At 37.9% G+C, this 276064-nt stretch overlaps 8 protein-coding genes, 2 long non-coding RNA genes and 1 other non-coding gene across 20 annotated transcripts; 6 read left to right on the top strand and 5 right to left on the bottom strand.

The window, feature by feature from the left end:
- The first annotated feature begins 59328 nt into the window (after positions 1–59328).
- Positions 59329–117839, top strand: NPAS2 (neuronal PAS domain protein 2). The gene is made up of 19 exons (XM_087726244.1): positions 59329–60130; positions 87201–87254; positions 87622–87770; positions 91445–91536; positions 92229–92318; positions 95093–95213; positions 95975–96088; positions 98891–99009; positions 100227–100309; positions 101713–101819; positions 103369–103516; positions 104662–104743; positions 106029–106167; positions 107870–107964; positions 109073–109207; positions 110176–110363; positions 111426–111515; positions 113177–113354; positions 116341–117839. The coding sequence occupies exons 1-19, from the start codon at positions 59820–59822 to the stop codon at positions 116509–116511; spliced, it is 2466 nt and encodes an 821-aa protein (XP_087582370.1). The 5' UTR covers positions 59329–59819; the 3' UTR covers positions 116512–117839.
- A 6054-nt stretch (positions 117840–123893) lies between these two features.
- Positions 123894–130025, top strand: RPL31 (ribosomal protein L31). Its single transcript, XM_014073348.2, has 5 exons — positions 123894–123976; positions 125349–125455; positions 126677–126802; positions 129161–129273; positions 129912–130025. Exons 2-5 carry the CDS (start codon positions 125349–125351, stop codon positions 129941–129943), a joined length of 378 nt encoding a protein of 125 aa, XP_013928823.1. The 5' UTR covers positions 123894–123976; the 3' UTR covers positions 129944–130025.
- Positions 130026–130866: 841 nt separating this feature from the next.
- On the bottom strand, positions 130867–169628 carry TBC1D8 (TBC1 domain family member 8). Of its 2 annotated transcripts, none has more exons than XM_014073345.2 (20): positions 169241–169628; positions 161219–161374; positions 155909–156027; positions 154967–155195; positions 151241–151481; positions 146624–146831; positions 146000–146194; positions 144177–144344; positions 141320–141470; positions 138131–138345; positions 137622–137739; positions 136357–136642; positions 135830–135959; positions 135644–135742; positions 135280–135348; positions 134314–134557; positions 133621–133686; positions 132766–132855; positions 132260–132360; positions 130867–131746 (listed from the first exon to the last, which is right to left on the bottom strand). In XM_014073345.2, exons 1-20 carry the CDS (start codon positions 169365–169367, stop codon positions 131303–131305), a joined length of 3456 nt encoding a protein of 1151 aa, XP_013928820.2. In that variant the 5' UTR covers positions 169368–169628; the 3' UTR covers positions 130867–131302. The 2 variants fall into 2 exon arrangements, with proteins under 2 accessions (XP_013928820.2, XP_013928821.2); XM_014073346.2 differs by having other exon boundaries at positions 161264–161374; positions 169241–169493.
- A 5515-nt stretch (positions 169629–175143) lies between these two features.
- On the bottom strand, positions 175144–181412 carry LOC148043297 (uncharacterized). The gene is made up of 3 exons (XR_015698173.1): positions 181003–181412; positions 178984–179196; positions 175144–175531 (listed from the first exon to the last, which is right to left on the bottom strand). It is a non-coding gene; the product is annotated as an uncharacterized LOC148043297 (long non-coding RNA).
- A 100-nt stretch (positions 181413–181512) lies between these two features.
- Positions 181513–195359, top strand: CNOT11 (CCR4-NOT transcription complex subunit 11). Of its 3 annotated transcripts, XR_015698172.1 has the most exons (8): positions 181520–182197; positions 183842–184006; positions 188038–188190; positions 188896–189098; positions 190470–190672; positions 192414–192510; positions 193203–193480; positions 195041–195264. XR_015698172.1 is itself a non-coding variant. In XM_014067438.2 (7 exons), the coding sequence occupies exons 1-7, from the start codon at positions 181642–181644 to the stop codon at positions 195236–195238; spliced, it is 1575 nt and encodes a 524-aa protein (XP_013922913.2). In that variant the 5' UTR covers positions 181528–181641; the 3' UTR covers positions 195239–195359. The 3 variants fall into 3 exon arrangements, 2 of the variants coding, with proteins under 2 accessions (XP_087582334.1, XP_013922913.2); XM_014067438.2 differs by lacking the exon at positions 193203–193480 and having other exon boundaries at positions 181528–182197; positions 195041–195359; XM_087726208.1 differs by lacking the exons at positions 192414–192510; positions 193203–193480 and having other exon boundaries at positions 181513–182197.
- Positions 195360–197849: 2490 nt separating this feature from the next.
- On the bottom strand, positions 197850–197956 carry LOC148043296 (small nucleolar RNA SNORD89). Its single transcript, XR_015698260.1, has one exon. It is a non-coding gene; the product is annotated as a small nucleolar RNA SNORD89 (small nucleolar RNA).
- A 1326-nt stretch (positions 197957–199282) lies between these two features.
- RNF149 (ring finger protein 149) lies at positions 199283–211537 on the bottom strand. 7 transcript variants are annotated; one of them, XM_087726211.1, is made up of 8 exons: positions 210999–211136; positions 209864–209968; positions 208764–209053; positions 207405–207473; positions 203766–203848; positions 201796–201892; positions 201033–201210; positions 199283–199888 (listed from the first exon to the last, which is right to left on the bottom strand). In XM_087726211.1, the coding sequence occupies exons 2-8, from the start codon at positions 209922–209924 to the stop codon at positions 199830–199832; spliced, it is 837 nt and encodes a 278-aa protein (XP_087582337.1). In that variant the 5' UTR covers positions 209925–209968; positions 210999–211136; the 3' UTR covers positions 199283–199829. The 7 variants fall into 7 exon arrangements, with proteins under 7 accessions (XP_087582337.1, XP_087582339.1, XP_087582338.1 ...); XM_087726213.1 differs by having other exon boundaries at positions 211037–211109; XM_087726212.1 differs by having other exon boundaries at positions 209864–209990; positions 211037–211054.
- LOC148043295 (uncharacterized) lies at positions 204386–209170 on the top strand. The gene is made up of 2 exons (XR_015698174.1): positions 204386–204600; positions 208989–209170. It is a non-coding gene; the product is annotated as an uncharacterized LOC148043295 (long non-coding RNA).
- A 5387-nt stretch (positions 211538–216924) lies between the features above and the next one.
- On the bottom strand, positions 216925–229710 carry CREG2 (cellular repressor of E1A stimulated genes 2). The gene is made up of 4 exons (XM_014068290.2): positions 229190–229710; positions 225238–225407; positions 218955–219068; positions 216925–217832 (listed from the first exon to the last, which is right to left on the bottom strand). The coding sequence occupies exons 1-4, from the start codon at positions 229628–229630 to the stop codon at positions 217685–217687; spliced, it is 873 nt and encodes a 290-aa protein (XP_013923765.2). The 5' UTR covers positions 229631–229710; the 3' UTR covers positions 216925–217684.
- Positions 229711–240250: 10540 nt separating this feature from the next.
- LOC106549727 (acetylserotonin O-methyltransferase) lies at positions 240251–249305 on the top strand. The gene is made up of 9 exons (XM_087726229.1): positions 240251–240329; positions 241297–241465; positions 242886–243060; positions 243436–243565; positions 244433–244501; positions 244829–244947; positions 246291–246431; positions 246601–246723; positions 249061–249305. The coding sequence occupies exons 2-9, from the start codon at positions 241358–241360 to the stop codon at positions 249267–249269; spliced, it is 1074 nt and encodes a 357-aa protein (XP_087582355.1). The 5' UTR covers positions 240251–240329; positions 241297–241357; the 3' UTR covers positions 249270–249305.
- Positions 249306–254548: 5243 nt separating this feature from the next.
- On the top strand, positions 254549–275628 carry LOC148043294 (acetylserotonin O-methyltransferase-like). Its single transcript, XM_087726766.1, has 8 exons — positions 254549–254620; positions 259226–259400; positions 259956–260079; positions 261080–261148; positions 264411–264487; positions 270655–270795; positions 270965–271087; positions 275420–275628. Exons 1-8 carry the CDS (start codon positions 254549–254551, stop codon positions 275626–275628), a joined length of 990 nt encoding a protein of 329 aa, XP_087582892.1.
- The last annotated feature ends 436 nt before the right edge of the window (positions 275629–276064 follow it).

Genomic DNA, 276064 nt, shown 5'->3' with positions numbered 1-276064 from the left:
TATTCTCCAACTAGATTGTAGAAATATGAGACCGAAAATATGCATGGAATTCTCCCTTCTAAAATTAATAGTAGTCATGGAAACACTTTAGATGTTGACAACAACATTATTTCAGTCTTATAATGTTGTGGCAGCAAGTATGTTATTGGGAATCCCTGTGTAAAGCTGTTTAGGGATCAGGTTTTAACTTAAATTCTCAGTCTATATCCCAGATTCATTGGTTAACAAATATTTTCACGACCCATTGTAGAGTCAGAAGAAAAGTTGTAGATTTGGAACTGTTTTTATATAGATTCTGAGTCAAGGCCTGAAGGTTGTGGGAGTCTGGATAGGAAGAATAGAGCCAAATTCAACATTAGTAATGCCAAGTGGATATAGTCATGATCACCTGATCTGGATATTTTCCATCTTTGATTGTAAATGAGATCCAGACAATCAAGTGCATAAATTGGGGAAAACCACCGCCACCATGGATGTTCTAGTCCTAACTGAATAGCAGATGGTGGCCATGTATTGGAAGACCTTGTGTTCAGATTTTCATAAATCTGTTCTGTGCACATTCCTGGCTTACCCATTGTCACCCAAAACTTGATAACCTCTCATCTGGGTTATTGCCTTGCGCTTTGAAGAACACTTGAAAGCTATAGTTGGTCCAGATTGCAGGAGTGTAGGTGTCCATGTGACACTACTACTTCACAAGTTGTACTGGTAACCAATTTATTTCCAGGTGAATTCAAACTATTGGATATTACAATATAATGTCCTTCAAGGTACAGGGCTTCTCTATTTTCTGGACCTATTTCTGATTATCTCTGCCCATCTGTAGGATATAACAACTGCACACTCTAGGTCCCTTTCTCCTAAGGTATGTCATCTAGTGATATTTGATACCCTGAACTATCTATCTGAATCATGTCTAGACCCGGCTGAGGAATTCTGGGAGTTGAAGTCTATCCATCTTACCAAGGTTGAGAAATACTCTAGAGAGTGACTGCTGTATGTAGATTCACTAAACAACAAAACCCTTTTGAGTGTTCAGTTTAAATAATAAGGAAGATCTAGTGGAGATGTGGAAAGTAAAGGCCAAAGTGGTTCTAATGGCGGGAGGAGCACTCATAAACTGGGGGAGTGGCCCCAACAGACCCCAGGAACAGAGCTCTTTCCAGAAGAGTGCAGTGCTAGGAACAGCTAAGATCTTACAAGAACCCTCAAACTCCCAGGCCTTGGTAGAGGATTTGCCATTAAGAGAGACACCACCCTGTGTGTGTGTGTGCTGTGTGTGTGTGTGTGTATTGCTCTGTACATGGTAAAATGACAGTTAAAATATTTCACCTGTCTTATGAAAAAGGCCCTTGAATTATCTCTGGCATTAGTGAAGAAATATTGAAGAAATTAGGTATGTCCTGAAGATGGCACTGTTTACCATGGAAAGTCCATTGTCCTCTACAAACAATCCTGGGGATATTTATTAGATGATAGACTTTCTCCAGTTGCCAAGTTGGCATACAGTAGTGACAGGCAATTTGCTATTACTAGTGTATTCTGTGTCTGTTGCTTATGCTCCAAGTAATCGCCCATTACTTTCTCTCCAATGTAATGGATAACAAAGCTTAACAGATTTTGTATACAGTACCTCAAGTTCAACCAGAGGTGGGCTTCTGCCAATTCGCCCCAGATCAGGCGAACTGGTGGTGGTGGCGGAAGTTTTCACCCACCCACCTGGACGCTTCTCCGCATGTGTAGAAATGTTGCACAAGCGCACACAAGCAAAACGGAAGTAAAATACATTTTGAGAGTAAATAAGACAAGGAACACAATGTATATTGTCCTACCTTGAATGAAATGCAAGACAGAAGATACATGGATGATACAGACAGAGATAGATAGATAGATAGATAGATGATAGATAGTTGATAGATAGATAGATAGACAGACAGACAGACAGACATGAGATAGATATAGATACACACACACACACACATATAGATATACAGAGGTGAGTTTCCATTTTTTTTACCACTGGTTCACATGCGCACATGTGCAGAAGCGTCCTGGCAGGCTTTGCCACTACCGCTTTTCCTGATACACACAAAGAGAAGGGGGGGGAGCAGGCAGGCAGAATAAATCTAGATCTGAGGTAAACTGAGACCTCATGGGGCCTTCTGCAGAAATTTTTCAGCTGTAGATATATTTGTAGAAATTACTACCTGCTTTATTCAGATTTTAATTCCTTTGTGGCGGGGGGGGGGAAAGGGGGCATCATGAATGGAAAAGTGGAGCTGTTAGAAGGAAAATGAGTACATGACCTTAGTGTCTGATCCTACTCATGGCTTGCAAGAAATCAAGTTCTGGGTCAGAGATGACTAAAATGTACAAAGAATTTCAGTGGCCTTTTGACAGGATAGCATAAACTGAAGAGTAATAATTCTAACCATTATGAAAAGAAATGGTATAAATGTTGAGTAATTGATAAAAGCCATGCTTGGCAGAATGAGGGAGAAAAGTGCATAAATACAGAAAGCAACATATGGAAATCCATAGGGCTATTTTTCAGAATAACACTGCAACAGTCTAGGTAACCTGAAGGATTTGCAATCAGATTAATTATCTGGCGGTCAATTAAGTATTTGTACAGGTAGTCCTCGACTTATGATCAGAATTGAGTCCAAAATTTATGTTGTTAAATGAAACATTTGTTAAGTGCCACAGTTGTCTTGCCACAGTTGTTAAGTGAATCACTGCAGTTAATAAGTTTGTAATCTGGTTATTAAGTGAATCTGGCTTCCCCATTGACTTTGCTTGTCAGAATGTTGCAAAAGACGGTCACATGACCATGGGACTCAGCAAAGTCATAAGTATGAACCAGTTGCCAAGCATCTGAATTTTGATCACAGGAACGTGTATATAAATTACAACATGTGTCTTGCAACTTCATGACCCAAATTCTGACAATTTTGGGCTTGTATTGCAATGTCACACGCAAATGCATAAAAAGTAATGCTTGTATCATAATTTCACACAATGCATCTTTTAACAAAGTCTCAGCTGGTTGCAGGTGCCTCCTCAAAGCATACATATTCCCAGACAACATCTTTCTATTGCAAAGTCCCAATGAAGTTGCCTTCATCTCAATTTCTGTCCACGAAGAAGATAGCCTTATGGGTAAATTGGAGTAAAAGTAGTATTTCTCCCTTTATTCTAGCATAATCCTGAGGCAAACTCAAGATATACAAAATCTGTTTGTATTTTCACACATTATCTTGGGAGAAAGACAGTTTTGTGGGGACCAGAAATTAAAAGCAGGAGAGGAATCATATATTGTCCATTCAGGTGAGGAAATGTCCAAAAAATTCTTATCCTCTATTTCTCTTTACATTAATATATAATATACCATTGTTAGACAAAAGTGTAGTTTCAGTTTTGACATGAACAAGCCCCTAGAGATAAAGCAGTGTTGTGTTATTAATCCTTATGTCTTCTTGTTGTTTTCATAGGAGCTTTGTTTCAATATACGTACACCAGAGGTGGGTTCCTGCCAGTTAGCACCAGTTCGGTAGAACCAGTTTGTCAAATCTACTGAATCAGTTAGAAGAGGTTCCACCAGTGGACCCGGAAAGCAGACCACACCTACAAAAGTGGTTCCAAAATTTTTTGAAACCCACTACTGAGACAAACACACACACACACACACACACACAGACTCACACAGAAAGAGAAAGAGAAAGAAAAAAAGAAAAAAAGTGAGAGAGATGAAAGAAAAAAGGAAAAAGGGACAGAGAGACAAAAGGAAGGAGAGAGAGAGAGAGAAAAAAAACACAAACACATGGCCTGCAAGCCACTCCCACCAGGTCATATGGCCGGCAAGCCACTCCCACAAAGGAGGCCACACCCACAAAGGAGGTTCGAATTTTTTTTGAAACCCACTACTGATGTACACCATTTGAAAAATAAGGGAAATATGAAGGAACTTAGCCCAAGCAGTAAAGAGCAGACAGTTCCAGCTGCTCTAGTGCTAATTATACTGTCATTTCTCTGTTCATCTGGACTACTGGAAGAATTGCAAAAAGAGGAGAGCTCAGCAGACAATCAAAACAGCCCATAGTCATCTTGAACACATTATATATTAAAATCAGAAGAGTTGGAAGACAGGTGGCTCATAATTAAGATTAGGGTATTAATGTTATTTTAGGGACCACACCAGAGGTGGTATTCAGCAGGTTCTGACTAGTTCTGGAGAACCGGTAGTGGAAATTTTGAGAAGTTCAGAGAACTGGTAAATACCATCTCTGATTGGCCCATCTATTCTCTGCCTCCCAAGCCCCATCTGATGGGGAGGAAATGGGGATTTTGCAGTAACCTTCCCCTGCCATGCCCACCAAGCCATGCCCACAGAACCGGTAGTAAAAAAATTTGAATCCCACCACTGGACCACACCTCCCCTCAGATTCTCCAGAGAGGATATGTTATGGCTCCATTGATTAAGGACTGTCATTTGATGGAGCCCCCAAAAAAGAACAATTTCTAACACAATGCCCACCCTTTGGAATATCACCTCTATCTTAAATATTAGATTGCTCCTGCTTGCCTTTTGAAATGCTCTAAAGACATGGCTCTGTCAATGGGCCTGGGGATCTGGTTATGATTTGGAGCCTAATACATGGCTAAACCGATTGACCCGTTACTTGTTGCCACCATCATAAATACATGCTGGTTGCTATGTGCCCAAACTTTGATCATGTGACCATGGAGATGCCGCAATGGTTGTAAGTGCAGGGATCAATCGTCACTTTTTAATGCCATTGCAACTTTGACTGGTTGCTAAATGAATGGTTGTATGTCGGGGACTATGTGTGTTGGTTGTGTTTTTTGAGTGTTGTTAACTAAATCTGCTTCTCAGAGTCACAAATCTGAGATGGATGTGTCTAGAATGAATCAAATAATTACCATAATTAATTAATGATGGAAAACAAGAACCATTTCTGTCCAAAGCTATCACGATTACATCACTGTCTTTTCTATGGCAACCTTGGCCGTTGAAATTAAAAAAAACTTTGAAATCCAGCCCTGGTTGTTTAATGATGGCAATTTATGGTTTATGGAGAAATACACCCATCTGACACATAAGCTTTGCTATTATTATATGATTAAAATGTATAACTTCCTAGCAATAAATAAGATCTACTGAATGTCCTTAATAGGATTTGAAGCCAGCAGGTGGCTAAGGTAAAGCAAAGTACAGATTGTTACTTCAACAGCAAATCAGTTCCTAATAATAAAAAGCATTCCCAAGATATAACATCTGCAATATGAAAGTGATGTGACAACCACACATGCATGCTGAGTCCTTTATTACTTAGTATTACTGAAGCCCTCTTTATATTGCATGGTAAGTGTATTGTCAGTCCTTCAAAGCGTTCTGCACTTCCTTTTGCAAAGAACTTACTTATGCTCTTTGAACTTCAAGGTAGAAAAAGAATTCAAAGGCAATGGTACTGTCTCTCTGGAGTTCCTGGCCTACTTTGTAGAGATCTATTCTTTTCTTCAACAGAAACAGTGCCAGAAATACATATTCTGTCTTTTGATAATAATTTATTCTTTTAATATTGTGCAAGTTGTTCAAGAGACAGAATCTAACAGACATTCACAGAGCTGTAGGGTGAACTGAACAAATGAAGCTTCCTTAGAAGATAGATTGTCAGGGAAATACTTTAAGAGCTGACCAGCTGCCATGATGTTGTAATGCTGTTATGATGATACAATGGTAGTAATGAGTCAGCAGGGTTATTTGACTGTTACCACTTTAAGAGAGGGTATTATAAAAGAGGCCCTGTTAGGGCATTTCTCTCTCTTCGTGTGTGCTTCTGTGCTATAGTTGATGATTGATTGCCTGACTTTGCCTAGTACATGTACATATATATTCCTTGTAGATAAACCACTATTTGAAAGACAAACCTATGTTTACTGTATTTTGCTCCTGGGTTGTCCCAAAATAGTCACACTGTGTGCACTCTGAAAGGTTATGGTCCCAGTCCAAAGAGAAGGCCACAGTGACTAGAGAAACCAGAGAGAAGAGAAACCTTGCACCAGAGGCAGAGAGGCTGTGTGTTGTGGTTAGTTAGTGATTAGTGCTTGTAACAGAAACAAGCAACATTACATCAGCATAATGGGAGGAGGTTTCGTAGTATCTTAGATGAATGAGACAAACTACCTCTCCTGGAGTGTAAATATGGAGAGGTACCTGCAAAGGGAGGAGTTGTGGATGATGCTTAGTCATTCATCAGCAGTCCTAGATGATGGGGACCGGAGAAGAAATGAAAAGGCACTAGCCAGAATAATTCTGGTTTTAGAAGACAGTAAGCTGATACAAATGAGGTGTCTCCAGTCTGCAAAGGAGTACTAGGAGGCTTTGCCCACTGTATATTTTAGAGAGACTGCAGACAGTGAAGTGTTGCTGACAAGGCAACTGTATAAAGCACAACAGAAGCCAGGGGAGAGCATGTTCACACATCTGCAGGCTATGAAGAAGACTGTCAGGGTTCCAAAAATCACCCCCTAATGAAATAAAACTCTGAGGCTTGTGTTTCCTCAAAGTTCCACTTTATTAGAGATGTCATGTTGGCACATGTGGGAAAACCCGAATCTGAAAGCTTCCAGTTTTCCCCACCCAGTTGAAAGTTCAAGATCCTGCCCCAACACCCACACATTCATCACATGGTCCAATCTTCCACTGCCACAAAGACAGATTCCTCCTGTCCAGATCTGGACAGGTGCAGAGACAAAGATGACATTGACTCTCTAAGAAGAATGTTATTATGGGTACATATCATCCAACTCCATATAATCTCTCCCATTTTCCCACAGTAGAAAGTGTGGCAGGCCTAAAGTCCAAAAAGAAAAGATGGCTGGCAGGCATGACAAAGACATTCCTAGAATTAAAGGAAAGAGGAATGACGTTTACTGAAGCACACAAGGTACATGTGGAGCTCAGTTCATTGGACACTTCATGGGATGTTCTAGTGACTAGTCTAGAGTCTATACAAGAGGGGGACTTAACCATGAGGTATTTGATTATTGGAGGAAGAATAGAAACAGCTGGAGAAGGAATAGGAATGGGAGGAGATCATGCTCAGCACAGGACAACAACTGCCACATCCCAGGATGCCAGCAGAGCAGCTGAGACTGTTTACACAGGGAAGTGGTTTCACACATGTGGTTCTACAAAGCATTTCCAGAGACACTGCCTAAGAGGAGAAACAGAGGAGCAGCAAGACAAGGGCATAGGGCTACTAAACCCATGAGGTGTGGTCCTTCATCATCATCTTTTCCCCTGGCAGCAACAGGGTCTGAAAACACTAGAAACACTTGGTTGTTGGACAGTGGGACAAGTCAGCATATTGCTAATAACCCACAAACGTTTTCTGGCTTGAGACCAGCTAGGCAAACATTTGTTAGTTTGGCTAATGTTGTTGTTAAAGGGAAAAGTAAAGTCTATGTACCTGAGATTAGGGAAATATTAGACAATGTATTATACGTACCTGAATTAGATCGCAATCTGTTAAGTATTTCCAGGTTAGATCGCCAAGGGTATGAAAAACTGTTTGCTAGAGGACAATACATCATCAGGAAAATTGGAAGAAAATGTGCACGAGGGGTTAAGAAGGATAGTCTGTACATTCTATGTGACCTGCACTGGGTTCTTGTTTCCTTCTAAGTCCAATTAAAGCTCTTCATGGCATAGAACCAGACTACCAGAGGAACCATCTTGTCCCAATTATATTGACCTGTCTCTCCCAGGCAGGGAGGGAGGGTATGTTGCAGTCCTGTTGGTTAAACTATTTTTACTAGCAAAATCTAGAAAGAAAACCTCTGCCACTGTCCCTGTCTAGGTAACCCTAACCCTGACCCCAGAAATGAGGTGGGCCCCACTCTACCCTAAGGTGCTTGGTTGTCTGAGGCCTTTCTCTCTCCACCATTTAATTCAGCTTTTTAATTCTGGTTTAATTCTGTTCTTCATTCTTTTTTTGTCTTTAATTATGTCTCTTTTATATGGTTTTTGTAAACTGCCCAGAGCCATTTGGATAGTGAGATAGGCAATGTCTAAATTTGATAAGTAAATCAATAAAATAATAATAACATAAAATAATAATAATAATAATAATAATAATAATAATAATAATAATATTCATCTCCCAGCATCTACACTAATATTTTCATTCTTTGCTTTAAGATACTGTAAATATCATGAACTTCCTGAATTTGTTTCTGTCTTTGTTATACATGGATAAGTTAATTTCAAGATAAATAATTCTTATGGAGGTGTCTGTTGCTAGTTTAAATTTGCTTGCCTTTGCCACAGATACTTGATTTGTGAAACTTACTAAATACATAAAGCACAAAATCTGAGAGATTGGATTTTATGGTGTGGAAATTATAGTAACTGATTCTAATATTTAGGAATAAAAGTATTCTGAGTAATTTTTGTGGTATATTAAATGGTAAATGGAATGAAGAAGATTGCAACTGTGAAGTGCTTAATTATTTAGTTTTTCTAAGTATTTTTTTACTTTAAAACAACAAAATAATGTTTTATTTTGAGTCAGTCTTTAATTTATGGAAATACAAAGATTTCCATAAATACATAAATATGTTTAAATTAACTGTCTTAAATGGGTTGCTTTCAACTGACTGATCAACAGCCTGGGAGGATGCTAGTTGCAATTGGAAATTACTCACATTAATTTTCGTCACTCTATCAGTGTGACTTTTTTTATGTCTCTAAATTCGGTTCTTTCAAAATGTGTACAGATCTACTAGGCATTATATCTATTGAGCTTTCTTTGAATATTGTACATGTCAGGTTTTAAGCAATGAAAAATGTAGGTAATTCTGAAACATTTTTGAATTTATTTCTCCATCATTTCATTTATTAGGTTTATATCCTGTCTTTTCCACAGGTTTTCCAGGCATTTTATGGAGTTCTATGTTATGCAATTCTCTGTCTCATAATTTCTATATAAACAATTTATTTCATGGGGTCTCTCCCCAACTTCCTTTTTTGCCATTCTGATCTCCCTTAAGTAAAATGAGTGAAAATTTTTGAAAAAAGGTTTTTGCTGTTTCGAAAAATGCTAAAACTATAATGTAAGCAGTAAAATAGGAACACATATAAACACAGAAGAGAATTTCCAAACTAACCATTCCCACAGTGTGTTGATGACCCAACTCTTTGGTGAAACTCAACACACAAAATTGGCTTTTTAAGTCTGCCTTTTGTCCATTCCTGCTTTATATGTTAGCCTGAAACTTTGATCCAATCAAACCTTCACAAGACTGCACAGATTTCAGTAAAATAGCTTTAATCATCAATAGTGACCCTTGGGAATTATAGGGAAAAAAATTGTAGCCTCATTTATAGTGGTTAGTTTGACTGAATCTCTTTGAATATTCTAAGACCTGAGCTGAGTTGTCGTTTATAAGAGAAGTCTTGTGACTCATCTGCCATTTTTTCTCTTCATTTCTCAGCCTCCCCACAAACTTCCACTAGCATCTAAAGGATCACATCTGCCACATTATAGAGAGCCAAGAACAAATTATTCATTTTTATAGAAACATTTTTATAGAATGCACAGAGAGAACCTCTTGGTTTGCATTCAAAATAAATTAGTTTTCTAATCTGCCATTTTCACAGCTTTCTTTTGCTTTGCCATATCTGTAACCTCTCTGTAACCTATGTGTTCTGTTTCATGCTGAATATCTAAAACAGACCAAAAATTTCAGTGGAAATTAATGAAGAAGACTCAGAACAAATGAAATAAGATTACATATATATTTTAGTATAAAAATAATTATTAATAGGCAGATATATATGTCTGTGTGTGTGTGTGTGTGTGTGTGTTTATATATATGTATATATATCACTAATAGTAGCACCATCAACACATGTTCCCTAAATAGTTTAGTAAACAAGAACAATGGGAGTTAGTAATTACAAACCATCCAAACTGTAGCCTGGCAAATTATAAGAATAAAGATATCTGGTGGGATTAATTTGAAATTCATTTTTAATGCATTATAAATTCCTGCCTGTGTTTTCCATTATATACTTAAAAGCAGGTAGAATCCAGGTTAATAATATCTAAAATAGTAAATGTGGATTAGATTAGATTACTGTTGGATGGATTCACAGTTGTCTGAATTGGGTACAAAGAGTGCTTATTAATGGCTCTATTTCAGCTTGGTCGGAAATGTGAAAGGGATGGAAGGAGGGTATGTCCCATGTCCTTGGTCCTGTGCTGTACATTTGTATCAATGACCTGGATAAGGGAGATAAAGAATCTTTAAATGAACAAAATTGTGAAGATTAACTAATACTTTAGATGAAAGGAAGAGATTCAAAATGATCTAGGAGAATTAAGCAAGGGCTCAGGAACAGGATGGAAAAACATAACTTGGCAATAGTACATGCGAAAAGGATTGGGGTGTTCTTGTTGACTGCATTTTTATAGACAACAATATGAAATCAATAAAAGTGCTATTGGGGGTGTATTAGAGGTAAAGGTTCCCCTTGCACATATGTGCTAGTCGTCTCCGACTCTAGGGGGCAGGGCTCATCTCCATTTCGGCCAAAGTGCCAATGCTGTCCAAAGACATCTCTGTGGTCATGTGGCCGGCATGATTAAACACCGAAGGCACATGGAACGCTGTTACCTTCCCACCAAAGGTGGTTCCTATTTTTCTACTTGCATTTTTACATGCTTTCGAACTGCTAGTTTGGCAGAAGCTGGGACAAGTAATGGGAGCTCACCCTGTTACACGGTGCTAGGGATTCGAACTGCTGAACTGCTGACCTTTCTGATCAACAAGTTCAGCGTCTTAGCCACTGAGCCACCGCGTCCCTTGGGGGTGTGTTAGCTGTTGATAAAAACAGTGACAGACAGAAGTATGTTCAAAGAAGGGTTATCACAATGGTGAAAGATCTAGAAACCAAGGTCTTTGAAGAATGGTTAAAGAATCAGGGCTTGTTTAGTACATCTTCAGATATCTCAAGTGTTTCACAAAGAAAAAGATGTTGATTTATTCTGCTATCCAATGAACAATACAGAATGAATGGACTTAAATTACAAAGAACCAGATTCAGACTAGAGAGTGGGAAGAACTTCCTGGCTTTGTGAATTATCAGTTGGTGGGTTCATCAAACAAAGGCTCAAGAGTCATCTGTCAGCATTGCTATTGTGGATCCTATACTGATTAGGGTCAGACCGGATCCCTCAAATGTGTATGAAACAAAATAATAGTAACAGTATCTCAGAAAATGACAGGCTTAAGGAATACATTATCTGGTGGGATTCATTTGAAATTTATATCTTAAAAATACTATCCCAACTCCTAGTTTGTATGCGACTATCATATGCAGGGGAAAGTAAATGAAGTATTTTTCCTATGAGTCAGTTTTAAACAGAACTTCATATATACTTGCACCAATGATACTATTGTTGTCTGTGTATGCCATTTCTTTAAACTTTTGATGTTCTGTATCATTGGCTTGTGCTTTTTACTGTACTTGGTGAACTGATTTCTAGAGACAGTGTAACTTGGAGGGAAAGGATTAAATTGTCAGTCAGCTCACTGACTACGCATGAATAATATATTCTCTGGCTATGATAACACTTTGAAAACATTTGTTTTTTAGGCGGATTGTGGTCTTTTCTTTTATTCCTTCAATCCACTTTCTACATAATTATTTCAACAACAGGTTATTGAAGAGAAGGCAAAGATTGCTTTCCCTCACTGATTGATTCAATAAGGCTTCTTTCCTCTCATTTTCACTATGTATTAGCCATAAAGCAAAACTGCATTCTATTTCTTGTTCTAAAGAAGAGAAATTCCAAATAACTCTGTAGAACACTTTCACAATTAAACAAGAATGTACCTAAATTAACAATCCACTACGCTGGGCTTGATTAAAAAGCAGAACAAAACAATTAAACTAAATTGTTATTCTTCTAATGGCTTTTATCTCAAAATGTCAAACACAATTCATGGATGAAAAGAAAAATCCTTTTTCAGGGATACCAACTTGTAGCAGTCAGAAACAGAAAAGTAGGTCAGTAGGTCACAAATGTAAAACTGCACTGAAATAGATTTTCTGAACTGCTCTATTGTGAAAGAGCTAATGGAAGGAATGTGAACAGATACATTTAAAATATTTTAAGACACAGAACATTCCCTGGAATTTCATTCCAAATTCAAATAATAAAAAGTGAAAATGCTGGAAATGTAGTTCTGTAAGAAAACTACGTTTCAAATATCACAGAACCTTAATGAACTATCAATTTCTTTCTTTCTTTCTTTCTTTCTTTCTTTCTTTCTTTCTTTCTTTCTTTCTCTCTCTCTCTCTCTCTCTCTCTCTCTCTCTCTCTCACACACACACACACACACACACACACACACAAACACACACCCCTAGACAAACTGGTTACTTTTTAATTATTAATTTCTTAATTGTACATAAAGAATTGATTATACATGTCATCTTAATATATGCATTATTTAATGGGTTCTTAATTATTGTAAAATGTTCTACATACAAGAACTGATTACCCAGATTAATTATTAGGCTGATTCAACCATAGTAACAATGTCTAATTATCTATTATAGAATGGAACACCTTTAACCTATCACCCCAAATCTCTAGCTGGAGCTGATAAAAGTTAAAATCAGAGTATTTGAAACAGCACAAATTTGTGTTCCTGGCCTAAAACAACAAATAGTCTGGAGGAAAAGAAGAAAATTTTGATCAAGAATTATGTCTCCATATTCTCAGATTGATTTGTATTTGGTTATAATTACCAATTATATTTGGTTTTAATGTTCTACAGTGAGGAAGGCATTCATTAAATGGTGACATTGAGGGGTATCGAGGAACATCAGATGGAGGAAATCAGTGTTGCAACTTCATAACACAAGTCTTTCCACTCTTTTACATGGGTTCAAAGGAATGCAGCTTTCATCCATCCAAAAAGGGTGCAGCTTTAAGACAAAAGTAATAGGATCCACTGACACTTCTGTTACTTCATAATAACACTTCTGATACACACAAGGATCATGCCAAAGGAGAAAACCTAATAAGGTAATTTCTTGTCCAATGCAAGCAACCAGATATTCACGTGTAGGATTCAAGACAACTACTTTATTACATTCCGCTAATTATACAGAAATCTCCCCAAGCTGCCAGCCTTCAATTGGGACAAGATAAATGAGACTCTGTGGAGTTTAAGGGAGGGTCGGTTCTGGATCTCTTGCATTTGCACAAGATTTGAGGCTATTTCTGGAAGTCTCTTTGCCTGGTTGGGTGTTTCCCAATATTTCTGGTCCTGGTTTGTTTCTATTGATATTATGGATTATAAATTTCATGAGATAACTAAAATTTATAAGAACTATCACTCACAATATCTTGAATGATTCTGGTCACATATTCATACCATAATCAATAGTTAAGACTAGCTTTTCTAGGTTCATTGATAATTGTAGGCTTCATTGATAATTGTTCATTGATAATTATAGGCATTCTCAGGGCACATCTACATCCTACAGTTTTCATTCCCTGGCAGCTTGAAACTGACCTGTGACCTTCTTCACTTTTGCCAACTCCAACCCTTTGCCCCTGGTCCATGTTCCTGCATTAAAGGAAAATTAAAACAATTTGCTGATGCCCATCTTATACTTTTAATATGCATTATATCAAATTCTTGGGTCATCTGTGTGTTGTGGTAGTGGTGGGAATAACTTGCTATGAAACAATACTTTCTTACTGCAGATCCTGCTCCTCCTTTCCATTTTAAAGCCTTTTACAAGCTATGATGTGCAATGACAGCAGAGTTGGCATTTTTACAGCTAGATCTTTTCTTCAGCATCTCCAACCTTGGTTGCATGTTGCTATGGCAGCTGAAAAGAGCAAAGAGCAGTATTGTTTAGAAGATCCATAGATATGCCCCAGAAACAGATGAAAAAAAATCCAAAGACTCTTGTACAACATAGGGAAGCAATAATATAGAAGTAGAATGAGATAGAGATGGAAAATATATGTATATGTATGTATGTATGTATGTATGTATGTATGTATCTCTCTCTCTCTCTCTCTCTCTCTCTCTCTATCTATCTATCTATCTATATATATGTGTGTGTGTGTGTGTGTGTGTGTGTGTGTTTATTTGTGCTGATAAATAAATAAAGGGAGACTAGTATAGATCTATTTCAAGCTATTTAACTCTCATCAGCTAGCCATACCCTTACTGGGATTTGAACCTGGGCATTTTTACATACTAGGCAGACTTCTTAGCCATTAGGCCACAGGCTCTTATCCGTTATCAGCGAAGCCAGGGTGAAAGGTATCTATTAGATTTTTACAACCCCTGGTAAGCCCCAATTATGGGAGGAAGCTAACAGCTTCCATCATCTGTCAATCGGCTCGTCACAAGAGTCCATCACGACAGAAACCCAATGTTTTTTACTGTTGCCTTTGTTATATTTGTGTTTTTTTATTTGTGCTGATAAATAAATAAAGGGAGACTAGTATAGATCTATTTCAAGCTATTTAGCTCTCATCAGCTAGCCATACCCTTGCTGGGAATCAAACCTGTGCTCTATTGCCTCTTAGGCAGATGTGTTAACCATTGAGCTACAGCTACAGCAAGGGTATGGCTAGCTGATGAGAGCTAAATAGCTTGAAATAGATCTATATTAGTCTCCCTTTATTTATTTATCAGCACAAATATAACAAATGTAACAAAAAGGCAACAGTAAAAAATATTGGGTTTCTGTCTGGATGGTCTCTTGTGGCGAGCCAAAGAACAGAGAATGGAAGTGTGACCTTCCTCCCATATTTGGGCATACCAGGGGTTGTGACTATATATATATATATATATATATATATATATATATATATATATATATATATATATATATATATATATATATATATATATATATATATATATATACATACATACGTGTGTGTGTGTGTGTGTGTGTGTGTGTGTGTGTGTGTGTGTGTGTGTGTGTGAGCTTCGCTGATAACGGATAAGAGCCTGTGGCCTAATGGCTAACATCTCTGCCTAGTATGTAATATAGCCCAGGTTCAAATCCCAGTAAGGGTATGGCTAGCTGATGAGAGCTAAATAGTTTGAAATAGATCTATACTTTATTTATTTATCAGCACAAATACTATATATATATATATATATATATATATATATATATATATATATATATATATGTGTGTGTGTGTGTGTGTGTGTGTGTGTGTGTGTGTGTGTGTGTGTGTGGAAAACGTGTATGTGTGTGTATGTGTGTGTATGTACACTTTTGTATATATATACAATATATATATTTAGTGTCACAACCCCTGCTAAGCCCCAATTATGGGAGGAAGCTAACTGCTTCCATCATCTGTCAATTGGCTCGTCACAAGAGTCCATCACGACAGAAACCCAATATTTTTACTGTTGCCTTTGTTATATTTGTGTTCAGCACAATTTATATATTTATTTTTATATATATAACACATATATATGTTTTGTTGTATTTGTGATTTTTGTAACAAAAAGGCAACAGTAAAAATACTGGGTTTCTGCCTGGATGGTCTCTTGTGACGAGACGAAGAACAGAGAATGGAAGTAGTGATCTTCCTCCCATATTTGGGCATACCGGGGGTTGTAAATATATATTTACAAAACATATATATATGTTATATATATAAAAATAAATATATAAATTGTGCTGAACACAAATATAACAAAGGCAACAGTAAAAATATTGGCTAGCTGATGAGAGCTAAATAGCTTGAAATAGATCTATACTAGTCTCCCTTTATTTATTTATCAGCATAAATATAACATATATATGTAGGTCTCTAGTTATTCGGGTTTTCTCCCGCGTAAAATTGGAGATGTCTTGGCGACGTTTCGACGAAGTCTCATTCGTCATCTTCAGGCTGGGTGCTTCCAGGAGCAATGTGACATCTCGGCTGTTTCTTCCTTTTAACTGCCAGTGGGGGTTTGAACTGATTGGGTGGGAGCTTGGCTGTGTCCTGATTGGGTGGAGGTGTGTCCTGATTGGGTGGAGGTGTGTTGGTGTGTTGTGATTGGTTGGGGGTTTGTGTTTCATGTAAGGATAGGAGGGGTTTAAAGAGGCTAATAGTGCATTTGCAGTCTGGCTTCTGGTCCTTGGTCGTGCCTCCTCATCAGTGTGGGTTTTTGTCTGCTTTCTTTGTGGATGTTTGGTGGTGATATTCTGTGTGGCTCTTGTGAGTGTGGGCCTGGTGTCATTCACTCGTCGAAACGTCGCCAAGACATCTCCAATTTTACGCGGGAAAAAACCCGAATAACTAGAGACCTACATACCTGCGAAAACATCAGAAAACACACACACACACACACACACACACACACACAAACACACATATATATTTCGGGTTGTACAAAACTCACTCCACTTCATAGAAACAATAAAGAAACAAAACCAACAACCCAGCGACCTACTTGTGGGCTTCGATGTCATATCCCTCTTCACCCAAGTGCCTATAAAAGAAGCCTTGACAGCTATCCAGAACAAACACAACCCCCCTAAACACATCCTGCACCTGACCAACCACTGTCTAACCAACACATACTTCATCCATAATGGACAAAGATACAAACAGATAGAAGGAACACCCATGGGATCACCCCTCTCACCCATCATCACAAACGTATACATGGAACATTTTGAAATGAACACCTTAGATAAATCTGAACACAAACCCAAACTCTGGCTTAGATATGTTGATGACATTTTCGTGATTTGGCCACATGGGAAAGAAAAACTGGACAACTTCCTCACACATCTCAACAGCCTGTACCCCAAAATACAATTCGCTATGGAAATAGAAGCAAACAGCCAACTTCCCTTTTTGGATGTCCTAATCTACAAAAAACCCAATGGCTCCCTAGGACACACCATCTACCGGAAAAAACACACACGAATCACTACTTAAACACACAATCCCATCACCACCCTGCACAGATCAACTCTGTAGCCAAGGCCCTCATCTCCAGAACCAACCACCTATGCAACAAAGACCACCTGAAAACTGAATTACAAACTCTCACAAATGTATTAATCTCCAACGGATTCCAAAGAAAAACAATTGCCAACCAAATCCAAAGGGAGACTCTCCCCAAAAACCGAGACACAACAGGACAACGGCATCGCCCTGCTCCCTTACATCAAAGGCATCACAGATAAAATCAGCAAAATTATCCACAAACACAATATCAAGACAGTCTTCAACACTGGCCAAAAAATAGCCAACATCTTAAGAAACCCCAAAGACAAAATCCAGCTAGAAAACCAAGGAGTCTACGAAATACCATGCAAAATCTGCCCTGCAACATACATAGGACAAACGAACAGGAGAATAAATGCATGCATTGCAGAACACAAGAATGCAGTAAGAAAAAAAGAAAAAAACTCCCTCCCTTTTCCAGCAGCTTAAAGCTACAGGACATGAAATTAATTTTGAAGGAACCAGGTTAATCTCCAAAACTGAACATCTGGAAAACCCACCACCCAAGCCATTACAACACAAAACAACAATGGACACACAGCCAGCACCAATCAGCACCAATCTACCAAACATGATACAGCCACACATCCAATCAATCCACTTACTGAAACAATGCCAGCACTCCACCCCCCTCCATCAAGATTTATAGAAAGGCAGGAGCTCCGATCACACTTTATACCAAAAACACCAGCCTGAGGATGGTGAGTGAGACCTCGCTGAAACGTTGCCAAGACAATCTCAATCTTACACGGGAAAAGACCCAAATACAACAAGAGCAGCATACCTACACCTGTGAAAATCTACGAATACACACACACACACACACACACACACACACACACACACACATATATATATATATATAAGATTTTTTTTATACAACCCCCGGTATGCCCAAATATGGGAGGAAGATCACTACTTCCATTCTCTGTCCTTCGGCTCGTCACAAGAGACCATCCAGGCAGAAACCCAATATTTTTTACTGTTGCCTTTTTGTTACATTTTGTTGTATTTGTGCTGATAAATAAATAGAGGGAGACTAGTATAGATCTGTTTCAAGCTATTTAGCTCTCATCAGCTAGCCATACCCTTACTGGGATTTGAACCTGGGCTATATTACATACTAGGCAGAGATCTTAGCCATTAGGCCACAGGCTCTTATCCGTTATCAGCAAAGCCATATATAGATAGATAGATAGATAGATAGATAGATAGATAGATAGATAGATAGATAGATAGATAGATAGATAGATAGATGATAGATAGATAGATATAGAGAGAGACAGAGACAGAGACATACATACACATACATACACACATACACACACACATACACAAATATACATATATACATACACATACATATACACACACACATATACATACACATACACAAACACACATACACATACACATACACATATACATATACATATACATATACATATACATATACATATACATATACATATACATATACATATACATATACATATACATATACCGTATTTTCACCCATATAACCCGCGGGTTATATGCGGTTTTTACATGCACAGCGCCCCCCTGCGGGTTATATGCGTGGGCGGGGTATACGGAAAATATTTTACACGATCGGAGGCTTGCTTCTTTCTCCGTTTCTTCCCCCACCCCGATCTCAGCTGTTTCCTTTTCCTCCGTTCCTTTCCTCTTCCCCAGCGTGCGCAGGCTTCTTTCTCCGTTTCTTCCCCCACCCCGATCTCAGCTGTTTCCTTCTCCTCCGTTCCTTTCCTCTTCCCCAGCGTGCGCAGGCTTCTTTCTCCGTTTCTTCCCCCACCCCGATCTCAGCTGTTTCCTTCTCCTCCGTTCCTTTCCTCTTCCCCAGCGTGCGCAGGCTTCTTTCTCCGTTTCTTCCCCCACCCCGATCTCAGCTGTTTCCTTCTCCTCCGTTCCTTTCCTCTTCCCCAGCGTGCGCAGGCTTCTTTCTCCGTTTCTTCCCCCACCCCGATCTCAGCTGTTTCCTTCTCCTCCGTTCCTTTCCTCTTCCCCAGCGTGCGCAGGCTTCTTTCTCCGTTTCTTCTCCCACCCCGATCTCAGCTGTTTCCTTCTCCTTCGTTCCTTTCCTCTTCCCCAGCTTGCGCAGGCTTCTTTCTCCGTTTCTTCCCCCCCCATCTCAGCTGTTTCCCTTCTCTTTTACTCGTCGCGGGTTATATGCGTGGGCGGGTTATATGCGTGGGCGGGTTATATGCGTGGGCGGGGTATACGGGAAATATTTTACACGATCCGGAAAACCCGCGGGTTATATGCGTGTGCGGGTTATTTGCGTGGGCGGGTTATATGGGTGAAAATATGGTACATATACATATACATATACATATACAATATATATAGTTTCAGTGCTGAAAATGGAAAGTAGCCTTTTCTGCTATTGTAAGAACACCATAGCCAAGTCAGCAGTGGTGGGTTCTGGATCCTGTTGCAACCGGTATGATTGCAACAGGCCCGACATCCTCCACAAAAATGTGTGTGGCGCACGCATGCATCTTACCATCCAGCAACACCTCCGCAAGCCTCTGCAACGCTTCAGCTGCTAGGCGGAATGTCGCTTATGGTGCTGTACACTCCGTGCACATGCACAGAAGTGTTGAAGTGTTTAAAGACAGGCAAGGAGTGCAGGCAGGCAGGTGGGCCCTCTGGAGCACCATAATGGAACAGTACCCAGTGCTCCAGGCAGGCTCCGGTACGCCCGTACCGGGGTGTACAACCTGCAACCCACCACTGCAAGTCAGGAATATATTGGTTCAACTACCAAACATAGATGACAATGTGAGAGTACACAGCCCATACTGAAGTAAGATGGTAATATACATGAAGGTTGTGTAAACATTTGTGGCTATGCTGGAGGCCAAAGAAGTGACTATTGCACTAGCCCAAACCTTATACAAATTACCTGAAACCAGGGGGGGGGGAATGCTACCAGCTCAGACTGGTGTGCCTGAACAGATAGTAAAAAAAAGCTACCGGTTCAGGTGAACTGGTATTTCTGATGATCAGCTGTGACACAGAATTTCCTGCTTTCTAGATAATCTAAACCACGTGGTACAGAGGATTCCTTCCCCCCTTGCTGTTCTACTTACCTTTCAGGTGCAGTTGGTAGCAGGCTCTGCCCACCTGCCTGGACATCATCACGTCCGTTTTTGTGCCTGTGCAGAGGTGGCGTGCGCGAGGGGAGTGAGTGCATGCGTGCACATGCTCACATTTACGAATCAGTAGCGAACCGGTTTCACCCCTCCCTGAAACCATCCTTTAGTATAGTCTGGCTCCAGCTATACAGAGCACTCCCTCTTCTTTCTGTTTCAGAATGTTTGGTTTGGTGTACTACATGAGCAAAATGGAATCCATGCAGTGTATATTGAAGACTCACAGAATCATCTTTTCAAACAGAACCTTAAACAAATGTCTTTAAACTAAGAAATCTGAAAAGATTTAACTCCCCCCTCCTTCATGTGGAGCATTGATTTGTAAGTCAATGGTGGCAGCATTCATCCACTGTGTAATCCCATAAAAACTTGAAAATAGCTTTATACAATCCTTGTGTGCCTCTCCCTAAGAGGGAGCATTTCATCCTTGACCTATTTCTGCTTGCTGCACAATAGACTTAATGAGTAATGATGACTTTAGAAAGGGCAGCATAAAAAGAAAAAAGACTTTGAAGGCTTTAAGATGGAAATCTAGAAAAACATCAAGACATGTCTGCCAAATTAAAAAAAAAAACTATGATATTTGAAATAAGAACAGATTGTTGCTTAAAACCTAACAGTTAAAGTTCTGCTGCAAATTGCATTTAAGTTATCATTTTGATTAGAATCCAATTCTCTTATGTTCAACAACTCCTCTTCCATTCTTGCTTCTGAGGCTTCAGCTTTTTCAAGGCTAAGATGATTTATGTCTTTATTTCATTTATTTAGTTTGTCACTCATGTACAAGATAACAGGAATAAGAATAAACATGAATAAGAACACAGGAAATGGGTACAAATAAATAGGGACATTTGGACAAGGACGTTAGGCACGCTGGTGCACTTATGCATTTTGATGCCTTCTCATTTCTCCTGTATAGAACAGTTGTTTCTTAAGGGAGGAGACCTTATGGTCAGAGCAGAACACATATCACGATACAAGAACTGTGTGTATTTGTGCGTAAGATACAAGTAATAGTTTTCATTTCTATTTGCATGGACTGGGGTGGTCTTTATGCCCTTTATTCTTGCAGTTGTGAAATTTGCAGGGCTGAATGTAGTAGATTGGTTCTTTAATAAGAGGTAGTCCTCATTTTACAACAGTACATTTAGTGACCATTAAAACTTGCAACAGTACTGAAAAAAGTGACTTATGACCAGGGTTGCAGGCGGTATGCCCCGATACAGGCATACCGGAGCTTGCCCGGAGCACTGGATACCATTCCGGTACGGTGCTCCAGAGGGCCCACTCACCCTCCCGAGCTCCTTACCTGTCTTTTAAGGCTTCCGCACACGTACATGGCACGTACAGCGCCTGCGCGATGCTCCGTGGAGCAGCTGGAGTGTCATGGAGGCTCGAGGAGACGCTAAGACGCATGCAAGTTTCCATGCGTTGGAATGGGATCTGGAACCCACCACTGCTTATGACCGTTTTTCACACTTATGACCAGTGCAGCATCAAGATGGTCACGTGATCAAAATTCAGACCCTTGGCAACAGATTCATATTTATGATGGTTGCAGTGTCCTGGGGTCATGTGATCTTTTGAAACCTTTTGCGACCTTCTGAGAAGCAAAATCAACGGGGAAACCCGATTTGCTTAACAACCATGTTACTAACTTACAAGTACTGCAAGAAATATCATAAAATGGAGGAAAAAAATCACTTAACTGTCTCACTTAGCAAAAGAAACTTTAGGTTCAGTTGGGGTCATAAATCAAGGACTATCTGTATTCTGCATTAAATCCAACCACTGCACTGAAAAGCAAGTGGATGAGCACTAATATCAAGATCTTGACCCAATGATCTGAATTCAAGATAGGGTTGATTCCGATTCCACAAACTAGCCTCCCTTCTGGCATAGTACCATATTATCTCTCTGAAAATCCTTCCTAAACTCTCTTTCTCACGGAACAGTTTCAGCAGAATATTCAGTTTATCCAGAGCAGCAAAATTGTTGTTGTTGTTGTTGTTTGCTCTGCTCTGCTCAGGACATGCAAAAACAGCCAGGAGTAGCTTCTGAAATAGCTGCATAAAGTTGTTAGTGCTTGCAGATGTTTTACTATTTGACTAAGTGACCTCATCTTTTTGACTATACAGCAGTTTTCCCTGCCAGTTTTGATGGAGGTATAGCAATAGCACTTAGACTTATATACCACTTTACAGTGGTTAAAGAGGTTTACAGTGGTCTAAGTGGTTTACAGAGTCAGCATGATGCCCCCAACAATCTGGGTCCTCATTTTACCGATCTCAGAAGGATAGAAGACTGAGTCAACCTTGAGCCTGATGAGATTTATTATTTTATTATTATTATTATTTTATTATACAATTGTATCACAGCGGCCAGTTGTTTCGCCGGATTTGGCATTGGTTACTAGTCGGGCCCCACCCAGGGGCCTAGGACATCGTAACGTATTTTCGTAATATGCGTGCAGATCCAAGCAGTGCGGCTTTTTGCATTTGACTGATGGTGATTTTGTCAATTTTTAACTGTTTTAAATGTAATTCCAGTGCTTTTGGAATAGCACCCAGTGTGCCAATTACCACTGGAATTACCACTGCTGGTTTGTGCCATAGTCGTTGAATTTCGATTTTTAAGTCCTGGTATTTTGCAATTTTTTCATGTTCCTTCTCGGCAACCCTGCTATCACCTGGTATTGCGATGTCTATGATTGTGACCTTATTTTTCTCAACCAGTGTGATGTCTGGTGTATTATGCGCCAGTATTTTGTCTGTTTGTATGTGAAAATCCCACAAGATCTTGTCCATCTGATTTTCGGTGACTTTTTCAGGCTGATGTTCCCACCAGTTTGTTGCTGTTTTAATATTATAATTTTTGCACAAATTCCAATGGATCATTTGTGCTACTGAATTGTGCCGCAATTTATAATCAGTCTGTGTGATTTTTTTACAGCAGCTGAGTATGTGATCAACAGTTTCATCAGCTTCTTTGCAAAGTCTGCATTTGGCATCATTAGAGGATTTTTCGATTTTGGCCTTAATGGCATTTGTGCAGATAGCTTGTTCTTGCGCAGCCAGGATTAGTGACTCTGTTTCTTTCTTTAATGTACCTGTTTTTAACCATAACCAAGTTTGTTCACTGTCCACTTTATCTTTTATTTTTTCCAGAAATTGACCATGCAGTGCTTTGTTCTGCCAACTCTCCATTCTTGATTTTATCACATCTTTTCTGTATTCTTGTTTTGTCTGTTGGGCCTTCAGTAGATTTTTGTTCTTTACTTCGATTAATAGATGTTCTTGACTTTCTTTTAAATAATCAGCCAGTGCATGTTTTTCTTCTTCAACTGTTTGCTTCACTTGTAATAATCCTCTGCCACCTGCTTTTCGGGGCAGATATAGTCTATCAGTATCACCACGTGGATGTAAATTGTAGTGCATTGTCATTAGTTTCCTGGTTTTTCGGTCCAAAAGGTCCAAATCAGCTTGTGTCCAGTTAACTATGCCAGCTGTGTATCTTATAACTGGTATTGCCCAGGTATTTATGGCCTTGATTGTATTTCCACCATTCAATTTAGATTTCAAAATTTTCCTAACTCTGTTGGTGTACTCTCGCCTGACAACAGTTTTTACTTCTCCATGCTTGATGTTATCCAACTGCAGAATGCCTAAGTATTTGTAGGCTTCATTTTCATTGCATTTAATTAGTTGGCCATTGGGCATTTCAATTCCCTCACATGCAGTGATTTTGCTTCTTTTTATGGATACAGTGGCACATTTTTCCATGCCAAACTGCATTGAAATATTGGTGCTGAATACTTGGACTGTGTTTGTCAATGTTTGGATTTCTATTTCTGACTTTCCATAGAGTTTCAAATCATCCATATATAGTAAATGCGAAATTTTTTCAGCTTCTTTGGCTGTTTGGTAGCCTAATTTCATTTTTTTTAAGATTACTGATAGTGGGATCATTGCGATGATGAAGAAAAGAGGTGAAAGTGAATCACCCTGGAAAATTCCTCGCTTGATATTAACCATTCCGTAGATCTCATTCCCTACTGCCAACTCAGTTCTCCATTGTTTCATCGCCTTTTCAGTAAAGGATGTAATATTTTTGCTAATGCCAGTTGTTTCTAAGCATTTTATGATCCAACTATGTGGCAGTGAGTCAAATACCTTTTTGTAATCAATCCAGACCATATTCAAGTTCGTTTTTCTGTTCTTACAATTTTCTAATATCATTTTATCAATTAGAAGCTGATCTTTTGTGCCCCTGCTCCTTTTTTTGTTGCCTTTTTGCTCTACTGGCAAGATGTTGTTTGTTTCCAAATAATCCATCATGTTATCTGCAATAATGCCTGTGAGTAATTTGAAGGTTGTTGGCAAGCATGTTATTGGTCTGTAGTTTTCAGGTGTTGTTCCTTTAGTTGCATCTTTCTGAATCAAGTATGTTTTTCCAGTTGTCAACCATTGATCAATTTGGCCCTTTTGTAAAATTTCATTCAGTTGCCTGGCCAATATTGCATGTAAACTGGTCAGATATTTGAGCCAGAAACCATGTAATTGGTCCTTTCCAGGTGATGTCCAATTCTTTACCTTTTTAACTCGATTTTTGACCATCTCAGTTGTTATTTCTAATACTTGCATTTGTTTGTTGCCAATGCTTTTCTCAAAGTCATGTATCCACTTTGCTTCCTTATTGTAGTCCTTTGCATTTTCCCATAATTCTTTCCAGAATTCAACTGTGGCCTGCTTTTCTGGTTTTTCACTTTTGGTGCCACCATTCACATTAAGACTTTGATAAAAACACCGTTGCTGATTTTGTTTATATTGGATGATTCGTGCCTCATATCTTTCAATTTTTCTAGCTGTTGCTGTTATCCACTGTTTTACAATCTCTACAGCTTCATTGATGTTTCTTGTATCCAATCTATATCTTCTGATTAGCCGATCTATGGTTTTGTTGTTTTAAGACGTTGCTCATGCATGTTCTTTAAGTTACTAGCATCTGCCCTTAATTTTTTGACTTTTTGTTCTAATCGGATTTTCCATTTTGGCTTTGATGCTTTTTCTGTTGTGTGACTAGGTACTCTGATTTTAATGCCTAGTTCATTAGTGACTATTACAGCTGCGCTGTACATTAACTGGTTCATTTCCAGGATGGATCCCGATTCAATTGTTGAAAACACTGCATTAACCATTTTCATGATAGGGGCCAAAATTTTCTTAGGCACAGTTTTTAGTGATGGTAAACGTTGCCTTTCCTCATTAAGCAGAAAATGCTCCATGATCTTATCCTTCAATTCTTTTTGTTTTTGAGTTAGTTCATCAGTTAGTTCAGTAATAACTGGTTCTAGTGGTGGTGGTGTTATTTCCTCCCCGAGAGCTTCTTCTGGGAGTTCTACTATAATGTCTTTAGTTGTGTCTTGAATATCAGTTATTTCTGCTTGTGATATTGTTTTTTTGGTTTTGCAATTTGCCTGAATTTCCTCAAGTTCAACTTCACTAAACACTTTATTCTGTATAATAAATCGCCTTTGATCTGCTAGTCGTTGTTCACTAACATTTGAATCTGGATATTGTTGTTTCCATAATTCATACATTCGCTTTAAATAACCTCTTTTTTCTGGCTCTGAGTTGTAGTAACAGGCCATTATGGCACGGTTTTCATCTGCACTATATTTTTGTCGTTTTGTTGGCTGGTCCACTTTTAGCCCACTTGTCGACGGATGTCCAGGGACCCCAACATCCGCCGCGGCCCTTGTTAACCCGCGCAACGACCGACGTGGTATAAAATTTTTATTCGTTTCTTTCACCATATTGTATGAGTTGGCGGGGTTTTTTTATGGGGCCAGTTGCCAACCTGACCCCAACCCTCCTCCTTTTTCATCCGGGCTTGGGACCGGCAACGGCGGAGTTGTTGTTGTTGTTGTTGTTGTTGTTATTATTATTTATAAAATTTATACGCCGCCCAATCCCGAAGGACTTATCTACTTCAACTGCTATGGGGAAAAAGCAATGGGAGCCATCTTAATCTTTTGTTCTTCCTTAATATCCCAAGATTGCAGTTAGTTATACAAATCTTATTTCAAGATTCTGGTCCACCTTAAATTTAGTTAATCCAGCTACTTTGAAACCGGAAAAGAAGCTGATGCCATCTTAATCTTTTACAGAAGAAAGAAAAAGACAAAAAAAGACGAGCAAGGAGAAGAGAAAAAAAACTTCGTATTTCCCAGGTCTTGAGTCTGATATTTTTTCTTTCTTTTAATAACTGCTCAAAATAAATCACTTGTAAGAACCTTGTAATCAGTCAAAAGTTTTTCTTTGCCTCCTGTTTTTCCAAATTCTGATTTATGGGAGTTTGTTAATTAAAACTTCCTGCACAGTCATTATCCATTATCAGTAAAAAGACACGTTCTTCCTTAATATCCAGTTCCAAGATTGCAGTTAGTTATACAAATCTTATTTCAAACTTCTGGTCCACCTTAAGTTTAATTAGTCCAACTACTTTGAAACTTGAAGAGAAGCTGACGCCATCTTAAACTTTTACAGAAGAAAAAAAAGGAAGAAACATGAAAAAAAAAAACTTTGTATTTCCCAGGTCTGAGTCTGATATTTTTTCTTTTCTCTAATACCTGCTCAAAATAAATCATTTGTAAGAAGCTTGTAATCAGTCAAAAGTTTGCCTTTGGTTCTTGCTTTTCCAAATTCTGATTTATGGGAATTGGTTAATTAAAACTTCCCACACAGTCAAAGTTAAGTTATCCATTATCAGTAAAAAGATGTCTTTTTTATTATATTAACTGGAAGGAATTCAAACAAAGTAAAAGTAAACTTTTCGGGATATTGGTTTCTATTTCAGATAAACCAAATTTAAAGTTTATGATTGAGGGGGTTTGTCACGTCTCTGCTTTCTATTCTTCTGTCTGAAACAAAGAGCTTCTGGGGTGGGGGTGGGGGTGTTGCAACCCTCCACCTTCCTTTCTTCCTTATCTTTTGGAAAAAGAAAGTCCCGATCTGACCATCAATATTATTTATGTTCTTAAGATTTATTTGCCTTTTCCAGGTTTAATTTATAGTTGTGGGTTAGATAAATTTTCTTACCCAGTCTTTTATCTCTCCCACTTCCCTCCTGTTCCATTCACTTTGACAAAAAGTCAGCGTCTTGTCAGTCATGCTGAAGGCTGCCGCCCTGACTCCGATTCATAGGCAAATCTCTGACCTGTAAGGAACTGTTGCTTCCCTTCTTCACCCCAACCTTCAGTGTGGGTTCTGATCCAAAAAAGGATCCCTGGAGTTGGTTTGTCAAATAGGGTTCATGTGAAGCTCTTCAGAGCTCACATCCCCCATGTCTGTCCAGCTGGAGAACTTCCTGTCGAATCACAAATTGGGGGCGTGTAAGGATATATAATTATATAAAGATAATGATGTGAATAGCTGGGAATTGTAACCAGGTCTACACCTCTACCAAAATTAGGCTGGTTTTTTTTAAAAAAAAAACAACGACTATATATGTATACTTTTTTGTTGTATTTTTTTTAAGAAAGGAAGAGAATATATGTTAAAATTAAATATGTATATTGAAAAGGAACTATAAATACCACCAACAAAAAATGGAGCTTGCTCAGAAGCTGAAATACACCAAGTAAATGAGATGAAGAGTGGGAAGAAAAGGAGAGAGGTAAGGGAAGAAGAGAGGAATAGGAGAGACCGCAAGGAGGGGGGAAGAGGAGGAGGGAAAGGAGGAGTGGAAAGGGGGGAGAGGAGAAGGAGAGAGGAAGTGGAAGTAAAGTAGGGAAGAATGACAGAGGGAAGAAAGGAGGTAGGGAGGGGGAGAAGAGAGGGGAAAGAAAGTGATGAATAAGGACAAATATGGTGTATGGAGAGCAGAAGAGCTAAATAATTGTGTTTTGGGAGTTGATGGTAAGATGAATTGATGTAAACATTTAATAACACAAAAGATGCTGGCTATGTAATAATATACATAGGATTATATGTTATGAAAATGAAAAAAAAATTACAGAAAAAAAAAGATGTTGAATGTTTTGGTTGCCTTGATGGGTGCCCTCCTAACAGTAAGAGATAAAAGGAGAATGGCTGTTGATCTGGTGGATCACTTAGCTTCTGATATTGTTGACTTGGTATTATTCTCAATGGGTTGGAGATGATTTTACTCACACTCACAAGGAATAACATTGGGTGCTATTCTTTGGTATTTATAATTTGATGTGCATCTTTTATTACTATATTACTATATTAATTACTTAATTACTATATTAAGCTTTCCTTTCTTCCTTCCTTTTGTCTCTCTCTCTCCTTCCTTCCTTCTTTCTTTCTATCTTTCTTTTTTTCTTTCATCTCTCTCTCCCACTTTCTTTTTATTTCTTTTTTCTTCCTTCCTTTTTTTCTTTTTCTCTCTTTCTCTTTCTCTTTCTGTCTGTCTCTCTCTCTGCGTGTCTCTCTCTCTCTCTCTCTCTCTCTCTCTCTCTCTCTCTCTCTCGCTCGCTCTTTGTCTCTCTTTCCTCCCTCCCTCCCTGTGTGTGTGTGTATGTGTGTCTGTCTGTCTCTCACTCCTCTCTCTCTCTGTGCCTCTCTCTCTCTCTGTGTGTGTCTCTCTCTCTGTCTCTGTCTGTCTGTCTGTCTCTCTCCCTCTCACTCACAGACACACCACATACTGTGGTCACCTTGTTGAGTGTTCCAATCACAGTTGAAACACTCAACAATTGGCCTGTATTTATGTTTTTTGGCAGCATTCTGCAGTCATAGGACCAAAATATATGGTTAAAAGTACCTGGCAGTGGCATTTTTCCCTGGCGGGCTCCGCACAACATCCTAAGACTGATGCCACCACATCTTCCGTCTTTGGGGACAAGTCCTCTTCAGAAGGATGAGGCCCCCACTGGCCCCCTCGTGCTCCTTGTCTTCCAGCCATGACCCCACACCGTGGAAAAGATAGGCATGTGCACCGCACAATTACAGGCCCAGACAGTGAAGCCTCTGCACAAGCATGGGTGAGTGAGAACAAGTTACTAAGGCCAGGCTAAGGGACGGAATCCTTGCCATGGGATAGTAAAGCTCCATCCACCAAAGACCAAAGACAGCAGGACCAAAGCCCCTCTCCCAACTGGCCCTTCCTCCCTCTAAGGATGAGGAACTTGGCTGCCCTGTTGCCTTTGGCTTCCATCTGAGAGTCTCCACTCTCCGGGGCTGTAATTGTGCAGGCTGTACGCATGCATCTATGTTTTCCACAGAGGAGTCATGGATGGGCTCCGGAGTCGCTCCACGCCTTGGAAACCATAGGTGCGTGCACACAGCCTGCGCAATTACAGCCCTGGAGAGCAGACTCTCAGAGGGAAGCCAGAGGCAGTGGGGCAGCCGGGACAAGGGAGCGCAACCCATGCGCCGTGTACAAACAGCAAAAGAAGAAACAGGAGAGGAGTTCAGCTGTTTGAAAAGGGTGGTTTAGTGGCCCGTCTTCTTTGCTCGTTCAAGCTGGGGGAGAAAGAAAGGACGCATGTGATAGCTGAGGGCATGGGCTCTCTGGAGGGGGAGGGATGGTTCTTTCCAAAGACCTGCTTCTTTCTTTCCCTCCTGCAGATGGCAAAATGGTCATTTTCACAGTGGTGGCTGAAGCACAATCCTGGGCAGTCAGTTCTGGCTCTCCCTTCCCCAAGTGATGGGCAGCATTCCCCCACCTCCATGGCCGTCTGCAGCCTCAGAGCCTCGGCTGGGCCGACAAAGAAAGTGGGTGGGCGGTGCAAGTGAGTGAGCAAGTGAGTGGTGACCGGGGGAGTGGGGGAGCAAGCAGGGGGGGGGGCAGGCTGGCAGAGGCAGCATTCTGGGATGGGGCCTCCGGAAGAAGGGGCATGGGAAGGTACACTAAATTTCACCAACCAGTTCGCCCGTACTGGTGTAAACTGGCTGAAACCCACCCCTGTTACAAACATAGATCCTTTTAGAGCAAAAGGAGTCTTGTCCATTTTCTCGTAATCTTTCTCTGTGGAGGATTGACTATGTGCCTTCTTTGGGAAGAAGTAGTTTATATCTTTTTTCTTTTTTATTTTGATATCTGTCAGTCTGTCAGATCAGTGTGAGAAATAATTCTCATAGCAGCCAAACCAGAACCACAGAACTTTCAGAACACAGTGTTTTTCTTTGACATTTGAGACATTTTTTTTCCATTTCATGCAACACTGCCCTTTAAATTTGTCTCTATTCAGCTTAGCAGTTGGTATTCAGTATTAGTCCCTTTAATCTATTCTGTGAATTAGCTCACAAGAATATCCTGTAATACATATGCAAACTCTTTGGAGTATTTGTTGTTCTTAGATATGTTTGCTTTTATATTGTTCTACTTTATATATATTTATATGTCTTTTAATTTATTTGTTTACATGCCTGTTATTTGCCCATTCAACTGCAGGAATTATTGGTGTTTCAAAGATATATATCTCATACATACTTAAGAGCTTTTGCTCCATCTGAACATTATATAGAATGGAAATCATCTTGCAAGTTATAAAAACAATATAATGAAAAAATAGGTTTAAAAGCTATGTATTTATGAGCTGTTCTCTTTGTCTATCTCTTCACCCAACATGCCCACCCACACACAGATGCAGTAGGGATAACAGAAACTTAAAAACAAGATTAATCTTCTTTTCAGGATCAAGCAGAGAAAACCCACATGATAGTTTCTTTGTGTGACAAATGCATTGTAGCTCAGAAAATGCACCAAATGTGAGCAAATAAATTGCTTTCCATCTAAAGTTTCCTTTCATTAACTATAGCTCAATCGAAAATCCCATTTGTTTTTAAAAAAAAAAATAAGAAAAAAAAGACTCCGGTTGACATTAATTTGTGATGAGCTGCAAAGAACTGAAGTCTTTCAAAGTACTGGAGCCAATGACTTCTATTAGCAAGAAAGAATAAGTTGGCAAATACTGTGCTATCTTACTGTTGAAATTCTGATGCCAATTAAAGTAAGTAATTGTGGGCAAAAAACATACCAATTGTTTCACACTCTCAGGCAGCTCCATATGTTCATAAGTACAGATATCTCATAATGGAACACATCCCTATTAACTGTAATTCGTGGACAGAGAGACAATTAGTTCAATACCATGGACACTATGCTGAGCCTCTTGAACAGCTGATTTCCATAATCTGTGCGCTCAGCATGATTTGCATAACATTTGTTAGGTTGCTGCAGATTGCGATAATAGTAGCACTCAATAGATACTACTGGCTTTTTACTGGTTTAATGGGGACGTTTTATACGAAAAACATTTTTGACAGATTATAGTAGAAATGCAATCACTGCATATCATAAAATGTTCCATGTGTATAGTGGAACTCTTAGCATTAATATTGTTACACAACCTAACAAATGAGTTTCATGAAGTCTTAATCTATTTAAACTACGGACATAGACTTTCAAGTTGCATTATTGTCTTAGAATATGAAAAAGGGCTACATTTTAAACAAAGTTACCAGGAGACAGTAAAATTGACACCTCAATAAGGATGTCCCTTATATTTTGGTGCAAATAGCAATCAGATATCATCAGTTTTTAATTCAACACACTAAAAGAGCATAAGAAACCCTTTGGGCACCTTTTTCTGAATGTAGACAACCTTGTATATGACAAGTAGGTTAATTGAAATGAAAGAAAATGTGACCCTCAGTTAGACTAGGGGTTTGGGGTATAATGTTATTATTATTAGAGTGCTCTGAAACATTACAGAGGAAAGCCTAGTGATGAGCTAAACTTAGTTCTTCTCAACCACAGAAACATAACATGATGTAAATTGGACATGACTAAAATGTGCTGCAAGAAATCATTCCTTGAAAATACTTGTAGCTCTTGTAAATATTTTTGAAGTCCTGTATTAAATCAACATTGAGGTTCCCAATGAAGAAAATGGAAAAGACTACAGACTCTGTCCTTTGCTGGGAGCTATCAAATCACACACAATGCATCAACTTGCCAGAACTGTTACCAAATTCCACAGACATGCTTTATATTACAGGCTGATTTCACAGCCATTTTATGGTGTAGAAACAAGGACAGCTATGCAATACCACAAAATCATCAAAACTTCTTTTTAAGATCCATCCAGAGCAAATGAGGAATGCCATCAAATATTTATTTATTTATTTAGCATATGGCACTTCATCAAAGATGTCACGCTTAATGAAAAACAGTTCTTGTTTGTCAGATGTGACCTTGACAGCCATTTACAAACTCAGCTTAATACATATAACTAATTTAGGCATAGTTTGATGGGAAATTGTGGGTTATCTTTTTTCCAAAATAAATTATGTGTCTAACAAAACAATTTTTATTGAGGTTCTCAGCTCAAAAAAATTCCAAGAGTGCTTTGAGGATCTGCTTTCTGTACATATAAAGGAGTTTAAAAATATTTACAAGAGCTATAAGTATTTTCAATACACACACCCAGAGAGTATATATACATATCACTTATCACTTGCAGAAGAAGAATATAATACACTATGAATGTCAAAAGAAATGGGAAACTCAAGGAAGAGATGGAGGTAGATTGACTGGTGCTATGAGAGCCAAGGTGGTGCAGTGGTTAAATGCAGCACTGCAGGCTACTGCTAGATCAGCAGTTCAGCGGTTCAAATCTCACCGGCTCAGGGTTGACTCAGCCTTCCATCCTTCCGAGGTGGGTAAAATGAGGACCCAGATTGTTGGGGGCAATATGCTGACTCTCTGTAAACCGCTTAGAGAGGGCTGAAAGCCCTATGAAGCGGTATATAAGTCTACTGCTATTGCTATATTGCTATGAAGATGAGTAAGAAAAAATAGGCTTATGTCAACGAGGAAGAGAAAGCACTGCAATAATCCATGGTGGTTTTGTGGAAAAATTGGGAATGAGGGGGATACTAGGCAGTTGGTGGGAAAGAGGAAGATCTGTGAATATTGGTGTAAATATAGATAAGAGAGCAATGGGAAGATGAGGGGCTGAGCAGACTGTTGGGAAAGATAGAAGGTACAACTATTGGTGGGTATGAACTGGGAAGATAGGGGACTGGAGACATGGGGGTAAACTCAGTTTCCCAGGAAATGCAAGGTTAAACTACCATTAAGTATTAGATGTCTCAAACCTCCTTCAAATAGCAGGTGAAAATTCAAAACAATAGAAATTGACTCATTGGCAGTGCTGTCCATGGCGTTCATACATATTCAAATATGTTGCATCTTTGAAATGTTGTTGGAAACATTTGCAGTGTAGCATACTAGTTCCTATAAATCAGCTTGCTGTAGCCTTGGAAAACGTCCATTGTGTTTGACTCTATGCCTGTAATCCCTATTTAACATGACCTTCATTTGTTGAAATCCAGCAATACACATCTGGAGGACACTGGATAGGAAAATGTCATCCTACTTGATAATTATTTCCTATTTCATTTTTTGATCTCAAAGTCTACCCTGCATTTAAAGCTGCATGAAGTGAAATGTGTTCTGTGGAACTTCAATCTTGTATTTTCAACCTGTTGTTATTCAGTTCAATTTAGTAAGTGGATTAGTTTTTACCCTTTGCTATGTTGCTTGATCTTCTTTCTTAAATGTCAGTCACCACTTGTTTTCACTATACATAAAGTGCACAGACAAGGCATGAAGAATGTCCTGATTTCTCTGGAGAAACTAGTATTCTAGCATGGTTAGCTGTTCTGACCCCTCTCATCCCACATCAACACACACTCCGAGCTGAAGATAAGTTACAGCATTTAATTAACAGACAGACAGATCCTTGGCAGCAAACCGGCACAGATAAGCCTTGGCAGCAATCCAACACAGATAAGCAGTAGCAGCAATCCAGCCTACCAAGCTCACAATAATGTTCTCTGACATTAGTTCCTGTGTTGACTTCTGCAAAAGGGCATGTGCACAAGCAGTCTTTTTATAGTCTGGAGAGGAGCCTAATTACCACCAGCTGAGTGCAATTACCTCCTGTACTTGCGCAACTGTTCTTGACGCCTATTAGCTCTTCGGTGCCGGGCATCCAGGAACAACTCACTGCTGACGTCAGGAACATACTCCATTGTCTCCTCCCCACTGGTCCAAGGTTCAGGCGCCTCCTGGTGGCCAACCAGCCTCTCTGTGTCCTGCTCAGAGTCAGAACCCTGTCCAGGGTCCTCCACATCCTCCAGAGCCGACTCATAGGGCCCCTCGTTGTTGGAGTCTGGTGGCAGCTCCACCGGCTTCTGCTGGGCCACAACAGTTAGCTGTATGTCATTTTAAGCCAAGAAAAAAGAAGTGAAAACACTGGAGTATTCTTAAAGAATGGTGGATCAATCACAAATGTTGCCATCAAAAGTGTCTTTTGTTAAATGAAAAACATCTATATTTGTCTTACCACACATTTTTCTTGTTTGATTAAACAATATTTTCTTCTTTAATTTTACAATCAAAACAATAGCAATTTGCCCTTGGTCATTCTGTTTTTCTGTTTAGGTAAAAAAATATTTTTGAAGTTATATATAATACATATATATTATAATATAATATCCCAACAGCTTTCTAGGTTAATAATTATTATTTCATTGAATTGTAAAACTACAGATGATAGAAACAGTCCTGTGTCCTCAAAAATTAAGTCCTGCCTTTTTCCCTCATTAGAATAAAATAAATGTGTCTTGCTTTAACTTCAAAAACTCAGTTGTTCCCAAGGGACTAGCTGAGATTATGCAGCTTAAACCCTCCAAATGAAATTAACTGGAAACACCATGTACTTATTTTTTTCCATGATAGCCCAATATTAAACTTGTATTGGAGTGAACTTCTTTTGCTGGATGTTCTGCTGAAAAATTTCCATGGTTTTCTATTATACACTTGTGTTTACCCAATTATTCTGAAGTAAAAGAAGATTGGTTTCTTTTGGAGAACTGGCACTGAAGGTTTGTAGTATTTTATACTATATGAATATATTTACAGATGCATCAGAAGAGATGTTTAGAGGGAGAGATGAAATACTTCAATAGACAAAGTCTAGTCCAGTTTTCCAAAGAATCTTCCAAATATTTCAAGCTACATCTCTATTTTTTTCCAGTCAGGATGTCCAGTGCTTTTAACTCATTTAGCCCAAACTTTTTCCTTTCTACCTCTTACTTTCTATTTCAAAACAGTGGTCTTTTGTTTTCCTCTTAAATTTAAGTATAGGTGGAAGTAAGTATGAGCATCTTATCCAGTCATCTCCTACAGCCTTTCCTTAGTTAGTTCAGCAGAATTCAGCCACTGCTGTGTCAATAAAAAGAATTGTCAGCATAATGATACACTGTATTACGTGGTTGTTTAATCTTTTGATTTGCCTGGGCTGCATTGAGTGAAGAGGAATTATCTAGGGATCCATATAAAATATACAACATAGTTAATGTATGTGAATCCCATAATGTTAAAAGTTTACAACCTTGTGGGGCCACATTATTAGCTGACCAGGGATCAGGTCGCAAGCTGGACATGCTTACTACATTAGTTCTCTTTTGCACTCTTCTGTATTTTGCAGCAGGTGAATTTTCTGTAATTGGAAGACTGCAGGAAAAGAATGTGTAAATCATGGTCTGGGAAATAGATAGGACCAGAGTCTTGAGGACTAGGACTATTGTTTGAGGTTGCCAGGCTATCCTAGCAACTCATAAATTTGTTCAGAGCTTCATAACTAATGAAAACAAGTTGATTGATTCTTCAGCTTCAGAGATTCAAATGATTTTGTTAATTCTGGTATCTTTTCAGATCAGGTTTTTGCTGCAGCAATATCCTATATCATTCATGGATTTTTATAGGAATTCTTAAGTCTATTTGTAGTTTATCTGATTTTTCTCAAATCTTATTCTTGAGGAAAAAAATCATTAAGGAGGAAAAAAATAGAATATCTGAGCATCATATTCTGACAGATAATAACTAGTAATTCTGAGCAGATAATATCAGATCAATTAATTTTAAGGAAATCCACAATGTTAAGATCACTGATATAATTAATCAATACAATCAATAATGATATGGTGATATAGGTATTAAACTAACTGTTTTTTCTTTGGCATTAGGCTACTTTTTACAGTTTTACATATGCAAGTCCTGAATCACATGAGGAAGAAATAGGCCTGTGATAGAAAAAATATGCTACTTTATATTGCGCTATACTGCCTTGGTAACAATGCCAGTAACTACAGCTACCCTTATGGGAAAACACTGTTGAAATTTACCCACATTATAATTTAAAATAATTTTTTATAAAAGTATGTACCATTAGTATATGACTCCAGGAAAATATTCTAGACCGTTATTGTACTTCAAATTTATGCTGGAAGCTTGGACAAATTAAGAGCTATTTAACCATGCCTGGAGGACTTGTAAAAAACCCAGAATATTTTTTTTTTGTCGAAACACATGCAGTACAAAGAATTTTAAAGACTCAACTGAAACTCAATATTTTCAGTTGAATATTAGAAACTGAATCTTTTTTGCTGGGACAAATGAACAGACAATTATAAAAGAGCCCTGGAAGATTTTTAAAAAAAATATGATCAGTACTGTGGGACTACTACATGCACAAAAATGACAAGATTTTGAAATATCCACAAGGTGAAGATAATTGAATGAGCAGAGATGGCAAAATTAGTTTCCTCAGAGAAAGATCAATGACTGTATTTATTAGCGACTGGAAAAAACTATGGACTTTTTGCTGGAAAAAAATGAACTGGTGGATTTGATGATTAGAACAAGTAGATTATGGGAAGAAGGAAATTATAACTGAATATTAGAGTTAGAGAAGGTAAATTATAAACATAATTGCTGTTAAGACTGAAAGCCGCTTCTTTATTACTTTTTCTTTTTTCTTTTCTATTTCTTTTACTTAGTATCTTTTTCACTTTCTTATTACTTTATTCTTTTTCTCTTCAATTCAAAAGCAATTCAGTTGATTTTATTTTGTTCAAAACTTCCTCAATAAAATTAATAACAGTAATAAAGTAACAAAGTCTTTATTTCAACCTGAAAAAAGATGCTGGTGATTTAATAAGCATCAAAAGAGCTTGCCACTTGCACAAAGTTTGAAGCATTTCTAAATCAGTTGAAAAATCTACAACTGTTTTAGAAACTCTTTAGAGGGGGGGGGGTTGCATTTGGATAATGGCTTGTTGATACTTTATTTAATATTCCTTTTGTCCAGAATATGTTTATTGTCTTCTTTTGCTTCAGGATTAATAAAGTTTTGGAGGGGAATGCCTTTGAGTTGATGTTGACTGCCTGAACAAATCTCTGCAGTTTTCTTGGTAAAATTTCACAAGTGTTGCCATTGCCTGCTTTTTCCTAGGACTGAGAATGACTGGCTCAAAGTCACCTAGGTGGCTTTGTGCCTAAGGCAGGACTAGAACTCATGGTCCTCTGCCTTGTGCCTTAACCACTACATCAAAGGGTTTCCTCCCTAATAAGATTACTATAATATGTGATCTTCTGTCATAAACATGGGTGACTGCAGCAGTTTGAGTCCTACTAAGTCCTGTTCTGAAGTATTATTTATAGTACAGTGGTAAGAACATTTACTCAAAACAAAATCTCACAGTGGGTCTCAATGGGACTTAATTTTGGATGAGTGTGTAGAGTATTGCAGCCTGCCAATCACAAGGGGGTAATCAGCAGCGGTCGTCTCCTCTTTCTGAAGCCTACAGAATCCCAAAAGTCCCATTTACTTTTCTCAGTTGGCCAGTTTTTAGTCTGCAGTTGGTGTTAGGAATTAACATGTTCTTTTCTTGCTGGTAATCACATTGGGGAAAACAATCTGGGACAGAACAGATAGGAAAAAGTGGAGCAATTCTTTAGTCTCTTGCCAGCAACCATGTTCCAATTCAGTGTTTCTCTGAATTAGTCAGAACACTAAAAATAAACCATCAGGATCAAAAGGACATGTAATGTGAAAGAAATAAAAAAAATATAGAGGGCTGACAGGAGAAAAAAAAATTCTAGAAGGAATGTACAGTAATCGAAACTACTTCAATTTAGATATACGATATCTGAGTTGCAACAATCCAGTGACCACTAGATGAGAGCAAAGAGGCATTTTCTAAATCTGTCTGCTGCCACCAACTGGTTGTCCAGGTTGTTTTTTCTCCCAATAAAGATGTGGCTTGCCTATTCTAGCAACAAGAGACCAGTGGAAGTAGTATGGTTTGAGGATAAACAATTCCCAGTCCATGGAGAGACAGTGCAAAGGAATTTCTGTGTGAAAAATGCAAGACTGGAAGCAAATCTTAGGGAATTTGTACTACGGTTGCTGTGAAGACACAGATCCTCTCTGTCAACAATCTTGTGGGAATATAAACTTCCATTTCTGAACATAACCAGAGAGGCTGCATTGAAAAGAAGCAATTTAGTAGCAATTTCCACAGAGAATTAGAAAGAGAAGTAGGATATCTCTCTCTTATGTGCGTATCTGTAACTAAGGAAGCATACATAACACCGGTTGAAATTCCATACGTATGTTTACTTGTGGTTCATGTGTGTTGTCATTCCATAACAACTAAGTTATTTGAAAAATGTTGTACATTCTCAAATTGTTCATTTGAACTTTCCTGCCCACACTCGCATATCAACTGTGATCCCTAATGTAAAAAGAGGGTATTTTGAGAATTGAGTGGCTGAAAAATGTTTAGTTTTCAAATATATAAAGCCCCCCCCCCACTCCTGGGACATTAGAAATAGGAATCAGATCCCATTATCTATGTGGAGGCAGTAATAGAATATATTCTATAGGAAGGCACAAATGGAAAGGAACTGCTTCATTTGAATGTGCATTTATTTCAATTTGGCTGCCATCAACTTGAATAAATTGTGATAATAAATAATAAGGAATAAAATCACACAAAAACAGCAAAGTGCAGCACATTAAACAAAAACAAGAACAAAAATAAATGCAAAACATGTAGTTATTATGTAGTATTATTGTGTAGTTATTTTGCAACATCACTAGATAATTTGGTGATAAAAAGTAGCCCTTATACATGTGAGTTGCATTCACTACCATACCTGAGATGCTCCCTATCCATGTTTAAAGTGTAAGAACACCGCAAGCTGAATTGACTTTGAGTGGTAACAAAAGGAAGAGTCAGTCTGTAGCCCAAATTGTTTGTATTCATTGACCATATTTCAGAGATAGCATAGGTGACATGCTGACCTAATAATAGGAAGGGATAAATTATAAGAAGGTCACCCAGATGGTTTTATCAAAAACATTCCAAAGTCATGATGTAATTTACATTGTTTCTGCTTCTGTCTTGTTTTTGCAATGGAGTTGGCCAAGAGTATATAACCGTGTTGGCAAACCTACGGCATGTGTGCCACAACAGGGGCATACTATTCATCCTACTTGAGGGGGGCTTTCCATGCCATCAGATTGGGAACCATGGTGGATGGAGGGACATCATTTACAAGGCAGTGACTGCTACAAAGAAGATACACTTCCTGATTCCTGAAAGATAACTGTGCTTAATTAAGAGGAATCAAGTGTACAGTACTCACTCTGCTGGATTGTAATAGCTCTCTGGGTGTTTTACAATAAAATTTAATCCTCCCTTTATTTTTCCATTTAGAATTCCTTCCATTTAGAGTTTCTACTACTACTAGGCTAGCTCTTACTAGTCATATACTTATGGCTGGTTCACAAACACCATGTTATTCTTGATTATTGTACAAGTAATACACTGACTGTGAGAATACTTTAGAGAGGTATAAGTGAGCTGTCTGATGTTATTGCTGCAATTGATAACCCAATTCCAATGCAAAAATAATTGAGATTGATTTAGAATCAGGTAATTGACATAATTACTGGGATCTGCCCTCAGTGCCCTTGGCACCCTGGAAGGATATGGGAGTCAACAGAGATTGCTGAGAAAACTAGAAGAACAATGGTAGTCATGATCTCTCTATCCAACTCCTGACAGAGGTCATGCAAGAGAATAAGCAGCATGTTTCATACTGGGGCTTATCAAGAGTCTAGATAATCATTATCTTCCAAGGTCAATTGTAGCCCCATCACTTTCTTAACAACTTTTTCCAAAAAGAGGAGATTGAGACCAAACAAGGCTTATCCATTACATTGGGTTCCAGGCCTGGATTCATTTCTGGAATGGAATAGGAAGGCCCATAGATCTTTCAAAGCTGCTAAAATCTTTCCCTTCCAGTTCCCTCCTTGGACACTTTCCATAGCCAAGTGCAATAGAGGTTTAATCCATATCTACAGTTACAGAGAATGATGTCCACTTTCTTGAAATCAACAGGGTCTAAAACCAGATGCCACTTTTATCAACAAAGAAAATTCCAATCACCCAAACATGGCCATCCAACATAAAATGAATGTAAGCAATTTCATCCATGAAATAGCTGATCAGATAATAACAATTTTCATTAATCCATTAGATACAGTGTAGGGCTTGTGATGTTTATAAATTAAACTACCACTGGATTTTATAAATTTAGTTTCTTTTTCAGGACAAATATTTTTAATTTTCCAGTTATCCTAGTTGCCTAAGTGAGTAGTTAATCAGATTATCTATTAAAACATATATTACATATTTAAGAAACACTTCTTCTTCTTTACTTCCTCCTTTACCACTTCAGATATCAAGGGAGATACAAAGTTCTGGTTCTTGTACTTCTGATAGCCTCAATCATTGTTATTTGATGCTGTTGTAGTGTGTCTTTGATGTTATGAATCATGGTGGTGCAGTGGTTAGAGTGCAGTATTGCAGGTTACTTCTGCTGACTGCCAGGTGCCTGCAAGTTTAATTTGGCAGTTCAAATCCCACCACGCTCAAGGTTGACTCAGCCTTCCATCCTTTCAAGGTGGGTAAAATGAGGACCCAGATTATTGGGGGCAATATGTTGATTCTGTAAACCGTTTAAAGAGGGCTGTCAAGCACTGTAAAGCAGTATATAAGTCTAAATGCTATTGCTATTGCTATATTGTCTCTCCATCTTCTTCTGGGTCTACCTTGTGATCTTCTCCTCTTTGTCATACCATACATGTCATGTATGGTATAGAATCCCCAATAAATAGAGCAAAGCCAATATTTTGTTTTGAAGAGCATTCAATGTGAGTTTCATAACTGCACTTATTTTAACATATGTAACTTTATTTAATCACAAAATGAAACTTTTCAGAACAAAAACAATTCTTTATATATTTATTTCTATTTGTTAAATGTATGTGACCCATCTCATCCAGTGTCAATAATAGAGTCAATATTGAAGAGTTTGAATTTCATGATTTGGAATGCATTTTTATTATGAATTAAATTCAAACAAACATTAAATTTTGGATGTCTGTATGGCTATTGCAGAACTGCTAAGGAGTATGATGAAGCTGAGCCTCTGCAGGTATGGTGGAAGCACCAGACACTCAAGGTATGCCATCCCTTATTACAGGTAGTTCTTAACGTTTGGCTTTAATTGAGCCCAGAATTATGGTTATAATCTGTGGCAATTGTTAAGCAGGTGACTATGTGATTGTTAAGCAGGTAACTACACTCAATTTTATGATTTTTTTTGCAGTGGATCCATTATACCTAATGGGTATTATTTTGCCAGAAACTGAAAAGAAATGCTGGAAACCAGCAAAAACTGCCAAAAATTGCAGTCACATGACTGTAAGACACTGCAAATGGTGGTAAATATGGGGAGGGTCCATCACACAGGAATAATAGCTGTAGTTTCATGGAAAGAAAGGGCTTTCCCACCCTGAACCTAATACACACACACACACACACACACACACACACACAAACACACACATACACACACTAAAACTACCTTCAAATAAGCAAAAAAACATTTAAGCCATAGAATTTTTAGGTATAAGGTTTGAAGATAAATTCTTCTCTCCCTGACAGTCATAATGAGTTCAATCAATAGTGCGGAAAATTTAGAGTGCAGCTAACAATGAGACTTAATTGTTGAAAGAAAGTGTGGGATCAAGAGCTAATTTCTCAGGAGAATCCATTTTCACACTATCAATGTTTGTAATACTTAAGGGAAGGAAGGTTGGCTGAATCAATGAGCTGTCTTACAATTCTTAGCAGAGAAATATACATATTTCCACTCTTTTTATGTTGCCTTCATTGATTAAAAATCAGCTTTTGATTCTCTCCCCAGAGAAAGATTCTCGTGGAAGTTGTTTGATTCACTCATCCATCCATATTTTGGATATTACTCTAGGTTTGGATGCAGCACAAAACTGCAGTTCTATGGGTCAGAAGTGGTAGTAGCAGTTATTTCTCTGCAGATATCAGTTACATATTTACAGAGGTAAATATAGTCTACAAAGAAAAGGGCCATATGATCAAACAGGCCATATGTGTCTTGTTAAATTTATTCTACTTTAGTTAAGTAGTGTCCATTGAATTCACATAGACCTGTTACTCATCCTTTCTGAAGTGACATACCTACCCATGTTTCCTTGAAAATAAGACCCAGTCTTATATTACTTTTTTCTCAAAAAAATGTGTTAGAGCTTACTTTCAAGTTAGGTCTAATTTTGGGAAAATATGTTACTTAAATATGTCCATATGGGTGACGATCTTAACTGGGTCCTATTTTGGGAGTTGGGTCTTATTTTGGGGGAAACACGGTACTGCTCTAGAACTCCTTAAAGCCAAATCCATTTCCTAGCTATTGTGGTTCTTAAATATGTGCATACTGTATAATAATAAATATTATATTATTTAGTCCAGACTATTCTTTAGCACTACATTTAAAAACTGGAATGATCCTGTTGGAATTCAAAGTCCTCAAATGTCAGCTCTATTTCTGGCTCAAACTTCACTTTTCTAGCAATTTCTGGACTACCTTCTTGATCCCTTTCTTGAAAGTCAAAATTGTGAATGATTAATGCCATTTATGTCTTACTTGCCACCGAACAGAATAGATTTGTGTGTGTGTGTGTGTGTGTGTGTACTCATACTCATTTAGTAGTTTAACATTTACTATGTTAGTATTTTATTTATAAACTGGCTTTATAATCTAATCAATTTTAAGTATTTAGATTTTTAATATTCTACTATTTTTGTTCATAGAGTCTAGTAGAGTAAGTCATTTTTTACTGTGACAGGCATTTTAGAAAATGTAAATACATTTCAACTTAAGCCTTGTAACCTTTTACAAAAATTGTATAAAATTCCTGCCAATGATCATAAAAATAATACTGCTAATGATTGCAGTATTGATTCCAAGTAATGATATTGTTGCAATCAGACATTCTATGCTTTGATCAAGAAAAATATAACATCTAAAAATAGTCTTCAAAGCAGCAGAAATACAGGCTCACCCACTATCTGCAGTAATTATGGCATGAGTCCAACTTCCGTGGTTGCATGATATTATCTTCTAATTCATGGTCCAAGAATGAAACAGCTTAAAGTTATCGCTAAGTACTACTGATAATTAAGTTGTATACCCTCACCTGAACCTACACAGGCTTTAAGAAGAATTGTATTTGCAATGCTTTGCCACTCTTTCTCTTGGAGGTGAGATCAGATATTACCTGTTGTGAAATGTGACCAGAATTGTGTTTTGAGATTGTTGGGAGGTGCTGACAAGCCCTCCCTTTTAGTCACTAGCCAGCCTATCAACAACATTCCTCCACCAATGCTTGCCCTATTAGCACCTTCAGGGTTTCTTTTAGTTTTGCCTCTTCTTATTTTTGGAACTATCTCAGGTCAAACTGCCAGCAAAGTTCAGAATAGAAGAGACCTGCACTATTTTATCCATGGAAAGTAGATAGCTATAGAATAGAATTCTTTATTGGCCAAGTGTGATTGGACACACAAGGAATTTGTCTTTGGTGCATATGCTTTCAATGTACTTAAGGAGAATAAAATACCTTTTATTAATCAAGAATAAAAGATACACTTAGTGATAGTCAAGGTTACTAGTAAGCTATCAAATCATACTAGGAAACAAATAAAAACAATATAAATTGTAAAGATTTATATTGTAACAAAATGGTTACAGTTATAAGTGGGAAGAGATAGATGCTAGGAAGGAAGAGAAGAATAATAGTAATACAGTCTTAGTAAATTATTTGACAGTGTAGTGGGAATTAGTTGTTTAGCAGAGTGATGGCATTCGGGGAAAAACTATCCTTGTGTCCAGTTGTTCTGGTGTGCGATGTCCTATAGCATCGTTTTGAGGATAGAAGCTGAAACAATTTATGTCCAGGATGTGAGGGGTCTGTACTTATTTTCACAACTTTCTTTTTGACTCGTGCAGTATACAGATCCTCAATGGAAGGCAGGTTGGTAGCAATTGTTTTTTCTGCAGTTCTAATTATCCGTTGAACCAGACAGTTATGGAGGTGCAGATGACAGACTCAATAATATGTTATGTGAAATAACTAGATAGCCATGTTTATATTTAATGAATATTTATTTATTTATTTATTTATTACATCTAGGGTCCAGAAAACAATTATGAATTTTAAGGAAACTTCTATTCCTAATTTCTCTGTATTTTTCAGTTCCAGTCACTTTCCTTCTTGTTCTTTTGAAGTCAGAGACATACTGCCCAGCAACCAGTCAATTTCAATTCTCTTCTTATATTACAGTGGTTCTCCAAAATATCACTTTATATTCTTAAAAATGACTGAGGATCCCAAAGAGGTGTGCTTTATGGGGGTTATATCTATCAATATGTACTGTATAAGAAACTGAAGCTGAGAAAATGTAAAATGTTTATTTATTTGACTTTGCAGGCCAGCTGAAATACCATATTTCGGAACTGCTACTCTAGAAGTCCTATCTAATTAAATAATTGTGGTAGCATCTGTCTCTTTCCTTTCTATGGGGCTACTTCTGTTCCACTGCCCACCTCTATTTCTTAATTCCATGGTATTTTGACCTGGAGATGTCATACTGGAATGCAAGCAGAGAGACAGACAAATCAGCCTAGAGAAGTGCCAGAAAAGTCCTAGTCAGATCCATGACATTTGTATTACAATATTCCATTGGTGGATATTTTCTCTGCTAGCAGATGAATTGATGACATCAACTAATTCCTTAGATCTTAAGAAGACCAGAACATGAAAGGTACAAAAAACAAGCCTAAGGGAAAAAAGTAGGCTAAAGAAGCAACAGGACAAGAAAAGCAAAATATGTTTAAGAACAAAGAAAAGGGGAAAAGGCTGGGCATGAATTTGAAAAGGAAAAAGGGAAATCTGACCCAGAAAATAATCCAGATAACTGCAGAAGGAAGACGCGCTTAGCATTTCAATAAACTTTCAGTCCTGGATATAGTTCTTTAGTGTATGAAGGCAAATTTGATTGGATGACAAAACGTAGTTCTTTGGGGGGCAAGAAAGAAGCCAGGTGTCAATACTCACATAAGCCTGCTCCAGTTCTTCACTACAGATCAGTGGTGGTTTGCAGGTGGTTCGCCTCGGTACGGGGCCTGCCCGGAGCACCGGATACCATTCCAGTATGGTGCTCCGGAGGGCCCATCTGCCCATCTGACCTCCTTACCTGTTTTCTAAGGCTTCCACGCACTGCATGGAGTGTACAGCACCTGTGTGACACTCCGCAGAGCAGCTAGAGCATTGCGGAGGCTCTTGGAGGTGCTAAGACAGCATCCATGTGAACTCTGCTGGGCCCGTTCCAACTGTACCAGTTGGAACAGGATCCGGAACCCACCACTGCTACCGATCCACTACTACAGATGAGAAGGCAGGCAGGTGATAAGTAGTTCTGAGGTCTCTTTCCTCCACAAACCAGAGCCATGATCAGTGCCCTATGGGGAAAATATCTGAAGGGAGACAAAGAAAAGGAGAGGAAGCCATCAAATACACTCTTACCTGTTCAGATCCTTACCTGCTCAGGATGTTTCCATCCTCCCTATAAGGCTCCTCCTCCTAGTTGGATGGATCCTTGTAGAGAAGAAAAGTCAGGGACTCTGAATCATAATTAGTTCCATTAGGGTCATTGCTATCAATTCTAGAAATAGTTGTGACTGCCTTCTTTTGTAAATTAAAGAAATGTTAAAGAAATAAAATGATCACCTGCTTGATTTTTTTTAGCAGACCCTGGAGACCCTAAATACTCTTTTTTCCCTTGCACTGAATGCATAATCACTGGACAGCATGGACAGCAAGTGTGCCAGCATTGGGCAGCATGGAATTCCAAATACTCCACTCCCCCATTCTTGCACTCTTGTGATGGTCTTCATGCTTCCCAGCCCACCCATCCCCCTACATAATAGACATTTGCCGACCACCATTTGTTGCATTTATTCTTCTATTTTCCATTTAATGAGTGTGCATTTATTTCAAGTGTAAACCTAACTAATATCAAGTGCAAAACCAAGGGCTTATAATTGGGTTCCTAGAGATTACTGCTGTGTTGCTTTGAACCATGATCCCATCACAGGAAGGGACAAACGTGCTCTAATTTTGTTTACAGTAATTAACAGCAATGGATAATGGCAATGATATGGTATTCTTGAAAGCTTCCTGCATTTTTGTGGTGATATAAAGGCCTCTGCAATCCATTGTGTGCTCATAACTTACCCGAGGCAGGCAGTAAACCTTTAGGAAGGCAGAGCCTGTCGTATTTTGTTGCTGAGTGCTGTACTGCTGGTTATAAATAAACATGTTCCTAATAATAGTTTATCTGTTTTGTCATGATCTGACTCACTCATGTTGCTCGGGATTCAAATGAAGGAATTGTTGTAAGTAAAGAAAAAAAAAGATTTAGCACCGTAGAATGAAGCAACACCATGGAATATTGCGAACTGCATTTCTCCTCTCTGCCACATTTTAAATACATTTGCTATTTTGTATATAACCTGCTACAGAATCTCACAATGTTAATCTGCATTTGACAGGAAAGAAAATGAATAATGTTCTCTGTCTCATTACAAATTACACTGACATCTAGCCACACTTCAGTATCAAAAACCATCATTAATGTTTTTGTATTGGTCAGGAACAGTGCAGGGAAACAGAATCTCTGAAGAAGTTTTAGAATTGTGTTTTAATATGGTGCATTCAGCAACAATAGCTTCTGGCAAACTTTGTTTTCTTCAGCCAATATCTAAATTCTGCATAGTAAATGAAAGGCACTATGCAAATATCTTTGAATTGTTAACAACATAGAGAAAGCCAGAGAAATTGCAAAATTATAGAACCTACATTCTAAATAGATCATTTTAATTAAGTTGATGAAATTGACATCCATAACATTTGGAGAGCTTCAGAATGTCCCAAGTAGAAACCTCATTCCTACGGTATTCAACATAAGCCTTCCTTTTCCTCTGGCTCTTTACTCTTGCCTATTCTAAATGTGAGTCCTCAACTTCACAGTAACGGTGTCTACATCTGGCCTTCCAGTGCTAGAATACCATGACAGCCAAGGAAACAAATAGATAGATCACAGAACAAATCAACTTGATTTAATAAAACAACCAGAGAACTGAATTATTTCTATCTTCCTTTCCAAGAGCCAATTTGATGTAGTGGCTCATGCACCAAACTAGAATCTATGAGTCTAGTCTCACCATGAAGTGAATGAGACTCAGTGGTGGGTTCCTACCGGTTCGGACCGGTTTGGCTGAACCGATAGTGGTTTGGTGGCCTGGGTCACTGCCTGCCATGCTCTCGAACCAGTCCTCCGGGTGATGCCATAGGCACCGCCATCTTGCAAGTCTAGTGCCTGCCAGAACCCACCTCTGGTGAGACTAGAACTCAAGTGGCTGTTGATCTTTCACTCTCAGCCCTACAAAGGAGGCAATGGCAAATCACTTCCCCAAAACCTTGCAAAGAAAACTGCAGGGATTAATCCAGGCAGTCACCAGGAGTTAACAATGACTCAAAGACTCAAAAAAGAAAGCAAGAGAAGAAAATGGGAGGGTAGGGTGGGAAGAGAAATGAGGGAAAGAAAGAAAAGAAAAGGAAAGGAAAAGGGGAAAGGAAAACTTCCTTTTGGCTTTTAGGCTCAGATTAAATAAAATATCTCATTCAATAATGTTGTGACGTAAATATGAAACAAGATACTGCAAGAACAGTAATTCCAATTTTGATTATTCTTAGTGTACTAAATTGATGGGAAATTGCTGGTGGGCTGTCTGCCTCTTTTACTCATTGACCTTTTGTATATGCATATCCCTTCATTATGGATCAAAGCAATACAGATGGAAGTAATTATCAACACTATCAAGAGGCCTGGTGCTAAATCCAGTTCGGAACATTGCATGAAAAAGGATGCCAAAATGAATTGTGTTCTTTTCTGTGTTTTTGGGAATTTCATGAACAGATGGAAAGACAAGAGGAAATCATTGAGGACTATGTTGACTGCTTATTAATGTTAATCTAATGGTCTAGTGATACAGAAATGCATGCATAAGCACACACACCAGCACCACCACTCAACATTATTATCTTTTTTTTCAGGAGATTTGAAAGTAATACTCATTATGTGAAGGCTCTGAATAATTATAACAGATAGAAAATGCAGTATTTTGTCAAAAGTCTTCTTCTAATGTATCTGAGGATCAACTTAGATGTTACAATATATGTATGTATTCAAAATGTGTATGTTTAAACATTTCAGGAGTCTAAGCCTCTCTACCTCCTAGTGAAATATACCCCATTGTTTGGATTGAGAGTATGAAAGATTTACCTTTTATTTCCCAACTGCTACTGACATTTAAAGTGGGACGCTAAGACACTGAGCTTGTTGATCAGAAAGGTCGGCAATTCAGTGATTCGAATCCCTAGCGCCGCGTAATGGAGTAAGCTCCTGTTACTTGTCCCACCTTTTTGCCAACCTAGCAGTTTGAAAGCATGTAAAACTGTAAGAAGAAAAAATAGGAACCACCTTTGGTGAGAAGGTAACAAGAGTTCTGTTCACCTTCGGTGTTTAGTCATGCCGGCCACATGATCATGGAGATGTCTTCAGACAGCGCTGGCTCTTAGGCTTTGAAACAGAGATGAGCACTGCCCCCTAGAGTTGGGAACAACTAGCACATATGTGCAAGGGGAACCTTTACCTTACTGATATTTAAGAATTCTCATGTCAAATCAAATATATCCTTAATGTCATATCACACTTAGTTTCCATATTGACTCTCAGTTCCTAAGACAGCATGCTTCTTTGAGGTTGAACAGAGTTTGTAGTCTTAACCTATTGAGTGGGCATCAAAGTTGCAACAAATCCTCTTTGTGTTCATTCAGAGTGTAAGAAGTAATACATATATTCTGAAGCCATGTCTGACTTTACTTTCTTATCCAGGATCTATTTTATAGTTAGATGAGAGGCAGATGCTTAGCTTTTAAATTTGAAACACACTTGGCCTTTCCACTACTAGGCTGTTTTTAGGCTCAATTCCAATGAAGTTTATGTGTAGCAAAACAATTCCACTTTATACCTATAGTGATTAGTGACCTACAGGGAAGAGAGGTATGATGTGACAGGATATGTATCATGATATCATTTTCTCATAATCTCATTGTATCTTGGACTGGGTCTAGGAAGGTGATATGCTATATTTTAAATGAGCTTATAATTTGAAGCAGAACATGTGTTGATTTTTTTTTTAAAAAAAGAAAGGATTGGAAAATTTACCAGAAAGCAATTACAAAGTATGGAATGGTGCTCTTATCAACATAATGTTACTTGTAGGCTTGTTACAACTCATTTGAAGCTCTCAGCATCTCCCCACAGTCTTGACTCAGTACAATTAGTAGTATCCTATGTAGCAAACAGCATATGGCGTGCAAATATAATTAGCATATCACAAATGATGCAGTTGGCAGCACTGTGTGCGGCTCCTTCCAACATTGCACTCTGCCACGTTTTCCACTCTAACGGATGGGAGAAAATTGTAAGAGCATTAGATCAGTGTTTCTCAACCTTGGCGACTTTAAGTCCTGTGGACTTCAACTCCCAGAATCCCCCAGCCAGCTGTGCTGGCTGGGGAATTCTGGGAGTTGAAGTCCACAGGACTTAAAGTCGCCAAGGTTGAGAAACACTGCAATAGATAAAGAATATAACATGACTTTGTTTTCTCACTGCAGAAGCTGTGTCATTATATGCACACCCCTCAATTAAGATACTCTTTTTCTATTATTCCATGGAATGATTATATCACACACTTCTATTCTTCAATTTGATGTAATCCATTTTACCACTGTACACACACAATATTGTGAAAGCTGTAATATTTTAAAGAATGCTCAGTTTTGCCTCTGTGTAAAAATATTTGTCAGAAAACATAGCACTCTTTCTAAAATTTCATATTTAGTTGACAAATTTCAGGGAGCAATTCAAGTATCTTGTACTAATGGAGTTAGAGGAAAATTATACAAATGAATCATTTTTTTGAAGCTTTGAAGCTACATATGTACATCTATCTTTTGGAAAACAGAAGCTGTGAATTCCTAGTACAGAGAGAAATGTAAGAATGCAATTTCTCATATTCTAGAATAAATCCAAAGAGAGAGTCAGATCATGTCTTCTGTCTCTTTTGCAGTTTCAGGATGCTATTTCCTAATGGAATGATAGAATGCAGGGACAACAAATCAAAACTGTTTCACAGACAAAGCAATTCGTATCAGGTAAACCAGGATCAATTCACTTACATCTGGGCCTATCTTGTTCCCAAAATTGCAGTGTTATTTCATGCACTGTACTCAGAGTTATTTTAAGTGGGAGGATTATGACAGGATTAAGAAGAGTTAAATTTCTCTTATGAAGCAGAGCTTCTCTGAAAGTGCTATTTGCATAATAATTTGAATTGCCATTTGCAACACCACAATTAATCTTACTTTTAGTTCTTTCCCCCTTCTAAACTTTTGAATTGGGTTTTTCTTTCTCTAAACAGCTTCAGAGAATTTGCTAGATTCAGAATGTTCAGTGGAATTTAATTCATGGTTCAATTTTAACTTGATACAGGAATCAATTCAGGATATAAATATGAGCTGACTCTAGCTACTTAGCTATATTCTCTGACTATACAGAACATGCTGAAAACATGAAATTATTCATAATTTGAGAAATTACTGATTTCTGCAACCCTAAGTTACTAATATAAATTTTTTCTTGTCCTCATCTCTCTCCCCTATCATTGTTGATTAAATAAATGTTTCATAGCATTTACCTAAAGGAATACCTTAACAGCTAATTATACAGACACGTACAAGTTTGGATTCAAGGAAAAAGCAATTTGATCACAATTTGCAAGGCTAGAAAAGATAACCATAGAAACATGTTTACCTCTTGATCTGCTGCATATACAGACATGTTAATTGGGTGATTCAAATATGGTGATACATATTAACTATGCCAGATATATAATTTATATTGTTCCTCTTCATCTGAGATATATGTTATAGGTAACCTGCAGAAGGAAAGATGGACATGCAATGATTCTGCACTAGCGTGAATATTAAATTCAGTAATTTTGATGACTCAATAAACATCATAATTTATTGTCAATAATGATTAACGCAAAATCATACCTATTATTTACTGTTCCCTATTTTCTGATAAATATACAAAGGACATGTTGAAGAACATATGAAATATAATCATGAATACTATTACTCTTAAGAAAGGAAGGCTCATGAAGGCAAAAGTGCCCAGGGGCCACAAAATTCAAAATGTGGCCCTACCCAAGCAGGTGCTATAAAATGGAGAGCTCCAGGTTTATTTTTCCAATCATTCATTATTGTGCTGCGCTTGATTCGTGACATCCTTAATATAATTAATTTGGGATATATCTCTGGCTCATGATATTAATGTAATGGGATGTAGGAATGACCTTGAGAGGGGGGAAGAGATGAGGCTTAGGGAGTGAGAGACAAGAAAGAGTTGCTTAAGGAAGAAATTTTGAAGGACCCGCCGTAATTGATCAAGCTGTAAAAAGAAGTTGGTGGTTTATACTTTGAGACTTGCAAACCTACCTTACAATAAAGTAGAATTACTTCATCTGATTGTGTTTCCTGTCTAGTTTATCTCGGAGGGTTGACAGTTAATGAGGAAAGCAACTACCGGTAATATGATATATAAAAGGTACTGAGCAGTTGGGAAAAGAATTATAAATATCTTGATTGCAATTGTTGTTAGTCCCAGCATCTTTAGATGTAAAATAATAAGCATTTTATTCTTCTATGGCCACTTAAGTTAGCATTGGGGTTTTTTTTGGATAGAAAATAGAGAAGTAGGTTTTGTTCAACTTGGAAATTAAACTACTTCTAGAATCTGAAAAAAGACAGCACAGAGTAGCTAAATTTTAATTGGCATTCCAGGCAATGCAATCCAAAAATGGAGGTGGGGAGTGGGGAGAATAATATTAAATTAATATTAGCAAAAAATAAATAATGTATGTTATTCATATCAATGAATGAGTTGACTAATAAACACCCAGTCAGTGGAATAATCAGTAGCAAGTGTGAACATTTATATAACACTCTTACACATAACCTCCTGTACACAGAAACATGCCTTCTCTCTCATTATAGCAATAGCAGTAGACTTATAGCAATAGCAGTAGACTTATATACCGCTTCATAGGCCTTTCAGGCCTCTCTAAGCGGTTTACAGAGAGTCAGCATATTGCCCCCAACAATCTGGGTCCTCATTTTACCCACCTCGGAAGGATGGAAGGCTGAGTCAACCCTGAGCCGGTGAGATTTGAACCGCTGACCTGCTGATCTAGCAGTAGCCTGCAGTGCTGCATTTAACCACTGCGCCACCTTGCATCAATGTACATTTAATAAGCAAAGTAGTTATCTCTACTCCCTGCCAGAAAATTATCTGTAAATCTTTGGTTTCTCACAATGGAAAAACAGATTATTTCAGCTAGAGTACTAGGAAGGGGTGAAAAGCTAGCCTATTTCTTCCTCATCTTGACTTTTCCACTTGTTAAATTGAAGTGCTGTTCACCCATCCTTAGACTGACAGAAGACCATGCTGGCATGAAATTTGCTTTTATTGCCTTTATTCTATGAAACCAGCTAGGATGATAATGATGAAGGAGGAGGAGAAGCAAAAAGAGGAGGAGGAGGAGGAGAAGAAGAAGAAGAAGAAGGAATTTCCAGGGACAGAAATCTCCAAGAAAGATTTTCCTCCCCCCCCCTCCCCGAAATATTTTTATGAACTAAATCCACAAAATAAACAATAAAATTGCAAAAAAAAAAGAAAGAAAAGGTTGAAACAAAAACAAAAAAACATATATGGCATATAGTCATAAACACACACACATGTATAAAAGTTGTAGAATAAACATTTCAATAAATAGAAGAAATAATTCATTCTGATCATCTATTTTCAATCTATATCAATAGGTTATTGGTTTGTAAATTGCTTATAACTCCAGTTCTGCAGTCTACCTGATAGCTGGGCTGTTCCTAATAAAGATCAATTAATCTTTCAGATGTAAGTATGGTACTGAAAATCAGCTTTCTTGGTCCAGATAGGATTGGATTGCAAGTTGCTTGGGTAAGTGTCCTTCATTCACACACTCTCCCCAGCATGTTTATCCTCACACTGAAGTGTCCATCTGCACATCCCCATACAACCTTCCCAGGCATGGGTTCCGGATTCTTTTACTGCCGGTTCGCTCAGGGATGCACTTTGGGTGCACGCACTTGATGCATGCACATGCATGCATAGTGAAAAAAATGCTTTTGTGCATGTGCAGACAAAAAACAAGAGATCAGTGCCTATGACGCCGCTGATAGAACTGGTTTGGGGTGTGGGCAGCCGAGTTACCTACTTGGCTGAACCAGTCAGAACCGGTAGGAACCCACCTCTGAACCTTCCCAATGCATGCAGCACTCCCCCCCCCCACACCCTCTTCTACTCCTCCTGATTTCTCGCACACTCCCATGATGCTTTCTAATTTGTACCACACCCCTGGACATCCACCCTGATCCACAATGCACCTCTTGAGCACTCCATTTACTTTTTCTGATTCGTGCTGTACCACTTGTGATTCATTATGCACTCCCCAGCATCAATCTGGGTTGGTCTCTTTCACTCAGTCCTAGGAAGAAGCAATCCATGGCAAACCACATTCGAAATCTTTCCAAGTAAATTTCAGGGATTTGTCCAGGAAATTTAGAAGTCAAGATTAATAAACAAATACCCACAAAAAAGCCCCCCTAAGACTGTTGGAAAACTTTGGTGGAGAATATTAGTGTTAAAAGCATTTGGAGACAGCAATTTGTCTAACCCAGCATTAGTCTGACATTGTCAAAATATAGTTTGGAAGTTTTTGAAGGGCATTTACTTCTCTTTTGAAGTCTTTTGACTTTTAATAGTTTATTGTTTGAACATATACATAATGAATGAGAATATTGTAATCCTATATAATAATGGAGAATCCCCAATATTATAGATTGCTTGCTTGCTTAGTAGTTAAGCACAGATTTAATAGGAAATTGGAATCAATGCATATATCTGATTGCTTCATTCAGTTTTGATTTTACATTTAAAATGGTACACCAATGAAGTTTGAAGGCTGACATTTACAGAGTTTTAAGAAATCATATTTTACCCTGCATTAGACATATAAATTAATAAACCTTCAGTTCTTGCTTTATCTCATACTTTATTTCTTTGCACATATTTAGTTCTCTAAAGGATTATTTAATCACTACTGTCAATCTCCAGCAAGGGGAGGGAAAGAGTTTCAGCTGAAGAAATAAAATACATTCTTTTTTAATATGTTTAAATACTAGATTTAATCTGATTATGATTATAACTTGATTCTCAAAGCAAGGGACAAAGAATGCAAAAAACAACAAAAGGCCTATATTTTTGTGCTACAGAAAGAAATAATTAAACATGATATTCCAAATTCTTTGTAACATGAACAAAATCCACTTCATTCATTTGAACTGCAAGTTAATTATATAGATTTGCAGCACACACTGTATGTTGGCTATCTTTCAAAAGGAATATTAGTAACAAATCTGAGAAATACAGATATTGACCTATTTTTATTCTTCTTCAAAATAACTGTGAGAAACCATTTACTCAAACTGACAATGTGACATTGCATAGCCAAATAAAGTTACTATTTATGCTTTGAGGAAAGGCAACAGGGAACCCTGCAGTTTTGCATTCTGCTGGGATACACATCAACACCTCCAATCACTTCTACCCATTGAGTTCAGATGAGGAGGGTTCTTAAAGTAAATAACTCCCCTTGCTAAACTTATAAATAATTTAACCACTAATTGTATATGCATCTAACTAGAGTTAAATCCTACTGAATTCACTGTTCCCAAGAATATATAGCTAATTATAATTTGAGTCGGGAGAAACACACACACACACACACACACACACACACACAATCCTAAATTTATGTAGCAAAATGTTTTATAATTCAAGAAATATATAAAACTATATAGAAATTCCCATTGGGCATTTTGTAATAGTTGAGGTTTAGTTTTTGCACCTCCATTTTCAGATACTCGTAAATTCTGAACTATAGGAATCATCTTAGCTGCTTGAGTAGGCTACAAACATCTTTGTGCAACCAAGAATCACATAAAGCCCTCTTATGAAGTATTTGTGGATGTGTTTTCCCTCTGTCTCCACCCTTTTTAATGGAGAATAACCATACTGGAAATATGTATGATTCAAAATCCTAAATAATAAGCAATAAAGAAGGAAAAACCCCAAAATAGCATCTTGATCATTCACAAACAAGCTGAAAAGCAAAAAGAAGATATAGAGTATAGGAAACAAAATAGAAACTAATAACAAAGGAGGAGTTTAAAGGATAACTAAAACCTATAGGCTAAAATTCAGAGATAAGTCTGATTTGACGCTTTCAAAATACATATAGTAAAAAAAAATTGGATTGCAGCGAATCACTATTAATTTATTGTGCAGAGAAGTAGTAATAGAAAGTAAGGAGAAAGAAAAACTACTTAATATATTCTTTATGAGAGAGCGAGCTATTTTTAATATTTCTGAGGAAAGGATATTAATCTCAACGATGATAAATGAAAAAAAAATCTTAAATCAAAATGTCAAGTCTGTAGGGACAGGTGAATCAGTTGCTAGGCTTTGGAGTAGTGGTGGGATTTTTTTTTGAAAGACTAGTGATATAATGAAAAACTGGACAACAACAAAATCCCAATTCAAAAAGAAGAAGAAAGAAGATGGAAGAGAATAAAGAACAGTTAGTTTGATGTTTGTACTCTGCAAGGTTCTAAAACAGATTGTCAAGTAGCAGGTTTGTTTGTGTTTAGAAAAGGATGTTGTTATAAGGAGGGAAAAAAGATTTGTCAAAAACAAGGTACAAATACACACACGTAAATAAAAATATTAATTTCTACAGTATAGGCTATGTGTGGTGGTGGTGGTGGTGGTGGTGGTGGTGATGGTGGTGTGTGTGTGTGTGTGTGTGTGTGTGTGTGTGAGAAAAACAGTTTATTTCAATGTGTGATTGGATTTGATAAATTACACATATATTTTAGCAGTGTTTGGCAGCCATCACAGTGTATGAAGGAGAAAGAAGAGGCAGGTATTTAACCCCAGCAGCTAATGTCTCCCTCTCCCACCTCTCACTGCAGTTGACTTGGAAGAGGAACTGCTGGTGATGACAAGCACAGAATTCAGTAGAGATGAGGAATTCAAACATTTCTTCTTTGCATAATCCTGCTCTGATTCTGTCAGTCCTGTGTTTTTCAAAATGCGACTGCTATAATAAATGCATTCATTCATCCTTACTTTTCCTTGAGGAAACCTGAGTTGATGTGTTGCAGAATGGCAGTGGAGGTGGTGTGGCTATGGAGATAGTAAGTACTCATTGTTTACTTGCTACCTATTATATATGAGTAATGCAGGACTATGGCATCATAACCATAGCACCAGCAGTTGTGATACCTGCTTTTCTTGCAATGGGTACTCAACTATAGCTGTCAAATAACTTAATCGGATTGGAGATTACTTCTAGTATCATACTAAATATTCTTAGTATACAAGTAGTCCTCAACTTACAACCACAATTGAGGTGAAAATTTATGTTGTTAAGTGAAAAAATTGTTAAGTGAATTTGTCCCAGTTGTTAAATTTGTAACATGGTTGTTAAAGGAATCTGGGTTCTCCATTGACTTTGCTTGTCAGAAGGTCACAAAATGATTCCCGAACACTGCAGCCGTCATCTATGTGAGTCAGTTGTCAAGCATATGAATGTAAATCACATGACCATTGATATGCTGCAATGGTCATAAGTGTGAAATATGGTAATAAGTCACTATTTTCAGCGCCGTTGTAACTTCAACAGTCACTAAATGAACTTTTGTAAGTCGAAGACTCTCTTTAGATGATTGCATTTTTAAACAACTCTTGCAGTTGACTTCAACATACACTTTTTTAGACTATTCACTGCAGCTGTATCCCTTGGTCTGTAATGTTGAGGCTGATCATATTTCCTGGGGCTTAATGTAAATTTCAACTAATCTTACTTCTAGGCAAACCATGATACCTGTGGGAAATTATATCTTGTAAAAACCTAAGGATTGTGTAAGCTCCATTTTTAACACTAGAATTTAGTGACCTCACCTTTTATAAAGAACATTAGAATGCATGATACTAGAATGAACTCTAAAAGCAATTAGTCCGAATGTTACAGAGTTATTTTATTTTTAATTGCTTCTCTTCAGATTATGCATATCTTGTAGCTGCTCCCTTTTCTTTTGCTGTCTTTATTTCTCACTATCTTTTTTACTTGCTGGATATGAATATGAAAGAAGTGTGGGGATATTGTATTTCAATAATAATAAAACATTTTAATCAAGTTTTTAGTGTTAAAAGTGTCACATAATTTGAATCCAGAAATTGTTGGGATTTGTTTAAAAACTACAAAACTAATTCATTAAAAAAAAAAAACATAGCACTTTTAATCTCACAGATGAGCTTAACCTATTATAATTATATTTTGTGAGTGTACTAGTTGTCTAACAGCAGAGAAATTTAATTCATCTTGAAACTTTTTACCAAAATTAGGAAACTTATCCCTGGAAGTTTAATAGAAAGTCCAGAATCTGAAGTTTTTAAAAAAATGAAACCTGAATTTTGAATTAAAAAAATAAATAAATTCAAAACCCGATTCATTTTCGTAGGGTCATAATCTGGAAGGACAGATAAATTGGTTTGTTCATCTGAAAAAGTTTGCAATATTTCAAAGGAGGCTCCTTACAGACATCTTAAACTTCTCAAAGCCAGCAGTTCTTTCTGATACAAAAGGTCTTTTTTTTCCCCAAGAGGCAACTGGACTTTCTGGTTTTTCTTTGAAGATGTTTTCGCTTCTCATCCAAGCAGTTTCTTCAGCTTCTTCAGACGTGAGAAGTCTAAGTCTTCAAAGAAAAACCAGACAGTCTAGTTGCCTCTTGGAAAAGAAAAGAAAAAGCACCTTTTGGGACAACCATGACCTGGATGACTGAGAATCTCCATAGATTTTCTGATACAAAGCTCGCGCGTTAAATTCCAGTATGTCCTCCTGATCAGAGCATCAGAAGCCTTTTATGCAAATCACAGGTACCTGTTTGACTTCCTCTCTGTACTCAGCGTTGAAAAGAAAACATTCCCCCCCCGCCTTATTTACATTATCCAGGATTTTGTCTTCGCTCGAGCCTTCATCCTCGAACCCAAAGACACTTTCTTTTTAGATCCTCCCTTTTCTCCTCCTCCCGGGGGAGGTCACGGATGTTTGGGAAAATATGTAGGTCAGTGGAGCATTTCCTGCACTTGTGCAAAAACAAGAGAAGCGGGAAGGCACCGTCGGGTGGGAGCCCTCCTTCAGCCGCCAACCCTCGGCAACTTTCTCTCTTGCCGCGCAAGGAAGCGAAGCCTACTTTATTTATTTATTTGGTTGGTTGGTTCCCGGACCGTGGGAGGCGATCCGACGGCGCTTTTTATGCCCGCGGTGACCCATTTCGTCGCTTGCGTCTCGCCCGCGGCTCTCGCTCGTCTCCGGCTAGAGATTCCGGCTGATATTTTCCCAAACAGCGGCCGCGGCCGCGAGCACCGGCGAACCTCCCGCTCCAGCTCTCCCGCCCTACTACATTAAGATCCCCGCGCTTCCCATTCCCGCTGGAAGCACGCAGGCCACGCGAGCGAGCAGGCGCGCGAGGCTCCCCCGATGATCTGAGGGGAGCCGGGAGGCGCCCAACTGCGCCCAGCCATCCTTACTCCCTCCCGACTAAGGGTGGGAGCGCCTGAGACGCCGCTGGGAGAATGTCCCCTTCGGGTCGCCGGGACAGCAAGTTTCAAGGCAAAACGCAGCTGCTAGAATCGGTGCGCCTACAACTTGATGCTCTCCGAGAAGCCTGCGTTACCGGGAGCAGCAGAAACAGCAGCGGACGCCACCGCCAACCCTCGGTGCCCAGCGTCCTCCTCGGGAGCCTCGCGGCCGTTTGCGCGTCTTTCCCGATCTCCTCTTTCCGTCCCTCACGGGACTGCGCTGCCGGCGCTGGGAGGAAGCCGGAGCCCGGCATGCTGCGTCCCCTCACACCATGAGAAACAGCGGCCGCAGAAAGAGCCGCGGCGACAGCTCCAGCAACAAGTCCGGGTTCAAAAAAGGGCCGGTGCCTCATTTCCCCGACGTCTCGGCGTGCGCCAGAGAGCGTTTACCCGGCCTTTGGCAAGAGGGAACGGGCCGCAGAAGCTCAGGGGACAGTGGCCGTCTCAAACTCGAGAGAGGCGGGGAGGACAGCCCGCGCACCCTGGTCGCCACCGCGGATAGCAGCAGCAGCAGCGGTAGCAGCGGTGTTTGGCGCCTCCTGGGCACACGCGCCCACCTTTCCTCCCGGCACGGGGACCTCAGGTAAGCCGCGCAGGCGGCGCTTGGCACAGTGACACAGATAAACAGTCACCCCGGCGGCTCCCGGGACCTTTGCTCCACTTTTTCCCGAACATAAGCGGGGGGGGGGTGTCTGTCAGGGGACAATTGCTGGGTGCACCGCCATCCCGGATGGCCACGACCCTCCTTCCCATCGCATCTCCCCTTCAGAGTGGACCAAGAATTGTTCTAGTTTGGAGACTGCCTTTGACTGTTAGCTCAGAAATAATGAGATGTAGATAGCTAGATCCTGGAGGATGCATAAGGAACCACAGTATTGTTGACTCATTTGACGGGGTGGTGTAAGGTCACCTGCCTCGAGCAGAGGGTTGGACTAGAAGAGCTCCGAGGACTTTTCTAGCCCTATGATTCTACTTCTATTTATATGTGCAAAACTCGAACCAAGAAGTGTAGAGATTGAAAATTAACTGAATTGCTCATTTGAGTTAATTGATAGCTTTTCTTTGCATGCTATTCTTTAATGCAAAGCTAATGCCAGTTTTGGATTATATATTACAATTCTAAACGTAACTCTTTAAAAAGATGATATTCGGGTGATAAAAAAGCTACCTGTAGCTTTAGGCTGTGAGACTTAATGTGCTTAATATGCTGCTAGGTTTTCATAAAGATTTCTCTGTATTATTATTTTTTTGCAAATCCAGTATTAGCCAATAGTTATCTAATGTTTCAGATGCATTATATCCAGCACAGCAGCCATGTAATGCAGACCAGTATTGTTACTGTTATTATTGTGGAGAATTTGGGTCAGAGATAAAGTGGGAATGAAGAGCTTCCTTTTTTTAGCCTTTGTGACCACCAATGTTCTGAACGCAAATTCAATCAAATTAGGAACAATATAATATTTGAAAGCTATGGCTGATTCAGAAGTGCCATTAAGGTCAAGTGAACTTTCCTTCTTTTTCATAGTAACAAATAAGGAACAGGTTTTTTAAAAGGCTGATAAAAGTACATTTTTTAAAAAAAAATTACAGATAAGGTATTCCAAGTATTAATTGTTAAAAAAGAATAAACGTATTACTGACATTATCCATCATGTTTATTAGAATTAAAGTAGTAGCATAGATTTGAAAAATTGATATATATTCATGATTGAATTGTTGAAATTTTACCCTTTAAGCCTGTTTTGGATAACATTTCTGAAAGAAAAAGTCCATACCAGGCTAAATTCAGTATTTCATGAATAAACTTTAGCTTACACAATACAACTGACTTACCTTTGCTCTTCTCTTTTCCTACATAAGTCAAGTCCTTTCAAAGGCTCTCCCAGTGCTTTGGAGCATATTTGGCACACTTTTATATAGGAAGCCTGTTTCAGTTGCAAAAGTGTTTTGCAGAAATTGAAACAACCAACTATTATTAGTATCTATATGCCAGTCGCTGGCACTATGACATTAGATAATAGGTAATGTTTCTGATTCATTGCATCTCTTTCTAAGAGAAACATTTTGTGAACTTACTATCCAAAGATAAATTTAAGCATTTCTTCTTGTGATTAGTTACCATAAATTCTGTGCCAATGTTATGAATAACATGGAGGTGAACTACCAATATTCTCTTATAATCATAAGGTTGAAAGAGAACTTGGAGATGATCTAGTCCAACTTCCTGGCTGGTCAGGAATCTTCATACCATATTGGGCAAATGGCTGGCTGGTCTTTTCTTGAAAATCTCCAGTGATAGAGCACCCACAATTTCAGGAGGCAGCCTGTTCCATTACTTAAGAGTTGTCACAGTTAGGAAACTCTGATATCTTGAACTTGATTCAAGTTTGGATTTTTTCACTACAAAGCTTTCTTCCATTGGTTTTTGTCTTACCTTCAGATGTCAGAAAATCAATCAGTTCTCTTTTCCCTGTGATATCCTTTCATGCATCAGAAGTGTGCTACCATGTCTCTCCTAACATTCCCTTCTTTAAACTAACATATCAAGTTCCTTTACTTGCTGTTCATAGGATTTGACATCAGGCACCTTACTGTCTTTGTTTGACTTCTCTGAACTGTTTCTATTTGCTCAGCATCTTTTTGTATAATGATGGTATCTTTTTTTATTCATTTCAGAAGTTCAGAAGTCTTGAACCCATGAATAGGTTCAAGATCTAATACTGAATCAATAAAGGGCATGTATGGTAACAGATCATTATTTGTTGTTCAGACTGGAAGAAATATGTGGATGGCCAGAACAGGGGTCTCCAACCTTGGCATCTGTAAGACTTGTGAACTTCAACTCCCAGAACTCTGGGACTTGAAGTCTGCAAGTCTTAAAGTTGCCAAGGTTGGAGACCTCTGGGCTAGAGAATTCTGGAAATTAAAGTCCACGCAACTTAAATGTGTCAAATTGAAAAACACTGATTTAAATAGCGTTACCTTCTTTAGGAGGCAATAGCATGTTCTGCTTGCTGTGTTCTGCGGTTTTTAATTTATGTTAAGAGATATTAAAATTACATTTCCCAATGTAGAAACCTCTAGCTTTCTTTAAGTTCGAGTCTCATCAACAACCAGTTGGCCTATATATTTGTTTATGAAAAATTAAGTTTTGCAAATGGCTCAAATAATATGTATTTATATGATATAAATAGTACATTAATGTGATTAAAGGTAAATTACCTTTATAAGAAAGAAAATATTGCATATTACAACTCTATGCAATATATCATACATATTGAAATATTTGCAATATAGTATTTATTTTGGAAGATCTTATTTTTTGTAAAGCCAGTCTGCAAAATGCAATTGCTTAAGCTGAAATCCTTGAACACTTTTCCAAAGTATAACCCATGAAATTTAATGAGTCAATTTACTTTTGACTAGACCTGCATAGATTTGTACTGTAAAACCTCTAACCCTACTACTAGTACAAAGCTTTACTGAACTCACTGGTACTTACTTCTGAAAGGATAGAAATAGATTTTAGAAGAATCATTTTATTTCAGCAGCATGCAGTATAGATTTTGATATTTGGAGTCTTTTCTGTTTGGAGTAGGTGGTGTGATAGCTCAGTGGTTAAAGATGCTAAGGTTGTCAGCTGGAAAGCTGACAGTCCGGGTTTGAGATCTGAGCGCTATGCAAGGGGTAAGATCCCATTCTTGTCCCAGCTCCTGCCCACCTAGCAATTTGTAAGCATGCAAATGTGAGTAGATAAATAGATACCACTTTGGTGGGAAGATAACAGTGTGTTCTGTGCACTTTGGCGTATAATCATGTTAGCCACATGACCATGGAAATGTCTTGCTGACTCCCTTGGCTAAGAAACCAACCCCTAGAGTTGGAAACAACTGGACAGAGGAAACCTTTATCTTTACTTTCATTTGGAGTACAGGACAATAATAATAAAATCAAAGAAAATATTTCCACCAAATATTCAGAGTTTAGAAAATTTTGAAATCAAAGCTAAATGGTAGAAACATCATTAAAGCAATTAATACCTATTATTCCATATGCAGTAGGAATGGATCCAGATGAAACTTAGTAATGAGGATTGGAAGATGAGTAATGTAATGAAAGCGCACAATGCTTTGCAACCAAAAATTTATATTGATCGTATCAATTTGCCTATAGCTTATATGAGAAACAAACTATGGAGGAAGAAAAGAATGGTCTGAATGAGCCAAAAACTCTTATTGAAGAAGTCAATCAAGGAAGGCTCTTGAAAACAGGAAAGGTGAAAGCTGAATATAGAAAAGAGACAACTGAAAACTGATTTGTTAATTGGGAGAACAAGCCAATGTTTAATCAATACTTGAAAAATGTAGAAAGAAAAGCCAATAAAAACCAAACATGGAATTGTTTAAGACAAGAAGTGTTAAAGAAAAAAATTGAAGCTTTTATTAAAGTGGCTCAAGAAAAAACTTTGTTAATAAATTGCATGGATGAAAATTCATTCTATGACGCACAACAGCAAATGCTGCCTTTGTAGTAAAACAGATGAAACAATTGATTATTTGATGAATGACTACAGTAAAATTTCACAAGCTGATTACAAGCATCATCATGACAGAACTGCCAGAATTATTCACTGGAAACATTGCCAGTGGTTTGGATTTGAAGGTAGGAAAAACTACTGGGACCATCAAGTTGAATAGGTTTTGGAAAATGAGCAGGTTAATACCTTGTGGGCCTTTAAGATTCAAACAGAACTGGCATCTTGTTCAAAACATGCCTAATATAATAGTCATTGAAAACAAAGTCTGTTTAATTGTTGCTGCTGGGACTGGGACGGACTCGCAGATTTAAGCTGAATATTTATGAAAATATAAATCCATTGTATAGCAATTGTGGTTGGAGCCCTAAGAGCAATATTTAAAGTATTTTCTTAATATCTGGAAATATTGAATTATCACACTGAACATCCCAATTTTCAAAAAAAGCTACCCTGCTTGGACCTGTTTATATTCTTAAATGCTATCTTAATAATTTTTAGGTCCTTGGTTTGGACTTGAATTATTACATTTCTACCAGTCCTACATTGTGAATTTAACTGAACATAAACCAGGTGTGGTGGTCCGAGTGGTTATCATCAGACTGGCTGCCATAACAAAAAATATTGGATGGCATTTAGAAAATATGCACATTGGCAACATTTCCATATGTTAATTACAAAAGGCCACATTTTGGATCTGCGCATACATGCTGATACGTTATGACATCCTACTTTGTTGGGAATAACTTGATGTGTGTGAAGGCCAAGAACAGTTAAAAAACTGGTAGCTGTGATTTCACAATTTTGTTTATGTAATAGTAAATCACCACCAATCAATTGCAAAAGGCAGCTTTCCTTGCGGTAATACCTTTAATACAATCAAACAACAATATTTGTCTATTGCAGATCCCCAAGAAGGTGTCAATAGGTGGATGAAATTCCAAATCTAGTATAAATATCTCACTGACTGTGCAATGAACCATAATCATAGTAATAATTGCACAGGCTGATTACAAACAATGCCAGGACAATCAGCAACAATGGTGCTTTGGAATATCTGCAAGAAATAGCATTTGCTTGGACTTCCAGTCCAGTTCCAGACTGACCAGTTCAGAAAGCTCTTTCCAGATTTAAACTTTTTCAATTTAAAAACAAGGGACTGAGTTTATATGACTCCTGGATTAGGGGGAGTCCTGGAACAATCCTTCAATATCCTCGATACAGTGTTGGTCTGCAAGGAGACTCTGCTCTAAAGTAGCTGGGTGAGTTAACCGTAAACTGGGAGATGGACTGGAATTATTTTGTTGTTGAAAAAGCAGCCATTTTGGAATTTTGTTTTCAAACAGACAGTAGGTCATGGCTTTCACTACTCAAATACTTTATTCAATTATTATCTTTACTTAGCTAAAAGAGATTATTTTCAGTCATAGCCTGTTACTCCTTTTGAAGATCTGCGTTATTTTGGGACATTGTTATTATTGAATGAAGAGGAGAAGGGTTGCTGGAGTTGAGCTAAAATAAAGAACTGTGGACTATTTTTTTCTTTCTAATGTTGATGGAAAATGTAAAGATTTAAAAAGTTATGGTTTTGTTTTGTTATTTTCATGAATTTGCCACTTCTATTTGAGATTGTTAGTTATAACTTGCAATTTAGGATTGTTTGTTGTGGTTGGCTGAAATCTTCCAATTTTAATGGGTTCTGATTGGCCAAGTGATACCATATCTACAAAAAAGATCTATTCTTTGACCACAAGAAGGAGCAAAAAAAATGATGATGAAGCGACATCAAAGACATCTAAGCTAGAAGGAAATTGCAAAAATTATTTTGGAGAACTATTTAAAAACAACAGTTCACTTTATAAATCAATTATATTCTGAAGATGTAATGAAAGAGGAGCAAGATCAACAAATTACTCAAGTAATTGAAAGAAGATGAGTAATCAAGAGATGCAGCCAAGTGCAGAAAGTTATTAAACCACTAAGGCTACTGCACAATTAGTTGATAATATAAAGAATTTAGCTGTAATTTTGGGATATAAATCTGACACCAACAGTGCCCCACTTTGAAGATGATTTAATTACAAGTTCCCCAATGCATTTGAAAAATACACTTGCCTATAAGCAAGAACTGTTGGAACTAAAAAGGAACAGACAAAATAACAGAAAATGAAGTGCTCTGGGACTTTGTAGTTCATAGAAATACCTGCAACAATTGTCAATAAGAAAGACAAAAAAATCTGAACAGTAGACATGGCAATACCTAGAGACAGCAGAATAGAAGAGAAAGTACTGGGAAAAAATAACAAAATACAGAATAAAAATATAACAACTGTAGCAAAATAAAGATAGTACCAATAGTAATAGGTGCCTTGGGTGCAATCTTCTGCAATACCACTTGAACATCATGAGCATTGATAAAATTACCATCAGTCAATTGCAAGTTGTAGCTTTGCTTGGAACAGCCTACATCCTGCAATGATAACTTTAATAAGACTCAGTAGATGGATAAAAATGCCACATCTAGTCTAAACATCTGTCCAGTGTGAGAGATTTAACAGCAAGGAAGCAAACATTATTTATTTATTTTTTAAAATAACATTTTTTGTGTACTCAAAATGTTTTTGACCCATTAATAACTTAGGACAGATTAATTAATGTCCTTTGCATATTAATCTGCTTTAGCTGATCTCAATGGAAAAATATCTCAATGGAAATAAGGGTTTCTTTCATTGTTACTAAAGACTATACCAATACTGTTGTATATTAGTTTCGTTATCTTAAAACACAGAAAAATAATATGATAAGGTTCAGATAGGGAAATGGCAACTAGGAATCTTTATAGATCTAAAATTCTGGAATTTCAGGGATAAAGAAGAGAATCCCCCCCTCCCCCAGTGTATACAGATGGCGGATGCTCATAATTACTACTCAGGAAAAAATGGGTAGATCATAGAAGACAGGTGAGGTTCATGGGATCATTCTTAATAAATATTTAACAAAAATCAATTGTGTGGACACTAATTGCAGTTTCATAAACTAAGCTTACATACAACATAATGAGAAAGAATATTCATGTATGTCCAGTCCCTATTTGTGTGTTGATTTTCCTATTTAAATGAGAAAGAAAAGCTGTTGTTCAAAACAGGAAATAGAGAGAAGTAATTTCACATGATTGTTTTCAATGATAAGGTACATTATTAAAGATGTTTACTTACTTCAGAGCACCTTCCACAATGGGTGGATTATGACTCCCTTAGTATTCATGCAATTGGCATGATTCCTAAAATCCAACCCTTTGGGACCCACATTGTAATGGTGTGACTATGTATAGCTATGCTATAGCTATATAATGTTTGCCGGGAGAAATATCAACAACCTTTGATATGCAGATGATACCACTCTAATGGCAGAAAATGAAGAGCCTCCTGATGCGGGTGAAGAAGGAGAGTGCAAAAGTTGGCTAGAAACTCAACATTAAGAAAACCAAGATCATGGCATCTGGGCCTCTCGACTCCTGGCAAATAGATGGAGACAAAATGGAGGTAGTGACAGATGTTATTTTCCTGGGCTCCAAGTTCACAGCAGATGGGGACTGCAGCCAAGAAATTAAGACACTTGCTCCTAGGGAGGAAAGCTATGGCAAATCTAGACAGCATACTAAAAAGCAGAGACATTACCCTGCCAAAAAAAGTGTGTATGGTCAAGGCTATGGTTTTCCCAGTTGCAATGTATGGCTGTGAAAGAAGAAAGGCTGAGCGCCAAAGAATTGAGGCCTTTGAACTATGATGCTGGAGAAAACTCCTGCGAGTCCCTTGGACTGCAAGGCAATCAAATCGATCAGTCCTAGAGGAGATCAACCCTGAGTGCTCTTTAGAAGCCAGATCCTGAAGATTAAATTCAAATACTTTGGTCACCTAATGAGAAGGAAGGACTCCCTGGAGAAGAGCCTAATGCTGGGAAAGATTGAGGGCAAAATAAGAAGGGGACGACAAAATGAGGTGGCTGGATGGAGTCACCGAAGCAGTAGGTGTGAGCTTAAATGGACTCCAGGGGTGGTAGAGGACAGGAAGGCCTGGAGGAACATTGTCCATGGGTTTGTGATGGGTTGGACAAGACTTCGCAACTAACAACAACAACAACATAATGTGCAACCAGTACAAAACAAGCGTGGATTAGGTAGCTGTTATGCTAGGAGCGTGGATTATTAATCCATCAAGATCACTGCTACTTGCATTGTTGTGAAGCAACTTCATAGTCAGCATTTCTTTTCCATCCTACTTCAAGATAAACTGCCTTGAAACTATGCCCTTTTGACTGTAAAACATTTTACATTCAAACATGTGCTGTATCAATGAACTATAATTTTTCCACCCATTTATATCTCATGTAGTATAAATTACTCAAAATCACTAATACACATAATGGCTGTTGAATTTTATCTTGGTACTCACTTTGAGATAGAATTGAAAATGCCAGAATGTTGCCTCAGGACTATTCTTTGATGGAAAAAAGGTACATGACTTGGTGTTTCAGGCCTTTGTACTTTTAGTCTTAATTTATCACATTGCCTTATTTCTGTCTCCTAGGTAGTCCTCAATTTACAACTGTAATTGAGTTCAGAACTGCAGTCATAAGTCATGTTGGTCATTAATTGGGTTATCATATGACCAACCCAATTTTATGTCCTTTTTTTGCAGCAGTTGCCAGAAATCAAAAATAAATGCTGGTTTTCTAACAAGTTTTTTAAAAAAAATTGTGGTTACTTGAACACAGGATTTTTCCAATGGTTGTAAATGTGGGCTGAATGCAATCGCATGATTCAGGTGTGTGTGTGTGTGTGTGTGTGTGTGTGTGTCAGAACTTTGAATCTGGTGTTAAAGTACCTTTTGGGGGTCTGTTGTAACTTTGAACAGTTGCTAAGTAACAGGTTGTATGGTATAGGATTTCCCGTATCATACACTGGGAAATTGTGTGTGGATAGTGTTCTATAGTCACTTGGATTGTGTTTATTAAATTTTTTTTTATCTGAATGAATTTTATAAGCTTCTGCATTCAACTTCCAGTGCCCAGTTTCATCATGCGACCTCCAGGCTGAAAAATGTACAGCAAGAAACAAAAAAAAGTGATCTTCAGTGAAAAAAAGTTAGAAAAAGAATGAGACAAATAAGACTTCCTTGTTTGATCTCCAGATTTGCATCAAAAGAATTTAGTTCTAACATTTCTTATCAATCCACAGAAATAGTGAGATGTGAATATTAATTACTCATACTTTTCAGATTTCAAATCAGCTTCTGGTTTTACTTTAAGAGAAATTCTATGAAATAAATTGTTGACTACTACTATCAACATAAGAAGACTTCTTTCCTAATCATATTCTTTACAGTAACATCAGCCGGGGGTTAAATGTAGTGTGAAGATCATTAATTGATTTATTTCTCTAGTCCCACTAATTTTTAATTTTTTATATAAATTTAGTGATCTTATACTTTAATGTGGGTTCATCCATTGGCCAAGAGGCCAATCTTTCTTGATGCCGATGATACAGTCATCCTCTTTGCTCAGTCATAGGGCTGAGAAGAGTCTTAAAAGAACTCACACACTACTATGAAAACTAGATAGTAGCTAATTAATTACAAGAAAACAAAAGCTATAACCCTTACTAGAAAAGTATAAAAGAGCATAATTAGTCAATCAATGACCACAAAATATATAATCTGGACCTTTCACTATTTAGACATAACCTTTCATGCAACTGTGAGATAAGAAGTACATCTAGTTACCTGTTGTGGCCCGGCAGGAGCCGTTGGAGCTGCCACCAGACTCCGACAGCAAGGGGTCTTATGAGTCGGCCCTGGAGGAGGTGGAGGACCCTGGACAGGGTTCCCATTCCGAGCAGGGCGCAGAGAGACTGGTTGGCCACCAGGTGGCGCCTGAGCCTTGGATCAGTGGGGAAGAGACAAGAGTGAGTCATCCACCTGTGAGTTGTTCCAGGATGCACACCGTCGAAGGGCTACTCGGCGTCAAGAACAACTACGTAATTACAGGAGGTAATTATGCTCAGCTGATGCTCATTAAGATCCTCTCCTGATTATAAAAGAGACTGCTTGTGCCACGCCCTTCTGCAGAAGTCAACGTTAAGGACTAAGAAGAAACAAACTTGGCAGGCTGGATTGCTGCCAGAGTTTGTTTGCATTGCTGCCAAGTTTTGGTAGGACTTGCTGCCAGAGTGCTTATCTCTTTGTTTATGTGGCTTGCAGCCAACGAGAGTCTGGACTGATTAAAAAACATTCTAGTTTACGTTGGTTTCGGCGTTCGTTCCTGGACGGAGAAGGGGGGGGTCAGAACAGTTATCTATCTCAAGTGGAGTCATAGAGTTATTCCCTTGTATTTATTTAGGATAGATACTATGAGATCCTTTATTTGAAAAGTCTCCGCCCGTGTAGCTCTCCAGCAATTGACTTAGACTTAGAATATTGTCACTTTAAATGTACCCTAATTGACATATATTAAAATAAAATTTCGTTGCATGCAGCTCTCAAAGGGTCACCACCTCCAATATACACTATACAAACATGACAAATAAATAAATAAATACATATTTATACACCTACATACCACATATATTATATGACACCAAGAAACAACACACTCTAGCTTGTTTAACATAAACACAGTTTAACCAGAGGTAGTATTCAGCAGGTTCTGACCAGTTCTGGAGAACTGGTAGCGGAAATTTTGAATAGATCAGAGAATCAGTAAATATCACCTCTGACTGGCCCCGACCCCATCTATTTTCTGTCTCCCGAGTCCCAGCTGATCGGGAGGAAATGGGGATTTTGCAGTAACCTTCCCCTGCCACGCCCACCAAGCCACGCCCACAGAACGGTAGTAAAAAAAAATTGAATCCCACCACTGAGTCTAACCTACAATCTGTCCTCACATTTACAACCGTCGCAGCATCCCCATAGTCATATGATCAAAATTCAAGTGCTTGGCAACCAGCATGTATTTATGATGGTTGCAGCATTGTGGTTCATGTGTTCAGCATTTGCAACAGTGGTAGGTTGCAGGTGGTACGCCCCAGTATGGGCGTACCGAAGCCTGCCCAGAGCACCGGATACTCTTCTGGTATGGTGCTCCGGAGGGCCCACCCGCCCGAGCTCCTTACCAGTCTTTTAAGTCTTTGGCATTTCTGTGCATGTGCATGGCGCTTACAGCGCCTGCACGATGCTCCGCTGAGCAGCTGGAGCAGCTGGAGCAGCTGGAGCATTGCGGAGGCTCGCAGAGGTGCTAAGATGCATGTGTGTGCTGTGCGCATGTGCACGCGCACTGTGTGCATCCATGTCGACGCCGGCAGTACGGTTGGAACGGGATCTGGAACCCACCACTGATTTGCAACTTTCGCAGCCAGCTTCTAACAAGCAAAGATCAGTGGGAGAAACCAGGTTTACCTAATGTCTGCATGATTCACTTAACTACTGCAGTGATTTACTTTAAAACTATGGCAAAAAAGGACATAAAAGCAGGCATCTTGTCTTGCTTAGCAATGAAAATTCTGGGGCCAATTTTGGCCAGAGCTACCTGTATTGAATTACTTTTCAAAATACACTGGCAAATAACCACTGCGAAGGACCTTTGGCCACACTTTGAGAAATCCTGTATTAGATTAATGTTTTTCATTCAATAGCTAGAATTTGTGTTGCAGCTACAAAAAAATAATCTCAGTATTTGACACATTGGAATCCCTGCCAAATTCATGGCACCACTTAGACTGTTACACGTCCCATTTTGTTCCTTCAGTTACATTTAACTACATTTGGGTTATTACATTTTATGGACCATTTTAAAGTACAGTTTGTAATAAGCAACATTTTACCTTACTCTGGAACAGTTTTAATTATAGGTTACAGCCGTGACATGTTTTGAATATTTCATGGACGTCACACCTTCTGTTTTGATTATTTCCTATGTATTTTATTTGTTTTGTTGTTCATTGTATTATAATTTTCCGCCACTTTGGTTGGGATAAAATAAAATATTAATTACTTAGCAGTTACTATTACAAACTAAATAGTCTGCTGTTTAGAACATTGGAAGCTTTTTAAAGAAGATGAGTTCATTTTTCAAACAGTGCAATACAGTAGCTATAACTTCAGTTGTATTGTTGTCATGGTAATACATTGGCCATGCTTGAAATGGGAAAATATTCTTACTGTGTTATGCTTTCTGGAAGCAAGATATGAAGAAAAATACATAATTACTATTTGACTTCTGTAAAAAAATGTTTTCCTGTTTATCAGTGATGTCAGTCAGTGACACACAGTTTTTTGTTTAGGAAGGGACATTTTTGCCTACAATATTTGTCCACCTGGATGGAATTGATTGCTGCAATTCAGCAATTCAGAAATCTAGATTGTGGAAGGGCGTTGCTTAGTGTATATGTGATTAGGCAGGAGTGTCTAATTTGTAATATTTCTAATTGTAATCTTTCAAATATTGGTGATTTTTCTGGGTTCATAAATATCAAATAATATTTTTCTGTCAAATGATTATTGCTGAATACAAGCAGGATATTGGATGAGAGACAAAATTATACCGACTCCATTATCTTCTTGAGAGACCAGAAAAAAGGCCAGTGTGCGACAATCCTGCAGTGATACACATTGCGTTGATTATTTAGATGAAAAGGATAAAATGGATTGTAACATGGAATCGATTAAGGGATGGCATAATAAATTATATTTTTATATGTCTTCCAAAGTCACAAAGCTGTGAGATGGGCATCTATATAAATGACTTAAATAGAATAAAATAAATAACTTTATTTCTGGTACAAATGGGGTATAAAAGAAAGAAAGGCTAAATTCTATGTTTCTTCTTGGATGGATCTGCCTTCTCCTTTTTGGACAAGATTCTAAGATGTGGAGTGGTGTGCCCAGAAGCCAGTATCTTAAGCAGGTATTATAAATAATTATGTTTGGGAAATGGCTAAAATCAGGATCTATCCTATAAATCAAATAAGAACAACACATGTTAAGTAATGCCAAACTTTATGTTATTAAATGTTGAAGAGACAGACTGACAAGACATTGAGAGAGCAAAGTTTACTCCAAATCCTATTCAAGTATAGGTGGTCCTAGATGAGTCTTGGCAAGTGCCGAAACGGGATTGCGCGCGTGCTTGAAACCAGAAACCAGAATAAACATGTGCCGAGCAACTGCTCTTCCGGTTTCCAGGGCTCATGCGCACATGAAGACCAACTGTTCGGCTCGCCAGAACCCGGAAGAGCAACAGGCAACAGCTCGCATTCTTCGAGAGAGGGCTCTGCATGCCACTTCTGGCACACATGCTATATGTTTGCCATCAAGTTCCTAGGTTAACGACTGCATTTTAAGTGAGCAAACTTACAGTAGTGCTGAACAAATGGTACTTACAACTGGTCTTCAAAGTCCTGTCTGTTGCAGCATTCCCATGGTCACACACCATGATCTGAATACTTCTGGATTTCTAACCATCGCAGTGTCATGAAATCAAGATTTGCAACCTTCCTTGCTGGCTTCCCACAAGCAAGTTAATGAGGGAACCCTTAGGAAGTCACAGTCATGTGAGGTCTTCACATAACAATTTTCATCATTTGCTTAACAACAGTAACCAGGGATTTTCTAAAACTTCCATCACTAAGTGGGCTAGTTATGGGACATCATACATATATTCATTTTGCTTAGTGATGGAAATTCTAGTTCAGCCCAGTCCTGTTCAGTCCAATCAAATCAACAAACTTAAAATCTCTGAAACTGACCTCCTGTGGGATAAAAAAAAATACCCAGAAAATTTTAACCAAAACCGTATAAGCACCTTATGGTTGATATCTAACATATCCAGCATACCTTCCTCCTTCTACATTCCCCATAACAACAACCCTGTAAGGTGGGTTGGGCTGAGAGAGTGTATGGCCCAAAGTCACACAGATGGCTTTCATGGTTATGGTAGGACTTGAACTCACAGTTTCCTACTTTCTAACCTGGTGCCTTAACCATTACACCAAACTGGCTCCCAGATCAACTTGCTGTGTGTGGATTCTATGTTGTTATAAGACTGATAAAGTTGTAACATTATATATTAATTTAGTATTGTAGTTTTTTATTGTTCTTGTGATTATTTGCTTTTTACCATGGGCAAATTGCTTTATTGTCTACTGTTAAAAGGAGCCAAAATTTGCTGCAATCACACATGTGATAAATGTATAGAATTTTTCATAACTTATCAGCAAAATTCCAGTGGCATTTGCAAACATAGTAGTAATTCCTGCAGTGTGCTTTACAGCAAGCTTTTGTGTCATAAAAAGTACACCATGTGTGCTATATTTATTTGTTACATTTAGTTTAATGAATGATCCTGGAAGTGAAAGTATTCATTTTAAGAAAAGAATTATTGTATATTTGTTACATTAAATTTGCATAATTTAGTCCTGGCTTATATAATGTGTAATAGCTCCAAGCATATTTTGTGACCTAAACAAAAAGCGAGCAACTGTGGCTCCATGTTTTCTTGGGAATTGCACCAAGGCACTGGCATAATAGGACTTAATGTCATCTTAGGACTTCCATGATCAGATAATGCCAGTTAGCTTTAGGGAAGCTAATGACTTGTTGCATAGAACAAAACCACTCAGTTTTTAATTAAATAGATTTTTAAAATAATATGTGTACGTCTTTGAAAATGAGAAATACATCTTTATGTCTTGAAGTTTATTGATCAATGGAGTAATTAACAAAATATTCCATTTTCAACAAATTTATACTACATACCAACACATGCACTGATAAAGTATGTGTGGGGGGGTATTTGTGTGATCATCCACACACTTCTAATCTTTCTCTCTCCTAGCTTTGCATATATGCATATACATATTTATATGAATGTGCATGCACATTAACTTGATCTCAGAAGACTTCCTTTAAAACATTTCTTTTAAAAACATTTAAATTACATGACAAACAGTCTCTTAATAATCAGCCTTAGTTACCAAATCTGCTGAATCCAGACAGAATATAATAATAGGTTTACTGAGGTTTACTTTTGATTTATATTTTGAGTAATATTGATAGCCTTTTTATTTGATGATAATATATCTTCCTGAGTATCTGAAAATATTCAGAGTAACATTAACAATAAATAATAAGATAAACATAACTCTCCATATTTTTAGCCATTGCAGCTTCTGCTTAACCAAGATTGTTGTGTTTCCTTTCCTTTTAAAAGATAAACCTGAATTAAAAAAGAAATCTGGTAACACAAGGCTCACTTCAGGAAACACACTGAAGGAAAAAGCTTTCTTCTTTCTGCCACTCACACAGTGGTCTGCACACAAATAAAATGAAATTATGAAATAATATACAAGCTAAACAAAACTTGTAAGAATGGCCTAAAAGGTTCAAGTACTTACTTCCAAAGGCCAACTGAGGAGTTGTGAATCCCACTACAGGTCAAATCCATTAGAAGGCTAAAATTATCTTAACTTAAATTGTGTGTTATGACAGGGTTTTACCATCTGATTATTTTGCCCTTTCCCACTTTATTGTTCAGGAATCTAGGGAGGCATCTACCTGAGCTGCTTCTGAATGTTATCTTGTAGTTCTGGACTTTAAAAAAATGCTTCATCTCCTTTTGTGTAGGCAACAATTTATGCATATCACGGTTAAGGTAATCTTCCATACTTTATACAAAAGCTTTCTTGGAATACTTTTTGTTTCTATACATGTCCACACTTGTTTAATATGGTTTGTTTTCTGTTTCCCAACAATGGTATGTGGCAGATAGGGAAACCAATGTAAAGTATGCAAGGATTGATGAATGAAATTGCAATGTTGACTGATATTGATTAGTTCAGACTTGATGTGATGTTAATCTTTACTGAGGTTTTTTTCTTCTTCTTCCAGAACAACCATAAAGCAAATCAGATTTTAATATAATCATATTTCAAAGAAATATTGGGAAGTATCCCAAGAGACCATCAATATTAATTATAAAGAAAACATGTGTTACAAATATCAGAGCTTACACTACAGTATAGGAATTCCCAGTGTAATGCTGAAGGGAAGTTAATTTTGTCCTTTTTATATAAATTCTTGGTTTCTTTCTAGCAATAAAAATTACTTTGCTTTTTCTGTAAGCAATATCATATGATAAATAGTAAAGGAATAGTAAGATCATCTACCAGAAAAAAACAAGTAATAGGAATTTTGTCTAATCTGAGAAAGCCTGTACTTTACCAAATCACAGATTAGGTAAAGTTTTTAAAGGCATATGTTAAAGTAAATTCAAACTTTGGATGTGCTACAGGCCTTATGCAGAGTTAAAATCTGTAAATGGTTAATTTAACTAACGTTAACTTAATAGCAATAGTACTTAGGCTTATATATTACTGTATAGTGCTTTACAGCACTCTCTTAGCCAGGGGTGTCAAACTCAAGGCCCAGATCTGGCCTGCAGAGTATTATAGATCTGGCTCGCAGGACCTCCCTGGAAACAGTGAAGGACCGGCCCGCAGTGCCTCTGCCAGCAAAAACAGAGCTCGGAAGGGCTTCATGCGGACCTCCTGAGCTCCATTTTCACTGGCAGAGGGTTGCAGGAGGCCGTCACAACTGGAAATGGAGCTATATCACTTATTTGAAGGATTGGAAATAATTAAGTATTTCTGAAAAATAAAGTTGTTATTCTGCAATCTATATACTATTACAGTATATTCTGTGGTCAATATACTGATCAGTTTTTTGTATGTATGTACCTTCATGAAAATAAATATATGATTAGTTTGGAGTTCTACTGTTATATATACCCCATTCTTTTAGTACACTATTTATTTATTGTTATTTATTTGTATCCTGTCTTTATTATTTTTACAAATAACTCAAGGTTGTGAACATGTCCACATATCTTCTTCCTCTTATACATATAAAATAGGAATTTTAAAAAATAGGCTAACTACTTCTGTTTATATTTGACAAAGCTACTTATGCCTGCCTTCTGGAAGTCCTGCTCCTTCAATAGAGATAACTCAGTCATATGTTAACAGTGTACATTCTGTAATCCAAGTAAAACATCTGGTTTGACAGTATAGTGTATGGTTTGGCACAGCCAGTCTCCCTATGACATTTTGCAATATCCTTATTTTAATCCTTGATCGTTTATTTGGCAAAATAAAGTTAGTTAGTTATTATTATCATTGATACCTTTGTTTTGATTCTTGTAGGATAAAGTGACCAGATTTTCAGATTGGTAAAGAGGGACACCTTTGACCCGGGGGGGGGGGGGCTTGATTAAAAAATTTATATGGAGCAACAAAAATTTTCATATAACGCAAAAATAGTATTGTAATATTTTTTTATTTCAACATAACTACAATTTACAAATATAAATTGTAACTGTTGCCAAACATCAAAATTTTGATCACGTGACCATGAGGATGCTGCAATGGTCGCTAAGTGTGAAAATGGTCGCTAAGTGTGAAAAATGGTCATCAGTCACTTTTTTCAATGCCATTGCAACTTTGGTCACTAAATGAACTGTTTGAAAGCTAAGGCTAGCTTGCATTATAATGCCTTATGGTAGCTTACATTTTCAAGAGAGAGAAGCTAAACTCCTAAACACACAAGGAATTTGTCTTTGGTGAATATGCTCTCAGTGTACATAAATAAAAATAAAATAGAATACATTCATCAAGAATCATAAGCTACAACACTTAGTGATGGTCACTAAAGCCTGGAGAATTGTTCCCTCTGTGCTTCTTTAAAACAGTATATGTTAGAATAGAATAACAGAGTTGGAAGGCACCTTGGAGATCTTCTAGTCCAACTCCCTGCTTAGGAAGGAAACCCTACACCATTTCAGACAAATGGTTATCCAACATCTTTTTAAAAACTTCCAGTGTTGGAACATTCACAACTTCTCTCCTTGATTAGTTTCCACCCATTGCTTCTTGTTCTACCCTCACGTACCTTGAAGAATAGTTTGACTCCCTCTTCTTTGTGGCAACCCCTGAGATATTGAAACACTGCTATCATGTCTCTCCTTGTCCTTCTTTTCATTAGTGGTTCAGGCAATCAGGAGTTTCTAGTCCCATTTTGAGCATGAAAACCTGCTTGGATGAAATGAGGCGAGTCATTCTTTTTTTCCCTTCTTTCCTTCCTTCCTTCCTCCTTTCCTTCCTTCCTTTCTTCCTTCCTCCTTTCCTTCCTTCTTTTCCTTCCTTCTTTCCTTCCTTCCCTAACTCTCTTCCCCCCCCACCCTTTCTCTGTTGTGGGGAGTTGGAAGGAGCATTAGATCTGCTCACCGCCTTAAAAGTGGGATTTTTTTAAAATGGCTTTTTTAAAAAAGTGATTTCAGCTGGGATGCCTTTAGTACTCGCCCCATCCGTCCTCCCATCCTCCTTCCAAAAAGTTGATTTAAAAAGCCAGTGATCTGTGCCCGCTTCTCCAGCATTCCTGTTTCAGGGGCAGAGGTGCCCTGTTCCCCCCTCAAGGCTTCGCATTAAAGCCAAAAAGGACCTCCACAGAGATGGCTCTGGGTCTGGGAAGGCAGGGACGGGACGGAATGCTGGAGAGCAGCTTTCGCCTACAGCCTTGGGGGGAGGGGGGTGCTTGCAACCCTGCCCTGCTTGGCGCCCCTCGTTGCTTGAAATGGGGTGCTCCGTTTGGGGGGGGGATGCAGGAGGTCCAAATAAGAGGCGGGCTCAGCCTCCACTGGGATGGAGCAAGCAGAAGGAAAGGCAAGAGCGGGAGGGGGTATGGGACTTCGCTGGCAGTTGCAAAGCAGCCTTCCCCTGATTGCCTTCCCCCACGCCTCCCAACCCTTTCAAAAGCCACCCCCATCACCAGCCTCTCCCAACCGGATCCCCGCTTGCCTCCCCTCGGCTCACTCAGACCAGGTTGACAGCGGCTTGCACGGCATGGCTGCAGGAAGAGCGGCGCCCAAAAGAAGCGGGGAAAAAAAATTCCGACGGCTGAGCTGCTTGGCCCAGGACCAAGCCTCCTCCTTACCATCGCTCTCCCTGCAGAAAAATGGCATGCGTCGGCGCACGCACGTGCAAAAGGGTAGGGAGGTAAACCCACTGCCCTCTAAAGGCCACATCGGGAACGACACTTTAGAGAAATAAAAACTTTTTTTTTAACGGCGTCCTTTTTAAAATTGATTTTCTTTCTTTTGGAAAATCGGGGCTTTTTCAATACGCGACAGGACAAGGGACAAATTATTAAAAATCATGACTATCCTGCCAAAATCGGGACATCTGGTCACCTTATTGTAGGAACCATTTGTCCTTAGGACAAATACTTTTTCCAAAAGGAAAAAGCATACATTAAAGGTATTCTGATTTTGGTATTGTGGATTTATTTAAGAAATAATAAAGATTACAAGGTCATTAAAAGAAAAAAAATACTTTTTTAATTAAATACATTTGTTTAATAAATAATCATTTGATTTTTTCAAAATCCAGCATGATACAAGAAGACTTGAACTTGTGAAATAAGATTTTCCCCATTTGTACTAGCCCTCGATTTCAAACTATCATATTTTTCAGAGTATAAGACGTACCGGAGTATAAGACGCACCAAGATTTTGAAGAGGCAATTTTTTTTTTAAAAAAAAAAACTTTTTGGACTCTGCAGACCTCCCAAAAATTGTCCTTTTTTTTGTGAAAATGGTCCCATTTGGTTTTTTTTAAAAAAGGGCATGAATAGCCTATAGGAGGCTTGTAGAGTGCTCCTGGGAGGTTGCCCCCCCCCAATGAGCAAAATACAGCCCATTTTTCATGAAAACGGGCCCAATTTCTGTCAAAGAAAGGGCACGCACAGCCTTTAGGAGGCTTATAGAGTGCTCCTGGGGCCTGGGGGGCAGAATTGAGCAAAAAACAGCCCATTTTTCACTCATTTCTGCCCTCCCCAGCCCCCAGGAGCACTCTATAAACCTCATAAAGGCTATGCATGGCCGTTTTGGTGAAGGGAGCAGGGTTTCGGGAAGCAAAAATGCTGTATTCAGTGTATAAGACACACCTAGATTTTCAACCTCTTTTTTGAGAGAAAAAGCTGCATCTTATACTCCAAAAAATACGGTATTCATTTAACAATGATTGAAAATAAAGTTGGAAAAATGTTAAAATATGAAGTTTCTGTACCATTTTTATAACATGTGTTTGAAGACTGCTCTATGCTCGATAGTGATGATTATTTTCTTACAATAAAACATAAAATCAGTTTAATGTGGTCACAAAAATTAAGTTAAACATATTAAGAGATATATAGTTAATAAAACTAATATCAAACTGTATACAGATGGGCATAAATCAGCCAGTAAATATTTCCAGTCTTAAATCCAAAATTTAAATCCAATAGTTGCTGTGTTACAGCAATTATGGTAGCATAGCAGAACCCTACTTTTAGATATTTTTGGAGTGCTAGTTGCTAATGAAGAAAACAAGAGTTCATTTGACCTAAATGATTAATTAACAAGGGTGTCATTAGATGCGGATGCCAGATGACACAAAGGGAAGCACAACAACGCTTGAAATATTATGACCAAACACAGGGATATTACCTTGACCCAATACAGGGACTTTAAACTTTCTTTCTAAAACCCTAGATAGCAGAATACTGTCCTAAGCAAAATAGATTGATTGATGTTAAAGAGAATGTAGCAACTTACCATACAGGCCATTTTACAAAGGTGAGGAACTTTACTCCTATATCTTCTATATCCTATATCTTCTAGACCCAAATGAAGAACAGGTTGCTTTAGAGCCGCGGTGATACAGTGGTTAGAGTGCAGTACTGCAGGCTACTTCTGCTGACTGCCAATTGCCTGCAATTTGGCAGTTCAAATCTCACCAGGCTCAAGGTTGGCTCAGCCTTCTATCCTTCTGAGGTCGGTAAAATGAGGACGCAGATTATTGGGGCAATATGCTGACCCTGTAAGCTTAGATAGGGCTGTCAAGCAGGATATAAGTCTAACGGCTATTGCTATCAGTAAAGTAGCTTTCTTAAAACCATTGTGGTAAGAAACCAAAATGATTTAAATGAAATGAAGATATGATTGAGTGGAACAGATAATAACCTCAAAAGATAATGTATGAAATGATGTTCAGATGTGGGAGAAGCAAGGATGGTTTACAAGGATAGAAAGAAAGGTATGGGGAAGCATAATGAATGGTGGGATAAATTAGATTTAGCCTTATTTTCTTTTCTTTTCCTCCAAGTTTCTTTTGCCCACTGTTTCTCACTCTTATTCTTACTTGGCGTAACATTCTTTATCATGAAACATAACAGTGTGATAGATTTCCACTATATGTATACACAATTAATTAGATTAATTAATTGGGGGTTTTGCAGTAACCTTCCCCTGGAGTGGAGTGGGAATGGAGATTTTGCAGTATCCTTCCCCTGCCATGCCCACCAAGCCATGTCACATCCACCAGGCCATGCCCAAAGAACTGGTAGTAAGAAAAATTGAATCCCACCACTGCCTCTGACTCTGTTTCCCCCTCCCTCCAAGGTGTGTCAGCTGTCTTGGTAATAGCCAGAGTGCTGAAGAGACTTCATCTTCTGGTATTAGAGGCTCTTGCAAACAGAGACTACCTTCTGATATATCTCAGATTTTGACATCTTCTCCAACTGCATTTTAACATCTGAGGGCAAAGTGATTCAAAGTGAGCTGCTTTGATAACAGAGTTCAAACAAAATAGGTATTTATCTACAGGGTATAATGGAACAAAATTACAAAAAAAAATGTGTCTCAGGGCATCCAGATGACCAGTCAGTGCTATGATCTGATATGTCCACTACATTGAAGCCATATCCCTTTTTGGTCATAAACGGATTAATGCTTTGATTGCTTAGGTATACTTGCCATTTTTTATACTGTTGACACATCTCTAGACCTGCAGCTGATTCATTTTTGACAAAGTGGGATGAAAATAGTTGGGATAGTATACCATTTATAGTACATATTGTATATAACATGCCAAATTTTAATTCTATGCATTCAGGAGTTTCATTACAATAAGGATTTGAAATATTCCTCTGGTATCTCTTTTAATGTAGAAATAGCAGTATAGCATCATCCTAAGTATTGAGCAAAGAATCCAAATTTTGCTGCTATGTGCAGAAAGTGCTCCTTTCCAATTTAAAAATAAAAATGTTTAAAAACAAATCTTTCCTTTTTTAGACTGTTCAGTCTCTGAATTCTGTGTAGTTTAGTTTAGTTTGGTCTATATGTATAATCTGTCTAAACATTTTATTTTTATCATAATCTCTGTATCTCTTTATAAAACTGTCTATAATTTAAGAAACATGTTTTAAAACACTTTTTCAAATGCTTTTCTAAGGACAGATCTTCTATTGCTGTGTAGGCAAATCTTTTAGTCACCAAGTGCCGAAACGGGAGCGCACACATGCCAGAAATGGGGCGTCTGCTCTTCCGATTTCTAGTTCGTGCGTGCACACTGGCCACGTGATGTCTGGTTTCTGGTGCGCATGCGATGACTAGCTGGCCAGTGCTTATGCAGAAACCAGAACAGCGGCCGCCTGGTGTGCATGTGCGTGTCAGCTGGTCTACATGTGCATGCCAGAAACTGGAAGACCCATTGGCCGGTATGCATGCATGCACCGGAAACCAGAAGAATAACTGCCTGGTGTGTGCTTGCTCTCCGTGCGGTTGTTTTTCCGGTTTCTGGCGCTCTCACATACGTGAAGACCAGCTGGGCGGCACACCGGAAACTTGAAGAGCAACAGGCTCATGTGCCTGGAGAGATGGCTCTCTCCACTTCCGGCACACGTGCCATAGGTTCGCTATCCCAGTTCTATAGAATAAAGCAAGGTCTATTGGTTCTCATTGCAGAGAAAAACACATAGATCAAGCAGTCTTGTTGATTACAATCTGGAGGTGGTTGTTGATTACCTTTTATCATGATGGTTTTTTTAAAAAAAAATTCCCAGTCTAATCTATAGCCCTGGGATTTATGACTATTTCAGATTCAAATCATAATTTGTTTTGACCCTATTTAATCTTTTCAGGGTCAACTAGATGCTACCAACTTATTGCTATGTGGGAAGAATGTATTTCTGAACTATTAGATCATGCCTGGAAATGATAAACTACGGTATATTGCTACAGCTTATGTGGTTCAATATACATGCAAAACATATTTTATTCAAAATGCATCAGAAAAATTAACATTGCATGTCTTGTCAAATATCCTGTCGTGGATTAACCTGCATAATATTTTCTTCATGGCCAGCTTTGATTTTAATATTTCCGTTTGATCTCATATTGTAATATATTTTATCTATCCCTATTGCTGTAGTTTCTGTATTTATTCCATTTCTTTTATTTGTTTCTAATATTTTTTGGGGGGAGCTCTGGATTTCATTTAAAATCATTTAGTTTTAGATTTATTGCTTTTTTAGTAATTGAGTATCTTAAACCTTCTGTATATGTGAAAAGTATATGGATAGATGAAGACTCATGGAAACAATAGATTTTCTAATTTTATCTTTTAGAAAACTAAATGAACATAAAGATCCTGCATGATGTCAATGCCTTAATTTAAAACTTAACTCATGTATGTTATAGTTATCTATCAAATCGAATTTATGTCATGAAGAATCAAGCATCACTTTTAAGTTGAACTTTAAGAAAAAAAATTGAAATAGTAATTTTGAAACTTTACCAGAGAAAATACTGGAATTATTTCAAATGCAATAAAGTAGAATAATTTTTAATTTGTTACCTCCTCTGCTATATCTAAAAATAATAATGAGAAGTTGTAAAGAGGTTGTGCTTATTGACAATATACTGAGATATATTTGTTTCTGGTTGGAAGGATAAACTGAATTCAACATTTTCTAATATGATTTAAAGATGTAGCAAATGTGGATTAAAATTGTGAAAACAAACATTTGTTGGACAATTGTTCTGAAGAGCACTGATGACTTACAAGTAAAATAAGAGAGGCCACCCCTCTGTCTGCTGTCCGTCTATCCATGAGTTATCCTGCCTCTACTGATACTACTGTGGCTTGCCATCAAATTGTGATTTCTGGATTCTGGGTAGACAGAACAGTTTAATTCAAATATTTAGAAAGACATATTTTATTAAGTTACCCAATATCTTGGGGTCAGTGTTTCTAAATCATTATTTCTCTGGCTATGTCTGCCAGGAGAGATGTAGTAGAGATGTAGTATTAGTGAAAAACACTTTCACTGGAAATTCTTTGGTGTGAAATATTTATGTAATTGTTTGTTTGTTTATTTATTTTTCATTTTTCTAAACTGCCCCTCTCCCTTAAATAAGAATAAATTACTGCAGCAAAAAAGGTCATAAAAGGAGGTGAATAACCACATTGCTGATCGACAAGTCTTGTCCCAACCCTGGTCATAACTTGAAGACTACCTGTAATTTATTAAAATTAAAGAGGAATGGATCTAGCATGTTCTTGAATGTCCATGTTCTGCAACACATGTGAAATTAAGTGCTTGTTTTTTTTGTATGTTTGTTTATCAAACATCTCAATCACAGAGGGGCTCTGTATGTATTCCTATAGCTATTTGGAAATGAATATAATGAGCAAAAAATTTGGTGAATGAGCTTTCATCAAGCTTTATACCCTTCCCGTAACCATTTCACAGGCTGCTACTTTTCTTTTTGTGTTAGTGTAAAAGCTAAACCTGTACCACATGTTAATGAAATATATCATCAAAGACAATCTTCATAGAGTCTTCATTGCTGCAATGAACTCAGGAAGTGTTGACTGCAAAACAACCATTACATTGCATCACAGGAACAGTGTTGCCCAACTGACCTACTTTTTCTCTTGTGTTCAGAAGGTTGTTTGAAATTGCTGGATGGGGATAGGCATACTTTGAAGTGTACAGATGGTTATCTTTATTCATATTCGTTTACAATGTTTGCTACTCTCTTTTCACTAAAAGCTTAATTAGAAGATAAGAAAACTATTCCATTTTCCACAAAACTGACTTTACAGCTTTATTTATATTTTAATCCTTTGTATTAGAGAATGTTTTAAAATATAGAGTTTATACATCTGCAACTAACAAATATATATAGTATTATTAAATATACTGTTACAGAAGTAGATGCCTTGTGGAAAGCAGCCAGCTGCATTTTTGACTATACAAAATTGGAAATAGAAAAAAATGATAACGAATGAAATAATATAAAATAGGCAAGTCTTTCCTAAACTAAAGAGATCTAATATTTGAATCAGTCAACAAAGACCCAAATTTGGAAGGTTACTACACTTGATTTTAATCAAAAGGCTGGTTCTTTCTTCAAAGAGTTCCAATGCCATTGGCAAAAGGATTAAAAACAAGCAGGATTTTTATCAGAATATCTGCTTGTTTGTCCAAGTCATACATTGGTATCGACTGTGAAAGCAGTACATTATAAATCACTTTATTTACTACTAACTAATATTCAGAAATAATAATTGCCATTTAGTATTTCAAAATAATTATATTCCAATCACAAATATTTCAAAATATTTCATTTTGTTCAGTTAGGTAATATTTTTTGTCACATGAACAACTCTTGAGGATGTAAGAAGTAATACAGAAACGTTTTTTTCATGTGGATTGCAGTCTACTACATGGCAAGGGTTGGGATAAACAAGTTGTTAAGCCAAGTACTTGGAAACAAATGTGTTACTAAACACACAGTGGCTGAAATGTATTCTAATAGACGATGGAGAAATAAGGTGATATATATAGGCTGGTTTAGATTGAAAGAAATGTCATCATAACTATATTTGGTTTGGATTGTTGAAAATACAGGTAATCCTCAATTTATGACCACAATTGAACCCAAAATTCATGTTGCTAAGTGAGACAGTTGTTAAATGAATTTTGCCCATTTTAAGACCTTTTTGCCACATCTGTTAAGTGAATCACGTATAGGTGTTAAGTTATAACATGGTTGTTAAGTGAATCTGGCTTCCCCATTGACTATACTTGTTAGAAATTCACAAAACATCATCCCAGGATACTGTAACCGTCATAAATATGAGTCAGTTGCCAAGCCTCCAAATTTTGGTCACATGACCATGGGATGCTACAATAGTTCTAAGTATGAAAAACAGTCATGAATCACTTTTTTCAGTCATGATGCAACTTTGGTTACTAAATGAACTAGTGTAAGTCGAGGATATCTGTATATACCTGTAGATATATATTGGATTGTTGGGATAGCAATAGTGAAATCATTTTGTGAATCTCTGATGGCAGGGTCAGTTTGGATGTGAGCAAGAGCCCAGGAAAATTTTGAAGCTGATTTGCTGCATTATGAATGAGTGCTTTGGCTTTTTTTTTTTTAGCAGAACAAATCCCCAATCTATGAATAACTAAATTGTTAATTATTTTGATATTGTAAGATCTTATGTATTTGCTTGTTTGCATCTATCTGAAAACAACAAAGTATCCCAATAAACAAGTATACTTATGTTAATTTTTTTGTGGTGTCTTAATTGTGTAGGAGAGCCAGTTTGGTGTAGAGGTTGAGGGCACTGGGATGGAAAATGGAAGAGCATGAGTTCTATTCTTACCTTAAACTTGAAGCTAACTGTGTAATTTAGGCCCAATAACTCTCTCTGATTTGTAGGCAATGGCAAATCACTTTCAAAAACATTGTAGGGACTTGCATCTTATGAATATGCAAGAGCTGATTCCTTCCCAGGGTCTCATATTGCATGTTTTCACTTCTGTAATGCTTTTTGCACGTATTAGAACTTTGGGGAAAAGTTACATTCTATATGCATCAAGATATTTCTGGGGCATTCTTCCAAAACCATGGATGGATGGATGGATGGATGGATGGATGGATGGATGGATGGATGGATGGAAGGAAGGAAGGAAGGAAGGAAGGAAGGAAATTATTGTTCAGAAATGGCTGCAATGTGACTAAAACAAGACAACAAGAGTACTGATTGATGATTCCTAGAGCTACTGTCTTAAATATAGTGTCACAATAAATTAAGTTATGGCACATTTATTTTGTTTGAAATATAAGCATAATGGAAATTACATATTAAAATTATTTGTAATTCTTTCAACAGAAAACGCTGTTCAGACAATCTGATGGATGAGGATGAGAAAGACAGGGCAAAGAGGTAAGTAGCCAGTTTTTTGGGAAATGTTTTTGTAAGAAGAAAAACAGCAAGAAGCAAAGAAACCTGGTAGTACAAGAAAAACAGTAGAATATCTATAATTGTTTTCTGCTATGCTTTTTTGCATTTTTGCATTGAACATGGGTATGTGAAAAATGCAGGATTCTTTCCTTCATATGTTAGCTTTAGGAATTTGAATTTACAATACTAGGGCATACTTTCAACCAAAGCAGTTTTGTTCTTTTAGCACTCCATTGTCTTTTAGTTTATTTCATTCTAATGTAAAGAATTAATTTTCTTAAGAACAGATCACAGTAATAAATAAACATGAGTGATTCCATGTCTACTAACAATTTAATTCTGTTCATAGGGCTTCACGTAATAAGTCTGAAAAAAAGAGACGTGACCAGTTCAATGTTCTCATTAAGGAACTCAGCTCAATGCTTCCTGGAAACACACGAAAAATGGACAAAACGACAGTTCTTGAAAAAGTCATTGGCTTTCTCCAGAAACATAATGGTAATTCTTGTGTTATCTTTAAAACGAACAATTACTCTATTTCAGTGATGGCAAACCTTTCTTGGCTCGTGTCCCAAAAGCGGGGGAGCACAAGGGTTCATGCGTGGGTGTGCCACACCCATACTATGTGCACAACCACAGCGTGCATGCATGTACCACCAGCACTCCCCCCCCATTTTTGGTGTGCTTTTTATGCCCTCCCCAGGTTCCAGAGGCTTTATAGGAGCCTAAGGAGGGCGAAAGCAGCCTCCCCTGCCCCCCCCCGGAGGCCCTCCAGAGGCTTCAGGAGCTGGAGTGCGAAAACCGGTCATCTCAGCAAACCGGAAGTTTGGGAACAGACTTCCGGTTTGTCTGTAGAGCTGTTTTTTTGTCTTCCGGAGCCTTCAGGGAAGCCTCCTAAAGGCCCCTGAAGGCTCCGGAGGGCTAAAACCGGCCCTACGAGCAACCCAGAAGTGTCTTCCGGTTTGCTTGTAGGGTCATTTTTTTCCCTCTGGAGCCTTCAGGGAAGCCTTCTGAGGGCTCCTGAATGCTTCAGAGGGCTAAAACCGGCCCTACGAGCAAACCGGAAGTCCGTTCCTGAAGTTCCGGTTTGCCCATAGGGCTGGTTTTTCATGCTCCAGAGGCTTCAGGGAAACTTCCGGAGGGCGAAAAATGGCCTCAAACAAAGGCTAAAGTCAGTTGGTCAAAGCGCACATGCGTGCTGGCCAGCTGACAGGGCAAGCCTCGCATGCCCTGACAAATGGCTCCGCATGCCACCTGTGGAATGCGTGCCATAGGTTCCCCATCATGGCTCTAATGAGTTGTCTCAAAATCCATTGCTTTGTAATTAAGAGTTGAATGTAAATCATTTACTGCAACAGGTTGTTATTTAGCTGAAAACAACTGTTTTCCTTTGAAATCAGTTTGAGATCTTTTAGTTTCAAATTGCTCTACTTTGAAACATTTCATTAACATCGGGGTATCTAAAACTTAAGATGGGTTAAATTTTAAATATTTTACAATTATTCTATTATTTAACTTATTTAGGAAACACATTTTAACAAACTCCCATTTAACCAATTTGCCAGAAATAAGAATTTAAGCAGATATGAATCATGGGAAGTTTGAGAGAGTTATAGCCTGCAACTCTCCACTGTTTTAAAAAAAGATTCTGAAAATACCTTTGATACTTGGTAAAGGCCAGACACATTAATGAAAATAACAGTGGCATTGGGAGTGGAAGTTTGATAGTCCCATATAGTAATCTCCCATTTAGTTAAACTAATTATACTTAATTAATGAAAATATCAGGATGTGCAAGGAATCTGATGGGTACAAAACATGCTGTGTGTAGTCATCATCTTGGAAATACATGGCTTTGATATAAAGCCAAAATATGAATTATTAATAATTATACATTTACAGTAATTACATTCCAGGGATCCTTCACAAATGATAGGAGACAATATGTTTTTAAAAACAAATAATATGTAAGTGAAAGTATTGACTTTCCATTGAAAGATATAGTGATAGATAGATGATAGATAGATAGATAGATAGATAGATAGATAGATAGATAGATAGATAGATAGATAGATAGATAGATTAGATAGATATAGTTCTTTGGAAGATAATAGCTTTTCCATGTGTCTTTAAAAATATGTGTATTTACCTGTGCTATATGTTTAATGAGTATAAAGATATGCAGTACACAATTATAACTGGATCAAGGTCAAATAATGAAAATCAAATAATCAAAATGCAACACAAAGTCTTGGAATATTACCCCATGTGTGGCAGGTATTAATAAACATCCAGAATTTAATTTAAGAAATTTAATTTAAGAAAGTTTTTGCCATTATAACAAACTTCAGGTTTGAAAGGTTGATGAAAGAGAATAAAGATTACTCTCTGCAGGAGAGGCAGGGCCTCACCACTGTCATGATGAAAAGAAAAAAAAATTAAAAGGAAAAAGGCAGAGGTAGTTGCTGCCAGAGTCACAGTGGATGACTCTGCTTACTGATTAACTACAGGGGGAGGCGAGAGAACCACATGCCTCCTTCGTTATGATCACTTGTGCTGAGTTAAGCAAGGGTTAAAAGGCTAAACATTCCTTATGCAAAGGAGGCACGTGGTTCTCTCGCCTCCTGCTCTGGCAGCAGCAGGTCTTGCCTTTTTCTTTTTACATTTTCACATTTTCATCATAGTGGACAAGAGGAGAGTTGAAATCCTGTGACACAGCTGGAAAAGGTATGTGGATCCTGGGTCAGAGGGAACGGGGAGGAATTCAAAATTATTGTAATTTGTAAGTAATGTTTTATTGTGAGTAATTTGTGTGTGTGTGTGTGCGTGCGTGTGTTTGTTTCTTCACTTCACTCATACAAACTCTCTCAATTTGAGAGAGAGTTTGAGAAGAGAAGGAAGGGAGAGAAGCAGGGAGGGTAGCCTTGTTTGAGAAGAGAGGGGCAGCCTGCCAGCAGAGGCAGGTCTTTTACCTGCCTCTGCTGGCGGGCTGCTGCTTTCTTTCTTTTGCCTGCTGTGCCCACCTTCCCTTTCTCCTCTCCCTCCACCGGGAGCCCCATCCTGCTCCCCTCTCCCTTTCCTCCTCCTCCTCCTCTCCCCTTTCTTCGCCGGCTGCCACCTCGTCCCCCCTCCTCCTCCCTCCAGCCGGCCTCAGAGAAGGCACCGCTGCACCGTGGGTCGTCCAGGAAGTTGCGGACTGGGTTCTTCTCTAACAGGCTGTCCCGCTGCCCATGCTTGTACTCAGCGATCTTCTTCATCTCCTCGTTCATCTGCTTGATGTTTCACTGCCGCCGCTCCTCCCACTCCTCTGGCTGGGCAGCCTCCGGCTCTCTTCGGCGCCTCTCGGTCTGCCCGGCAGCCTCCGCCGAGCGGCTCTTCTGAGCTCCTGTCATGGCTATGCCCTCCTGCTTGGCCTTGCGCCGGTCCTCCTCGATCTCCTGGTAGTGGCGGATGTGTGCTTGGTTCTTGCACCGCAGTGCTTCGATGCGCTTGTCCAGCTCGGCGTCCTTCTTCTGTGACTGCAGCTCCAGCGAGGCGGACATAAACGCAAGACGCCTCAGTTGGGGACAGTGGCAGGAATACTGCTTCTCGCCGCCGCTTCACTCTGCTGCCTTGCCCCCTGCTACCTCCGTCCCTGCCGCTGTGTCCGACAGAAGCGTCTCGCATCTATGATGGACATAAATGCAAGACGCCTGTCGGACACAGTGGCGGGGACGTTGCTTCTTGCCACTGCTGCACTCTGCCGCCTCGCCTCCTCTGTCCCCGCTGCTGTGTCCGACAGGCATCTCGCATTTATGGTGGACATAAACGCAAGACGCCTGTCGGACACAGCAGCGGGGACGTTGCTTCGCACTGCTGCCGCGCTCTTGCCTCACCAACCGTAATCCTCACCGCACGTCACTGACTCTCTGTGATTTTCTCCTTTAAGGGCAAGTAAAGCAAAAATGAGACTTTGTATGTTAAAAGTTAAAATGAATATTGTGGAAACCAAGGGCTACTTTAAAGAGAAGATACATTCTGCAAATTAATCATTCTGCAATTGAACTCAAAATCCTTATCTTTATAGATTCCTTATAGAAGTCAAGATAAACTTGTTAAATAAATCTTATATAGCAGTTGTGCTGTGGCCTAGTCATTAGTAGATTTATAATAAGACATTTTAATTTGTTTAGAATTTTCAGCACAGACAGAACTTTGTGATATTCATCAAGAATGGAAGCCCTCTTTTCTCAGCAATGAAGAATTCACTCAACTGATGTTGGAGGTGAAAATTTCAATTTTTACAAAACTTTGATATGTTGACTTCAACAGAGTTATCAGTGGTGGCTTTTGAATTGATCAGCATGTCTGGAATATTTCCCGTTTTGGAATATTTCATTGAAAAAATCTGATGGTATTCTATAAGATGGGTATTTCAATCTGTAACTATAATTGTTGATGGATCTCTGTAAAATAAAAATAACTAAAAGGTATTATCTATGCATGCCAAGTAATTATATAAAATGATTGACAACAAGAGGAAAAAAAATAAACTACATGTAGTCCTCGGGTTATAATAACAACTGGGAAGGAAATTTCTGTCACAATGTAGTCATAATGCACAATTTTACATGACCATATTGGCTATTTATAGGATACCTATGTGTTATATAAACCTTTTGGGGTAGGTAGAAATAAATAAATGCTGCAAAGCACTCACATTTTAGCTTTAAGGAATAGGCAGTTTAATGGAGGTTTGGATATAAATTGTGTACAGGCCGCATATAGTATGCATGTATTTTTGATCAATTCATAAAATCTGACCAAAATCTCTTTTTCTTCATAGTCTCTGGAATTCACATATCTGGCTTCTAAGCCATATTCAAAGTCTTCTGTAACTTCTTGTTCTCAATAGCAATACAAGCATTATCATTTTACTACCTCTTTTAGAGAATTACCATACTTTTTTCCCTGTAGGCACTGGATGGGTTTGTAATAGCAGTTACCACTGATGGAAGCATTGTGTATGTTTCTGATAGCATCACACCTCTTCTTGGGCACTTGCCGGTGAGTGGTTCAAATACATTCATTTTGTATCTTACTTACCCTGCACTAACACTCTCAAAGAGACTCTTTAAAAAGCCATAAATACTGTTAAGTGCCATCATGAAATTTATTTTGACCAATTTAAGAAAAATAGTAGATAAAATCTTGGACAGGAAATTTGCCTTTTATGTGTGTTCGGCGTCATGATTCATATAAAAGAGATGGAGTGTGCATTAGGATGCTATAACTCTGATTAAATCTCTTTGCTGTCCTCTTGTGACTATGTAGAATTTTGCAATCCAAACTTGGAAGCCCTTTGAAAAGAGGCAACATTATGGAACTGTTATTAGAAAGAAATGTGACATCTGAGGGTGTGTGCAAGGATTTGGAAAAACTAAACATTCTATACTAGGAGTGAAAAAAAATGTGATAATGTAATTCTGACAATTAAATTACTAAAGGCACAGACTATTCCAAGTAGATGAGAAACTGGAAATATGATTACACAGGAAATCGAGAGATAAGATTTAAAAGAGTATAAAATGAAAAATAAAACAAGAATAAATACAGTAGAGTTGCCCAGACTTGTTAGACTTGTCTCAGGAAAGCTAAAGTCCAAAATGACAGAAAAATCCAGAGGCAACCTAACAAAAACAGACTTCTCTGACTTTGATTCAATGCCGTGAAAAACAAAGGAAGACTTGGTGTGCCAATGTGTTAAATACGATACATCAATTATCTCCCTTTTGGCTGTGCCTTCTCCCATTACTTTTCTACACAGGAAAAGTAAAAGTAAGAAGGAACTTACAGCCCAGAATAAGTAAGGAGATGCTACTTCAAGTTTCCAGGCACAGATGAATTATATCCCAGAGTGATAATGGCGTTTTCTGGAGTTGTTGAGGATTTTTGGAGAACAGGTGAGATGTGAGAAGATGGATACAAGCAAATATTCTTATTGTTCATTCAAGAATAAGAGATGGACTTGGAAGTCTGCTGTCAATATTAACCAGATTCAGAAAAGTTTCGTCATTTCTGAAATTTAGGGAGACAATCACCTTGATCATTTGCAAGAAAAAGTATGTGAACCCCTTGGGATTACGTGGAGTTTTGCATGAATTGGTCATAAAATGTAGTCTGAACTTCATCTAAGTCACAACAATAGAAAAACACAGTCTGCTGAACATAATACTACACAAACATTAGATGTTGCCATGGTTTAATTGGACATAACATGTAAACATTCATAGTGCAGGGAGGAAAAAGTATGTGAACCATTGGACTTAATAACTGGTTGACCCTCCTTTGGCAGCAATAAGCTTAACCAAATGTGTCCTGTAGTTGCAGATCAGACCTGCACAACGATCTGGAGTAATTTTGGACCACTCCTCTTCACAAAACTGTTTCAGTGTAGCAATATTCTTGGGATGTCTGGTGTGAATCGCTCTCTTAAGGTCATGCCACAGCATTTCAATCAGGTTGATGTCAGGACTCTGACTGAGTCACTCCAGAAGGTGTATTCTGTGCTGTTGAAGCCATTTTTTGTTGAATTACTTGTATGCTTTGGGTCATTGTCCTGTTGCATCACCCATCCTCTGCGGAGCTTCAGTTGGTGGACAGATGGTCATACGTTTTCCCGCAAAATGTCTTGATAAATCCTGGAATTCATTGTCTCATTAATGGCAACAATCTGTCCAGGCCTTGAGGCAGCAAAGCAGCCACAAACCATGATGCTCCCTCCGCCATGTTTTACGTGGGTATGCGGTTTTGATGTTGGTGTGCTGTGCCTTTTTTTCTCCACACATAGTGTTGTGTGTTTTTCCCAAACAACTCAATTTTGGTTTCACCTGTCCACAGTATATTTTGCCAGTAGTGCTGTGGAACATCCAGATGCTCTTTTGCAAACTTTAAACATGCTGCAATATTTTTTTTGGACAGCAATGGCTTCCTCCGTGGTGTCCTTCCATGTACTCCATTCTTGTTTAATGTTTTCCTTATTGTAGATGTGTCAACAAAAATGTTAGCATGTGCCAGAGATTTCTGTAGGTCTTTAGCTGATTCTTCTTTACCTCATGAAGCATTCTGCACTGTGCTCTTGCAGTCATTTTTACAGGACAACCTTGCCCAGGGAGAGCAGCAACAGTGCTAAACTTTCTCCATTTGTAGACAGTCTGTCTTACCGTGGACACATGAACATCAGGGCTTTTGGAGATACTTTTGTAACCCTTTCCAGTTTCATGCAATCAACAATTCTTGATCGTAGGTCTTCTGAGAGCTCTTTTCTGCGAGGCATGGGTCACATCAGACACTGCTTCTTGAAACCAGTAAACCCAAAACAGGTGTGTGTTTTTAAAGGGCAGGACAGCAACACATCCAATATCATCACACTGATTGGAGTCAAGGTTGGCTCACTCCTGGCTCCAATTAGCTCTTGGAGAAGTCATTAGGCTAGGGGCTCACATACTTTTTCCTCCATGCACTGTGAATGTTTACATGTTATGTTCAATTAAACCATGACAACATCTAATGTTTGTGTAGTATTATGTTCAGCAGACTGTGTTTTTCTATTGTTGTGACTTAGATGAAGTTCAGACTACATTTTATGACCAATTCATGCAAAACTCCACGTAATCCCAAGGGGTTCACATACTTTTACTTGCAACTGTATATAGGATAAAATAATAGGCATACAAGCAGATTTGATGTAAAAATTAAAATTTTAATATTTTCAAAATGATGGAAAGAATGGGGATGCCTATTTTCTATCTTCGTTTTAATAGAGTTTTGTCATTTTACAGTCTGAAGTCATGGATCAAAATTTGTTAAAATTCCTCCCTGAACAAGAACATTCCGATATTTTTAAAATATTATCCTCTCATATGCTTCTAATGGATACTGTTTCATCGGATTATCTAAAATGTGAGTGATTAAAAAAAGTTTGTAAATAACTTTTTAAGTTGGCTTAAAATATTGTGATCAATGCAAAATGAAATAAGACAATAAAGAAGGCGTTGATTAGCCATTTAACTTTTAATTTTCAAATTAACGATATCTGTAGGCAATATTCACCTGTACAATTTAACACAATTATAACTTAAAATGCAATTGATTTCAGCTATATTAATTGTAGTCTTACAGAAATTAGACATGTTAATAAAATACTTTATGATTACATATTGAATTCCTTTAACATGACTGTTCTTAAAGTCTCAAAATTTATGTTTCTTTAATACAAAATGATTTTTGAGACAAAATATTATAAGAAAAATATTATATGGGAAATAGGTAAAGGTTTCACAATAACAAGTTTAGATTTTAAAATGTATCTTTTTTATTTTTGAAAATGAGACATTGCAAAGAAAAGGGAAATGCCTTTTACATTCCATTGCTTTTCATTATCTTTAAGTCTGTGTGATTTATTTCATAAAATTGTACTGAATAATGGGAAAAGTGCTAATCTCAATTCTTGATTTAAATATGCATGAGAAATATCTATTTATAGTTCTGAACAACCTAGATTCATGCAAAGCTTCATCAAAACTTTGAGATAGGAATCTTGTGCATCACTGAATTCATTGGGGGTTTTCCTTTTGTGTAATTATATAACTCATAAGAAACTGTATAATTAATGAATAATGATTATTTTACTAATGTCTTGTAGTATTTTATTTAAATTTCAGGTAATGAGGATTTAGAATTTTATTGCCATCTTCTGCGAGGAAGTCTGAATCCAAAGGATTTTCCAACATATGAATACATAAAATTTGTAGGGAATTTTCTATCTTACAATCATGGTAAGAACTTTTCAGTTCTATAGGAAGAAATTATGACCACATTTACATGGTGAAATATAATTCTAAAAAGAAACTATTTTAAAAATACTTAAAAGGTATTTAAAAAGATGACTTGCTGACATTCAGTACTTGGATTAAAAATATTTCAGAGGTCAGCATTAACATTACTGGCACAACAAAGAATATTTTCTAAAATGCAATTAGCATTTCATAGTTCAGAGTGAAATTCGTAACATTTTGCTAAGGAAGCTTTATAGGAATTATTTCAAAATGCATATGATTATGACTGGAACTCACCCTGCAGATCGAAACAGTCCATTGGCCATAAGATCTTCTTTAATCAAACAGTAATTTCTACATGCTGTCCATGTCATTCCTCAAGGACATCTTTCTTTCATCTGCTTCAGACATCTAACATTCTTTTAGTCATAATTTAAATGCAGGAAAAATGAACAATTTCTCAGAATAACCCATTAATTAATCTTGTTTGGGGAGCACTTTTGCTGCATTACTATTAGTCTTCTCATTGTTCCTATCACCCATCAACTCCCACTTATGACTGCATGACTGTAACTTTGTTGCTTGTATCCTTACAATTTATATTGATATTGATTGTTTCCTGATTACTTATTTGTACCCTATGACTATCATTAAGTGTCGTACCTTATAATTCTTGACGAATGTATCTTGTCTTTTTATGTACACTGAGGGCATATGCACCAAAGACAAATTCCTTGTGTGTCCAATCACCCTTGGCCAATAAATAATTCTATTCTATTGGGTTCAGTTTTTTTGAATCTGTCACGGATGTATAATTAGCAGCTCAGTAAAAACTCATTTTCCGACATTGGCATTCACAGCAAAGTCTAGCTATCCTATTTATCTTTTATTCAACATTTTTGCTTTCTTCCATTATTTTTCTTCATATGTTCTCTGTCTTCTGATCTAGAATGCACAATTAACCATTTTAAAATTACTGACATCTTTCTATAAGAAATCTGTATCTTCCATTTCCATTTTATGAGAAAAGTAAATTCCTCCATACTACATCTTTTCTCCTTTCTTTACATCAATGATTATTGCGCAGTAAACATATAGTAACTGAAAACCCCCAAATAAAAGGGCCACAGATACAATACTTCTTGCTAAATTGCCTTCATGTCAGGGGTGGGTTCCTGCCAGTTCTAATCTCTTCTATAGAAGAGGTTCCACAAATCTACCAGGCCGTTTAGAACCAGATCCAGCTCCCTCCCCCCCGCCTGTCCGCACCATATTTGCCCAGCCCACTGCCCACTGATTGGCTGGCTCACCAATCGCCCCATTCGCCTCTTAAAGTCTTAACGCTGTCAAGTTTGAACATCCCTGGGGGTTTTTTCTAAAGGGTTAGGGGTGCAAGGGTCTTGTAACTTGACAGCTTTAAGACTTGCATGCTTCAAATGCCAGAGTTTCTGAGCCAACATTTTGGTTGCTAAACAAGAACGTTGTTAAGTGAGTTTCACCACATTTTACAAGTTGGCCATGCCCACCCAGACACATGGCTGGCAAGTCACTCCCACCCAGTCACATGGCCATCAAGCCACTCCCACAAAGCAGGCCACACCTACAGAAGAGGTTCTAAAAAATTTTGAAACCCACCACTGCTTCTTGTAATTATTGTTTATCTTCTATTCATTTATTTATTAAAATGCACCTAAGGTATAGTAGTGGTAGCACCTACCAGATTTCAAATGACCAAGTTGGATAGGTCTTCAATACTAGAACTGGAAATCATTAATATCAGGGCTGTAGGCAAGATTTGGAAGTTAATGAAACATCCCAGAATAAGGCAAACACTTCTACACTGTTCCTGAAAAAACAAGATGAACATGTCAGTATACTGAATATCAGAAGTCAAGTTCAGCTTGACAGCAATTTTATCTTTATGATGTTAGAATTAGAATTAGAACCAACATAGTTGGCACCAACAGGATAATTTCCTAGTTTTTCCTCTGGTTTATTTATTTATTGGCATTTTATCTTTTCACAAAAATGTAATCTTTATCTAATTAAGTTGTATTAGTATTAATTGGTAAAATAGTGGCTTACTAATTTTAAATTGGTAAGAGAAAAGGATTGCTCATTTTAAAAGCTGCCATTGGACATTTCAAAAGATTTTGGATAAGAACCATGATGAAGTTGCTATCCAAGTATGCACTGATGAGAACATAGATCTCCTGTTTATGATTAATTACTCATCATGTTAGAAGCCTATAAATGTTTGTCCTTCCCCTATATTAAAAGGCAAGACAGGCATTTTTGAGTCACTTATCTCCTGAAACATTCCAGTTAGTCCTTAAAATTTAAAATGTGTTGCAAGTTGAAATAAAACTTCATTATTGGTAAATTGGTGAAGGTTGAACTTTGTGGATTACATATGAAATAAATGACACCTCCCAGCCAAGCCCCCAATATAAAACAGGGAATTTAGAAATGACCCAAACAGGGCCATTGCATGGTGTTTTGGAATAGCAAATTAGTCCCTTTCCAATTACAGTACTATTCTGATTCAGCTGACTTATTTTCACATCCGAATCTCACTTTTCCTGTCCACATTAGAAGACACGGGGCATTTACTATCTTACCACATAGCCTAGATTTCTTATATATACATACATGCATGCATGGATGCATGCAGCCAGAAAAGTGCATTCAGATAATGATGTGGGATGTTCCATATTAGTACATTTCATATGTATAAAAGAGTTAGCAAAAGCAAATTTGCCAGAAAGGCATAATCCTTTGCCTTCTAATTTTCTTATCCAGTGCCTCTATCTGACTGTCACAGTGCTGAAGAGGCTGCTCCTAGGGGTTACAGAACACCACAAGGAAAACAAATCTGCTTTGTTGCTACTGTTCGGCTGGCCACCCCTCAGTTTTTAAAGGCAAGTTTGTCTGTCTTAGAATCTTACCAATAACAGTGATATCTAGGATTGTGCATGCCTTGGAAATGATTGAGAAGAAATACTGCAGATCATTTCTAATGAGAGAATTAGTTCAGCACTTCTTCCTTTCATTAAAGCAGCCTGAAAGCTGTGGCAACATTTTGAAAGTTATTTTAATGATACTGCCTAGCAATTCTGGAAGTTGTAGTACCAGCCTCCCTACAGAAAACAAAACTAGGGAAGGCTGATATATATGCTCCTGAATGGAAATAAATACAAATACAGGAAGTGTTAAAAGTAAATCAAGTTATTATCTGCAGATACTATTTCCAATCAAATTATGAACATTGTTTGGATTTTTCTCTTGAAGATTACCTTTTTCTTACATATGTCACTGCAATTAATTAAGTCTTTTGTCCAATATTTTTGCATGTATAGGCAAAACCAGAAATTAGTTTTGACTATGATCAAGTATGCAAAAAAAATTTTTTTTAATGCAATACATTAATGAGGTCAAAGCAAAGGATCTAATTATTAAGGAATAAGACTCCTATTGGAGAATAATCTGTACTTAGTCATAATGTATAGTAAGACATTTTTCATGCATTCAGTCAACTCTTTTAATTTTAGCTGAGTTAAGTTGTATACCATAAAAGAAAAGGGATTGCATCAGCATTTATCTTCTACAGGGTCTGCTAGGTTGTGTGTGGGGATGTAAGTGCTTCAGTTAAGCAGATCTGGCATGCTGTAAACAAAATGCAAACCTAGAATACTTTCCACTTCACAATGGAATTTATTCTTCTTTTGTTGCTCTTGAGTCTTTATTACCAGCAATATCTAACACTGACCTATAACATTTTGTCTTCTTTTCAGAAATCATAAGGCATCATAATAATCTCCCAAAATAAACATATTTTTCATCAATTAAAACTAATAAACAAGAATAACTAGTATTTTATGTATGTATGTATGTATGTATATGTTTGTATGTATGTATGTATGTATGTATGTGTGTATATATATATATACATGTGTGTATGTGTATATATATATACACACACATATATATATATATATATACATATATATACATACATACATACATACATACATACATACATACAGGAATTATTTTCATTCTTTCCTGTGCTTTAAGGAATGAATGGAATGGGAGAAAAGGCACTACTGCCACTTAACAGAATTTAATTCTAATGTAGGAAATGTGCATAGTTGAAGAATCTTTAGAGGAATTCACTTCAAGACACAGTTTGGAATGGAAATTTTTATTTCTGGATCACAGGTTAGTATAAACTGTGCCCCCTCCCCTGATTATTGTTGTTGACATGAATTAAGTTTTATAAAGTAGTGCTTTGGTTGTTCTATAAATAATTGCATAATGGCATACGTTATTAAAATCATCACTAAATCAAACATTTGTTAGTCAACATTAATTTTTGTAATTTTGGAAGTATATGATGTCTGTTGAATGGGCTACTTGTATATGCTGATATAAAGTAGAATGTATATTTTAAGAAAATGAACCAATGTGGTTGCATTGGTCTTTTAGTCAGGCAATATGCAGAATATAGATATATACAGAATTCCTAAAGTTAATACAAAAACTAGAATCAAGAAAAAAAATTTAAAAATATAATTCTGTATTCACAAGGTTATATTTTCTTAAATAATCAAAAAAATCACATTGAATTGAATTTTTCAAGGTAACCTAATTAGGAGAAACATGGGACCAAGTATTTGCTACTTCAACTTATTCATATAAGTAGCCTATCTTTCAAAAGCTGCTCTTTAGAATTGGGCACCCTCCAAAATTGTATTCTTTTATTTATTTTGAACATTTATAAGTTTGCCAACTGGGTAGGCAGAAAATGATGCAAAAGATTTGTCAGAGGAAGGCAGATTGTAAAAAATTAGCTCCCACTTTAATTTTGATTAATTATAACTTTCAGTTTTGACCCAGGTAATACTGCATAGTCTTAATAATGGAACCATTATTAATTTTTATGCATCCTGTTTCTAATGAGTTATGTCTGTCCTTTAGAATATGGTAGTCTCAAAATTGTATATGAGATTGTTACCTACACTCTTAATGTTTGGTTTTTAAATCAACAATCACAACCAAAAAGCCCCTACCACACATTTTCTTGTCTTTCAATTTGTGATATCAAATTATATAGACAGGGCATATGATAGTCTTCCTTTACCCTTAATTAGAAAGGATCGTCCTTTAAAAAACTTTAAGACATGGCTATCAGATTCTATCAGTACTTTCCCCAATCTATTGCAATAGTGTTGCCTAAAACTATTTACATTGTTTTTCCTTATCGTATTTTTCTTTTTAAAATTCAACTTGGAATTTAGTTGTTTTTGTTTGATACCAGTCTTGTAGCTTGTATTGCTCCCAGTCATAAATTAGTTAACTTTTTCCCACTGATTTTGCTTTTAACTTCTCTGCTTTGTTTCCTTATTCTAATACTTAAAAATGATTTGGTAAGGTTTTTGCAAGGTATTTGTATATATTCTTCCTGTATTCTGGTAGTACACAGCAATAACACATCTGTCCCTTTGTGTCAGTTGTGCTGACACGCACATCTGTATGTTGGAATTCTCTCTGTTTGACCACAGAACTCAAATACTGTTCTTCATATTTGCAAAACTCAAACAAAATTATTTATCATAATACAGAGCCCCACCAATTATAGGATATTTGCCTTTTGAAGTGCTGGGAACGTCTGGATATGATTACTATCATATAGATGACCTACAGCTCTTGGCACGATGCCATGAACACTGTGAGTATTGCTTTCCTGTGGGCATAAGAATCCAAGGAGACAGCTGTTGCCCTGTGTTGTATTAAAAATAAAAAAACAGGTGGTGAGCTGATGTCAATGTAAACCTGTATTCTATGAAACTTTGCATAATATTTACAAAATTATGCAGATATTAAATATCTGTAATTTGGAATTTAAGGAGTATTGTTGAAAAAGTAATTACGGTATTTAAGACAAGTGATGGAGATAATGTGAGTTAATTTTGGCTACATTTTATTCTTCATTCGTTTTATTAAATCTCAGAAGTGATAGGCATAAAATACTACAGATATTTAATTATTAATTAGCAAAACCTTAAATGCGGAAAAGCTAATTTGTAAAACTGAACATGGTCCACTCCTTGTAATATTAATCCAAAATCTGCAGGTCAGGCTTAAGCCAATTGGTCTATACTATCTGTGCAAAATTCAGTTAAAACCTTTCAGTTTGACAAGTTAGATTTGTGCTTAATTCTCCTGTGTTAGAAAGAAAACCTAAGGCCCAATTCCTTCTCATTTAATAAATCACAGACATCAGCATGCAAGCAATTTTCCTTTTACTGCTGCTACATTATCAAATTTTGCTTACATTCTCAAAGCAAAAGGAAATATAAAATAATAGTACATAGTAGTATTATTATAAAATAATAATAATAACAAATATGTAATATAAATTATAATATAGCAATAAAATTCAGCTACTCTCAAAGATTATGATTGAATAAATAGTTCACACATTTTGCACACCAATAATGCAATTAAATTATAGTATAAATTGTATAGGATTTTTATTCATTAGGGGAATATGCTAGAGATAGAAATCTGTTGTGGCCCAGCAGGAGCTGTTGGAGCTGCCACCAGACTCTGACAGTGAGGGGCCCTATGAGTCGTCTCTAGAGGATGTGGAGGACCCTGGACAGGGTTCCAACTCCGAGAAGAGCACAGAGAGGCTGGTTGGCCACCAGGAGGTGCCTGAGCCTTGGAGCAGTGGGGAGGAGACAAAGGAGTTGGTCCTGGATGCCCAGCAACGGAGGGCTAATAGGCATAAAGAATAGTTGCGCAGTTACAGGAGATAAGTGAACTCAGCTGGTGGTAATTATGCTCCTCTCAAGACTATAAAAGGAATGGCTTTGCACACGCTCGTTGCAGGAATCAACGGGTTTACTAGAGCTGGAGAACTCTCATGGCTAGCTTGGCAGGCTGGATTGCTGCCAAGGTTAGTCTGTGTGTTAATAAATCCTTGAAGTATCTTTGTCTCGGTGTGCTTTGGTGTAGGACAAGGGGGGGCAGAACAGAAATCTATAAGCACATCCTACTTAAAATGTTCCTATAAGCTTGATAATCCGTATAATCATGTAATCAAAGAAATTTATGTACTTTAAATATTTAGATATTATGCATTATTTCACTTTTAGCAAGCTAATTCGTGTATCAGGGAAATTTGAGAGTGCTGGGGAATTCATAAATCTCCCAGAATAATTTTTAACTGACATATTTGAAATTTTTGCAATTTTCTTTCTATCCACCAATAGTGATGCAATTTGGCAAAGGGAAATCTTGCTGCTATCGATTTCTGACCAAAGGACAGCAATGGATCTGGCTACAAACACATTACTATATCACCTACCATCAATGGAACTCAAAACCGGAATTCATTGTGTGCACTCATACAGTATTGAGGTATGGAAAATCAATTAACATGCTATCAGGAGAGTATGAAGCTCTAGCTTAAGGGCCACTCAATCTACAATAATGGTGTCTGTTTCTCTAAATCATGGGTGTCAAACTTGCCACATCCTATTGCTGTCACGTGACATTTCACAACATTTTCCCCAGTCATGGAGCTTGGGTGGGCGTGGCCTGCACATAACGCATCCAGACTGTGGGCCGCCAGTTTGAACCCCTGTTCTAAATGATATGGAAAACTGCAGTCAATACTTTGAATTTTCTGGAATTATAAATAAACATAATAATTAACTTTAATAAGTTATTTGCTATATTTTATGTTACTTTATTTAATAATTGTAAAATAAATTGTAAATAACTTTAATAAGATATTTGGCTTCTCCATGGTAGTAATAGAAATGAAAAAGTTAAAAGTGGTATAGTGACTGCTTCTTAAATCTATGAAATTTAAAAAGTTCTGAGAGTAGGCAGATAAATAATTATTAGAAATGTAACAAATTGTGTCTTTTCAGTTTTCTGGTAAGATAGATGAGGATAATCTTGTTGATTGTATTTAGTGTGGTGTGACACTGGAAATAACACCTGGGTTGGCTCAAACTAGGGAATAAAAATAGGAATTCTAATGTTTATTATGAACTGAGCAGAGTGACATGTTAGCTGGATTCCAAAGAAAATATCAAAGTTAAATCTGATGGTACACTATTTGGAAAGTAGAGCAGCTTGGTTGTTTATATAATACATTTTGGAGCAGCCTGTTGTAGAAATATGGCCAGTGAAAGCAGGAAGCAACCCATGTCATCAAATTTTATGTATTAGTTATATGTACTTATGAAACTTGTTGTTATGGATCTAAAGAACCAGTAATGGTCTCCAAAGCTATGTTGTTTGCCTGAAACCTAGTCCTATCAAGGTATACGCTATGATTAGAGACAATATTTTCTTTTTATTTTACATATATGAATACACTTATTGTAGATATAAAATGTAATCCATTATACATGTTTGAATTAGATAAACTTCTTGTTTTAATTACATAATACATTCAGGTTTCATGTAATAAATAATTAATTATAAGCATTAGAGCTTGAAAATGATAGAATGGATATAATTCTCCACGGAAAATTATAATGTTCAATCAGTTATGCAGATGTTCGAGTGGAAAGGCAGCAAAATCTGATTTTAGAAGATACACCTACAGATATCATCTCTTCAATATTAAAGGTATAACAGAATGCCTACATTTTTTTTCATCAGCAGTTTTAAAGTATTTGGGCTGGATTAATGTGAATTTATGTACACATACAAAATTTTTCTCCAATGTTTTGGCCCAAATGTTTTTTATTTTAACTCTCAAATTTTAGGTAATTTTTGAATGATATTGTATTATATTGGCTGGTGCGATGAATCAGCAATTAAGATGCTAGGCTTATTGGCTGGAAAGGGTTTGCATGATGGGGTGAGCACCTGTTTTTGCCTAGCTCCTGCCCACCTGGCAGTTAGAAAGCATGCAAATGCACGTAGATAAATAGGTGCCACTTCTGTGGAGAGGAAAAAGTGCTCTACGACAGCATGCTGGCTACATGACTCGGGAAACATATTCTGACAGCACCAGCTCATGATCTCCAAATTGACATGAATGCTGCTGCCTATACTTGACAATGACTAGTGAAGTTAAATCCCCAGGGACAACTTACTTTTCTTGTATTACATTATCTAGAGAAAAATCAGAGCAATGAATGAAGTTACATTTTGACTGCAGATAAAGTGCTACATAATTTAGATCAGTGGTAGTCAACCTGGTCCCTACCACCCACTAGTGGGCATTCCAGCTTTCATGGTGGGCGGTAGGGGTTTGCTGTAACTCTGCTTTTTAAATTTTATAAAGTTACTTCCTACTTTATAAATCACCATTACTGTGGAACTGGTTGACTACCCTTGATTTAGATAATATACAGTTGGGGCTACTGTTGTGGAAGACAGTGGGAAGGAAGTGGAGAAGAAGGTTAGTGGGTGTGAGAAGATCCTAACTTTAACTCTACTCCAGGCTTTGGGCAGGAAATGCTTTAAAGCACAGTGACCCTGCCTGTGGAGGTCTGCCTAGGAATTTACAGTTTTCAAAATTATATTTTTATTTCTGAAAAGTGCAAAAATTGCTTTTCTGAAATTTATGTGTTTCTTTCATTTCGGGTTTGCCAACCAACTTGGGGCTTGACTGCTGTAACTTGCAGTGACCTGTTGTATCTTGATACATACCTGTTGTGTATTCATCTTTTCATCTCGAAGAAGCATGTTGGAATGCTTGAAATGCAAAGGGAGGATTGATTCTGAGGTCACTCTTGCTTGTGTTCATGGGACATATGAAGCTCCATATGCACTTCTGAAAGGCTACAGAAGTGTTGTGTTCAAAAGAATATGTGGCTAATACTAATTCCTTTGTACACTCTTTTAAGGTTTTTCTGTCTACATTTATACTTAGCATGATAAATATTTTTGCTTTATTTTCAAGGACAATGTCCCAGATTTGAATCCTCAACAGCATTTTAAATCACTTCAATTAGACACAACGGTACTGAACAGCCAGATATTTTCTATGTCTTTTCATGGTTTACACAAATCTTTGCCTTCATCCTTGCCTGAAATGGCATGTAAGTTATGGTTTTTCTCAAAATGCTAATTTGGAGTGAAGAACTGAAATGTATTATTTGACCCAGTATAGGATAAATTATAAAGATTATAACATAATTTGTATAAAAGAAATGTGAAAGATTAAACTAATATAATATAATGGGTATCATGATAATTTTTAAAATTATTATTTTATATAACATTGACTACCACTGGCCATCATAATGTCATATCAAATCTACACCTGCTAATAATCACTTGGCCCTTATGATTAGATTGCCTGTTTTTCACCTATATTCAGCTACATTGCTTCCATAAAGCCATCTAGTAAATTGAGCTCAGGTAAGGTTTGAACCAAGTCAACAGTACAGAATGAAATATTTGGATGAACAGTATCCCTCAGAATGTTGCTTCAATAAATGCTAACCTATTTGCATTGTAAAGCTATGATAGTATAGTGGTAGAAAAAACCATGTGAAACATTTGGTTCAAATATTTTAGGTTGAACATTATTACAAAAATTTGGATTAGTTTTTAAAATTTATCTTACCCTGAACGCCCTCCAAAAGAAAGCTTAACGAAAAGACCCGAAACACACAAGAAGATATTTTATTCTAGTGTAACCAAAAATATGACAATAAACAGTCAGTCCCTGCCTGTGATATTATTACAACTGTCTTTCTTTCTAATTTCTGTCTTCTGTAACAATTGGTCAAAATTCAAAAATCCACCCTTGCTTTCACATTTATTTAGAACTTTGCAGACAAATGAACCCAAAGCTGCAAATAAATAAAGCAAAAGAATGAATAAGGTTTCAACCTTAAACTACTTATCCAGCATGCCTTTAAGAAGCACTATTTTAAAATACCTGTGTTTTTTTTAAAAAGACCATGCAAGTTGCCAGACCATTAAAGTAATAGGTATACAGAAACTGCATTTTACAGACAAAGGTTTTAAAAGAGGCCCTGTCTGTTAAATTCAGGTCTTGAAGTAAAATGGATGGCAAATAAATCTAATAAATAATAAAATTATAAATAAATAAATAATGAATACTGGCCATGTAAATAATCCAGAATCACTTGGATAAGTTGCAGTTATAGAAATTGAATTAATTAATTAATTATTATTCATTAATCAATGAATTATAACAATAGCAACAACACCTAGACTTATATACTGTTTCATGGTGCTTTACAGCATTCTCTGAGTGGTTTATACTGTAAATGTCAGCATATTGCCACCAACAATCTGGCTTCTCATTTCACTGACCTCATAAAGATGGAAGCTGAGTCAATTTGAACTGGTCAGGATTGAATTGATGGATGTGGGCAAAGTTAGCTTGCAATACTGCATTCTAACCACTGTGCCACCATGGCACACGTTCAGTTTTGTTGTGAATGTATGTCTTCTCACCCAGCAGTGAACAAGAAGAAACCAAGTACATCCTCATTCTCAGTTCAGCATAAAACCATAAATATATTTTAAAAAGCAAATGGCATGATTTATCCTGTGATAACTTCCGTAATGCATTTTGCTACACAAGATATTTTTTTAAAAAATAGGCATAATAAGGCAGAACCAAGGAGCTAGGGATGACTCAATCAGATTGCTTGAGCAATGTGGTCTATTTGCTGTATAGCTGGCTATGTAACAGATTTAGATGTATGTAAAAACATTAAATATTGTCATTTAATGATGATTTACTATGAACATATCTTACAGCCACAATAACAAAGCCTATCCTGGAGTCTTCCGCATTGCAAATCTCACAGCAGAACTTACCAAAACAGAGGTCTAACCTACCTGCTACAACTGAAGTAAGATGTAACAATAAATGTATATATTTCTATTGACATTTTAAGATATATTTTTAGAGTTTACATATGAAGAAAAATCTGCTCCAAACAAGGAGGAAGCATAAAATGTATGTGAATTTTTTTATTTTTTATTAAATTTGCAAGATTATGTAACAACAGTTTTATTCACACTGTTATTTTGGCAAGAAGTAATTCTCTGAGCATGCCCTGGCCCTTTAAACCAACTCATTTTGCTACACCTAGGAGTTTTATTTTCCATTGGTTTCCCCAGTGCTAAATGGATGGAAACATCTGGACATCAAGATCTCTGTGCTAACATTATGTAATGGAACTCATGAACACAAAGTGAACAATTAGAAAAAGGACTCACTGGAGAAGAGCCTAATGCTGGGAAAGATTGAGGGCAAAAGAAGAAAGGGACAACAGAGACTTAGGTGGCTGGATGGAGTCATTGAAGCAGTAGGCGTGAGCTTAAATGGACTCCAGAGGATGGTAGAGGACAGGAAGGCCTGGAGGAACGTTGTCCATGGGGTTGTGATGGGTTGGACACGACTTCGCAACTAACAACAAGAAATATGTATAAGTGCAGTAACAATGATAAAAGCACTTGCAAGTTGAATGATGCTGGCAACAGAAATCTCCATGTAGACCAGTGTTCCTTAATCTTGAAAGCTCTAAAATAGGTGGACTTCAGCCTGGGGAATTCTGGGAGTTGATATCCACTAATCTCAAGATTGAAACACTGATGTTCATCCAGGAATGCTAAAATGCCCTGCCCTGTCCTGTCCATGTAACAGCTGGGGTATCATTCTCTACCCCAGCTGTAATAAGGCAAGACGATGGAGACAAGTCGGGCTCCAACAACATGCTAATGCAGCGCTGAGTTTGGAGCCTAGCTGTCCGAGCCCAAGGGAGAACATTCTACGCAGCTGAGCTTGATAAACCCAGGCCCCTGCTGGCCCATTCCTTCTCAAGAAGTACTCTAAGTCCCCCAAAAATGACTGGAGGGGGGGGGTGCATGTTTGAGATCCACGGCTTTATGATATTGACCAAACCTAGTAAAAAGAGATTCAGAAATCTTGATTTCTTGCTTAAACTCTCTGCCCAGTTTACTATGTTCCAAACCATCAAGAACCAACTTGAGCAGCGGACTCGTGTACTACAAGCCAACATTCAGTGGCAGCAAGAAGAGCTGCAGAAAATCCAAGAACAGCTCTGCCTGGTACATGATTCTAGTATACAGGTAAGCAGAACACCCCAAAGTATGTATTATTTAAACAAATTATTTTATCCAGCAAATTGCAATTACTGAATTGAAAATATGCAGAATACAAGACTTATCACAAGATTATTTGATGGATGGACATACACTCATTCACTCACTCACACACACACACACTGCTTATATATATTATTTATAATTTCAGGGAAGAAACATTTACTGATAAATTTCTAATAAAGCCTATATATTTCATCATATTTTGAATATTACATTACATTAGTTCCTATAATATTCTTGTTTGATCTTAAAGATTTTGCATGCCATAGTTATGCACAAAGGGTCTTTATCCCAGGGCTATCTAGAGCTTCACTTTACTAGAGATTTGCAATTTCTTAATTATGAATTATTCATCTTATCTGTTTTAGAATAAATAGAAAAGGCTTCATAATAGAGAACAATATATTTGAATTTAAACCAGAACTTGATTTAGAATAAGAGATTTCATGTGTTCTCAAGGGAAAACTCTTTGTTCTAGCCTCAGATGTGCAATAATACAATTTCCTATGCAATTCTAATACTTAATTTGATAATAATAAGAAAACTGCTGATAAATACTAGATTAGGTTTGCTATTTATTTAAGAAAATTTATACCTAATAACAACAACTCTGAGGCATTTATCAAACTTGGTAGCATGACTTTTGCTATGGTCATGAGACCTGACCCTGTCACAGTGGTACATGACTCTGGGATGGGAATTGAAAGTCTGAGGCTCCCACAGTTTTGCAGGTATGTGAAGATTCCATTCCCCTCCTCTCTTTCTCCTTTATTCAGCAATCAAGAGTGAAAAACAGGCAGGTTACCTCAGAATAAGCTCCATCTATGCTACTAGGCTCAGTACGAAGGAGAAATCAAAATATGTCACTTCTCAAAATAAAAAAAGTTTGTGGCAGAGCCACTGCACCTTATTATTACTTTAAACTGTTCTAGGATAAGAAAACTGTGAGAACCTCGGAAGAGATTCAAGATAATTGTCATTCTTCTGGCAATTTAACATCGCCCTTGAGCAATTCTTCTGTGCTCTCACCATCTTTGGCGATAGCACCATCTCCTGCTATTTCACAGGATAGCAGCCTCCAGCACAGCCTTACAGATCTGGGCCATGATCGACAACTAAGGTAAAAAGAAATGCAGTAAGCTTTCTTTTTTTAAGACAGATATCCATCTTTATTTGCAATAATATAGTTACAAATTTTATGAGAGGTTTAGATTATTACTGTAACAGACATATAGACATGCATGCATAACCTACTCTGCTATTTTGTTTCATGTAAGCAATATTATGCAGAGCATAGAAAAGGTACACATTTTTAAAAGTTATGTCACAGGTTAAAATCATAAATATGTAGAAAGTTATATTCTTTCATCAGGAAGGTTTTTTAAAACAAAAGAATAAAAACTAAGAAGAATTAATATTTAGAATGAAAAAAGAAAGAAGGAAGAGCAAAGACAAAAATGCCAAAGATGGGAATTTTAAAAATTACTGAATTATTATATGTAATTGAGTCCAAAATTTTCTGGATTTTATATGTCTACCAAGCATGTAAAATGTCCCTTCTTTTTTATTACATTTCCAACATAAGTTTAAGAAAACATTATACATTCTTTTCTGGTGACATATACCAAAGTTATATCAGGAAATTTAATATATTGAAAAATACACAAAAAAATTCAGAAATACATTTTTGATCTACGTCAGCGATGGCGAACCTTTTTTGGCTCATGTGCCATAAGCGGGGAGAGCACAGGGGGGTTGTGTGTGGGCATGCCGCACCCATAATGCCATTTGGTAACCAGCTTGCATATATGGCTGTTTGCAGTATCCCATAGTTGTGTAAACATGATTTTTGGCATTTTATTTGCTGGTATTGTATTTGGCCAAAAAAAAGTGCATTGCAAAAAATGACTACTGCAAAAAAGGCCATAAACCTGGCACAGACATGTAGTGACCTACTTAATCACCACAATTCTGGCCTCCATTATGGTTGTAAGACGAGGACTCTCTGTAATAGAATGATTCACAGTGCTCTGTTTCACATGACTGCTTAACGTTCAGATATTAACCTTCTGACCGTCTAACATGCAAATCCCCCCCTCCCTCCCTCCCTCCCTCCCTTCCTTCCTCTGTTCAATTTATTTGTTCTGGCATTAAATATGTTCTTTAATTTCTGGTTGTCTAGACTGCTACTTAGTCAACCTGTTCAGCCAATGGTGCCTGGATCCTGTCATGCAAGGATAACAGATGTTGATGCAGCTGGACACAATGAAAAGTATGTCTCCTGAAACTTTTGGTAGGGGAAGTTTCAAAATGTATGAGAGAAACAGCATTCACCATTAAATCATGAATCTTCATATAATTTAATGGTGCTACATAGACTAAACAAACAGTCATTATGGAACAACAGTCCTTATGCAGTTCCTGCTGTACATTAAACATACAAGGGGTTGTTGTTAACCATGGTTCTGTGTATGCGTGTATCTGTAGATAAAAAGACACCAGACCTCAGAATCCAAAGGAAACATTTTAATGGGTCTGCAAAATTTGGAGAATTTTGTTTTTATATGCTTGTGCAAAATGGTGACAGGTTTTACCTTATGCTTAAAATGATTTTTTCTTGTCTTGATGACAGTGGTTTTGTTATCACGGCTTGCTCATTGGACTGTAACTCCCATAAATAATGAGAGCTATTTGTATAGTTCACGTCCCGCTTCCCCCATTAAACTTTCACATCCCAATTCTCCAGGTAGACTATTTTTTTTCCTATTCGAGTCATGTAGCAATCTCTGTTTTGTGTGTAAGCTGATTCCGTGATACTTAGAATATAGAATATAGAAATATATGTGCTGCCATAATAGAACTGTACCACTAGTAATTTTTTCCATGTCTTTTACTCAGTATTGACTTGTGGCAAATACCTGGACAAGTCCCTGCAGTTTTCTTGTCAACATTTCCAGAAGTGGTTTGCCATTACCCTCTTCTTCCTAGGAATGAGAAAGAGTGACTGGCCCATAGGATTTCATGCCCAAAACACACAGACTCCTGGTTTCTACAGTTCTACAGTTACACTTCATAGTCTTTGTCACATGATGAATGGATCTGGGAGGCAGGGCTGAGATGGTTGTCATGAATTCACATTTTAGCGAAATTTTAAAAAGTTGAGGTCCACGTTTAGGCAGAACAATATATCCAGGCAAGATGTAAATTCTAATAGAACAAAATCAAGACCATCAAAGATTAGATTCATAATGATGAAGCTCATAGCTCAGGAGAGCTTCAAGTAAAACTGCTACAGAGTCATCCAGCAAATGCAAATATTGCTTAGCAACAGGCTTATCAAATGTAGTCACCAACAGAGCTGCAGTTCCAGTTAGGAAATGAAACCTTTGTACATCTTTCATACAGCATATGGCTTTCTCACAACTGGAGGCTTATGTAGAAAACATGGGCTTCATAGGATGAATTATCCAGGATATAGTAATATCTATGGTAAACCTCTGGAGAAAATAACTCTCTCCTACTGATACATCCGCAACAAATCTTCTTTAGTCGTTTGAAGATGTTTTTCTTTAATTTTCTTTGTAATGCCCAAATCCTCAATTTCTAATTTAAATACAATTCCATAGTTTCCAACTCTTTTATCTCTGAATGGAAGAAGCAGTGGTCATCTTATTAGTGCCAAAACAAAAATAGCACAACATCAAATCAGTTTCTGACTTTACAACATTGCTGTCATCCCTGCTTAGCTTCTGTCATGCTGGGAGACTCATCAAAAGGATTTTAGATACGCAGACTCTTCATGAAGAGTAGAAATGAATAGAATTGGTTGCTTAATGCTTCATATTTTCATCTGTTGTTCTAATCAATAAAATTTAGATTTTGCTGTACGGAGTTTTTTTTTACTGAAAATCGCAAGACTGTTTCTTTTCATAGGTATTTTCAAAAAATACAATCTTGCCAAGATTTGGAAGCACAAACTTCCAGCAACGGTACACCAGTGGTGCTTATGAGACAATCAGGATTGCACCCTGGATTCTCTGGAGTACTATCATCTCAATCCTCATCTTTGCAATCTATGCATCAACATCTTCCACAGCAATGCTACCTTCAGGTGGGCTGGAACAAATATATGATGTAAATCTGACTTGAATGTCCTTTTAGCTGGAGGGGCAACAGAAACCCTGCTTAAGAAAAAGTAATAAAGTTTCTTCATTGTTCTTTACATAGCAATGAAGAGAATTTATTTCTAGTTGCAAAAAGTGATTTTGGCCATTAGCATTTAGCATTTAGAGTTATATGCCGCTTCACAGTGCTTTTACAGTTTTCTCTAAGTGGTTTATAGAGTCAGCATATTGCCTCCAACAATCTGGGTTCTCATCTTACCAACCTCAAAAGGACAGAAGGCTGAATCAACCTGGTGAGATTATAACTGCTGGCAATCAGCAGTCAGCAGAATTAGCCTGCAATACTCTATTCTAACCACTGTGCCACCACAGCTAGAATTACTTATTAGTTACTGACTTGGTTACTGACAACTGATTAGTTTCTGACATCAATGTCTACCAGTTCCTACTGTACAGGAAGGCCTTGACTTACAACAATTCCTTTAGTGACTGTTCAAAATTACAACAGCACTGAAAAAAGTGATGCATGACTGTTTTTCATACTTATGACCATTGTAGCATTCCCATGGTCACATGATCAACATTCAGATGCTTGGCAACTGACTCATTTATGACGGTTGCTGTGTCCCAGGGGTCATGTGATCCCCTTTTGTGACCTTCTGACAACCTAAGTGAATGGGGAAGCCAGATTCACTTAATTGTGTTACTAACTTAACAACTGCAGTGATTCACTTAACAACTGTGGGAAGAAAGGGTATACAATGGGGCAAAATTCACTTAACAAATGTTTCATTTAGCAATAAAATTTTTGGGCTCAATTGTGACGTAAGTTAAGGACTACCTATATATGCAGGAAAAGCATCCTATCTTAAAAATAATTCCTATAGCAGACTTATTGCAAATACTATTTCTTGAGTTATATTATATATCTATTTTATACCATATTGAACCCCAGGTTTTATTTATATTCATTGTCATTTGATTTGATATTATGCCTGATTGCATTTAGGGCCTTTCTTGACCTACTGTAAATCTTTTTTTTTAGTAAGGTACAAATGGAGTTTTTTTATTGCATCAACACAATCACATTTAAACTAGTCTTTCATATTAATCTTTAAACTATCGCCATCAATAATGTATTCCAATTGCTATATTGTGATGTTTGCATTCTGAAGGATCCTTTTTTTGGTCAACATATTACTATAGGTGCTGATTCTATTGTAATCAAAATATTTATTATCTTCAATTAAAATAAGATACATATAGAAAAATTCATAATCATTGCCTGTACTATGATATTCATAATGACTGCCAACCAAAATCCTCAACACATTGCACTTAACTTTGAATCATATTAAAACTTTGTAAAATTTAAATATTGTTTCACCAAAATGTTAACCAATAGTTCAGATAATTATGCAGTTTATAAATGCAGTTTAAATGATAACGGAACTCAACCCTCCCATAACAACTTTCATCAATCAATTAAGCAAAGTTTTCTTACCAAACAAAAATGAACAGAAATCAAAAACCTAAGTTTTTCAAGAATAATCCATACACTTACTATCTATATTCCCTAATACCATCTTTCCGCTAAAGCTATCTAATTTTGTAGTCTATCATACAAGAAGGATAATTTGAATTGTTTTTTGATAAAACTACTGTACGGTATGTCTACAGAAATGCTATATCATCCAAAGGATATTTGCAAATACCTTTGAGCAAAATTATTAAGAGTGTAATTTGTGAACTTCCTCTTTCACATATGCATGTAGCTTTTTGTTATGTTTATAGGAAATATAGGAGTTGTTTTTCATTCTTATTGATTGATGCAAGGATTAAGAAAAACCCTCTTAGGTAACTTACTCTAATTAAAGTTTTTCTTTGATATTATGTATTTGTTTTCTGAGCTCCTGCTGTTTAAACTCTCTCCTTTATATTTAAAGATTTCAACTGATTTAAAATAGTTTCATTTTGAAGTACATTTACTTACAGTATTCTACTAATAGTTCAAAATTTTAGCATGAGAGCAAAAAGAAGAGCCTTCTCTATTAGACATATTTCAAATGTTTCTAAACATAGGAGGAAACTAATTGTAAATTAGAATTTCAATACTGTATATAGCTATTTTTATGTACATCATACAAGCATCAATATATTTATTTTTCATATTTCTTAATTACCCACCTCCTTCAGTTTGGAACAAACTGTTTTAATGTGACTATTGTGCAGGAAAACGGGCAGTGTACACGAGGTCATTATTTCTAAATCTGACTTTACCACATTGTCTTTGTCAAGTGCACTTCCTTTTGTTTTATACATCATAATAACTTCCCAGTTCCTTTTGTTTTTTCCTTTTGCTACATGGGAACTCCCAGAATGATGACTTGACTTTGTTTTTGATATTATAGCCAGTAAGCTGGTATTTAAAATAAGTCATTTTTTCATGGTGAACTTAATGTAGGAGATGATATGAACCCACTTTAACAGTAATAAAATCTATTAATAGATGCTATCAATCACTGGGCAGAAAACACATTTAGTTTTTATAACAACTTTGAATGTTTAATATGAGAAATATAGGTAGTAAGTCCCAAGATCTAAGTTGGATTGATTTTCCAAATGTGCATGCACTTGAAAATGCAATTAAACTGAAATATTAATGCCAAACAAGATCGTCTTAGAAAGATTTAGAGTTGTTGCAAAATATAATAGAAAACTATGTTTGTTACAAAATAGAATTTAAGAGAGAATCCTTGATGACATTGGTTAATTCGCTGTTTACTGTCCAAGCCATTGATTAAATCAAAGAATTTCAATTTAATTAAGCCTTTGGTCTATAATTATATCAAATCTGGACCATGATTAGTATAGTTGAATAGTTAAAAAATCACACATTTTGCAATAAAAACTGAATTATTTTTGACTTATTGAACCATTTTAAACTGCATTAATTTTGTTTGTTATATATAGGTACCGCCGGCAGACTCTTTGCACAGGGAGCAAGCAGATTCTCTGCCTGCGACTCCCTACTCTCTACAGGAAGGAGGTATTGAGTACCACCACATGCCAATGAAGCACCAACCTGCTGCCAGAAGTACCATGAGCTTATCTGAAAACTTAAATGTGCAACATCGGCAATAGATTCTGCCTTCTCTGTCAATGCACACTTAACTTTATTAGTGGGAGGGAAATGTTTGTGTTATAAAGAATACTAGGACCTTGGTGAAATAGTGCAATAAAATGGAAAGGGAACATTTTGCAGGTATTTGCACTATTTTGTGGTTATACTATGAAATAATAAGACTGCGGTGTTTTGGATTCCATTTACAAAGAGTGTTTCCGTTAGGTGGGAGCATGAATGTAGCACCTGTTTGCAACATCTGAATGGAACTGTGTCTTGTCCTAGGGAAAATGTACCTAATTTAAGGTTTTTCATACCCTAAACACTCATATGTTACTACACATACTCTTAACACTTTGATAGATGGTGTTTAAAATGCTGCACAGCAATAAGGACCACTAATAGTAATATGTACCATTACTTTGACACTGGGGCACTAACTGGTACATTTTTCCTAGATGATTCAGTTGAATAGTTGGGCAGAAAGGGTTCTGACTTCTCTACAAAAATCAAGAAGCGGGGAAAACACTTGGCTTTCATTATTTTTGATCATTTAAAATGAAAACCATTGGTTAAAAAAAATATTCAGATTTTATTTTTTATTATGACTAATCGTTAATTGTTTTGCACAATGAGCATAACTTGGCACTTTGACTTAGGAAAATTCCTGTTTCAGCGGCCAAATAAGCAGTGAGATAAATCATGCTGTCATTTCTTTAGAACAATCAACACATCTGTAGTCTGTACCCTTTGGACTCATAAATTGCAAGTATTAAACTTGTTATCGTCACCCCACCCAATGTTTCTACTGTCAAGAAGTTACAATGACAGCTTCCTATCCATTTAGTATAGTATAAACAGTTACCCTAAGCACAATCATGCAGCTATTTATTCCAACATAAAATCACGCTGTCCAAACTCTTTATATTTTTCTCTCATTATGGAAGAGTTTCTTCGCTAGTCATAGAACAAGCATTGGAAGAATATGCACTGTGTCACAGCCCATTAAGTGGAAAAATGCTGCAACTCTATTACATATCTATTTCATGATTATATTTAAGGTGGAATTTTTCCTTAAAGCGTTGCACTTTGTATGCTTTACATTAATGTTTCTAAGAGATATTTTACGTTATTATAGAATAAGTAGTGTTAAAATGTTGTTGTTAAAAAACCAAAACCACGACCAATTTCTATATAAAATAAAAAATATATGAGAATATGTGGAGATTATTTTGTGTATGGAAGATGAATTGCTCTTAGTTTTTTTGTAACAATTTTTATTAGAGTTTGCAAATACAAAGACTGATACAAATGGAGAAAAATATAAAAATTAAAGAAGAGAGAAAGAGAAATAAAAAGAGATAGAAATAAGAAAATAAAAAGGAACAAAAAAGAAAGATATATAAAAGACTCCTTCTTTCTCCAATAGTATAAATAACTTCAGTAACTTACTGTATTTTTCGGAGTATAAGATGCACCTTTTTTCCTCAAAAAAGAGGCTGAAAATCTGGGTGAGTCTTATACATCGAATACAGCATTTTGTTGCTTTCCGAAGCCCTGTCCACTTCACAAAAATGATTGTGCATACCCTTATAGAGACTTTCAGAGAGCTCCTGGGGGCTAGGGAGGGCAGAAATGAGCAAAAAATGGCCCTTTTTTGCCCCCACAGTCCCCAGCAGCACTGTATAAGCCTCCATATGGCTATACATGCAAGTTTTTTGACAAAAAACGCCCATTTTCGCAAAAAAATGGGCCGTTTTTTGCTTGTTCTTGCCCCTAGGAGCTCTCTGTATGCCCCCCCCCCAACTAGGCTATTCATGCCTTTTTTTAAAAAAACAGGCCCATTTTCGCAAAATATGGGCCGTTTTGAGGAGGTTTGCAGAGTGCAAAAACTTTTTTTTCCCTTTTGGAAAGCTCTTTAACTGATTGATGAGAATTAGATTATCAAGTGCTGTGCCAGCAGAAACAGTCATAGGTGCTGCAGATTGTTAGCGATTTCCTTCTCCAGCACAGGGATAAATACACTGGAAACATCTACCTACCTACCTACTCTCTCTCTCCCTACCTATCTACTGTATTTCTCTCTCCCCCTCTATCCACCTACGTACCTACCTACTCACTCTCTCCCTACCTATCTACTGTATTTCTCTCCCTCTCCCTCTATTTCTCTCCCTCTCTCCCTCTACCTACAAACCTACCTACTCTCCCTCTCTCCCTCTACCTATCTACTGTATTTCTCTATATATATATTTCTCTCTCTCTGTCCCTCTACCCACCTACCTACCCCTTCTCTCTCCCTACCTAAACTCTCCCTCCCTCCCTCCCTACTGTATTTCTATCTCTCTCTATCCCTTCATCTACCTACCTACCTAACTACTCTCTCTCTCCCTACCTACCTACTGTATTTCTCTCTCTTTCTCTCCCTCTATCTACCTATCTACTTTTTTTTAAAATTTGCCTCTTCAAAACCTTGGTGCGTCTTATACTCCAGTGTGTCTTATACTCCGAAAAATATGGTAACTTCAGGTCTTCTTTACGTATCTCATCCCTTAGTAATAATCAAATTATAAAAGCCATTTTTTCAGTTTTAATCAGCAAAAGTCTATTAAAAGCTACCAGAAATAGTAGTATATATTTTAATAAACCTATTTTATATTCCAATTTATCACTTTATCTAAGATGAGGTCATTTTAGAATACTTGTTTTTAAACTTTTTTGTGGGTGAGAATTTAGATATAGCAAGACAGTTTCAGTGTTATAGGTTTAATACATGTGTCAACAGTATGCTTTTGATAAGACATATGCTCTGATCAGAAACATAAGACTGCCAAACCAGCCTATGATTTATTGTAAATTGGCCATTGCCTATGGCTTCCATCCTTTGTATTCCTTTTCTCAGTCTTTTCCCTTGAGACAAGTAGCAGCATTCAAAGTATTGTATTCAGCAAGGTTAATAAGTTAACTATTCAGTGTGCAGTACAACATATACAGTATGTAGGAAATGCAGGGGCTCATTTACCAAGTAGTAACTTACTAAGGCATATAGGAAATATTCCTCTGTAGCTTTCCCCCCATACAATCAGGATAATTATCCTACACGTCTACTGTTTACAGATAACCCAGTTATACATGTTCAATGCTATTTAAATGTCTGATATTTAGAGGCCAATAGGATAATACAAGTTGTTTTAGTTAACAACTTGTTCAGCGACCATTCAAAGTTGCAGTGCCACAGAATGAGTGATAGCCTGAATAGTCTTCAAAGTTCCAGCCTCCCTACGGACTGTGATCTGAGCACTTGGCTTGCACTTATGATAGTTGCAGCATTTGCCAGTCATGTGATGCAACTTTTCTTACTGGCTTCTCACAAGAAAAGTGATTGGAGAAGCCAGCAGAGAAAGTTGGAAGTTGGTCCTGCCAGTTTTTCTCCAGGGATCTCACACTTTGTGCTACAATATCCCCTCTCCAGACCCATGCACTCCAGACTCATGCACTTTTGCAGCACTGCAGCACTTCCTCCTAAGCCTGCATGCACTCATGCGGTGCCAGAGAATTTCTTGATTCACTTTGGAATACTCATCCACCCTCTGACCACTCAGGACTTGCAACTTCCAGCCAGCTTTCCCATTGACTTTGCTTAGAGGAAGCCTGCAGGAATTTGCAAATCATAATTACATGAGGTTCTTGCTTAATGATTCATGATTTTTGGTTAACAATGGCAACAGGGACTGCCAGGATTGCTCTCACTAAGCAATGTGGTCATGTAGCATCATGCTTTATGATTGCAGTGCTTAGCAACAGAAACTCTGATTGCAATTACCATTGTTAAGTGAAGACTACCTGTAGGTTTAATCAAATTATATTAATTTTTCTATTTAATGGTTAAGGTCATGATCAAAACTTTATCTAGTCCCACGATGTTGCTATGGATGCAAAATAGCTTGTTGCTACAAATGGTATACCTTGAAAATAGCCAAGTTTCTCAAAATGTAGCGTTACAGCAAACATTGCCCTTTAAAATTAATTACTGGAGAGTTCCTGTATATACCATGGTGAGCTGACACCTTGCTGGCTCTTGTTGGCTAGCAAGATAGCTTTTCCAAGATGCCGCTGGATCCTAACTGGCATAATTTCTTCAGAACAAAGGAAATATAATTGAGATTATCCATGTGGTTCTGGATATGAGCAGACTGGAAACTGCAGTTTTTAAATGCCTATAGGTAATATGGCTTATAATCAGGATTAAGCTCATACTCAAAGCAGCCTTCATGGATATTAAATTACATCAAGTCTTATAACTTAATCATGTTTTTGATTGGGGGGGGGGGTTGCATATGAAGACTCTTCAGACTGGCAAGGTTTTACTGTATTCATTGTTTGAGTTTCCACCTCCTTAAAAAACTATGGTGTAAATTTGATTTTAAAAGTTTTAGAACTATATTATATTTGGAGCAAAAAAGAACTTGGTAGATAGATTTTGAAAATTGGTAACGGATTAAGGGGCTAGAGGGATTCGGAATTATAATTCTGAATTATTTAGAAGATATTTTCTCAATGGAAAATAGATTACTTTAATTTTTTTTAATGATAAGGAGACCTTGAAGGCTGGACACACTAGAACCAGAGGATAAAGAACAGAAATTAGGGCATTTTTAAAAATAGAATGGATCAAATGATTCAAAATTTGACAGTTTATTCTTATGAAGTTGTAAAACAACTGTGTGTTGCAATGGATGTCTATGAAATTAATTTGAAGAGGATTTAAATGTAATACAAATGGATCAGATAAATGAATCATTCTTTAAAGGAGATGAACAGGCATTAAACCAGGAATCTGATCTGGATTTTTTTTTAGTCTGAATAGACAAAAGAGTTCTGCTATGATTTGGATGGATTTTTTTTTAAGTGACGAAGAATAATTTTACTTATTGATATAAAAGAAATGTGTAAGTTTTGAAGGATTTTTGCTTTGAAACACAGATAAGCAGCACACTGAAACTTTAAAAAGAGTTATAAAGAATAATTCTAAAAATTAGAAAAGATGCATATGATAAACATATTCAAACATGGTTAAAATGGTTGCCCTTATTGGACTTTTGCTGACAAAGATGGATTTATGTACCATTTGGATCTTATTTTCCTTATCTAAGAGATAAGGGGGAGAAGAGAGATTATGTTTTATTCAGAGATAGTGGTAAATTATTAAAATTATTTTTACCTGCTGGGATGAAGTTATTTCTTTTTTCTTTCTCTTTCCCTTTCTGTTCTTTTTTAAAAAATACACCACCTCCTTTTTATATTTTTCTGTTTGTATTTTTCGTAGTTTGTATTGACTTTTACTCTCTTCATGTATAATTCTTAATAAAAATATTTGAAAAAGAATCTTAGGTAAAATAATCTGTAATCAATAAAATTATTTTGAAACTCTGTTTTTTCCCCTGGCTCTTCATGTTCACATGAAACCCACTTTATCATCTGGCTTTTATCTTATTCCTATGTAACAAATCTGAGTAAATTGCTGTAACACAGTGGTTCTCAATCTGTGGTCTGCGGACACTTGGGGGGGGGCATGTCATCATCGCCGCAAAGCCTTGAAGAAATTTTATTATTTAAACCATGATATAAGTTTTGGGGATCTGTGGCCATGGTCCATGGCCACAAAAGGTATTCAAAGGGGGTTGAGAACCCTGCTGTAACACATTCTATATGGGGCTGCCCTTAAAGAGCATCAGGAAGATTCAGCTGGTGCAGAGTATAACTGTGCAGGCAGTTATGTGTGGCTACAGGATAGCATCTCTGTAGCATCTCTGGATGGCATCTCTGCTCCTTCAGCTGCACTTAAGGTGGGGAGGGGAAGCAGGCTTATACATGCTTATCTGGAAACAAGCCACATTAAAACTTTTGAAAATCACTTTTGAGTAGGTTTGCAAAGAAGAAACTGATACTTTATTAAATGTGTATGCCACCCATCTATTACAGCAGCTCTGTAATTACAGAATAATCTTGCCTACTTCAAGGTGCTATACAAGGAAAAGGCATATGGAAGTACAAATCTGTTTACTTCTAAAAAAGCATACAGGGGAGGTATTTGTAATGGATACTGCTCCTTATTTAGGATGTTGGTTTTATTCAGGGGTGAAATCAACTTATGTTCGCTACCGGTTTGCAAATGTGAGCATGCGCGCAGGACCTCTGTACATGCGCAGAGCGTCAAAAACAGGACGTGATGATGTCTGGACGGGTGGGTGGAGCCTCTCTTTGCCACCGCTACCAGTTTTCCCAAACCAGATAGAACCAGCTGAATGGCACCAATGGTTTTATTTTATGTATTCTATCTGCTTTACTTTCCTCCATCAACATTGGAATATGGTTCTTGAAATCTTACTCAGTATTGGAATGTAAAGTTTTTCCATCTCTACTGTAAACACACAATAAAGTAAACACATATAATTAGTCTTTTTGACACACAGTATATGTATTGGGTATAAAAGATTTTTAATATACACTATGCTATATCAGGAATGCTGAAATAATCATACTGCTATTATTCTGAAATACTGGCAGCTACAAAGTGATTCCAAATAGAAAGGATTTTAAACTAACAAGTTGCACATCCATTGTATTCAAATTATTTGTAGATGTTCTTCCTCCTGTGGATGCCCAAGAAATAAAATAAAATGAGATTATATTCGAGTTTAACAAGCTATCATTTGACGTGCAGATGTCAAATGTTACCAGGCAAAAGAATACATGGTGGTCTGCAGAATTAATACAGTATTACATTTTTCTCAGCACTTCATTAGTCATGCTGGCTGGTCTATGGTAATTAAAAGTCTGGAATATCTGGGAATTCCCAGACTGGCTTATCTCTTATTTAAAATTTGATTTCTTCTCAGGCAGGCTTTTTCTTTCTACTCGTAAAAGGCTGCAAAATCCCACACTAAGCCATTTCTTTTATTCCCAAAATGGGAAATCAGAACAAACAGTTGAAGGTTGAGAAGCAACGTGGGAGAGTAGAGAATAAAAATGCGATTTTACATGATATACAATTGGCTTGGCTCCTCTTGGTTCCTCTTTTTCTCACCCAACCTCAACCAAGAATTTTTCAATGGGAGAAGGATATAGTTTACAACTTTTTATTCTGTTTTAAGAATATTTAAAAGTCAATCGAGTCTCTTGCCTTAGCAAAAACCCAGTTGCTGCCGTATCTCCAGGACTAATGTATTCTTTCTTTCCTTTCATTGGCTCTAATGAACATTTATAATTTCCACTTAACCATGGAAAACAAAAAAATAGATAAAACTGCACGTCGCCCGTCCAAACAAACAATCCACCCCTCAACATCCGCCTTCTAACCCGGAAGCTAGCTATTTTTTTCGTTGCTCTTTTTCGTTGCTCTTTTTCGATCTCTATGATACTTCCGGTTTCCTTGATTTCCTCCCATAATTCCTGCGGCTCTTCCTTTCCGAGCTTGTCCTAAGCAGGGTGAGTAGCCGTAATGTGGGTTTTGGTTGTTATCCGACTCCATCCGTAGCGATGGACCTTTTTAGGGCAGGGATTCCGAGCCATCCTGGCTGTTGGAATGATGTCGCTCACGGAGGGCTGCATGTTTTGGCGCTGACGTTGAAAGATTCCCCATAAGTGCCCGAAATGTTTTTCTCTCGCAATGCCGGCCTGCACGCAGGGCCGTTTCGCTTGAATGTGTGAGAATAGAGATAATTGGAAGCAACAGGAATGGCTAATATAAAACAGGCTGGGAAACAGATATTGCTCTATAATATATGTGTATTATTCTAGAGAAGTCCCTAGGAAGATACATAGAAAGTGTCAAAAATCACAGGCTGTAAGCCACATCATCTTTTTGCCCATCTAATGCTTTTGACATGAGCAAAAATATGATTCTCCTCTTTAGTACTGATGAATAAAATTGCATTCAAAAAGTTTTAACTCATCGCCCAAATATGGATCGTGGATCAGTGTATTCTTGTCCGTAGACGTAGACTCACTTGTTGTGAATCACTTCCTTGATGGACTGTTTTTCCAGAGCATCAGCCATTTGTGCTCTCCTTTAGCTGCTGTGTAAAAAGCCCAGGATGTGCTTTGTAGCTAAATTCTAAATTTTAATGCTTCCCCCCTAAATAATACCTCGATATACTGTAGCTGTAGAGAACTGCACCATTGAATGCTATTCTAGAGTTTTGCTGAGGTAGGATTTCTTACACAGTATTTGGGTCCATAGGATATACCAATTATCAGTTGTATCTTAGTTGCAACAGTCATTGATAGAACAATACTCAGTACCCCAAGATTTGAAGGGACTGAATGCAGTGCTATGACAGAGATTCTGTGATGGACATTGTTAAGCTCTCTAAACTTACTTTGCCACTATTTTTAGTCCCATATCTGTCTTTCAAATTGTTATTGGATGAGTTCCTGTCAATTTGTCCCAGCTCCTGCCCACCTAGCATTTCGAAATCGTGCGAATGCAAGTAGATAAATAAGTATGGTACCACTTCCTTGGGCATCCCCTGGGCAATGATGATCTCATCGGCTAATCCTTTTAACCTGGAAGTGCCTTGGCAAAGGTACTTCTGACACGAACGTAGTAGTAGTTAGATATTTCATATTCTAATGAAATAATTGTGTAATTGGTATAAATGTAAGTATATTGGACAAAAAGCAAACTTTGCCTTTAAACTTGTTCAAAAGGAATGTTGCCCAAAACTGCTTTTGAGCTGTCCCAAAATTTGGGATCAGATTTTGTAGATGACATACGATTGCATTGTGTGAAACTTGATGTTATGCTATTCTACAAAAGTCTGTACAATATTCTATTTTTGTTGCATGTTATAAACAGATGGCCCCTGCAAAGAAAGGTGGTGAAAAGAAGAAAGGCCGATCAGCCATCAATGAGGTGGTTACTCGAGAATATACTATAAATATTCACAAAAGGATCCATGGCGTGTGAGTGTTTTCTCCTCTGTTTTAATTTTGATCAGACTGTTTTAATTTTCAACATTTTGTTAATTCCCTTTTAAAATAGCTTTAATATTTTAAATTCAGAAATAGATCAGTGATTGCTAAGGTTGATTCATAAGATGTACTTATTGGATTTATTTGAAGAGAAATAAGAATGTAGAATGGCACAGATATTAGAAGCACTTAGTCCCAGAGGGCCAGTAAAATTTCTGGGGTATTATGGATTGGCTCAATAAAAGCCCTGAAAGGTGGTATTTAGTATTGCCATAATCTCTCCAGTTTATAGAAAAGCCTGAAATGAAAATATTGGCCAGCCAGCTGTAATATTCTTTATCAAATATGACATCACTGTTGTCAAAGTGCTGCTACTAAGCTTGTAGTTTGAGAGCCCTCTAAAGTTTCCTGAATTTGCCCTGTTTAGGGCAAAATATCTGTTTAGAACACTAAAGTTCCTGTATTTTGCTTCTGTAAATTGTTTCTAAAACATACCAAAAGTATCGTCACAATGCAGGTGACTAGATTCTGCGCACTTGCATTAAAGATTTGCGGAAACCTGATGAACAATCCATTATAACCATTGTATACAATTAATGCACTAAATCTTTTGATATTATGTTGTGTTGTAGTACCTGATAACTATAGGCCTTCACAATATGACTAATATTACATTATAACAGTCTGTGCTCTTGTTTACCTGCAACTAATAGATAGGCTGTCCAATTATGATTTCAGCATAGATTTTATTTGTTATTTTTTACTATTTTATTCTAGAACTTTTAATTAGATACTCATTTTTAATTTACTGGTCTTTGTAATAAATATTTGAACATACCAAAAGTATGTAATAGTGAATGTAATAGGTTTTTTTTTTTAAAAAAATAGAGGTTTATAGATTTATATCCATTATATTCAGGCTCTGTAAGCATTTTCAAAAACTGACTGGATGTGTTAGAATGAATGAACACCCTTTACAGCTTTAAAGCAGCTGTGTCTTAGGATGTATAATTGCTTCAAAGTCTGCTTCTGCTTTGTGTGTGTGAAGGCAGCTGTGTGCATTCAGCTGTGCAATATAGCTGTGTGAAAAGATATGTATGAAAGGTTCCTTTGAATGTGCATACCTTTTATATTATTTAAAGCTGATGTCTAAATATAAAAGCAGAACCTCTGACTCGATGGCACAGTCTTTATTTATTTTTGTACTCTTAGGGGCTTCAAGAAACGGGCTCCTCGTGCTCTTAAGGAGATTCGAAAATTTGCCATGAAGGAAATGGGTACTCCCGATGTACGCATTGACACCCGTTTGAACAAGGCTGTCTGGACAAAAGGAATAAGGTATCATCAGATTGTTTTCCTTGATCAAGGTGCTCTCCTGTTCTTTGATCAGTGCAAAGGAATACTCAGTGTTTGCACAAGTAAGATGGGTATGATGAGAGGCTAATGTAATGTTTTAATACATTCAACTACTAAAGTGGCTGGTGAAATTTTTTTAGAACTGGTAAGGAAGCCATGGCCAACCACTTCTGAAAAAACCTTACCAAGAAAAAGGACTTATCCAGAGAGTCTCTGAATATTGCAAATGATTGAAGGGTAAAAAAGAAAATATACTATGTTATTTGTTGGTTTTTTTTTTCATCCTTTCACACAAATACAAGGCTCTTCCTTATATAATATTTTTATTTTTCATTTTTTCTCCATAACCCTGTGGAGTAGGATAGATTGAGAATGACGGGTGCTTCTTAATGTACAGCTAGTACTCAAGTTGCAACATTTCATTTAATGACTGTTCAGTTAAAGCGGCACTGAAAAAAGTGACATGACTTTTTTTCACTTGCAACCATTGCAAGCCTCCCCATGGTCACATGATCAAAATTCAGATGCTTGACAACTGACTCACGTTTATGACAGTTGCAATGTCCTGGAATCGTGTAGTCTGCTTTTGTGACTTTTTGTCAAGCAAAGTCAATGGGGAATCCAGATTCACTTAACAACCATGTTAGTAACTTAACAAATGCAATGATTCACTTAACTGTGGCAAGAAAAGTTGTAAAATGGGGCAGTCACTTAAATGGTTCACTTAGCAACACAATTTTTGGGCTCAATTATGGGTCATAACTCAAGGACTACCTGCTCTAATAATCAGATGCAGTTATAAATCCAAATGATTGAGGTTATTCTCTTGAAGAATATAGGTCACAGGTAGTCCTTGCATTCTGTCTTTTTTAATGACTACTGGAAATTACAATAATCTGAAAAACAAACTCCAGCTTTATGATCAATCCTTCTGTTTACTTGCATCACAAAATTACCACCAGATGGATTTGTAACTGGCTGACAAACTCTACTCAATGAATAGCCCTACATCTATATGGAGGGAAGGAACCAGTGGGGTACCACAAGGTTCCATTTTAGGCCCAGTACTCTTCATATCTTCATAAATGACTTAGATGACAAAGGGGAACTCATCAAATTTGCAGATAACACTAAGCTTGGAGGAATAGCCAACACCCCAGAAGACAAGCTCAGGATCCAAAAAAACTTATCCAACAACATGAAATTTAATGTGGAGAAAAGTAAGATTTTACATTTAGGCAGGAAAGACCAAAGGTGTAAGCACAGGTTAGGTGAAATCTGACTCAAAGAGGGACCTTGGAGGGTCTGATAGGGACCTTGGAGTCCTAGTGGATGATCACTTAAACATGATCCAGTAGTGTGCTGCGGCAACCAAAAACACTAATACAATCCTTGGTTGTATAAATAGGCATAAAATCAAAACCCTGTGAAGTATTAATACTGCTTTATAAAGCCTTATAAATAGTAAGATCACTTTTGGAATACTGCTTCCCATTTTCCTCACCTTACAAAAAAGATGTGATTTTGGAAACAGTGCAAAGTGGATTAAAGGCCAAGAGTAGGGTATGGCCAATCTAGAGAAAGAAGGACTAGGGGTGACACGATAGCAGTGTTTCAGTATTTGACGGGTTGCCACAAACAAGAGGAGTCAATTTATTTTCCAAAGCAGCAGAAGGCAAGACAAGAAACAATGGATGAAAACTAGTCAAGGAGAGAAGCAACCTGGAATTAAGGAGAAACTTCCCAATAGAATAATTAATCAGTGGAACAGTTTGCCTTCAGAGGTTGTAGGTGCTTCATCACTGGAGGTTTCTAAGAAGAGACTGGATAGCCACTTGTTTTCTTATTTGAGCAGGGAGTTGGACTAGAAGACCTCCAAAGTCTCTTCCAGCTCTTTTCTGATTGATTGATCAGTCTTTGGTCATGTGAGTGCCGTTTGTATGCTTCACATCAGGCTTTCTACTAACAGTTATGCGGAAATTACAATTACAGTTCATAATATGTTTATTGTAAGAATTACAATCATGTGATGTCTTGCATAATGACCAAACAGGAATTGGTGTAACCCTACCATTACTAGCTGATTTTCTGCTTAGCAACAGTGCTTAGTGGAGTTGCCAGTCTAAATTGTAATTAAGCCAGGACTGCTTTAATTAACATTACTTTAAATAAACACAGCAGCCTTTTTTTAGAAATAAAGCTAAACTTTTACATTGGAGTTTTTTAGGTAAAAGTATAAAAAAAATACTGCTATTATACATAACTTGCCTACCTTTTAGAGAGCAAAGTACTAGCATAAAATAAAAAAACATGCTTCTAAACGTTGCATATATTTTACAGGAATGTTCCTTATCGTATCCGAGTACGCTTATCCCGAAAGCGCAATGAAGATGAAGATTCACCCAATAAATTGTATACACTGGTTACTTATGTGCCAGTCACCACCTTCAAAGGTAAATTGTATTCTATATTAAAAAAACATCCATATTTCTTTAAATGTGATTGTTTAGAAGTAATTGCATCATTTTCAAGAAAAACAAGTTACATATATAATTGCATGTGTCACCCTGTTTTCCCGAAAATAAGACCTCCCCCGATAATAAGCCCAATTGGACTTTTGAGCGCATGCACTACAATAAGCCCTCTCCTGAAAATAAGCCGTCCCTGAGAATAGTGCAACACAGCGGCAGCCATGAAGTGACAATGTTCACCATAAAATCATTAAAACCTCCATAAAACCTCCCCAAAAATAAGGCCAAGTGTTTATTTTGGAGGGGGGTTCAAAAGAAAATAAGACCCTGACTTATTTTCAGGGAAACACAGTATATTCTATTAGTACAGATAGCCTTCAATTTATGAATTAAATGATTTTGCTTATCAAAAGGTTGCAAAAGGTGATCATGTGACACCACAGCGGTCATAAATATGAATTAGTGGGACTGCTACAAAGGTCCTAAGTGTGAAAAATGGTCATAAGTCACTTTTTCAGTGTCGTAACTTTGTATGATCACTAAATGAACTGTTGTAAATTGAGGACTACTTGTATATTCAGCTCTCTCTATAACATGGTTTGTCTTTTTTTCCTTTGCAGGTCTACAGACTGTTAATGTAGATGAAAACTAAGCTTTTATTACAATAAAAATGCTAAATTGGTATTAAATATGTAGATTGATATTAAATTGGTATTAAACATTTTGCAATCAGATTACTCTGGGTTACCGATCAGCAATTGAATTCCACATTTGCTCAAAAGTGAAACAAGACTTCCAATTGCCTGGTAGGTCACAGTTTTTCTTAATAATTCTAATGATATGAAGAAAAATAAGGGCAACCTTGTCTTCTTGGAATGTCTGATATATGAGAAGTCAAATTTTATAATGACCTCTTGTCAGATAGTGAAAGAAAGATATCTTTTTCACACTTCCCGTTTTTCTTGCAAAACAACTTCCCTTGCAAGTTCTGGAATGAAATAAATGTATTGGACAATAGAACATGTCAAGATTGGAGGAAAATAAATATAATGTTCCCCTTCAGATCAACAATTAAGACTGCAAGAATTTCACAATGAAGATGCTGTTGGCAGAAATCCCCCCCCCCCAAGTTGGGTAGAGAAAAAAAAGTTTGTATGTAAGTTTCTATACAAGTTCCAATGAGGATTTATTGCTTCCTTTTGTTTATACAAATATTTACCTGATCAGGTAGTGCATCAGATTTGCAGCCCATAGAGTGGTAGTACCAAGCAAGCATTTTAGTTGTGTTTTTTTTCTAAAAAGGGGATTCTAGAAGTAAACTGAATTCCTTAAGTCGTCTATTTTACCCCCTTGAAAATGACTGACTCCTGACCAAAAGAGGCTTTTTTCCAGTTTTCCTTTGGAGTACACCTAGCATTCCTGTGCTAGACAGGTATCTAAAGGCCTTTTTGGAAGAAAACAAAATGAGTAAGGTAACCACCATACATCATAACTTGAAACTTTTCCAATCATACTCTCTTCTAAATTGCCTAATGCATTTACATGACATACTTGAAATGGAGTAATCTGAAAAGCAACAGATACAAAAATCTTTTATTGAAAAGTGCACACACAGAAAAAAGAAAGTCATAGTTCATGTACATAGAACATTGAAAGCAAGACATACAAACTTTGATTCAAATATATTAATAGTTTCAATTACCAGCATTGAAACAAGCATTAGTGCAAAAAAGGCAACAATTCATAAAACCTGTAGTTGGCCAAAGTTGCCAACTGGGAGTTGTTTTATTTTTACTTTTTGGTAGAATTGCTTAAATAGCTCGGCATCTTTTCAAAGTGAAGATGGGAGTTTTAAATTACATTCAGAAATAAAACAGATGGTCTCCTTACACGAAGCCACATTTTGAGTTGTGTTTTGGCTTTAAAGCTCCCCAAGAGTATTAAATATTTGTGTTGGTCCAAAAGCCCTAAAATTACATTATGTATTTTGATAGTACATAACCGTTGCTTGCTACTGTACATTTGGCTGCTCAGTTTCACTTTGTGACGGCTGGCTTGCGCCACTTGATTTGGAGTTACACTGGGTCAGCTTTGCAGTCTCTAGTTTTGGTTTCAATTCTAAGGATTTCTCAAAGAAATTGACCAGGGATTGTTCAGTTAATAGGGAAGCCAAGATTTGTTCAAAAGAAACAATCCAGTCTCCTGCTGCAGGTGAGGGCACGTTCTTTGAGATCTTCACAGTGTCTGTAAAAACTTGATCCTGCTCTGAAGTAGATGCCTCCGTCTGGAAATCTTCACTGAAATCATCGGAGCCTGAGCTGCTGCTTCTTTGGCCAACTTCTCCAATCTGAAGTAACAATGTAGTCACCGTAGCAATAGCTTGATACAGCTCATTTTCTTCAGGATCTTCATGGAACATGCTGTACAAGGTCTTACAAAACTGGATAAATTCACGCTACAAAGGGAGATGACATCAACATAATACAATTTTAGTGGCTTACTTTCTAAAATATGTAACATATTAAAGCTTTAATTTAATGGAAGTTCAATCTTCCATTGTTTTCCCATCTGCCTAAGAAAAGACTTCAACTTGACTACTTTAGTGTTCATCATTCGTCGGGACTATGGAGATAGCATTAAAGCAATAGCTTAATATTTTCCTTGGGGTCATAAGAGAGCATTTTAGCTAAGTTGTTATCTCAAGTGTATGAATGTTGAAGATAAGTGTTGAAAGAAAAATCACCCAGATTGGTGCAAATGGATTGTAGCAAAGGGGAAATACTGCAACATTCTTGAAGAGTAAAGTTGGGAATTATAGCAGTGCAGCTCTTCACCTCTTAGCATGGATTAATACTACTGTCTGGCATTTTCTGTTTCACATTACTAGTAGAAATCTAGGTTGAGTTAACTGAATCTTCGTTTGGATCCTCAAAATCAAAAGTAATGCATATTACTATTCATCTTGTACCTGGCTCATTTTAGGTAGTTCTTTTTCACCCTTGGTATCTTTTTCTTTGGCTAAATCCTTCAGCATCTGTTTCAACTGCTTCTGATAATCTATGCCATCACCTAGGTAATAGATATATATGATGAAGTGAACATAAAAAAGTAACATTGAATGACACTGGACAAATGATTTTTTGCTTTCCTTATTCAGAAATGTCAAGTATATTGTCTTTGAAACGAGTCAGTGAAATTGCTTTTGGAATCTACATTCATTACAGCCATTGCTGCAATAACTCCATATCTTATGGCAGAAAACGTTATTAATTTGTTAAAATTTAGATCCTACCTTAAGTTCATGAGCTTAAGTATGCAATAGTCCCATCTTCCCCCATAACAAGAAGTTTTGGCTACAGGTTAGTTCCTGAACATGGGTCTCCCCAGTCCTATCCCCAGCTTAACCAACACATTTTACTATTCATTTTATTATAATTACAGAAAAAAATTAGTATTTGAAATTAGATTACTTACTGTTTGATTTTCCAATTACTAGTGGCCTTGAAGTTGATAACACAGAATTCTTTAGTGGTGACTGACTGTCCCTTTCATTTTCTGTGAGGGCTATAATGGCAAAGTTATGCTATTGTTACATTTAGCAGAATGTATTGAATTCAGATAGATCATAGAACCATCCCTGTAATTTTTAATGGGCCTATTTTTTAAGTATAAGAAATCTAATTCAATTCCCCCTCAACTGTCCAGGTGACATTCAGATACACAGCTCTCTTAGGGAAAGTTGCGTCAAATGTCCCTATTAATCAGACAAGTGAGTTTGAGGGGTTCTTTCCTTTAAAACGCATATACATTAAATGCTGCCCTTGGAGTCTAGTGTGGCTCTTAATGCTCTTAAGCATTAAGATCTTAGGACCTGATTAAAAGGTTTAATGCTCATGAGACTTGAAAGGACTGCAAATCCATTGCTAAAAAGCCTGCCTTTCATCACTTTATGATCAGGAAGATGTTTTATAGGAGAGAGCACAATGGGAATGCCAAGATTGATCATTTAGCAAAATCATTCTCGAGAGCTAAGTGTACAAAAATTCTGAAGGTCAGGCTAAGAGCAAGAATGTGAATTTTGAATCCAGGTGTTCAAGAAAGATTTGATAACAATAGATTAGTACTGTTGTTTGTTAAACCAGAATCAATTTAGCTAATTAATAGGTATTAGAGGAATTTCTGATAACACTATAAGGTACAGAATTGGAAGTTAACAGATTAAAGAGTTCACAATTTTCTTTTTCCAATCTGCTCCAATGACAGTTACATACAGATGAAGTAAGCTAAACCAAAAGGAAAGGAAATTAAATGTAACTTAAAAATTCTTACCGGGAGGAATATGTAATCTGTACAAGAGTTTAATTTTTTCATTCATTTCTCCATTGTACATAATATCTGTAGGAGGAAGAAAGTATACCAGAGACTTGACTTCCTTTCTCTTTAAGCATAGAAAACTTGTAATTTATGTGAAAAATTATAATACGGAAAAGTTCTGTATTTAAACTTCAATTAAAAATCCAATCATTTACAATTCTGTGCTCATGGTATTTGAAAACATCTAAGTTTATTATAGAACCGTGATGGTGAACCTATGGCACGTGTGCCACAGGTGGCGCACGGAGCCATTTGTTAGGGCACACGAGGCGTCCTGTCAGCTCCAGTGCACACGTGCACGCTGGCCAGCTAATTTCGGCCTTCTTTTGAGGCCGTTTTTCGCCCTCTAGGCTTCCTTGAAGCCTCTGGAGTGCGAAAAACCGGCCCAAGGGGAAACCTGAAGTTCTTTCCTGAACTTCCGGTTTGCCCATAGGGCCGTTTTTCGCCCTCCGGAGCCTTCAAGAGGCTTCCCTGAAGGCTCTTGAGGGCGAAAAATAGCTTTACGGCCAAACCAGAAGTCACTTTTTTTATCTACGGCATATGCATCTTTTGTGCAACAACCCAGTGGCATTTGCACTGTTTAGATACAGTACATAACTTTCCTGAAATCTTGCTGCAGTAGAAAATCAGTATAAATTGAATACCCACCTAAGCAGCTAACAAATGCTTTGAATTCAATCAAATGGTCCATGTTTTCATCCAAAAGGCGGAATGTTCTTTCTGCTAGAACCTGAGTATGTTCACCACATATCCAAGGTGAAACAAGTTTTAAGAGGTTAGTAAATTGCTGAGAATCAATTCTATATTGCTCAGCATAGGGTCTACTTGGATCATGACGCTGAATTACAACAGCACTATTCCATTCCCAGTAACAGCTTATTAAATGCTCTTTCTAGAAAAAAAAAAGAACAAATATTAGAATGAAAATTTTATCCAGGAAGATTTTAGTAGTGGGCAACTGCATATTCATTTGCATAATGTCAACATTACATATTGCTCTTAAGTTTAGTGCATACAAACTTAACTGCTCAAGATATCTGGTAGATAGGAAGAAAAATACATGTCTTTATTTTAATTTCAATATTTTTTTATAATATTAAATGTCCTGGAACTCAAGTATTTTTAGTTCTTATCATTGGCAGGTTAACATAATAACAACAAGAACACTTATACTGTTAGAGCTTGGAAAAGCATGATATCTTTGCAATGTGTGTTACAGAAGAATGAAATAAAAGTGTAACTAGGTTAGTATTATTTGGTGGTGGCACTACTCTTTTGCTATTCTATGCTCTTCTTAGCTATTTACTTATTTCAGAAATAGATTCCTTTTCTGTGTCATAATTTGCCAAAAAGAAACATAATTTATTTGTATTGTAACAACATCTGGAAGACACATTTATTCCATTAACTTTAACCACTTGAAAAGATATGATCAAAATCTAATTCAAGAATTCTTAGATTTTTGGAAAAACTAAAATCTAAAGTACCTAGATGCCATTAAAATATTGCAAAACATTACACCTTTATTGATTTTTGAATATAAACTACACAATATATATCTGACTATTCATCTAATCTAATCTAATGCAAAATGTTTCTGAAAAAGGTGCATACCTTAAATAAATCATATAGTTCCTCCAAATCTTCTGGAACAATAGAAACATCTGGAATAACCACTCTGAGCTAAAGAGAAAACGAGTATTTTTATCAGAAGTATTAAGTCATACAAAAAAACCTGTTGAGCTAAATGCTCCCAAATCTGCCTAATCTGAAGTATTTTTGCCTACTTTTCATCATTTGAGCATAAAGACAAAATAACACATTTGCATCCCATTCAGTAACATCCAAAGAGCCATAAGTTGCACACCTGTGCTTCAGTTGCTTTGTATTTCAAGATGCATTTTTTTGTTTCTTTAGAAATCATTTTTAAATGTCTTATACTTCTTTTAAAGTTTAAAACAAGATTTTAAAAATTTACCACATTCTGTTTAGTGGTTTCTTCATGACTCTGGAGTACACGGATCCTGTGTTTGTACCGCATATGCTCAATCTGTTCTACAGAATGGTCTCCAAATTTCTAGAACAAGAAAAGATGTTCTTCATTTGAAATGTTGAATACTTCAAAATTCCAATTAAAATCACTACCTAGTACATTGGACACTACCTCATATGAATCTCGTATTAGATCTGCTATTTCTGTTATAGGACAAGGTTCCATATCATCGCTGAAAAAGGCATGTTGATTCCCAATTGGTGGCAAAGGGCTTTCCTCATTTTTAACATGATCTAGAAATCTAAAATAGAGACATATTTAAATCTACTGTCAAATATGCAATGTGATGCATACCTTTATTCCTCCCTGCATACTCTGACATGCTCATTTTTCTGTCAAAAAAATCATACTGAGCTTAATGCATCTCTTTATACAATAGGACTTAGATTTCCTTAACGATGAAGAAGGCTTATTTTCAAGCTGTGCCAAGAGAGTTTCTAGAAGGAACAGTGTTTGGAGCTGAAAACAGTTCAGCCCAGCAGTGAGTTATTTTACACATCCTATTAAACATTCATGTCTGTTGCTCTGTCTTGCTGAAGAAATCTATTAATGTCAGTAAAGCAACAGATGAATTAAACTGGCAGTTTAAACTATTAGGATATCAACCTTAGATAAAACAGTCAGAACATGAAGAGTACCTGCTAAGAATCATCAAAGCATGCCCGTCATCTTTGCTGCTGCACAGTTCCACAGCATTGGCTTCGAGAACAGCTAAGCCCAATTGGAAAATGGCCTTTATCCCATCATAGAAGAAACAGTCTACAACGTTAACAGCACTTTCAAGGGGCATGATACTAAGGAAAAGTGTTAAGAACCATGACAAAGAAACAGAAGCTAGTGTGGAGAGGTCTTTAAAATGTTCAGCTAATTCAGGAAGTCTCTCTCTGATTAACTCTTCAAATACTGACTGGTCCACTTGAGCACCTGTAAAAATCACAGCAAGCCAGGTTACTCGAGGTGAAAGGAATCTGCTACTTTAACTTTATTTAAAATACAATTCACAATGTAAGACAATAAAAAATAAATCTAGTTTTCCACTACCTATACAAAAATGCTGCTTCTATGAATTTAAGCTTGGAACATCATTTGAGTTCTCAAGCATTTTAGCCTATTACAGCCTTGGGGGGGGGGGATCTAGGATGCCAAATACTGGAAGGGAAGATATTCGGTAGAATTACTTTCACTTCAAACATCACAATATAATTAAATATAATACTTTTTTAAATATGTCCACTATATGGTAACGCTGCTCCAAAGACCCCAGAGTTCATTTCACCCCTACTCTGATTATTTTTCAGAAAGCCTTAAAAACTTGGCTATTGTCTCAGGACTTGGAGTGTGGTGTTTGCAGATACTATGTTTCCTTAAAAATAAGAACAGGTCTTATATTTTTTGGGGCTCCAAAATAAGCATTAGGACTTATTTTGGGGGGAAAACGATATCAGGGTGATCAGCCCGGCTGGGCGCCCTGCCCCCAGCGCACACACAAGAGGCAACAAACATGCGTGGACCGATGGTATCCAGCAGCAGCTGCAGGCAACTTGGTCAGCACGCTCTGGGGCTGTGCAGCTTATTTTTGGGGTAGGGCTTATAATTAGGAATACTAACAAGCTAGGCTTATTTTTGGGGTAGGTCTTATTTTTGGGGAACCAGTATCTTTTCTTAGAGGGAATGGATTTGTCCAAAGCCACAGTTTTCTGGCTCTTTTTCTTGTTTTAACTTGATATAAACCACACAGTAGTTTTGGAATTGTGGGGCCTCTAAATCTCAGAAATAAATAAATCTCCAAAACAATAATAAATAAATAAATAAATAAATAAATAAATAAATAAATAAATAAATAAATAAAGATCACTGATGACAAACAGCAATAACAAAGAGAAAGAAAGAGAAAGCAACTCACCAATTACCCGGTGATTAAAATAATCTGGGAGCATCCTTTCACAAACTGATACAAGGAGCCAAAAAGCTTCCTCTTCTTTAGCATATAGCAGTAAAACTGAGGTCAATATATTCATGGACTATTAGGAAGCAAGGGGAAGGGAAATATAAGTGACTTTGATATTACACATCCTCATTACTATATCATTATGTATTGATTATTAACTATCCTGTATATATCGGTGTTTAGATCAAAGATACTGGTTTCCATAGAAAAAACTTAAATGTGACTAGGGTAAAACTGAAGTTTGGTTGTGTTTGTGGCATGCTGGCAAAACCGTGTTCTAACAGCAAAAAAACCTATACGAAGCAGAGTTAGGATTAGGATAGGTAAACTAGCCCACTTTATTGTATTAAAAAGTATTACTAGGTCTTAACTGAACAAGGAAGAGGGATAATAGAGGTCAACAGACCTACAATTCTCAAGCAAAGAAAAGTCATTTAAAAGTTAATGTCATAAGAAATCTTTACCTGGCAATACCCAATTTTGGGGTTTCTGTGTGCATAAGCTGTTAAGACCCTTCTCAATGCAGCTATGCCTGTTTCAGTTTGGAAGGCTGGATGTTCAGGTAGGGAACGATGCAAGTCACGCTCTATTTCCTCTGTCGCTATGCAATACATACCCATGGACATTTCCACTAAATCTTCATAGTAACCAGGATGTGAATACAGATCAGACATAGCATCTGACCCAGGAATAAATGAAAAATGGATACTTTAGCAATACAAACTCAGTTAGATAAATGTTTATTTGTTCACAAATATGAGGTGATTTCTCTTGTTAACACCTATAAAAACTAAGTTTAACTGTAGCCCACATGCAACATACTGCGGGGTGATAAATAAATCACCCTTAATCAGTATATTGGAAAAATCCTAATTTAAATATTCAAATCTCACAACCTATAAATCAATTATTTGGGCCAAATATAATATCTCTGCAGTTTCTAGTGTATAATGTAATATTTTGGTATTCAATCTTTAAACCAGTGTTAAACCATATAAATTGTACTGTTATAGCAAATATAGAAGTAAACATATTTATTATATTGCATAAAAGAAATACCTGACATTTAAATGTTTACATACTGCTAAGTCAACTAAAAATGTAGCATTTGCTTATGCTGAAATATTATCTCTTTGTACATTAGATCAGGGATGCCTGTGGATCCGGTCCGCGGGGTGCTTAAATCTGGCCCACAGGACTGGCCTGGAAATATCAAAGGACTGCCCTGTGATGCCTCTGCCATCCAAAACAGGTCACGGGGGGGGGGGGGGGCACGTGCAGTTAATGTGTTGTGTGGGGCGTCATTGGGCATCTACGCAGTCTGTTTTTGGCTGGCAGAGTGCTGCAGGAGGCTGTGGAAGCCAAAAACGGGCCTCGCGGGGACCTCATGGGGTCTTCGCACAACTCATTTTTGGCTGGCAGAGTGCTGCAGGAGGATTTGATTGGCCTGGATTACAATTATGTGGTGTTACGTAAATCCCTAATCTGGATAGAAAACAAGCAACATCCTATGTTAATACTACAATTTAATGCCAGATTTTATATACTATAGGTCCATTTAATCTATAATCAACAATCTATAATTGACAGCCATTTCTATTTATCCTTGTGGAAATTTACCTCTGCTATTAGATCTTGCATTATCATGTTATTTATGATATTGTATTTTTATTATTAGTTGAATAATAAAAATACAATAATATAAATAGCTTTTGTGCCTGGAAAAACAATTTACTATTAAACAATAGGGTATAAATTTAGAAACAAAAAGTTTAGTGGAGTATGAAGAATAAGTAATAAATGTAGTAATATCTGATAGAAGAGATAGGAAAATGTTTATAATAAAGAAAGAAAGAAGAGAAGGTGATCTCGAGCCTATGTCAAACACCCATCATGACCACGCCCCAGGGACGTGCAGTCACTAGAGGCAGGGGAGGCGGGGCCTCACCAGTCTCCTAAGGGAAAAGAAAGTATTTTAAATATTTTTTTTAAATAATTAAAGCCAGGGTAGTTGCTACCAGATTCAAAGTCACAGTGGCTTGGTGTCTGCTCTCAGTGTTAACTATGGGAGGAGGCCAGAGAACTCGGGGCCTCTTTTGCCTAAGGAATTGTTTGCCTTTTAAAAGTTAAGGAGGAGTTAATAAGCGAAAACTTTCATATGCAAAAGAGACACTGATTCTCCCGCCTCCTGATCGGGGAGCAGCGAATCATGCCTTATGAGCACGCTTACGTTGAGCACGCTTACGTTGGGCGGACAAGAGGAGAGTTGAGAGAGTTTCCACAGCTGGAAAAGGTGGATTGGACGGAGGGAGGGGGGAGATTTATTTATTTATTGTAATTTATTTTGTAATTTTTTAATTGTGAGGTGTGTGTGTGTTTTTTTTTCTTTCTTCACAGCGGTGGGGTCGGAGGAGGCAGGGGGGGGGCGAGGCAGCGGAGCGCGGAGGCGGCAGGGACGTTCTCGCCGCTGTGTCCCAACAGGCCAGGTGTCTCGCGTTTATGTCCGCCATAAACGTGAGACGCCTGGCCTGTTGGACACAGTGGTGGCGGGGGAGGAATGGGCTGGGTGGGCTGGCTGGCTGGCTGGGGAGGGGGGAGCCCTTTAAAGCCCTGCTGCCGTGCCTTCCCAGCAAGACTTCCTTTCGGCTCGCGGTTTCCCTTGCCTGCCTTAACCAAAGCTTGGCGCCTTGCCTCTGCTTTCGCGCTCTCCCTCTCTCAGCTGTGCAGCAGCTTCGGCGGCAGCTCTCGGCCTACGGCAGCAACATCGCACAAGCTGTGGAAGGAGGAGGAGGAGGGAACCAAGAGAGGCGTTTAACGGGCGTGCGCCCCACAGCCAGGACCGTCATTGCGCCTCAAGCCGCGTTTCTTCCTGCAAAGCCCTTCGGGTATCAGGTGGAGATCTCGGGTTGCCCGAAGGGCTTTGCAGGAAGAAACGCGGCTTGAGGCGCAATGACGGTCCTGGCTGTGGGGCGCACGCCCGTTAAACGCCTCTCTTGGTTCCCTCCTCCTCCTCCTTCTCCTTCCACAGCCTGTGTGATGTTGCTGCCGTAGGCCGAGAGTTGCCGCTGAAGCTGCTGCACAGCTGAGAGAGGGAGAGCGCGAAAGCAGAGGCAGGGCGCCAAGCTTTGGTTAAGGCAGGCAAGGGAAACCGCGAGCCGAAAGGAAGTCTTGCTGGGAAGGCGCGGCAGCAGGGCTTTAAAGGGCTCCCCCCTCCCCAGCCAGCCAGCTCACTCAGCCCATTCCTCCCCCGCCACCACTGTGTCCAACAGGCCAAGTTGCTGGGAGGAGAAAGTTTGGGCTGCAGAGTAGAGTTTGAACTGCCGCGTGACATGCAGTGAGCTTCATGGCCGGTGAGGGTCCTGCTCTATGGCGGACGCAGCGCTGGGGCTTCGGCGGGGCTTTCACGCTTGCCTCACTGGCCATGAAGCTCACCGCACGTCACTGCCACGCCCATACATGGCCAAGGTCAAACAAACCCTGATGTGGCCCTCAATGAAATCAAGTTTGACACCCCTGCATTAGATGGTCAATTCCTTCTTCTTTTTGATCCTATTCTTCAACCAGCACAAAAAAATAGATATAACCTTGTGCTTTCCTTTCTTATATGATGAAATGACATACTTGGGGGAATAGTGAAATTACTGAATTCTCACCTGAGAAAATGAGCCAGAGTTTGCCTCGTAATGATTCTGGGATTCCCATAGCAACCAGTTTCCTAATTTTCTCTGTTCGAAACATACAAACAGTTCGGCCATACTCAGCAAAATGATCATCCCACAGACTTTCTTTTACTTGCTCTCTAGACTAAAAGCAAAGCATATACATTTATATATTGTTGGGAAATAACTTCTCATTCTAAAAAGCAGATTTAATACAGAAGAAAGTATGAAAAAAAGGAAATGGATTAAATGCTCTAATTTGATCAATATATAAGATTATAATGGAATGATATGTAAAATCTGGCTGTCATTTAGAAAGACTGAAAGAAATTCCCTATCATTTTACATGAAACACAGCTGGCAAAAGATGTAGATGTAGATGTAGATAAATTTATTTATAGGCTGCCCTTTTCCCTGAGGGGACTCAGGGCGGCTTACAACGTATAGGGAAGGGAGTACACACAATGACATATAAAAACAGTACGTAATTAAAAATAGAAGCAACATTCATTCATCATTCGGGAGGGGACGGATTATAATCTTTAACCCCAGGCCTGACGGGATAGCCAGATCTTGAGGGCTGTGCGGAAGGTCTGGAGGGTGAAATCAATGAAACTATTGATTCCATTTGATTCCATTTCATTTTTTTCAATACGAGCTTGACTGGAGGAAAACCAATTTTTACAAAGCTAATACATGCAATAAAATATTGCTGTAATTAACAGAAAATTACAATAATTAAAATTATAAAAAAATTGAATCAACTGGCTAATAACTGTAAATGATTGGAAACATTATCAATTACTCTCTTATTTCTAATCTCTAATTTCAATTAATGGAGCCATTATATGAATTTGCTAAACTTTTTGAAAATTCTGGGTTCTAAAGATGAGAGAATGATAAACCACAGTGTAGTTTATAATTAATGATAAATTTTAAAAATTGAGTAAATACTATATGGGTATTTATTCATATGTATATACCGGTATGTGTGTTATGTGTATAATTGAAAGGCACAACGAGTAAACCATGCCTCTGTTCATGACTTTCATTGACTACAAAAAGACATTTGATTTCGCGTTTCTACTAAACGCTACCAAGCTTTTGACACTACTTACATAAACTTACTTCAATCAATATAGGAAAAAGCAATAGTGACAATTTGCCTTAATGAGTTTAAAGTGGAAATCAACGCAGAATAAAGTGTATGACAAAGTGATACAATATCACCTATCCTTTTCTCCTTGAAGCCTTGAAGAAGTATTTTGCAAAGTAGACTGGGCAAAAGATAAAACAAAAATCAATGGCATCTATTTAAATCATTTCAGATTTGCAGATTATGTTGTTCTCTTCTCACAAGACCCAGAAGAGCTACAAAGAGTTACAAAGACACATACAAGAGCAGCACAAAACAGAGGAACCATTTGGCTTAAAAATAAACATGAAACAGCCAGGTAATGTTTAATAAATTCATCAAAGAAAGAAAAAAATTGCATCCGGAGAAGAACTAGATGTAGGAAAGCACTACATATACCTTGGCTAACATATCTCAATAGAAGATGATACAATAAAGGAAATTAAACGGCATGTTAAATGTGACTGGCAGGCATTTGGCAAGCTAAGCTTAATTTTCAAGAACCACCCCTACGTCAGAAAAGAAAAGTTTGCAATCATTGTGTGCTACTTGCTCTAACATATGCCAGTGAAACATGGACACTAACTTCACAATCGATACAAAAGCTACAAGTGGCGCAAAGAGCCATGAAAATATACATGCTTGGCATTACAAGACAAGACAGAAAGACCTGCACACACCACCCCATTTCCATGCAGATAAAGTTTCCAGAGTCTGTCAGGGTGACAAGCATTTAAGTGAATTGCTTTCAACTGCCCTAGGGTCTCTCAAACACTTGGTGTGTTTGAGATTGCAAACTTTGCAATCTGATGGAGATTGCAAACTTTGAATGGAAATGGGGCGCTTGAAAATGGAGCTTCTGTTCAGCAATGGCCTTGAGGAAAGGCCTTTCCTGGCAAAAACAGAGCTCCAGAGCGACGTGCGCTTCCTCCAGGGGCTCTGTTCTCGGCTGCAGAGGCTTTTTGAAAATATGGCAAAAGGCTTTGCAAGTAGAGGGAAAGCTTCAATGTTTCAGGCCTTCCCTCCATTTGAAAGCCTTTTGCTGCAGTTCTCATCCAGGCCTCCATTTGCAGAGAACAAAGGCCTAAAGTACCGTGAGATCATGCAAATCAATAGCTTGAGTTCTTGCACTACTAATCTAGTGTGATCTTGTGGTACTTTAGGCCTCCATTCTCTGTGTACACACCAAAGGTTAAGAAAGTGAAGGGTTAGGGTTAGGGTTAGGGTAAAACTCTCTAAATCTTCGCAAAGTGATTATCCACAGGCCTAGTCCCCATGGAGATCTGGTGCGGGGGCAGGGGGGAATAGGCAGGGCGAATGTTGCAGAGCCTCTGCAAGTCATTCATAAGAGCGAACAACTGCCATGGTGCTGCAACATTCGTAGTTTTGGGATTTGTTTGTAAACACTAGGGGGTGCTTATCACAAAATTTTGAACATTTGCTAAGCAAACGCTCCTAACCCGTGAATTACCTGTACAGCTCATATATTTACTCCAATTTGCAGATGCAGGAGTATGACTGATAGAGGAAAAGGAAACAAATAGGAAAACCCTTTAACTTTTTTTTAGGGGGGGGGGGTAAAAGAATTTTATCATACCAAAAACTATTCAATGTAATAGAATCATGTTTAAAATATATTAGTAAATATGATAACAAGCAGTAGCTATTACTGATAAATATTTTCCAAAGGTAGCTTCCAAAAATCTTCCAACATACCATTCTGAACTCAAGGCCATCCATTCCAGAAGGGTGAAATGCTGAACTCAGAGCTTCTGTATTCGGTAGGTGTCTTCTGTTTCTGTCATTTTCACACTTATCATTACTCTGAGAAGCTGTTCCAAATGCCTCCAATTCATAGTCAGCATGTATTACATGAGAGTTGTGCTGCGTAAATATAAAAAACAATAGACAATTCTGTATCACACCAAACAATCTAGATCAAGTTGAAAGCTCCTAATATAGTCATTAATATATTTTCTTGCAATATGACAGGAATTATACAGTTACTGAATGGTAAAGTTCACATTGATTGGATATAATCTTTGCATAAAATGAACAAACAGTAAACATAGATATTAGTCTACTCCGCTATCTTTTTGGGTGTTATTCTCAAATAATTACTTTCATCAACTGCAGTGTTTTCAATTTTAGTTTTCAATGTTACAATTATACTGTGTTTCCCCGAAAATATGACCTGTCCTGAAACTAACGTCTTTCCACATTTTTCACATGAACAAAAATATAAGCCCATGAAAATAAGCCCCCTGGACAATCCCCCCCCCCCCGGCCAGGCAGAGCACCGCTCACCGACCTAGCGGTATTCTGAAGGTGCCAAGCTGCAGGAGTCGGGGGTAAAGGCACTCATGTTGCTTGGCGCCTTCGGGATACCACTAGTTTGGGGAGTGGCATTCTACCTGGCTGGACGAGGGAGTTGCCGGGCGGCTGCTCCCTTGCGAGCAGGCTCCCGAAGAGCTGGGCACACCTCAGGGGCGAAGCAGCTGGGCACAGCTCCATGCATTGACCTAGGGGGTATACCTAATGTGCCAAGCCGCGGGAGCTAGGGAGCAGGCAGAGCGCCACGTGCCATAGGGATACCCCCTAGGTCCGTGAATGGTGCTCTGCCCGGCTGCTCGTGAGCGTGGTCACCTCATGGCTGCTCCAACCCTGAGGCTGTGCCCAGCTCTTTGGGAGCCAGTTCGCAAGGGAGCAGCTGCCCGGCAACCCCAAAACAATAAGCCCTCCCCCTATAATAAGCCCAAGGCCATATTTCATGGGGCAAAAGAAAATAAGACCCTCTCTTATTTTGGGGAAAACACCATATATATTTTATAGTACAATACCAAATCAATATAATGCAATTGCTGAATCACATTAACATATGATTTGCTTAAGAAACCATAAGAACTAGGTCCATAATCATGTAAGAACAAAACCAAAAAGCTTTTCATGTAACATGCAAATTCTATCAATATGAGCAAACGTAGAGCTCCACTATCAATTATTATTCTGAATATAATCTAAGTATAATACATTAGTTGAAAATAAATAAAAGATAGAATCATCTTGCAAATTCTTCTCTGATCCCACTTTGAATACTACAGTGGAACCTCTGGTCACGATGGTCATCCATTCCAGGACTTCAGTCAGCACCCGATTTGGTCTTGACTGGAAGCAAGACTGACTGCACATGCGCGCACACAAAAAAAAGGCATAGAAGGGGAAATCACTGCAGCAGAGAAAATCACTGAGGCTGTGATTGATTGCCACCCGGGGATATGCTCGTTAACAGAGTGAAACATTTAGCTGATTTTTTTGGTTGGCACCCGATTTTGTGGTCAGAAGCATTCGTGACCCGAGGTTCCATTGTACATCTGGAAAGTCAGCAACTTTAAATTGTAGTATATGATCCTTATTTTAAACAACAATGCTACAACATATTTCTATTACTACTATAACTACAACTACTACTATTGTTTTTTTTTTACTTTATTAAGTTTTTATCAATGAGCCAAATATAGAATAAGTTGAACAAGAACTACCATATCTTTGCTTTTCAAAGCATTCTGGAGCACAAGGTTATTTGCCTTCACTTGTTTCAGTCTTAAGCATAGATTTTCCACCAGAGTATCCCTGTCCTTCAATTCAATGAACTGAAAAGCTGTTTTGCTTTTTACACTAATAATGATGGGATTGGGTAGAAGACTTGTGTCCTCCATTTTCTCGATACTAGCAACCTGTGAACAAAAATTATCCACAAAAGTGAGGAAAAAGTTCTGATATTGATATGCCAACATACTCAAAGTTATTGTTTCATTCTAGAAATGCAAATGCAAAGATTATTTAAGATTGTAATCTGCAGTATGAACTGAATTTATTATACTTTTATAATGAGTAAATAAATCACAACTGATGCTAACATTTTAGCAAAAATGTTTCATCTTCACAATAGTTATTATTTTTTATTTGGAAAACACATTAATGTAAATAATTGTGAAATGACTTATTACACTGATTGGGATAAATAGATATACCTCTAAGAATTTCCTCCTCCCACACCAATACTTTAATTAATGGTCAAAGTATTTCAACTTATGGATCATATTAATCCTTTCAGAGGCATAACAGATTTTAAAACCAAACATATCAATGAATGGAATACTAACCTCGGTAAGCGGAATAAGAATATTACAGCATCCATCTTCTTTGCTAGCAAAACAAATATAACCATCAGAAGCATACAGCTTCCCAGCTGTGTGACAACGGCTGAAGGGTGTCCATAAGGAACAATCCACAATTTCATGCAACCTCTCCTTCTTTGGTAACCTAAAAAAGGCTCTGAAGTATTCATTTTGGGCTCTTGTCTCCAAATCCCTATTAAAAAAATATTGCAAACAATTTAAGTGCCCTTTTTAATACAATATGATCTCCTGAGTAGAAGAAATATATGCAAGAGAGAGAAAATAGATGCTTGTGTGGTTGGTTTCAAAGTTAATCATATTATTTGAAGAAACCCTGCATCATAAGCCTGTTAAAATGATTTATTTATAGGTCAGCCTGCACTGCTGGATGCTGTCTACCAATCTTTGAACATGGCAATATATCAGAAAATATTATGTTGTTTACTATGTTAAACAACTATATTATATGCATTCCTTGTTGCTAACAACTTCCTTACATACCATTTGAAAATAGTTAACAGAAAGACAGGAATAAAACTCTTACAAATGGATACACCTGTCAGGGAAGAAGGTTGGTTTTAGCTCATATAGCCTAAGGTGTCTAATGAGATGGATACAATATGGTTAAATATTCCATTTTTGTTATTTTAGAATGTAACTGATATAGTTTTAGATATGCAATTAACTTTGCCAAGGATTCAGCATGAGCAAGTTAGTGGGTAGTATGCATGCCTTTGTAAGATTTTAGCTGACTTCAGTTGTAACCAAGCCAATCTGAAATATTTTTTCCCAATCCTTAGAAACAACATAGTATCAAAAGACTTCTATGAATAGTTTGTTACTGAAGTTATGCTATTTGTTTCATGATATATAGGGTTTTCAAATACTATTATTGTTTTTATTATACTATTATATTATACTATTATTATTATACTATTTATTTAAAAAAAAACCAAAGAAGTTGTTCCTACTGCTCTACTAAAGAATGTAATGTGTGGGCTAGAAGAATCTAAGGACTATCTTCCGGCAATCTATGGTTTCCAAGATTCACAAGTTTTATTTCATTAAAAAACAAACAAACATCCAAAGGAAAAAAAAACATTAGGTTAATGATACAAATATACTGCTGGGAAAATCTGCCATGAATAAGACTGTAACTGGCTCAACATAATATTTTTTATTGCATCCAACATAGATAAACTAGTAATATACTCTCCAATTTGAAGAGGTCCTTTTGACAAAATGCAAATAGATGTGAGCCATCAAGTTTTTAAAATATATATGCACATATTTTTTTACCGATGCATCTATACCTAATGTATATATAAAAGCAATCTATAGAATATTGGGATTTTAGTAGGTTCCATTTAATAAAGATCACAAACACCAGAACTGTGCTGCAGGTCAGATTCCATCTCCAAAAAGTGCTTTAGAATATTTGGGAATGCAAAATGGTCTAATTTTTTCCCAGGACTATCCAATCCTTAGAATAGGCCAGCTCCTTTAAGGTACTGCAGACAAGTGCTATGTTCATGCTCCAGCATGCAGCATTAAAACAAAATCTGTAATATTGCACTGCCCTAATAAATACTGTTGTACTGTTAAATAAAAGCCACAATGTCTTTTCAGCTTATAGAGATGCGTATGTTTGAGCATTAAAATTTTATATTAAGTATGTTTCGAATAGTAGTAACAGTAACTACCGTACTAATAATTAATTGCAATGCCCAACATAGATGGCTCCTGATTCCATGTCTATACCTCATTCCTTGGCTAATACAACTTTGACTGTTCTAGCCCTTATTTTTCTTGTCTTTTAAGTTTGTGGTCATAAAGGATCACAACATCTAAAGAATTGGGTTGGGGGGAACTATAGCTCTGACAAGAACTTTGGGCTCGGACAAAAACCTACATTGTACAAAAAGTAGAACAGTGAAAGTATGAAATCATCAAGCTCAAGAACAGACTTTTCTTAAACATGGGGCTGAAGGATGTACTTCTTCATGCTGTATTTCCAATGTGTTCCTACCACTTCCATAAACCAGAATCTCCAATGTCCCCATTAATTTTGGAAAGGATAACTAAAGTTCTAAAGTTGTTCAAAATGCTTCTGAAATGCAGTAGAGTTGCAAGACATAAGCCCCCCCACCATCTCATCCTGTAAAATAAAGAAGGTATTTTTTTGAAACATTTCCAGTTTCAGGTTGAAAGCAGATCCAGATAGTCCTTGACTTATGACCGTAATAGAAATTGCCCATTACAACTATAAGTTGTGATGGTCATTAAGTGACTCACCACTTAATCGACTCAATTTTACTATGGATTTTTTTGCAGTGGTCATTAAGCAAATCACCATTGTTCTTAAGTGAGTCCAGTGTTGTTAAGTAAATACCCTGGTTGTTAATTAAATCCATTGTTTCCTATGGGGATGTTTTGCCAAAAATTAGATGTAAATAAGTAAATTTTTACTTAGATATGCTGCAAAGACAGAATAAAAAACTGACTGATAAAATGAAAGCTAATTTTAAAGAAACAGTTAAACACAACAATGAGAAGAATTATTGAATAAATCTGTAATAGTTGCACCATGTTAAAATGAAGGAAAATTGGTATAAAAATTGGTATAAAACATTCTACTAATGGAGAGCAATAATATCTATGATGGATAAACCATATAGTAATAAATATTGGAAAAACCATAACACAGAAGGAAAGTTTTAATCATATGCTGTGCATATAAAAAAAATCCAAAATACTGGAAAGATATTTATAATAGGATGTAGGAAAATTTGAAATTCAAACTAAAATGAGTTTACAATTTCTAATTAGGTATAATCTTAAAAACAATGAGGAATCTTAATTTAATCAGACATGCTTACAGTATCAATAAATTTTGCTCAGCACTGGAAGAAAGATACAATTCTGACAATATCTGATTGGGAATTTACATCTAGAAAATACCACCAGTGGCAAAATTAACACTATACAGTATATATACACAATAGGTCACCAAATTTAAGCATGAATGATTCCTATATGTACATCACACAGGATGTAAAATGCAGTCACTTATCTGATTTTGCAGGCCTAAAATGTCTGCCATGCTATAAATTAACATACGTACAAAAAGGGGGAAGTAAGATTTTTTTCCTTGTCTTTTTTCCTTCTTTTTAAAAACTATTTTAGTACCATATTTTTTACAATATAACACACTCTTGACCATAAGATGCACCTAGCTTTTGGGGAGGAAAACAAGGAAAAAATTGCCTCAGCTACCCATCGGCGCCTCTGTGCATCCCGTTTCTGGTCTTTGCATGCCCCGTTTTTGGCCTGCACACATCCCTTTTTCGGCCTTTTCCAGGCAGCAGGGATTGCTGCTGCTTGCCACCATTTGCTGCCACTGCTCGCCACCACTAGTGGTGATAGGCAGTGCTGGCAATCAGTGGCAGCAATCCCCACAGCCTGAACGGGCCGAAAACAGGATGCACAGAAGCCAAAAATAGGGTGCGTGGAGGCCGAAAATGGCTGATGGGTGAGGGCCAGGGATTCAGCGGGACTTCGGCAACGTTCACTCTATAAGACGCACAAACATTTCCAACCCCTTTTTTTGGGATGAGATGCATCTTATAGTGCAAAAAAAAAAAAAGGTACTTTAATTCCTATTAAATTTGTTATTTGTATCTATTTTTCCTTTTATTAACATATATACAATACACAAACACACACAAAGTAGCTTCACAATGTGAACTTTAACACTAAATATTAATTCAAGATTGAAACCTTTGTTGTATAATACATACTTCAATTAAATTTGCAGTTGTCTTTTTCTTTATGTAATATTTAATTTTAGATAAAACTGTCAAATCATTTTATGCTTGTAATCTTAACTAATATTGAAAGAATATTTTTGTTTATTTTGTTAATATCATAAAAATGTCAATAAACTTTAATTAATATTGTATAAATATCCTTAAATCAAAACAATAAAATATATTAAGATTCAAAACAATAGAAAGAAAAGAAACAAGATTAGTTGTAATTTAGTATTATTTTTGCTGAACAGTGTTTGATAGAATAAAATATAAATCACAGAGAGGAATAGTTTTTCTATGTAGGCATGGCCACTCTCACTTGTTCAATCAATTAAAAAAAATGGAACTGGGTACTATACAAATCTTAATAGTTACATAGGTAGAGTTAGGATATGAGTCTACTCACCATTAAAATTACTTTCTACCTATGCACACAACATGTATAATAATATTCCAAGTGCACTATAAAGGAACAGTCTCTCTTAAAGCAAATTTGTTAATAATACACCAAAAGAATAATTCAATTAGGAAAAAAAGTACTACTGAACTATTTAAAAAACAATATAGTCTGACTCTGAAATTCAAAATTTACATCAACTATTTTAAAATATCTGTACTGCTCTAGAATGAGTTGTGAGTATAAAAATAATAGAAAATATTTAAAGACTATTTTTCTTTCATTTGTTGTTTTCTCATAAAAGATGATCTTTTATTTAGACATGGTTATGCTACAATAGCATTGAGTGGGAGAAATTCTCCAATAAACAATAAAAGCAAGCTTATGTTTTACCTCTTGGTGATTTGAGTAGGCTCCTGCAGACCTGGCTCCAGTTCAAAAACCTCATTATCTAGTAACCTGCGGAGAGTTACATCTGCCAACTGTTCCATTATCCTGAATGCCTCATCAATATTAAGAAACATCGAGAAATCTCGTTCTTTATTTTGAGTGGTGATACGGATAATGTCAGTCATAAATATATTGGAGGTTCTTTCCAGTTTCTGAATATCAACCCAGGATATAGTAAGTTTTACTGAAATTAAAAGTAACAAAAGTATTGGTTCAAAAAAACCATCAAAATCCAAAAAGTCTCACAAAAATACCAATATTCTCTTAATGTTTCGTTAGAAGTGAATCCTACTACAATCATTCTTTGGGATAAAAGAGTATACATAAATCTCCATCCGTTGTAACACAGAAGAAGCATTAATCTATGTAGTGTATTTTAATCACTATGCTTTGTTCTTATAGGCAATGTAAGAAAACTACTCTAAGCACACATTCTGGTTTCTCTGCAAACTGTATGAAACTTTCCTTTTTTCCCCAAAGATTTCTTTGGAAAAAAAAAGTTATTCTAAACAAGGGACATGGCAAAACGAATAGGCAATTTCTGAATGTAAAGTTAAAAATGTTAATGTTGTGGTGTGTATTGTAAACATGCTTGTATATGTGCATACATATATGTAAAATAATATATAGAAAAATATTTATAGATTTCTTTATAGAACAGAAATCTTTATTGGCCAAATGTGATCAGACACACAAGGAGTGTGTCTCCAATGCATAAGCTCACAGTGTATAAACAGCAAGTAATAGAACATAGGTCATAAATCATAGTTACAATCATTGATCATAACTTAGAAACAACAATTAATGAATCATAAGAAACCAATAGGAGAAGATAGTAGAAAAGATGAGAAGATGAGAAATGATGAGAAGTGAGATAAAGCTGCAGGGGAAATCTTTATGTCTAGTTGTTTTGGCATGTAATGCTCTATAGTGGTATCCTGAAGGGAGATGATGAAATAAATTATGTCCAGGATGTGAGAAGTCTGTAGAAATTTTTTCAGCTCTCTTTATGGTTTGTGCAGTATTCAGATCCTCAATGGAAGGCAGGCTGGTTGTTGTTTGTGTTGTTGTTTTTTTGCAGTCCTAACTATCCATTGAAGTCTATACGTGTCCTGTTTGGTTCCTGTGCCAAACCAGACAGTTATTGAGGTACAAATGCCAGACTCAATAATCCCTCTGGAGAACTGTATCAGCAGATTGTTGGGCAATCTGAGCTTTCTGAGATGATGCAGGAGGAACATTCTTTGTTGTGCCTTTTTAATGATGGTTCTAAAGTTAGTTCATCATTTCAACATCTTATTGATAATAGGTATCTTAGATAATGGAACCTAAAAACTTGAAGGTCTCTACTGTTGATATTTTGTTACCTAATATTGTAAGTGGTGGTAGGAGAGTTTCTTCTAAAATCTACTGTCATCTCTATAGTTTTAAGAGTGTTCAGCTCCAGAATGTTCTGGCTGCACCACAGGGCCAGTTGATCTACCTCTTATCTATATGAAGACCAGGGATGGGTTCCTGCCAGTTCTAACCTCTTCTATAGAAGAGGTTCCATAAATCTACAGTGCCGTTTAGAACCGGTTCTAGTTCCCTCCCCCCTGCCCGTCCATACATCATCAAGATGAAGAGCGAGAGGAGGAATTCTGGGAGTTGAAGTCCACAAGTCTTAAAGCTGTCAAGTTTGAACACCCCTGGGGGTTTTTTTCCTAAAGGGTTAGGGGCGCAAGGGTCTTGTAACTTGACAGCTTTAAGACTTGCGTGCTTCAAATACCAGAGTTTCTAAGCCAACATTTTGTTTGCTAAGCAAGAGTGTTGTTAAGTGAGTTTCACCACATTTCACAAGTTGGCCACGCCCACCCAGTCACATGACTGCCAAGCCTCTCCCACTCAGTCACATGGCTGGCAAGCCACTCCCACAAAACCCACCACTGATGCAAACTCATCATTGTGTCGAATGAGACCAATGACTGTTGTATCATCTGCAAACTTCAGTACTTTAACAGACGGCTCCTTCAAGATGCAGTCATTGGTATATATGTAATAATACATAAAGATTAATACAGGTTGCCACTGACGTGGTACACACAGTCCCCAGATTAAGAACATCTGACTTAAAGATAATCCCTAGACATGAACAGGGCTGTCTATAACAAATGCAGACAGTTGACCTGTTACAGTACTTAAAATGTTGGATTGCTGACCAGCAACATGATCTGACTCAATGGTGGATAGCATTCTTATTCCTTGAGCCGATTAACTGCTGAAGCCACAAAATGTTTTCAAGAGAGTCACGAAGTAGAGTGTGCAGTTTTAATATAGTTTTAACTTGTTTTCAGCAATTCATGAAAGGAAGAGATGCAAAAATAATCAAATTGAGAACACATCAAATTTGCAGATGATATCAAGCTGGCAGGAATAGCCAACACTCTGGAAAGCAGGCTTAAGATACAGAAGGCTCTTGATAGATTTGAACATCTAACAAAATGAAATTTAGTGGTGACAAAAATTAAGGTTCTACATTTAGCCAAGAAAAACAAAACATACAGGTATAGTACATGTGCTACCTTGCTCAATAATAGTAACTGTGAAAGGGATCTTGGAGTCCTAGGGACAATCACTTAAATATGAGCCAGCAGTGTGCAGCAGCTGCCTAAAACAAAGCAGTTCTAGGCTGCATTAACAGAGGCATAGAATCAAGATCACTTTATAATGTCTTGATAAAACCACACTTGGAATACTGCATCTGGTTTTGGTTGCCTGTGTACAATGTAAAAAAGATGTGGAGACTCTAGAAACAGTGCAGAAAAAAAACAACAAAGATAATTAGGGGCTGGAGGCCAAAACATATAAAGAATGGTTGCTGGATTTGGGTATGTAGAATTTAATGAAAAGAAGGACTTCGGAGATATGATAGCAGTGTTCCGATATCTCAGGGGTTGCTGCAAAGAAAAGGGAGTCAAACTATTCTCCAAAGCACTTGAAGGCAGAACAAGAAGCAATGGATGGAAACTAATCAAAGAGAGAAGCAAGGAGAAATTTCCTGACAGTTAGAACAATTAATTAGTGGAACAATTTGCCATCAGAAGTTGTTGATGTTCCAACACTGGAAGTTTTTAAGAAGAGATTGGACAAGCATTTGTCTGAAATGGAATAGGGCTTCCTGCTTGAGCAGAGGGTTGGACTAGAAGGCCTCCAATGTCCCTTCCAAATCTGTCATTCTGTTAAAAAAGGAATTGCCTGACAGTTTGAGTTAGATCACTTTGTCTTCAGTACAGTTAGAGATTGAATTCCAGTGGGTTTTCCGTGAAATGCATTTTGCTTGCTGGAATTCTCTCTCCCCATTTTATGTGTTGGTCAAATCCCATTCTCATTTTATGTCTACTGTATGTAAAATTCATAGAATTCAGCTCTCTGTATAAAATACCATTTGCTATTTAAGAGATCCACAAAATCTCATTCTCATTTAACAGTCATTTGCGTCTATGCCTTTCCATTACTCTTTTCTAAAGCAATTTGAAACTCAGAAAGCCCTACCAGTTAGTTACATGCTTTCCACTCCAGTCTGCCATTATCCAAACATGCTTTCCTTTAACTTTTGCCTTACTAAACAAACCTATTCAGCGGTTTGAAAAGTGTGCTGGCTTTAACACATTATCAGATGTTGATACTTACATTCCTTGCCCAAAAAGAAGGAATAGAAACAGAGGTGATTAATGCTTAGATAAAGCCATCCTTGGCGAGGAACTTTCCCTTTCCAGCAGCAACATGAGTAATACGTAATCAATTTTTCTACTTCTGGGAAATTAAATCTGGTCTCAAATTTTACTAGTGCTTCTCTGAACTTCTCAGGGTCCTCTTCCTGTTCTGCTAGCTTGCTGCTGGTCTCTTCCGCTATTAATGCCTAAATCAATGAAAAATGAACGTGTTAGAGATGTGTAGCTTAATAGTTATGTGCAGACAAATGCTTCTAACACTTGTTGCTAGATAAAAAAAAATGTACAAATTAAAAATAAATACTGCAGTTTTTAGTGTACAAGCCATTCTGTGTTTTAAACTCCTGAAGGCTTAGTTAACATTCATTCAAATTTTTTACAATACATCAAAATGCACTACCAAACTATAGCAAAATTAGCTGTTCTATTTACTTACTTTCAAAAGAAGTTCAGTCAACTTACCAGTTAATTATATTTCCATGTTTTGACTGTCTTTGCAAATAATTTATTAAAAAATGAACAAAATTAAAATGAAATAATTCAGTACACAGTGATATGCTATTGCTTATTAACTAGCTCATAGGATTAGCTAATAAATGATACCTGTTCATAAATAAAAAAGACTGGAGTTGGGAAGTCAAATGATGAACCTAAAACAAACATCTAGTTCCATGCAGTTATTCATTGCCAAATATTTCACTGAAGTCACGGTACCAAATTTCTCTTTTATGAGACACAAGTAGAGGAAAACTTTCAAGAAAATAAAGGCATGATCCCAACATGTATTAACTTTTCTTATAAATTTCTGGGCTCCTAAAGATATCCAGAAAAAATACCTGCAACATTTTTAGTTATTTTAACACCAATGCAAATGATGGAAAAATAGTGAATATTTTCTTACCTTTATTTTACCTCTGACAAAGCTGACAATATCTTCTTTATTATCAAACACAGACAAGGTATGGAGCAGATTTTGTTCCAGCCATTCCCAGTGATGGTTTATCTCCTCAACTGTGGCACCTAGCCCAAGACAGTACACTTGTGGGAGAAAGTTTTCCACAAAGACAACCTTTTTTGTATACTTGTTATATTTTTATTATATCAAGTATACTTTCACTTTCTTTTTCCATAAAGAGAAATCCTCTTATTTAATTACAGATTTAATTACAGATGATGATCTTATTGTGATTTTTGCTACAATTACACTTCACCTGCATTATACAGACTCACCAGTCACAAGTTTTTTCTGATGAGTTAAAGCTAAAGCAAATGGAGATTCCACAAGAGTTAAGTTGTTTTGGGTTCAGTTCTGAGAAGAATCAGAATAATATTCTTTATGGATGTCCAAACTAGCATTCTCTCAGCTAACTTAAATACTAGTTTATCTCTGGCTTGTCCACAAGTGTAACAAAATGATGTGAAAATCATTCAGGGTATCTTTATATGCTATTAAATTTTGCATCCTTTTAATACTTTTAATTGTTAAAAAACCACAAACAAAAAAACAACAAATATAAACAGATTAAAAAAATACATCAGAAAATAAACAGTTCTGATCGTTTTCTTTTTTTTTCTGCCTCCAAGGAATCTTTCTATCTGTGTGTGACTTGGATATGTGATTATAAACATTTAAATATGTGAGCTCTTATTTACATTTGCCATTTGAAAGTTCTATATTCTAGTCTGATACATACATAGATAGTCCTCACATACTGTATAGTGTATCACAATGCAAATACTTTAAAAATAGGGAAAATGATTTAAATAATCTAGAATATACTCTTTGTGTGTATGATAAGACAGGGTCTTATTTTCTTTTGACCCCTGAAATAAGCACTTGCCCTTGTTTTCAGGGAGGTCTTATTATATTTGAGGTGCAAGAGGCAGCGAGCATGGTGACCTCATGGCTGCTGCTGTGTTGCAATATTTTTGAGGAGGGCTTATTTTCAGGGGAAGGCTTATTTTAGCGCATGTGCTCAAAAGCTCAATTGGGCTTATTATCCGGGGAGGTCTTATTTTGGGGGAAACAGAGTATGTTCACACTAATTAAACAAACAATACATGAATGATGACTTAGTATGTTTGCTTGAATTTGTCAGTGCAGTACTAGACAATCATACAAATAGAGCCCTCATAACGCCAGTAAACAGTTTGTTTAGATTCTACTTCAGTTATGTATGGTTTTGCTAATATATCTCATTTAAGAAAAACCACTCAGAAAATAAAGAACTATGTAATGGCCTGGAAAGCTCTGTCTCCTCCTTTTACTGAAAATAAATCATGAAAAAGAATGCAGTGCCTTCAATTGGAGGCATCCCTTCATCTCTAATTTCTATCTGGAAGTCAAAAGAAACATTAATCACAGAATGATCCTTCAAACCTATCTCTGGATCAAAGGAGGAGGCCAGTAAGAAAATGTGCAACTAATTTTGGGTAAAAACTGGTAAAATTCTGTAATTCAGAAATTTTATCATAAGCATAGTTTGAGAGTGTTCTGAGTTCGGACAGCACATTATGCCTACACTGATAGTTTAATTTCCTTTGTTGAGCAATAAATTAAATTGTCTATAAATTAAAAATAAAAAGAATATGTGGGAATGCTTACAGGTAAATAAACTAAGATTGTTTGATTTCTTAATCTTGAAATAATGAATCCATTGTCACAAGAGCAAAGACTATTACTTCAGCAAGTGATTTAAAAACTTTGTGGGTAGAAATAAAAAAAATTATATAATTCCTATATTGTTTTATATGGAATTATATAGAAATAAGAAAGAGAATAGATTTCCAAATTTTGTTAGGGTATGATTTGTTAATAATAAGGTAATGAGTACATATGCTTTGCTATAATATGGTAACATGAAGATCTAACAATCACAATGGCTGGGTTCATGGAACATGGCTAATATAACCTTTGAAGCTGATCAGTATATGTTAAGAACATGATTCCTGGAAAGGAAAAAAAAACAAGGAAAAAAACCCCCTATTTAATTACTCTTTCCAGTTCTTCACAATGGAGAGAGGAAACCGAGATCAGCAAAAAAACCTATAAACATACTGCAGTCAAACCTGATGTTGGTATCATTAAAGATACTGCATACTACCTCTTACAAGAGAGAGATAAACATAGCTAAATATGTTTTCCATTTTCAATGGCTAAATTTCCCATATAGAATGCCAACTGACAGGGAAACTGTCCAAGAGTTAACTGACCTCAACAGGAAGACCTTGTGTATCTTGATAAACACAATTAATAATATCTGTTTCAGCACAATGCACAGATTATTAACTTCATCTCTACTAGAACTTGAAAACAAGATAGGCTGCAAAACCTTTTTATAAACAACTGTTGCTCTCTGAAAAGGGAAGAAAGTGGAAGGAACAACTAAACTTTTCTAATAAGTTATTTATGTTACATGAATACTATTACAGGATATTAATTAAAATGGGAACAAGCACAAAATGACTTCTGAGTGTTAAAGAAATGAAAATATTTAATTACAAGTATAAATATTTATCTTACAGCAATTACTTAATAATCTCAAAAAAGGATCATTCTAGATTTAGTTTTAATAAAATGATTCAATTGCTTGAGACATGTAATCTTGTAAATAAACCTGATTTCAAATTTGTTTATACATTTAAACAAAAAGTCCTTGAAGGAAAAAAAATACACTGACTTCTATTCCTATAAAAATCAGACTTCATTTGCAAATCTTCATTCTGTTTTCACTTTATGAGTCAATATTCTAAATATTTTGTTTCATCAAAGCTTATAGTACTCACACAGGTACATTTTACTGCATGATTACAGGTAGTCATTGACTTACAACCATTTGTTTAAGGACTGTACAAAGTTACAGTGGCACTTCCCCTCTCGAACTGTGTGACTGTTGATTGTCTTTTTAAATTCCCTTGTACCTTCTTTGTTGTATTTCCTTCATGTTTACCCCCCCCCCCCTTGGGTTTGTGAGCCGCCCTGAGTCCCTCAGGGAATAGGGCGGCATATAAATAAAATAAACCTTCAAACCTTCACTGAAAAGTTAGTTACAGCCAATCCATAGCTTATGGCTACTGTAGGGTCCCCCCAACATTTGGACTTTTGGGAAGTGGCATGCACCTATGACAACTGCAGAGTCCTGGGATTGCCATCCGCAACCTTCCCAGGGGATTTCCAACAAGCAAAGTCAACGGGGAAAGCCAGATTCACTTAATGACCTGGTGATTCACTTAATGACTATGGCAAAAAGTTGTAAAATTGGGTGCTTATTGACAGTACTGGACTTCCAATTATGGTTATAACTCAAAAAATATCTGCATTAATGAACATTGAACCACCAAATTAATCATATCTCTTTTTCTTTGATATTAATGTGACAGAAAAATCTCATGTCAGAATATACAGCTTATCATATGTGGCAGTTTTTACCTACAAACCAAATTCTAATTGAGTAAAAACACTGTAGCCTTCATTAGTGGGTCCACCAGACAATATGACTAACAGTAAGAAAACTGACACAAATTTATTGCATGAAAGATTTACTGACAGTTGATTGCTATGAATATTGTGTTGGCCACTTTTTAAAATGTGTACTTTCTGAACAAGTATGTTACAAGAACAGTGCAAGATAATCTTAGCATTTTACCCTTCATTTTCTGCAAGGTCAAAGAAACTGTAGGCAAAAATCAATTGCTGTGAGCAAGAGAGAGTCCACCTGTTGTTTTCCTGACTTCTGTTGTCAAGCCTAGATAAATTATTTCCATGCTTTGGCAGCATGCCTTGGAAAGCTAATCTAAATAATTTTTTCTCTCCAGAGTATGTTATTAATCTTTCTTTATATAGCTATAAAATGTTTCAGTTGCATGCTGCGATTAATATTTTATTATTTAAAACATTTATGTAGTAGTCCATCTTGTACCAAATTCTGGCAGCTCACAACAAAAACTGATCCTACAAATATCAATGATCATCCTACTAACAAGACAAAATGATTTATTTTATATATGTCATTCTTCTCTAATTAAAAAAAAGGTTTTCAATTCTGAACCAATCAGTATTAAAGTTTGGAAAAGAAAGGAGGCAGACAATGGAGGAGGATGAAATACAAGGCAGAATTCAATAAGTTGAATGTTTGTACAAGATTATCAAACTTTCTAATTGTTCAGTTTCTAAAAAAGAAACTGAATCACATCAATAAACTGGTAATAAAAATCTCACAGCTTTCTCAATACTAGGGAAAACATTATTAACTGCAAAAAAGAAATATGTAACCACATAAGCAAAGCTGGACTCTGCTAATCAAGGAATATGATGGGGTGTTTTTTTTGGGTGGGGGGGATCAGCACTTGAGTTATACATCTACATTTTCCTCATTTTAATGTTACAAACAAAAGGACTCAATCTTTAACTTTTTAAGTACTGACTTTTTAAATTGTCTACAATTCCTCTAACAAGCAGCAAAAAAGAATGTTGAGATCTTTACAATGTTTTTCTCATATTATTAGAATTAGCTGCTTGTGAATAGAAAAAAATCAAGAAAAAATTTCCTTCCTCACACTTCCAGCAGCAGGGTATCCACCTACTCACATCTTTTAAGGATTGAGGAATTTTATTCACCACCGCCCCCACCACAACAAAGAATGCAGGAGCAACACTATATATACACACAGTCTACTCAGAATTGAAACTGAAAACAGCTGCTCTGAAAATCAAAACAGGATCCAGGTAACAATCCCTATGCAGTTTTGTGGAAATGCATCCAATCACATTTCAATTTTGTGTATTCCCAACAATAGACAAAACTGTTAATATTTTATTCACACCTATGTACAAATAAATGCATACATACATATGTGTTTGCTAAATATTTAAAAGTTGCAATCCCCTCTCTCATTTGTAGATCAGGGAGACCATAGTAGAGTATCTTTTAATTGTTAGAAAAAAAGCAATTAACGCATGTGAATTCCAGTATGAAAAGCCATGCTCATGTCTTTTAGTTTCCACAATGGCATAATTGGAACATTTAATAGTGGGGCATCCATTCTTAATATTATCCAAACCTGGAAACATTACAAAATATGAAAATTGTTAATTATGGCTTACCCAAACAGTAGTGTTACTTATTTCACACAGTAATATTACCTTCAACTTTCTTTGACATGCAAATCACAGCATGCTCAGAGTTCAGTTTTCGTGTGATATATGACTCACCAATGGCAATGGCCCAGTAAAGTTCTGATCCGTTCAATAACTCACCACATGCAATGGCAGAATAAGTAGGTGATCCTGGTACTTGTAGCAAAATCCGAAATGGAGCAACACGTGCATTAGAATCAAGTACAGCATCCAGAGCTCCTACTAGACGACCTAGACAAATATACAACAGGAGGAAAAGGATAGTTGAAAAATAGCAATGTATGTCAATCAACTTGCAGTCATCCACTTTCGAACTGCTGGGTCAGCAGAAGCTAGAGAGTGTAGTAGGAGCTCACCCTGCCCTGCGGCAGCAATGAGGTCTCGAATGCAAGCCTGCCAGTACAGACGACACAGGCCAATTCTAATGGGCTAAGACAGTCTCTCAAGTAGCCTGGACCCATGCCATGAAGGGCTTTAAAGGCGATTACTAACATCTTGAATTGCACCCGGACGCAGACTGACAGCAAATGCAGCTCACAAAGCAGTAATATTACATGGGCCATTCTTGGGGCTCCAAGAACTGCCCGTGCTATTGCACTCTGCACCAGCTTGGGCTTCAAATGTTCTTCAAGGGTAGCCCATGTAGAGTGCATTACAGTAGTTCAGCCATGAGATGACTAGGGCCTGAATGACTGAGTACAGGGACTTGTGATCCAGGAAAGCCACAACTGGTGCACAAGTTGAAGTTGAGCAAAGACTGCCTGGTCTTTGAAGAGGAATCACAAGTCCAGGAGAACTCCCAAATTGCGGGGAAGATATATTATTTATTAATTATATTGCTCATAAGCACCGTTTAATGGAGAAAAAAGTGGGAAAGAGTTTTTGCAACACAGAGCTTTCCCAAAGAGAGAGGCCCAGATTAAGTGTAGTGCTGAGTTGAATATACCTAGTAGGTTAAAAAGTTACAGCTTTAGTTTGGCAGGATTCTGTCCACTAGGTGTGAGCAAATAAGGACTGAACTTGGTTGGACTTTCCTGTGTTGTCTCTGGGCTTGGTTTGACACTAAGGTCTTATCTCTAATAAGGATAGAGGAATGGGCCAAATATCTAAAATAGGCTTCATTATATAACTAAAAAGAAAATGAATGATATAGATGAGATGAAACAATATTGTTGAAAGTATTATTTACTTCAAGAAAATAATACAGCATCTATTACAAGAAATTTAGTGCCAAACAAGAGTTGTCAATTTATTTAATTAAGTAGGGTAAGAGAATCAGTACCTCAATCTGCATGAGCCTAGGACTTGTATATAAAAATGAAATTAAACAACTCTTAACAATGAATCCAATAGAGAATATCACATATGTGTACTTCTTGTTTCATACTGTGTTCAATTCCTCTTTCACAGCTGAATTTCTGGTCTCATAATCCAGTTCCTTGTTTTGCTTTAACCTTTCCATCACACTTATTTAATATATAACAAATCAATACTAAAACAAAAAAATGAGTTCTGCACTGTAAATACTATATTCATCTTTAAATTTATTTATCTATTTTAATATGTCTGTTCTACAATTAATTCCAACAGTGATTTTTTTTAAAAAGAGTAATACAAACTAAATATAGAATATTTCAGTTGTTGACAAGCACCTGGATAGTCCCAGCTGGGTTCAGAAGCCAAGCAATGTGGGTTTTTTTTAGTAATTGGATGTGAAACTTCCGTAATCCACAATGTCAACAGGAGTTGTAACAAAAACATTGTTAAAAATCTTATAACAAAAACCTACATCTTAGTAAATACCAGCCTAATCTAGAAACTGATGAAGAGAACCCATAACAACCAAGAAATATCAAATCATAAAAGAAAAACAGTGGTAGATGAAAAGCAGTGGGCCCATTCTCCCATGCTACTGTGGATATTTAAAAATACATAAACCTAACATATCTCTTCATCCAATTGCATTATTATCAGGAAGCCCAACATACAGCATAGCTACTTACAAAACAGCTTGGACATCTCACAGAGGGGAAAAATATTCTATCAACTCCCCTTCAGAAAATCAAAGATCCAACAATAGAAGAATAGGAGATTATGGTTTCATTTGATGTCATAGTACTATTTATATCCATAGACACGAAACTACTAAAAGAATCCCTGTCAGCAGCACTACACAACACATCTGACCTAATCAAATACACTAAGATCAAAATACTCAGAATCATGGATTTCATCAATTTCTGCCTCACTATCTAGTTTCAGTTTAATATACAAATATACCAACGGATCAGAGGAACACCCATGGAATGACCATTTTTGGGAGTTATAGCAGAGACCATAATACAGCATGTAGAAACTATAGTTGTCCCACTTACACTGCCAAAAATATGGATCTGTTGTGTAGATAACTTTGTCTTTATAAAAAAAAACAGAAACAACAGACTACACATGAAACAATCAACATCTTCAAAGGAATAAAATCCACAAGGGAAGACGAAAACAACACATTCCCTTCCTGGATATCCTCATCACAGCAGAGGAAATGGTAGCAAATCAGAAACACAAATCTATTGAAAAACCATCCACACTAACCAAATGCTCCATTACCAAAGTAACAACTGAAACTCCCACAGGAGAATCTGTGTAATAACAGTATTCAAATGAGCATTAATGCACTGCAATTGCATTAAGAATACCAGAAAAAAAGAAACAGACTGCTTATACAACATCTTGCAACAAAATCCATACCCATACAATTTTATCAAAAAGTATCTGATCATTCAAGTCACAACAGCATAACACAAGCTATTAAAAGGATAATATTGCCATACATTAAAAGCATCTCAGAAACAACTAAAACACTAGTATAACCACAGTATCACTGTAGCACAGAAACCAACTAAAGCCCTGCAAAACATCTTTAACATCTTAAAGATCTTCTACCCAAGAAGAAGAAGGACCTATCTTCAAATACACAATAAAAGGACTGTAACAGCCACTACAAGTAGTCCTTGACATACAGTATGACTGTAATGGAGCCTGGCAATTGGAGTCATATGTCAGAGTGGTCATAAAACCCAATCTGATTTTTGCAATGGTCATTAAGCAAACACCACAGTAGTAAAATAAATGCCATGTTTGTTATGAGAGGATTTTGCTGAAAAATGTAGGTATCTTCCATGTTTATCAAAGCCATCATAAATTGCAGTCATCTGACTGTGGGACATTACAAATGTCTTTAAATGGAACCATGCTACTGAGCAGCTGAAGTGCAGTCATGTGACTGTATTCTCTCAACCATCGGAACTGGGTTATAACTCTTTTTCAGATAGGTTTGAACTTTGAGTGGTTGTAGGACAGACAGGCAAGAGACTAGCAGAGCGCATCCATGAACACCAACTATCTATCAGAAAACATGATGAAAACTCTTAATTTCACAAGGTATGGACAGACTTAGCTATAGTTTCAACTGAGAAGCTGTGAACATCCTAGATCAAAGTAAATCTAAAAAAAAAATGCTAAGGAATTCCTGGAAGCCTGACACTCAGACAAATCAGCCATCAACAGGTACATAGAACTAAACATTTACACACCATTTGAATTAGACAATTAAAATATTTAAAAAAGAAACATAAAGACCAGAACAAGCTCCTTATCAGCAATCAACACCTAGATGAATAGGATTAACCCAAGATTAACATCAGATCAAGCAGTAAACATCAGCCTAATCAAAGACTTACCAAGAAGAAAACAATACACCTACCAATACAGCAAGCTACTGTATATAACATCACTGAAGATGTTACCTAGTCTGTTAATGAAATGTCTGCAAGCAAAGGACCAAATTCAGAGAGCACCAAAGATTTCACAAATCAAGAAGAGTCAACTCAACTTGAAGGCAATTTGATTTTATTTACATGGAAAATATAAAATGTAAATACTCATAAAGAAGATGATTTCATAAAAATTGTTATACAAATTACTATTCTACCAAGGTCAACAGTAGAAGAGGAATTAGGTGCCAGATGGCATAACCAATATCAAATTCCTAGGTGAAGTGAAGTAGATAAGGCCAGTCTGTTGCCTGGGCTGAAGCAACTGTCAATTGACAGTTTGTGCAACTGAAAGGAAATTTCTGTAAGATGTGCAAATCAGGAAATAAGTATTGCTAAATTCCCCTAAATACCCATGCACAGGATTGTAGCTATGTCTTTCCAGTGTAGCTACTAATACTGCTTGTACAAGTAATTTTTCATAGTTTTACACAAATACAGTTTCTAAACTTTGTCCTTACTCTCTGGGGCATTTGGAATGGAGAGCTGCTGCTCTACTCAGAAAAGAAAAAAGGAATTCCTGAAGTAAAATGTTCTTTCACTAATATTAAAATGGCAAATGCTATACACACACACACACACACACACACACACACACACACACACACTGCCTTTAATGTTTTAATAAATATCTCAAGGCAGTAAATATAGCTAACACTCCTTCCTCTTCCTATTTTCCGCACAGCAACAAACCTGTGAGGTGGATTGGGTTGAGAGATAATTAAAGGATCCAATTCACCTAGCTGACTTTTACGCTTAAGGCGAGATTAGAACTCACTTTATATTTGTACAATCTTTCCTATGACTCTTCCTGAAATAGATTATTTTGTAAGACAGGACATATCTTTAGCAGATAATAGTCATGAATCTGAAGGAAAACTTAATTAATAAATAATTTTAGTATGATCAAAAAGTTTTTTTTTTATTAAAAAAAAATCAAAATAATATTTTAAAATCCAAGCTGTTAAGAGCAGAAAATCTGGGAGGTCTCCACCCTTCTGAGTGTGTTAACACAAACAAAACATATGTGCTAGTCGTTCCCGACTCGGGGTGGTGGTGGTGGTGGTGTTCATCTCCGTTTCAAAACCAAAGAGCCAGTGCTGTCTGAAGATATCTATGTGGTCATGTGGCTGGCATGACTAAACACTGAAGGCGCATTGAATACTGTTACCTTCCCACCAAAGGTGGTTCCTATTTCCTACTTGCATTTTTACATGCTTTTGAACTGCTAGGTTGGCAGAAGCTGGGACAAGTAATAGGAGCTCACTCCGTTACTCGGCACTAGATTCAAACCGCTGAACTGCCAACCTTCTGATCAACAAGCTCAGCATCCTAGTAAAGAAAAAATGAGCAACCTGGTGCTCCATAAATTTTAGATTATCATAATAGCTTGCTGTTTATGTTAGTAAGGACAAATAATGAAAAAGCAAAATGTCTATGAAGCATTTACACTTTCAGTAAAGCACAGTAGGATTTGGAACCTTTTAGTCTCTCACTGCCATCATGTGATTGCTAAAACACTGTATTTTTCATGAGATCTCAATGCTAAATTTTCTCACAATTAAAGCAATTTTTTAAAATAGGTAAAGCACGACTGCTTCTTTTGGGTAAAGCAGGAATTCTGTTGCTAAAAGATATACATAACTATGAACTACAAAAACTAAGGAAATGGATCAATATTTTAAGGAAAAGGAGAATTTTAAGAGAAAATAATAGAGTTTATGGATGCAATTTGGGAGGCTGTTAACTTTAACTGCATTATATCCGTAAATTTTAAAGTCTGTAATCTTTTCACATTAGTTTCATAAAAGCAGGACATTCCTTCTTATAGTAATCATAATCAGCTATAAAGAATGTCATAATCTTAATCCCTTGTGACAACCTCAAATACACTTCCATGTTTCATCTCTATAAATCTATTCAACAATGTGTTCAGAATTATCACATAATTTCAACTGGAAAATTAACAAATTTCTTAATGACTGTGTATAATGTTAATAGTTTAAAATAAAACTTTTCAGAGAGATTAATACATGAAATTAATACAGTACATGCATATTGTTAAGACAATTGGCACATTACATAATACCCTTCAAATTATATCTTCTCAAACTAGATTTATCAGGATTTGATTGGGGTGGCAAAAAAGAAATAAATTTCAGTAGTCTTAGTTACTCTTTTTGTCATGTGTTTAATATTTAGCATCATGTTTCATCCGAGCATACAATTTAATAGGTGTTAAATAACCACTGCAAATTATTTTTGTAGACTTCAGACTTGTTAATATTTCTTGGGTAAATGGTTGCATCCACATATAGCATTAAATCAGAATATTTAATCACTTGTGTCTTCATACATCATTCTAAACAATGTGACGCTATAGGTTAAAGACACATTAGCCAGTGAAATCTATAAATTAATTACATCTGATATAAATAATCTGCAGAAAAATATGAGAAACCTGATAATATAACTAAAGAAGTGATGTAGAAAACGGAATCATCAGAAACAGTGAAAGCTGAAAATAAAAAAATTATCACTTCCGTCTCAATGTTAACATTTCCTATTGCTTAATATTAGCACATGGTATTTATAAGTATATTGTTAATATACTCTTTTTGGTACCAGGACAAATAACAAATAAATTGTATTTTTAATAATCAGGACAAAATTGACACTTCTAGCTTAGGAATTTCTGATGTTTTCAGCATAGTTAATTCATAGAGGTACACTGTGTTCAAACATCATTGTTAAGTCATAATGCGATTTGTCTGGCTTTGACATACTATATGGATCAAACATCATTAAAATAAGAGTGCAGTTTAATAACTGAAACTGGTTTATAGACAAAAGAAAATGCAGGTAAGTTAGCGAATAACTTATTTCACAACTAGTTGGCTGGCTGTGAACCAAGTCATTGTGGATTCTTAGTGACCACACAATTATGTGGAAAACTATCATTGTAGTAAAAGAATTGTCAACAATATTAAAAATGATGAAACAGTTTGTTTCTGTAATTAGCATACTGCAGATAGTTTCACCATGACTATTCTGAACCATGACTGTTGCAGCAGTTAAATAATAAATATTATTTAATACATTATTATTAAGATGCATATTTTCAGATATATTTGAACTGCTTTGTTGAAGAATATTTTTGTGATCTCAAGCGAAATCAATTAAGAAAAAGTGCTTATATATATTTGTTTAGAATAAACTTCTGTATCAATAATTATACCTTCAAAACCTATACTAGAAGTTATAGAAATGAATGTAGGATTTACTTAAGTTTAGTATTTAAAAACGGTGTATCTATTGCTCTACTGTATAGGTGGTGGAGAGGTTTACATATGGTAATTCTTGAAAATGTTTACCTGCTTTGTTCCATGCTACAACCCATCTTAAATACATCTATTATTTCCTTCCAAATAGTTTCAAGTTCAATTTCAAGTTCTCTCTTGTGAAATGTGCTCTTCAAATAAATTTCTCCGATTCCCCCCTTTTTCCCCTCAACAGCTGTGAGGTACCCAAACAACACATCCAAGATTTTATTTTTTAGGGTCTTGCAAGAATCAGGTTTTCAGAAACCACAAAGTTTTCTTTTATATTCTGTGTTTTTACAAATGGACTTTACACTGCGAGACAGTATAGAAAGACAGAATTAGGTATCTATACCATCCACAACCCACCCGCCTCCTTCGGAGGAAAAGGAAAGCCACTATTTACAGACCAAGCCTAGGAAAAGTATTCCGCTTCGACATTCTTTTGCGGGGCTTCCTGGCTGAGTCTGCCTAAGCAGGGGCTTTTTTTCCCTCCTGCTCTTCTTTCCCACTTCGGGCACAGGAGCGGCGGCCTTTCACTCCTCATCCCCCGCGGAAGTTCCTTCCTCCGCCTCCGCCTCGCTGCCCCTCAAGAGGGCGCCGGGATGTACAAATGGGGAGGCAGCAGAGGCTCTCTTGCGGCACCTCGAAGTCCAGGAGACCCCTTGGTGGGACAACAAGGGAAGCCCGATGGGCCTCCCTCTGGAAGAGGGCGAAGGAATGGGGTCGTCTTCCCAGGCCAAAGGACCGACGACCACCACCCGCTCCTCTTGCACCTGAGGGCTTCACAAGCAACTCCTACGCCTTTCCCTGCTGGTTTGCGTGCGGCTGCCTGGAAGGACTCGCCCTCCCTCCGCCTCTCCGCTCAGGGCCCGGTTCTGCCCCTTCCCGCCCCAGCCGGCGGGATCGGCCGAACGACACCCCTCCCCCGGGGAGCTCCGTACCGGTGAACCGACCGCTACCGTCGCCGTGTCCCCGTCGGCGCTGCAGTACGAAGTAGCCACTATTTTTCTGGGTCACCCAAAGCTTGAGGGCGTTTTTCAGGAGCACCTCCTCAGGCTTCAGCCACATCTTCCCGCCGAGCTGTAGCTCGCCCCGCTACCAGGGTCACATCGCCCGCCACAGCTCCAGCCGCGTCCGCGAGAGAGAAAGCGAGAGAGCGGTTCAGTCCCTCTCCCTGCCTCCCTCCGCCCCGGGTCCGGGGGAGGAGCCGCCGCTCCAGGTCTTTGCCTCTCGAGGGGATGGACGCTCCTTGCCCGGAAGGCTGCCTGGGAGAGCGAACGAGGCGCTGTTCTGGATCGATCGGGCTACATGCGAAGCGGCCCGGTCCCCTCTCCACACACCCCTCCCGTAGGCGCGCCTCCGCCTGAGAGAGAGAAGTCTGGCCTCCGCGGAGGGGGAACAACGAAAAGAGCCCGCCTGGGTGGTTCGTCTACTAGCCGACTGAGAGTAGGCCTGGCAGAGCTTCCATGCAATCTTGCCTGCTGTCCCAGAGGATAAACCTCTTGGAAACAAGGTTTGGTCGCACCCAGTAAAGAGTGAACACGGGTAGAAAACAGCTTCCTTTCCCTTCCCTGAGATTCAGCTCTTAACGATCGGGAGAAGAGTGGGAGAGCTCTTTTTTTCCAAAGTCAGAAAGGTGTTTTATCAAATGATTGTCATACTTCTTGGTTAAGAAATGAACCACTGGAAATAGGACCATTATAATCAGGAAATTTCATCGCACCTTAAATAGATTTTTCCATATTCATATTAGTGATTCAGATGGATTATCTGTTTGTTGTGTATACTAGAGGAGGAGTTAAAAAAGAGAGACTGTGTCACTAACAGTAAGAACAAATAGTGAGGGCCAGGCTCAGAAGACCCAAATGACCTACCAAATCACATCAAGAGATTACCTCTGCAATAGATCAACACTTGAACCAAGAACAATAAGTATGAATGTTGGAAATAATATGTAAAGTTATTGAAATTATAAGCAGGGAAACATAAAAAGATTTCAACTGGACTACATTTTATATGGTGGAAAAAGCTTGCAAAAACAACATGATTAAAAATGTAGTGGCAGTTGGGGCAGAGTCTTGGAAGTTGGTGACCACTCCATTCTAAGTTCTGTGATCAGTTCAGCTTGTACCTGTCAATTCATGTACACATTACATGCAACAGAAGGAGAGACCAGGGAACATACAGATGCAGACAGACATATTAATTTAGTTACATGGAAGTGTAAGAAGTTATCACCCAGCCCTCTCCCTGAAAAATGAAATATTCTAGGAAATATTGAAAAGGCAGAATATTTCTCTGGATGTGAAAAGGAAGAAACATGTTTTAAAAGACAGAATAGCTCCCTGTATCTTCCTGCCCATCCCCACTTTGTCAATGGGCCATTAAGAAGGCCAGGCTAGTCCACTTTACATAATAAAGAGTTCTCCCCTTCAGCTAGGGGATGGGATTAAGGCATGATAATATTGGCCCTTTACCCAACTCGCCACATGGCATCTGAGAACTCAACCAAACCTGGGTTCAAAACGGAGCCTAGAGGTTGCCCTTGCATGGCTCCATGGGAGTCTGACAATCAATCAGAATTCAAGCTCAAGATCAAAGGCCAGAGGGGGATAAAACCAGGGACTTAGCATCTCAGTTGGGCCTTCTCTTTTCTCCACCAACATTGAGGCATGTGATCACCTTTTCTGTTCATAACTCAAGCCATGTGGTCCTGTCCACCAATAAACCATCTTTCCAAGCAGCCTCCATGTCTCCAGTGTCTTTTTCCCTACTTGGAGCCAAATCCAGAAGGATATTTCTTTCATCAGAAGAAAACAAAGATCCAATTTACAGTCATTGCTGGTGAAGGGTTTGGGAAGAAATTCAGAAGAAGCCAAGCTGGACATGCTTTTGCCCACTCAAAAGCAGCTCAGGGCTATATCTGATTATCTGTCAGCAGGATGACTTTCCAGAAATAGAAAAGAATGAAGCCAAATTTGGGATGATGTGAGAAGCCAAAAAAAGGAAGAATTCAAAAGTTTGCTAGATCCAGGGAAAGACTGCAGTGGGAAAAGATTTGGGGGGGGGGGGAGAGAATCCTTCAGTGCATCTCTATAGAAGTTGGTTGGGGAATTCTTGAAGTTGAAGTCCACATATCTTCAAGTTAGCAATAGCAATAGCAGTTAGACTTATATACCGCTTCATAGGGCTTTCAGCCCTCTCTAAGCGCTTTACAGAGTCAGCATATTGCCCCCAACAATCCGGGTCCTCATTTTACCCACCTCAGAAGGATGGAAGGCTGAGTCAACCCTGAGCCAGTGAGATTTGAACAGCCGAACTACAGAACTGCAGTCAGCAGTTGCCAAGTTGCCAAGGTTGAGAAACACTGGTATCATATTGGAATACCTATTCCATTTTTCTTTCCATGTAATCTAGATTGGAGCAGCTATTAAGAGGTTAAGAATTTCCTACTTTGTTTAAATATAACATTCTATTTAAATACAAATACCCTAAATACTGTTTGTATTTTAAATCAACATATACCTAGTTACATATCCACACATTATTTTTACTAACAACCCCCCCCCCCCCCAAGATGTTGACATGGTTTATGCAGTGCTTTAGACTGTAAGACAAAGGGATGCTTCAAAAGCATAAGGAATTGCAAATGTCCCACCTATCCTTAAAGCAGTAGAGCCTTTTCCAGACTGTGGGGGGAGAGGGGAGGGGGATTCCAAGAATTTTGAGAATATGGAATAAGAACTCAAAATGTCTGCTGAGAGAGCTTGCATTTCACAGCACATTTGCCACTGAAATACATGATTAGTTATAGATTTCTATCTACCATTCTCTTCATTGCTTTTTCCATGAGATTCTTACTCATACTTGCGTTTGTCTTTTTTTCTAGAAAGGGAAATTCATTTCCAAATGAAGTATTAAGTTGCAACCATGTGTAATTTGTGTGTCTATGTGGGATTAACACTACAGTAATTTTTGAAAATAAAATTAATTCTGGAAGCTGGACTTCTGCTTTATATCATATTAACTTCCCACTTTTAAAATCTGAAAATATTTATCTGTAAATGTCAGTAGCCTACAATTACTGGGGTGGTAGCAGTGGGAAAAGTCCTTAAGAAATAATAGGATTTTTGAAATAACATTTATCTCAGTTACTTTTTACCCCCTGAATACTTACATAGTATTACCTTTTTCATAGATTGTTCTGACCATTGATAATTTTAATTGCGTTTCTCTTAGCTGCCTTTTGAGCTGCAGTGCCTCAAACAATAAACAGTAAATAATCATTTGTTTGTTTGTATATTATCATATTTAGAAACTGCCCATATCCTTTAAAGAGGGATCCTGGGTGGTATACAGATTAAAAAAACAAACTATTAAAACAAAAAAAAGTGAATATAAAACTTTAAAATAGGGCAAGAATAGTTTAAAACATTACATTAAAAGTTAATTAAAAGGCAGGGGGAAGAGTTTCAGGGCACTAACCAGCCCCAAGGCTGCATTCTCTTCTGTGAGCCCCAGGTAAGCTGGCAGAGCCAGGTGTTTAGATAAGAGCCGAGGTGGCGCAGTGGGTAGAGTGCAGTACTGCTAGTTCAGCAGTACTGCAGTTCAGCGGTTCAAATCTCACCGGCTCAGGGTTGACTCAGCCTTCCATCCTTCTGAGGTGGGTAAAATGAGGACCCAGATTGTGGGGGCAATATGCTGACTCTCTGTAAACTGCTTAGAGAGGCCTGAAAGGCCTATGAAGCGGTATATAAGTCTAACTGCTATATGTTTGAAATGCCAGGAATTGGGAGCCTGCCTTGCCTGGATGGAGGGGGGAGAATATTCTAAATGGTGGGAGCAATGGCAGAGAAGGCTGTCTTCTTGGACCATGCCAGTATGTGAATAACTTGACTGACAGGTCCGCAGCATATCTTTCCTGCTTGACCAGCTGAAATAGGCTGATGTGATGAGGCAAAGATGGTCCCATAGTAGCCTGAAGAAATTGCCATGTAGAACTTTAAAATTCATAACCAACACCTTGAATTGGCCCCAGAAACACACTGGCTCACATAATAAAGGTGTTACATGCACCATTCTTTGGACACCTAAGATTCCTTGGGCATCCACATTTTGTACAAGCTGAAGTTTCTGGCTACTTTTCAGGGGTAGCCCCATGCATTGCAATAGTCCAAACTAGAGATGATAATAAATGTGATTACATCATAGTTGTGAATAAAATCATTGTTTAGTTTTGATTCTCAACATTACGATACTTTTGTCTTTCTCACAACAGCTGCTCATGGAGTTATTTTACTTGAGATCTCCAAAAACACTCAAGATTAGTTCAGGCCATAACTCCATTGGTGTTTATGTGAAGTGAGGATATTTTTTACACAAAGATGGCATTTTCCCTATCCATTTATTTTTTTCTCTTTTTACCGCTTTAATTAGCAAGTAGCAGGGGGGAATTAAACATGCAGATGGTTGGCCTCATGCTTGGAAGGATTCTGCCTATTTCTTCAGGCGAAAAGATTATTATAGTATTCTAAAAGGATAACCAAAGGCTACACATTTTGTGTCCTATGATTTTGATTAGGTTTTTTTCTTAGAAAATTAATATGCTATTGAGTTGTTAACTAGAGGCCTTCTACAAACATATTGCATAGTTTTGCGGTAGAAGAGGCTCCAGCAGAAAGATAGCTCTTGGCAGATGAATATTTCTGAAGTACAAGGCTGTGTTAATTTTGCTACTGGGAAGAACACCTAATGACTTTCCCTCCCCTTAGCCCTTAACGTGCTTCATTATTCATTTATTCAGTCCTACATTCAATTGTTATGTTATTTTAAGTGACCTTTATTTTGCTAATTCATTATTTAAACAGCATCCTTATCATTCTCCTAAGTTCATATCTAAAAAATATGAAGTGGGTTCATATGTCAAATATGCAGTTTTGGGGTACTTAATCTGCTCAAAGATATGAATAGAAACTGAAAACTGAAAATTTGCTACAATGACTCCTTTCCAATAAAATTTAAAGCACTCTAAATTATGTTTACTTTTGTCTCATAAATTAACAAGTAACAAGCGTTTGACAAATTCTATCATTTTTTCACATTTCTGCTTACAAAATAAAGTAATTATTTGAAACACATCCAGACTAGTTGTAGCATGATCAATTGATTTCAAAGCTTGTCTTTTTCCTTTACTTTTTGTATTCTTTGTTTAGGATAATTTATACAACATACATACATACATACATACATATATACATACATACATACATACATACATACATACATACATACAACAAATTATATTAGGAAGCATCAGTTTAGGAAAATGTTGAAAGCAGATGATTACTTTAATGGCAACTTTAAAAGCCTCATTTCATACAGCCTCGGAAAGATAATATAAAGCATTGCTGTATTTTACCAGGAAAACCCCATAGACAGATAAGATAAAATGACTGATAATATAGTTTCGTATAATGGGCCTCTTGGATAAGATAGACTCAATGTGCTACTGAGGAAGAGCTGGGACTCTTTTAAAGTGCCAAAGGTATTTATGACGTAGCAAGATTAAAACTTTTGGAATGTTTAGTTGCTGAAGTTGCCAAGCAGGAAAGAATTCCAAAGTTGCAGAGATAGAATTAGAGCAGTGTTTTTCAACCACTGTGCCGCGGCACACTAGTGTGCCATGACATAGTGTAAGGTGTGCCGTGGGAAAATTACTTTATATATAGTCAATATAGGCACAGAGTTAATTTTTTTTAACATTTTCTAATGGTGGTGTGCCTCATGATTTTTTTCATGAAAAAAGTGTGCCTTTGCACAAAAAAGGTTGAAAAACACTGAATTAGAGTGAGAACACAGAATGTAAGAAGCACGAATTCAAGAAACCACTTTGAAATATGAAATGAATAGACTACACATTGTCACTTTGAAATATGAAATGAATAGACTACATGTTGAAATTTTAGACATTAGTGAATCAAAGTGGCCTGGAATTGGACAGTTGTGCCTGTCAATCTTTCAAGAAAGAGAAGGAAGAAGAGAAGGAAGAATAACGTTTGCATAATCAGGAAGGATATAGCAGTAACAGTAACCAGTACTTGGTCACAATGTAACCAATAACCAAATAATATTAATTAGACTTTACTGATGATCCTTTAGTATCACAGTCAGTCTTGGAACTGAGAAGGAAGATAATGAAGTGGTGAATAAATTCTGCTTCTAGGATCCATCAACTGTAAAAAATCAGAAGTCAAGAAATATTCTGCAAACTTTCAGATTATGAATGTATAATTTTATGGTTTTTATGAAGTTGGTTGGTGTTGGCACATATGCTATGCTATGTCAAAACCAAGCAAACCACATTATGGTTTTGCCTCGTGTCATACAATCTATTACCTCAACTACAGTCTGCTACTTATAAACCGGTGAGGTAATACTGAGTTGTAAACTGAAGTTATTCCAATATGATACAGCAGGACAGTTGACTCCTCCTTCCCCTTTACAGTTTACATGTAGTACATCACGGGTGCCATTCAGTTTCTTTCTTGTACTTTGATTAGGGATATTTCTATCCATTTAAAAGAGCCAGAGTTCCCCACCTGTCTTAGAGAAAAATCATCATTTTTGTTTTATCAAAATGCATATCCTTCTATTGTTTCTACAGTAAAAAAAATCTAAACTATTCTCTTTAACCCTATTGATGATGGAGAAAGAATTACTGTGTTACAGGATCAGTATTTAATATAGGTGACATATCATCATCATCATGTGCAGTTTTATATAGATGAAATTCCAGCTGAAAGTTTGTATTTGTGAATGTGACTGAAAGCTTGCTTAAAATTGACAAAAGCTGAATGTAAAACAGACATCGACTTTTGTGTATATTTTCCTTCCAGGTGATTTAATATTAGGCAGTAATCAACTGATGTCTAAAGCTTGCTTGTCTCCCTGTAAGGGCAATGTTTGAGTTCAACCTGTTTGGCAACTTCCATTACAGCTGTGTGGCATAGATTCTGCTGAATAGGCTGAATGGATGATAATCAGTACAGTAGCCTGTTACACTTCTATAAATAGGAATACTAAGTCTGATCTTTTGGAATGCCATCAGTGCTATCAATATACATAAAAAGCAGTCTGGACAGTAATTGACCATTTAGGATTGCTTTTAATCAACCCAGGAGGGACAGCCTATTCTGGCCACCTAAGCAGGTTTTAGCTGGCTGATCAGTCTTGATTCAGCTTCTATCACGGGGGAGGAGGTTTTTTTTTGCTGAGCACGTAGCTTATACAAGTGACTTTCTCATGTTGCTTATGGGATAAGGCACTCTAACTGTGATTCAGAGGAGGTAGAGCCAATCTCCAAAATAAAATAGAATTATGAGATTTGGCTGCTGAAATCAACTGCATTCATCTTTCCTTTAAAATACTTCTTTATTTTGTTGCTAACAGTTGCAGGTTATGGATGATATGAATGATAGTAACAGGCAGCAACCAGATTTTTCTCTATTTTAATTTAGCCATGATAAACTGGGGCTCTGAATTATATAAAAATATGTCTGGTGGTAACTGTACTTATTTATTATCTCATGAAGTGATGATCAAAACACAAGATTACATCTGTATGTACATAATCATTTGACTTTAGGTTCTTGTAGTTGATATTTATTTTTACTTAATTGTGTGGTTTTGTTCTTTCTGCTGCTGCTTTCTTGTCTATATTTACAAATGGGCCACCATGTGAATTGTTCAAATAAATAAAATTTTCAGATAAACTTTGGATAGGGAGATGGACAGCATATACATAAATAAATAATAAATAAAGATAAATAGCAATTAAAATTTGGTGTCTAACTGATTTGGGGATTGCCAAGTTGCAACAATTTGGATCCGAGCCTTGTATCTTCATGATGTTTATGTCAAATTCACGTGAATCCCAAAATAATATATACAATTCATTTTAACGCAAGGTTGCGTAATGGATAAGAAGAATGTGATCTTCTGGTTTCTTAAATATCTTTTTAAAGTGCATGCTACATCTTCAACCATCATATTCTTCTATATCATTTCTCTACCTTGGAACATAGGACAGACTGTTAATTTGGAAAATGAAATCTGGAAAAAAGTATTGCTAATGATTAATGCCTTTTCAGTCCTCTGGACCATAAAATCTGGGGGGGAATCCAAAAATCATTTTGAGTGATGTATTCACTGGCATATGTACTTGTTCCTTACTACATGGTCTCAGCTGTATATCCCAATGATCTGCCCACCAATTTCCCAATCTTCTCAGTGTGTTTCTTTCTCTTTCTCTCTCACTTATCTTTGCTTCCCTTCCTCCCAAACTAATGCTAATCTTTGAATTTTTAATCTTCTTTCTCCCTTGCAGTATTAAATGCATTTTATTATGTTTTATAGAAGACACATAACTACCCTGTTCCTCTGAAAACAAGACTTCCCCGGATAATAAGTCCAATTGGGCTATTGAGCCCATGTGCTAAAATAAGCCCTCCTCCCAAAATAAGCGCTCCCCGAAAATATTGCAACACAGCAGCAGCCATGAGGTGACCACGCTTGGCGCTTCTTGCACCTCAAAAATAATAAGACCTCCCTGAAAATAAGGCCAAGGGGGTCAAAAGAAAATAAGACCCTGTTTTATTTTTCGGGAAACACAATATTGCTCTGTTTATATAGGTCCAATATCTTCTTCACCCCACTAGCTGATTACATAGGGATTTTGCCCTATAATGTTATGGTCAAATACATGAAATATTAACTTCTTATCCATTGTTTAGATATCATTCTTTCTCCATTAAATTATGTTTATGTGACTCCTTTTATGAAACATGTTGCATTCAGTTAGAATTTCTATATGTTGCTGAGTATGGTCTCTTTCAAAACGGTAGCATTATGGGTTTAAATTGTGGGATGCTGCTAAAGCAAGGAACTCACTATATTATATGTATTTAAAAGTTTTGTAAGTAATCTAGAGTCATTTGGTAAGATGGTTGGCATATAAATTATATATTTAAATAATTTAAATATTTAAAAACTTTTTAATCCTGTTTGTAAAGTTGATTAAAATGATGAAGCTCTAGCTGGTTAGTAACATCTAAACCTGAGATCAATTAGCAAATGGCAATTCATAATATTTATGCAAATATTTAAATCTAGGTGCTGATAAAGGAAGAAGGCAGTGTTTCCATATGAGATTAGGACAGAGAAATACCTATCTATGGTTACTTTTTAAATGTTACTTTGTATATTTGCATAATTGTATACAATTAAGGGACTTGAAAACAGAGTCCTCTTTTGTGATATTATCAATTATTTTAAAAACAAAAATGAAGGTTTATATCCATCTACTTCTTTACTACAACACTATGAATTGGTATGTGTTCTTTATTCACATTTTAAACAGTGTAGATATTACACTATTTCCCTTGGACAGCCATTCTGTTTGAAATCAATTCTGTCACTGCTGTGCTTCAGTCATAAAATGAGTTTTAGGAAATATACTATAGATTTTCTGGTGACAACTCTGGAGAGAAATAAACTGAAATTTCATATAGATAAAATGGGTGCCTTATAGTCAGTGGTGGTTCCGGATCCCATTGCAACCGTTACGGTTTCAACGGGGCCTGATGTGCACCACATGAATGCGCTCAGCACACTCATGCATACTTACGTCTTGCGATGCCTCCGCGATGCTCCTGCTGTTCAGCAGTGTTGCACAGGTGCCGTGCGCTCAGTGAGCGTAAGCACTGAAGAGCTCAAATAAGGAGTTCAGGTGGGCGGGTGGGCCCTCCGGAGCATCGTACCGGAATGGTACCCAGTGCTCTGGGCAGGCACCGGTACGCCCGTACCGCCTGCAACCCACCACTGCTTATAGCTCAGGGTTCTGGTAATCAATAAAATCATCTTAGATGAGATTTTAATTTTCTATCATGATCAATTTCATGTGAGACAATTTTAATTTCTTCAGCTATACAATGATTCTAGTACAAATATTGAAAAATATTTTAAAATGGATATAGTACTTGAGGTAAAGGTTCCTGCGCATGTGCGTGCTTGCCGTTTCCAGCTCTAGGGGTGGTGCTCATCTCTGTTTCTAAACTGAGGAGCCAGCGTTGTCCAAAGACATCTCCATGATCATGTGGCCGGCATCACTAAATGCTGGGTGCATGGAGTGCTATTACCTTCCTACCAAAGTGGTCCCTATTTTTCTATTTGCCTTTTTTATGTGCTTTCAAACTGCTAGGTTGGCAGAAGCTGGGACAAGTAACGGGAGCTCATTCTGTTATGCAGCACTAGGGATACTGAACTGCCTACCTTCTGATCGACAGGTTCAAGGTTTAAGCCACTGAGCCACCGCATCCTTCACATATAGTACTTCATAAATATAACTTTTATATCTCCCAGAATGTATGAATCCTATGCCCTTTGGGATTAAATAGTATTGTGCAAATAGTGAGTGGTAGTAAATAAAAGAGAGTAAAAAAATAGAAAAAACATACAATATTTAATCTTCCCAATTTACAGGATCACACTAGGCATTGCAGTTAAATCAACTGGGCTGCAGACTCTTGTTAATTTCCCTATCAAAAACTCCTACCTAGTACATTTATCAGATAATCCATTCCAGAATTTATATTCAGTTTCACAATGTCTTTTAAAAATTCCCTACTTTGATTTCCCCTCTTTATTTTTATATTTAGTTTCACAATGTCTTTTAATTTCCTTCTTTGAGTTTCCCTGTTTATTTTCATGTTCACTTTCACATATTATTAGCAAATTTTCTAGTTTAATTTTATATGCTTCTTTTTTTCCTAACAGTATAAAGTAAAACAAGCTATATTGTCTTTGAAATGAATTAAACTTGGCAGATGGATGTGATTTTTAATTTGACTTTTTTTCAGTCAGAATTTTTTATCCAATATAAAACCATCAGATCTACACTTCTGTATCATAGTAGTGACAATGATTGTTAGCCAAGATGTAATTATCTCATTCTGAACAGACAAATGTGATTTGTATTTTAATAATTTCAGTTGTATATTATGGGAAAAATCCTAAAGATATGAAGGGATACATACTTCATCCAGACCCCAAAAATAGGAAGATGCATTCATTAATGCATTAATGAGAAAATAAGGCATTCAAAGTACAAATGTTGTTTATTTTTGGATTTTATGCTTATGGGATTTGAACTAATTTTGCACTAAGCACAGAACTAGTTTAAATCTTCCAGAGAATCAAATGTACAGATAATATATTCAGATCAGATAGCCATGAAAATAATTGTCTCAACTTAACTATACATCAGATTTGCTTTAAAATAAATGGCTAAAATAAGATAAAAACTCAGGATGAAATCAGAGAAATAAACTCTGTTAAACCTCACAGGACCTAACATAAAGGGAAGTTTCCTTGAACTGAGTTTGACTTCTGGTGACTTTATAAATACCTCTATGTAGATTTCCTGGTAACACCTCCTGAAATAGTGTTGTCATTGTCTTCTTGGGGTTTCCCTCCCCAATATTCAGATATAGTCTACAACCTATTTATTTCTTCATAGCCATCCCAAAAAGTACTAACCAGGTCTGACCCATCTTAGCTTTTCAAGATCAAGGAAGATGCCAAATAGAGAGTAGTTAAACTCACATATTTTACATTGTATGGTGCAATAAAAGTACTTCATTCTTACCTCCAAATATTAAGATGAGATCGACTGAGTTCTCTACTTTTTATTTAAAGTTCCATTTGGAACTTAAACTTCCAATGTATTAACAAAGCAACGGATTCGTTTCAGATTTCAAAAATCAACACGCAAGGAAAACAATTTATTCCTTTTGTTTTCCTGAGATGACGTCTTTAAACAGCTAATGAAATAGCTTCTATTTCCATTCTTATACGGCAGTGTTTCATAACCCTTGGCAACTTAAAATGTGTAGACTTCAAAATCCCGGACATCCCCAGCCAGCATGGCTAGTTAAGGATTTCTGGGAGTTGAAGTCCATACATCTTAAATTTGCCAAGCTTGAGAAACACCGTTCTATCGATATCCCCCTCCTCCTCCTTCCCTGGCTTTCCGGCAGTACTGAAAAAGAGCGATTATTTCAAATGCCACAAGTCGCTTTACGGTAGCAGCGGCAGGGGGAAAAATCCGGAGGACGCGGAAGGAAGGGAAAAAAAAGAGAGAATCGGGTTGGTGGGGGAGAGTAGCGGCTCGTTGAGGCACACGCGCGGGGAAGGGAAAACAAAATAATGAGGGGAGGAGTCGCTAGGTAGGTCGAGTGCACGGGCGCGCGCAGAAGGCCGCTGAGAGCGGGAAGGGTGGAGCTGGATGCTAGCGAGCGGGGTCCGCCTCAGTCCCGAGCCTGGCCGTGCTGTGGAAGCGGCGGCAGGTTCGATTCCCGGTGGTGGGGCCGTCGCTGCTTCCGTCGCCGGTTTTAGTACCAACAGCGGCGGCGGCAGCAGTAGCAGCAGCAACAACAACAGTGAGACCATCGCCTCGCTGCCGGGAAAGATGAGCCTTTCTCCGAAGGAGCTGACGAGCCTGCTGAGCATCGTGTCTGAGGAGGCCGGAGGCAGCACCTTCGAGGGCCTCTCCACCGCCTTCCACCACTACTTCGGAAAGGCCGAGCATTTCCGCGTAGGCTCCGTCTTGGTGTTGCTGCTGCAGCAGCCGGATCTGCTGCCCACGCCGCCGCAGCGCCTGACTGCCCTCTACCTACTCTGGGAGATGTACCGCACCGAGCCGCTCGCTGCCAACCCTTTCGCCGCCATCTTCGCCCACCTCTTGAATCCGGCGCCCCCTGAGCGCGCCCCCGCCGGCTCGGGCCCTGGAGCGGCAGGGAGCGGCGGCGTCGGGGACGACAACGAAAGGCCGCCGCTCTCAGGTAGCTCCTTCACCTGGCCTCCGGTTGGGCCTGGGCGAATAACCGGCGGCGGCCTTTTGCCATTTCGGTAAAAGCCTGGACCTCCCAGGGTGTACTTGAAAAAAGATGAAACTTATTTTGAATTTGGGTAGGTGGGGGGAGTAGGAGGCAACATGGATTCTTTGAAGGCTGACCCAAAGGTGCTTTTTCTGGAGGCAACTGAAACGTTCTTGTTTTTTTTTCTTTGAGGAGTTTTCGCTTCTCATCCAAGAAGCTTCTTCAGCTCTGAGAAGCGAAATGTCTTCAAAGAAAAAAGCAAAGTTTCAGTTGCCTCCAGAAAAAGCACCTTTGGGACAACCATGAGTACCTGGATGATTGACAATCTCTATAGACTCTGAAGGCTGGGTTGTAATGTTTGAGCATTTTGCAACTGGGGGTTTCTTCCTCCCCTCTTTTAAACTGAGGGGGCAACCCTAGTTCAGTTGCTTCAACCAGATTGAGAGGAATAATTTCAATATATCCCTCTTGCCTTTTGTTGTGTGATATAATCTTAAATCTAATTGCAATAACTGCTCCTGTAATCCTTCATTAATTCTTTTCAGATATCTCAGTTTCCAACCTTTGATTGTTGTTGAGACTGGTATCCCCAGTTTAATGCTAAATGTTATCCTGATGAAAGATTGGAAAACATTCATATTCTGTTCTAATTTAACCATCTATGCCTTAACATAGTTTATTAACCTGCAGGTTTTGGTATAAAAATGTCCACACAAAATGAAAGTAGACAGTAAATGAATAGATAGCATGTATTCTGTGTTTATCAGCATGCTCTTTGTTAACAAGTATTTGTGCAGCAACCTCAGTATATACATAAATATCAAACATGACTTTCAACTATGTAAGTCTCATACTGGAAGTAATGTTTCTTCTGTCCTTTCTATGTAATTGTTGACTAGAAAGTGATTAATAACAGCTAATGATTTGTTTAGATAAATAACAAACTGCCAGTATTTGATTTGGTTTTATCTATGGATAAGATCAATGAATTGTGGCAATAAATGAAGATAGTGTTTTGAATTTGTTTATATGGAAGTCTTAAACGTGGAATGTATGAAAATAGCCAATGATATATGCATTATTATGGTCATGTGAGCAGCATTCCCTTCAAATTGGGAAGGATGATGGCGGACTTTTTCCTGCCTTATTTACATTTTGTCATCCATTATTTCTATTGCTTCTCTATGCTTCTGGTTCTCTTAGCTGAACAGAAGTTTTGTATTTCATTTTATTGTATGATTTAGCATACAAAAAAAGGAGATGTCGCTAACTTAGTATTTTCTTAATGGGCACTTCTACTCTGCTTACTTGGTAGTCTTGAAGACAGAAGGAAAAATGTATTTTCACAATTCCCTCAGTCCAGAACCTCACTTTTAGCACTGCTAGAGTCTCTTCCCCCAAATTTTCCCGAATGGATTTTGGACAGCCTAGGAAGCCTGGACTATCAGATGGGTGGTTGCATGGTGAGAATCCCCTTCCCCTGCTTTTGCCTGCAAGAATACTAATTTCACTGAATTCATACATTTCTGGATTGAGCACATAATAATAGAAATGCTATAACTTCTTTGAAAATTGCTGGTACTATAAAATAACTTATCTTTTTTAAAGGCTTTTTGCCCGCAATTACTCCACCAGAAAGATTCTTTCTTTCCCAGCTGATGTTGGCCCCTCCCAGAGAACTCTTCAAAAAGACTCCAAGACAGATTGTATCGATGGATGTAGGAAATATGGGGCAATCTGTAGATATAAGCGGTCTTCAGTTAGCATTAGCAGGTAACAAACAAATCATTCCTACAGTCCTCTGTTTTAATGAAATATAAAATGTGTTTAAACTTGCATGTGAATATTTTTCTTTTTCCTCATAACTCCATAGCACATTTTTAGTTTTGCCGGAAAATTTATAAAATGAGTTTCTGCAGTGTTAATTACCGGTATGTATAGTTTTGGAGAAATAATTTATGACATATTAGAAGGTAAAACAAAAATGTCCAATTTGCTGTGGTGTCACTGTGTGTTTTTATTCAGAAATCAACAAAGCACATAAGCAATACTTCATTGTTTTGTCATTATTTGAAAATCAACATCCTACACTTAAAATAAAAAAATCCCTATAAAATAAAATATCCTTTTATAGAAATATTGAATCTATATATGACGTGACATTTGTGCATAATGAGAATTGCAAATCCAGTCAAAGTTCTAAGCCTTTGCTATGTTAATATCTATTACTGAAGAGATAAATACTCTGAAATGCAATGTGTTTCTATAAGAGTTATGATAGTAATTCAAAACATTGCCTTTTTGTACGGTTCATTGTGTGTGTGTGAACAAGCTTTTAAAGAAAATGAATATATATATATATATATATATATATATGTGTGTGTGTGTGTGTGTGTATGTGTATGTATCTATCTAACTCTATCTAACTCTATATCTATCTATCTATCTATCTATCTATCTATCTATCATCTATCCATCCATCCATCCATCCATCCATCCATCCATCCATCCATCTATCTTTTCGTAGATTTTCATGCGTGTAGGTATGCTGGCCTTGTTGTATTTGGGTCTTTTCCCGTGTAAGATTGAGATTGTCTTGGCAACATTTCAGCGAGGTCTCACTCGCCATCTTCAGGCTGGGTTTTGGGCTTAAAGTGGGATCGAAGCTGCCGTCTTTCTATAAATCTTGGTGGGTGTGTGTGGAGTGCTGGCTTTGTTTCAGTAAGTGGAATGATTGATTGTGTGGTTGTATCATGATTGGTAGATTGGTGCTGATTGGTGCTGGCTGTGTGTCTTGTTGTTTCCGCCTGGGTGGTGGGTGGGGCTCGTTTGTTGACTAGGGCAGGTTTCCAGATGTCTGGTAGGCGGGAGGTATTGTCACGTTTATTCATGTTGTAGAGGTGTTTCTCTATTTCGATAGCTTCCATAATTATTCTCTTGTTGAAGTGTTCTGTTTTGGAGATTAAGCTGGTTCCTTCAAAATTAATTTCATGTTCTGTAGCTTTAAGGTGCTGGAAAAGGGAGGAAGTTTTTTCTTTTTTTCTTAGTGCGTTCTTGTGTTCTGCGATGCGTTCATTTATTCTCCTGTTCGTTTGTCCTATGTATGTTGCAGGGCAGATTTTGCATGATATTTCATAGACTCCTTGGTTTTCTAGCTGGATTTTGTCTTTGGGGTTTCTTAAGATGTTGGATGTTTTGGTCATTGTTGAAGGCTGTCTTGATATTGTGTTTGTGGAGAATTTTGCTGATTTTATCTGTAGTGCCTTTGATGTGAGGGAGGAGGGCAATGCCGTTACCTTGTTTTGTGTCTTGGTTTTTGGGGGGAGTCTCCCTTTGGATTAGGTTGGTTATTGTTTTTCTTTGCAATCTGTTGGAGATCAATACGTTTGTGAGAGTGTGTAATTCAGTTTTCAGGTGGTCTTTGTCGGCTAGGGGTTTGGTTCTGGAGATGAGGATCTTGGCTACAGAGTTGATCTGTGCAGGGTGGTGATGGGATTGTGCGTTTGAATAGCGGTTGGTGTCTCCCCCCCCCCCCCCCAGTAGATGGTGTGTCCAAAAAACCATTGGGTTTTTTGTAGATTAGGACATCCAGAAAGGGAAGTTGGTTGTTTGCTTCTATTTCCATGGTGAATTGTATTTTGGGGTGTAGGCTGTTGAGATGTGTGAGGAAGCTGTCCAGTTTTTCTTTCCCTTGTGGCCAAATCACAAAAGTATCAAGATGACACTTGTTCCCACTCCCCCAGAACTCATATATGGAATTTTATGCTAATATTGTTGACTATAGAGATATTTCATGGGTGCAAAGTGAGATTCACTTCATTTTCCCTGCTTAGAGAAGAATTATAATTGAGCTGGTTCTGATGTTGCATCCTTAGATTAAAAAAACCAGAAATAGCTTTTGATCCTTGCTATCAACTTGAAATTTTCAAACTCTTCCTTGTAGCAAGCTGACTTGAAACTTATTTCAATCAATACTATGGGCATACTGAGATTAGAATCTATTCTGATAATATTTTTATAAAGGTGAATGAAACTATGAACAACTTTAATTTTTAATCTGATTCTTATATTATTAGTTAGATATTTTAGTAGACCTGGTCATTTGAAAATCTGACACTTTATTTGTTCTATTTACCTTTTTGCTCTCAAAGAGCTGTAGAGAACTTGAAAATTTCCATGCTTCTTTTGTGGCCTTAAGGACCTAGTAAAATAAATTGCTCTGATGATTATTTTCCCTGAAGGCTAACTTGGTTACTTGCCTTTCACCTAAAGAAAATATAGTGTAAGTAATTGGGCTTAATTTTTTCTAATCTTTATCAGAAGTGTGAGAAAGGCATGGATAATAGTGTCACACCATTTATATCAATAAGCATAGCTCACACATTATAATAGTAAATTAGATTTGATGGACCATTCTATAAGCAGTTATTTGCAATATACATTATAGGATGCAGGCTAAATTCATTCTCTTTCTTTTGAGGTTTAAAAAAGTAACTGGTCACTGTATCTTGGGATGAGTGATCTAAGCTTAATATTTAGAACTTAATTCCATAGGAATTAACTTAAAAATAATATATTGAATGTTAGAATGAAACTGACACGATCAAAACCCTTCTTAAAAATTAACCCTGAACATGGACACTACAGAAATTACATGCTTGCATTTTATTTTTTATATTTAAGTCTGTCCTTTTAAAAGTAAATGTTGTTATAAACAGTAGTGGTATATAAGTCTGTCTCCAGACAGTAAAGATTAGATTTTTTTCTATATCTAGCTGTGAGCAAATTGGTTACCATTTAACTGCTACAGTGGTACCTCAGCACTCATAATTAATTGGTTCTCAGAGGTGCGATGATTACTAAAAACGATGAATACCAAACAATTTTTCCCCATAAGGAATAATGTAGAGAGTCACAAGACAACTGACATTAAAGTTCTAGCTTGTGCACAGTACAAAGAGTGCTGTGATAAATCTTTTGCATCAAAATGTCTTGAGTACCAAATTCAATTAATTTCAAAGGGTACCAAGGTACCGCTTTATTCAGAAACTTTGGCTCTGGGACTGACTGATTCTCAGATGCCAAGTTTACAGTTTAAAAAGTATAGTGGAATGATTTGATGTTTTATAAATATAATAGGTGGAGACAAAATGTTTCCTTTTCAGCTATGAAGAATGCTGTATGAAGGCTAAGAATAACATTGTTACTTAATAGGAACCACAGGGTTTTCAGGTCTTAAGAGGTATAAACAATAGAACAATAGAACATGCAGAATGTGTTATGAAACTCAAAATACTAATAGTGATGTGATAATGAATCATCTTGTTAATCCAAGAAACTGAGTTTTTATGGAATAATTTGTATAAACTATTTTGTCCACCAATAATTGCTTGTTGGAAACTCAGCTTTATCTTTAAAAATAATATAGTATGGCCAAAGAGCTGCTAGAGTTTAAGAGTTTTGTATTTTAAAAGAAGGAATAATTTGTTTATTTGTATTTGTAGTTATTTTACAAATATCTGAAGGTGGTAAACAGACTTGCCTCCTTCTAATTTCCCCACAACAACAATCCTGTGAGGTGATGTGGATTGAGAGTGACTGGCACAAGTCCCCCAGCTGGCTTTCTTGGCTAAGGTGGGACTAGAATTCATGGTCTCCTACTTTCTAGCCTGGTGTCTAATTTTTACAGATAATCCCAATTTCTCATTAACAGAAATAGTGTAGATTTGTCAACAAGTTTATTCTTGTTCTTGTGATTCAAGATTTTGGATGCTGAAATTGAATTAATCTAATTTTTCTTTCAGAACGTCAGTCTGAGCTACCAACACAAAGTAAAGCTAGCTTTCCTAGCATTCTCAGTGATCCTGATCCAGATTCTTCAAATTCTGGTTTTGACAGCTCTGTTGCATCCCAGATTATTGAAGCCTTAGTGAGTGGACCAAAACCACCTATTGAAAGTATGCATGATTTTAGGTTATCCTTTACAGAGTTACAACATAAGAATTAAATAATCATATTATTTTCCATTCTTTATTTCTGTTCATTTCTATATTTGAAATTGGTATTTATAGTTAGTGTTGTTCATATGAATGTAATCCTTCAGTTTGAAAAGCAGGGTGTAAGAAAAAGATGGTTGCATGGTTTCCATTATGGCTTTTAAGGTTGAACGTGGAACAGTGTCTTAGCTACTATATTGACTTTGCATGAATCTTCACTATATTCTACCGTTCAAATTTTATATTGTATAATATTTTGTTTAGAATCATGTTGTTTTTTTAATGGTCTTAAATTCTGTTCCTTATGCTTTACTTTTCCAAAATATAGCTTTGTTAGACACAATGGCATGGTGAAATATTACTATTTTATTACTATCCCAATTGGCATTGGAGAGTACTGTAAAACATACCTTTGCAAAAAATATGCTGTTTTATATAAAATTAGGTTCAATAGATATGCTGGTCTAGATGCTTGATATTGTCAATTTATAGAATAGATAAGTACGCTATACTATATATTGCAATGTAAACTATAAAGAATAATATAATGTATTATATACAATATAACATAGAAACAGATAATATATTTGGGAATATTTTGATTGTTGGATAAATATTTTGACTTTTAAGAGATATTTTTTTAAAAGAATGTAATATATTTTTCAGGTCATTTTCGACCAGAATTTATCCGCCCACCACCACCTCTCCATATTTGTGAAGATGAGTTAGCTTGGTTAAATCCAATAGAGCCAGATCATACAATTCAGTGGGATAAGTCAATGTGTGTTAAAAATAGTGCCGGAGTGGAAATCAAACGAATCATGGCCAAAGCATTCAAAAGTCCTTTGTCATCACAGCAACAAACACAGGTATGAAGTCAACTGCTGACTTGTTTAATTCTATTATTAAAATAATATCTTAATTTTAACTAAATTAAAGCTAGCTCAAGTTTACTAGGACCCCAAAATTATGATATAAAATTAACAGTTCAGTAACCACATCAAAAAGTAAAAACATTTCCTACACAGATCCTCTCTGCAAGATCATTCATATATTTCATCACAGTGACTCATGACTTCTGCTCAAACAGCAGGTGGTACTTGAGTAAAGACCTTTACTCAAGTTTGTATTGGGTGCCAATTGTACCCATTCCTAGGTTGAGAGGTTCTACTCAGTCACTTAGACAACCTAGTCACCATCTAGTTCAGGGGTGTCAAACCAGCTTGCATTGCGGGCCGTATCATGATGTATCACAATGTTTTTTGCCATTGCGGAGTTGGGGTGGGTATGGTCTCTGTGGGCCATATCTGGGCCCAGAGTTGGGGGCTGCCAGTTTGACAGGCCAGATCTGGTTGGATTACTTTAATGCAATCTACATGCAGCTAAATTTGATGAAAGAATAAACAATTGCAGAAAAGGCCATTTTCTTTGTATCCTGTAAACAGACTCTAAACACACGGGCATCTTCAAGAACAGCTTTTCTACAGTCCTTCATATCCAGATAGGTTTATAATTGAGAGGTTGTATCTCAGGTTACCAAGCTGTACTGGTTTATGGCTTAATGTCAACATAAAATGTGCCAAAAAAGAGATCCATAGTTGAGATCATGAATCCAGAGCAGCACTATCTTACACTAATTTCTAGTCTAGCAGCCACTTTGTGAAGCAATTGCAGTTTCCTAAACTTTTCAGAGTGCTTCTTGCCATAGCTACAACCTGCAAAGCTAGGAGTATAATCTGGCTATAGTGAGCACAATCATCCAGATAAGACTAAAACCCAGTTAATAACTTGAAATGTTTTATTTATTGAAATAAAAAATTGTTTTTTATTTAATTTCATATTGACTGAGTTTAAATTCAAAATATCTATGGCACATCTCTAAAGCTTCATATGACTTTTATTGGCTTCAGATGGGGGATAGAGTCCCGAGAGACTCTATTTAAATTGCTGACTTGTAGATTTTTGTACTTGTTTAAGGTTTGGACCTTGGGTTAATTTTATCAAATAGAATATGAATGCTTAAACTATTAGCTCAACAGAAATCACTTTTACAAGCAATAGAATTAAAAACCTTTACTGGCAATCTCCCTCATTTTCGTACATCATGCCATATTGGCTGTCAATAATTACTGTGATATTTCTATAATTTTATTTTAACTAGCAATTTAGATAAATAAACTAAGTTGAAAGTAATCTCTTAATTGTTAATAGTTAAACTGTTTTACATTTTTAAAATGCAGCTTCTTGGAGAATTGGAGAAAGATCCTAAGCTTGTTTACCATATTGGTCTCACTCCTGCCAAATTGCCTGATCTGGTGGAAAACAATCCTTTAGTAGCTATAGAAATGCTGCTTAAATTAATGCAATCAAGTCAGATAACTGAGTACTTTTCAGTATTAGTCAACATGGACATGTCTCTACATTCAATGGAAGTTGTAAATCGGTAAGTAAAATGCTTTTTTACTATATATATATTTAGTTAAACAAGCTTGATTTTTCAACATCTACATGAACATTTACAAAATTCCATCACAGTTTTCTTCCATTAAAAAATTATACTTTGAATGATTTTATTAATGGAGTACAGGTAGTCCTCAACTTACCACTGGAACCATAATTTCAGTTGCTAAGCAAGTCAGTTGGTAAGTTAATTTCACCCAATTTTATGACTGGTGATTCAGTTGTTAAGTGAATCACATGGTTGTTAAGTGAATATGTTGCTTATTGGAAGCTGGCTGGGAAAGTCGCAGATGTTGCTATGACCTTGAGACGCTGCAACTATGATAAAAACATACTGGTTGCTAAGCATCTGAATTTTGATCATGTGACCATGGGGACGCTGCATAAGTGTAAGGACCAGTTAAAAGTCATATTTTTTAGTGTCAGTTTAACTTAAAACGGTCAGTAAATGAATGGTTTTAAGCCGAAGACTACCTATAATTTGATTTTCACAGGTTGTGTGGAAAAGTAAGTTGCAGTTTAGAATATAATCTAAAATCCTAAGACCTTGACCCTTTGAGATATTAGGACAACTATAGGTTAGTTTACTATCCACTCTAGTAATGTCATTGTTTTCCTATATTTATGGCTAATTCATGGCGATTATGGGAGGTACTTTATAATTAAGCTTACATTGGTGTTCTGATTTCAGTTTTAGATACTATAATAGGATAGAGCAGATCTTGTATATATGCATGGGAGGAGGAATATTGGGGGAATGAGAATTTATAAGAAAGAGTCTTGCCTCAAAGTGATATCCTAATAAGGCACATGCAGTTATTTAATTGGACTCAGAGACAGTTAACTCAGTGTATTTTTTATAATATCAAGACAATTTGTATTGGTGATTCTTTGAGATAAATTTCAGGGATATTTACTCTTTTTGGTACCATGATTAACATAGTAACTATTCATATGTAATATTTGACTACATTCAGTTTATAAAATGCCAATACTCAAACATACTGTAGAGGTAATGGCATTGTATGGTGTGTCGGAAAACAATTGTTCATTCTTTTAAAGATTGCAAAGTTTCCTTTCCCTTGATGAAGGGAAAGATAACATTCTAAATAGAATATTTTGATGTGAACTATATTCATATATCCATAATCTAACCAATAATTATTATTTAGTTGCATTCTGAGGATGGATGGATGTATAGATATTATATTTACTCCATGTCCTCTAGCACAGCATATTATTTTGGTACATTTAACTATTTAACATTTTATGTATAGTAACATTTAATAATAATATTGCTAGTTATGCTAGATACTTTAACACAAAAGAGATATAGCAAGTATTTTGAAAGAAATATGACAACAGTCACATATAATCATTCAGAATTTCTTTTCTAGTTGAAAATGATTAGCTCTTCACTTGTTAGGACCTATAATCCTGTGAGTTGTTATGGGTAAAATAGGAGAAGGAATGAATATTAGAAATGTTCATCATCTTGTGTTATTTATAAAACTAATAAAGGCATGGTGAGGTGAGTTAGGTTGAGAGAGACTAAACTGGCTCTAAGTCACGTGAGGAACTAGAACTCATAGTCTTATGATTTCTAGGCTGATGCCTTAATCATTATGCAAACTGGTTATCTGTTATGATAGAACTGAAGTGACAGATGAGATATTAGCAAAGATGGCCAATTGGAAAATAATTAACTTTTAAATATTCAACAGGCTCACTACAGCAGTTGATCTTCCTCCAGAATTTATTCATCTTTATATATCCAATTGTATTTCTACTTGTGAACAAATTAAGGATAAGTATATGCAGGTAAGAGTCCAAAAAGAAACTATAGTCTTTTAGAATAAAGTAATTGAAAATACAGTAAAATACTTGGAGAACCAAAACAATATTGTTGCAGAGTTTTAAGAATTGTAAAACCCTCTTGATAAAAAAAGTTGGTTGCTTATGTTTTTAGTATATTTCACATACAGCATATTACGCATAACATACATACTGGTGCATACATAGAAGACCAAGGGCATAAACAAAAATCAAAGAAATAGTCATCAGTTTTTTCAAAATGGAAACATGATAGCAAAATTCTGTTCATCACTATACTTTAAATACTTGTCTACAATGAATAGAACAGAGTATTTCATCATCTCTGTATAAATTTGTTTATTCGTATGCTTGAATATGTTGTTTATTGACAGCTTAAATACAAAGTCATTGCTGCAAAGAACTTTCTGGTTGGATGGGAATGTTGCTTTGATGGATGAATGTAGCCCTGTAGTTTCTGAATATTTTTAACAACACAAGGGCCCATAACTGTTGGTTCTACATTTGAAGGAAGATTTTAACCTTTTGAAATATTTATATTTATATTTATATTCATCTCTTCCCGTTTGAAGATTTCTCCACAGACTTTTTCCCTTTTAAAGGGTGAGCTGTTGAGCCTATGTTCCACTTGCATGTCAGATTTTATTAATATGCCATTTTCCTGACTTTGATGAATGCAGACATTCCTTAACTGAAGGGAAAAAGGAAGAGGACTTTGATGGAAATATGCAAAATCCATTGCCTACAGAAAACAGGGTGAAACATTTGTTAAAATCCACAATGAGACAACATTCAGAAGTAGTTCAGGCAGATGCCTCCCTATTTCAGAATTTGTTGCAAGATTTTATTATAACCTATCTCAATAAAACCAGCCTACCTGTGGAGTTGATTTCTACCTAGTGGACTGACATCAGGTGACCAACCAGTTGGTATCTATTACCATGACAGTGCTCTCAAGGTGAATCTAAATTGGAAATTTGATGAAAAAACAACTTAATCTATTCCTGCTTTTTCCCAATCTTAAAACTTCAGATAATGGCGCAATTGGTGCATTTCATTGTGGTGATAAATGAGTCATTTGCTGCGTTCACCATCCTTATAGGAGTCACTATGTAGATAATTAGTAGCTTTTTGAAATTTCACGTAAGAAACTAGTAGTTCTATTAAGAGACTTCGCTATTAGCTACTCTGCTTATCATGCAAGAAACTTGTTTCTGATAATTCCTATATTACACTAATTCCCTGCTCCAGAGATAACATTTCTGACTAAAATCAATCAGCACGTATTCTTGTACAAATCTTCCATTTTGTTAAATAACTTCACTGGGATATAATTATGGGTCTAAGTACTCTGGAATGACTTCTTTGATTTGTAAACTCTTAGAAAAAAAATAGGGCAAATTTGGGAAAAGGCCATTAGAAAAAGCACCCTTTAGTCATACTTTGAGATCATTGGGTCCTAGAGGAGCCCTAATGGTGCAGTGGTTAGAATGCAGTAATGCAGGCTACTTCTGCTGACTGCCGGCTGCCAGCAGTTTGACAGTTTGATGCTGAGTGGCTCAAGGTTGAATCAGCCTTCCGAGGTGGGTAAAATGAGGACCCAAATTATTGGGGGCAATATGCTGACCCTGTAAACTGCTTAGAGAGGGCTGTAAAGCACTGTGAAGTGGTATATAAATCTAAATGCTATGGCTATCTTATCAGTTTCTTTTTTCTTGTCACTTGAGGGAAGAGAAGAAACAAAGTGGGAGATGTAATGCTTTGCTGTCGGAATCTAGGCAGGAGCACAATTTGTTTTCTTTTATAAAAACAGATTTATTAGCCTGTTTACCATAGTCTGGATTATTAAAGAGTAGAAAGAACAATCCACCATTAAATTGTGAGAAAGCTACTAATGTAGCATTTGCATATATTTAATTATAGTATTTTGTGGTTGTACATAGTAGATATAAAAAGGGAAATATAAAGGCTTATTTTCAGAACAGTAGAACAAAAGAATTCTAATTCACTTTTACAATCCCAATTGAGACCAAAACTCTGTTACGCAAGGTGATTGAGCCTTACCTTTTATTTTTTTGCCATGGTTGTTAAGTGAATCATTGCTATTAAGTGAATCATGGTATCATTAAGCAAATATAGCTTTCCACATTGACTTGGCTTGTTGGAAGCCAGCTAGGAAGACTGCAAATGGTGACACATAGACTTCAAGATGCAGTTGTCCTAAAATACATGCTGTTTACCAAATGCCTAAATTTTAATCATGTGACTGTGGAGATGCCAAAATGATTGTAAATATGGGGACTGGCTATCACTTTTCAGTGGCATAACTTTGGAATAATGACAATGTTTCAGTAAATACTTATGTGCTATTAGGAGTTTCAGTTAATTGCAGAATTTAAAATTAGCAAATTTGGATAAATTATGAGATGACTTGGCTTTTTAAAAGATTTTTTTGCCATAGTAATATCAAGATTATTCAAACCTATTTCTTAAAAAATCCATTATTTGTTTGCTTTAGAATCGGCTGGTACGTCTTGTTTGTGTATTCCTGCAATCCTTGATTCGAAACAAAATAATTAATGTACAGGACTTATTTATAGAGGTACAAGCCTTTTGTATTGAATTCAGCCGGATAAGAGAAGCAGCTGGACTTTTTCGATTGCTGAAGACACTCGACACTGGTGAAAATCCTTCAGAAACAAAGACATCCAAATAAGACTGATTTGGAACTTTTTTTTTTTTTTACTTGATTAGTGTGAAAAAAAATTCTGTATAGTTTTTTTGTTGCTTGCAATTAAAATGTTTGTGCTTTATTAAATAATGCCTTTATGTTGAAACTTTTGTTGATGATGGAACAATTTGAACTAATTTGAATTTCAAGTAAATTAACCTGATGTTAAACCTGGAACTAAATGGGTGCCAACCTACCTAGCAAAATATTTTTTTCTTATCTGCGCCCCAGATAATTTTTATTTTTAATCCATAGATTTAAAAAAAATTTTTTTGAAAAACTTGGGAGCTTACATATTGCCAATTAATAGATCACCCACTAAAAATGATAAATTGTGGACCCAAGTCATTCTTGTAAAGGGCTGCTATTGAATTTTAGAACTTGCCAATATCACCCTTTGAAGATGCTTCTTTTTCAAAGTGTTACTTAAATGCTCTGAGTGACCACTTTGCTTATTGGAAGTTTTGTAGAGGTATGTTTTATTTAATCAAGTGCTTGAACTAGGATTGTTTTAAGCAAGTTTAAGATCAATGGCATTAAACTCCCAGGAATTTCCAGTCAATATGAAATTTGCTGAGAATACTGGGAATTTAACTTTATGCATTAGGAAATAGTGGGTGTCAGTAATAGATCATGGCAGTGATCTTGCTAATGTGAAATACTGTATTTGCTTCTGATAATTAAGGACTGGCATTTTGAAAGTGATTTCTTAAGTCTTATTTCACTGTCTAAAATAATTAAACCTTTTAGTTTTTGAGGAATCTCCTGAATTACTATAGTCCATAATAAAGCTTCACAACAAATAAAGGTATCTGTAAACATATTGGGAGAAATTAATGCTATTTGGGGGCCAAACATTTATTTTTAAGGCACTCCTTGGATAACTTAGAATAAAATATTGTTTTAAAGCAGTAATAGGTTCTAATAGTATAAACCATCAGATTAATAATTAAGCTTTACATGTCACAGATTAGAATAAGATTAAATCAGTTTTGTATCACAAAAACAGATGTTTTGGTATCTAATAAATATTCAGTTTAAAATATTTTGACACTTCAAATCTTGTCAGAAAAAACAAATGTAATTTAGAATACTTGTTTCATCTCCCAGGTATTTTTGTAGCCAATTCTCTTCTGAAAATTCAATTCTATTTCCAGAAGACACTTTCAATGTGTCATCAAATGGTAATCATTTTGACTTAATTACTATGTTTTCCCCCAAATAAGACCATCTTTTTTTCCCTTCAAGAGACTTTAGGTCTTATTTTCAGGCGAAGTCTTTTATTGTGTTTCCTCACGGCAGTGGCATCACCAGCCCCACCCAGCAGGAGCCCGTGTGGCCTGTGTTGACCCACATCTGCGGGTGTTTGCTGTTGCCCACACACGGTACCCCTGCCCCGTTTCACCATCAGAGGCATTCAGGAAGAACCTCTGCAGCCAAGAAACTGAGCTCTGACAGTGCCTGATGGTGAAATGGAGGTCAGGGACACGGTGTGTGCCAACGTGGAACTTGTTTCTCTGCTGCAGAGACTTCCTGAAGGTGTGACAGCGAAATGAAGGCCTTTTTTTGGGAGGGGGGGGGGAGAATCTGTCAATTTCTCAACTGAAAAAGCCTTCAGGAAAGGCCTGTCAGTGAAACAGAGGTTGGGGCAATATGTGCAAGTAGCTGCAGAAGTGTGCTGGTGAAGCAGGTGGCAGGGTGTGCAAGGCCTGGCTGCAACTGTCCTAAGTTAAGTGGGTGCGGGGCAAATGGGGCAGCTCACCACCCCATCCCCACTAGCTTTTTACACATGGGCCTCATCCCACCTCATGCAACTGGGTGCAACGGAGTGGTGGGGGTCTTAACTAGGACTTATTTTTGGGGGGGGGTTGGGACTCAATGGGTATACGTGTAAAAATCAAGCTAGGTTTTGGGGGAACAGTCCCCTCCCCAGGTTGATCAATGCTGGGCCTGCATACAATAACGGTGCCTAAATTTGTGATTTACTTATAGTATTCTAGAACAGATTAAGGAACATCTTAATGAGAATCCCCTTCATGTAATATAAAATGTAGCAGAAATATAAGTTTTGAAAAAATAAGTTTTTTATAGAAAGGCAAAAATGGCATATTTCTACCAATATTCTCTCTAGATCCCTGAAAAACTAAGGGTGGGAAACAAGAGGTGGCTAATACACTGAAAAATCATAAAGTAGTTAAAAATAATTTTCTTGGAAAAAACAATCTTTAACATTTGATTCCTAATCCTTTATAGTACTTAGGAGTGCAATCAAAAGAATCTTAAAAATGGCCCAATGGTAAATATAGCAAAAAAACCGAGATTTTTGCAAATACCAGAATCTGCTCCTAGGGAGTTTATTCTAAAACTGTAAGTAGACAAAAGCATTTAACAATATAGATAAGATTTATTTGAATAGTAGTATTAGTCCACTTATTAACAGTGATTCTATTGAGATCTCTCTATTCTGGGCAGTGGGGGAGGGGAGTATCAAGGCTTCATGGTTTATCTTGTGCCTAAATGCAACAGATGTTTACTTTGTAAACATTTAGAAAAGGACTAGCTGCAGAAAGCATAACTTTTGTCTTTTTACGGTGCTGCCAAGGTCAGATAAAAAGGTCGCTTCGGGAACTTTGTCATCATGCCTCGAGAGTAAACTGTTAAGAGGCACTGCAATTCGGCCTTTCATTGTCATCACTCCTCAGCAGCACCAAGGGTATAATTTTTTATAGACAAAATTTTCAGTTTATCCAAGATAAATTTCAGTTAGTTCCAACTTGTAATTGAATATATTGCAAAAAATATATATTCTTAAAATTCTACCTAAATCCTCAATTAAGAACAGAAGCTTTTATCTATTTTGCTGAAGCATATTTAGTTTAGCAACTAAAAAACAACTTAACGTTTCATAGTTTTTCCCAGAACCTATTTTCCCAGAATACAATTTCACCATGTTTTCTTACGTTACTTTCAAAATTCTTAAAAGGATAAACCCAGATATAAATATGCAAAATAGTTGTTGCAGGACAAAATGGGTGATATTTAAGGCATTGCAAATGCTCCACTTTAAAACAGAATTTTAAGATTGGCTTAAGAATTTATGGCTTTGGTCCAGTTAAAAGAACTGACAAGTAACATACCATTTTGTGCATGGGCAATCTCAAACTACACACACTGAAGATGTGAGAAGTTGTTTCAACCCTGGCATCAACATTTCTTGGAAGACAGCTGCAGGCTTAGATATTAACATTGATAAGGTGGCATATATCTAGCTTGTTTTTACCCTAGGTGAAGTTTTCAGAACACATATTTTTCAGAATTCTTTACTAAATAAAACATCACTGGAGGCTTTTAAGAAGAGTCTAGACAGTCACTTATCTGAAATGGTGTAGGCTCTCCTGCTTGAGCAAGGGGTGGACTAGAAGACCTCCAAGGTCCTGTCCTATTTATAACTAATGCAATGGTCTGAATTTGATATACCGTATTTTTCGGAGTGTACGACGCACCTTTTTCCCTCAAAAAAGAGGCTGAAAATCTGGGTGCATCTTATACACTGAATACAGCATTTTTTGCCTCCCAAAACCTTGGCCCCTTCACCAAAATGGCCATGCATAGCCTTTAGGAGGCTTTCAAAGTACTCCTGGGGGCTGGGGAGGGCAGAAATGAGCAAAAAACAGGCAGTTTTTTTGCTCAATTTTGCCTCCCCAGCCCCCAGGAGCACTCTATAAGCCTCCTAAAGGCTATGCATGCCCTTTTTTTTGATGCCCTCCCATTTTGGGGAGATCTACAGAGTGCAAAAACTTTTTAATTTGCCTCTTCAAAATCTTGGTGCGCCATATACTCTGGTGCGTCTTATACTTCAAAAAATACGGTATATAGTTTAGTTGATGTGCTTCTCAGTTTCTGTATAAAGGTACCCTGGTGCTTTCTAGCACATTAAACCAATTAAGCAATATTCCAAATATTGAAATAGAAATATAATTCTACAAGTACCCAATATAGAATTCTGACAAAGAAAAATCAAGAAACATCTAAAATAGAAGACAATTTATGTAGCATTACACACCCATATATATTCTTTCACTCAGATGTATATCAAAAGACTTTTAGAACAGCTCATTTTTTACGTTTAAGTTAAGCCATATTTTACAAGAAAATAATTCTTAATTATGCATATATTATATAATATATCCCATATAGTTTATTTGTGCGGTTTATACTTGTATTAGTCTTCCAAATGTATATATATCTTATTTTTCCTGATAAGATTTTATTTTGTTACAAACAAGAGGACAAAGGGATAGAAAGAGGTAGGAATGTCATTCTATGAAAGGCACCATTTGTTTCTGAGAATAAGTAACAATCGGTCACCGTCAGATAATCTTTTTAAAAAGCAGGTTTTTTTCTTCCTCTCTTCTTCTTGTAGATCAAAAACAGAACTAGTGTATTTTATCTTGAATGGAGAAAAGCTCTGTAACCAAGACTAACAGGAAGTATATATTTATTAAGCTAGATTCAAGTCTATAAAGATTTTTGAAAAATATTTTTTTTACTATCAGTTCAAGTTTCTCAAATTTCATTAAATTTGTAGTGATCCAGAAGACAAATGATCATGTTGATTATCTCCACTCTCCAGTTCTATAAAAAGAAATATGAAATTGATATTGAACTACACTCTAAATGTAAGAATTATAACAAGTAATATTTGCTTATAATATGCATTGCATCAGAACTTAATCAAAAATATTAAGTTTAGTGTTGTGGCCCAGCAGGATCGTTGAGCTGCTGATGGACTCGGATAGCGAGGAACCATATGAGTCTGCCAGGGAAGATGTGGAGGACCCTGGGCAGGGTTCAGACTCAGAGCAGGGACCAGAGAGGCTGGTTGGCTACCAGGAGGCGCCTGAGGCATGGTGCAGTGGGGAGGACTCAAGGCAGTTTGTTCCTGACGCCAGACAGAGAAGGGCAGAGAAACGGAAGCAGCAGTTGCGGAGGCAGACTCAGAGACATAATTAAGCCCAGGTGGTTGTGGCTTGGCCCCTCCCAAGAGAATATATAAGTAAAGAAGTGGGAAGGAGTCATTTGCAAGACACAACCGTTTGAAACTGTATTGGAATATTGTGTCTGTTGTGTATCTGTGCCTGTTGGATTTTCAACTAGTCTTGCACGTGAATCGTGTCTGGGCCTTCAGCCAAAGGAGTTGATAAAGCTGTGATTAAAGAGTGGCAAACAGCCAAGCCTGGGTTTGGGTGATTTGCAGCTCGGAGGAGGGGTCAGAACAGTTTAGCATACTTTGAACAATAAAAAACATCCCAATGTGGCCTATAATCAGTATTAAAGACAAATGAAATAAATCTCTAAATACATTAAATTTGAATTTTCAGAACAGTTAAGGGTTTCCTAGAACAAAATATAATTTGTATTCATGGTTTTTTCCAATCTTTTCTCTAGCCCATTTTTAGCAGACTCATATTGCCTTCCATGTATCATATTTATTTCTTATGGAACTATTTGTAATTATTGTTCTGATAAAAGAAAATAGTACAAAATAGTACTGTACTGAATTCTAATGATAATTATGTCACAAATTATTTTCTAATCTAGAAAAGACTCAAATTATGTAATTTTGAGATCAATGTTCTATGCAAACAGGAATGATATAAGAGCTTATGTAAATTACACAGATATTTAAATGATATAAAGGTAAAGGTAAAACATGTGTTAAGTCTAGAGTTAGTAATATTTTGTTCCTAGAAAAAGAAAAATCTCCAAAATTACCTACCAAGTAAAATTGTTGTTTCACACAGATTTTCTTTTAAAACATTATTTAATGCAATTGAGCTAGTATTGGATGCTGATAAGCCACTTGTTTCATTATTATCTTCTTCCATAGAAATATTCCCATTTTCAGTTGGTATGTTACTCATTGATTCAGGCACTGCAACTTTTTTAGATCTTTCCTTTAAAGTTAGAGAAAAACTCATTAATTACTATGGAAGGGATAGAACTAGAGCAGTGTTTCTCAACCTTGGCAACTTGAAGATGTCTGGACTTCAACTCCCAGAATTTTGCTGGCTGGGGAATTCTGGGAGTTGAAGTCCAGACATCTTCAAGTTGCCAAGGTTGAGAAACACTGAACTAGAGGAAAAGAAGTTTAATTGATAAATTCCAAGAATTAAAAAAAATTAAATTTGATTGAATTAGACTTTGTAGTATTTGAAACCAGCTAAATAAAAGATCATCTCTGAAGAAAATTAAGTATTTTAGCAACAAGCATGGTTCAGAGAACCACATACAGTATTACAGAAGCACACAGTATTACATACCAGGGAAGAACAACACTTGAACTTTAGCTCACATGCAGCTCCCGAACTGTTTTTCTATACCCCCACCTATACCCAAACCTCAATGGCAAACTTGAAAATCTGAGATCTCTTACCCATTGATGGGCTAATAATACAAGTTATTTTCTACTTTGTATTTTCTACACGCAAGTTGTAGAAAACTAAAATAAATATATTTTATTACATATGTTTGCAACATACCCAATATTCTAGTGCTTTCATGATATCTAATTTACACATTGGACATGTTCTCTGTTCCAGCAACCAGGGATCAATGCACAGCTTATGGAAGATATGTCTAAAGATAGAGACACTACCATCAAAATCAAGTATAAGGACATTCTAATTTATATTTATAGAATTAGTATTATAAATACAAAATCATATTCATAGAAAATCAGATAGTCAAAAAGTGATAATAAAACTTAATATAGGAAGTATATTTTTATCTTGGGTTTGACAAACTCTGAATAAAGAAATGCCTCACTTGCCAATAAATATATTTATTGTCAAGTATATATAGGCTCATAATTCATTTACAACATGCTACATATAATAACAGCAAAATTATAAACTAACACAAAAATGTAACATGCAATGAAAGCAATAAGTGGCATTCAGAGAGCTGTTGCAGAATACATATCAATTATCATTCCTTGTTTGTGCAAGGCAAAATCTACAGGTGTGTTGAATTTCTCTTTTAATTCAGAAGATTTCAAATACCATGATAGTTTCTGCCTATCCCAGAAGACCAGAAAAAATTATACGCCCCATCACTTAAGCTACATTGGTGAGTGGCTCCTCAGAAATGTCTTTTCTATCATGGTGCCCATCTTATAGAATTAACCTCCTCCCTGAAATACACAGTCAACCTAGCTGGTTTCTGCAAATCCATAAAGACTTGGCTATACTGAGGGGCTCATGGTGGCCTCTAAGCTCGTTACCAGTGATGTTATCTAGTATCGTAATGAAATGCCTGCAAGAAAACAACCAAACTCAGAGAACACCAAGGACACCAGAGTTCAATGCATTATTATCTTCTATTGGGACTTGGTTATACCTCCAGGCACTGGGGCCAAGGTACTACTCGAGCTCTTATTTATTTAGCACTAGACGATAACCCAGCATTGCCTGAGTATTTATTTATAGGGGGAAAATGTCCGGACCAAACGTAATTTCTAATGTTGGATTTTCCCCCTTACCAGAGGGAGCCCTTGTGGAGTACTGTGAAGCAGTGAAGAAATACAATAGAAGCCATTTTAAGGCACAACAGGACACACACCTCAAGGGGTATCTTACCCCCAGAGTATTTTGTTTTCCAGTCATCTGTGTACCAAGTTGGTTGAAATTGCTTGAGGCATTCCAGAGTTATGCTGGGGTGTGTAGGCACACACACACATACATTTCACAACTGGAGCTCTGATGAGGGTACTATTATTTTTATGAGACTATTGCTATTCATTTTAAGCCATTTTTAACCGATATGGACGGTGATTGTTTTTTGTTGGTTCACTGCCCAAAGTCTTTAGGTAAATTTGTGGCCAAATGTTAAATACAAAAAAAAAAAAAAGTAAGTTACATGTGTGAAAATAAGCTGTGCTCTCCTGATAAATTTCTTAAACAAGAAAACCAAGATAGAGTGATATCTCTTGTAATATGAATTATTGTTGAAATATTTTGTGCCCTGAAGACACACTTAGTTAATGATCATTTGCTTAAGGATAATAGATTATCAAATGTGAGACCAATATGGAAAATGAACCACCTCTTTTAAATATATTCCAGCAGAAATAGGTTTGGTAATGTTAATTTTATAATGTTTGCCTTTAGATACATTTCTAGTTCATAAAATAATTATACAAATGAGACTACTTGAGAGTTGTAAAAACTTAAAAATTGATTGATTGTCTTAATATCAATCAAAACACGTTCTCTTAAATTTATTAGATTTACTGCACATCCGTTTTTCTCAGCATGACATACAACATACTCCTTTTTCCCCGTAACAGTCACATTGTGAGCTAGATTTAGTGACTCTAATCTTGTACTTGAATGAACTACACATTGGATAATAGCTTTAATGTGTGTACCCCCCTTTAAACATTCTTTTTTCATTGAATATTTTTAATCAAGACCCACTGAAACAAAGTTAAGAAGTTTAATAATCTTACTTGCAAGGCAGAAGTCGAATAGTATCTTTGGCTTTATAGTTTTCGATGCATATAGCACAATTTTCTGTATCAATAGCAGAACACTTTAAAAAAATAAATAAAGCCACATTTAAATATATTGTATATTGAATATATTGGCAAAACAAAGTAGTTTATAGAGTATATATATATACAGTATATATACAGTTTGAAGTATATATTATACTCAGGGCCAACTCTGAGAAGATGCAATCAATGTATTCAGTCAGGCAATAGAACTAGAACTTCTGGAAAAATGAAAGACAAAGATAATTGTGTGCAATGCTGCCATTTTCTACTGTTTTTATTAAAACTCTGAATTCCATTAGTTGGAAATTTGTACAAAGGAAATAGGATTTGAAATTAAATTCTAAGATCCAGAAATAAATAATAGTTAATTGCTTCAATTCGGTAGTCAATTGGAGGAGCACCGAGTTGATGGTATTTAAAACCAAGATGGCTAACTCCTTGCCATACAAAGATCTACCAGACTTTGTAACTCTGGTACATAGTCTAATAGGACTAGGATATGGCAGATATATTAGTATTGAAGTAAGTTTTTTTTTCCTTTTTGAAAATACATTTAAATCAAATTATTTTGACATTACAGAAACGTGTTAACTCTAAGCTAAGAAGTTTTGATGCAACTCCCTTGACTGTCTTGCTTAGCAACAGAAATTTGGGGCTCATTAAGTTCCTAAGTCAAGAACTATCTGGAGGGAGCTGTCTCCGGGGATCAAATCTGCAATTCATCCAAGATGCAGCGTCAAATACACTGGCAAAGCAGGATCATTACATTCATATAACAGCCATACAGGTACTTGTCAACTTACAACTGCACAAAACTATGCCGGACCTACTAAAAGATACTTACAGCCCAAATTCAAAGTTATAACAGCTACACCACTATTCCCACCCACAGTCATGTGATCAGATTTAGGAAGCTTGGCAACTGCCTTACTTTTATGGCTGTTTGCAGCCTCCCATAGTCATGTGACCATGATTTTTGACTTTTGCTGGTTCCTTGCGTTTATTACTGGTTTCTGGCAAAAAAATGCCTATTAGGTAAAATTGAATTGCTTAATGACTGCAGCAAAAAAGTTGTAAAAAGATTACAAAATCAGGTCTGGCCATATGGTGACCTGCTTAATGACTTAAAAACCATAATTCCTTAAAACCATAATAGAGAGTTGAAAGGGAGTCAAGTCAAACCCCTTGCGCAAGCAAGAAACCCTATAACATTTCAGACAAATGCTCAATTACAGTCAAAAGTTGAGGTCTATCAGTATTCACTGCATTGATTGCCAATGGGAATCGGGGTACAATTCAAAAATTGTTTTTAATCTATAAATCCCTATATGTGTTGTTGATACAAATAGGATCACTTTTTCTGCCCAGAAATAATCAGTCTGCATTGTCTGGTATGTACACTGCACCTAAATTTTCTAGCATTTGCTTGGGATGAAAGGGACATGGCCTGCAAATAACAGTTTTTTATTAGTGGCACTTATACTTTGGAACAGCACCGTCCCAGATTAGGGAAACACCTATATTTTTGGAGTTCCAAAAACTAATTAAAACTTGATTAGTCTGGAAGGCATTTGGATACAAAGATGCTGGCACTGAGTAAAATGTATTTAGTATATTTTTTATTATACCGTGTCTTATTTTCTTTTTACAAAATATGGCTTGACCTTACTATGAGGGGAGGGTTTATTGTTTTGGGGTTGCTGGGCGGCTGCTCTCTTGCAAGCGGACTCCCAAAGAGCCGGGCACAGCCTCATGGGCGAAAGGCTGTGTTGTGCTGTCGCAGCAGCGCAACACAGCAGCCATGAAGCGACCACACTCATGCGCAGCCACCTGGCAAACCCCCTTTCCAGCCAGGCACAGCGCCATTCACTGACCTAGGCGTATTGCCAAGCCGCATGAGCACCTGCTCACCGCCGCCCAGCTCCCGCGGCTTGGCACCTTCGAAATGGCAGTAAATGACGCTCTGCATGGCTGGAGGGGGGAGGGTTGCGCGAGCTGCTGTTCTGCTCTCGCTTACGCACCTGCCACTGCCGCATGGCTTTTTTTGCAGCTTTCAAACCGAGTTTTCCGGCAGTGGCCGCTCTGGGCGTATGCTTTGCCGGCAGCTGGCCCACAACCATAGAGCATATGCCCAGAGCAGCCACTGCTGGAAGACTCGGTTTGGAAGCCGCAAAAAAAGCCACATGGCGGCGGCGCCCTGGCTCTGCGGAGAGCTGGGCCATGCATCGTGAGGCTGACAGGCGCATGAGCAAGAGCAGAACAGCCGCTCGTGCAACCCGCTCTCCAGCCGTGCAGAGCACCATTTACTGCCATTTTGAAGGCGCCAAGCCGTGGGAGCCAGCGAACAGGCGCTCACGCGGCTTGGCGATACCCCTATGTCAGTGAATGGCGTGTTGCTGGCTGGAAAGGGTGTTTGCCGGTGGTTGTGCATGAGTGTGGTTGCTTCATGGCTGCTGTGCTGCGATAGCGCAACACAGCCATTTGCCCACGAGGATGTTCCCAGCTATTTGGGAGCACACTCGCAAGAGAGCAGCCACCCAACCCCCCTCTTCAGCTGGGCACAGAGGTGCTCACCAACCTAATGGTACCCCTGCCCCCCGCGGCTTGGCACTTTTTGGATACTGCTCGGTTGGTGAGCGGCGCTCTGTCTGGCCGGAAGTGGGGGGGTTGTCCAGGGGGCTTGTTTGCAGGGGAGGGCTTATATTTTTGCCCACCAGAAAAATGTGGCATGACCTTATTATCAGGACATGTCGTAATTTCAGGGAAACACAATACTAGGATTATTTCTTTTATTAGTTTACGGTTTAGCTACATTGAATGATTTTAACGATGCAAATCATGAGAAACCTACTTAGATTACAGTATATTGAAAAACAACATAAAAGCTCAAATTTCATACAAAGATATGAAGGAATTTGTCTGTGAAATATGTGAGATGCAACTGTCAGTTTAATTAGTTAGCTGATTAATCTCAAATTGAAAAAAAATATAGTAAGTTAAGATGAAGAGATCTATTAATCCTACTAATCCATGGTAGTGGATCTGACTATTTGAGAGACCGCCTCCTGCCAATTACCTCCCTGCGTCCCATCAGATCGCACAGAGTAGGCCTCCTCCGAATTCCATCCGCCAGCCAGTGCCGACTGGCGACTACGCGGAGGAGAGCCTTCTCAGTTGCAGCTCCGACATTATGGAACAACCTCCCCGTGGAGATCCGTACCCTCACCACAGTCCAGGCCTTCCGCACAGCCCTCAAGAACTGGCTATCCCGTCAGGCCTGGGGATAGGATTACTCTAACCCCGCCCGAATGTTGAGTGAATGTTGTGTTTTTACGATTAATTTTCTTTTAATCACGATTCTTTTCTTTTTAAGTCTTGTCTCGCACTCCCTTCCCTTATTGTTGTAAGCCGCCCTGAGTCCCCTCAGGGAAAAGGGCGGCATATAAATTTCCAATAAAATCTAAAAAAAAAATCTACTAAACTTTCACTGATATTTGTATGGTTAGAAAATGCATTCATCTTGAAAGGAATTACAAATATTAAAAAAAAAATAGAAAAGTAAAGTTTATTATTCCCAATTTATGTAATTACCTTATCTTCATCTTTCAGAGTATACAGTGGCAGCTGGGCAACTGCACCAATAATTTCTTCTCTTTGACCCTTAAAAATATAAGATATATAAATATGTGTGTTACAAAGACACATCTTTCTGAGCAACAAACACTTATCTAAGATCTGTCATAGCACAAGTAAGTCTGTACTATGAGAGATCCTTGGTGCTCCCTGAGCTTGGTAGTTTTCTTACAAATGTTGCAATACCAAAATAGGTAACAGCATCAGTATTTGAAGGGAGTTAGGTTTGTATTCTTGGTGGTTCTTTGAGTAGGCTGTTGTTTACTATTAGTATGCTTCTCTGTGTTTGTGATATGATATATCTGCCAAAAAAACCCAAACAAAAAACAAAAGGTATCCTGGATATTTACAGGCAGTCCAGAACACTGAAAGTAATTGTCTCATTTGACACAGGCATGTCCAACCCCCAGGCTGCATGCACCCTGGACAGCTAGTAACGCAGCCCCACAAGATTGTTAATAAAAATGTAAAAAATAAAGTAAGTTTGTTATATATCAACTATATATTTTAATGTGGTCCAAGACAACTCCTCTTCACTCAATATGGCCCCAAAAGCCAAAGGTTTGGACACTCATGCGCTAGTGTATTCTACCTAGATGAGGGCTGAGTAAGGTGACTTTGAAGGGCCCTGCAACTATGATTTTTTGAGTTATACTAGTATAGATAGACAAATAGACTAAAATAGACAAACAGACAAAGAAAGGGAAAGAACAAGTAGCAAAAGACAAATATGAGAAAAAAGATAATTAAAACAATCACATTAAGCTTTTCCATATCTGGATTTATGCCTAATTTATGTAAATTTGTACTAGAGAAACTGAAGTTGCAAGGTCTAAAATCATGAGCTTATTTGTGTTTGCTCAGCAGAGCCATGCAAAGCTTTTGAAATATAATGCATAAAAACATGGACAAAGCATTATTTTAAAAATTTGTTAAAGCAGTTGTGCTGGAAGTAGCTCAGGAGCAGCTGTTTCAACAATTGGAATACTGTTAAGTGTTTGTACAACACCTGCTTGTTGAAAAACTTTTGACAGTTCTGTACAGCCTCACCTTGCAAGTATATTGTTAAATTAATTAAAGAGGCAGTTCAACTTGGTTACACCTCCACAGATAATAGAAAAATAAGGATAAGTATAACAATTAGTTTCATCAACTGAAAATTACTACCTAATTCTAGCTTAAAGTACTAATCTAAACTATAATTTTCAGGTACATCTAGTTCTGGAAACAAGTTATAACAGATAGAAACAGGCAGCACATTAAGAGAACTTTTCAGGTTAAACAGCATTCAAAGATTGGGCAGACAAATGCACTTACATTACACAAGATGAAAAGATAATCAGCACCAGTAATTACCTGGCTTCTAAATTGTGATCCAGTATAGAGAAAACGTTGCACATAAAAAAATATAAGCCATGCTAAAGATATAATCATCATTGTGATAAATGCAATTGCTACAAACACAACTGACTGTCCATTGATATATTCTTGTACATGTTGTTTACCAACACTAATAGTCATTTTCACTGGAATTCCTCTTAGGACTGGCTCCAGGATCTCCATTCCTTTTGGATACCCAACCATAATTACAACTGTATCAGCAGTACCTATTGAAAAAAAGACAAACAGGAATCAGATGTATTCTTCTACAACTCTTATTTGTTGAAGGAAACTCAAGCCATCTTGCTGATAGTTATAAATAAATTAAAATTGTTCTTGCCATAGTTTTACTTCCAAGATTTCTTGGTCCCAAGAACATGACTAGGAACTAAAGGAGAGTAGGCAAGGATATTTACCGCTCAAGATTCATGTTAAAATTAATGGATTTTTGCAGCATTTTTTCTGCCACATTTGTTCAAAATATTTAAGCTGTTGGCCCATGATCCATTCCTAGTATTAAATGCAACAATGGGACAGATTTAAAGAAAAAATCCACTAAGGCCTGAAAGAAACAGGGCAGTGATATAATTTCTACTAAATGGACATTAGGAATTTTTACAGCCCAGTTTATTTGGGTTTCACACTACTAGAATAAAATAATTGCATTTAAATGGATCTGTAGTTTTAAAAACATAAAACTATAAACATAAAGGCATTTTAATGAGAAAATCCAGTTACATATTTTAATATTTAACAGCATTTTATCAAGAATGCATTCCAAATGTGGGAAATGTGACACATGGTTTAACCTTATTTTTCTCAATTTTTCCCATGATCTCTGCCTCCCACCAATTTCCACATGTATTACACCTTCTCTGGCTTCAGAACTAACAACTGGAAGCTCATATATTTTGCTTTTCTGATGGAACAGATATGTTTATCATTAAATAAGCAACATGCAATTTTTCTATTATCATAGCTGCATGTCCTTAACACTGTATATATAGCAAGTACTGAAAAATCCACAGTAAAGCTACCTGGTGTTTCAACACTTTCACTGTAGCCCAGTGGTATTTTGTATTCCTCTGCCTCCAGCATACCCCTCCAGAATACATGTAGCCATTCTGAGATAGATTAGGAATCTCAACAATAAAACAAACAAAACTAAATGAAAAGAAAAGTTATAGAAAAAAACATAAAAACATAAAGCCTTTGCAAGTTTTAAAGGAATCTTACTTGCTTCGGCAATGAGACCACTGGAAGCAGTTAAGACACTAATTTTCTCATAAACTAATTAGACAAACCAGAAATTAAAAAGTTTAATAAAATTAAAAAAAAAATGGCCTAAGATAGAGAGGACCCTCCAGATGTTACTGAACTATAACTCCCAGCAGTCCAGACAAACCTAGACAATGAGCATTCAGCAACATCTGCAAGGCCAAAATCCAATTTCATTCATAAACAGCTTTAGTTTCTTTCTCAGCAAGAATATCCAAAGTTGACTTCATATCATATAAATACAATATGCAATCCTAGAATTTACACAAAATATTGATCAGAACTTTTACAGTTCTTAGACAATCTGCAGCAATCAATATTAATATACCTAAAATTGAAAGAAGTAATAATCATCAAAACAGAATATGGCATAACGAATTCTTCATATAAAATTCGTTAAATAGCATTAATCTAATTAGCCTAATTTTCTTTGATACTTGAAACAGTATAACACTATGTTATACTATAACAGAGCAGCAGAATTTTGCTACCTCCCATCCAGTTTCTTGACTCAACCAATAGCTCCTTGTTGCATTACAGAAGAAGCCCTGTAATTACATCTAATTTGCAACCTACTTCTGAATCAGTGTCTTTAAAATGAATTTGCTTCATTTTAAAGAGAAGACTAGGTTCTTGATTTTGCACTCCAGAATAAAATATTTCCTAGTTTGGGCTGAAACTAGTTTCATCCTAGTTTGGATGAAACATGATACCTTCCACGTGGGCTTTTGAGATATTTGGCAAATGATGGGAAAAGAAGTTTGAATCCACTTTTTGAAAAAATCCTTTCCAACCCCTTACCATCGCTGGGCACCCACCCACCCAACTACCTTCGCAACAAAAATAAGGTAGTTTTCAAATTACTTTCCTTATTTCTCCCCTCACTACACTGACCGAGGTACGACACAGAGGTAAGAGTGGAGTTGCCGAACCGAGGCTCGTTATAGATGACCACGGCGGCGGCTTTCTTCCTTGCTGCGTTGGCGACTTTGTCCTTCAAGTGGCAACCTCCGTGGGCCACTAAGGCGATCCAGGTCTGAGGCGGCGAGAAGGGCGCTCCAGCCTCTTCGTCTCCCGAGGAGCTTCGGGGCGCCATGGGGATCTGGTATTCCACCTTGGGGTCGCAGCCCTCCATGTGGCGCCCAGTCCCGCCAAAAGGGATGCCGACTAGGCCCTGCGCGCTCTCCTTGGGCGAGCTGTTCCCGTAACGCCCGCTTTCCGCGCTGTCCCTCACCGTGCGGTTGGTGGCCGGCTCGGTATACACCGTGCTCACCCAGGCTGTGTACCAGACCAGCGACCAGGAGACCCGCGGCCATCCCCCCGCCGCCAGGAAAAGCAGCGGCAGCGTCACGCGGTGCGACAGCAGCCTCATCGCTTCCCGGATGCACAAGGCGAACGCTCCAGCCGGCGTCTGAGGGCGGAATAGTCACGGCCGCTCACCTGGGTCGCGAGTTTCGGCAGCTTAAGCAAGCGCTTCTGGATTCCTGCCTCTGCCCAAGAGGCTGCCCACCTGGCGGGCAGACCGGCGCCTGAGCCTGGGAGAAAGAGGCGGTGACTGAGCTCGTTCGGGTTGTCCTTGTTCTCCTCCTTCTCCGAGACAGGTTTCCGCGCGCTTCAGCCGCGCGCCTTTACGCGCGACCATTTCTAGCCAGGTTTCCAAAGAGGATCAGAAGGCTCGGGGTTCCTCAAGCGCAACTGAGCGAAGTCGGGTGACTCAGGACTCCGACCCCGAACGCTAATTACACGTCTTGCTTCCAACTCGAGACTCTAGTCGTGCTTTTCCATCTTGGCCTACGATTCAAGCCTCTTAAGTTTTCCCCCATAGAGCAGGGGTGGAGAACTACCCTTTACGGTCTGTGAACTTCAACTCCCAGAATTCCTGAACCAGCCATGCCATTCAATTCAATTCTGGGAGTTGAAGTGCACAGATCGTAAAAGGTCCGTAGCAGTTCCCACCCCTGCCGTAGAGCAAGCCGGCTAGAAAAAAAAGGCCTCTTTCTGGAGAAAAAGCGTGGGACGAAGCCTGCCTCTATGTGTGTGTGTGTGAGAGATGCTTTATTCCTGTTTTAGAGTCCAGAGTTACATTTCGATGCGTGAAAGAGCCTCTATTAAAGCGAGCCTTTAAGAAGGCTAGGTTCCTCGTGAAAGCTTTTTTATTCGTTAGCAGGGCTTTATTTAGCATTTCGGCAGCACTTTCAAGAATTACGCTGGTGTTTCTCAACCTAGGCAAATTTAAATGTAACTAAACTGATGAATTCTAGCAGTTGAAGTCCATACATATAAACTTGCCGAGGATAATAATTACTGAATTATACTAAGATCCCTATTCGTTCCACCCTTTCAGTTTTTGATTGAAAGCTAGATTTTGTAGAAAAGTTGATTTGGGGCTTAGTTGCAGACATAATTAAATCATTTGAAAATCTTGGTACACACGTGACAACATTTTTCATCAAGCATAAATTTGTTCCCCTCTCCCAACCCTTTTTGAATCTTCACATTCTTAAAGCTATGATAGATCTATTTTTTTAAAACTCTGAGGACAGGCTTTGCACTTTCTGTTTTGAAACTGACTTGCTCTTGTCACATTGAAAGTTTGTAGTTAAGTTACATTAAAAGGAAGCAAGTATAAATGATTACATATGTAAAGAAAATACCACAAGTATGTTCAAGGCTGCATGCTTTTTTTTTGCTTTTATGAAAAAAATACCATATAAGATTATGATACTATACCCTCATTTATTGTTTTCTTGTTTTTACATTGCATGCCTGCTTTTGGCACTTAATCATCTTAACTTTTATTTTTCAATGATCTTGAATTGTGATTACAATTATCAGATTTCCAAGTCAAAGTATATATAGTACTACTGGAAAAAATAGTTGGACTTAAAAGATAAATGGCTGAGTTCATTCATTACACCAGGCAATAATTATTATAATTGCCATTTCCATTAGTACTTTATTTTATTAATATTTGATTTTATTAACATAATGTTTGATAAGTGTGTTACAATGATAAGTCATTCATAAGTGCAAATGCACAAGTAGGGCAAAAAAAGAAAATATTTTTATCCAGTTGAGGAAAATATTTTGACATTCTTTGGTAAAGTTGCACATAAAACAATGCTTAGTTCTTCCACAAGTACTATATTACTCATTGTGTAATTGTATGGAGTTGAAATTATATTTTTAAATTCTTTTTCACCAAAGATATAGCAGATATAAAATACGGTTATTATGGAGCTGTTTTGTTAAAAAGAGATCTTAATGCCTGCTAGACTTTGAAATATTAATATCAGAGAAAATATAAGTATATTAAAATACTGTACGAGTGAAGTCTCTGATTCTGAATACCCTTTTTATGATTGAATACATAATAATTTTACTTTGCCAGTCAAAATCAACAAGATTAAGATCTCCATAGGAAATTTTATAAAAATCACTAAATCACAACTAGGGAAATGTTTAGCTGAAGAAAATCTCACTGAGGAGTTTAGCAAACATTTATTCTGACTTCTTATTTTAATAGATATTATAAAAACAAAATGGGAATCTCCTTAAGGTGGAAAGCTTTATGAGGATGGATGCAACCTTCAATTGAAGTGGGGGAAATGCCTCCACCACTGGTCCAAAAAGAATGGCTCTGAGAGATGGACAGTCGCTAAATCTCTAAAATTGATAAATTAAGTAAACAAATGAATAAATAAACAAATCATTCATTAGCAGGTGGCATGGTGGCTCAGAGATTAAGACACTGAGCTTCTCAGCTGGAAAGGTAGTAGCTCCACATGACAGGATGAGCTCTTGTCCTCACCTTAGCTCCTGCCAGCCTAACAGTTCAAAAGCATACAAATGCAAGTAGATCAATAGGCACCATTTCAATGGGAAGGTAACTGCTCCAATGATCCATGATGTCATTCTGGCCACATGACCACAGAAATGTTTTTGGACAGTGCTGGTCCAATGACCTTGAAACAGATGAGCACTGCCCCCTAGACTTGACAATGACTAGTGGAGTCGGACTCCTACCTTTAGTAGCTCTTTTATATTTCCTAATGCTTGCAAAGTATAAAGGATCCAAACTTTGCATATGGGAAGGTGAGGAAGCAAAATATATTCTTTGCACATTACAGATGTTTAAGGCCCCTATTTCTCTTTCAAAACTATTGAAACACCTCCCAAAATATTTCTGGGCCAAACTCACTTTGCTGTTAACAAACCACATAAATCCTGTGTTGCCCATATGCAAATAGAATGTACCTCCAACAGGTAATTGAAGGCATATGTGTTGCTCTTATCTTGGCACTATGAAAGCCATATTTGTGTGAGTTACCATGATATTTTTACAAAATATAAAGACAACTCAGAATAGTTAAATCACATCAAATTTGGGGCATAAATTAATATTGTGCTATTTACAGTAATTATACCATTGCTAAAGATCTGTTGTATAATGCTGTATATAAAATAATTGACAAACACAATCTTCTATGCCATGTTAAAAGATTTATCTTGCTCTTCCAAAAGTATTCTTGTTTTGTGATTGTAAATCATTTGTTTAATGCATGATCATGCTGGATTGTTTTTGATTGATCTAGTATTTGGTATGATAGATCTGAATGGAATTCTTAAGAGCAACTTGATGATGTCCTTTGTTTATCACTATAAAAATACATGATATCACACAAAAATGCATCACTTTCAATATACAGTACTAGTGAAGCACAATCAAACCAACACATGTCATTCTGTTTTACTCTGAACAATGAGTGCATGCACATTACAATATTTTACTATTCTTCATAAATAAGAATAAAATCTATTGATCCATCTTTTGCTTGCCATATGGCATCTTAAAATAATAATTCCAGTACAGAAAAGCCATCTGAAATTTACTATGGGGAGTAATGAATTTACAAATTTCCATTGACCTCTTGGATACAAGCAAAATAAAATAGCTAAATATATATAATTTAGAGCATTTCTAGATGTAACAACCCATTGTCAGTTCTGATCATCATGAACATAATGTTGCAGTATGAAAAGATGTTATAAATGTAATAAATCACACTTGGGAGGTGTAGGAGAAACATGTACACTTGAAACTGGTCTGGCTCTACAACCAATCCCACATATCAGGTGATGCAGGAATTATAAATTATATTACAGAGGTTCTTTAAGAATGTCTAGTCTGTTCTATATCCGTGATGGCAAACTTATGGCACGCGTGCTGGAAGTGGCACGCAGAGCCATCTCTCTGGGCACATGAGCTGTCGCTCTTTGCTCTTCCGTGTTCTGGCGTTCCGGTCAACTGGTCTTCACGCACGCAGAAGCACCAGAAACCGGAAGAGCAGCCACCAGAAAGATGATCTAGTTTCTTCTGCATACATGCGCACCAGCCAGCTAGTCTTTATGCAAGCATGCGCACCAGAAACCGGAAAACCAGGTGGCCGGGCTACATGCATGTGCCGGAAATCTGAACATCATTTCCCCAGTGCGTGCATGCGCACCGGATGGCTGCTCCCTGGTTTCTGACACACATGCACGCACACCCATTTCAGCACCCAGTGCCAAAAAGGCTCGATACTGTTCTATATTAACTGGTCCCAAAATAAAACAAATTATCCCTTAATTTTTAAAAAGGGCTTGTTTTTTGACATTTTAAAACATCAGCATAAAAAAGAGGAATGCCTTATTGTGGGCTAGTAATATCTTCAACTTGGCTGTGTTGAAGGTTTAATTTATATGAGAGTTTTAGACTCACCTGGTACGATACCTCTTCTCTATTCAGGTCTCTGGGAATTCAATGACAAAGCTTAGACTTCTATTTTTAATTATGTGTATTATCTCATTGTGTCCAAATGACAGGGCTACACTTCTCCAAGAGACTAAATTTGTAATGTGGGAGGATTTGCTCAGTTTTAGCTGTCTTAAGTTTGTAGGCATTTGATTTAAAACCTGCTACAGTGAGGAATGCTTTTTCACAATGAAACACCTGTTATGCCAGCCATAACAATTCATGAGCCACTAGGATTGGAGTTGAAATTTTGTGCCTTGATTGTGTCCCATCTCAACTAGTACAGTACACAATAGTGGGCAATTCTTGAAAAAATAGAACTGCAAATTAAAAAGAGAACTAGTACTGCACTGATACAAATATGGTTGCTAGAATGTTGTCAAGATACCAGAATCACACAACGCCTTTAGTGAAAGATCTACATTGGTTGCCAGTGCTTTAAAGTGTTGAAATTGTCCTATAAATCCTAAACAGCTCAGGGCCTTCCTCTGTAATGTAACACTTGCCCTGTTATGTATAATTGTGCATAAGCGCACTGGCATGCCTAATGTCTCTGTAGTACTGTCCCCATTTATTTGTACCCATTTCCTAGTGTTGTTATTCATGTTTATTCTTATTCCTGTTATTTTGTACATGAGTGACAAACTAAATAAATAAAATAAAAATATTACCATGTATATTAAAAAGGGACCAGCAGGAATAGCCTTCTTGAAGATATTCCCGCTGGTTTATCTTTCTGTCATGCAGGAAATGGCCTTTTGTTTATTTCCCACAATTCCTCATAAATTGTGCTTGGCCTCTACTCCTGGAATTAATATTTCTAATGATTCATATTGCATCAAAAATTTAGTTGATTACAGCTTAAATTTTAGTGCTGGTTTTAAATGATCAGCTAGCTAATGTTTTCATTTATAATTTTTCTTGGTCACCTTCCGAACTCACAAATGTAAAATGGACGGATACAAGTCAATAAATCGATTGATCAATCAATCAATCAATTAAATAAATAAATAAACATACGTAAACCATTATTTAAAATTCACAGTTAACACTGAGTATTGTTAACACACTCTGTAGCTTATTCAGACTTAAACAATAGCAAAAATATCATATTGGAAATGAAGTAATAACTTCAGATCTCTTTTTCCTGAAGCAAGGAAGTTCTGAGAAGTAAGGGTTTTGTACAATAGCTTAATATTTACATGCAGAACAATAACTGCCAGCTGTATTTGTTAGTCTGAGATAATGAAGTGAAGTAAATTATCTAATCATTTATGGAAAGTTTCAGATCTTAGCTTTTCTATTTTTTTTCATAAAGCTCTTTCTAAATAATTTAAAAGATAAACCTGTAGCTATGGAAAAATTAAATCTGTAATATACATTTAATTAAAATGCAACATATATAAAATATATTATTAGATATTTGATTACAAGCAGTTAGGGACATTAATATATCAATCATTATACCACTCATTACATATAGGTTTGGAATTTCTGCCTAGTTTTAGATTGTATTATTTCAATAGATCGTGTGAGATTCGTATTTATAAAAATCCAAAAGTATTCAAAACATCTTAAACAATAACTTAGTATGACCTGTCTCCAGACTGTTTAACATCTGCAGCTTTTTTTCTAATGTTCAAAAGTAATTTTGCTTCAGTTAACATGGAGCCACATTCAAAACTTTGCACAAAAATATTAAATAAATACCCGATAACCTAGTATATAAAACTCTTTGTTCTGAATTAAATATGAAAATGCTGAATTCTCATACTTAAAAATTCAATTATGTTTCACTAGGAACTGCTTTGAAATATTCCTCCAAAGTAATAATTGTAATTCCTCCATACCAGTCCTGTAGCCATATATGTTCAATATTCATTTTCATAAAGAACCATTCATAATTGCGAGGCCATTTTCTCATTATGGGGTGCCTGGAAGAACAACCAAACAGCTAGAAATGATTGGCTGACATTATTTTATAGATTTGTCTATGACTTAGTAGCAGTTAAATTTTATATTTAGAATATTTAGAATAATATATTTAGAAAATACAACAGTGAACCTTTAAACAGTGATTGTTTGAACGGCAAGATTCGTCAAATTCTATTGGCTAATCATTGCACAATGCCTCTTGAAAATGGATCCTTTTTGCTTTTCATTTTATTCAACTACATATCCATACTTATATCATGTCATGGCTTGGAAAGAATGGAGGGAAGGAACTAAAAACAGTTATTCTACTTCTATTATAATATGGGATGCATGCAAAGAAAAACTGAAGAATAAATAGAAATAATGTATGTCACAGGGTCTAGCAAATTCAATCTTTGGACAGTTTAATTTTGATAATCTTAAAACAGCTATCTCAGAGTAAGAAAAAATATTTAGTTTGGTCACTTACTTTGTTATTTATTATTTCCTCATGCTGAACTTGTGATATCATTAGGAGAACTGAATTTTTGGCCAAAAGAATTTAAAAGAGCTTAATAATGGCTGGAATGAATTTTTGCTTTCAATTACAGGTAGACTTTTACTTGTAACCATTCGTTTAGTGACTATTCAAAGTTACAATGAGGCTGAATCATGCGATCCTTGCACTTATTAACTTTTGCAGCATTTCCATGGTCACATGATTAAAATTCAGGCACTTGACAATTGGCATGTGTTTACAACAGTTTTGGGGTCACATAATTGCCACTTGAGCTTCAAACAAGCAAAGTCAATGGGAGAAGCCAGAGTCACTTAAGATTTGGGTGATTCATTTAACAACTGCAATGATTTTCTTAACAACTGTGGCAAAAAAGGTCATAAAAGTGGGTGAAATTCACTTAACGATTGCCTTGCTTAGCAACAAAAATTCTGGGCTCAATTGTGATCATAGGTTAAGGACTACCTATACAATCTGATTAGTAAGAAATTTCTTCCCAAGACTTTTTGGTATTAAGGAACACAGTGCTTATATTTTCCAATAATATTCCAAATGCTTATTTTATATTCTCTCCCCCTCTTCCCACCAGACACACTTCAGAGGATAACAATAGATTCATACAAACCTAGAAAACAGAGCTTGCTTGGCAGATTCCAGTTCTTCTGGAGGCACTGTAACCATCTTTCCAATAAAAGTTAGCCTGGTACACCTTGGGTCATCAGGGTCAACAATTGATTTTCTATAAACATAGACATGTATAAGAACTAATATCTTAATAAATCCAAAACAGAATCATTATTTAGTTAGTAAAGTCCTTTCCATAAGAAAGACATATTTGCTTACCAATGCATTTTATTTGCTTAATTGTAAGTGCTCACCTTTAATTGAGAAAAAACAATCATAAATATTTTTATTTCAAATTCTGAATAATATTATGGATTCTTTTTGTCCCAGACTATGTAACAGTAAGATTTATGTATGAAGATAGTTTCAAAGAATCAGCTCAAGCTCAAATGAATTTTTCAAGTATTGTTTCAGAATCCTTTGATGAGTCCTGATGCAACCAGAAACTAGACATTTCCAGGCAGAAATTGATGCTTCTCCCAAGTTTTATTTTTGACTCAACTGTGGTTCTTTCGTTGGGGGTCTTACTTGGAACCCTGACAATGGACATTTTCCAGGATTTCCTTTACAATTTTTTTGAGATGTTATTGCTTGCTTGCAGATAGTTTCCCCTTGACAGAAACTTTTATCTTGCTTGTGAATACCAAACCCAGATAGTCTGTAGTGCTTCAAAGTGAACCACTGTCTTGTATAACTAGGTAAGATTTATACGCAAATAATACATTCTCCAGGGATGGAATGGGAAAGGAAGTTGTGCGTGTAGAGCATTCCTAAGGAAGAAAAAAAAACCATGTGCTTTGTGATATGATCCACTTTTTCAGTTTCTTAGGCAGGTTGCTTGTATTGCTGCCACCAATTTACTAGTTTATGAAATGGGTGCCTTGTGACCAACCACATTCATTATAGTAGTCATTCAGTGAATGGGCACCTGTTTGGGACCATACTCTTCTTAGTCAATAAAAATCCCAGATATTCTCCTTAATGGAAGATATGGAAATTCCTATAAAATGGCTCCCAGAGGAAAGATGCATCTGAAAGCTTATAGATTTTTCCTTTCCTCCCAGTCCCTTTCTATACCATTCCACAGAACAATTTACTAAAATTAGCAGATAGATTTACAGATAAGCAGGAGATTTATACAGAAGAAAGAGTGTTTTTATCATTAATACCACAATATCTTCGGTAAGGACTGAGGACAGGTTACATTGGTAAGGAAGGGAAAACAAAAGAATGTAACGTAGTTTTGTAGGAAAGGGTTATTGTAATAATTTTTCTAATGTGCTTACCACACAGAGAGGTTTGGTTCAATAAAACCTGAACTGTCACTACATAATGTTATTAAGAGAAATTATCTATATTCTACATGGTAAATTAATAGAAATAAACTAATAGAAATAAACTGATATGCTGATACTTGAAAATATATTTATTATATGCCCATTATAGTCAGTCATCTCAAAACAAAATGCTTGTATACAATAAATGGATTGTAGATTATGAGGACACAAAGTCTTATGTAATTCCAAGTGAATCATATGCTGATAATTTTTTCATCCAACCTACTTCCTGGTTTTTTTTTCACTCAACAGAAATTCCCAGTTTAAAATGGCTGAGAGACTAGCAACCCGCTTATTAAAATATATGTCTCTGTAACAATACTGCCAGCTTAAAATTTGGATTAACAATTTTATCTGCCCTGTATCTTCTCATCCACAGTCATCAAGAAAATAAAAAGAATTACATTGATACACTACAGCAAACTTCAAGAGTGTAGCTTATCTAACAAGTAGTTTCATGATAAGCTTCACCTGGTGTATACCTTTAAAAAAACTAGCTGTATGTTTCAGCCAATGAAGTACTATCTCCTAATTGTGGCAGATAAACATCTAATAAATACTTTCATACAGAAACAAACACAAACAAACTCAACTCTGTGCAGTTGAATGCTGAGCACAAGCTTCTTGTTACACCATGAATGTAATATCTCAGGTTTATTTGGCAGAAACCATAACTGCTCAATTTAAATATTTCTACCATGTAGAGTAGACATTAGATTAAGATTAAACAAGGCAAGCAGAATTATGATCAGTAACAAGATTGGTAGTAATGAAAAAATAAAATGTGATGGTGTTTGTCTTTCAGTAAATAGCAATAGCAATAGCACCTAGACTTATATACTGCTTTACAGTGCTTTACAGCCCTCTCTAAGTGGTTTACAGAGTCAGCATATTGCTCCCAACAATTTGGGTTCTCATTTTACCCACCTCGAAGGATGGAAGGCTGAGTCAACCTTGAGCCTGGTGAAATTTGAAGTGCCAAATTGTAGGCAGCTGGCAGCCAGCAGAAGTAGTCTGCAATACTGCATGCTAATCACTGCGCCATAGATTGGCTATGAAAAAAGGGAATTAAACAATTTTGTAGGACTGGAGACATTTGATACCAATGCCCATCCCCTCACAATAATAAAAGAAGCTTAAAAAATCTCTTTCCCCAAAAGATTCTAAATTATCCTGAAAATAGGCTACAAAAGCTAATGTGTATTTTAACATATATAATTGACTTAATATTAAGAATCTGGCCCAGTAGGAACTTTTAATTCATGATTCTACTGTATAATTACCAATAGGTGATCATATGTGGAATAGAGCTTGAATTTATTATTTTTTTTAATAACAACCACTAGTTTCAAAGATGGCCATGATTATCACTTGTTCTCTGTATCATTTGTTTTTTAGATAGGCATTGTGGCAATGATCCAGGAAATCTACTTGCTCCTACTTTTTTGGGGGGATATTGTCAAGTAGGTAGCTATCTGATTAAATATATAATAACAATACACTTTTCAGAGAGGATGGTTAGAAGCAGAAAATTAATGAGAAAGTTAATGTATAATTGTCACTTTTGTTGGTCATTACATCATTTGATATCCTCCCTCTTTGTGTTTTTAACATCCCTGCCTTCAGGTTCTAGGTATCCATCTATTATAGGAAAATTGAAATTCAATTTGGTAAGAATAAAGCAATTTAAGAAGGTAGTATATGGAATAGAAAACTTGTTGGTAGAGAAAGGGCTGAGCATCTCTTGTGCTATTTAGGGCCACATATTTTTTGAAATTCCTCCAAGAAACAGCTGTTCAATCTTTAGTCTACACCAGTGTTCTCAAACATGGAGACTGGGGAATTCTGTGAGTTGAAATCCACACATTATAAAGTTGCTAACTGGTCAATATATCGGCATGTAATTTTGTGCCTAGATAAGAGACTCCAGGTTGAGTTCAATCTCCTGCTGACTGCATCCGTGAAAACTTGTTTGATAATTTTATGTAGTAAAACAGGTTTGATGTTATTTTATTCCAGAAAATGTTTTTTGACTTCTCAGTCTTGCTTTCTACCCTGAAATGCTCCCTCATCCAACCATTAACCAGATGTGATGCTGCTTAGTTTCCAAGGAAAGCTAAGTGCTGCCACCTGCTGAGGTAAATATGTTAATAGAACTACAAACTGTTTTCCTATTACATTCCCCAACCTTTTAGACACTGTGGACTGGTGGTGGTGGGAGGGGATGGTTTCGTGTCCATACCTGCCACCTGCAGAAATGGAGCTTTGTGTGCTGGCCTGCTTGCTTGCCATTTCTGTGGTCCAGTTCCCAATGGATACGGGGACCCAGGTTTATGTATCCTCACCTTAGAGTACAAATACAATAAAATTAAAAGTTCAGGATTCTGTCATAACTCCAAACATCCACCTTTTGGGTGGCAAAATGTTTTTGCAGTTTTCTGAACACTCTGTACTATTGTATTAGCTATAGAACTGTGCATCATTGGTAATAAAGATCAGTCTAAGGCAGTATTTTGAACTTTAAGCTCAGCAACTGTCAGCCGTTGAAATGGGTCAAATGGAGCCCATCAGTTCTCTAAATTAGACTATCATCTTTTTGCCCAGATCACAATTCTTGTACCCTGCTTGGTATAATTTGCTTAAAATTTGCAAATTCATCTGCTACTTCTTCATATCAGAAACTCAAGAAAAAGTATATGACTTCATTTAAGAAGTCAACTTTGTACTTGGCAAATATGTAGTTTTCTGTGTTAGTAAATATATGAGTCTGCAAAACTAATTATGTAGCAAAGTTATTGCTAAAGCTACTCAATTGGGAAAAATATATTGCCATTTGCTTCTCTTTTGGAAAATATAGCTATGACTTGCTATTCTACATACATAATTGAAATGAGATTTTCTGATCTTATTTCTTTCACATTTTGTTGTGAAAATGTGGGGAAAATGGGAGGAGGAAAGTGTGTTAGATATATTTTGGATTAAATTTTGGAGTTGATGGAGTTCAAACAACCACTTTCAACAGTGCCAAAAGATTATGAATGCAAACTCACAAAGCAAATGAAGAGTAACAACACATTTATTGTGATGAATTGCTATCTAGAAAGAGTTAACGATTGAAGTTTTGAAAAAGAGTCACTTTCATTTAGTGATTAAGGCACAAGTTTAGAAAGCATGTGACTCTGAGTTCTAGTCCCACTTTAGCCATGAAAGTCAGTTGGATAACTTTGGGCCATTCTCTTAGCCCAATTTACCTTACAGGGTTTGTTGTGTGGGGAAAATGGGAGGAGGAAAGTGTGTTAGATATATTCACTGCCTTTAGTTACCGTATTTTTCAGAGTATAAGATGCACCTTTTTTCCTAAAAAAAAAAAAAAAGGCTGAAAATCTGTGCGCGAATACAGCATTTTTTGCCTCCCAAAGCCCCGCCCCTTCACCAAAATGGCCGTGCCTTATGGAGGCTTTCAGAGAGATCCTGGGGACTGGGGAGGGCAGAAATGAGCAAAAACCAGGCCATTTTTGTCCCCCCAGGCCCCTATAAGCCTCCATAAGGCTATGCATGTTTTTTTTTTTGACAAAAAGGGGCCTGTTTTTTGCAAAAAATGAACCGTTTTTTCCCCATGAAAATTGGCCCCCCATGCTCCCAGGAGCACTCTGCAAGCGTCCCCCCACAGGCTGTTCATGCCTTTTTTGAAAAAAAAAAACAGGCCCATTTTTGTGAAAAATGAGCCGTTTTAGGGAGGTTTGCAAAGTGCTTTTCCACCCCGCCTTTGGAAAGCTCTTTAACTGATTGATGAGAATTACATTGATCAAGTGCTGTGCCAGCAGAAACACCTACCTATCTACTGTATTTCTCTCTATCTCTATTTCTCTCTCTCTATCCCTCTATATACCTACCTACCTACCTACCTACCTACCTACCTACCTACCTACCTACCTACCTACCTACCTACCTAACTACTCTCTGTCTCTCCCTACCTATCAACTGTATTTCTCTCTCTCTCTCTCTCTCTCTCTCTCTCTCCCCTCCTTTATCTACCTACCTACCTAACTACTCTCTGTCTCTCCCTACCTATCAACTGTATTTCTCTATATATATTTCTCTCTCCATCCCTCTACCTACCTATCTACTCTCTCTCTCCCTACCTACCTACTGTATTTATCTATAGCAATAGCAATAGCAGTAGACTTATATACCGCTTCATAGGCCTTCAGGCCTCTCTAAGCGGTTTACAGAGAGTCAGCATATTGCCCCCAACAATCTGGGTCCTCATTTTACCCACCTCGGAAGGATGGAAGGCTGAGTCAACCCTGAGCCGGTGAGATTTGAACCGCTGACCTGCTGATCTAGCAGTAGCCTGCAGTGCTGCATTTAACCACTGCGCCACCTTGGCTCTTATCTATCTATCTCTTTCTATTTCTCTCTCTCTCTATCCCTTTCTCCACCTACCTACCTAACTACCCCCTCTCTCTCCCTACCTATCTACTGTATTTCCATCTCTCTCTATTTCTCTCTATCCCTCTACTTACCAACCTACCTACTCTCTCTCTCTCCTTACCTATCTACTGTTTTTTCTCTCTCTCTTTTTATTTCACTCTGTATCCTCTACCTACCTACCTACCTACCTACCTACCTACCTACCTACCTACCTACCTACCTACCTACTCTCTATTTCTCTCTCTCTCTCTCTCTCTCTCCCTCCCCCTTTATCTACCTACCTAACTACTCTCTCTCTCTCTCCCTACCTATCTACTGTATTTCTCTCTCTTTCTCTCCCTCTCTATCCCTCTATCTACCTACCTACTTTAAAAAAAAAGCCTCTTCAAAACTTTGGTGCATCTTATACTTCGGTGCGTCTTATACTCTGAAAAATATGGTATTTATAAAAATAATAAAGGTGAGATACAAAGAAATATCATTATGCAGTAAAAGTTACCAAAATTATTGTACCTGCAAAAATCTCCTTCTGCTTCAGGTAATGTCAATGAAGCAATTGAATTTTTCACCAGATCAGCTACAGTTTTGTCCTTTGGAGTCATGTAAAAGTAAGGAATCCCAGTGCTGTTGTCTGTGGGGCCATCACTGATAGATAAACAAGTCCCAAATGGTACCCCCTTGATCTGAAAAAATTTCAAATGATTAGCTCTTATAAAGCATTCATGGTGCAAATATTTTTGAAGTAAGTTTAAAATCTAGATAACGGTATTATTCTAAACTTTACTGGATATCAGAAGTGATTTGTAATTCATCATATTTAATCTGAAATACTAAGAAGAAAAAAGAAAAAGTTTCTACTGAAGAGAATGGGAGTTTTATTCTGTTACTCATAGGTTTTTTTTAACGTTTTGTTCAATGTTTCAGATTAAAATGAGTCTTTTTATCACACACTGTTTAGAAACTAATAAAAAGGAATAGTTGTAGTGCAGAAGCAAATATATTACTGCACACCTTCCTAGTATTTGTGATAATTTTATAAAGTCATATTGTTTTGGGAGCAATAATTCTATACTGAGAGCTAAATATTTCTAACAGAATTCTGAGCAATTTAAGGAAGCTATATTTTTATTTATTCACAAAAGCTAATTACTTTTATTTATAAGTATTATACCCCATTTATTCACTGCAAATTGAAGAAAACAGAATGGCACAAACATAATTAAAATCAAATAACAATGTTTTAAACAACAGTATAAGGGCAGGTATAGATACAAATACCTTATGGGTATGTTGTATATGAAGAGCTACTTATAACAAGATCTGAAGGTAATATTTTACCTTGATCTTTAAGCATGAATGGCAAAATATTTAATGCAAGAATTTTTTTAATGTAACTTTTCAAGATGAAACATTCTCTTGAATTGATCTTGATCTTTGGTGTATGTATGCATATCTTTCTAAGTACAGTTAGTCCCCTTTGGTGGTAGTCTCCAATAGAGTAGTAGCGGATTGTATTATTTTTTGGACTTTCCACATTAGCCTACATCCCTGAGATTTATTGGTGATCCACCAAACAAATATTAATTATTATAGATGCAGTCTTACTTCACTTTCTGAGTTAGTATTCTGCTGTGACTTCAAGGTTACACTTGCTAGAAAGAAAATCAAATTAGGATTTATTTTGGCATGTATAATAGTGTATGGTAAGAATGTTAATGGTCAGCTATAATAGCCTCCAGTTCTGCAAGAATTTTAACAATATTGTTGTAAATAACAAAGATATTAATTAGGGTAGAACAGTATGGGGTGACTTTGAAGCAGTGTACAGCCCTAATGTTAATTAATGAATTTAAATTTTGAGGGCAAAGTAAATTGCTTATGAATCACACAAACAAAATGCTGACTTGAGCTGTGCCCTGGAGAAATCCTAACTTTTTCTTTTCCTCTTTGAAGCATAATCCCTATTTTTCCTTGAGCTGTATCCAAAAATGCTGTTATACTTCTCTTAATTTCAAAGAGAGTTTGCTCTGGGACAAAAGAAAACAGCATTTAAAATAAACATTGGACTTGTTTGGTCCATGGGACTAATTGTGAATTACAGTATGTTCTTTGGTTCTTGACCTACAGTCTGGTAATGAACGCTTCTGACCATGACCAAATCGGGTTCCAACCAAAAAAATTCACAATTTTTCCCCCGTGGCCAATTTCCCCTTCCGCACCATTGTTTTTTGTATGCGCCAAATTTTCGAAATTAGATTCGGGTCACAACCAAATTGGTTTGTGACTAAAGATATGGAATGAATTATGGTTGTGACCAGAGGTTTTACTGTATATATTATAAAAGGCATACAACAGGCATGTTCATAACATAGGACTATTAAAAAATATTGCAAGGATAGAAGCAACAATCAAAACTTTATAATTCAAGCATGAAATTTATAGGGCTGAATTATAAGCTTCCCAAAGTAACAAAAGTTACTTTTGTTAGCAAGCAAGGCTCCCCAATCCAACATTCCTCACTACCCTAGACTACAATTTCTATCATTCAGAGCCAGAATGCTATCAAGGAATTGAAAGGCTATCCTGCCTAGCTTTTCATGATCAGGTCAGGTGAACTGATTGGTGACACATGCTCAGATACCTACATGAAATAAGTTAGATTACAGGTTGTTGTGGCTGTTGTCCCTTCAATCTCTGTAGCATATTATACTTTGCTTAATTTCTTTAGCTCCTCTCCTCAAAACATGTAATCTCTTATTTTCTTTTTAAGTTAAAATTCATCCAGGTCATCTCATTCTTAGCATTAATTTATGTGAGCCAACCTATGAATCATATACTGTATATTGCATTATTAAAAGAGTTAAATATGAGCTCGATGGCACAATTGATGACTTCATAACCAGTTGATTGACCCTATCCAGAGAATACTCATAAATGATTCTGTCAATTTGCAGAACAGAATCAAATACAGAGCCCGATGCTATTCAACATTTTAATTAATGACCTGTGTGAAACAATTGAGGGGACAATTATCTGATATGCAGATGTCCCCAAACTAAGAGGTTTAATACTTGGAAGAGATGGAGAAGATTCTAAGTGATCTAGGCAGCCTTGATATTTGTTGTGGAAAGCCAGTATACAGTATGAAAAGGCATACTTATAAATTTAAAAGTAGGATAAGATAAAGATTAGAATTATATGCACAAGAGGTAAATTTCTTTTATGTCCAATCATACTTGGCCAGTAAAGATTTCTATTCTATATGAATTTCAGGTATGCCCAAAGTCTATGTAAAAATGAAGTTCATATTTTAAAAATGACATACTGTATACAGGAAACTGAAATCACAATGGACTCTTCTTTCACAATTCAATTACAGGAAGCATCTTGAACATTGGGGACATGTAATATTTGATCTCAGAATTAAATGTGTAACTTTATTGAAATCCTATAATTATATCAATGGATTTTGTGAATTGCAGTCAAGTTTTGACTCCTGCAGGTTTCTTAACAAGATTTCAGGAGTGGTTTACCATTGGTTTCTTTCTAGGTCTGAGAAAAAGAGCGACTGGTCCAACATCACTCAGATGCTTTTACGCCGAGCTGGGACAAGAACACCTAGTCTTTGGGTCTTTAACCTGGTGCCTTATAACCACTACACAAAATGAATCTCATTGTTGAAATAATCATGGATAAAAGACTCTTCTGGAAAGTTTCTACATATGCCTAATCTCCAAGTTATAAGAAGAGTAAACATGCAAACAGACATTTCATTTTTGGAGCAGCAAGTCTTAAAAGTGCATTTTAAATTATTTCAAACTTGGATTTTCTTTTCCCATTTATCACAGACAGTTTGAAATTAGTACATTACAAGCATCTTCTGGCACCATTGTTGGTGAACTGGAATTATCAGGACTCTTTAAATAATGAGGGGAAAATACATTTCAATGTTAGTGTTGTACTAGTGAATTTTAAGTAAAGTACAATAGATAAATGAAATCTTTATGCAACTGTTAATAATTTGGTCCCCATATTTAAATCGTAAAGAAACAAAGACCAAATTTGAATCTGTCTATTATAATTGCAAACAATTATCCGATATTATTGGAGATTGGACACCTTCTTCCTCTGATTGATTGGTTTCGGATTTTTCTTCTTCTTTGTAGCCACGTTGCAGGTGTCACTAAAGAGACAAAATCATCCTCCTGTTTTTCAGGACTGGGGAAGGAAGCCCATTAAACCATCTCATTCAAGCCACTATTCAATTGTGGTGGATTTGTCCCCAAATGACAACCGCATGGCTCAGTAGAGCCGTGCGCGGCCGGACGTAGCCGAATGGCAGCAACAAGGCTCGACGAGAGGGAAACGCGGCAGCGCTGTTGCAGAGCCGCGCTCGGAGGGAGAAAACGCAAACGCCTCCTTTCCCGGCTGCTACAAGAGAGGCGGCTCACGGAGGTGGTGGTACCTTTTCTTGGGTTGATATCGTGGCCAAGAAGCCCCAGCCGTGGCGATGCATCAGGAACCGGGCCGTTCTGGCTGCTTGCTCCAGAGGAAGCGCTGGGCTGTCCGGTCCTTTGGAGCCCTCCCTCCGGTAAGAAAACATCCGCGACGGCGAAGAGATTTGCTTCGATCTCCCCGTTTCCGGCCGGGTTCGCATCTCCTCTTCTTTGTACACCGAGGCCGGGTAGCTCTGCTTCCAAATACTGCTGGTGTCTTCAAGGAGGGCGGGGAGAGCCTCTTCGTTGGAGGAGCTGTCCAGCTCTTCTTCCACCTCGTTTGGCACCGACCAGGAGACCGAATTCACGATCACGTACCCGCAAGCCGGAGCCAGAGCCAAGCTGCCCCAGAGGGCCCAGGACAGCCAGGAGTTTCCCCGCAGCTTGATCTCCGAGCAGGACCCGGGCATTTTGGGCCAAGACGCTGAGCTTGGCAATTGAGATGCCGGAAGATTTTGGCTGTGGGAGCGGCGCCCCCGTGTGGCCAGCAGTTGCGGAACTCTGAGCCCGTGACGACGGTTTCTTTTCGTCTGCCTGCCTCCGCTGCGTTTTCGTTCCCTTGATTCAACGTTACCCTTTGGTTAAGGAGCCTTATGGCGTAATCAGGAATATTTCAGCACATGATAGATTTTAAAAAGGTTTACCACGAAAAATAAAATTTAAAAACACACGAGCGTACCTAATATAGGTATTTTTAAATTGATTATGTGCAATCAAGACAGCATCCGGACTTACCAATCACATAATTCCACCCCCTCAGAATAGTATATGGAGTTAGCACATATAAATAGTAGGTGGTGCAAGATCGGATTTTATCTTGACTCTTTTTTTGAGGAGCAGCATGCTGGTTCCTCTATGCCAGGTTTTTAAAAAATATATGAGATGTACCCCCCTTGTGGTGGTGCAGAGTTGAAAGGAGGTGTAAAGAACCTTCTATGGATAGTCTTTGGTTAATGACCATTTGTTCAGTGATGGTTTAAAGTTATGACAACTCTGAATAGGGAACGTATGGCTGGTCCTCAAAATTGTGAATGTTGAAGCATTCAGTGATCACGCAACCATCATTTACACCTTTGCTAACTGCCTACAAACAATGTCAATGGAGTTGCACATGGCACTCACGTGATGTCATGCCTAAGGACTGCATAGGATTTGCCCAACAATGGCAACTGGACTGCTCCCTGTTGGGAGATCAAGTGCGTTCAGAGAAGCATTGTGAGAGTTGTGTTGGAGAACACACAAACCAGCATACAGAAACACTGCAGTTTAAATAGGCTTTTACTTTCGTGGAAATAGAGGTATCAGAATCCATCAAACAGTCCAAGTCATACACGGATAAGACAGTCAGTCATCAATGTCTTTCAGTTATGGAATAATCCAAATAACATAGTCCATAATCATACAAACAGTCTGGTACTCAAAGTTTGCTAGCAGTTGCAAAACTTACAATAGCTCACGGCACTTTCTAACAGCCAGCTTCCAAAACACTCAGATCAGATCAGCCCAGCATCTAACAGAGAGCTAACAGTCATTCTGGCTCCCTCTTATGGCCGATTGAGGAAGACAGCAATCAATCACATTTTACAGTATGATTTAAAGAAACAGGTATAGCATTGTTACATGATTTATATATTGCCAACCCAACCGTTAGATTATATTCCTAACAGAGAGTCACACACTGCAAGATGCTTGAAGTCCAGTATGAAGTTTCCAGTCTGTGTAGATTTGGGGAACTATGTCATCTGCTGGTGTTGGTCCACTGTGCTTCATTAAGTCCAAGGTCAACGCAGGCGTCTACCAGGAGATTTTGGAGCACTTCATGCTTCCTTCTGCAGACAAGCTTTATGGGGATGCTGACTTTATTTTCCAGGAGGACTTGGCACCTGCCCACACTGCCAAAAACACCAAAACCAATGACCGTGAGATTACTGTGCTTGATTGGCCAGCAACTCATCTGACTTGAACCCCATAAAGAATCTATGGGGCATTGCCAAGAGAAAGATGAGAGACATGAGACGGAATAATGCAGAAGAGCTGAAGGCTGCTATTGAAGCATCCTGGTCTTCCATAACACCTCAGCAGTGCCACAGGCTGATAGCTTCCATGCCACACTGCATTGAGACAGTAATTGCTGCAAAAGGGGCCCAAATCAAGTACTGAGTACATATGCATACTTATACTTTTCAGAGGTCCAATATTGTTCTATGCCCAATCCTTGTTTTATTGATTGCATGTAATATTCTAATTTTCTGAGATTATGGATTTGGGGTTTTAATGAGCTGTAGGCCATAATCATCACAATTATGACAAATCACAGCTTAAACTATCTTGCTTTGCATGTAATGAGTCTATCTCATATATTAGTTTCACCTTTTTCACATTACTGAAATAAATGAACTTTTGCACAATATTCTAATTTTTCGAGTTTCACCTATATGTAGAAAAAGAGAAATACAACTGACTATGTGAATAAAGCCAGATATTAATTGTAGCTATTGACCAAAACACTCAGCTGAAGCCAAATTGTGCAATATTATCTCATATATCTAATATCAGATGATAAATAAATCCTGTTGTCTAACATGTCATTCATGTGCAATATAAGATTGTGGTGGTTTCTTTTGCAGAAAGAAAGAGTTTTGCAACTCTTGTCTTTGTAAGAGTTCCCAATGGCATAATACATTGAGATGTCCTGTAGAAACATGTTAAATATATTAATATCACACATATCTTTGGCAAGAGAAGACAAGTTGAAGACAGTCTAGGGGATGAAGCATAGAACACAAACATTTCATGTTTCCGCTTTGTAAACTGCACTGCAATCAATAAGGCTGTGCAACAATCTAGTTTATATATATAAAAAGAGATTATTCAAATCACCTGTGGACATTCAGGTGTGTCTGTTGAGAAATTTTGGAACATTCTGTACTTTCTGTTCCCAGGGAATGATCACAGGAAATTTTTTTTAATTGTGGGTGCCAGAAGATGCTCAAAATATTTTTCCCCCTACCGAATCTGGATTGCTTCATCACTGTCTGGCGAACATCAAAGGACCTTCTCTGATTGGATGGATAAAAAGGGCAGGAGTTTTCAAAGCTGATAAGAACTTTATGAAATGCCTTCTAGATTAAAACCTCCTCCCTTGATCCCAATTTAATTGAACAGCTCAAGAATTCTTTTCATGCCAAGAGACTAGGAAAAACCCTGGGGAAAACTACTCGAACAATAAAATTAAAAGTGAGAAAAAGGATTCAGAAGAAAAGATACAATAATTATAAAAAGAAAAAGAAAAAACTAAGAGAATGGGATAAAAGAAGAAAATTAATAAGAAGTGGAATCTTTGAGAGACCAAGAGAAAATGGTTAAAGAGGAGGAGGAAGGGAAATAAGGTACATATGAGTAGATTAAAGGGAATTAATTGTATTAATATTATTAATAGTGGGTAGTTAATTAAGATGTAAGGGTAGTATACCAACATTATTAATTATATATAATTAATTAAGTTAAATGTTCTTTATGTAAAAAATTAATTTTGATGATGCTTACAGCAAAACAGGCTAACAATGTAGAAATGACAATTTGGTTTAACTTTGAAGATAATTTAAATTAAGAGGCGAAGATAAAATGTTAAAGAGTGGGATGGGGAATTTGAGAAACATATTTAGCGACGGAGTTGATTTTATTGTAAGAGATTAGAAATTAAGGGCGATTGGTGATATTGTTTATGAACTAAGAAGAAAATAAGTTTAAGATAGTAAATATGGAAAGAGAATAATAAGGCTGAAACTGGAAAGAGAGATATGATGTAAAGTGGATTATGTATATGAAAGGATGTAAAAGAAATGATCCGGACAACACTTTGTTAATAAAATATGTAAAAAATATGCAATAAAAAATAAAAACCTTGGAAAAAAAAGAGAATCTTTTCTTGCCCTCCTTTTAATTTTTTAATGTTACATTAATCCAAGAGCTGTTTTAGACTGGAGTAGATAGAAAAATAAACAAATCTATAAAATTGAGATGGAAGTAGATTTGTTTTAAGAATGAATATTTTATCAGAAATAGGCTATATTTAATGATGTACTAACACCATTTTTATTTATCTGATATCAGATTTAAAATGCCTGATACTTGAGTTGCTGTTTCTATTTCAGCTCAGTCTATTTGAATCTTTTTCATCTTATGAACTTCCCAACAAATTATATACTTTACTGAATTTCTTTTGGGAGAGGCTATTAACGGTGTTAAAAGCAGTTTTTCCTTTGATGACCTCCCCCCCTCCCCCGTCCTTTCTAGGGCTTATTTATTACCATTATTAGTTACATAGTGAGATAGTCCTCCACTTTAGAGTGGATCTATTTATTGAGTCTTTTCTAGGAGAGGCAGATGTTTGATGGTATTAAAGATATCAGAATGTAAGTAAAGCTGCCTCGGCAATTGATATTTTGTTCAATGCCATTGTTGGTTAAATGATGCCCCAGATGTTTTGGAATTGAACCTGATGCTATTGCCATTGGCATCTTTGCTTTTTTTTTTTAACCACAGCCATTTTACTTCTATTTGCAAGTCTTTGCATTCTATGGGGATACAGTGGTTAGAATTCAGTGTTGCAGGCAAACTTTGCCTATAGCCTGGAGTATAGTTCATCCAGGTGACAATTCCATCTTTGTTCCTCTATTGTGGAGGAAGAAGTGGTAGTGCAGCAGGTAATGCAGTATTGCAGGCTAACTCTGCCCACAATCAGGAGTTTGATCCTGACTAGTCATGGTTGACTCATGTTGACCTCCATTCTTCTGAGATTGGTAAAATGGGACCCAGATTGTTGGGGGCAGTATGCTGACATTGTAAACCACTCAGTACTTTAAAGCACTGTGGAAAAGTATATAAGCCTAAGTGCTATTGCTATTGCATTTCTGACCACATCTTCTATAATCCATTAAAATCAGACATCTGCATATTACAAGGTTGATTGTCATAGGACTGTTATGATAAGAAGAATCCCTCATCAAAGTTACTCAGGATTGATAATTTTTGAACAGTCATGAGCATATATGAGAATAATGTAGCTGAAAACATTATGCTGCAGGGTCACAGCACAATATGTGCAGAATACCCAAATAAGCAAATAAATAACATGTAGTTCAGTAAAATAAAAGAAACTATAGTTTGAACATCTTCTGAAAAGTATTGTGGGTGATTCTTTCACAAATATAAGGCCTTTTTCTACATATGGAATAATTTCATCCAGAATGTATTTTCCTGTTCTTTGCTCCTTACATGAAGATATCTTCTGAGTTGCACCTCCACAAAATAACAATAGCAATTAAGCACTTAAACTTACATACAGCTTCATAGTGCTTTACAGCACTCTCTAAGTGGTTTACCGAGTTAGCATATTGCCCCAACAATCTGGGTCCTCATTTTATTGACTTTGGTAGGATGGAAGGCTGAGTCAACCTTGAGCTGGTCAAAATTGAATTGCTGGCAGTCAACAGAGTCAGCCTGCAGTACTGCATTCTAACCTCTGCTCCAGTTCGGCTCATGAAGATGGGGCAAGAGGGCCAGGAAACAAGTTTTTCAATAACTGCTCCATCTCTGTAAAATTTAACACCTCCCCAAAACTTTATGGTTCCCCACATATTATCTTCATGTATAGTTAGTAATTTAAGAGACTATTTTGAAATTAGAAAAACCACAAAGTGAATTGCTTTTAATTCATATCTGTGTTTAGTCACAACTTGTAATAATGATTATTGTTAGTTTCAGTTTTATTAGCCACCTAAATTCTCGTCTATATTCAAAATACCCAAAGGAGAGGTCCTGTTACTTAATAGCACCCATGATTTAGGGACTGAATATATTATATCAGTCCAAACTATAACATCTGGAGGAATGTTATTTAAAATAAAATAGTACAGATCACTTCTACAGCAGGAATCTCCATAAAGAATGTAAATATAGCAAAGTGGAAATATCAAGAACTTTCTTAGAGGCTCCAAAGAGTCATTGTATTAGTGAGATGGTCAGCATAGAAAACAAACAAACAATCCAATGTTAATCACCCAAAGAAATGTGGAGCTGTAAATTGATTAAGTATCTGAACACAAGATGAAGCCCATCCTCACTCATAGAAACTCTCTCCATCCAACTTATCTCATATGGAGGACGGAGTATCAGGTGTATTCAGCTTTAATTCCAAGAGGACAGGGATGACATAAATAGGATACTAGAGAACAGAATACAAAGCATTATATTGTGATGGAAAGTACAACTGGAGAAGGAGGGGGAATTCTCAGCAAGAACACCAAAGTCTCCCAGGGAGGAAACAGTATATTCCAGAGACAGGGCCAATATAATAGACTATGCAATTCTGAACTGAATGGGGGAGAGAAGAAAAGGTTGAGGGTAGCCATACCCTAGAACAATGGTGGGATTTAAAAATGTTTACTGCTGGTTCTGTGGGTATGGCTTGGTGGGCATGGCCGGGGAAGGATACTGTGATATCTCCATTCCCACCCCATTTCAGGGGAAGGTTACTGCAAAATCCGCATTTACTCCTGATCAGCTGGGACTCGGGAGGCAAAGAATTGATGGGGGTGGGGCCAGTCAGAGGTGGTATTTACTAGTTCTCTGAACTACTCAAAATTTCTACTACTGGTTCTCCAGAACTAGTCAGAACCTGCTGAATACCACCTCTGCTGTAGAAATCTACAAGCTAAAATTGAAAACTTTGGATTAAAAACTTGATAAACTTATCAGGGTTTCATATCAACATAAAGGGGATACCCAGATGCAAATGACTGCAGCCAAGCCAGACTTACAATTAGATCAATTGGAATCCATGTCATTGTTGGAGAGCTGAAGAAGAAATTGGCTGGAAAACAGAAAACTGAAACATGGATTTTATAGACTTAAAATTGACAAGTTGGGGGGTGATGAACTGAGCTGTCTTAAGAAGATTGATGGGAATTGGAGAATGTATGTATTATATATGACTTGACTTTCCTGGGGCAATAGATCAATTTTGGAAAATGGATTTGTTGCCTGGCAGTATCTAACTAGTCAAAAACTGACAAAAGATTCTGTATTGTGGTTTGCAGAGACTTTCTGAACAATGGATGCAGTGGGGATATCTAACAAAGAAAAGAACTAGTGGTGACATGCTATTAGTCTTCCAATATCTGAGGGGCTCTGACACAGAAGAGGGTGGCCAACCTATTCTCAAAAGCACCTGAGGGTAGAACAAAAAGTAATGGTTGGAAACTTATCAAGGAGACATCCAATCTAGAATTAAGAAGAAATTTCCCAACAGTGAAAACAATTAACCAATTGAGTGGCTTGCCTCAGAGGTTGTGGGTGCTTAATCACCGGAGGTTCTTAAGAAGAGATTGGACAGCCATTTGTCTGGAATGATATAGGATCTCCTGCTAGAGCATGGGGTTGGACTAGAAGAGCAAGAGCCGAGGTGGCGCAGTGGTTAGGGTGCAGTACTGCAGGCCACTTCAGCTGACTGTTATCTGCAGTTCAGCAGTTCTAATTCCACCGGCTCAAGGTTGACTCAGCCTTCCATCCTTCCGAGATGGGTAAAATGAGGACCTGGATTGTTGGGGGCAATATGCTGACTCTGTAAACCGCTTAGAGAGGGCTGAAAGCCCTATGAAGCGGTATATAAGTCTAACTGCTAACTGCTATCTCTAAGATCCTTCCAACTCTGTTATTATGCATTCCCTGGAATGAACTGGTCTGCTCCTCCCCAACCAAATGCAAACAGCCTTGAGGTACTGGGTTAGTGGGTTAACAACTTCATCTGCCCAGCATGGGGTTGAAAAGTGGAGTTGGGCATCATCTGCATACTGCTAACAGAAAATCTGGCTGATTTTTCAAACTGCTACAAGGTTAGAACATAGTTGATAAGATAATATCAGAAGAAGAAAAAGCGTCCAGTTATGTAAGTTTGCAGCTCTGCCTCAGTGTGTTACATGCCACTATCTAGTGATCTTAAATTTCTAAATAATCAACCAACAAACTCTTGAACTAATTATTTCAGGTACCCAATGGGGAGAAAATGCTTTGAAAGCATTTTCAAAGATCAAAGGCACATTTTTTACCCACTTGCCTATTAGAACAAGATATACCATAGTTAGCAAACAAAGAGTTAGTACTCCCTTAGTACTAACAGCTTGCTATTGCACAATTTGAATTGCAACAAATTAGTCAAAGTGCATGTGAGTATATATGCATTACTGTGCACGTTTATGAGGAAAAGCCTTAAACGTCTCCACATGAATTATGGAAAGACCTTCACTTTTGAACTCATATTTCTAACAAAGGATCAACAGGGTTAAGTACATTGAGGGAGAGGCTCTTCCCACAAAAATATTTTAAAAATGCACACCAGCCTCTTCTGAAAATGTGGAGTTTGGAGTCCAAAGGACAAGTAAAAAGAGGATGGGTACCATGCAAGAAAATGGCAGTGTCTCATTTGGGTGATGGAAAGAAATGAAAAGGAGCTGAGGAAGGCTGAGAAAGTGTTCACAGTTGAACACATAATAATATGACTGAGGAGGCTCAGGTTCATGAGGTTGTGGGAAGAGCCAGAGAGAGAAAGTGCTATCTATGCAGCCTTGAGGGGAAATGGAATAGAAAGCTAACAATATGAACGAACAGATATATAGCTGTTAAACCTTTAAGGAACAGCAATTGCACAGGACTTTATCAAGAAGACACGGATGTCCATGGAGTCAGAAGTAACCAAACAACCCGTGTCTTTTTTATTTAACAAAATGCACAAGAATCTGAAGAAAACAATAATTACGCAGTGTTTCTCAACCTTGACAACTTGAAGATGTCTGGACTTCAACTCCCAGAATTCCCCAGCCAGCGAATGCTGGCTGGGGAATTCTGAGAGTTGAAGTCCAGACATCTTCAAGTTGCCAAGGTTGAGAAACACTGAATTAGAGCATTCACTCTGACTTCTTTCTGGTTAATAATTTTATTAGTGCTCCCCCCCCCTTTTCATCTGCTTATATTAATCATTGCAGTCTAGAGGAAGCAGAAAGGCAACAACTGGTCTTGTGAGCTGGAGACATTTGATTTAATATGAAAAGGACTATTGTAAAACTTCCTGCGGTCACAATGGGTTCACCGGAAGAAAGTATTATTAAAATGTTATTTCATCATTTTTCATGCATTCATTTTTAATTCCAAAGTTAAGACATGTAATACTTACAAATAATATATCAAGTAGGTGAAACTTACAAAAACACTCAACTTTTTAAGCTTCTTTCCTTCTTTTTCTGGTGTGACGTGAGCCTTGAGGACTCACAGGAATAATCCCTTCAATTTGGGGGGCAAAATTTTCTAAAATGGTTTGCTCTTATGTTCTTCCTCAACATGAGAGGCAGTGATTGGTTCAAGACTGCCCAGATAGCTTCAGGCCTAAGGCAGACTAAAACTGAACTGTCCTGTTTTCTAACCTGGTGCCTTAACCACTATATCAAACTGGAACTAATTATTGATGAAGAAATATCTGGGCCTTTTCCTGCTCATATACACTGCATCATATTGATTCTTCAGATTGAAGGAAAAGCATGGAAAGCATCAAGGCATCGTATGTTCTTCAACTATCTGGCCTTAAAGATATTTACTTCAAGAAAGGAAATAGTTGGCCAGAAAATTATATTCAATTTGCTTCATTCCTATTGTTAAAAATAAAATCACAATAATAATAAAAAGTGTAAGCACAGAAATAGCACCTTGAATTGCATCTGCAAACCATCTAGCAGCCAGGACAGCTTGCATAGTACTGATGACTCATGGGAGTAATGAGAAACTGCTGGGACTTCTGCGATTTAACCCAACAGATGCCATACACATATTTCAATATACCCATGAAAAAAGTTCTCTAAGTCCTCCTTACCAAAGAGGGTTGATGTCTCACAAAATAGGGGTGTGGGATAGCATTCTGCAGATACAGTAAAGTTGGAGAAGTACTGACTCTTTACCACCCTGACAACCACAATTAAGTACTTAATAATAATGGACCTATGTTCAGTAGAGTTCGTACTTACTGAACACCAGCAATATTCTAAATATCGCTTCTCCTAGTTGATCTCTCAACTCTTCTATAGTGCATGAGGAGTGACGAAAAGGAAAGAGATGGGTGCAATCTAATCCAAGGCATCAGTAGCCCCTTTATTCCAAGCAACAATCAATCAACCTTGGATGGGCCTTGCAGCAGACCAACAGGGATAGTCCCCAGTATCCCCTGAAACAGCTCATCAAGTAGTTGTTAAAGCAGACCAATTTACAGTTTTGTATTCAGTTTCCCTGTGGGGGTCATGATATTGGAGAATCCCTAGGAAATCAGGCTGTGATTTGATCATCACAAAGGGACAGCATAACCTTTCTCAATTTCAAATCATATTGCCACTGCCCTGACAGAATACTAAATCTGAAGCCAGGCTCTTGAAGACCTAGTGGACACTCATGGCTGTTATAGCAGTCACCTCAGACTGCATTCCCAGAGAAGGACATCCATCGCCAATCAGGAGTCAAGGAGATCAGGCAAGGAGGTTGCAGTGTAGGAGGTAGGTAGGTACAAAGCAACAGTCCCAATTGATCCCTAGAGCCCAATGTAATGATCAGGTTGTCACAACCAGGAACTTGTGGGGCAAGGTCCCTGGAAGCCACAAGGGATTTTATGATACGGTAATCCCAGGAGAGTGAAACATCCAAGGCCACTCAGTCTTCATTAAACTTCCTCCCCATCCAGATACAAAGATCTTGAGGTACTGATTAGTAGATTTACAGCTTCATCCACACCGCCTGAGGTTGAGATTTTGAACTAGGCATATTTCACATACTGATAACAGAAAATCTAACTGTTTTTCTCACTTACAAGGCCACAAAGTAAGAATGTAATTGATAAGATAAGACAAGAAGGTTGCAGGTAGTATTCTGGGTGAATATTTGACTTTCAGGGTTTAGATATGTGAACTTTCTGTTCTGCCCTCAATGTGTTACACATTAATATTTATTACACCTAAGTATTTGTGCTGACCAGGGGAAGCCAGAGACATCACTAAAGAATCAACTAACAAACTTCAGGTAATCAACTCTTAACAATATTTTAAAATGCATCCTATCACCCCAGCCTCTTCTGAAGATGTGGAATTTGCATATTTTATCTGTAGCTTACTATGTTTGTGGAACTGTAAAAGCATGGTCTCCAGAGAGAATACTTTTGTGATTGTTCTTTGGAATCCAAAGGACAGGTAAAAAGAAACTGGGACCATCAAAGAAAATGACAGTGTCTGATTGGGATGGGAAGAAATGAAAAGGACCTGAGGAAGAGGACTCTGGTTGATGGTGGTGTTGTGGGGAAAGCAGGGGTATCTTTGCTGCCTTGAGGGGAGAGGAAGTAGAAAACTAACAATATGAACAAACAAATTTGTGACTTTCAGAGTTTTATGAAGGAAATTATGGAAAGATTTGTTTGCCAGATCCTCCATTATTGTAGCAAATTGCTTCTCTGGCATCCTTGATTTTATTAGTTTATTAGATTTTTATCCTGGTGGTGGTGGTGGTGGTGGTGTGTGTGTGTATGTATGTATGTTTATATATATGTGTATACATGTGGATGATTTGTAATTTATTCTTATAATATATATTTTGGAGGTTCTTTGAACATGAAGCATTCTAGGCAGGATAAATGGAAAGAAATTGAGTAGCTCCCCTGTTCTTTCTTTTCCTCCTTAACAGATTTTTCATTTCTAGTAAGGACACAGCTGAAGCAGATTTTGGAAAAATAGAGAAGAAACACAATGCTGTCTAAATACTTGCAAAATATTGCTTTCAGTGGTAATTGCCCACTATTATGTTTAGGAAGACAACCTGAATGTCTAGAGTCAGAAGTAGACAAGGTCAACACATAGCTTTATTTTTTTAAACAGAATACATAAGAATCTGAAGATGATAATAATTATTAGAGCATTCACCCTGACTTCTTTCTGGTTAATAATTTTATTAGTTCTTTTCCTCTTTTTGTCTGCTTCCACTTATAATTGCACTCTAGGCATCTAAGGAAAGGAGAAAGGCAAGAACTGGCCTTGTGAGCTGGAGAGATTTGATTTAATATGAAAAGGACTACTGTACAACTTTCTGGGGCCACAATGAGTTCACCTGAAGAGGCTGAAAATATCAATATGATGTTTCATCATCAACATTCATTTATAACCTCAAAAGTAAGACATGTAATATGCGTACAAATAGTATATTAAGTAGTGAAACTAACAAAACAAATTTCTTCCACTTCCTTCTTTTTGTGGTATGACTTGCATGCTGATAACTCCCTGGACAGGTGTCTGTGGATTTTTTGGATAACATGTTTAGAAATAGTTTGCCCTTGCCTTCTTCCTTGACCAGAGAGAGAATGACTAAGATGACTTCAGGCATAAGGTAGGACTAAAACTCAGCTCTTCTGTTTTGTAGCCTGGTGCCTTAACCACGACTCCAAACCAGTTTTCTTTGTCTTCTTCATGGAGGTGAAAACCACTGAATGCTGAACACTTTGCTATAATGAAATCCTACATATAAGTTGTATAAATGCCACAAGGTGTTTTGCTGCAGTCTTTCAGTGAGCTCCAATAGATGAATTATGGATGCATTACAAAACATCCCTCCCCTTTATTTTGCTCTCCTATTGATTTATCACTGCCAATTCCAGTAACCCAGGTTGCCATAACAATGCTAGTTCGGCTGAACCGAGCTGAACTGTTAGGAACCCACCTCTAGTGTGGTTCAGTGGTGGGTTCCGGATCCCGTTCCAACTGGTATGGTTGGCCCTGGTGTCACCCACATGGATGTGCTTGGCATGTGCGCCCATATGCGTGCCACACACATGCGTTGTAGCCTCAAATGATGCTTCCACAAGCCTCTGCGATGCTCCAGCTGCTCGGTGGAGCATCACGCAGGCACTGTACATGCCATGCGTGGAAATACCGAAAGCTTTAAAACACGGTAAGGAGCTTGGGCAGGTGAGTGGGCCCTCCGCAGCACTGTACTGGAACAGTATCTGGTGCTCTGGGCAGGCTCCGGTACATCCGTACCGGGGCATTCCATCTGTGCAACCATCCATGTGGTTGCACAAATGAGCAGATCCCTGCACCGCCAATTTCTTATCTTGCTCATCAGCAACAGGTGCATTGGACAGGAATAGTTGCCATACATTCTTGATCCTAGTGCAGGATTGTCAAAGTCATGGCATCATGGTGGCATCACGTGACGTATTGGGACTTTCACCGCCTTTGCTAAACCATGGGTGTGGCCAGCACTTGATGTGTCGGGAAGTTTGATAGCCCTGCCTAGAGTGATAGTTGTTTATTTTACTTATTTATATAGCCCACTTATATTACTTTTTTACAAATAACTCAATGTAGCAAACATATCCAAGAGACCTTCATTCTGGTATTTTCCCCACAACAGCCCTGTGAGCTGAGTTGTGTTGTGAGGAAGTGACCAAGCCAAACAGCTGGCTTTCATGGTTAAGGCTATCATTGTCTTAGTTCAGCTCTGAGTAGGATCAGGAAAAAAACACAAATCTGTACTCACATTTAAAGTGATGCAGTAATGGTCCCTTTTGTACATTTGCTCGTGTATTTCCAGATCATATTTACTGCAAGTGAGCTGGGTGTCTTTGATTTGCTGAGGGAGTCAGGGGAACTGCTGTCATCTGCGACTGTGGCCGAGCGCTTGAAGACCAGTCTCAACGGGATGCAGATGCTGCTGGAGGCCTGCGTGGGGTTAAAGGTCCTGAAAGTGGAATGGAAGGATGGCAAAGGTGATCCTGCAAGCAGGAGGAAGCAGTTACAGCTGTTTTACAAAGTAGTCAGCAAAATAACTTTTTCCATAGAGTTAACACTCCATTGTTTTCTCCTTCAGTTTATTCATCATAAAATATTTCTAGATAGCTAATGAATTCTGTTATAAAACATCCTTCCAGACAGCTCAGCCTCTTTCCCAGCCTGCCACTTGTTTCAGGATTGTCAGCAATTATTTTTGGAGTGCCTGATCAAATCTGAATCAATTGAAAAAAAACTGAAGTGCAATTATTTATATTGGACCTTTTGCTTTGCTCATCTCGGAGCTATATGGAATTCAGCAAAGGGATTTTGAAGTAATTATCTTATGCTTTCATATATGCTTTCATTTTCAGGTCTTTATGGAAACACAGAGTTTGCTGATCTTTTTCTGGCTAAATCAAGCTCAAAGTCTCAGTATTATTCCATGAAGTTCTATTCAGAAATTCTATATCCAGCAATGCAATATTTGCCTGAAGCTGTGAGGTAAGAAGGGAGTAAAAGTAAAAACTTTTTCTCAAAGACAATATTAGAGACTGGTAGGCTTCCTTTCCAACAAGAAACAGGGATAAGTGTCCTTACTGTGTGATGATTGTGTTTGCTGTATCATTTGCATGATTATTCACTCAATTACTATAGAATCATCATTGCTCAATACAATCTGCCAATTTTCTCAGTTATCTCTCCTGAGATCAAAGAAGTAATTATCTCTGTACCTCTAGATCTGTTTAATTCTCTGTTGTTTGGAAGACATGGAGTTTCAGCAAATGCAATTTTAGTGAACTGATTACCCACACCCATTTCCTTTTGGACTTTCCAGTGATGTTATTTATTCACTTAATTAAAATTTAATTGTTGCTCAATGTCTTTGGAAAAAATGCCTTTGCAACCCATAGACTTGCCTGCAGAGATACATAGAAAGCCAACTGGTAAAAAATAGGGTTAAGAATTTTAATCTGATTAAAAACATAGTCTTAGCATTTTAATTTAGAAAGTCACTTTGATGATTGAAGCAGAACTCAGTTCATCAAATATCAGAATTGAGAGAGGCTAATAATGAAGGTGACAAAAAATATCCCGCAAAAGGATTGGCTTATTATTTAATAATAAAAAACATGTAATGAAACAAATAAAGAGTACGTTTCTGTCAGATTCACTCACTTCCCAAGTTTCAGTGCTGTTCCCAGTACTGTTTAGAGCCTGTGATATTTTTGGAGCACCTTTGGAGTATCTTTTGCAAGTAATATTATTATGCTATTTGAATAGAAGCACTATGTTGATGCTAGGGAAGTAAAAGAATATAATAGATAAAGGTATTTCTCTTGTTTTCAATTAAAAAAACATCTGCTACAGGGATGGGAAATCTCAGATTCTATCAATATTTGACAAGTCTTCAAAGGAATTTTATGGACCTCTATACAGGTAATGTAGCATTTTTATTACTTTCCTTTGGACAGTAAATAGCTGTTTTGCTTTTATTTTTTTCTGACCAAACCAAATAATATTTTCTGTTGCTCAAATGCCTGCCTGCAAGAATGTTGGCTATTTTGAGATCCTTCCAGGACAACTGCTCATAAAGCAAATATTGGCATACAGTATTCCAGATAATAAACCAGATAATTAACACAAAAGCCTGCATAAACCATGACTACATAATGAAAAATATAATTCTAGATTTATGATCAGATGTTAATCATATTGTATTTCATGTGCTTATTAATCATCGGCCAATGCAAATTTCAATTCTAGTTCAATGGAAGGCATTGAAAGCTTTTTAAAGTTCATGAGTGAGGCTTGGAGTCTGTATGGAAAAGATGTGGTCTCTGCCTTTGATCTTTCTGGTTTTCAGCTCATTTGTGATCTGGGTGGTAAGTACCCAAAGGTCTTCATCATGCCCCTTACTATCAATTTGATACTGTGTGATATTCTGGTGAAATTGGATTGAAAGATGCCTCTGGCTCTGTCAAAGACCTTGTAACTAGTGGGATAGTTTGCCTTCAGAGGTTGTGGGTGCTTCATCGCGGGAGGTTTTTAAGAAGACATTGGACAGCCATTTGTCTCAAATTGTAATGGGTTAGGGTTAAGGGCTAGGAGACCTCCAAGGTTCCTTCCAACTCTATTCTGCTTGATCGATTAATTCCCTGTTTGCAAAAGTAGAGTTGTATTATCCTACCCTGTAATCTGTTTTGCTTTAGAGTTTTGAACCTTATTTTTAAATACCTAATTTTAAAATGGTTTAGCTGATCAGAACTACTCAATGTCTCACAATAAGTACCAACAATCCTGAGGTTGTTTGGAAAGAGGTGGGGGCATTTCTGAACGTGAAAGCACTTTTCTTCACTTTCTCACGCCCTTGCCTGGGATGATATTGCCACGATGCATTGAAAGAAAACAAAGCCAACTGGTTTAGTGGTTAAGGCATTCACTCTAGAAATTGGGAGACCAGAAGTTCTAGTCCAGCTCTAGACAGAAACCCAGATGGGTGACCTCGGGCCAGTCATTTTTTCTCAACCTTATGAAGGAAAAAATGACAAACCTGTATTGAAGTCTTGCCAATCCCCCCCACCCCCCAACCCTGCAAGAGCTTATCCAGGTTGCCATTCCCACCTGGCCATGGGACAGCTTGTACTAGGCAATTCGCCAAGGGGACAACTGCCATGAGCCTGGGCCTTTTCCTCTGGTTTCCAAAGCTGGCCTAGCCTGAGGGAGGTGAACATGGAAATGCTGTGTTCCGGCATACTGACACACTGACACCAGCATAGACACACCACACACACAGAGACATAGACACCCCATCCCATGCTTGGGAACTTTTATCTGCATCCAAGCTGCCAAGCTGCCATTCACACCTGGGTTTTGGGAGAAGGACTTCTCCTTTGGAGTGCTATACATGTGATACCGACTCTGTCAGTCACAGGAAGAGCCTTTTCTGTTACTGTTCCTGCTTTGTAAAACCTCTTGTCCCCACAGATGAGGAAAGCTGGGAGATTAGGGGCCACATACATATCAATAGGAGAGAATCCATGAGACCCCTCCCCCACTCACACCTGCATTCTCTTTAAGCCTCCCCATCTTGGATCTCTCCATACTTGCAAATGTATAATGTTGTTTTACATTATAAAAATCATAACAAATGTTCTAATAAATTATTAAAAATGTTGATAAACAGAATATTACATAGTTTCTTTTTTGCATTGTGTTTTTTTCCAAGGAAGCAGTGGTGGCTTAGCTAAGGAATTGGTTTCAGTATATCCAAATTGTACTGTGAAACTTTTCGATCTTCCTGGAGTTGTGGAAATATCAAAAAAATATAATGCATTTTCAGATGACTCTCAGATCTCTTTCCATGAAGGTAATATGTACGTTTAATCAATATCTCTGTCATTTCAAAGCAGTAGTTGAAAAAAAGCCAGTATCATTGTAGAGCAAGCTTTATGAACAGGAGAGTAAATTGTTTCTCCAAGTTGTTAGTAGAATTAAGAAATTCCTACCTTATGAAGACATTTGTGTTTTGATTACAGGGGATTTTTTTAATGATCCAATTCCTGAAGCAGATCTTTACATCCTTTCAAGAGTCTTGTATAACTGGAGTGATGAAAAGTGCATCCAGCTGCTAACAAAAGTGTTTACAGCCTGTAAGCCAGGTAGGCATTGCTAGAAAGAGAAAAAATGACATTTGTGATAGGGAAGACAAGCAAACCAACCAGAGGGATGCATAGCTTTTTTATGTATTTGCAACAACCCGTGACAAATGAGATACTGCTCACTTATAACCTAAAAGGGGCTCAGAGGTTTGGCTGTAATTCATTGCAGTCATTAAATGACACAGGTACAGTGGTGGGTTCCAGGTGGTACACCCTGATACGCACACACCTGTGCCTTCTGGAAGCAGCAGAACGGTGCTTTGAAGGGCCCACCCATCCACCCTCGTTCCTTACCTGTATTTGAAGGAAATGGGGCATCTGCGCACGCATGCGTATTGTATGGCCCCTGTGCGACACTCCACCGAGCATAGTGTACGCCCAGCCCTGTTGCAGCGTACCGGTTGCAACTGGTGCTGAAACCCACCACTGTTCTGGTGGTTCTTGATTTATAACTATTGTTTTAATGACTGTTCGAAGTTACGTGGGCATATTATCAAAATTCAGATGCTTGGCAACTGGTTTCTATTTTTGATGTTTCTGGGGTCATGTGATCACCTTTTGCAACCTTCTGACAATCAAAGTCAATGGGGAAGCCAGATTCACTTTATAACTGTGTTACTAACTTAACAACTGCAGAGATTTATTTCACAACTGGGGCAAAAAAATCATAAAATGAAGCAAAACTCATTTAACACCTATCTTGCTTAACATCAGGAATTTTGAGCCCAATTGGATTGTAAGTCAAGGACTACACGTAAAGCATATGACCACAATGACCACAATCCTGGGTCTTTCAGTTGAGACTGTTAAGCAGTTGTGTGGCTCATTAAGTGAGGGGAGCTGAAACACTGCATGCCAAAAGAGGGCAGGCAATTTCTCTCCATGCATGGAAGGGAACCTTTGCAGTAGGAAGCTTTGAAAGGAAGCTTGAATCCCAAAAGTTTGATAAGTGATGGAATGTAGTCGGGCAGGTTCCCAGGAAGGAGGGGGCCCATTCCAGAGACGTTAAAGACAACTTAGTTCAGATAGTTTGTGTAAGAGAAAGAGGATTTGGATCCAATTTGGATCCTATAAATCAATTGCTCTGTGAAACATCTGTGAAAAAAATTCAGGTGCTCAGGCATGAAAATGTGCTGCTCAAATACTATACTTTTCCGCACACACTGAAAAAAAAATAGAGGGAACATTGCTTCTGCTACCTGCAATTTAGCAGTTCAAATGTCACCAGGCTCAAGGTTGACTCAGCCATCCATCCAGTGATAAAATTCATTTTTTCTTCTTCTGGTTCTGTGAGAGTGGCTTGGTGGGTGTGTCAGGAGAAGGATAGTGCAAATTCTCCATTCCCACCCCACTCTGGGGCCAGACAGGGTGGCATTTGCTAGTTCTCCGAAATACTCAAAATTTCCACTACCGGTTCTCCAGAACCTGCTAAATTTCACCCTGCTTCCATCCTTCCAAGATGGGTAAAATAAGGACCCAAATTGTTGAGGGCAATATGCTGATACTGTAAACTGCTTAGAGAGGGTTGTAAAGCACTATAAAGCGGTATATAAGCCTTAAGTGCTATTGCTAGTGCTATCTCCACTATCCCAATTTCCTTTTTCCAGCCCACACATGAGTTCCCCTCTACTCCATGTGCTAGCCTTTCTATCCTTCAGAACATTGTGTTTGCTAGCTGTCTGGCAAACATTGGCTTGACATAGTTGTCCGCAGCTGCACAAAATGGTAAACATTGTAGACCTGGAGATGGTAGTGCAAGGAGAAGGCCTCGAAATCTGGTGGGTTGTGGAGAACAAGGCAGGGAGCAAACTGAAGTTTCCTGGGCCACAGAAGCTTTTTGTGTGCTCCTAATCAAGATTGAAGTATTACTATACTATGGAAACCAGTTCCTTCCATAGGTGCCTATAAAACCTATGTTATGAAACCTGTTTCTTTCTTACCCTTCCAAGACAGAAAAATGCCATGTATTGGATTTAAATAAAGTCCAGTTGTGGAAAGATTTCTTAGAACTTTCCTGATGCTTCAGTCATAAAACGTAGGCAGAGTCTAGGAAGCAATCCTGTGGTGAATGGGCTAAAATGGTGTATGTTATGTTATATGTTAGTGTATGATGAAGGATCCAGGGTCGGCACAAAATTTTATACATCTTTTAAGATTCCCAGGAGACTAAAATGGAGCATGGAGTTAGCCTAGGGAAAAAGAGCCCAAAAGAATATTTTCAGAAGAGAGGAAAAGTGTTGGGAGAAAGGTCACAGCCATAAAAATGAAAATGAGATGAAGGACATCATCTCTTTTGTAGGTAACCTATGACTGCTTTAATAAATTATTTTGCAACAGGTGGTGGAGTCCTGGCAGTTGACCCAATTATTGATGACAAAATATGTGGGTCGCTTCCTGCTCATTTGTACTGCATCATAATGTTGGTTATATCTGAAGGAAAATCACGAAAAGAATCGGAGCATCGAATGCTCTTCCAAACTGCTGGCTTTAAAGATATTCAGTTTAAGAAAGGAAATATCTATGATGTCCTTTTGGCCAGAAAATAATATTCAACATGCTTAATTCTGACTAAATGTTAAATAATTCAAATAATAAAAATGCTTTTACTATCGTATTGATTCTAATTTGTGAGTGTATATATCTATTTACCATGTTAATCTTATTGCTTGATGTTACTTTGATTTTCCTCACTGGAAGAAAGTAATTTACGCTGAATAACTCTTTTGAGATGTTTCCATTCTGAGAGAACAACCTGTTGGCCAAGAGGTAGATTAGATCAGAAAACCAACTTCATAAGAACACAAGAACTATACAGGAGACTATAAAAGCATTCTCTCTGAGAGGAAATATTACCAATTCTTCTAAGGGACAGGAAGAAAGGAATGGTGACAATCCCCAAAGTGACAGAATCTAATGCGGGGTGGGAAAAAATGAAACGTACTTGATGAAGGGTGCCAACACACTGGAGTATTATATACAATACAACACGTACTTGATGAAGGGTGCCAACACACTGGAGTATTATATACAATACAACACTGCATTGTGAATGGATTTATAGTTGTACCAGATATTGCACGTTCAAGTCTCCTTCAGCAAAGGAAGCGCTTAAAAACCATATGAAGAAGGTTGGGCAGAAAGAGTGAGAACAATTCCCCTTTTCACCGAGCTATTATGGAGCAAACTGACTGCTATGTATGCCACTCTAAGTCTAATAACAAATAAACAAACAGGAAATATGTTGCTACCTGAGCTGAAGGAGGCAACTCACTCAATCATAGAATTGAAAATGATTTTTTGTCAACCTTCCATTAGTGCATGAAAATGCTTCTCCTGCATCTTTAAGAAATGGCCTTTCCATATAACAGTTAGAGTTTGCTGATATTTGTCTGGGAAACTCAGTCCCAAAGCAATAATAAATAGGCGGTACAACCGTACCTTGTTGTATGCATCTACTGTAATATCCACACTGGAAAAAAGTAATTTAGTTGAAAAGAGAGATTTTGGGATAATGTGTGGCTATCAAAAAGCAAATGGAACCTAGGCCTCTTGAACTACACATTAACATTAGGGATTTCTGTTACCTTACAATTTCTAGCTGCATTCCATAATAGCTGTAGGCTGTCTTTCTTTCTTTCTTTCTTTCTTTCTTTCTTTCTTTCTTTCTTTCTTTCTTTCTTTCTTTCTTTCTTTCTTTCTTTCTTTCTTTCTCTCATTCCTTTCCTTTTCTTCCCTTCCCTTCCCTTCTTTCCTTTCCTTCATTAAATATTTTATGATGTCCATCTCTCTAACAAGTGATTCTAGGCAATTTATACAATATCATAAATACAGAAATAAAACTATTATAGGATTAAAACATTAAAATATCACCCATTAAAAACTAAAATGTTAAAATTAATATTAAAAGGGATAAAAAACCGATGTGTAGACTAGGTGGAGATGTTGTACTAGTCTACGGCCACCTCCAAAATGGGATTCCCCATCAGTGCCACCTCCAAAATGGGATTCTCCATTGGGGTCACAAGCCAGTTGACAAAGCTGGGCTTTAGGGTCTTTGGGAAGGCCAAGATGGTGGAAGCGGAATTTACTTTGGGAAACATGCTATTCCAAAGGGTGGGGGCCACGGCAGAAATGGCCGTCTTCAAGGACCTTGGATAATTGATTTGGGCATGATAGCAATTTTATTAAACCATGTACTACATACTAATATGACCTGCTATTATGTCTACCCTACTCCTTTCACATATACTATAAATGGATGACTATTGATGCCATTGGAACACAAATTATTCCTATAATTGTTTTCATTAATCTTGACCCTGAGAAGTTCCTAGAACTTTATTTAGTTTCCCCCTTATACTTTCAAGTAGTTGTGTGGATGGACAGGCAACAGACTTGTAAAGCACATATTCACTGAGATCATAATAACCTAATCTACATGGCCCCGTGATTTCTGCCTTTTCTGGTTTATGATATTGAGCCCATGAATTTGTTTAACAGTTTTTTCTTCATATTTTAAAAAAGTATCCATATAACCCATATATGCTCATGAATAAGGCAATTTGTGGATAATAGACCTGAAAATATTTAATTCTTTACTTGAAAAATGTGCCACCTAAAGATAAGCCAATTTTAAAAATTAAAATGTATCATGAGTTCATATATTTTAACTGGCTTGCCAAGATTGCAGAGACGATAAAAGTATTGTCTATGAGAAGAAGCTTTCTTGGTCCGTCTAAGGCGTGGGGTGGTGGGAAGAAATAAAAAAAACTTAAGGAAGAGTACGAAGGTACTACTAGGGTATTATGTAACACTACATTGTGATGAATTTAGAGGTTCATATGTTGTACAAGATGCTGTAGGTTCAAGTATACCTCAGCAAAGGAAAAAGGTTATGAAGAAGGTTAGGCTAGAGGGCAAGAACAATTCCCCTTTTCATTGGGTTATTGTGGAACAAACTGACTGCCACATATGCCACTTTAAGTCACAGAAATCTAAAAAAAACAAATAGCAAATATATTGTTCTCTGAGCCTGAAGGAGGCAGCTCACTGAATCATAGAATTGGAAATACTGTGTTGTCCACGTTCCATTAATGCATGAAAATGCTTCCCCTGCATCCTTAAGAAGTGGCCTTCCTTTATAACAGTCAGAGTTTGCTGATCTTTGGTGAAATCCATCCCAAAGTTCCCAAATTTATAGATAATGGAACTGATGCTGTTGAATTTGATACTTGATCCTGATTTCTTAGTGCAGCCATATTTCATGCTATGATTCCATCTGTTTTGATACTTTAATCTACTAAAAGCTATCAAGAGTTGTATGTAATTGTGCAATTCTTGAGATAGATGATGATCATAACAAAAATAAAAGAATTCAGCAATTATAGAAAAAACAATGCCTTCAAGAGCCAAGCCATCATGCAGCCATTAACATTCCTGATTCCACAGGAAAGTGTAAGCACAGAAAAAGCACCTGGAAACCATCAGGCAACCAGGACAGCTTGCATAGTACTGATGACTCATAGGAGTAATGAGACACTGCTCGGATCTCTGCGATTTAATCCAACAGAGGCCACACACATATTTCAATATACACATGGAAAAAGTTCTCCAAATCCTCCATACCAAAGAGGGTCGGGGTCTCACAAAATAGGGGTGTGGAATAGCATTCTGCAGATGCAGTAAAGGTGGAGAAGTACTGACTCTTTACCACGCTTACAACCACAATCAAGTCCTTAATAGTGGCTTTCATCTGTGTTCAGTAGAGTTCATACCTACTGAACACAAGCAATACTCTAAATATCTCTTCTATTTGATCTCTCAACTTTTCTGTAAATCATGGAGAGTGATGAAAAGGAAAGAGATGGGTGCAATCTAATCCAAGGCCTCAGTAGCCACTTTATTCCAAGCAACAATCAATTAACCTTGGATGGACCTTGCAGCAGACCAACAGGGATAGTCCCCAGCATCCCCTGAAACAGCTCATCAAGTAGTCATTAAAGCAGACCAATTTACAGTTTTGTACTCAGTTTCCCTGTGGGGGTCATGATATTGGAGAATCCCTAGGAAATCTGGCTGTGATTGGATCATGACAAGGGGACAGCATAAGCTCTCTCAATTTCAAATGACATCGCCACTGCACTGACAGAATACTAGATCTGAAGCCAGGTTCTTGATGACCTAGTGGACACTCATGGCTGTTATAGAAGCCCTGAGTTCCTGAGCCACCTCAGACTGCATTCCCAGAGAAGGACATCCACTGCTGATCTGGAGTCAAGGAGATCAGGCAAGGAGGTTGCAGTGTAGGAGGTAGGTAAGTACAATGGCAACAGTCCCAATTGATCCCTAGAGCCTAATGATCAGGTTGTTACAAGCAGGAACCTGTGGGCCCCTGGAAACCACAAGGGATTCTATGATATGGTAATCCCAGGAGAGTGAAACATCCAAGGCCTCTCAGTGTCCATTGAACTGGTCTCTTCCTCACTATCCAGATACAAAGGTACTGATTAGTAGATTTACAGCTTCATCCACACAGCCTGGGGTTGAGATGTAGAACTAGGCATATTTCACATACTGATAATAGAAAATCTAGCTGTTTTTCTCACTTAAAAGGCCACAAAGTAAGAATGTAATTGATAAGATAAGACAAGAAGGTTGCAGGTAGTATTCTGGGTGAATATTTGACATGCAGGATTTAGATATGTGACTTTGCTGTTCTGCCCTCAATGTGTTACACATCAATATTTATTATACCTAAGTATTTGTGCTGACCAATGGAAGCCAGAGACATCACTAAGAATCAAATAACAAACTTCAGGTAATCAACTCTTAACAATATTTTAAAATGCATCCTATCACCCCAGCCTCTTCTGAAGATGTGGAATTTGCATATTTTATCTGTAGCTTACTATGCTTGTGGAAACGATAAAAGCACGGTCTCCAGAGAGAATACTTTTGTGATTCTTCTTTGGAACCCAAAGGACAGGTAAAAAGAAAATGGCAGTGTTTGACTGGGATGGGAAGAGATGAAAAGGACCTGAGGAAGAGGACTCTGGTTGGTGGTGTTGTGGGGAAAGCTGCGTTATCTTTGCTGCCTTGAGGGGAGAGGAAGTAGAAAACTAACAATATGAACAAACAAATTTGTGACTCAGGGTTTCATCCATTATGTAGCAAATTGCTTCTCTGGCATCCTTGATTTTATTAGTTTATTAGATTTTTATCCTGGTGGTGGTGGTGGTGGTGGTGGTGGTGGTGTGTATGTATGTGTTTGTATATATGTGTGTACATGTGGATGGTTTGTAATTTATTCTTATAACATATATATTGGAGGTTCTTTGAACATGAAACATTCTAGGCAGGATAAATGGAAAGAAATTGAGTAGCTACCTTGTTCTTTCTTTTCCTCCTTACAGATTTTTCATTTCTAGTAAGGACACAGCCGAATCAGATTTTGGAAAAACAGAGAAGAAACACAATGCTGTCTAAATACTTGCAAAATATTGTTTTCAGTGCTAATTACACAATATTGTGTTTAGGAAGACAGCATGAATGTCTATAGAGTCAGAAGTAGACAAGGTGAACACATGGCTTTCCTTTTTTAAACAGAATACATAAGAATCTGCAGATGATAATAATTATTAGAGCATTCACCCTGACATCTTTCGGGTTCATAATTTTATTAGTTCTTTTTCCTCTTTTCGTCTGCTTCCACTTATAATTGCACTCTAGGCATCTAGGAGAAGGAGAAAGGCAAGAACTGGCCTTGTGAGTTGGAAAGATTTGATTTAATATGAAAAGGTCTACTGTACAACTTTCTGGGGCCACAATGAGTTCACCTGAAGAGCCTGAAAATATTAATATGATGTTTCATCATCAACATTCATTTATAACCTCAAAGGCAAGACATGTAATACTTACAGATAGTATATTAAGTAGTAAAATTTACAAAACAAATTTGTTCACTTCCTTCTTTTTGTGGTATGACCTGCAACCTGATAACTCCCTAGACACCTGTCTGATTTTTTGGATAACATGTTTAGAAATAGTTTGCCCTTGTCGTCTTCCTTGACCAGAGAGAGAATGACTGAGATGACTTCAGGCATAAGGTAGGACTAAAACTCAGCTTTCCTGTTTTGCAGCCTGATGCCTTAACCACGACTCCAAACCAGTTTCTTTGTCTTCTTCATGGAGGTGAAAACCACTGAATGCAGAACACTTTGCTATAATGAAATCCTACATATAAGTTGCATAAATGCCACAAGGTATTCTGCTGCACTCGTTAAGTGAGCTCCAATAGATGAATTGTGGATGTATTACAAAACATCCCTCCCCTTTATTTTGCTTTCGTATTGATTTATCACTGCCATTTCCAGCGACCCAGGCCGCCATACCAATGTTAGTTCGGTTGAACCGAGCCGAACTGTTAGGAACCCACCTCTGGTGTAGTTCAGTGGTGGGTTTCGGATCCCGTTTCAACTGGTATGGTTGGAACGGGCCTGGTGTCACCCACATGGATGCGCTTGGCACGTGCGCCCACATGTGCACCACCCACATGTGTTGTAGCTGCAAATGATGCTTCCACAAGCCTCTGCGATGCTCCAGCTGCTCGGTGGAGCATCACACAGGTGCTGTACACGCCATGCGTGGAAGTACTGAAAGCTTTAAAACATGGTAAGGAGCTTGGACGAGTGAGTGGGCCCTCCGGAGCACTGTACCGGAATGGTATCTGGTGCTCTGGGCAGGCTCCGGTACATCCGTACCGGGGCATACCGCCTGCAACGCACCACTGGTGTGGTTGCACAAATGAGCAGATCCCTGCACCGCCGATTTCTTATCTTGCTCATCAGCAATAGGTGCATTGGAAAGGAATAGTTGCCATAAATTCTTGATCCTAGAGCAGGATTGTCAAACTCACGGCATCATGGTGACATCACGTGACATATTGGGACTTTCCCTGCCTTTGCTAAACCATGGGTGTGGCCAGCACGTGATGCATCAGGAAGTTTGATAGCCCTGCCTAGAGCGATAGTTATTTATTTTACTTATTTATATAGCCCACTTTTATTATTTTTTACAAATAGCTCAATGTAGCAAACATATCCAAGAGACCTCCATTCTGGTATTTTCCCCACAACAGTAGGGTGACCAGTCGTCCCGCATCTGGCAGGACAGGCATGCCTTTTCATAATTTCCCCCGCATCCTGGGCCGTTCTAGAAAACCCCCGCTTTATTTTGGGGCTCACTCGCTCCTCCGCCCATCAGCTGCTGCTAACTCGCTCGTTAGTTCCCCCATCTATTTCTAAAAATCTAAGCCAGCCCAGCCTGCTGCTCATTGATTGGCCTGGACTCCAGCCAATTGGTGAGCTGGCTGGGATGGAAAACTTTGAGCATGCCGCGGCATGCTTAAAGTTTTCCATCCCAGCCAGCTCACCGATTGGCTGGAGTCCGCTTAGCACGCCGCATGAGTCACAGGAGTCTCCATTTCATTTCGCCTTCGCGGCCGTTTGCTTTGTTTGCTGCTTCACTGGTGAGTAACCGGGAATTAGTAACCTGCGCGGGGTTAGTGAAACAGCCGCAGCCGCCCTCCTCCCCTTCCCTGTGTGCGAGAAAGGTGCCCACTCGCCAGCCCGCCCGGGGGCAGCACCTTCCCAGCGCCGCCACACTGGTTCCTTCGTGCCCCTCCCACCCCTCTGCCTCCTCAGACCTTCACGCAAGAGCGGCGGAGCAAACGAGCGGCCACGGCCGTCGTTTTAAACGAGCCTCTGCTCGCTGCTTATCCCTCTCCGAGCCAGGAAAGGAGCACTTTGGCAGGGCTTCCGCAGCGCCCCCAAGGACCGCCATGCGAGGTCGGCTGCTGCTGCTGCTGCTGCTGCTGCTGGCCTTTAGTAACCTGCGCGGGGTTAGTGAAACAGCTGCCGCCACCCTCCTCCCCTTCCCTGTGTGCGAGAAAGGCGCCCGCTCACCAGTCCGCCCACCCTTGTGCTCCGGGGGCAGCACCTTCCCAGCGCTGCTGCTGCCGCGGTGCTTCCTTCGCACCCTGCGGAGTTTCCCTGTGTCTCCCAGGTCGCGCCCGTCCTGTGTGCGAGAAACTCCACAGGACGTGAAGGAAGCAGTGCAGCAGTGGCGGCGCTGGGGAGGTGCTGCCCCCGGAGCCCAAGAGTGGGTGGGCGGGCTGGTGAGCGGGCGCCTTTCCCTGTGTCTCCCAGGTTGCGCCCGTCCTGTGTGTGAGAAAGCCGTCTGGGGCGGCTTTCCCAGCCTCCTTTCTGTGCCCCCGCCCCGGTTCCACCTCCTCTGGCTGGCGGCCAATGGGAGGGAAAGGCGGGAGAAAGAGCGAAGGCGACGAGGGCGCTGCTCTTCTCTGCCCTTTGCGTGGTGTTGGGCCTTTTTTTGCCGTCAGCGGGGGATCGCCAGAGACGCCCACGGGGAGATGGTGAGCGGGGCACCTCTGAGGCGGGAGGGGAAACTAGTCCGGGCCGCCGCTGGGCGAGGCAAGTCGGGGCTGCAACCGTCCGGGCCGCCCGTTCCTCCATGCCCACCCCAGCCTCCCGTTCACCCCAGATCCAGCCACCTAACTCAAGAAGTTTTTGCTTGTCCGGGTTGCTCCACAGAGAAAATGATGGGTCTGGGAGGACAGGCGACCTAGTTAGAACTTATTTGGAGTCTGGCAGCGTGTGGCTGTATCGTCAGAATGGCGCAAGGACAGGTTGGTTTTTGCTCTTTCTCCTTCACACATTTGCCCGCATTCCCCTTCTTTCTTTGCAGGCGTTCCAGGCATGCGTGGCAGTAAATTTAGCTTTTTAATCTTTCATGTGCGTAAAAGATCTGAGGAAGAGCTCATTGTCCACGGGAAAAACTTCGGGGCAAATTCTGTTTACGCGGTGATCTCGAGATGCGCAGAAGTAGGGAAGGGAGGGAGGGCAGCGATAATGGATGCTCTTTCTCCGTCGCGATCTCCTCTTTTGATCTTTGACCACGAGCCGTTCCTATTAGCCATTTCCTTTGTGACGTCTGTATCAGACCAGAGATCACGGGGTTTCTTGTATGCTGCAAGGAGAGGCAGAAGCCAAGAAGAGCCGGGCCTGCCTTCTCGCTACCCCCGCTCCGCCCCAGTCACTGGGGATGGGGACAGCTCTCCGCTAGACTGCCAAACTGGACGGGGAAAGGGGAAAGCTGTTCCCACCAGCTGAAGTCAGAACCATGCTGTGACCAAAGTTTGGAGAAAAATGGTTTTGTGTGTATTTGTGTGTGTGTGTGTGTGTGTGTTTGATTGATTGAATGAGGGATCCGGTAAGGGAACTGCGCCTATTTAGAAAAGGTAAATTAGTGCAAACATGATCAGTCGAAGATAAGTATGGGGACAGGTTGGGTGGTAGAGAGAAAGTGATAAAAGAGTGGGAGAGAGGAAGAAAAAAGAGGGGAGAGAGACAGAAAGAGACAGAGAAGGAGAGAGAAAGTGACAGAAGAGTGGGAAAGAAGGAGAGTGAAAGAAAGAAAAAGAGAAAGAGGGTAAGAGAGAGAGAGAAAGAGACAAAGAGGAGAGAGAAGGGAGAAGGAGAGAGAAAGTGATAGAAGAATGGAAAAGGAGGAGAAAGAGAAGAGAGACAAAGAGAAAGAGGGTGAGAGAGAGAAAGAGACAAAGAGGAGAGAGAAGGGAGAAGGAGAGAGAAAGTGACAGAAGAATAGAAAAGAAGGAGAGAGAAAGAGAAGAGACAAAGAGAAAGAGGATGAGAGACAGAAAGAGACAAAGAGGAGAGAGAAGGGAGAAGGGAAAAAGAAAGAATAAGTGAAGGAAGAATGGAAAAGAAGGGGAAAGAGAAGAGAGACAAAGAGAAAGAGGATGAGAGAGACAGAGAGAGAAGAGAGGAAGAGAAAAGAGTAGGAGAGAATATCTCATTTCAACCCTGAGGTGCAAATATTCTCTTTGATTGGTAATTTTATTTGCCCATTTACTATCCAAGACTCTCATTTCTCCTTAAGTTCATGAAGAATTCCCTTCTTTTTATTGAATTTATCACAATACCTTGAGAACAACATTTTCAGCATAGCTTTACAGCTATTTAAAATATATAGTAATTTAGGTCAGGTTTTCAGAACATTAGTCTATTTATAAGTCAATGGTTGCGACCATTTTTCACACTTAGCGACTGTTGCGGCATCCTCATGGTCACGTGATCAAAATTTTGTTTGGCAACAGATTCGTATTTATGCTGGTTTCAGTGTCCTGGGGTGACCTTTTGAAAAAATATAAAATTTTTAATCAAGCCCCCCCCCCCCCATCAATGGTGTCCCTCTTTACCAATCTGAAAATCTGGTCACCTTACACAACAGCCTATGAGCTGAGTTGTGTTGAGAGGAAGTGACCAAGCCAAACAGCTGGTTTTCATGGTTAAGGCTATCATTGTCTTAGTTCAGCTCTGAGTAGGATCTAGAAAAAAATACAAATCTGTACTCACATTTAAAGTGAGTAATGGTCCCTTTTGTACATTTGCTCGTGTCTTTCCAGATCATATTTACTGCAAGTGAGCTGGGTGTCTTTGATTTGCTGAGGGAGTCGGGGGAACTGCTGTCATCTGCAACTGTGGCCGAGCGCTTGAAGACCAGTCTCACCGGGATGCAGATGCTGCTGGAGGCCTGCGTGGGGTTAAAGGTCCTGAAAGTGGAATGGAAGGATGGCAAAGGTGATCCTGTTGTCAGGAGGAAGCAGTTACAGCTCTTTTACAAAGTAGTCAGCAAAATAATATTTTCCATAGAGTTAGCAGCTCCATTCTTTTCTCCTTCAGTTCATTCATCGTAAAATATTTCTAGACAGTTAATGAGTTTTGCTCACTAATTAGTTCTGTTGTAAAACATCCTTCTGGACAACTCAGCCACTTTTCCAACCTGTCACTTGCTTCAGTATTGTCAGCAATTCTTTTTGGAGTGCCAGATCAAATGTTTTGGGTTTCATGATTGAAATAAACTGAAGTGCAATCATTTATATTGCTAAAAGCAGAGGTGGGTTCCTACCAGTTCGCATCTATTCAGTAGAACCGGTTCATCAAATCTACCAAACCAGTTACAGGAGGTTCCACCAATGGACCTGGAAAGCAGGCCACACCTACAGAAGAGGTTCCAAATTTTTTTGAAACCCACCACTGGCTAAAAGCATTATTATGCTTTGGTCATCTCAGAATTCCATGGAATTCAGCAAAGGGGTTTTGAAGTAATTATCTTATCATATCTTTTATTTTCAGCTCTTTATGGAAACACAGAGTTTGCTGATCTCTTTCTGGCTAAATCAAGCCCAAAGTCTCAGTATTATTCCATGAAGTACTATTCAGAAATGATATATCCAGCAATGCAATATTTGTCTGAAGTGTGAGGTAAGAAGGGCGTGTTAGTAAATTAAAACTTTTTCTCAAAGACAATATTAGAGACCAGGACTGATCAGCTTTCTTTCCAACAAGTAAGTGGGATTAGTGTTTTTACCCTGTGGTTGTGATTGTGTTTGCTGATTACTTTAGAGTCATCATTGGTCAATACCATCGGTCCATTTTCTCAGTTTTCTCTCCTGAGATAAAAGAAGTAATTATTGCTTCATCACTTCAAGAAGATACTCGACTGCCATTTGTCAGAAATGGTGTAGGGTCTCCTGCTTGGGTGGGGGTGGGGGGTTGGACTAGAAGACCTACAAGGTCTCTTCCCACTCTGTTAATCTGTATGTCTAGATCTGTTTAATTCTCTGTTGCTTACAAGACACAGAGTTTCAGAAGATGCAGTTGTAGTGAACTGATCCCCCCCATCTCCTTTTGGACTTTCCAGTGGTGTTATTTATCCACTTAATCAAAATTTAATTGTTGCTCAATGTCTTTGCCTTTGCAACCCACAGACATGCCTGCACAGATACATAGAAAAACAACTTGTAAAAATTAGGATTAAGATTTCTGATCTGATTAAAAACATAATCTTAGCATTTTAATTTAGAAAGACACTTTGATGATTAAAGCAAAACTCAGTTCATTAAATATCAGAATTGAGAGAGTCTAATAATCAAAATGACAAAAAATATCCTGCAAAAGGATTAGCTAAAGGAATTTGTTTGTTCTTCATACTATTTAATAATAAAAAACACAGTGAAACAAGATGGACATCATGACAGGATGGAGTCAGGTTCTATTAGGTCCACTCACTTCATAGGTTTCCATTACCGTTTGGGGCGGGTGATATTTTTGGAGTAACTTTTGTAAGTAATAAGTAAATAACATAGTAATGCTATTTGACTAGAAGCTCTATTTTGATGCTAGGAAGTAGAAGAATATAAAAGGTAATGGTATTTTTGTTGTTTTCAATTTTAAAAAACCCCAAAAATCCACTACAGGGATGGGAAATCTCAGATTTTATCAATATATGGCATTCCTTCAAAGAACATGTATGGACCTCTATACAGGTAAAGAGGCATTTTTATGACTTTGGTTTGTAAAGATTGGGTAGTAAAATTTTGCTTTTATTTTCCTTATCAAATCTCAATTTGCAACTCTTCAAATATTTTCATGGAAGTTTTTTTTTTTTTTTTTTTTTTTACTAAACAAGCCTAGACTAGCAGCACTACTCACCAACAAGCATTGATTTTGAGCAATCTCCCACAAAGAGTACAAAAGCCTAGTTTTATTCTAATGATCCTCCCACTATTCCAACCACCCTACAATCACAAATTGGAGCCTAGGTTGCAAACCAGTCCATCAGCCAATTTATCACCACTGGATAGTTTGCAAGGAGAAGAAGGTATAGAGAGATGTGCTGAATATTGTTTTCATAATCTTGGTTTGTGTGTTTTTTCTTGTTCTCCTTCCCAGCTCATTTATTCATTACTACCTGTTCTTTGCATAAAGTTAATTGGCCTAAAAAGGAATAGCATTAGGGGTAGCTATGTTTGGATCTTAGTAAAGAATGAATAACATATGTTCTGTTGTCAGTACCCATTATTCTGTGTGCATCTTGACATAATAATAATAATAACAGTAGACTTATATACCGCTTCATAGGGCTTTCAGCCCTCTCTAAGCGGTTTACAGAGTCAGCATATTGCCCCCAACAACAATCTGGGTCCTCATTTTACCCACCTCGGAAGGATGGAAGGCTGAGTCAACCCTGAGCCGGTGAGATTTGAACCGCTGAACTGCTGATCTAGCAGTCAGCCTGCAGTGCTGCATTTAACCACTGCGCCACCTTGGCTCATGTAGCTAAAACCATCTATCCTCCAATAAAACAGACTGTGTGTGTAGATCTGGATGCTTTATTGAAAGAACAGGATGTGGTGAAACCAGGGGAAATAGGAATGCATACAATGAGAACCAAATACAAGATAGGCAGTATTAAGTTACTGCTAAACATAACAATTAATGAATACGAGTACCATAGATTAAGAGGGATTCTTCTTTGTGGTTCTGTCTTCTCCAAATGCAAAAGGAAATGGAGTCTGGCTTCCCAGCATGCACTTGTTTTGAGAGTGCAGGCTGATGGGTAAATGGGTTGGATCAGCTTCAAACAATATAAATGATATTTGTCTCTCCGGCTACTAGATGGGACTAGAGAGCAGCAGCAGTATATAAAAGTTATATGCTGAGGCATGACACTCCCTGCCCAATTTCAACTGATACCAGTATTTAGATGAGCGGCCATTGCTTTTTTGGTGGTAAGGTCACTGATGTGGTGGTGCTACTGCAGTTTGCCATGAGGCTTCTGGGAACATGACAGTGATCTAAGCCTGGAATATAACATCCCATTGCTGGGATGTTAGGTAGGCGGCATCTCTGTGGTCTGAAGGGAAGAGAGGTAATCCGGTTGTCTTCTTTGACTAACCCGTGCTCTGTCTTTTCTAAAGGAGTTTGTCCTCGTAGATGTTGCCACCTAATTGTCATCTTCCATCTTTTGGAAGACTATGCACTTTGAATGAACTTGGTCACTGTCACAGGTGAGGTTGTCACTAAAGGAGCCTACAAAGGAACAAGGCAAATGTGCCTTGGTATGTGATGATTCCTTTAAGAGGAATTGGTTGTGGTTTGGCTGAAAAATAGAAGGATGTCCATTCTCTAATGTGCTTGTCAGCATGCTGCTAACCGAGGTTGATTTGTGTATGCTTCCTAAACAGATACCTCCTATAATGACCCACCTTCTAATTTCTGAGTGTATAGAGGATTGTGGGACCATTGATCTGAGCTCTCATTTTGTGGACTCATAAAATATCTCTCCCGAGGAGCAAGACTATCTGAGCCTGAGGATTGAGTTCTGGTATCAGAAACAATATGCAGTTCAAATGTGTGTGATGAATTGTTGCATCTGGTGTAGGGATTACAGATCTTTGATCAGGGATCTGGTTTCATTCAATAAGAGTTGGTAAAGTCAGGCATGTTTTCCCATCGAACAAATTGACTTGGCAACCAGATGCTCTTCTCCCTGAGGAATATGGAATGCTGGGGCCTTTAATGCCAAAAGCATCAACGAAGGCTGAACTGGCTAAAGGACTGTTACTTTGGTTGTCTAGAATAGCATAAAACTTAATGGCTTTGTCCCTTTGGCTTGCTGGGTAGACCCGGACTGAACAGATTTTGGAGCTGGACTTGCCGCTTGCAGTCCCTTTGCAGACCTCTATGCATTTTGCATTGATTTCTATTGTGGTTGTAGGAGTGTGTTCTTCCTCCCTGCCATGCTCACTGGCACTGTAAGTGTGTTGTAACCGTTGGTGCAAAGCTGTGTTGTGGCTTGTGCTGCCACATTCCATGCATTTTACACTGACCTTACAGTTGTTGGCAAAGTGAGGGACTGATGAGCAGCACTTGTAGCAATGTTGTTTGCTTTGTGGTTTTCCATGAACTTCTCCTTGAAGGCTCTGCATTTTAGGAGAAAATGTGGTTTCTGGTGTAGAGGACACTGCTTACCAGGATCTCCAATCTCAGTTTCTGTGTGAGAGGAGCTGGCAGACCTGCGAAGGGAATCTGGAGGAGCCATATTAGTTTTGTGGAGTGCTACTGAGGACTTGCGAGGGTTATGTTCTGAACAGTGGTAGGTTTCAAAATTTTTTAGAACATATTCTGCAGGTGTGGCCTGTTTTGTGGGAGTGGCTTGGTGGTCATATGACCGGGTGGGTGTTGCCAAATTGGAAAATGTGTGAAACTCACTTAACAACACTCTTGCTTAGCAACCAAAATTTTGGGCTAAAATGTGATCATAAGTTCCTTCCTTCCTTCCTTCCTTCCTTCCTTCCTTCCTTCCTTCCTTCCTTCCTTCCTTCCTTCCTTCCTTCCTTCCTTCTTTCTTTCTTTCTTTCTTTCTTTCTTTCTTTCTTTCTTTCTTTCTTGTGTCTCTCTTCCCCATTTATTTTCCTTCCTTCCTTCCTTCCTTCCTTCCTTCCTTCCTTCCTTCCTTCCTTCCTTCCTTCCTTCCTTCCTTCCTTCCTTCCTTCCTTCTTGTCTCTCTCTCCAACTTTCCTTCTGTTTCTTTCTTTCTCTTTCTTTCTTTCTTTCCTTCTTTCTTTCTTGCTCTCTCTCTCTCTCATTCACTCACTCACACTCACACACACACACACCACATCTCTCATGTCTACAACTGACAACTCTCAAAGAGAAGAAAGTATAAGGATTGCCTTGGGAAGGTGTTGGATTAGATTACCTCCATGTTTCCTTGCATCCCTCTATGTTCTATGTTCCATTTAGCACAAACAGCCCCATTCACTTTAAAGTTGGTCGCAAATTCCACTCACCCTGCGTGCGCCCTGGTCCCACCCAAGGAGGTGAGTTGTGGGGCGGGGTAAAGTGGGGAATCTGTGGCTCCACGTATCTCAATCTTCTTCCCTGCCTCGGTACTGCAAGTGGGAGGTGTTGCTGCTGAGGTGGTGGGGCGGCAGCAGCAGGGAGTTGGTGCACTGCCTGCTGAGCGGCGTGACCCACAGCCAGCCCAGGAGCAGTAGCTGTCACCAGCCACCCCACACCACCATTGCTTGCTCCCCCTCAGGCCAGCGGCCGGGTATGGAGAGGGGGCGCGGCGGCAGAGAGGACAGCTGAGCGGGGGCAGTGCTTTGGTGGGCGCTAAGGGAAGGAAGGAATTGCAGGTGGGAGGTGCTGCTGCTGAGGTAGCGTGGTGGTGGTGGTGGCAGTGGCAGGGGAGATGGGGTGCTGCCTGCTGAGCAGCATGACCCACAGCGAGCCCAGGAGCAGTAGTCACCACCAGCCACCCCACGCCATCATCACTCTCTCCCCCTCAGGCTGGCAGCTGGGCACACCGAGGGGGCATGGTAGCAGTGAGGGCAGCTGAGCGGGGAGAACACTTTGGTGGGCGCTGAGGGAAGGAAGGAATGAAGAAGAGCCAAGCTGAGGGGGAAAACAGCTCTGCCAAGTGGGGGAGCGGAGTGGGTCACTCCATGACAGGCTGGTCCTGCCACTGTGGAACCTTTAATATTTTTTCTCTTCCGCTCATGAGAGTTGCGGTGAAAGCTGTGGTGGCAGGAGGAGCTACAGCCTGGTGTGCGCCGCTGATCTGGCCTGCCTGAGGAACAGGAGGCTAGTTTGGCTGTTTGAAAAGCCCCACATGGAATTCCCCTCCTGTTCCTTCTTCTGCTGTTTGAAGAAGCCACGCAGGACGCGCGTTTCCAATTGGGGGAGGGCAAAAGAAATCCATCTTTTTCTTCCCTCTCCATGGATCCCAATTGGAAATGAGGCAGCTGTGAAAGACAATGGAACACGCCCCACGTAGCTCCTTCAAACAGCCGAAGAAGGAACAGGAGGGGAGTTTGGCTGTTTGAAAAGCCCTGCATGGAACTCTACTCCTGTTTCTTCTGCTGCTGTTTGAAGACACCACATGTGGCATGCTCCCTTGTCTTTGACAGCCACCTCATGGGGGAATCCATGCAGAGGGAGGAAAAACATGGATTTCTCCCCATCCCAATTGGAAACGAGGTGACTGTCAAAGAGAAGGGAGTGTGCCCTGCATGGCTTCTTCAAACAGCAGAAGAAGGAACAGGAGGCAAGGATTCGTTGGACAAGCTCACGGGCGCAAGCTGCTCTCTCCTCTGACAGCGTCACATTTCCAATAAAGGGGATGGGGAATCCATGCGATTTTCTCCCTCTGCATAGATTTCCCACCACCTTCAATGGAAATGAGGCGGTATCAAAAATAAGAGGGCAGCGCACACCACGTGGGCTTGTTGGGGCCTCCAGATGAATGGGTACACAAAGGGACACTAAATTTCACCAACCAGTATGCCCGAATCAGTCCATACTGGCTGAAACTCACCCCTGGTTCTGAAGGAGCAGCATATGACAATGTGAAGTCAAAGCTGCTTGTTGGCACATGAAGTTAACAAAAACAGGGAGGGGGGGGAATGGAACATTTTACTCTCTTTTATATTTGGAGCCATGTGTAATAAACAGCCCTTGTAAGTTATAGGATAACTTTTGTACAATGGGGTTGACACATCTGGCTGTGCCAAGGAATGTAAGTCCTCAAGCACATTGCTGCATTTACTGCATTCATCATCAGAATATATAGCTCTCTCTAGGGCTTTGACTTCTGTGACAGCTGCTACTTTTTTTCTCGATGGCAAACTGCTCTAAACTCACTTCTAGCAGGGCTTTTTGCATCTCCTGGGATGCCTCTTGATGTATTTTTTCAGCTTCTAACCGTCTCTCTTTTCTCATTTCCATGTCTTATTCAGAAAAGGCTGTTTGTGCTTTTGCTGCTTCAGTCTTTGCAATGGCAATGGGAAGTACATTACTGGCTGATGACTGTTTGGAAGAATTAGAGACTTGAGGCCTTGTCTTGTATGAAGATGCCAGGCTCTGTGACATGGTGTCTTCTGGAGGTACTTGACTGTCTAGAGCCGTGATGGCAAACCTATGGCATGCATGCCACAGGTGGCACGTGGAGCCCTTTCTGCGGGCATGTGAGCCGTCACCCAGCTCAGCTCCACCACGCATATGTGTGCACCTCCCATCGGCCAGCTGATTTTCAGGTCTCTGCCATGCATACGGGAGATGCACACACATGCACGGAGGGAGCGCAGGTGTGTGTGAATTGCCCCATTTTTAGTTTCAGGAGGCCTGCGTGCCCCATTTTTAGTTTCAGGAGGCCTGCTAGGCCCAAAATAGGCTGCGGGGAGGGTGTAGTGGGTCCCCCCCCACAGCCCGTTTTTGGCCTCAGGAGGCTTCAGGGAGGCCTGCTAGGTCTGGTCTTTTTGGTCTCAGAAGGCTTTGGGGAGGCCTGCTAGGCCAAAAACAGGGCACAGGGAGTCGCACGCATGTGCAGGAATAGGGCACATTGCATTATGGGTGTGGGCATGCACACATGATTTTGGCCTGAGGAGAAAAAGGTTAGCCATCATTGGTCTAGAGGCTAGTATATGGCCACATGCAGGTAGTTGCGTTGGCAGAGTAGGTCTCTGTATAGTCATTATCCTGTATCACACTTACTGGGTAGCCACTGTTTCACTATTCTGTCCTTGCTACATGTTAGTCTGTGTGCAGCTCGACATGCAGCTAAACCCACCTATCCCCCATTAGAACAGCAGAATATAAAGATTGTATGTTGAGGCATATTTGTCCCTCTGGCCACTAGATAGGGCTAGAGAGCAACAACAGTATATAAAAGTTATATGCTGGGGCATGACGATATACATACTTTTACATGTCTTTTCTGTCTTATGATGTTATTCTCTCCCCTCCCCCCCCTAGGCTTCAGTCTCTCTTTGCTGGAATTGGAATAATCTTACAACCTGTGTCATTGAGTGAGAATTATTTTTCAAAATGGAGAAGTGGAATCTACAAGTAGAGCTAGATCATCTATAGATCAATTGCTACCCTGTTTCCCCCAAAATAAGACCTCCCCAGATAATAAGTCCAATCAGGTTTTTGAGCTCATGTGCTAAAATAAGCCCTCCCCTGAAAATAAGCCTTCCTTGAAAATATTGCAATGCAGCAGCAGCCATGAGGTGACCATATTTGCCGCTTCCTGCACTTCAAAAATAATAAGACCTCCCCGAAAATAAGGCCAAGTGCTTGTTTTGGGAGTCAAAAGAAAATAGATCCTGTCTTATTTTGGTGGAAACAATTAGAAGGTGCAGTATGGTCCAGTTTAGGAACAAAGGTCCTTTCATTCTTTATCCATTAACCAGAGATTCTTCCAAATCCTTGTCATATATTTTCTGTTGTTCAAATGCCAATCCACAAGAATGTTGGTTATTTTTTAGATCCTTCCAGGACAGCTAATCCTAAGGCAAATATTGGCATACAGTATCCAGCAATTCCGCCTAGGAATTGCTCAGGGTATGAATTGGATGAAATGAGAATAATTCAACTAGGTCATATGGATTACTAATGCCATCAAACTTCAAGACAAATATTAAATAATCTGCTTTTTAAAACCAGATAATTAACACAAAAGCTTGCATAAACCATGGCTACATAATGAAAAATATAATTCTAGATTTATGATCAGATGTTAATCATATTGTATTTCATGTGCTTATTAATCATCGGCCAATGCCAGCCTTTTGCCTCCATGGCTCTCGCTCCAGCCTTGTCTGGGCTCCTCCTCGGCAGGCCTGCCGGAGCTCTGGAAGAAAGCGGCGGGAGCCGAGGCTGCCCACTCGGGGCTTGGAAGGGGGAGCGGAATGTCAGTCCTCCACTGCCGGAAAGTCCGGGGAGGAAAGCAGAGCTGGCCCGTTTCCTCCCGGGGCTGCTTGGAGATGGAACCGGGGCTGCGGAGACTCGCCCGCATCCAGCTTCTCTGGAGCGGAGGGGGGGATGATAGAAGCGGAGCGGAGCCTCTTGCCGCTGTGCTCCCAGCTTGCGGAGTGCCAAATGGGGAGGGGGCCTCTTGGAACACCCCCCACACCCCTCTTCGCCCCACAGCCAGGACCGTCCTTGTGCCTCAAACCGCGTTTCTTCCTGCAAAGCCCTTCGGGCGTCAGGCGGAGCTCTCAGGTTGCCCAATCCAGTTCCTCCCAGGTTCAAAACTAAGGAGGGAGGGCTCTGCATTCTTCCCTCTTCTGACTAAGTCAAAACACACGTCTATCCTTCCTCGCAACACAAATGCTTTGCGCGCGTCTGATTGAAGAGGACATCGTGGAGCTGCTCTTTGGCGACAAAAGCTTCCCTCTCTGTCGCTAAAACTGCCATAAGCCTTTGTTTAAAGCGCGTTGGATAATAAGGCCTCTCTCTCTTCTGCCGTTGCTCGTAGGCACCGAATATAATGAACTTTACTCAGGAGTAAACCTAGCCAAGTGCAAAGGGCCAGTCTAAATGGAACCTTCCAAGCGTTGCCTGCTTGCACCCTTATGAGGTCAAGCACCAGTTTCATTTTCAGGCAGAGACGTGCGCACAACTTGATTTATAAAGATGGATCTCCTGAAGGCGAGTCAGAGCTAGTTTGGCTTTTTGTTGCCCGGGAGCCTCGAGAAGACAGCCTCGTCTTTCGCTTCTTTCGTCTCCAAGCGCTCTAGCAAATGCCTTGGTCCACGGATGCCCCACGCCCCACTCGGGTTCTCAACCAGCTCTACTCACGGCCCGAGCGCCCTCTCCGCTCTGCTCCGCGTCTCCTTCAATACAGCAGGCTCGCCATTTCGGGAAGCAAAAGTGTTGCTACACACAGTTGTTTGAAAAGGACGTTAAGCTTGATTAAGCCCATTCCTCCCCCCGCCACCATTGTGTCCAACAGGTCAGGCGTCTTGCATTTATGGTGGACATAAACGTGAGACGCCTGGCCTGTTGGGACACAGCAGCGAGAACGTCCCTGCCGCCTCCGCGCTCCGCCGCCTCGCCCCCACCTCCTCTGACCCCCCCACTGTGAAGAAAGAAACGCACACACACGCACACACACAAATTCCTCACAATAAAAAATTAAATTACAATAAATTTGAATCCCCCCCTCTCTCCATCTGATCCACATACCTTTTCCAGCTGTGGAAACTCTCTCAACTCTCCTCTGTTCTGCCCAACGTAAGCGTGCTCAATGTAAGCGTGGTCATAAGGCATGATTCGCTGCTCCCAGATCAGGAGGTGGGAGAATCAGTGCCTCCTTTGCATATGAAGTTTTTTGCTTTTTAACCCTTTGTTAACTCTTAAAAGGCGAAAAATTCCTTATGCAAAGGAGGCCCCGAGTTCTCTGGCCTCCTCCTATAGTTAACACTAAGGAGACACCAAGCCACTGTGACTTGGAATCTGGTAGCAACTACCCTGGCTTTAATTATTTTAAAAAAATTCTTTAAAATTCTTTCCTTTCCCTCAGGAGACTGGTGAGGCCCCGCCTCCCCTGCCCCTAGTGACTGCACATCCCTGCTCCCACTCACACCTGCATTCTCTTTAAGCCTCCCCATCTTGGATCTCTCCATCCTTGCAAATGTATAATGTTGTATTATGTCTGTTTAGCTAGCTATATGAAAAATAAAACAATGAGGTAAGCTAAAAATCATAACAAATGTTCTAATATATGGTACCACCACAAAACCGTGTTCGACTAAACCGCGGTCGATGAAACCGTGTAGCTGACATCATCAACAGGGTGACAACAGCGCGGAGACAGACGCATGCTGTAAATGCTAAACCTAAAATTAACCCCTAAACCTAAACCTAACCCCCCTAAACCTAATCCTAAACCTAACCCTAACCCTTAACCTAACCCTAAACCTAACCCTAACCCTTAACCTAACACTAAACCTAACCCTAAACCTAACCCCAAACCTAACCCTTACCTTAAGTTGAATCGGCTTGCTTTCAAAGCGCTATTTAAAGCGCCTTTCTTTCTCCGAGCTCGCTGTTGTCGCCCTGTTGATGATGTCAGCGACGCGGTTTAATCGGGCGCGGCTTAGTTGAGCGCGGTTTTGTCGTGCCACACTAATATATTAATAAAAATGTTGATAAACAGAATATTACATAGTTTCTTTTTTGCATTGTGTTTTTTTCCAAGGAAGCAGTGGTGGCTTAGCTAAGGAATTGGTTTCAGTATATCCAAATTGTACCGTGAAACTTTTCGATCTTCCTGGAGTTGTGGAAATATCAAAAAAATATAATGCATTTTCAGATGACTCTCAGATCTCTTTCCATGAAGGTAATATATACGTTTAATCAATATCTCTGTCATTTCAAAGCAGTAGTTGAAAAAAAGCCAGTATCATTGTAGAGCAAGCTTTATGAACAGGAGAGTAAATTGTTTCTCCAAGTTGTTAGTAGAATTAAGAAATTCCTACCTTATGAAGACATTTGTGTTTTGATTACAGGGGATTTTTTTAATGATCCAATTCCTGAAGCAGATCTTTACATCATTTCAAGAGTCTTGTATAACTGGAGTGATGAAAAGTGCATCCAGCTGCTAACAAAAGTGTTTACAGCCTGTAAGCCAGGTAGGCATTGCTAGAAAGAGAAAAAATGACATTTGTGATAGGGAAGACAAGCAAGCCAACCAGAGAGATGCATAGCTTTTTTTATGTATTTGCAACAACCCGTGACAAATGAGATACTGCTCACTTATGACCTAAAAGGGGCTCAGAGGTTTGGCTGTAATTCATTGCAGTCATTAAATGACACAGGTACAGTGGTGGGTTCCAGGTGGTACACCCTGGTAAGCACACACCTGTGTCTTCTGGAAGCAGCAGAACGGTGCTTTGAAGGGCCCACCCATCCACCCTCGTTCCTTACCTGTATTTGAAGGAAATGGGGCATCTGCGCACGCGTGCGTTTTGTATGGCCCCTGTGCGACACTCCACCGAGCATAGTGTACGCCCAGCCCTGTTGCAGCGTACCGGTTGCAACTGGTGCTGAAACCCACCACTGTTCAGGTGGTTCTCGATTTATAACTATTGTTTTAATGACTGTTCGAAGTTACGTGGGCATATTATCAAAATTCAGATGCTTGGCAACTGGTTTCTATTTGTGATGTTTCTGGGGTCATGTGATCACCTTTTTCAACCTTCTGACAATCAAAGTCAAAGGGGAAGCTAGATTCACTTCATAAATGTGTTGCTAACTTAACAACTGTAGAGATTCATTTAACAACTATGGCAAGAAAAATCATAAAATGGAGCAAAACTCATTTAACACCTATCTTGCTTAACATCAGGAATTTGGAGCCCAATTGGGTTGTAAGTCAAGGACTACCCGTAAAGCATATGACCACAATGACCACAATCCTGGGTCTTTCAGTTGAGACTGTTAAGCAGTTGTGTGGCTCATTAAGTGAGGGGAACTGAAAAACTGTATGCCAAAAGAGGGCAGGCAATTTCTCTCCATGCATGGAAGGGAACCTTTGCACTAGGAAGCTTTGAAAGGAAGTTTGGATCCCAAAGGTTTGATAAGTGATGGAATGTAGTTGGGCAGGTTCCCAGGAAGGAGGGGGCCCATTCCAGAGAAGTTAAAGACAACTTAGTTCAGATAGTTTGTGTAAAAGAAAGAGGATGAAGCCAACTCTCTCCTAATGCACAGGTACAGTATAGGTGGTACCTTGCTAAACAGTAGTAACTGTGAAAGGGATCTTGGAGTCTTAGTGGACAACCATTTAAATATGAGCCAGCAGTGTGCAGCAGCTGCCAAAAAAGCCAACACAGTTCTAGGCTACATAAACAGAGGGATAGAATCAAGATCACGTGAAGTGTTAACACCACTTTATAATGCCTTTGTAAGGCCACACTTGAAATACGGCATTCAGTTTTGGTCACCATGATGTAGAAAAGATGTGGAGACTCTAGAAAGAGTGCAGAGAAGAGCAACAAAGATGATTAGGGGACTGGAGACTAAAACATATGAAGAACTGTTGCAGGAGCTCGGTATGTCTAGTTTAATAGAAAGAAGGAATAGGGGAGACATGATAACAATGTTCCAATATCTCAGGGGATGCCACAAAGAAGAGGGGGTCAAACTATTTTCCTAGGCACCTGAGGGTAGAACAAGAAGCAATATGTGGAAACTAATCAATGAGAGAAGCAACTTAGAACTGAGGAGAAATTTCCTGACAGTTAGAACAATTAATCAGTGGAACAGCTTGCCTCCAGAAGTTGTGAAAGCCCCAACACTGGAAGTCTTTAAGAAGATGTTGGATAGCCATTTGTCTGAAATGGTATAGGGTTTCCTGCCTAGGCAGGGGATTGGACTAGAAAACCTCCAAGGTCCCTTCCAACTCTGCTATTGTATTGTATTATTGTATTATAAACTAATAGTCCCCAGACTTCATGAAGGTAGTAGTCTGCTTCAGTTTGGCAAGATTCTGTCTGTACATGTAGAACAGTGATGTGCGGTGAGGTTTATGGCTGGTGAGGCAAGCGGGCAAAAGTTGTCCTATGTCAGACACAGCGACAGGGCTTTCGGAAGCCCCAGCACTGGGTCTGCCATAGAGGCGGGACGCCTCTATGTCGAATATAACGGCAGGGCAGCTTTTGCCTCTAGCACTGGGGTGGCAGGCGGCTTTTGCCTGCTTTGAAGAAAGCTTTCTTGAAAGCGGGCAAAAGCAGGCAAAAACAGGCAAAAGAGGGCAAAAGTGGGCAAAAGCCACCCCGCCGCCCCGGCGCTAGAGGCAAAAGCTGCCCTGCCACTATGTCCGACATAGAGGCATCCCGTCTCTATGGCGGACACAGCGCCGAGTTGTCCAAAAGCCCTGCTGCTATGTCCAACATAGAGGCATCCCACTATGACCAAAAGCCCTGCCGCTATATCCAAAAGCCCTGCCGCTATGTCCAAAAGTCCTGCTGCTATGTCCAAAAGCCCTGACGCTATGTCCGACATAAAAAAAGTGCCAGCCCGCACGTCACCAGAGACGGGTAAAACACACACATGCACACACAGTCACAAATTATTTACAATAATACAATTACTTACAAATTACATTAATTTTGAATTCCCCCCCTCCCTCCGACCCACATACCTTTTCCAGCTGTTTCACAGAGGATTTCAACTCTGCTCTTGTCTGCCATGACAAAATGTAAAAATGTAAATGGAAAAAGGCAAGAGCTGCTGAGGTCAGGCTGGGTTAGCTGCTGCCAGAGTCCCCAATGGAATAACTCTGCTTAACTGTTTAAAAAAGCCTCTAAAAACGCCTTCTACAGGAGGAGGCAAGAGAACCAAGTGCCTCATCTACATAAGGAATTTTTCGGCTTTTAACCTTTGCTTAACTCTGCTCGAGTGATCATAAAGATAGACTAAATGAGGCATGTGGTTCTCCCGCCTCCTCCTGTAGAGGGCACTTTTTTAGAGGCTTTTTAAAATAGTTAAGCACTAAGCAGAGTCATCCACTGTGACTGTGGCAGCAACTACCTCAGCCTTTTTCCTTTTACATTTTTTTTCTTTTCATGATGACAGTGGTGAGGCCCTGCCTCCCCTACCTCCCCTGACTCCATGTCACTGATGTAGAACAATAAAGACATCTGTTTGGAAGAATCACTCCATATCTTTCTTGGAGACTGACAGAGCTTTCTTTCCCTGATCCACAGAAGGCCTTCCCCTGCCCTTCATGTGCAGAAGGGAACTACTTTGCTGGGCCAGAGAAAGGAAGCTCAGATCTTGGTGCTGCAGTGGTTAGAGTGCAGCACTGCAGGCTATTTCTGCTACCTGCAATTTAGCAGTTCAAATGTCACCAGGCTCAAGGTTGACTCAGCTTTCCATCCAGTGATAAAATTCATTTTTTTTTCTTCTGGTTCTGTGAGCGTGGCTTGGTGGGTGTGGCAGGGGAAGGATACTGCAAATTCTCCATTCCCACCCCACTCTGGGGCCAGACAGGAGTGGTATTTGCCAGTTCTCCGAAATACTCAAAATTTCTGCTATCGGTTCTCCAGAACCTGTCAGAAGCTGCTAAATTTCACCCTGCTTCCATCCTTCCGAGGTGGGTAAAATAAAATTGTTGGGGGCAATATGCTGATACTGTAAACCGCTTAGAGAGGGCTGTAAAGCACTACAAAGCGGTATATAAGTCTTAAGTACCAGTGCTAGTGCTATCTCCACTATCCCAATTTCCTTTTTCCAGCCCACACATGAGTTCCCCTCTACTCTATGTGCTAGCCTTTCTATCCTTCAGAACATTGTGTTTGCTAGCTGTCTGGCAAACATTGGCTTGACATAGTTGTCAAAATGGTAAACATTGTAGACCTGGAGATGATGGTGCAAGGAGAAAGCTGGGAACTTCTAAAGCTGGTGGGTTGTGGAGAACAAGGCAGGGAGCAAACTGAAGCCTCCTGGGCCACAGAAGCTTTTTGTGTGCTCCCTAACCAACACTGAAGTATTACTATACTATGGAAACCAGTTCCTTCCATAGGTGCCTATGAAAGCTATGTTATGAAATCTGTTTCTTTCTTACCCTTCCAAGACAGAGAAATGCCACATATTGGATTTAAATAAAGTTCAGTTGTGGAAAGATTTCTTAGAACTTTCCTGATGCTTCAGTCATAAAATATAGGCAGAGTCTAGGAAGCAATCCTGTAGTGAATGGGCTAAAGTGGCATACATTATGTTATATGTTAGTGTATGATGAAGGATCCAAGGTTGGCATAATATTTTATATATCTTTTAGGATTCCCAGGAGACTAAAATGGAGCATGGAGTTAGCCTAGGGAAAAAGAGCCCAAAAGAATATTTTCAGAAGAGAGGAAAAGTGTTGGGAGAAAGGTCACAGCCATAAAAATGAAAATGAGATGAAGGATATCATCTCTTTTGTAGGCAACCTATGACTGCTTTAATAAATTATTTTGCAACAGGTGGTGGAGTCCTGGCAGTTGACCCAATTATTGATGACAAAATATGTGGGTCACTTCCTGCTCATTTGTACTGTATCATAATGTTGGTTATATCTGAAGGAAAATCACGAAAAGAATCGGAGCATCGAATGCTCTTCCAAACTGCTGGCTTTAAAGATATTCAGTTTAAGAAAGGAACTGTCTTCGATGTCCTTTTGGCCAGAAAATAATATTCAATATGCTTAATTCTGACTAAATGTTAAATAATTCAAATAATAAAAATGCTTTTACTATCGTATTGATTCTAATTTGTGAGTGTATATATCTATTTACCATGTTAATCTTATTGCTTGATGTTACTTTGATTTTCCTCACTGGAAGAAAGTAATTTATGCTGAATAACTTTTGAGATGTTTCCATTCTGAGGGAACAACCTGTTGCCCAAGAGGTAGATTAGATCAGAAAACCAACTTCATAAGAACACAAGAACTGTACAGGAGACTATAAAAGCATTCTCTCTGAGAGGAAATATTACCAATTCTTCTAAGGGACAGGAAGAAAGGAATGGTGACAATCCCCAAAGTGACAGAATCTAATGCAGGGTGGGAAAAAATGAAACGTACTTGATGAAGGGTGCCAACACACTGGAGTATTATATACAATACA

This window comes from Thamnophis sirtalis, unplaced genomic scaffold, assembly GCF_051295495.1.
Source record: "Thamnophis sirtalis isolate CommonGarterSnake01/CBP01778 unplaced genomic scaffold, rThaSir2_p1.2 scaffold_12, whole genome shotgun sequence".
NCBI lineage: Eukaryota > Metazoa > Chordata > Lepidosauria > Squamata > Natricidae > Thamnophis > Thamnophis sirtalis.
This window is presented reverse-complemented; position numbering and strand designations above follow the sequence as displayed.

What these genes read in the sequence shown, in the direction of transcription:
- LOC106549727 (XM_087726229.1), top strand. Translation starts at nt 241,358, where the DNA reads ATGAAAAGGACTACTGTACAACTTTCTGGGGCCACAATGAGTTCACCT. An exon ending in TTTTATGGACCTCTATACAG is followed by an intron (nt 244,502 to 244,828) that starts GTAATGTAGCAT and finishes TTTCAATTCTAG; the next exon opens with TTCAATGGAAGGCATTGAAA. An exon ending in GTTTACAGCCTGTAAGCCAG is followed by an intron (nt 246,724 to 249,060) that starts GTAGGCATTGCT and finishes ATTTTGCAACAG; the next exon opens with GTGGTGGAGTCCTGGCAGTT.
- LOC148043294 (XM_087726766.1), top strand. Translation starts at nt 254,549, where the DNA reads ATGAGTTCACCTGAAGAGCCTGAAAATATTAATATGATGTTTCATCAT. An exon ending in ATTCATTTATAACCTCAAAG is followed by an intron (nt 254,621 to 259,225) that starts GCAAGACATGTA and finishes GTGTCTTTCCAG; the next exon opens with ATCATATTTACTGCAAGTGA. An exon ending in TCAGATCTCTTTCCATGAAG is followed by an intron (nt 270,796 to 270,964) that starts GTAATATATACG and finishes TTTTGATTACAG; the next exon opens with GGGATTTTTTTAATGATCCA.
- RNF149 (XM_087726209.1), bottom strand. Translation starts at nt 211,476, where the DNA reads ATGAGGCTGCTGTCGCACCGCGTGACGCTGCCGCTGCTTTTCCTGGCG. An exon ending in TACCTCTGTGTCGTACCTCG is followed by an intron (nt 209,054 to 210,998) that starts GTCAGTGTAGTG and finishes TTTTTTCAATAG; the next exon opens with GTACTGCTGATACAGTTGTA. An exon ending in TGAAAGCACTAGAATATTGG is followed by an intron (nt 201,211 to 201,795) that starts GTATGTTGCAAA and finishes CTAACTTTAAAG; the next exon opens with GAAAGATCTAAAAAAGTTGC.
- CNOT11 (XM_014067438.2), top strand. Translation starts at nt 181,642, where the DNA reads ATGCTAGCGAGCGGGGTCCGCCTCAGTCCCGAGCCTGGCCGTGCTGTG. An exon ending in ACCAAAACCACCTATTGAAA is followed by an intron (nt 188,191 to 188,895) that starts GTATGCATGATT and finishes TATATTTTTCAG; the next exon opens with GTCATTTTCGACCAGAATTT. An exon ending in TCAATGGAAGTTGTAAATCG is followed by an intron (nt 190,673 to 192,413) that starts GTAAGTAAAATG and finishes AATATTCAACAG; the next exon opens with GCTCACTACAGCAGTTGATC.
- NPAS2 (XM_087726244.1), top strand. Translation starts at nt 59,820, where the DNA reads ATGAGAAACAGCGGCCGCAGAAAGAGCCGCGGCGACAGCTCCAGCAAC. An exon ending in GGCACGATGCCATGAACACT is followed by an intron (nt 101,820 to 103,368) that starts GTGAGTATTGCT and finishes ATCCACCAATAG; the next exon opens with TGATGCAATTTGGCAAAGGG. An exon ending in CACAGCAATGCTACCTTCAG is followed by an intron (nt 113,355 to 116,340) that starts GTGGGCTGGAAC and finishes TGTTATATATAG; the next exon opens with GTACCGCCGGCAGACTCTTT.
- RPL31 (XM_014073348.2), top strand. Translation starts at nt 125,349, where the DNA reads ATGGCCCCTGCAAAGAAAGGTGGTGAAAAGAAGAAAGGCCGATCAGCC. An exon ending in CACAAAAGGATCCATGGCGT is followed by an intron (nt 125,456 to 126,676) that starts GTGAGTGTTTTC and finishes TTGTACTCTTAG; the next exon opens with GGGCTTCAAGAAACGGGCTC. An exon ending in GCCAGTCACCACCTTCAAAG is followed by an intron (nt 129,274 to 129,911) that starts GTAAATTGTATT and finishes TTTCCTTTGCAG; the next exon opens with GTCTACAGACTGTTAATGTA.
- TBC1D8 (XM_014073345.2), bottom strand. Translation starts at nt 169,367, where the DNA reads ATGTGGCTGAAGCCTGAGGAGGTGCTCCTGAAAAACGCCCTCAAGCTT. An exon ending in TTACTGGGCCATTGCCATTG is followed by an intron (nt 156,028 to 161,218) that starts GTGAGTCATATA and finishes GTCTTGGGCTAG; the next exon opens with GTGCCACAGTTGAGGAGATA. An exon ending in CAGATTACATATTCCTCCCG is followed by an intron (nt 132,856 to 133,620) that starts GTAAGAATTTTT and finishes TTGCCATTATAG; the next exon opens with CCCTCACAGAAAATGAAAGG.
- CREG2 (XM_014068290.2), bottom strand. Translation starts at nt 229,630, where the DNA reads ATGCCCGGGTCCTGCTCGGAGATCAAGCTGCGGGGAAACTCCTGGCTG. An exon ending in CGATATCAACCCAAGAAAAG is followed by an intron (nt 225,408 to 229,189) that starts GTACCACCACCT and finishes AAATTTTTTCAG; the next exon opens with ATCAAGGGGGTACCATTTGG. An exon ending in GCAGAAGGAGATTTTTGCAG is followed by an intron (nt 219,069 to 225,237) that starts GTACAATAATTT and finishes CTATGTTTATAG; the next exon opens with AAAATCAATTGTTGACCCTG.